Raw genomic sequence first — 288,358 nt, 5'->3', positions numbered from 1 at the left:
AAAATCTTCACCTCTTTTGCACTCAAGGAATCTGCTGAGTCTGTCTGCCTCCCACCCTCCTTGACCTTTTGGATAGACTTCTCTACAGTCATCAAAAGGCTTGCTCAGTGAACCTCAACATGCATTCAAAAGATGAGCTTCATCTGAAAAGTCAGCAAGAAATAGGAAAATTCAACATCAACAGCATCATTGATAAATGAATCAGGACAAATGCAATGAGAAGCATAATAGGATTTAAAGGGTAGACTTTTTTTTAAAATAAAATCTAAATGAACAGAAAAATCATTTAGGTAAGGCAGGCTTATGAATAAAACTACACAAATAACCACTCTTTATATGGCTAAGCTGTTAAAGTGGTTTTTAACATGTCTACAGAAGTGTCTTTAAGAAGACTTAAAAAGCGATGTGAAGTATTTTGCCGTTTATTGAGCAAGTTTATGCCACAAGTGACAGATCTGGAAGTATTTTTCTCAAAAAAAATGTTTTTCCCACAAATACTAATCTTGAATACCTTGTTCCCTCTTGAAGCATCTGGTTCAAATAATGTTCTGCTGTGTAAATTGAGGAATAATTCTCTCATGATTACAGCTTGATTATCATTGAGACATGCTACTTACATGTTTCTCAAAAACTAATTGTAGCCTCATCAGCGTGTGCTCTAACTGGCAATGACATCAGTTCAAGGAGGTGCTGTGATTGTTTTTTAAAGAGGGGCTTGACTGTCTACAACATGTTTAGACAATGTTTTTTTTAGTTATGTTGCCTGTCAGTATAGGCCTCATTATCATTCTGCTGGAGGAGAAAATGCACTCAGGCTCATTTGTATATCTTGAAGCCAATCAGCATCATCATGGGCAGTGTGAAGCCCAGGATGCAGCAATGGTGTCTCTGTAAAATAGTGATGAGGGAAGTTGTTTTGGTAGAACATTTGCATGCAGTGAGGGGAGCACTGCATTAAAAGAGCATGCATTCAAAGAAAAATAAACATGCAGGGCTGCCTTTTTTGGCAAAAAAAATTGAGAATGTAGTTATTGTTTCCCACAGCGAATGGGATTTTGAAAATGGTTACATGCAGATAGTGGAAGGCAGGAGAAAGCTGCATGAATTGTGGGGAGGAGACATCAGGTTAATACTAAGAGACTAAGGGAGAAGTATTAGAATTTTCTCATAGACTTCTATATAGATTTCTGCAGAAAGAATGCATGTTTAAAGCACTTCCACACAGACCCAAAGTCTGCGTACATCTTTTATATTCTGTCTATGATGTGCTCACATTTTGTCCCACCCAGGAGTAGCACATCTCAGTGCTCAGTCAGTACTGCTCAGACTCTGGTTGTAAATCACTTCACAAGTGCAGTGACCATTTTCACGATATTTTCAGAAGGAGGAAGTAGTGACGAGTCAATCCATCCATCCATCATCTACACACCACTTAATCCTCATTAGAGTCATGGGGGGCTGGAGTCTAACCTAGCTGACTTAGGGTGAAGACAGGGTTCACCCTGGACAGATCACCAGTCTATCACAGGGTATAGTGACGAGTCATCTATCTGTATATGCTGTATATAGGTTAGATTTATCATCTGTATTTCATACTACCCTTTGTTTATATCTCAGTGTGTTGTGACTCAGTCCACCTGCTAAAGGCCAGTGATGATGAGGCAGCTTTGTCAAATATATAGTCAAAAATCAATTTTGGATCAAAAGTTGGCTTCTTCAAAAAGTTTTCAGGAAAGAATCTTCAAGCAGTCTTCAGAGTCTGATGCGAATAATGATTATTCAATACCGAGGCTGTAAGAACAAAAATGAGCAAAGTCTCGAGATTTTAGCTAACTACACAAAGTGTTACATCGTCTTTTATACCTATGCAAATTCCTTCTAAACACTCCTCTTCCATTCTGGAAAGCCACAACCCATCGTCTTAAGACCCAATCAGGATGTATATGATGTAATCGTATTAAAAGTTAGACCACCTCCTCTTTATTTTAATTTCTGCTAGGTTGGCATTATTTCTGCTTGGCTCAGCATGCCCTAGGTTTCAGCTCACGAGAGCAGATGAAGAGAGGGCATGAACTTCCAGCCTTATGCCTCATATGGGCTCCATAGGCTTCAGTTGGGTTGTTGCTTTCCACAGGATTATTCAGTTGCTCACAACTTCAATTGACATGTTCGGTCTTCCAATTTATATTTGTTAGGTCTTAAATTTTATTCACACATCCTATTTGTCTAATTTTATCATCTGTTCAATCTTAAAATGCCCCAACAAGTGCAAATGATTATCTATTGGCTTGCTATTGTTAGCGTTGTCACTAAGTCAACTTTATAGGGCATTAATGTCTTTATAGGATGGATGATTGGAATGTTGGGAATTTGTTTATGTCTTGAGCAACCCATGGTGGTCATGTAATATTAAAGTTACTTGTGTGAGGATTAAACATGATATGCATCAATGATACTACACTATGTTCATGATTTACTCTGCTGAAGCTAAGAGATCTATTTTTTGTTTTCTCTGTCATGTTGCAGCAGCTGCTGTGATTGAGGAAAAACACAAAACCTCCTCAGTCCAACTTGGAATTGCTCACACATTGTTATCCCACTGGTAGTGACATATTTCAAGTGGCCTGAAGGAGCTGCTTTGCAGAGTTTTCAATTTGGGAAATATTAAATCAGATACCACCAACTGTGTATAGCTCATTTTGTAAATGAGCTGAATCAGCTGGATCACTGTTATCACTGAATTTTATTTCAATCTAACAGCTAGCAGTGGAGGCTTTGCAGACATTTTGGTTTGCAAATTGGTTGTTGACTTTTCTGTAGTTCTTAAAATCAACCAGGACATCTCATGGATGTAAAAAAAAGATCTGAATATCCCTGATTTGATATTTTAACTTGGAAGCTGACCTGATTTTTTTTTTTTTTTTGCTGACTCAGTTTATCATATGTACAATTAGATTAAAAAACTGCAACTTGATATTGACCTGAACTGTCTGTAACATTGATATGATATGACACGACACGACACGACACGACACGACACGACACGACACGACACGACACGACACGACACGACACGACACGACACGATATGATATATGATATGACTGCTGCAGTACCTTACAACCTTCCCTAACATAAGCCAGAACTTGGCTGGTGCAAACTATTTTAATTTTATGATGCATACATTTGTAAGATTAAATTTACAAAGAGCTAATGCAGAACGCCTTCTGGCTTTATTCCTCTACAGCAGCCTGTTGGACATTTCATGCAGTTCTAACTCATATTCACCCACTTTGCTATGCGGCCAGTATTGTCGGACATTGACCAGCTTGAACGGCTCCCAGATCAGTTGGAGGTGAGATGAACTCACTCCCTCATTCATTAATTCACTTTATTAGTCACACTCCTACATATACTGCCTTGCTCTTCTCTCCCTGCTGCTGCTGCTGCACTTGGAGGGACCTCTACTTCCCCTTTCCATCACCTTCTGATACCCTCAGAAAAAGCAGGCCAACATCCATGTTTCATCACCTTTATCCTGTGTGAGGGTACAGGCCTGTGGCAGGGAGACTCTATGAGGATATATAGCCCTTAGAAGCACCAGCTCCCCAGCTGCCCCTCCCCTTCCAGGCCTGGTGTCCTTGCCAGGAGGAAAAGTGGTGCACTGTTGCAGACTGATAGCATCTGATAGTTGGCCACTGTTACCTCTCGGATGAGCATGCAGTCAGATTTCAGGCTCCCCTCTCCGCCACTCTGCATGGGATGGACTAAGGTTGGCTACAATCTGACCAAACGCACAACAAGCCATCATTATCCGTCAGCCGGTGACCCAGGAATATCTGTGTCTCCTGCCTCCCTGCAAACTGAATTTCTGGAACAAAAACGGCAGCGTAAATCTTTGTCCGTCTCTTTCTTCCTTGCTCTGACTACTCTCCCTCTCTCTTTACTCATCTGTTAAATGGAGTCTTGTTGGGAAACGAGCCAAATCTGTTCATTCAGCCACGAGGACTCCAGGAAAAAGTGGCAACTATATTTATAGCTGCTGCCTGCTTGTGCCAAATTATGTGGAACAGTCAGCAAATTAATATTCAGTTTAAAGTGGGATTATACACTTAAATGCCTGATGGTGGCCTGTATCTGGCGTCTAGTTTACAGAGTGTCACTTTCCAGGAAGAAAATGAGTTGTTTACTGTGCTAATTGTTTGCCGTGTGTGTTCAAAGATGCTCCCAACACCAGGAGTCTGAAAGCGTGGAGTGAATTCATGCAGGGCTGCAGATCAGATGACCTCTTAGAGCTCTAGATTAAACATGGATTAGGATGGCTTTGACATAGTAACCAGTAATCTTCAGAGAGAGAACAGGAGAACAGATGGTGCATGATACATGAGGTTTAACAATGGTGTTTGCATAATACTGCTGGATATGATGAGGACATTAACTGACAACATACAGTACAGATTACTGCCTGCATGTGTATGATCTTCAATTGTGCAGATGATCTGGAATCACTCTCATGCTATATGTCTACTTTATTTGCTCTAGAATGCAATATAACCTAAGAGAGTATTTATGGGGACTTGGCTGTTTAATAGTGAACTGATATTGCTTTACTGTGCATTATGATTATTTATCTCTAATGGCATGAATTCCAGCTGTCTGTGGTATTCAGTATTGACTTTATAGCAGCATCAAGACTCTTTATAGCACCTGAGCCTCTTATATTCTTATATATAGATGTTGCTACAGTTCAAAAGTTTGGGGTCACCCAGGCGATTTCACGTTTTCAGTGAAAACTCACACTTTTATTCATGTGCTAACATAATTGCACTAGGGTTTTCTAATCATCAATTAGCCTTTCAACACCATTAGCTAACACAATGTAGCATTAGAACACAGGAGTGATGGTTGCTGGAAATGTTCCTTTGAATCCCAATGTAGATAGTCCATTAAAAATCAGACGTTTCCAGCTAGAATAGTCATTTACCACATTAACAATGACTAGACTGTCTTTTAAAAGATATTTTTGGCCTCTTGTTGGCTTTATTTTTCAGATTAGCGTAGAAAGGCAGACAGGAAGGTAGGGAGAAGAATGTGGGGAAGACCTGCAGCAACGGTCCATGAGCTGGAATCGAACCCAGGCCCATAACCCCTGTTAGACTGGATTTCTGGTTTATTTAATGTTATCTTTATTGAAAAAGCTGATTTTCTTTCAAAAATAAAGACATTTAGTAACCCCAAACTTTTGAAGTGGTAATGTATGTTTTGTAGTGTATGTCTTCATTTCTTAATGGTGTTTTACCTCTTGTATGGCCCACTAACCTGGTCTATAGCTTCCACTGAAGCTTTATGGGTCTTAACTGACATTTCAGTGGCATCGGATTGTGCTCAAGTGCTTCCTGCAGGAGTGGCATTGACAGTAAATATATATATGTATATATATATATATATATATATATATATATATATATATATATATGTGTGTGTGTGTGTGTGTGTGTGTGTGTGTGTGTGTGTGTGTGTGTGTGTGTGTGTGTGTGTGTGTGTGTGTGTGTGTGTGTGTGTGTGTGTGTGTGTATAAGGTTCCCCGCAGCCCTTCAAAGCCCCCATCCCGTCTGTGTTGACTGACTTCGCAGTGATCTCAGTGCTCCCAGATAGCGGCACTCCTTTCAGCGCCACGGCAGCCTCTGAGGCTGTGTGTGGGAGGGACTAAAGGAGAGCTCCCCTCAGCGCAGAGCCGCCACAGCACCGAGCACAGACTGAATCCATCCACAGCATATATCACCGATATGGATTTTTGTCTGTCCCCGCTGTGTGGTCTGAGCAGCCGGAAGAAGACAAGTCGGAAGGGATGCTGAAGTAGCGCGGTGAGTTGATTTCTGTTTATTTGAGGAGTCTAAGGAGGGTTTCTCCTTTTTTTTTCTTCTTTTTTTTGGTTGGGGATTAGGAAAAATCAAACCGGATTGTGCTTGGCTGGTCCACCCTTATGCAGAGGAGCGTCTCACATCTTCTGCTGAATTCAGATAAAGTGTGCAGGACTACACATATTAAGGCAGTATTTCTTATATTTAAGGCAGAAGATCCTTTTCTCCGGATAGGACCTACTATGGCTACCTCTATTTATAAATATATTTGCTATGTGAGAATTAGTTTTAGCCCAGTTTTACAAATAGATCGATTTATAACGCACTGTTCAGTTTTAGAATAGGGCAACGCTTAATCTCGGTTTCTACGTGAATTGTGTTCTTAATTGGATACAAAGCATTTGGCTAATCACAGATCTATATAAGCGCCTTTCAAGACGGCCCCTCGGATTTATTTAAATACATCTAATCAACTTTAAAGTGGTTCTCATTTCAGTATTGCTGTCTATGTGTCCTCCTGTATGTGCATTTTGCGCACTGTGCAAATTTACACACAAGTTTTTTTTGTTTTTGTTTTTTTTACGGATTTGCATAAAAGGTGGGTTTCACGCTTTGCAACGGGGGTCATATAATTAAGATGCACCATTTAATTTGGAGCTGGTGTCTGTCTTCTTATTAGGGATGCTGTGGAGTGAAAACATCGTGGGAGGACGGCTTAGTGTGAACCAGCAGGGGGTGAGACACAAATGGCTTCTCCAGAGTTGCATCCCGCAGATGACGGAGGCAAAGAGCCCGATATTCCCGACGTCCTTGACCGGGTTTCCACCGCGCTGCATGCCCGCAAATCGGGTGGAGCAACAGGAGGGGCGCTCCAGGGAGAGGGCGGCTGTAATCCGGTCCGCAGCTGCCATGGCCGGTGTCTTTCAGCACCAAGGACAGCGCCGCGCAAGGCGGGCGCGGAGGTTAAACTCGGCCACCTCACTGAGGAGAAAGTCAGAGTTTGTTGTGACGAGGAATTAGAGACATCTTTCACCTACATTGATGAAAATGTTAACCTGCGACTGGCCAGCCCAGAGACCAGTTGCAAAAGTACTCACAGACCCGTGCGTAACGGCGAGGCTTGCTCCGAGACATTACCGGAGTTTTCCTTCATGTCCGAGGATGACCTCTCCTTCGGGGACGGCTCTGGGAATTCTATAGACTACGGGTTTATCAGTGCAGTCACGTTCCTGGTGACCGGGATCTCCTTGGTGATCATCTCCTACGCCGTGCCTCGGGATGTGGTGGTGGATCGTGACAGCGTGTCTGCGAGGGAGATGGAAAGGCTGGAGATGGAGAGCGCCCGGATAGGAGCCCACCTGGACCGGTGCGTCATAGCGGGACTCTGCCTGCTCACGCTGGGCGGCGTGGTGCTCTCCACGTTGCTGATGATCTCCATGTGGAAGGGAGAGATGTACAGGAGAAAAGTCATCGCATATTCCAAGCGCTCAGCCAAACTGTACGGCTCGATCAGCCTGAAAACCAGATCCAGTCCCAGCCATTCCTTGGCGCACTTGTCCATAGACGAACAAATGGAGGAAACTTTAACTTAAGCTGCTGCTCTGCATATGAAAAATATGTTTAACTGAGGATTAATGCCACACACGCACCATCTCTAATATATTGTAGCATGAAACTGTATTCATAGGCTACATTCAACATGTAAGTCTGCAACATTTGTTTGTTATACTGTAGAAATAGATAAAATCTTGTATTATATTTCCACAAGGCAAACAGAAAGGACAAGAAAAGCAGTCAAAGCAAAGTGAGCAATCACCAGAAAAAAAAGCATTATGTGGTATTAAGTTGCTCAAAATGATTGAAAATCGCCAAACCACATGAACAGAGAGAATGTTGAAAGCTTTGTGTCTAAACAGTGGATCACATTTTTTGTACCCAGGATGCAATCTCTGAGAGCTTCCATTTATTATTAAGGTTATTCATATTTAATGCGAATATTTCCAACATCAGAACTGCAAACACACACACACACACGCGCATTTCAGGTTCAGGAAGTATGGGAACATGTGTGTCCCCAGGGCAGCAGAGTGGGAGTAAGTAGGGCTGTAAAGCTGTTGCTGTCCTCTGTGATGTGGAGAATCAGTTCAGTGGTCCACATGGTAATATCCAGTGACAGTCTCTCTCTGGTGCAGTGCTGAGGTAAGCCAGTAAGCGCAGCTTCGTGCATCTGAGCCAAAGCTACACATCGGTCTGATTGTTGTGAGCAGTTTGACTGCATCTGACAGCGCTGACATCCGGTATACATTTTCCTCTGCTTTCTCTGTTCTTCTTTCCCTCCTGCTTGCCTTCAGTCCCAGTTGTCTCTGCCTCTGAGACTTCCCATCCTCCAGCAGAACTTCAGTATTCTCAATCTATGAACACTTTGTAACTTATTTTGACTCAGAAGCGTGTGGGAAGGGTCCTGGACAACCACAGCCCAAGTGCCTGTGATATTTCAAGCTTGATCATTTTTTCCTAACCAGTCTACTTTTCTCTTTTCCGTTTTCCACTACGTGAGGAGGGACTAAAGAATATCTAATCGCACATGAAAGAGCTGCCCTACTTCCCAAACCTTAAGCCGTCAATACTTCAAAGAGCTAATTACCTCTACAAAGTGAGCTATCATTCTTTTAAAAGGTTATGTTTGATGTTATCACAGTGATTTGCAGAGCCAAAGAAAAATGTAGGGGAACACAAAGAGGTTATCATGTGCAAACTTGCTAAAAATGTTAGTGCCCTAGTGACCAGACAAATTGAAGACCAGCTTCTGTTTCTTGGTTGAAGAAGATTTGAGTTTCTGTCTAAGCTAAGTCCCTGTGAAAGCAACCCACCCCCCTCCCCTTTTTCCCTGATGGTTAATGCAGGCTTAGGAGGCCTGCACCTGCAGAAGAAAAATAAAGAATACCATGCAATTCTCTGAAGAAACAAAGTCTTTTTTGTCTGTAGGCTATCCCGTAAGTCTCATAAATCATGCATGGACTGCTGAAATTCAATCACATTTGCATATATTTATATACACAGCCAAATGTTGCATTTTGGAAGACAAGCGTTGATGATTCTCATGCCGTGTCACTGTTACCTTGGTTTCTTCTCTTTTCATTTCCCGGGCTGTGTGACCCTATTTCAAGGCTTACATTCAAGATGACATGAGTCAGCCTCTGTTAATGAGATGCGTAAGCTGATTACAGGGTAAACAGCTCGAGGTCACATCTTTGCTCTGCTTTCATTCACTTACATTTCTTCTAAGTATAATAATAGAGCATATACGTTTATTCTGAGTGCCAGTCGGTGCACAGACAGATGAAGGAAAATGTTATGTGATGAAAACATCATTCAAGCAATCAACTAATTTGGGTAGAAGCCTGGATTTTGCAGCAGTGACCTCATGCAAGTTCGTGTTACTACTGCTTTTCATTTTCTCTTTTGTGTGACCAAGGGCTGACAAGTGTATGTGCATCTCTGGAAAACAACCATTACATTTGAGAATGGTAGTAAAATGCCAAATGAAGAGATTTCCAGGAAAGGTAATAAAAACTAATGACCCAAATGAGGCAATGTTGTCCTGTTCTCTTCACAGAAGCTGTAAATCCACATCCGCTATTACAGATGTTGAAGCGATGTTTCATTTAGTGAGCTTTCCTGGTGTTGTTGGTTGTGGAAACAAGGTGCGACGCCCAAGCTGGATAGCTGGACACTCATTTCTTCCCACTTCCTCACCAGTACTTTTATGTAAAATGAAGCCTGTTCAACACCTAAAGGGCAGCCAGCAGCAACAGTGTCACTGCCAAATATTCTGAAGGATAATCCTGAGCAATTAGACTCTACAAATATAATGACAGCATTAAACATTAAGTATGTCAGTGTCAGATTCACTTTGAGTGATGGCATCATCTGTGGTAATGTCACTCTTGTAACATACAGAAGATCATAAATGCCAGAGGGAAGCCATTAACAAACATGAAACAAGCTCATCTGCAGCATGTTGGTTTTCAGACATATACTATTCCTCCCCCTCTCTTTCTTTCTTTCTTTCTTTCTTCCTTTCTTTACCTTCCCCCTCTTCTTCTTTCTGTCCTCCTACATACTTGGCACTGTGCCTTACAGCCAACACCAGGCTTCCCCTCATACAGCCAACTAAATGTGTTTGGGGGATTTAATCAGGGATTTGCTTGAAGCGACAGCATTTTACATGCCAACCTCAAGTGTATTTCCAGAGGTTTCATGCATAAGCTCTTTATCCTTGAGCAGTGCACAGCTAAATCACCCTTATTGATATTTGGGTGACTCCTCTGTAAGTTGATCCCTTCAGGTAAGGCTGAAGAGCAGCTGAACTGCTGTCATCAGCTAATTTCCCAAAGGTGTAATTACATTCCTCCATCCTGCCATTGCTAAGACCACGTGTATGTGTGTATTTATGAGTTTGCATGGGTGCTGTGTGTGTCACCCTTATAGATTAAAGAGCTGCTGACCTGAAATTTTCATTTCAAACTGTTTCTGTGGACAGATTTAGAGGCCAAATATGGTCTAAATAGGCTCTTCCATCCAGGCATGAATAAAGGTCACTGGAATCCAGGCAGTGCCAGAAAAAGCTGCGTAACATTTAGATCCTACATAGAGTGGTAATTAAAGGAATAGTGACATTTTGGAAAATGCTGTGCTTGTTGTTCAGTTACAACATCGCTGACAAACCAACCACACAGACACAGGATGATGCATATGGGAGAATTTCACCTTTCCTCGATGTTCTCTCTGCACCAGTATCCAAAATTCAGCGAGTGGCATTTTAACAAACCTCTGCATTAGACCCAGATCAGCTGCAGCATCACTGAGTGGCTCCTCCAGTTCAACTGACATTCCTGTCGACTTTGTCACTGCAAAGTTTCTATTCCACTGTTCTGCTGCAGACATTGCGAAACATTCATGAAACTGCAAATGCATTGGACAGAAATAAGTCCTGGCAACATCCCAGAGTCTGACTTTCAACACATTGTTAAACAAAAATCATTCAATAATGGGAAAATATCGAAGTTATTATCCTGATGATTGAGCTACAATGCAGGTTTCTGATCAATACCTCAGTTTTGTCAGAGGTGCAGAATGCATTTTTATCCTGAACTTCTGCAGTCAGGTCATTAAATCAGAGGAGAATGTCAGCTAGGTGGGCCAGACAAGGAAGCCGGTTTTTTGTCAGACAAAAAAAAAAAAAAAAAAAAAAGAATCAGCCAGTGGGAAGTTTTTTTTTCTCTAAAAGGAAGCTGGTGGTCGGAGATTCTCACCATCCAAGAGCCATTTTCATCATATTTCCTGCTTTTGGTACTTTCAAAATTCATTAGTTCTCTGTCCACTGTTTCTTAGTGCCAGCATCTACAGATTTCATGCTCTCTCAAATAAAAGCTGCCTGTCTCTGCAGTCCAAGTACACGAGTGAAGTAACTTGTCCAATCAGGAGTTAGTCTCCACAGTCAATGTGTTTTTGTCAAATTTCCTATAGGTGGTGACATTATGCAAGTATTTCCATGAATGTAACTTGTTAGCATCCTTCCCAAACCACACTGCAGCCCTCCTCATGACCCTGACTGGAAAGCAGGCTGTTTTTATTCATTTATTTGTCCCATATTCACAGCCTTTATTCTAAACTAAGTAAACCCACACCAGGCTACAGGTCTCTTCATACAATAAAAGCATGGACATGGTATTGATTTTCTTTAGAGAAGGGAGCAAATAAGTGTGTTTCTTAAAATGTTGAACTATCCCTGTAACAGTTTGCAGTGTACATCAATATGATGGGTGCACTCAGGTTTAAGCTAAAAGCAGAAACTGCTGCCTCTTTTCTTTGTCATACATATTAGATATTTCCCTGCCTGTGGCAAGCTTGCCCTCCATCTATCAGTGGATAGTGAGGCCAAAAAAAGAGTTTCCATTCCAACTGATTGCTTTGGAGGGGAATGCTAAAGCCAAAACTCCTCAGGGATATGACTTCATTCTTGGTCGCTCCCTCCACCGCTTTACTCAGACGAGATATTTTTAGTCAATATGCATATTGGATTTTTGGAAAGCTCATTGTCCACAAAGCTCATTGCTCAGGGTGCACTTAGTCGGGCTGTTTTACATTTAGACTCCAAGAATGTCCTTTTTCAACCTCGTCCAGCTAAGTTAGTATTGTATGTCCCTTCCTTCTCAGCTCTGTCTTGTCCTGTCCTTTCCCTTGTACCACACTTTTTGAAAGCCTCAACAGTTCAGCAATTTCCGCTTTGTAAGATTGAACAAAACCCTATTCTTACAGAAAAGTACCACAACTACTGCTCTGTGTCAAATCGATTTACGTCTCTGGTCAGCTGTGCTCTGCATGGATGACACTGAAACAGTCCTCAGCAGCGCTCCGTCACTCCCTCACTGGTCAACCTCACTGATGCCTCATCCCACAGCCGGCAATCAGGCCCGCCATAACCAGATACAAGAACGTCTGCAGAGCCATTTCCTGTGTTGTACTTGGCACCTTAAAATCACTTTCTCAGACGGATAAACTATCCGGGCTTTGGCTGCTATGGTAGATGGGAGAGGAAATGAGGTGATTGGTTGGATCAGTCTTACAGTAAAACCACTCAGCTGCTGCAGGGAGGTGATGTAGGTTACATCTCTCTCCATGTCTCTCTCAGCCTCTCTGATCATCCACTAGAGTGAATTTTTAATGGCCTGTTTGCAATGGCAGAGGCCATGGCCCTGCCGGGGATGTGGTTGTACAGTGACTGCTTTAACAATAACATTACCGAGATATTTTCAATGAGCTGAATGCCTCCTCATCTTCGCAGATGCGGGTAATGTAGACGTATTGCACAGCAAATCATAGGCTCTGTTCACCTCTTGATCACCTCGCTGTTTAGCCCCTTCTGTTGTAAATCACACGGTCTTACTGGGCTCCATTGATTTAATTTGCATCAAATTGCTAATGTGGTTATTTGTCATGCATGGCCTCCCGTGTATGCTTGTTTCCCCCCATTATGCCTATGCATTTACCTCTAATTACAGTAAATAATGATTGCTTGCTAGTTTGCTGCAGCAAATGCTTTAGATGGGCTAGAATGTGTCCTCTAGAAAGAAACTGTAGAGCCAAGAAAGTTGCTTGTTTTGCTCCTACAACATCAAAGCAAAAAAAGCACAATAAAACTATGAAAATGACACATATTTACAGATAAAATACAGTGACTTTGCAATTTTACAGCTATTATCATCTCTAAGGCTATGCTGATGCTTGCATAGCAAATTGCTCAATTACACATCATGCTAATGTTTAACTGGAACGTTTACCATATTCAGCATTTTAATTTAGTGTATTTTTATGCAGAGCTGAAGTTGATGAGAATGGCATTGGTTATGCAGAAAATCAAAGTATTTGAAGTTGACATTCTGACCTAATAAACCCAGGAAACAGTGTTCCCTCTAAGCTGCGTGCGTGCGCAATTGCACACTGCTGACACGGTCTCCGCGCACAGAAAATCTGTGCTGCACAAAAAAAAAAAATCCAACCTAAATTGTAAATAAAATAAACACGTAACACTTCATTCTGTGCTATTTTTCAGTGTGAGTCAGTGAGTGACCGGTGACTGGCTGCTGCAGCCAATGATGCGATTCACATACGTATTTACCATAGACTGTATATAATGGTATTTACGCAGCTAATCAACGTCAGGGGTCCTTATGTGCAGCCATCTGTTCTCATAGATATGAATGAGTAGATAGGACACGCCCCTTTGAGCTGCGTGCTACAGCGAGGCTAAGCTAGTGGGGGAAAAGTTTCAGTGCATTCTGTTGATGTAGACTGCGTGAAAACGGAAACAAGTATGCTGTTTGCCTGTGGAGTTGCAGGTCGCTGGTTCAAGACCAGACCCTTCTCAAGTTTTTTTTATCAAAATCCTGACAAAAACAAAAAGAAAAAGGCCAGTGGTGGTCTTGACCCTGCAACATTCCAGTCAATAGTCTCTCTTCTTATCCCCTGAGCTACTCACTCAGATACCAAATCTTCTTTTTTTTGTACATTTATCATCTATTTTTTGTTGTTTTCGAGGTTTTTTTTTTAACTTGAGTCTCGACTCGACCGTTTTTCTCAGGAGGTTGGACTTCAGCCTTTGTGCTGGAGGGTTGAACCCTCAGTTCCAAGACTTTCCAAAGCCTCCACACATCCCGAGTCCTCAGGACCTGAGCTTTCACACAGTCTGAGGGCTGAAATTTTTTAAGTCCCACAGTAGTTCTCTGTTAGTTTGAACCTTCAGACAGTCTGAGGACTGAAGTTTTAAAAGTTTCTCAGTACTTCTCTGTTAGTTTGAACTTTCTGGTTAACAGAAGCCTTAAAACTTGTGACCATGAGTCTTGATTTCACATTTAGACCATCCATCTGAGTTCTTCTCAGACCTTCACCTGTGGGTTTTTTAGAAATCCTTAACAAACTTTGATTCTCTTCACTGAACAGTAAAGTTTATGGAGATCAGAAGGTAACAGTAGTTTGATCAATGCCTTCAACTACTAGTAGACTTTATCTGGAAAGCAGTTTTCTGAAATGAGTTCTTAGTAAATCTGTCCACAATCAAACCAAGAACATAGAATTAGGAAATGTTTGAAGAAACAACTTGATGTTTGCATTTCAGACTAGAAAACACTTAAGACCTTTATCTGTTTTTGCTCTTTTTGATCGTTTTATTGTTTCTTCTGTTTAATTTGATCTTCTAAAGTCTAACTGGTGTCTTTTCAAATGTTTTGTCTTTAGTTTGATTCTTCTTAAATGTTTAGTTTTGCTCTTTTCTCACCTTTTATTCTTTTCTAATGTCTGATTTGATTTCGAAATGTTTTGTCTTTTTAATGTTTAATTGTTTTTTCAAATGTTTTATCGGCTTGTTTGAAATTTTTTTTTCTTTCCCAATATTTAATTTTTCCATTAAATCTTTAAGGTTTTTCTTTTTAAATGTTTTACCACCTTTTAATGTTTAATTTTCTTTTTAAGTGCTTCATTGCATTTTCTGTTTAATTCCTATTTGAAGTTTTATTGTCTTTAAGATGTAATTTTCTAATTAAACATTTAATTTTTTAATTAAATGTTTTGTCTTTTTTAAAGTTATTTTTTTTTGGCTTTATTTTCATAGGCACTGCGAGAGAGAGACAGGGGAGAAGAGTCGAGGGAAGACATGCAGCAAAGGGCCGGTAGCGGGAATCGAACCCGGGACGCTGCGTCAGGGACCAGCAGCTGTACATGAGTCACCCACTTAACCCGTTGAGCTATACGGGCACCCATGTTTTATCTTTTTAAATGTCTAATGATCTAATTAAATGTTTTGCAGTTTTTAAAATGTTTAATAGTGTTCTTGTTTAATTGTATTTTTTTTAAATGTTTAATGATGGAAAGTATTTCATCTGTAATTTGTAATATTTGTATTTGAAAAATTTTGTTTAATTTCATACTGACATGTATTGTATCGTGTCGAATGATCTCATTCCATATTTTGTCTGTTTAATATAATTTAATGTAATTTAATGTTTAACTCTATTAAACAGACAAAAATATGGAATGAGATCATTCGACACGATACAATACATGTCAGTATGAAATTAAACAAAATTTTTCAAATACAAATATTACAAATTACAGATGAAATACTTTCCATCATTAAACATTTAAAAAAAATACAATTAAACAAGAACACTATTAAACATTTTAAAAACTGCAAAACATTTAATTAGATCATTAGACCTTTAAAAAGACAAAACATTTAATTACAAAATTAAATGTTTAATTAGAAAATTACATCTTAAATTTCTTAATTAGATTATTAAACCTTTAAGAAGACAAAACATTTAATTAAAAAATTTAATGTTTTAATAGAAAATTACATCTTAAAGACAATAAAACTTCAAATAGGAATTAAACAGAAGATACAATGAAGCATTTAAAAAGAAAACTAAACATTAAAAGGTGGTATATGTATATATAATTTAATTGTAATTAAGGTTTAACTCTATTAAACGGACAAAAATATTGAATTAGATAATTCAACAAGACACAATACATGTCATTATGAAATTAAACAAAATTTTTAAAATACAAATATTAAAAATTACAGATGAAATACTTTCCATCATTAAACATTTAAAAAAAATACAATTAAACAAGAACACTATTAAACATTTTAAAAACTGCAAAACATTTAATTAGATCATTAGACCTTTAAAAAGACAAAACATTTAATTACAAAATTAAATGTTTAATTAGAAAATTACATCTTAAATTTCTTAATTAGATTATTAAACCTTTAAGAAGACAAAACATTTAATTAAAAAATTTAATGTTTTAATAGAAAATTACATCTTAAAGACAATAAAACTTCAAATAGGAATTAAACAGAAGATACAATGAAGCATTTAAAAAGAAAACTAAACATTAAAAGGTGGTATATGTATATATAATTTAATTGTAATTAAGGTTTAACTCTATTAAACGGACAAAAATATTGAATTAGATAATTCAACAAGACACAATACATGTCATTATGAAATTAAACAAAATTTTTAAAATACAAATATTAAAAATTACAGATGAAATACTTTCCATCATTAAACATTTAAAAAAAATACAATTAAACAAGAACACTATTAAACATTTTAAAAACTGCAAAACATTTAATTAGATCATTAGACCTTTAAAAAGACAAAACATTTAATTACAAAATTAAATGTTTAATTAGAAAATTACATCTTAAATTTCTTAATTAGATTATTAAACCTTTAAGAAGACAAAACATTTAATTAAAAAATTTAATGTTTTAATAGAAAATTACATCTTAAAGACAATAAAACTTCAAATAGGAATTAAACAGAAGATACAATGAAGCATTTAAAAAGAAAACTAAACATTAAAAGGTGGTATATGTATATATAATTTAATTGTAATTAAGGTTTAACTCTATTAAACGGACAAAAATATTGAATTAGATAATTCAACAAGACACAATACATGTCATTATGAAATTAAACAAAATTTTTAAAATACAAATATTAAAAATTACAGATAAAATATTTTCCATCATTAAACATTTAAAAAATACAATTAAACAAGAACATTTTTAAACAAGAACATTTTTTAAAAATGCAAAACATTTAATTAGATTATTAAACCTTTAAAAAGACAAAACATTTAATTAAAAAATTAAATGTTTAATTAGAAAATTACATCTTAAATTTCTTAAATCTTTTTAATAATAAAACTTTGTAAAAGTTTTATTGTATTAATTTTTTTCCTTTGATTTTAATTGCTTTTTGTGATGTAGTTTATTTCTTTAATCTTCTTTTTCTGTCAAGATTTTAACCCCAACCTTAAAAATGAAACAAACCCTTAAATCACAATGAAAATCCTTCTGTTGTCACAATCATGAGTTAGTCAATTATTCAATTTATCAATTCAACTTTATTTGTTTAGCACCTTTTACACAGATGACAAAACTAAACAAGCAAAGAGAAAAAAACTATGCTAAAACTGTGATTAAAACTCAAAAACAAAAAAAAAAAATTTAACATGGTAATAAAATGTGTTGTGTTCAGGGGATGGAGGGAGTTTATTGAAGTCTTCTTGGGCTCACATGGGAAATCATTGAAAATATAAACTTGATATTCAGTCTAAGGAAACTGCAGAGCGACAGAAGAACCAACAATATCTCCTGTTTTCTCCTTTAATGGGTCGACTCTTCTTGTGCTTTCAGACCAAAGAACTACAGACTCTTCACAACCTGCTCAAACTCTTGGTACAGGACCTCACCACACGGGTCAAGAAGGTTTCCTTCTCATTTCTACTCTGAAGCTCACCTTCTCCTGCTCAAACTGCTGACAAATGTTTCTGCTGCTCTAAAGTCTGGTCTCCAGAACTTCCTAAAAACTCTCAAAGTCTCTTCTGCTGCTGGTTGCTTTGTAGAACTGTTCCAGAAAACCTCACTAAACCACATGGAGGGGCCTCAAGATAGTCATCCAAATGAAACCATACAAAAACCAAACTAGCACAACCCAAACACTAAAGTCTCCTGCAGCCTACCAGAGAACCTCTGAGAACAGAGAATCAGGACAGGAACTCTTACCTTCTGGACAACCAATGCTGGTTCACAAACAAGAATACAGAATGTGTCTGACCAAAAACCTCTAAAGACTCACTACAGCCAAGATAAAGACACAACTCAGCTGCACCAAATCCACTAATCACTGCACACATTAACACCATGTGCTAACTGTGGCTAAAGAACCACATTTACCAAGACAACTATCCAGTACAAAGCCCTAAAACACACCAAGAAACACATTAAAGACGATTTTACTGCTGGAAGCTGCAAGCCAACACCTAAACAACAAACTAAAGCAATGGAGCCAAACCCAGTTCAGTGGTGAAGAGAAGCAGAGGAAATGTTTGTCTGCAGCTAAATAAAGCAGGAAGACACTGAGCTGCTCAGGTGTTCCTGATAACACCAAGCAGCTGCTCAGGTGTTCCTGATAACACCAAGCAGCCACCTGGACAGCCAATAGGAACACAGCCACCTGGACAGCCAATAGGAACACAGCTTCCTGGAAGTCCAGAGGGCTGGGTTAGTGAAGGAAATTTAGTTTAAAGTTGAAGCAGAAAGTTAACAAAGAAAGTTGAAAACCACCTTCTGATCCCTGAAATCTCTGAGTTTTCACACAAAGAACACCTGAACATGTCAAACTGGTTCCATAGTAGAACCATCATTGTAAAAACGTCATAGTATGGTGTGTTGCTCAAAAACATTAGGACCTGGCTGTCAGGGACAAACATGTAAGAAACATGAGAACAGAGAGAACCCAACCAGTAGGTCACAGTTTATCATCCCCCAGTCATCTCCTGAAGTCCATATGGTGAGAGACATCAGTATCTGGTTGTTAATTTACCAGAGGATGCTTATAATCATGCTGATGTGGTCTGTACTCTACAGTATTTTAGTGACTCAATAAATGCCTAAGTTGTTTTTTTAAAAATGCGTTTTAGTTTTAAATAAACATTTAACAGCCTATATGTAATCAATAAATGGCCTTTGCCTATCTCAAGAAAAACTCACTCAGAACTCTGATATGTTAACAGTACTAAATAAATCAATAAATACATGCATACACACAAAAATAAGTTAATACATTAACTGTGTTAAGATAAGATTTAGATTTTAAAGAAAGTTGTTTATGTTTTTCCAGAATCCAGTATTACTCACTGGTTGGTCATTACATTTTATTAGTTTGATTTCACTGTTTAAAATGATGCCACCTCTTTTCAGACAGAACCTGTGATAATAAAACAATACAAAATTTTTAGTTCCGTGTTAATAAAGCACTTAAAGCTTTAAGTATGGCTAAATGCTTTTTTCAGAATTAAATATATCACTCCTTAGGTGGTAGTGGCCCCAAGTTCAGTAAAGTTGGAAAGATATTCACAGATTCAGACTTCCAGCATCAATAACTCATTAGATATAGGTTGTCAAAACATAAACGGTGCCTCATTCCCATTGTTGCAAGGCAGACAATGTGCTACAAGCCCAGTTTTATCAAAAGTAGCTGTCTTTCAAGCTACAGGAATAACATTGGTGTCTATGGAGTGAACAGGGTCCATCTGCAATTTGCAAAACCACTGCAACAGTAAAGAGAGACAAATATTCAATAACTTCACTCTTATACATTGTAGTGTCACTAAAATCACTGCAGCCTTCAACTGGCTCCTGTTGACAAAGTGTTTTAACAGAAATGTAAATGCTGTAATTTGATTCTTTTAATGAACCATGTAACTTGAATGGATGTGATGCTGGTGTGACCACAGTGCACACGTCTGATGTTGCTCACAGTGGTCCAAGGGACGCTCAGGGAGTTTGTGTGTTTGCTCACACTCAGGAAAAATTACAGGGAACATTGCCAGGAAACCACAAATTTCTGTCAAAAATGTTGAGTCAGTCTCTCAAGTAGATGTTGAGATGTTTCAAAGGACAAGTGAAGACCCACTCCAGTGAGAATCCAGTTTTTAACCTTGCTAATATGTCCCTGTGGTGTTTGTAACCTGCTTCAAGATACACTACCAGTCAAAAGTTTGAACACATCTTCTCCTTTAATATTTATTCTTTATTTTCATGACTATTTACATTGTAGATTTTCACTGAAGGCATCAAAACTATGAATGAACACATATGGAATTATGTAGTAAACAAAAAAGTGTGAAATAAGTCAAAACATGTTTTATATTTATATTCTTCAAAATAGCCACCGTTTCCTTTTATTACTGCTTTGCACACTCTTGGCATTCTCTGGATCAGCTTCATGAATTAGTCACCTGAAATGGTTTCCACTTCACAGATGTGCCTTGTCAAGGTTAATTTGTGGAATTTCTTGTCTTCTTAATAGGGTTGGGACCATCAGTTGTGTTGTGCAGAAGTCAGGTTGGTCCACAGTTGACAGTCCTATTTGACAACTGTTAGAATCCATATTATGGTAAGAACCAATCAGCTAAATAAAGAGAAATGACAGTCCATCATTACTTTAAGAACTCAAGGTCAGTCAGTCCATGTATCCCCAAGTGCAATCACAAAAACCATCAAGCGCTACAATGAAACTGGCTCACATGAGGACCACCCCAGGAAAGGAAGACCAAAAGTCACCAAAATATAAAAGATGCTTTGATTTATTTCATCCGATTTTGTTTAGTATATAATTCCATATGTGTTAATTCATAGTTTTGATGCCTTCAGTTAGAAAATAGTCATGAAATAAAAAAAAAAAAAAACATAAAATGAGAAGGTGTGTCCAAACTTTTGACTGGTAGTGTACACCATGAACAAAATAAGCAGCTAATGTCATGGATGAGTATTTCCAACTTGAAAGTGCAGCAAACCGATGACAGTCTGAAAACACTATTCTGACTTCCAGAGTTTAATATGTAACAAACCGAAGGAACTAATTCTGTCAACCTGCAAAGCGGGACTTTCTGTATCATCATTTTTTCTCAGAATCGGTTTCAGGTTCAAACATTTATGGCTGAACTACTCCAATATTATAACAAGCCCTCTTGCTGAGTAGCTCTACAGCATTTGGTTGGAGTTGGTGTGCTCGGGCTGCAGCTAACAGGGAGGGCTGGGTGGAGAAGAATAGAGCTGCATATTCCAAAAAAAAAAAAAAAAGCAATGGTGTACTGTTACATCCAAACCCATTTTTAGGCAGGAAAAGATTCTTTTCATGGAGAAAAACATCTAGATATGTAGCTTTGATACTTAGAGATGAGATTTAATCAATGACCCGAGAAAGGCTTTAAAATGTCAACCTGTCGGCTAAAAAAATCAGAGTCACCAAAGTTATTAGGATTTGGCTCCTGGTTACCATGAATGCCAGCACAAAATGCAAGTTCAATCCATCCAGTTGCAGAGCGTGGAAAGGCTGAACAACATTTCCATCCCTGGAGCCACGCTGCTAGCACGGCTAAAAACAGTAAGAGGGTGACCTTCCAAATTCAAATTAGCCTGCTAGTTAGCTTAGCTGGTACTGACCTTTACAACATCATGAATGCCAATGTCATAAAAAGGATGGATGCCTGTATAATTTAATTTAAGTGTTCAGACAAATAATGTGGTTTGTTGGGTTGACTCATTCAAACAATAAGATTATTTCTGTCTCTAGAATTAGTGTCTCCTTGTGTTTATTCATTTGTGTGCCTATGTTTAAAGTTCTCCTTCTTGTGTGAAGAAGACAAACCACCTCTGCTTAGTAGAAGAACCTGACAGTGTGTACAGGACAGACTCGGGAGTCAGCAGCAGTGTTAGGGCTGAGGCCTACAACAAAAGCAGGCGCTGCAGATCTGATGGCCAGCGCTGCATTTCATTTTCATTTCTCCAGTGTTGTGTTACCGACGAGCATCAGTCTACTGAGAGATGATACCGGCTGGTGGAGAGAGCCAGCAGGATGCGGAGAGGGAGGACGCTGACACACACACATGGGAATGCACACTTGCACCACACATGCGCACAGTCAGACGCATGCAGATATCGTCGCATGCATATGCACTTTGACACATTTCAGCAGCAAATGTACTGGATCCAGAAAAAGAAATAAGACAGAAATAAATGAATAAACTAGAACATATTTGGCAAAGGAGGTTTTCAGATCTTTTACGTAAGTACAGCTGCAATACTAGAATGTAAAACTACTTATATGACTTAAATGACTGCTTTTAAAAGCCAAAAGGCATATATAAAATCAAATAAATAAAATAGATTGAATGTATTACGCATATATCTAATACCTCTCTGAGCACTTTATCCAGTTTTATTGCTCGAGTGGTAATACAGATGCTCAAATAATTAAGCAAAGTAACAGTATTTATTAATATTAAATAAAGTCAATGATATTAACAAACACTAATGGCAAGTTACTGAAATAATAAATACTGATGAAATTAAATTGAAAAGAGGAGACAAGTAAAATGAAAAGCAGCTAACAAATGAAAGGAACATTAGGAATAGAATTAAAACAATGAAAACTATTAGAATAATAGAACCAAAAGAACAGAAATTGTTATTTACAGTTTAAAAAACATAGCTTTAGATAGTTGCTTAAAAGCCTCAATTGGTGTCAGATTGATACTGTAAGAGACATGTTTTGTTAGATGCAAGTCATAGAAGATAACAATTATGGGCAGGATCTTAAGAATTTCTACTAAAACTAAGTAAGAGGAAGCTGATGGAGAGACTTGAGTGACTGCTTCGATGTAAGCTCTTGTGTGTGTTTGTACCTGCTAAAACTCAGTGGAGCAGTAAAAACCTTTACCTAACCAAAAAGGACCAGATGATGTTGAGCTGATGGAGCCAAACAACAAAATGAATTTACTAAATGCTCCTTGTACATTATACTGGGGGCAAGCAGGAGCCAACAGCAGCAGAAAGAACATTCATCTCCATGAACAATCACTTGTACTCATTTCATTCATTTGTACCAGCAGTAGCAGGCCTCAGAGTCCTTGGAGCAATATCAGTTACATACACAGCGAGAATGATCACTGGACTTGGATTACAATCACCCATATACAGTAATTTTGCTGTTACTTAAACTGTGCTGTTTGATCTTTCTGCCTGAAGATGGCAGCATTAGACCTCTGAATGAAGCCCAGAGCTCAGTTCAGTTATTGCCCTGTCAGCATCCACAGTCTGATAGTATGTGTGAAATCCCTGGATTACAGCCCTGACCTCCACAAATCATTGCGGTTCTGTTAAAAAAAAAAAAAAAAAGTGTACATGTTTCAAATAAATGAATAAATAAAAACGGCATGAAAGTTTCACACAAGCCACTCTACACACTCGCTCCGTCTCACCAGCGCATTCACAATCTACTGGCATGCATGCCCATGAGTACATTTATAAATGCAGGCACACAACTTCCTCTGGAGGTTTCCTCTTAGAAACCCTTCCATCCCCAGCGTGGTATTGTGCAACATCTGGCTCCGGCTGCGTATTGATCTTGGCTGAGGTCAAGATGAGGGGGCGAGTGCAGGGGGCGATGGGGGGGATGCAGTGTGAGTTAAGTGCACAGGTCTTTTTTAAGGACCTCTTGCTCGTCCCAGCGAGCATTTACCGTCAAGTGGTGCTCTAACGTCAGAGGAGAGCGAACGTCGGTCCCAGAGGAGACCCACCAGCCAGGAGCTGAATAATTCATCCAGGCCCGTGGCTCCTCAGAGCACCAGCAGTCTGCTGTGTTGAGAGGTTATAAAGCACTCCTCTACCTCCAAAGATCTTCCACTTTCTCTTTGACTTTATCTCTTCTCCCCCCTTGTCTCCTTCCAGTTACTTTGCAATCATTCTGACCCCCTCTTCCCCCGCTGGACGCCCTCGGCTTTAATCCATCTTTTCTCTTTCTCTATGATCCTCGTCTCTCATTTTTCAATTTCACTGTTTTTCTCTACCTTTTCTGCCTTGGCATCGAAAGTGTTATGCAACTGATACACAGATGATGATGCCCAGGATCTGATGTCTTAACGCAATAATACCCCCCCCCGATGCTCTCTGCTGTGAAGGGGGCTCTTTGCGGGAAACTCTAGCATCCAATCGTATCTGCTCACATCTCAAGTTTCCCAGTGGCACAGCGCACCGATGTGAGGCGGTGCATTCTCATCATCCTAACCTTCAAATTTGCTTTTCTCCTCCACCACCACCATCACCATCACCACCAACTCGTCCTCCGCCACCTCATCCTTCTTCCCTTCCTCTTTCTGGAACTCTTCCCCCTCTCTCTTCCCTCTCATGTTTCCCTTCCTTATAGTCGCTCACCTCGTGCTCCACCTGGCCATGATGCAGAGGAAAATCAGGTGGGAAAAGTGACAGGAAGAAATTGAAGTCACTCATGTGCAGGTAATTACTGACACTGAGAGATATGGAGCCAAACAAATCTGTCAAACGTGGATGCAGTGGGAGCGTTGTGTCTCAGTGCTGCTGAGGACTTTGGAATTTTCCTTTGATAAAGCCTTCATCCTATGCTAATTAATGCTGCATCCTCTCTTTCCTCTTGACAATGCAAAACATGTGGGTTTGGTCAGGAGCAGATGTCTGCTTTTAGAGAGGAGAAAAGGTCTCGCTGGCAAAGTTTCATATTGAATGACTCAAGTTAATGTAAAAATCCATTTTTGATACAAGTAAAGGCTGCAGTAATGAGCAGCAATTCAATTCTGATGTAGATTAGTAACAGTGTAGTAACAACGCCAAAATGTGATTCTGATGATTAGCATGATGACCAATCAGAACAGCTACGAACAGTTACATAGTCAAGACTTACAAACTTTTAAATCAAATTTGCATCATAAAAATATTGTGAATTTGGAGTTACCGTAAATCATATTGTCCTTTTCTGACAGTGGCTAACTGCCATCTAATGGTTCCAGCACCAAGTCTGCTGTTGGCTTGTCATGGTAGAGAGGGCTTGTGTGTCTCAAAAAAAGCCCAAAGGAAAGATATGTCATTGGGTTTAACCGAGCCAGATGAGTTACTAGTGAGGTACAGGGCCGAACAAAAGACTGCACACCGGCTCATCGGGCTGGGATTTGGTCATGGCCCTAACAATAAGAAGAGGAGTGACACGTGATGAGTCCATGAATAAACACATAAGTATTCAGGAAGGACACTCTGATTGCCCTTCACACAAACTGGTCAATCGCCGCATGTGGAAGGAATGCTGTTCGATTGAGTGGTTTTGGAAAATTACTGGAATTAGTTGGCAGGAATTGCAGGAAGAAGCCCATCTGATCTGAATTTTGGAAAGGTTTGAGGATACTTGGTTGCAGACACTGCTTGATGATCACTAAATGGTAAATCTGAAACACACTGAGGCCTCAAAAGGTCATAAGTGCATCCTTTTACTGAGCATGCAGAAACTGATATTGACTCTACCACTGAACTCCCGGTAAGACAGCAGATCGTCTCTGAAAAACGCAAAGAAAACATTGGATGCTGCCCTTCTACTCCTGTCAGCTGGCAGGTGTGGAGAGAGGGGGGTTTATTATACTGATTTCATCAACTTTATGGAGTCTGAACCCCAAATTCTGCACAGTCTGCTGTGACACCTTCACTGAGTGAAAAAAAGGTTTTCTTTTATCATTGTTCTGCTGAGGACAGACTGTGGATGATGTAATGAAGGTTTTGGAGTCAACAATGCACTGCGGCCAATATGGATTAAAAGAATAAATTCAGTGGCTCAACATAGTGCCGACGCATTACGTCATCCCTTGTGTGCTGTTATTCATTTCTTACAGCGTAATTGAAGCAGCCACAGATGATGTCATCTAAACACAGGACTTCCATTCAGAAGTTGTTTTGCTGCTCCCGTACATGACCGGCAGACCAGCCCCATCACCATAACTCTAATAAATGGACTGGATATGGCGAGCTGAGAGCGTACTTGGCCTCGCTGAAGAGATTGGCACGTGCTTGATATTCACTGAAGGCTACCCCCTCCTCGCATCTTTGTCACCCAACCCCCTAGGACCCCCAACAAAAAGGCACATCTGAGTCTAAATTATAGACTACGAGACTTGGAACACATTACAAACAACGGATGAGTCATCTTGGACTGACAGTGACGGAGGTGACTACCTCTAGCCCATGCACTTGAGATTAATGACCTATCAGCCTGTTTATTGACACAAACAAAATGACTCCTCCTCACTTATGCCAAGGGTCTCTCTCATTTTCTCTTTCCATGCCTGTCTAATGTCTCTCGCTCTGTCCCCCCGTCCCCCCTACCTCTCTCTTTCTTTCTGTTGTGGTGTCCAAGGTTAGAGAGGCGCAGTGAGAAAGGGTGGGGGAATCGGAAAAGAGAGGGGTCTAAACAAAGCTCTGTCCTGCCAGGACGTCCTACTGCCAAGGTTTGTCTAGGGCTGGAAGGGATGAAGGAGGGCGGGGCCGCTGGGCGGGGAGGGCGGCGTGGAGGCGGAGGTGGTGGGGGGGTGATGGGGAATGACGTGATCCCCTTTATCCCGGCCAATAAAACAGAGTGGCCGGTGAGATCCAGATCCGTACGTGCCGTCAAATTCAATAAGGTAGTGCTTTAATGTTTTCTTTTAATCAACCAAATTGCATTACACACTGCCTCCTCCGCGAGGCTCCATGGTGCAGAGGAAGGGGGGACAGGAGAGTCGGAGCTACAGGGATGCTGCTGGGGGAAGCTGGAAGCACAAAGGGGGGCATTCCCAATATCTAGAGGAATTATCGGAGAGAATCTTATGTTGCATGTATGCTGAAGAATTTCTACTGTACAGGCCCAGTCAGCATCGCTCCTCCTCTGGTTCCCCTTCAGTTGGGGGAAGCAGAGGCCTGAGTTAATTCAGGGTCAGACTGGGGACAGACAAGGTGTACAGACAGACTACGTCATTCTGGTAATGAATGCCAGCTCAACTTTGAGCGCATCGGCTGCTTTAAAGGCAGAGCACTCTCCCTCCTGGATGATGTTGTCTCTTATCATGAGCAATGCCCTCGGCAGTGCCTTCCTCTCCTCCTCCTCCTCCTCCTCCTCCTTTCCCACTCAAGCAACTTCCTCCTCATCATTCCCTCCTCCTCACCCTCACTGACCTCATTCCTTCTCCCTCTTCTCCCCCTTACCCGATAGACTCAACCTTTCATGATGGTACATCAGGAATGTTCCTCTAAACACTTCATCATCAAACCCCTCTTTTTCTTCTCCATTGCTGGAGGGAAGAGCACATCGCCCAGCTGGAGGAGAGGGATTGTATATCTGCGTCATGTACCGTGGTAATCACCAGCCGCCGGATCAGCTTGCTGCCCCAGTCCACTAGAGTTACCGGGGTTTTAATTCTGATTGGGGTTTTACAGTTGGATGTTTCATTCCACCTTGGATCAGGCATTGCTGTTGTGGCCCGAAGGATTACAGCCTGCTGCCGCTGTCGGCCGTTCATCCATGGACAGATGAAACTTCACAGAGAGCAGTAATCCACCAAAGAAGGGTGGCTTTGCTGCTCAGCTGCTTCAGCCACAACTTTAAAGCCAGCTGACATTTAACATAATGATCAGTCAGAGTGGCCGAGCGTTTACACACGGGAAAGGTTTCCCGGACACAATTAGACCACAGTCCTAGCATGGGCTAAAAATGAATCACAATACACAATAGCATAGTGTAGTCTCTCTAGCCATCTAATGGTAAACTGTGAGTGGAGTGACTGGAAGAAAAGCCTCAGTCTCAGCTGTGATATTACAGTGGTTTATCCACAACACTTGAAAAGATGACCACATTTACAATGTACTGTACAGTGTATAGTCTAGGATACAGGCTGCATTTTGGTTTCAGCAATCCATCCCGGTGTGAGTCATTTACGGTATGCTATTAGACAGAGGGGTTACCCAAGTTTTCCAAATGCTAAAATGGCACAGTGATTACAAGAATATACTTCTTCACTGCATCTTTTCAGCATTGAAGAAACGGCTCTGAATTTATTTTATACCCAAGTTCTTAAATCCATATCCCCAGTATTCCCCAAGCATTTGCAATGTGATAAAATATTGGTGAATAAAATGCCTTCTCACAATTGTGTCATGCTTGGTACCAGGTCATTTAGTGCCCAGAATGTGTTTAGTGTGAGCGCAGCCAATAAGTGAGCTTTGACGAACCAGGACTCCTGGCCAATAAACAGGAAGGAGAGGAATTTGTCTACCTGGAGTAGTTGACTGATGTATGAGCAATAAATTTCATGTCACATGGGATAGATTGTAAACTATGGAAAAACTCCTCTAAACATTCAAGTTCAATGGCAACTCTGGATTCTTGTATGATTGCAATTGATTGTTAAAAATACTGCATACTGGTCGCCCAGATAGCTCAACTGGTTGAGCGGGCGACCCAACGCAACAGCCTGGGTTTGATTCCAGCTCATTCTCCCTACTTTCCTGTCTGCTGTTCTACTAACCTGACTAATAAAGCCAACAAAAGGCCAAAAAAAAACTTTTAGAAAAATACTGCATACTGACAATAAAGCTCCTTTAAATTTGTGTTTTTATGGAACAGAATGACAAGCGTTGGCTGATGCAAAGCATCCACATCTCTTTGGTTTTCAAGCACTTCTGGATTATTACTGAATTATTAGGTCATACACATTGGGGCTTTCAGAAGAATGATGTGGTAACAAATTGCATCCTTGTTCTATTTATGGGTAAACACTGGGGTGGCAGCCACGTCTCAGCTGGTAAAGCAGGTTGTCCACTAATTGCAAGGTTTGTATTTTGGTTCGTCAGCACTCCATGTGCTAAGTGTCCTTGGGCAAGACGCTGAAACCCCAAGTTGATTTAAAAGGGAGGCTAGTGCCTTGCTTGGCTGTTGTGTCACCATTCGTGTGTGAGTGTGTTTGTGAATGGGTAAACAAAAAACTTATTGGAAAGCACTTTGGAACATCAGGTTATAAAAGCACTATATTGGTGTGGATCGTTTTATCAAGAATTTCCTTATGGATGAATAATGTTTTATCTTATGCTATCCTGTATATCTGAAACTGCTCATAGCTGGTCAAAAATGAAGGTCACGGGACAACTCAGCAGCCATGTGGTTAGTGCACAAATGTTACTCTAACCAATCACCAGATGCTGTCAGCAGTGGGTCCCTGATTCACTTTCTGCTCAGTGGAACCCTTACATTCCTTTCCCCCTATGTTAGTTATATCTGTACTGATTATATTAAAATAATTGTGGTCACATTAAAATTACATGGATGCAGCATGTGTGAGAATGTGCATGCGTCTGTCAGTGCATGCGTGTGTGCAAATCTACAGTAAGCCCCGACAACCAATAAATGAAACAACAACTTTCCACATGTCTGCATGTGATCAATGCACCGTGCAGATCTGCAGGTTCAGATGCTGCTCTACAAAGAGCAGAAGAATGCAAAGTGAAACAACAACAACAACATGCTGCATGGTTCATGTTGAACTCGCCCCCGAGGTCCCTGATGGGTGGATGACTTCAGCTGCAAAGTCACTTTGACTCAGTGAATCAGGAATCAGGTAACGGGCTCAGGCTTCATTAGGTGACTTCAGCCGAGCTGGCAGACGGCCAGGTGAGCTGGACGCACAAATGGACATTGATTTTTCAATAAGGGCCCTGAAGCTGTCAGCCAACCAGGCTATAGTGATATCTTCCCTCGTGGGGATGGACTTCTCTCGATGATGGTCTGACTGGCACCGGACCACAGGCCACCACACCAGCTCCTCACATCCCCCTGGCCTTGCCCCATGCCCCCACATGGGTGTTAGTGGGTATTACCCTGAACTGAAGCTAAAGCTGTAAAACTAAACATGGACATCAGTGTAAGCATTCAATGTATAGTCAATGAAACATTATCATGTTTATCTAGAAAAGTTGACAGGTAAGTATGTGTTCTGTTATTTATGTTTGCTTATGCAGTTGTCCATTTATTTAGTCTCAGTTTATAAAATGCTCCAGGGTGTTGGGGGGTGAAAGAGGTTACAATCGTGTTTTCCTGTCCGGTCATCCGTATTTATCTTGTCTGCTTTTCAGTTAGTCTCCTGTGACCCAGGCCTGAAGGCGCCCTTCACTTATAATGGTTTCCATCCATCAGGCCTCCCTCTGGCCTGCCCTCGGCCTCAGTACCCCTCAGAGTGCAGCCTCCAGTACGTTACCCTCATCCTGAACCCAACACTCAGCAGGGCATCCTTTAGTGAGGAGGAGCAGCAGGGATAGCCAGAACTCAGCCGACTGTATGATAATCTAAAATGAAAATGGTAGTTAAAAGACAGCATTGATGCAAGGAGGACAGAAGGAATGAAAGGGGGAAGAAGGAGAAAATGAGACAATCTCAGTCGGCAATAAAGATAAAGAGAAGAACTCTGCTGGAGATTATACACGGTGACATGAGATGTTTTTTTTGTCCATAAAGGTCAAAGTCATCAAACTATCTAAATATAAAAACTGAGTCAGAAAACAGAGTCCCTGTTTGGTCCGACTGGTTGATAGCGCCAGCGCCACGTTCGAATGTTACATTCATCCAGTGAAGAATCTTTGAGCTTTACCTTAAAGCCAAAAAGAAAGGAACTGTGTGAACTATGCAAAGAAGAATTTGAAAATATTTGCATTTAACCACTTTGGGTGCGTGAATCAATGGTAAGGAGTTTTTTTTTTATTTACCTCAGAAGCACATGTTAGTACTCTGTATGTATGATTGACTCTATCTCAAGTAAAAATCTTGTCCATTTTAATTGCATTACCATATGCAGCCAAAAAGGTGCTCTGAAAGCAATCCTCAGTGCAGCTTGCTGAGCTCATTTTACTCAAATTATGAGTTTTAAACAAATAATAAGGAGTTCTAATTAAATGTCCAGCAGTTTATACAATGAAATGTTCAACCGGGAGATTATAAATCTTTCTCTTTCAGGTGAGCAGCACTTCATTTAGGAAATGAGCGTCTCTATATCAACAACTGGCCGCTAATAAAACCCCAAAGTTTGAATTGGACATCTGGGCTGTAAAAGAATCACCTGCAGATTTTTGGAACTACTTTTACCCTCACACATCAATCAAGTCACAGTTTAGTGCTTGCACTGGCCAGATATTAATTTTTCTTTGAGCTTTATTGGAATTTGATTTGCCAAGATAAAGTTAGAGCCATTAATCTTGTTCTCCCCACATGTCCCCTCCAATAAACTCACTAAAAATGGGCCTAAATCCGCCTTTGCTCCAAACCTCTCCAAAGTGAATGAGTGTGTAGGTGTTAGATGACACAATTTTGTGCTGTATTCAAATATTTTCTGTCAGGATTGAATACAGAATTAAACTGTCATAGACGTTAGAAATGCAGACAAAAACCGCAGCGGTAATCACTTTCACAGTTCCAGGCGAAAGCCCAAAGCAATGAGCCTGAAGCAGCTTTCTGAACGTATTCATAGGAACTACTAATAGCTACTAGCTACTGTATGAACAGTTCATCCAGGATCAACAATATCTAAATATCTGAGTGATCTCAAATGGTTTAAAGTTACATCAAGTCCTTGAGAAGTTACAGCTCAGTAATTTGCATATATAAAAGAAAAATTAAATCACGTTTCTGAGTGTTATCAGCAGGCTTCAGTGTGCTGACTTCTTGTCTAGGGGAACTGGGTTAAGCTCAGTCATCTCTCCTCAATTGTTTCCTTTTGCATCTTGGACATGCGGCCCCCCCTCCACATCTGTCAACATCAATTACCCACAGCTTTCCCCTGCATCAACGGAACTGCCACCACCCCCGCCGCTGCAACAAACACACGCATCCACTTTTAAAAAATTGCTCTTGATTCTCCGCCGTTGTCCCAGCGTGGCCTCGGCCCAACCCAGAGCGTCTGCCACACAAGTGGAAGTGCAGCAAATTCGAGTCCGCTGGATCACACTGCCACTTTTCTCCTCGCCTCTGTCTTATTACCCACACATTTCTCAAACAAATCTTTCCAAACTGTCTAGATTCTTGCAGCAATTAAAGCATTTCTCTCATTCCCGCTTTCTTTCTTCTCTGTCCTTTTGGCAAGAGGCTCAACCATGTTGGTCAAGTCATCTCAATGTTCCTGGGCCAAAGCTGACACAACCAATTGGAGGAGAAAGTCATGATCTGACAAATAAAAGGAACCGAGGATTACAGTGAGGAGGATGTCTGAGGTTCGAGGAGCAGTGAGAATCGCACAGGGCATGCCATTGTTTCTCAACCACCGATCGTTTTTGGCAGCTGTCGGGCCTTTTCTTTCTTAAACCCAAAGAGCCGTCCTGCTCTGGCAGAAGTCTCATAAAAGAGACATAGAGAGATTGCAGTGAAAATAAGAAGCATTTGTGTGGTATGAGGGCTGTTGGCGTATTGCACTGAACAGGAATATAAACCCTGTTCTGGGGTGAAAGGGTGAGGGTGAGGGGAGGAGATTGTGACGTGTGCTGAGGATGCTCTCTGTGAAAACGATGATTCATTCATGCTAACTGCAGATCCATGTGATGAAGAGAATGTGTAACATCATGTGAAAATGACAAAGTAGCTGGTTGCAGTTTTAGCCTGTTTTATGTTAAAAAGAACAGAAATGTTGGGATCTCTGAGTGTCCAGAGTAGCACTTGTTTCCATTGGCCTTGTATCCATTAAACTGGCCAGACAGGAATCAGAAAATGATACCAAATGACAGCATCCACAGTGCTTTTACTTTGATTTTTTGAGTCTCCATGTGTTGTCTTTAAGTCGTCCGTGGAATTGTGTTAATTTATTTCACTTTTTCTCTTATTATTTTCTCAATTTTGTGCTAATCAGTCAGTGGCTCCATTCAGACGTGCTACTGGATAGACAAAAATGTCAGCAATTTAATATGTTGGTCTCATTCCTGAGCCCACCTGAATATGGAGCTCCACTTTATGAACCAATAAGACAAGCTTCAGCACATTGTTTAGCTGCCCAGTACATTAATTACTCCGCCAAGGAACACGGCAAAGTTATACTTAGACTGGTGTTGGTTTGTCCGTCTGTCTGTTAGCAACATTACTCTAAAACAGACTAACGGATTCAAATGAAATTTTCAGGGAAGATCAGAAATGACACAAGGACCAACTGGTTAGTTTTTGGTGGCTTATAGTCTGGATCCACAGATTTGTTAAGACTTTATGTATCATGGCTTGATAGCAGCATGGCGTCACTGTAACTATGGCTACAAGTGAACGCTATGTCAGCTGCCTGCTGACGATCACAATTACAAATTGACCACTGCGAACCACAATTTTTAAAAAAGATTTCATCCATTTGAAATGATACAATGACTGAACAGCCTTGGTAGAGTACTGCGCTCTCGGAGTGCTTTTCTTGTTTGCTGTTTTGATTCACTCTCTCCTCTCTCTCATGGCATCATTTTCAGCTATAGCAGGCACCTATTTCCAGTGAAAAAGTTCTAAAACGGCACACAGGAACAATTTTCAACTAACTCGTCATCATAGAACTTTAGTATTTAGCAGCTTATGGAACAAGTATTTTCCTCGGGAGATGGTAGAGACCAATGATGGAGCAAAATGAGTGAAACTTCTGTTTGTTAGTGGCCATAAATATGACTCCAAATAAATGATCATTTCAGATCCCAATTCTTAGATTGGTAAATAAGAAACACCCAGTTAACGTAAAACAGGACGATGTTAATACTGTTTCCACCTCAAGCAGTCTATTTATTGATGATTGTCGTTAAGTTAGCTTCTCTTGTCTAGAGTTAGCTCAGAAGTTAAATTCCAATCTTACATACACTACCAGTCAAAAATTTGGACACACCTTCTCATTCAATAGTTTTTATTTCATTATTTTAGACATTGTAGATTAATACTGAAGGCATCAAAAGTACAAAAGAACACATATGGAATTATGCTGTAAATAAAAAAGTGTTAATCTTCAGTATGAATCTACAATGTAGGAAATAATGCAAACAAATACAAAGCATTGAATGAGAAGGTGTGTCCAGACTTTTGACTGCTAGTGTATGTACAGTGAATATGAATCTCTAGCTATCAGCCATTTGATTTAGCTTAGCAGAAGCAGTGGAAACTCAGGGAGGCTTGTTGTCCAGAAATAATAAATCCTGCTTGCCAGTTCAGCTAAGGTTACTAATTACCACAGTATATCTTGTTTGTTTAATTTGTACGGCAACCAACATGTAAAAATGACGTATTTTTATGACAGGTCATCATAGAGTATATATACTGTATGTGTCGGACTGTTTCTTGTCAGGTATTAGAGTCCTATTCACTTTTTTGTACACCTTAAACAGGATATAATTCATTGGGGAATTTTCTTCCCTTTGGACAGAACCAGATGAGCTGTTAGGTTTTGTGCTAAGCTAATGGACTGCTGGCATTACAATCAGGCATATAACCCAAAATTATTCCTTTGACAACCCACAAAACATTATTTTAAAAGCATTTTAAAATGCCACACACAACCAGAAAAGTGCATAAATGCATCAATTCCTGTGCAGCAGATGGGATGTCCTGAACTGCTGAATCACTCTTTTGTTACAGTAGCAAAAACAGCCATTATTTAAACCAAAGTGTTGCAATATTATACGACACTGATGGAGATAAATGAAGGAGGATGGATGAAAGTGTTCCCTAACCACTCTGCAGTGAAAGCAATGGTGTAATTGGAAAACAAGCTACTTTATCACCGATACCAATGGAGAGGACGGAGGGAGACATAGGTACAGGGTGATGGGGACAGCCAATGTTGAACTCCTTTTAATATCGTTAACTGCATGTCCATTTTCATTTGTTCCCAGGACAGGACGGCACGATGTGTATGTGTGTGTGTGCATGTACTGTGTGTAAGAGAAAACAGGTGGGGTAAGGAGACAGAGGACGAACGCAAATTTATCTGACAGCATTGGACAATATCATGAGATCCATCCACATGAGAGTGTGCATACTTTGGATGAGATCTGTTCATTATTTATTACTTTACCATTGCTTTCATGACCGTAACGCACTTCCAAACATCATTAACAATCCCAGCGCAAATCCTGTCTTATTTATACAGCCAGGTGCACCCAGGGCACAGCAGGACAAATACAAAAAATCCTGGCTAGCTACGGCTGCGAGGTTTTGATGATGTTAAATATTCCCAACTCCACTTCAGGTTAATAAAGTTAATCATAAAAGCTATTTATTTTATGTTTTCAATGTTTGGGTTCCATTCCTATTTCTCGTGGGAAAAGTTTATGCTCAAAAAATGGAGCACACGCTGCTTTTGCTTGATCCTCAAATGTAAATTGTCTAAATGATGTTGTCGAAGGGCCTTTTTAATGGTCCTTCAGCGGATACTGAAAGACACTAATATTACCTCTGAACAGGGGACAGGGTGGTTGATGATTCTTATGGCGCTGTGGGTCCTGAGTGGGATTCGTGTAAATCGAGGCTGAGCGAGCGAGAGCTTATTGTGAGTAATTAGGGAGAGATGAAATTGAATGCGATTCCTACAGCAGCGATTCCTACAGCATGCTGCGTTAATGTAACAGAGCACTCATCAACTCCACGCCACAAAGCCAATATGAAAAACATCTGTTTCAACATCTCCCACTTCCCAAAGCAATGTGCTTGAGTGGATTGTGGCACTGTGACCTTGACGGTGTTCAGTTTTTATTCAGCTTCAGTGGCTGTGTTCGTGCCAGTGCCTCTGTTGCCTCCGAGGCAGAATTATGACTGTGGAGGTTTGCTCTTGTTCTGTTATGACTGCTAACCATGACTGTTTTTACAGTCAGATGGTCAGAAATGTGGTGATTCCCATTATACTATTACTGGATGGGGGTGAGGTCTATCTACTCTATTGTGGTGGTTTGTCAAATGAGTGATTTCTTCTTTTTGTTTGTTTTTTTGGCAATGGCCTAATTAGACTGCGTTAACAGAAAACTGACAGGAAGTTTGTCAGATTATTCATGGTGAGCTTGTTGTTGTCACCATGAATGCTCTCAGGGAACTGGAGTCATGTGTTCTATAGTATTCAAAATAGAAGTTATTGTAAGCGTAAGCATTTTGCTGCCAGTTTTAGACTTGCTAACTGAAATTTCTGTTAAAAGCTCCACCTGTAACTAAAGAGAAGAGGCTCTGACATCTGAAATGATTCACTTTGATAAGCTTGTTGACAGTTTACCTGCAGGGATGCACAGAAGCACAGAAATTAGGGCACCGAATATGTATAGTCTTTTGGGCCCTCTTTCACTTTCAGTATGCTTTGTCACAACTGTGCAAATGTATAACAAGAATAAACCCACATATCTGTAATATGATGTTAACACCTTTAAGAGAGGATTCATTATGAAATCTCAGCATATTTCTGTTTAGCACACGGAGTAGTTATTGTTTGAAATTCCACTACTGTAATTCCACATCAGTCTCAGCTCTTTCTTAAACTCAGCATAAAACAAAGATGGAAAATCTTCCTCATCCCTACATTCTCAGAGAGCGCAGTACACCGCCAAGGCTGCTCAGTCTTTGTATCATGTCCGACGGATGAAATCTTTAATAAAGTGACCCTATGTAGCGGCCGGCGGGAATTGATGGGACTCAGAAACACCCCCACAATTCCTTGTATCATTTCTGACGGATATGTCCCGGTGGATTTGTAGTAGGATCACAATCATGTGATCGTCAGCAGGCAGCTGATGTAGTGTTCACTTGTTGTCATAGTTACAGTGACGCCGTGCCGCTATCTGGCAATGATACAGAAATCTTTAACAAATCCGTGGATCCAGACTATAAGCCGCATCACTGCCAAAATCGAATCACTTGGTCCTTGTGTCATTTCTGACCTTCCCTGGAAATTTCATCCAAATCCGTTCTTCTGTTTTTGAGTAATGTTGGGAACAGTAAGATAGATTCACACACAGAAGGACAAACGTATGCCCATTGTCACAAAACTCCTCCACATTCCTTGGCAGAGTAATAAGATAAGATAAACCTTTATTCAAAACCGGGGGGTAAATTCACATGGCACAATAGCTACATTTGAGAAGAAAAAATATAAAAATAAAAATAAGGAGCAAATATACACAATATATACAGTGTACAGATTACAAAGGGATGAGAAGATGATGATGGCCTTCAGCTTTCCCCTCATCCTCTTCTCCATAGTAACAAACAACTAAATAACAGCTCACTCAAATCATGTATTTACAGAATTAAGATAAATTAGTACCCAAAAAGTCCTACTTTAGCCCAGTCTATTCCAACACAGAAGCTGCATAAGAAAAAGTTTAGTAACCTAAAGGGGAAATTCATGAATGTCAAACTACTATTGGGCTGACTGGCTGCTCTTAATACAAGCCATGTTAAATTCTAAGTAACTAATTAAATTCTAATAACTAATTAAATTAGTTATTTTTACTTTTCTGATTTTGCTATGAGTTTATTTCCAACATCAGTGAACTGATCATGTTTCAAAAGTTTAAACTTGTTGTTTATAACAGGCACCTGAAAGTTGTAATAATTACAGTGATATTTTATAAATTTTATAATGTAGAATAAAGCAAACAGCTTGATGTTACTGTAGGAAAATATTTAGTGTAAACTGCTGAAAACAGTAGTAACATCAGTCATGTTTTATGGCTTTTCATTTTTCTAGTATTTGAACTTTAGTAGTTTATCTACAATACCAAGAATGTAAAATTTTGAAGTTAAAGATCATCTTTATTAATTTGTGATGGCCCTTTCCAACTCCAAACCTTTTGGATTATACGCTGAGGAAGCAGTTTTCATTCACATTACTGGGCATCATCTCTGAATCTGGTATTCAAATCCTGTAATACTTCCATGGCCAACAACACCAGGACGAAGAAATTAAACAAAATTCAGTAATCATCGGTTTTAACATTCACACCTGTGATACTCCTGTTGTGAAAGTTTAAAATGATGTATCTATGTGTGTTAAAAATACAATGCATGTGTTATAATTAGCAAGAAGTCACATTTTAATCTCTTTCTCTCTCTCGGCCAAAGTCATTTTAAAGCTCCATCTGTCTTTCTTGGTGCAAAGCCATTTTTCACCCGTCCAACATCTGAAGTTGTAAAAGTGCTGATCAAGCTAGCAGTAATATCAACGTTCTGGGTTGTCGTGGCACCTGTTTTTATGAACCTTATAAAAATGTGTTCAGACATAAACATAGTCAGGTAGACTGTGTTTATTTGCCCCAAACAGCCAATACAGTGACTGTGCAGTAGCTGTAAGTTAGTGAGGATCATGCTTTGAATACATTACAGTATGAGTGTGTGTTTTGTGGCATCCAGATGTCTCCAGAAGTTGTCTGTTGCATCCAGTTGTGCCCTTTTACACGTCTCTGTTGACGTTATGTGTAATAAGCCACATCCAAAATCTGTCTTGTTTTTCATCTGAAACTACCTCTAAAAGAAAATGTAACCTGTCAATTTTTATGTCTCTCACAGCTGTATGAAAAAGGCAGTGTCAGTTGATAAGATTTCCGCATGGGAAATGACAAATTATCATAGTTTTTGTTGCACTCCTGATATTTCCCCCAGTTGATGTGATTCAAATTGACTGATATGTTACCATGAGATGTAGTTGTAGAGCAGGGGTGTCAAACATAAGGCCTGCGGGCCATAACTGGCCCGCCAGAGGGTCCAAGCAGTCCCACGGGATGACTTTGCAAAGTGTAGAAATTACAGAGGTTAAAATGAATACTTTCTGTGAAAATATTTAAAGACATTGACCATTGTGCAATACAATGTGAGTCAGCAGCTTCAGTACGAAAGAGTTTGGTTTGGTTGAACCCTATTGTTGATGTACTGCCACAACTTTTATGCATTTTTTTTTGTATACATTTTCTACATTTACGAGGCAGGGGGACAACTGAACCTTCTCCTGTGTGGTGTCAGGATTAGTACACAGATGTGGAAATGAGTGGGAATTTTAAATAATTTCGAGATCTTGACAAGTTGTAAAATACTATATTGTTGAATTCCAGATACCTGCGACTAAATGATTTGTGCCTTTGTAGACACTGTGATCTGTAGGTTGTGATACACAAATGATAAACTGAGGCTTAATATTGTTAAAAATTCACTTAATTTGCTTAAGAAATTTCAGGTTGTTCAGAATGTTTTGCAAAAAGATCATTCATAAAATGTGAACATTGTCAGAATGTAAATTTTTGCACCAAAATCAAAGGGAAAAATTTGGAGTTGTCATTAATTATCGGTTAATATGATGAGATTTTACTGGTCCGGCCCACTTAAGATCAAATTGGGGTGCATGTGGCCCCTGAACTGAGACGAGTTTGACACCACTGTTGTAGAGAGTTGTAAAGGCAAAAGGGACACTTATTTCACACACCAAGTCCATCACCCTTCCATTATCCAACAAATGTTAAGAAGCTGGAAGACAAGATGTGTCTTCCACATCTTGTCTGTTGCCTGTTCACATCTGTAAGAGACCTGCAGCACAGCACCTCTATGTCTCCTCATAGATCACCTTTAGTGCCTTACTTACACTTTATCCACCTCATAAACAATCCTTAAAGGTAGAAGACAGCCTTGCAGAAGTTTGCCCAGTGCTAGTAGCCCTGCAGTCAGACATATATTATAGTCAAGTAATGTCTTATGAAAGTCATTTATAATTTTCACATCATCCTGACATGGTTTATTTCACTTAGAAAACACAATAAATTCTTGTCCGACTGACATTTCAGAATAAATCACAGATAAATCAAACTCTGTCTGGCTGCAGGAGGAAAGCGACGGATAAAATGGAAGGAAACGCAAGTTTGGCCTCTGGGTATTGTTACACATTCTCGTTGGTTTTGAGGCGCTATCTTTGATATTTTCACATGCTTCTCCTGGGTTTTGAGGCCAAGCGAACAGTCTGGACTAAATGCGGAGCAGGAGGAGTAACCAGGAACCTAAATATTGTTTCACAGAAATCTAATATGTGGGTACAAGTATGACAGCTAATAAGTTGGCCCCTGTCCTGGCTGCACACCACCCACGGAGCGACCAGCCGCGAGCATATAAAATCCCACCCTCTGTGTGGATGACCTCACGGCTCGGACCTCTGCTCAGGCCAGGGTCTCCAACCAGGGTCCAATAAGCCACCCCATAACTCGCTAACACTCTTTTCATTTGTCCTCCTTGCTCTTTTAGGATACGAGCACCGCATAGTTGCAGTAATACAGAGTGGGGTGCTGAGTGTCAGTTGAACACTGCACTAGGTGTGTCCAGATTAGCGTGGGTTGTGGCCTGGCGCCTCCATTGTTCTGCGTTGTTATTTCAGAATCTAAAAAAAAAGAAAAAGAAAGAACCATGCGGGACGGTTTCCACAGGCCGAGCCATCAGTGAGGGTCGTGTGAGCTGCAGTGCGGAGGTCTTTTATGCAGTCATGTGGCCCCAGATTTCCAGGAGAAGTTTTTACACAGGATGCACGAAGATAGCCGCACCGTTTTCTTTGCTGCGTCACAGCCAGCCATAATTACAACATCAGCCTGTTTAAAAAGCAGCCTTATGGGAATATGAGGGCCCCATTACTGAATCAAGACCATGCGCTCGGGGCCGGGGGAGCCATAAAACACTCATCTACATCCAACAGTAAAAGAAGCAGCAGAGCAAAGAAAAAATGCCACTCTGACAACATCACATTTAGTCTAATAATAATCACACCCCCTTTTTGCTTTTATTGCATGTAAGCTTGATTGATTCATTGCCTTGAGGAGAGGACACATGGAAATATACCTGTCACAGTGTTTGTGACCATGGCAGCAAAGTTTCCACACTCATACAGGACCAGATGTGTGTCTTGGTTGGGAAACAGGAGATGTGAGAGGTGCTGTGTGGTATCAAGGGCACAAGTCGTATACACTGACTTGCATATTACTCTTTATGTTGTGACTTTTCAGTTTGCGTTCCACTTAAAGTCCTCTCTAGTCATTGATTATTCCCCTAAAACCTCATCTCCATGTATCAGAATTACAAATTTAGACGTTTTTTTTTTTTTTGCCTTGAAATTGCTTAAATGTAAGGGTTAAGGTTAGGGTTAAATCTGTTACCTTCTGTAGAATAATCCATAAAGTTCTCGCCTCTATCTCAACCGATCCCTCAACTATTTGCTGCAGCTGGAGCACCTCAGTTCACCTACTCTGCACAACACAGTGGCAAATTGTAATATTGGAATTCACTTGTGCATGTTAGAAACTTCTGAAGAAGTATTATGTTAGGGAAAGCACCACCCCACAAGTTGACAGCATTGGTTCCTTTGGTTTGTAACATATGAAACCCCAGAAATGTGAATCCATGTTTTTGACACTGTCATCGCTACACTGCAGCTTTAAGGTTGAAATGCCACACTGGTGACAGTTTATTTAACTATTTTGTTCCAGCATACAAAAAAAACAAAAAAAAAAAACACGTATGGATATGTTAACAAGGTAAAAAACTTGAAAATTTTAATTAAATGTAATTTATTTCAAACAGGGAATCCTCATGCTTGTTCGGCAGTTTATAGTCACATATGAACACCTATGTTGTAGCATTCCAGTTATACAGTCAGGTAGCTACTTCACAGACCGGTTCTGGAGACTTTGACAATCAGAGGAAAGTTGATTTGGTTAACTGACAGCACATTATATTGCCATTAACTGTGTAGGAAGGGTTTATTTATCCTATCTAGTGGTCTAATCAGAATCAGATAACACGGAAATTGTGGAATAAGAGCATCAGTTAAATGTATAAACAACGAAGAAGGGCTTGAAGCTGCTCCTCATCCATTCTCATCAGAAAGAAGCCACATGAGAGTCTCCATGGAGGAAGGCTAAGACTTGTTTTACAATAGGTGGTTTTAACACTGACTCAAATGAACCCTGCTACAGCGCCATCATGCCATACCAAAAACCTCTTGCCATTGCTGAACCTGTATTTATTGATTGTGTTTGGCCACATTGGGGCAGCATAACTAGCTGTAAACGCAGCATAAGCATAGTATAAACTAAGTGAACTAAGTAAATTAAGTGGATTTGGCTTACTGGTTAGCACACAGTGGCTTGTATACATATTGAGCTCAGATATATTTGATCACATTTGTGTCCATCTGACGAATGTAGCCCCAGTGTTGTTCACTTTCATTTTCGCTCAGTTTTGGTCTCCGCCAACTCCGGACTACAAAAGCTTTCTTTTCTTTATTCGCTAAATGCTCCACTCTATTCACATCCTACCTGCTGTTTGTTGCTCAGCAGGTGGTGCAAAGTGGGTTCAACAGAGTTTAGATTGCTGATAAAAGCTATTTAAGAGTGATGAATCTGAACTGAAGCAATAAAGCTGCTCTAAAATTGAAACAAGGTGGAACAAATAAAGCTCTATGGAGCACAGGGAAACCACAAAATCATGTGATAACCTAATTATTTGCAGGAGACTAAACTCACATTATATTTCAGTCATTTGCTGCATTAATATGAAATATTGATCACTACAGATGTAGGCTACATTAAGGATAGACATTAATTGATTTTTGTGAGAATTAAGCAGCTGAAATATGTTAGAATAGTGTTTTCACATAAGAAAAAAAATGTTTTTGTATTGTTAAAAAAAAAAAGTGGAAAATTACAATCAAAACCACTCATGGTAGAAGCCCATTTATTATATTGTGAATTTAAGCTGGGTCGATGCAGTTAAAGGCGAAAGTACATAGCCCTCCACTGGCCCAACCACAGCAGCCTTACTGTGCTGTTTCTATGTCAAACCACTGCCTGTTTCTAGTCATGTCTCCTTCATGTAATCCTTTTGTGGTGGGAAAATGTATTTCTCCCTTGTACAGTTAAAGCTGTGCTCTTTCCACCAAATTTTAGCACTCAGAGAACTGTCACTGGATTTATTGCTCATTGGAAATGATAACAAATATATAATGGATAAGTGCGCTTGATGCTCTTGATGGCATCTGGAATGGCCGAAAATAGACTTTGAGATTTTCCCAAGACAAAACAACAGTGAGGCTGAATACATTATGTAACATTTATTCACTCTGAGGTAGATGCTGTATTGCAGATGTTTACTTGTCAGTCATCTGAAGGAGAAGAATGCGAGGTTTGTCTTTGTCAATAACTACAATGAATTGAATGTAAATACATTCTCCTCCATGTAATTTGAAATGACGTGAATGGAGACACAGTTCTAGTTTGTCTCCATTCATGTCATATTCAATCAAAAGGAAGAGTCAGAACTATGCAAAGATACTATGCTGTGTGGTTTCAGTGTAAGCATCATTATCTGTAGAAGGAAGGCAGTAATTCTGGACAAAAGCTATAAAACTCACACAGGACTTCTGACAAGTTAAATGTATCATTTTGATTGTCCGATCTGATAGAACATTGCATTTAAATGAAATAATAATGGGCAATACAGAAGTTATTACTTATTGAAATATTATATTCTGAGAACTTTATAGAGTTCAATCTTCTGTTCAATGTTAAAATCATAAAACTCCGTGGGTTCGCCAAAATGACTGTCGATATCCACATTCACCTCAGTCAGAATAAACATGCCTTCAGCACAAGCGTATCGAACAAAGATTTGATCACAGACAAACACAAATTGCAAACACCACACGGAATGCACTGAAATATCTGACCTCATGTGATCCTCAGTTTGGTGCTGTGATCAAGGCGAGAGCCCAGAGGGCCTGAACCAATAACAGGCCGTGGAAGGCTTCCAAATTTTCTGGACTGTTGTAGAATAAGAAGCGCTTGGCTCAGTTTGCTCTCTCCATCTGAGCAAAGGTTTGGGCTGGAGGCCTGTCTTCAGAGTCTTGACTGGATGCCATGGGAGCAGGCCGCAGCAGAAAAACAGGTCAATACTGACTGTTAATGCCACGATTGGATGGTTTGTGGTCTGACCATTTAGGAGACAGAACAAAATAACATTTTACTGGGGTTCATAAACCTCTTGTGGATGTTTGAATGGCTCCTCCATAAATCCTAAAGTGTTGAAGGCAGACAATAAAGTTGAAGCTACAAGAATGACAAAATGTATAGAACTGCAGTTTCACAGGAGTGTCCTGCACATGCTGGAAAATTAAACTATAGTACCTCTGGTGTTATACAGGCAGTATAAAAAGCCAGTAAAGATCAATGAGTGGTGAATGATAATCACTTTGAGAGAATACAGACTCCTGGATAGAAGTAAGAATCTGTTTTAGACTAAATCCTTGCCTGGAATTCCCTTTAACCGCTTCAGTTAAACACACTGATCTCAAATATCTACTTATTTGTAGCTAAACAAATCAAACTAAATAAAAATGCTTTATTGCCATAGGGAATTAGTACAAAATCTGTGCATGCTTTTACTTTTTATCCAGTAAAAAGTGTATCTTCCATAAAAAGAATGTTTTTTGAATGTCAGTTACTCTCGGGCTATAGTATTACATCAGTTTTAACCATGGATGGTTCCAGTTGCCACAACCGGTAAACACCTGCCATTGTTGTTAGCCACTGGTCATAATTTGAATCACATAATTTGTTGAACTGTGGTTATTAATGAGTAGGGTCAATGACACCTTGTGAAGGCGTAAACAAAATGATTTTATATAACTGATGTAGCTAATGGATTACTTATCATTCATTTTTCATAGAGAGGAAATATAGTGGAATATTTTCTCTTCTGCAAAAAGTGCTTGGAAGAACAGCTTGTGAGGAACTACTCATGACAGAAGCTGAGCAAGAGAAAACATCTGCAGTTACTGCAAAAATAAAGGCCATCAAGATGAATGTTATGGCACAGGACTGTGTACTCCATGGTTGAGCACATCTATCCAAAGCTCTGGAAGCAGGGCTTCACTCTATTTTGAAAACAGTAACTTCAAAATGCTATTTGATAGGTGATATAACCAGTAAGCTGCGCTGCTTAGCTTAATTCAATACTGTTAAAGCCATAAATTACCACCACACAGTGAATTTGAGTTTGATGTGCATTTATTATCAACATTATTAGTTTTGTAAAGATAAAATTAAATTTTGTTTCATTTTCTTTCAGGGGATGCAGCAACCTGAAACTCAGTGGTTCCACTTCAACTGGCCAACTAATGAGCTGCTGAGTGGAGTGAGTCAGGACACGGAAGTAATGGTGGGTGTGGACGAGGGAGACTGCATCAGGAATGTACAATCACATAAGATGAAAAAACAAACCCCATAGAGAGCACTAATTTGCACATTGCCAGAAATTAAACAAATACACTTTTTTAAAATGAAAGCCTACCAAATACAAAGTGAAACTGAACAATTGTTATTTTCCAATTTTTAATCTGTTCATATATAGCGTGTTTAAAGGTGCAACATGTGGAATTCTGAACTTAAATACAAACAACTAGCAAGAAACAACTGATCAAGGTATAATACAATCAGGTATGAAAAGACATAGTGGGGTAATATCAAAATCTTAGTTTCTCTGTTTAGTGTTTTGGCAGGGGGTACACTTACACTACCATCCAAAAGTTTGGGGTCACTTAGAAATGTCCTTATTTTTGTTAATGAAGATAACATTAAATGAATCAGAAATACAGTCTAGACATTGTTAATGTGGTAAATGACTATTCTAGCTGGAAACAGCTGATTTTTAATGGAATATCTCCATAGAGGTACAGAGGAACATTTCCAGCAACCATCACTCCTGTGTTCTAATGCTACATTGTGTTAGCTAATGGTGTTGAAAGGCTAACTGATGATTAGAAAATCCTTGTGCAGTTATGTCAGCACATGGATACAAGTGTGAGTTTTCATAGAAAACATGAAATTGTCTGGGTGACCTCAACTTTTGAATGAACATATGTATACATGCATGTTAGTGCATGTGAATCCTTCCCTTTGAAACCATTGGCCCTGCATTTGTTTCATTTCTTCTCATTGTGAGAGTCTACAAGCAAAGTAGGTTTATATTTCCAGGCAGAAGCGAATTAGCCAAGCTGGATACCTTGCAAGTTAGGGACGGACATCTTAAATGCTAACCATTGGCCCTGCATAAATGCCAACAGTACATAGAAAGTGCTATATTTATGTGATAAAAGAGGAAAATGGGCCCTGTAATAATGTTCATGAGGTACATTTCTGAAAGGCTATAAATGCATAGAGGATACTGTGTCCACAAATATGTCCACAAATAGTTTATTCCTCTTTTTCAGAACTTTTCAAAACAGCTGCAGTATTACCACAGTTTATAATTCCTCACGCAAAAACTGAGAAAATCTAAATTGTACTTAATTTTTGACTTTGAGCAAGGTCAGTGTGTCTATGATGTTTACTGTTATTTCAGTGTGCTGAGTGGACGTCCTTGGTGCTGCAGTCATAGTATGTTGTGTAACATCCAGGACAACAAATACATTTTATATTTTCCATGGAGGGAGTAAATTACAGCTGATGCCAGTATGAAAATGAAGATTTCATTGATTATATCGAAGGGTGACTCATCTGATCAACTGCACTCTTATCTGACAGTGAAGCCAGCAAACCAAAACAACTTTGTGTATTACATTCGTAAGTGGTGCATCATCTGATTTAATGTGATTTAAACAAGTGCTTCCCCTTGAGAGGACATAAATTATACTAATGTCTTTTATACTACCAATGATCCAATGGCAGTTTGAAGCTGATCAAAAGCCAGCTTAAAGTCGATGTTCTGACGTCAGGTTGAAAGTATACCCTCGAGGATGTTCTTCGCTTATGGTTATAATTATGTGAACGGGGAGGATTTGGCTTGATATGGAAGTACCAGAGTAAACAGAATAACTGCAAAAAACATCCTTGGGGTTATATTAAAGTTCACAGTGGAGCGTGCATCTGTATGAAATCATCTTCTCCACCTCTACATATGTACCAACTCAGACATGTTTGTTTTCCAACTTATGTCCTGGTAAATCCTGACTTTTTGCCCGAAACCATTCATCTGCCTCATGTTGTGAGGGAAACAGATAACACCTGCTGGTTCATCTTCACTTTACCCGCTGCTTTAGGTAAAAGTAACAGAAGTCAACACACACATATGAAATTTAGCCCTATGGTGGTCAGAAAGATGATCCTCTGAGAAGTGTGGTGAACTCCAGAACGGAAGCCCTGCTGTGACCAATATATAACCCAACATGAGTCATCCTGCCAAGACCCCACAGATATGATGACCCTCTCCACTGTGCTGTAGCTGCATTGCTTGGGCCCCTGCAAGACAGGTTATGAATATGCCCTCTCTGACCATCTTCAGATGTCCCTCCTCTTTCGGCAGAGCAAAGGAGGAGGGAAAAAGGAATCTAGGAACATCAGTCATCTCCCGAAGGCCCTGGGTGTTTCATTTTATTCACTGCTTCCTGAATTAATGCCACTGATTTGATTTGTCTGAGGCAGAGACACACTTCTGCACTGTCTTATTCATTCAGCAAGTTTTGAATTATCGTAAAAGGGTGTCTGTGTGTGTCAAGAGTATGACTGAGACAGTTGAGATAACAATAGGCAATCAGGAATCAGGAAGACTGATGTAATGAGAAAATCAATCAGGATTTGATACATGGCACCATCTCACTGCTCACCACAGCCATTTTTCCAAAGATATCACTGTTTCAGTGCAACGGGAATTAGACATAACCACAATGTGAGTTCTCTTTTCCCCTTGTTCAGTCCAATGTAATGAAATGAGGACAGCCTGGCTCACCCTTACCTCAAAGAAAACCCCCCCAGCAGGTGCCAGAAGCTCCCCAAACAGAGATCAGATGAGAGGCAGTGTAGCTGTTGAAAATAAACAAGTTAACAGTTGACATTTTATGTTGCCCTAAGGTTTGTGGGGTTTCATTAGAGTTGGAAGTACGTGCAACCACTGGTAAAAACCCTCCTGAATGCGGAAAAATGTGGTATGTATTTGAAATGATAACTGCCAAGCAGCTCCAAAATAAGTACGGATTCTGTCCTGACTGACAGCTCAAACATATATGAGGGGAAGGGCTGCTCATAAAAACAGAGACCACACGGTGATAATGCAACTCTCTCAGTATAGACTATATAGGGCCTTGTGTTCTTGGGAGTGAAAATATGCCAAGCTACAGTTAGGTGTCCAAATTCCTGAGAATGCATGTTTTCTACACAGTTTTGTACACTTAATTTGCAACTGGAACAAAAGCATTTCTGCTCATCTGAATGCCATGCTGTTGGTTGCTTCTGTTGCTGTTTGTTTAGTGTTTCATAAGATCCAACCCAGCAATGACCCGTAGGCTAACTTGTCCTAGCGGGACACGAAATTTTAGGATTAGACTGTTCATAGGTTTGTGGTTTGTCTTGCCTTGCTGACATCTTGGAAAAGTGGAAGTAAATCTTTCAAGTAAGTATTATCTTGATGAATGGACCACATATTTAAAATTGAAATTGTTAGCTGTCTATATTAAGGTGAAAACTGTGAAAATTTAGAGCTGAGATATTAAACTGCCACAAAAATACAACTTTCATTGGATTTTATTACATATTATTCAATAAGTGTCACAAATAATATTTATATAACCAATTATCAACTGTTTAATTCCCAATTGACCTTCAATTCCCACGGCAGTGTGATAATAACAACTGGAAGTGGCTTGGATCTGACACTGAAAAATATAATGCATCCAAAAATGATTTTGCCTCCTTTTCCCCAATGTTCTGCCAAAGTCAATGGCCATAAATCTGAGAATGGAAACAATGATGAAATACCTTTTTCTACTGACATTCAAAAATGGCCAAACCACGTCCAAGGGAGGCTATAATGTGCTTGAACTTCCAAATCAGCAGGAAATGAAAGTGGCCTGACCTGCTCCATTCTGTGCCAAGACTGTACGTGGGTCAAATTTTTTATGAATCGACTCAATGAGTGACATGCTAACACTCACATGACCGGCTGGATTATATACAGTACACACAGCGCGCCTTCAGTATAAATCTACTATTTCCATTTCTGTCCTCCATGGAAAACAATCAGAAGTAAAAATTAAAGAGTTAAATAACATTTACATACTTTACAAAAGCAGTTCACCGGTAAAGCTTGTCAGGAGACCATTGGAGGAAGATAGATAGTGTGATTCAGTGTCCTCTGTGGTCTTCAAATGTGATGAATCCAAAATATCCACATATTTTCCCAGACACCCTATCTCTTTCGTAATCCGGTCCAACCAGCAGGCCGTGTGTATTGGACTTCACGCTTCCCAAGCCCCTTGTCTGCATTGTACAGACCACGACTTCCTACCACAGGACCCCCGCCGCTCAGCGAGGCCGCCAGACCGCTAGTCTACCCAACACTAATGGCTCTATTTAGTAACTCAGAGCCAAGCACTCTTCAGGAGTTAAATTTGACATGGAGGCCCAGACCATATTCTCACAGATTCCACAACTCGAGCAGGTCAAATCTCACCAGCATCTCTCTCCAACACAGGCAATTTATTGACCAGCTACCTAATTGTTACGTAAGATTTTCAGGTTACATTGTGTCTTCGAGAAGACTGTATAGGAGATTCTTAGCTCTGGGCGATGATCAATGGACCATTGTTAGACAGCTAAGAGCAAGTTGTCCCTCAGTTGTTCCTCATCAGACCATGTCTCTAAATTACATTGCTATGCAACTGCATTCTAATTTTTTCACTTCAAAACAACTGTATTTTCTCAACTGTGCAAAGTCTTCCAGCTTGAAAGAGCCAAAAAGTCCAAATGAGAAGGCCAGAGAAGAGAATGGAGGTGACTCAGGAGACTAGTTTGCATTCTGTGCAGGACCATTACTCATAGATGTAAGTTCATTGGCTCTTTGTATAGGTTTATTCACCAAAATATGTGGTTAGGTTACTTAAACATCATGATTTGGTTGACACTTTCACAACGATAAGTACATGTTTGAAGCTTGGGTAGGTTTATGCACCAAAATTACTTGATTATATTTCAGAAAATATCATAGTTTGGGTCAAAATATGAAAATTTTACATGTTTATAACTTCGGTTTCATTTGTTGGGTTACCAGGGTGATGAGTCCCTCCCTCTCCAATATAACCTTGGTTGGTTTAAGAGGAGAAACATTTACACAATGACAAAGATATGTTGAATTTAAATGGATTTGTACCTCACAAACCAATTTAATATGGCAGAAAATACATTTTCTTTACAATATAACTGAGAACACCTTGCAGTTGAATAGGAATGTAATGTTGTAGCGACACGGTTGTCCTATCATCTCTTAGCAAGAAATAAAACCTGAAAGTAGTGGATTCTGCAAAAACATAAAACAGTATTTATTTTTAGCCATACTGGCATGGTTTGAAGAATGGCGGTGTTGGCCGGCCAGTTGGTCATCAGTTCGTTGCTTTAGTCCAGATTGAACCTGCTCCTCAACTATTGACTAGATTGCCATGAAATGTGTACAGTCGTGGTCCCCCAAAAAAGTGTGCCACCTGGTTTTGGGGACAGTTAGATTTGCCTTCTTTTGCCACCAGCAGGCCAAAGTATTGGCTTAGTCACTGACATATTCTAATGCCTGATGGTAAATTGGACATACAGACATTCATGGTTCCCATATGATACATCCCAGTGGCCACTGCCTTTTGTCTTTAGCATGCACCAACAATTTGACATATGATAATTTCTCAAGAAGCATAGCATTAAATGTAAGAATTGTGGTGATACATTAACTTCGTTAACATCTAGGGCCACCAACATCTCAGACTTTTAATTTGGTCAGTTCTTCATCAAATACACGTAAAAGCTTTCAGTCTACTTTAAATGAAGATAGTGACTATAGCAGATGGATAATCTATGCCCTAAATTTCATTAGGTGGCATTACTCTTAAAAACTGTGCTCATCATCACAACACAACTGTGACATCACTCTTCATCCAGTTCAGATATTCAAGTGAAAGTACAGCTTTGTTCAAAGGAACATCATGGTCATGTTTGGTTCAGTAAATGGGTGACTGCCAAGACTCAGTAAAGATGGCGTGATGGGAGTGGATGGATGCGAGGGTGTATGAGATTAATAATAATAATAATAATAATAAATTTTATTTATAAAGCGCTTTTCCAAAAGCTCAAAGACGCTGTACATAAAATACAATAAGATAGAACAAAACAGATAATTAAAATCAGTAGATAGTAAACAAGTTCAAGATAAAATACAGAATCACTTAAGGAAAGCAGATCTAAAAAGGTGAGTCTTTAAAAGGGATTTAAATGTGGTGAGGTTGGTGCAGTCACGGAGGGCATGGGGGAGTGAGTTCCAGAGTGTGGGGGCGGCAATGGCGAAGGCTCTGTCCCCCCAATGTCGCCGGCTGGTCCTGTGCGGGATGGAAAGGAGGTTTGTGTGGGAGGAGCGGAGATTCCTGGGGGGGGTGTAGGGGAGGAGCAAATCGGTAAGGTAAGAGGGGGCAAGATTATGGATGGACTTGAAGGTGAGGAGAAGCAGTTTGTACTGGATGCGGTGTGAAATGGGGAGCCAATGGAGGTTCTGCAGGACGGGGGTGATATGGTCGTGAGAACAGGTTCGGGTGAGGAGTCGGGCAGCAGAGTTTTGAATGAGTTGAAGTTTATTGAGAACTTTGGAGGTGGAGCCGAAGAGAACGCTATTGCAGTAGTCAAGGCGGGAAGTGACGAAGGCATGAATGAGGGTTTCAGCGGCTGAGAAGGAGAGGAAGGGGCGGAGACGGGCGACGTTGCGGAGATGGAAATAGGCAGTTTTGGTGATCTGATTAATGTGGGGTTCAAAAGTGAGGTTGCTGTCAAATATCACACCGAGGTTGCGGATGTGAGCAGAAGGAGATAGGGTGGTGTTATCAATGGTAATGGGGGGGTGGGGAAATGGTGTGAGTGATTTAGGTCCGATAAGGATGAGATCAGTCTTGTCACAGTTTAGCAGGAGAAAATTTTTCCTCATCCAGGATTTAATGTCGGCCAGGCAGCTGGAGAGAGAGGGGAGGGTGGTGGTGGCGGTGGTGTTGGTGGAGATGTAGAGTTGGATATCGTCGGCGTAGCAATGGAAGTGTAGGTTGTGGCGGCGGATGATGTTGCCGAGGGGGAGGAGGTACAGGATAAAGAGGAGGGGGCCAAGTACTGATCCTTGAGGGACACCATGGGACAGGGGGGCGGTGGGTGATGTGCAGTTGTTGACCTTGATGAATTGTTGTCGATTAGTGAGATATGATGTGAACCAGGTGAGGGCGGTGCCGGTGATGTTAATGGAGGATTGAAGGCGGGACAGGAGGATGGAGTGATTGATTGTGTCAAATGCTGCAGAGAGGTCGAGAAGAATGAGGATGGTGACTTGTCCAGAGTCTGAGGAGAGGAGGAGATCATTGGTGACCTTGAGGAGAGCAGTTTCAGTGCTGTGATGAGAGCGGAATCCGGATTGAAAGGTTTCATACAGGTTGTTGGAGGTGAGGTGAGTTTTCAACTGGGCAGCGACGACACGTTCTAATGTTTTGGATATGAAGGGGAGATTGGAGATGGGCCGGAAGTTGTGAGGGGAGGTTGGATCCAAACCAGGTTTTTTGAGGATGGGGGAGACAGAGGCGAGCTTGAGGGGTGAGGGGACACAGCCAGTACTGAGGGAAGTGTTGATGATGTTAGAGATGAGGGGGGCGATAACAGGGAGGCAGTTTTTGAGGAGGGCAGTGGGGATGGGGTCCAGGCAGGATGTGGAGTTTTTAGTTCCAGTGATGAATTTGGGCAGGTCCAGGGGGGAAACGGGCGAGAAGTGGGCCAGGGGGGGAAAGTTCAGAGGGTTTGGTGGAGGAGAGGGGGGATCAAGTGAAGTGGGAGAGGTGACAAGGCTGCTGTGGATGGAGATGATTTTGTTATGAAAAAAAGAGAGGAATAGGTTGCATTTGTCAGTGGTGAACGAGTTTGAGACTGTGTCCGGGGGGGCAAGGAGTTTATTGACAGTTGAGAAGAGGGATTTGGGGTTGTTGGAGCTGGTATTGATCAGGTCAGAGTAGAAAGTGGACCGTGCAGATTTCAGGGCGTCTTTGTATTGTTGGAGGAAGTCGGAGTAGGCTTGGCGGTGAACTGTCAGGTTTGTTTTCTTGACAAGACGTTCTAGCTGTCGTTTATGGGCTTTCATGAGGTGGAGTTCAGGGGTGTACCATGGAGCAGAGTGGGAGAAAGTAACTAATTTGGATTTGAGGGGAGCAAGCTGATCAAGACAGGAAGAGAGAGTATGATTGTAGTGGTTGATGAGGTCAGTGGGGTTATTGATTGACGGGGGAGGGGAGACGGACAATGCAGTGGTCAGTGAGGCGGAGAATACAGAGGGGGAGAGTGATCTGGTGTTTCTAAAAAAGATTGTCCGTTTTTCCTTGGGCAGGGGGGTGGGGAGGCTGATGTCCATAGTTATTGCTAGGTGGTCAGAGATGGAGAGATGACAGCTGGAGATATTTAGGACTGTAAGACCAGAGGAGCAAACCAGATCGAGGATGTGTCCATGGTTGTGGGTGGGGAAATTGACATGCTGGGTGAGGTTGAGTGATTGTAGGAGATCTAGGAAGTCAGAGGCAGATTTACTGTGAAGGTTGTCCATGTGAAAGTTGAAGTCACCAAGGATGAGGACTGACGGAGATGTAGCTAATAGCTGGGTGGCAAAGTGGGAAAAGTCAGGGAGAAATGAGGGGTTTGGTTTAGGTGGGCGGTAAATGATAGCAGTGACCATTGGGGTGGGACCGGGTGATTTAAAAACAAGGTGTTCAAAGGAGGGGGAGGCAGGGATGGAAAGTGGGATGGTTGTGAAGACCTGTTTGTGGATGACTGCGATGCCGCCTCCTCGACCTTCTGGGCGGGGTGAGTTGAGGTACGTGTATCCGGAGGGGGTGGCTTGGTTGAGTGGGTAGAAGTCCAGTGGTTTGTGCCATGTTTCGGTTAGACAGAGGAAGTCCAGTTTATTGTCCAGGATGAATAATTGTAGAATGGGGCCTTTGCTGGTGACGGAGCGGGTGTTGAAGAGGGCAAAGTTCAGGTGAAGTGTGGATGTGTGATTAGGGGAGGGCTTCTGGGGACAAGGCTGTGAGGTCCGTGGAAGTGGGCGAAGGTTAGCAAAATGGCAGTTTCTGAGGGAGGGCTGCCGAGGTTGTCTGAAGCTGATGATGGTGGGGATTTGGCAGCTTGTTGAATTCTGGTACTGCGGGGGTGACGGGCAAGGGGAGCCAGAGGGGGGAGGCAGTGGGTGTGCTGGAGGGGAAAATGGGGGGAGTTCCAGGTGGGGACAGAGGGGGGCGCTGTAGCTGGGAGGCGGTTCAGTGGAGCGTGAAGAAGAGATGGATGTAAACACTGGCACTAGTCAGTCTGAAGTGTGGACGGTGTATTGGATATTTGAGATTAAAAGTGATCTGCCGGACCTGTTTGGATGGATGCCATCACTGTTAAAATATTCTGGCCTGTTCCAGAAACAGTTAAAATTGTCAATAAAGTTAATTCTGCTGGCACGGCAGAACGAGCTAATCCAGGTGTTCAGGCTGAGCAGTCTGCTGAAGCGCTCAGAGTTGTTGTTTACCGTTGGTAGGGGCCCGCTAATAAAAATAGACTTTCCGCAGTCTTTCAGTAAGTCCGTCAGATTTAGAAAATCACGTTTTGTCTGCTCAGACTGGGGGCGCGCTGTGTCGTTGCAGCCGACGTGAAGGATAATGCGGTGTACAGAGGAGGGGAGTGAGCGGAGAACGGAAGGAATTTTAACAGCGATGTCTGCAGCTGTAGCACCGGGGAATGACAGTGTGATAGCGTTAAAGAACCTGATGCCTCTCATGATACTGTCGCCAATGATGAGCGTAGAGGGGGCGAAGAGTGGGGCAAGTGGTGGACGGGAGGTTGTGAACTTACGGGAGAGGTGGCGTGGAGGGCTTCCGGCTGAGGTTGCGTCGGGGCTGGTGTGCAGAGGAGCCGCCGCGGGTGCTAGCTGTCCCTGTGGCTCGGTGTCGGTAAGGGTGGAGGTGATGGTGGAGCGATGGAAACGCGGCGATGAGGAGTCTACAAACTCGGGTTGTAGACAGCTGCCATGATGGTCCAAGTCTTTGCCGACGGACCCGGCGGAGTGGCGGCGAACCGCGTCCCGCAGCAGACGTCGTCGGGAGGTTGCGGAGGATATCCGGGTTTGGGACCGCTGGATTTGTTGCTCTCCGGAGGAGGACCGAGTGCTGCCGGTCGCCCGCGGAGGGGAGACCCTGCCGGTGGAGCCAGGCTGAGCCCGGGGGCCACCGCACGTTTGCGCGGAGGTGGTCTTTGCGCCGGCGTCCAGCGGCGACCGGGAAGTAGCCGCCCCCGATGAGGAGGCCGGCCGATCCGCAGCGTTGGACGTCGGGGGGTCCAGAGCCTTTGGCGGTCCGTCGTCTGTTCGGATGGGAGCCGCAGAGGCTCCGGCAGCTGGCAGGTTGGAGGAAGAGGAGGCGTCGCCGCCGATCAGCGTCGCCGCCGGGTTGGCGGGCCGGGGCTTGGCCGGTAGGGACAGAGCCGCAAAGCTGATGAGATTTGGTCGGGCCGGGGAGACGGTGTGGTCGTTGCGGCTGCTTTTGCCACGAATGACGACCTCGGACCAGGATGGATGTCGGTTCGGGGTTGAACAGGACGAGGGCCGGGGGCTGACGGGGACCCACGGGAGGGTGTCATGGAGGGAGGACTGGACTGAAGCGAGGTAGCGGGATTGCTTGCAGGCGACGTTCATGTAAGAGGTGAGTATATCTGATTTGATTTTTAGCTCCTCAGTTAGACGACGGATGTCAGCCTTCAGGCGGATGATGGTTGTGTTGGCTGCATCTAGTTCAGAGGTGTGGGGGGGGGCAGACAAGGAAGTGGTGTCCGGTGAAGAGTCCCTGGCTGTGTCCGCCATGTCCCTGGCTTCCGAAAACTAAACAGTGAACTAGGATTGTTACTGTGGTGCTATAAAGCCCTTATCTGCTGCTGTTTGCATCCAAACACTGTAACACTGTAACACACCGACGTGTTGAGCCACCGCAGCTAGTTAGCCGCTGCTGATAGCACTGTCCGTTAGCAGTTAGCTGCGGTTAGCCTCTGACCGGCGAAGTCTGAAAGTTCTTTACAAGGTGGTTTACGCTCAAAGTCTTTTCATCAGAAGGTGTAGCTTTGTATAAAAATAAAAATCTGTCAAAAGTCTGTCACGGCAGGACAAGGAGTTTGTCTCGCTGCGACTAATAATAATGTGGGAGCGGGAGCCCGACAAAACACGTCCTTCAGTCAGCCGTCATCACGTGAAATAATGACAGACTATGGTTTTGTCAAGTGATCAATGTTTGGTAATGCATTCTAGGAAAAAGGAGAAACAAACACTGTGCCCATGTGGTCAAAAATTCCACATGTTGATTCTCCAAAATATCAAATCCTTTTCTGAGAATGTGAGAGTACAGTATCCTCAGTATGGAGTGGTGCTGACTGAAACTGTAGGCAGAGACTGTACAAAACAGTAGGAAAATCAGACAGTACTTCAGCACTTCCTGCACCGAGCCATCAGATTTATAAACAAACCTTGACAGCCTTTGAACTGATTTTTCTTTGTGGTCAGGAAACTATCCAGTTTTGTCTCAGACCTGCTCACGATGACCAAACATACCTATTCTGCCACGTGTTAGCTTCAACATATACAGTTCCACTTATGTGATAGTAGTTTACTGGTTCAAATGCAATGCAGGACAAGTATAAAATGTACAACTACTGTCAAATCAAGAAACCTTATCTGTAGTTCTGAAGAAAACAGTTCACAACTACACTGATGTTTGAAGGCTCCAGAAAAACAGCAGAAGATGCCACAAGTTAAACTCTCCTAAGCGTAGGTATGCTGTAACATATTAAACGTCACTTTGTTTCATCTGTCAGAGAAAGCATCCTCTCTCTGAAAGCCCAGAAGAGGGAACTAAATATTAGTCACTTACTATTACCACAACCTATGAATATGTAACATGCATATAAGAAGCAATATAAGAATACAAAAGAAAAGTTGATCAGTTAATTTAAATATCAATTGAGTATCTATCAAGACAGTTTTCTCATAAACAATATTAGCTTTAATAAATGTGCACAATAATCAATTAACTACCTAAATTTGACCAATGATCAACATGTTATGTCAACGTGCAAATTAAGTGAATTAGAAATTCTTCTTTCATACACCTTTATTGTACTGCAGTGCATTAGTACAGTATTTAATGTGATAATGTCATGTTTGTCTTTCTGCTGAATTTGACTTAATATTTTTGTTGCTGTTCATTTATCCCCTATAGTTTTATTTAGATAATAAAGACACTTTAAATAATTTTCTACTCCCTGTTTCTTTCTTAAGCAGTGGAATATCTTCCAAAAGTATCGGTTCAATGGAGTTTTACAGGCTTTTGTGGAATCTTGCTGTTTCTTTGAATGAGTTGCTGCTGGGATTATGTTTGATTGCAGTGTATGAAAATACAAATCTGGTTTGAAATCTGTCACCTCCAGCATTGTGACTCTGTAATGGACAGACTTCATTTACATTGTGAAGCAAAATATCATTATTGCCCAGTCTTTAGAGCCAAAATATAGATTGTGCAACCATTGTCAGTACTACTAGTCTGATACTTGACTATTAAGAAAAATACTGTTTTACAGATTAATGCAGTTGTAACTCATTTTATGACTAACTACAAGAAATATAATAACAATTTAGTCATAACTAATACATTTTTATTAGAAGTAGCACTATTAGTCAGAAAATGCTGGCACATCTACTACTACTACAGTGCAACTTCTAAAAATAACACTAAAAGCAGCTGGGGATTCATAGCCGCTGGCTGGTTGTCATCCCAACCCGCTGCACTTCGGCATCCATATAAAGCTCTGGCTTCCTACTTGACTGGCTGATGATGAGTGACAGCGTCCCTGATTCCCAGACACCAGAGCTGGCCAGTGAGAATAGAGGAGGGTGCAAGGCTGAGATGCCAGCTAGCAGGATCAGAGCATCTGTTCTGGATGATTTGAGCAGGGCCGGACTGGGCAGCCATGAACAAATCACTGCTTCTTGATGATGGACGAGCTGCTTTCCTTGTTTTACTGTTAACAGACAAGAACTGTTCGATCCAGCCCTAAAAAGGTAATATTTAACCCCTGTAGCTCTTACTGGGGTTGCAGAAGTTAGTGTGCTGGTGGCAATGACGTCAGTGTTAGCAGTGAGGATGGGTAAAGAGATGGAATGCATCACCACGGGGAGTTATTTATTCTAATAAAATGTGCCAACCCTTGATCTGTCAGTTTGATTGATGGTGGTGTCCGTGGTTTAGTGTCTGTAGTACTGAGCCAGGCTCATTAATCTCCAGGGAGTAGCCTGAGCCCTGAGGGACCATCATGGATCCATTCACTCTTTATATGAATTCAGCTCATCTGTGGGAGAAAGACACCAACCGTGCTCTTATTCATTCCCCTCTTGCACCAGTAAAGTTCAACCTATTTCTACTTTTCTTACCAATGAGTCAGACTCAGCGTTTCTAATGACCATGCACCACAATCCAAGTTGTGCTGGTCTAATTGTAATTGAGGACAGGAAAAGGCCTTTTTTGTTTCCTGATTCAAGTATACCCTCAGTGTACTCAGGTACACTTCCAGACTCTGCTCCTTTAAGGATTTGATAACACTCCAACAATGTATCAAAAGAAAATAAGAACCATAAGAGTGTTAACGCATGAGGGCAAAACAGTAATGCTCTCAGTCAAGAAACTTAATAGTTTTGGTTTTTTAATCCCACTAGCAGAGACCTCTCAGAGGAAAAATAGCCCAATTTGTGCTGTGAGGAAACCGGACCGGTCTCGATCTTGGACTGAATCATAGCCTCCACAACAAAACAAATTTGCATCAATGATTATTTTCCAAAGGGGGAGAAAATTCTTGCAGAAACTTTCCAGAGGTATAAACAGTGCAATTATTGACAAACAGTCACCACAAAGGTAACCTTACCCCTGCGATGAGTATGCATCGTTCAGCATGTGATATGTATTACTTATCCAGATCTTTTCAAATGTTGCATTGCTGCATGATACAGTGGTTTTAATGTGAGCAGGCATCGGCAATTGAGATTATTGAACTGGACTAAAGTGTCTCTGTCGCCCAAGAGAAGGTAAACTTTATTGGATCTTGCAGAATTTGATAGCTTAAAGAAGAACTTGATCTCCTCTTTCTCTCTGCTGTGGTGTTGTTGATGTTCCTCTGGATGTGCTGATACACAGCTACAATTTCCAGAATGGTGTCATTTAAGTAATTCTACCTAAAGCCTGTGTGATAATATTATTTGAAAAGACGGCTTTGACTCTTTATGCTGTGGTATTCAGTGCTGGAATAACACAGCGTTGACAGAATATCCATTGCTCAAATAAAAGTACCTTTCCAATGATATAATAATACTCATTTCAGAATAAAAGTCCTGTATGCAAAATCCTAGTTAAAAATAAAAAGTATGATCAGCAAAATGTACTAAAAGTAAAAGCGCTCATTCTGCAATAAATAGCTACCCTACTGTATTACAGTTCACGTTTCTGGATTACTAATACAAAGACATTAGTGGTTTGGCCCCATATTGGCCAATATCTGGCAGGACAGAAGCAGTAGCTAAGCCAGAATCTGGCATGAATGATGCCCCAGAAGTACACTAGCCAGAGTTCTGGGTGCTGAAACTGAACCAGATCTGAATTTTGCTAAAATTGAGGCCATCACACATCGCCATAGTTGGTCTGAATGCAGATATCTGTGCCGATTCTCAGCCCAAACTGCCTCAAATCCACACACCCAAAACCTCGCCAAATCTGGCAGCCATTACTGGGCCGGAACTGGCTTACTTTTGGTGACCTGCTGCCAGAAGCTTTGCCAATACATGCTGGCTACCTGAGCAATAAAAAACTGGAGAATGTCAAGATTATTAAAGGGGTGTGAAAAAGACTAAACAAAGGACTTATTTTGGACTTTTCTGCTAATTCTTGCTTTTTTTGTAATCATTGGACAAATTTACCTCTGCAGGGCCACAGACAGTTACTTAAATGAAACCATCTGATAGGTTTACAGGGAAATTCAACCAACAATCTAACATTCATGCTTACCTCACACAACAATTGGTCAGCTGTGTGGGTGTGAGAAAGGGGACTGGATTTGAACAGTTGGTATTGTCAGACTTTTCTCACGTCAACGTGCTATCTCAATAAGAGCCATAAAGGGACATAGTCATCGTCAGACAGTACGAACAACTTCTCTTGTGGCAATACCTGACCTACAGAGCTGCAATGTGAAAGGAGCTTTTACACAATGTAAAAGTTCAGTTTAATGGGAAATTATTGATAATGTCAACGTAATCCCAATATGACGTTGTCAAAAACTGCTGTTCTGTCAAGACCATTGGTATCGCAAGGATATGGACATATAAGTTGTGCTTTGATGTCAGTCTCCCCTGTCATTATTCCATGCCGACAGATACAAAAGACCCTCACAAGAATGTTGTACTGTTGGATGTTGTATAAGTCAATGGACTTTCACAAAGGAAACTAACCTTGTGTCCTGTGTCAAACCCTTATTTTTTCACCTTGTTTTATTTTTCATTGTGACTTTGGTTTCATTTTACTCACTGCTTGGGTTAGCACCAAGACTACTTGACTGAACTGAGGCACCAAAGCAGAAGCAGATGTTAAAAGGCAAAGCAACAGTGACGACACCAGCAGAAAACACTTGATTGTGATGGAATGGCGTCTATTTGTGACATTTGTGGAATTTTACTGCATAGTCAGACTACCCCTGCATGTTGAGAAATGCCGTGAAAAGGTACCCAGTGCATTCAAATGTGACGCCAAGGGGCCCTGACCAAGCGTCCGTATGTGATGAGCTGGAAGCGAGACCAGATTTAAAAAGTTATGTAAATCACATATGGCTTGGATTGGTATGTAATTATTTAATCATCGGTCTAAGCGTTTTTGAAATCACTACAGTTCTGCTTTGCATCTACGACTGCATTTTCTCTGCATTTCTCCACAGCAAGAAGCTCATGGGTAGTGCAGCATTTCAACTGTCCATCCTGCCAAAATGAACAAAATGTGATTTCTCAGGCGGTGAAATAATTAAAACAAAGGACCACAACTGAAATGTCACATATTCACCTTATTTAAGAGAGTTCCACATATCTGTGTTCAGTAACAATTATTGTTATTTATTTATTATTAATCATCAATGAACCTTTCAACATCATTAGCTAACACAATGTAGCATTAGAACACAGGAGTGATGGTTGCTGGAAATGTTCCTCTGTACCCCTATGGAGATATTCCATTAAAAATCAGCTGTTTCCAGCTACAATAGTCATTTATCAAATTAACAGTGTCTAGACTGTATTCCTGATTCATTTAATGTTATCTTCATTGAAGAAAGCTGCTGTTCTTTCAAAAATAAGGACATTTCTAAGTGACCCCAAACTTCTGAACGGTAATGTAACTAGTAGATAAATGTGTAGTACAGTGACATGTACAATAATTTCCATTAAAATGGAATGGAGTATGGATTTAAAGGAGCATAAAATGGGAATGTTCAAACAAAGAATACATTGCAAAAGCATTTGGTGGAACATACAGTACTTAAAACCATCATCATCATATGACACATTGATTGTGGAAACATTTCCAATCACAAACATCTCTGAAGTATGTTTGTTTGTTACTCCTATGCATATTTATTGAATTATTCCTTCTCACTGTTGCTGCTTTTGATGTATAACTGATGAATCATTAAAAATGGATAAAGTGGATCACTGCCAATATTGATTGTAATGCATTATGTTTTTTTGCACAGAGCAATACAATCTGCAATGTCAAGCATGTTACAATTAACTCCAACAAGAAAGGCAGTGGAAATCCTCCATGCAGGCACCTACATAATGTGTTTTTATGTGAAAGATCCCACTTTGACCTAAGGAGAATATGTGGTGAAATTAGACTCTATGGTTTGGCTCTGTCGAAAACCAGAGAAAAACCTGCAAACACCAGCCAACATTAATACTAAGGGAAGGTCATGGGGGCAGCCGCAATTTAGCCGATCAACTGTGTCATTTAATATAGGAAATGTAATGATTTATATATGAGAATTTATACCTACTGTATATTAGACTGAAGAAACATGAGGTTGGATGGACTCCTATAACTTTAATGTGATCACTGAAAACCAGCTTTAACAAGTCTCATTAGTGGCTCTCTGAATATCTGGATGCTTTAGTGTTCCTGAAAAATAGAGAAATGCATAATTAAAAGTTTTTGCTGTCCACAGTCCAGATGAACAAAGTGTCCATTAAAATGCTGCCATAGGTAATGGATTTGTAGGCTAAGCTTTTTTATACTCTGGCAGAGATTCTAACTATTCATTTGGTTGAGGACCCAACTCATAAACTGAGTTTTTTATTTTGTTTTTCTGTTTTTCTATTGGTCTGCTGGCTATACCTCACAGTTTCAAGCTTTCTCGCCATGTTTCTGTTCCTTACTTTACCTCCGAGAGCAAAGAATCCTCCACATGCAGAACCCACCCCCCACCCAATTAACATTTATTAAAAAATCCTTACCTGGAAGCACTGGCAGACTCTGGCTCCAAGACTTACATGGGAAAGCAATGCATGAATAAGAGATTCTGTCAGGTTTACACAAAGCTACGTAAATGTCTGAGAAATGTTGCAGTAGCTGCCAGCGAACTGGAGAAGCACTTTGTCATTGTGCCGTGGCCCATGTTGTGCAAAGTCCAAACACTGTGGAATGAGGAGTCTAGTGGTGTCTGGGAGATAGAGACTGAGTGGAACCCATCACTATTACCTTGGCTGTTTGTGGTCGTCCCCTTGCCATATCCCTCTCCCCACATGCAGATGGTAGCTTTGCTAGTCTGCCAAGTTTACACTGACGAGAATCTGTGTGTGTGTGTGTGTGTGTGACACAAGTATCCATTGGTGTATACGTGTACGTGACTGCACATAAAATTGTACGTGGCAGCAGCACAGTAGAGTTCATTCCCATCCATTGGGAAAAAAAAAAACTGCTCAAAAATTCACCTATCATCCACAACAGAGAGTGTACTACATGTTATTGTGTGTATCACTGAGCATGTCAGAGGAAAAGAGAGCGATGGGTCTTGACTGGATATATGTAACTTTTCTGTGCTGCCAAATGAGACAGCAGGCGAACGGTGGGAAGTGAATAATGCAGTCAAGGCGAGTCAGCAGACCACATTGCATGTCAGTGTGTGCTGCAGATGGAAGCTTGAATCTCTCACTGATGCCATCAGTTACCCAAACCGAACAACAGCAGGCTGAGTCGGGCCCTTTTCCTTTTTTTCTACTGGGAATTCTTGTGTTTCTTAAACCCCTTCACGTTTGCCAGTTATCATACTTGAGGAAATTAACAGTGACCAGCTACTGCGGAGTCAGATGGTTACTATGAGGATAAAACAACCAGACAGCTGAAAAATTAAACCATGCATAGGCTCCGCTCTTATGAGGATATGCATGTAACTAATATTCTTGGCGAATGCTAAAAATAAGCTGTTGAAGTTAGAACAGAATGTATTGGAATTAAGCTGAGAGCTAAAGGAATGCTGAGTTAACAGCATGAATAGTACAGCAGTTGCAGTATTTACATCATTTACCAAAAGGAATAGTCTGATACTTTGGGAAATACACTTATTTTCTTTGGGGTGGAGCATTAATTAAAATTTGTACTGGACTAATACTACCTTGCGGCCTTGTGATTAAAAAAATTGCCCCCATCCAACCATCCACTCACGTCTGTGTTTAGTGTGGATAATCAAAGTCAGAGCTTTACTTGAAATTACTGATTTTATCCACAGATATGATATTAATAGGCTACGCTATATAATAGCTGTTGAAAGACAGCAAACTGCTCCTTAATGCAGGCTGCCATGCATGTCATCCATCTAATCATCCTTCAAGACTTTGCACATCTGATGGATTTGCTCCTTCTGTGAATGGGTCTGCATTCTGTGTAGCTACATGAGCCTGATGAATTTACATGTAATATGCTGTCCAAATGTTCACTTTGCCAAACAGTCACAAGGGAGAAGAAAAGTGCTGAGAAAACAGAAATCCTTGAAAAAATTTTTCAAAAATGACTCCATCACAGAGATGCCGATTCACAAATGATGACTGTTATGACAGGACCTCTTTGTTTGGCAAAATATGGCAGATGGATTTTTAACTTTACATATTATAGACTTGGCAAATTTGTAGAGGATTAAAATCAAAAGACCTCAGTAATTATTACAAGCTTCTAGGGGCTCCTAGATAATCCTGTGCCAGTGGGACTTTAGATGAGAACACAGATTCACTCTCACAACTGTGGTACCTATATGGTTATAGCATGATTCCCGTTAGTGTTACACAATTGTTGGTCATATTATATAATAAAGGCAAGCAAAGGTCAGCACTCTTAAGGACCCACCATTGCCTGTCTTACAGCCAACCCCTATGCTGCTCCGTGCAGGTTATGGGCTCACTAAGCGATGACTCCATGTCACTTCTTGGGTTTGTGTCAGCCCAAACCCAATGGATAAAGGATCGGCACTCACCGAAAGCTCTCCTCCTAGGCCTGGCTCCAGAGGTGGGCCCTGGTCTCCCTATTCCAAATGAGACAGAGAAGCTCCTTCTTTCTTCTTTGTGTGGAACCTTACCAAGGACTAATTTACCTCTGGCAACACTACCAAGGGTTACAGTCCCTCACAATATAGCTCCTAGGATCAAAGGGACTCATAAAGTCATCCATTATGAAAAGATGGCAACTCTTTAGGGGGATAAAATGATGATTCTTCAGGTAGAGTTTAGAATAGAGGTGCTGCTCCTTTGCATTTGAAAGGAGCCCTGTGAGGTGGTTCGGTCATCTGACTGTGGTGCCTCCTGGGTGCCTTCCTTTGCAGATTTTCATGCACCTCCAGCTGGAAGGAGACCTCGGGGTAGATCCTGAACTTGACAGAGGGATTAAATTTGTCATCTGACCTGGGAACGCCTCAGAATCCCCCCGGAGAAACTGGAAAATTTTCCTGGAAGGAGCAATGCTGGAAATGTAGCCTGCTGCCACCGCGACCTGACTCTGGGCAAACGAACAAAATTAGATGGGTGGATGGTTTAGCATTTTTAATTAGAAGGAATCATTTGACTTTCTGATAAATTCAACTTTTTTCTTTCTTGTTTAACCATGATAGACTCATATCTGTTCAGCCGTTTAGCTTAGCCTAGCATAAAACCTGGAAACTGGAGGAAACAGCTAGCTTGGCTGGTTCAAAACAGGAGGAATAAAATCAACATGGCCTGGTTTTAGAGCCAGAGTAGCTGATTTCATGTTTCCATTCTTTACGCTAAGCTAAGCGTAAAAGGAAAGCCACAAATAGGCCAACTGTAGCTGTCACATACACGTGTTGCTAAAAATACTGCAATATTTTGCATCAAATGTTGTGAAGTAGAAGCAAATACTCAAGTAAAATACAACCCCGAGGCTGTACTCAAATACAGTACTTGAGTGAATGTACATTCCACAGCTGACACCATGATATGTGAGTAATCAAACTCAAGAGAAGGAAGTGCTCAGATACCATCAAAGCTGCGATGTGGAGGAATATGTGTCCCATTGTTCCCAGTTGGAATGAGGTTTGGCACAATGCCTTGGAACTCCTCTGACCCCGACACCGTCGTAAAATAGTGTTTACCATTCCTCGATGGTATTATCTCAGTGCAGACACAGATGAGATGTCTCACAAGGCCTATGGAATAAAACTACATGTTATAGCTTGTTTGTATTCATAAACCCATGTAAAGCTGTCTGAACAACCCCAAGCCTCCCAGTCTTCCACATACTCCCAGTCTCTGCTGCATCCCACTCAGGATATAAAATATCCCTTTGTGGTTGCCATTAACATTCACCCAGGAAGCTCAATCAGTAGCCAATTCTGGTTTTCCCTCCTTTTTGTAATTAGGCCCCAGGCCTTGTGTGGGGTAAGCCTGTGCATTCTGGCTGAGAAGACATTCTGAGAGGGGATTTGCGGTTTGGGAAGCCTGGGCTGGAAAGAACAACTGTCTGCTGGAGCCAGCAACTTGCCCCTCTCTGATCTGACACATGCCCTACACTGTGACAGAGTTTGCAGACAGGATGCAGCCTCAACATGTGCACGGTCGAGGCCTCTGCCAGAGAGCCTGGAGCTGAGAAGCCAAAGCAACGAGCAGAAAGGCCTGTAGAGGCCACAGAATATCCTCTGGAAGAAGATTGCAGCAGTCTGGAGCCTCCTGGTCAAGAGGCTTAGGAGAACAAGCACCGCCTGAAGCCAATAGTTTTAATTCCACGGGCAAAAGCTCTTCATATTGTTAAAATTACCACATAGGCTTACTCACATGTGCTCACAAACTCAAGCTGACACAAAGGCATGCCTGCACATTGTCTGCACATTCATAATCACACTTTTATAACCACACATTCTCTCCCTCTTTCCCTCTCTCTCACACTCACATGCTTTTCTCAGGGATGTTCTCTTGCCTTGAGAGGAAATTATTTCCCAGCATCGATGCCCTTGGAGAAAAAATTAAGTTTGTATTCATGCTGGTGCAATTGTGTAGAGGAAAAAATAAGACAGAATCAACAAAGAGACATTGTGCAATAAGCAGAAAAAAATATCCCTTTGCCAGATGACCTGGCTACATGTGTAATTCTTGCATTTTACTATTTTATCCCCCCCCCCTTTTTCTTATCCGTCCTACCTCTTTATCATTTTGTATCTAAGTGGTTTAGATGCATTGACTGTGCTGTCGAACAAATGAATGAGATACAATCAGCTCTCTGCACGGCGTCCAAGGCAAAAGAAAGTCTACTTTGATGAATGCATGCTTGTCAAACATTATTTTCCACAAAGTAAATTTCTTCAGGAAAACGGCGCTGATTTCACACGACAAGCCAAGCAAATCTATGCAAATATTGCAGAATTAATGAAGGCGCATAATTGCAGCGCACACATGTTAATATTCAAAGCTAATTGAAACTGATAAAACGCCTGGAAGTGAATCATTGCAAATTTGTTAAGTGAGTTCCGGGTGGCCAGGTGCATGGCGAATGTAACAGTTACTCTCCTCTACATGTCAGATGTTAAATGACTGATCCATCGTCACCGAGCCAACTCTCTGCTTCTCCTGCATCTCCATTCCCATAAAAAAAGGGGAGTGGGTCAGGCTGTCCCTGCTCATAGCCAAAACACTATCTCATCACCAGGCCTGGTTGTGTGACTGGACAGGGCAGGATTTAGCACTGCATGCCTCATCCATCTTTAGCACTCCCAGCCTCTCCTCCTAAAACAGACAGAGATGGATGAGTTTGTTGGAGTCCCGCTCCCTCTTTCCATTCACTCCCTCACCTTGGGAAACAGCCTGAGCGTCACGGAGCACTTTGGTCCACCCTCTGTCTCACATCCCTCCACTTTCTTGTTCTTTCAGTGACCCTCACCTCACTGAAATCTCATCTCCACTTCTCCTCCACTTTGATCTCACACGCAAACCCTATTCCTCCCATCTCTTCTGCCAGTTCCAGTCATTTCCACACACCAGCCCTCACCCATGCTCTGCAAAGCTGATGCTTGGAACAGTATTGCTTTTTGCTGTATAGCTGATGTGTGATGTCAGCATGCCAAGACAATTGGAGTGCTGATATTCAGACATTCAACAGGTGTTCAATATCTTGACCATGATAATTTAATGTATTAGTATTTGTCATGTAGCACTGAACACAAAGTACAGTTGAGTCATTAGTTTTGCAGGTATTTGGTCAAAGATCAAACTGTGGGACAACTTCAGACCAACATTTTAAACAAATTTTATGGCAATCAAAAGTAAAATACTATCTGTGACAACCAATCCTATACATGAGTAAATGTTCATTACAATGATTTTTTAAAAAATCACCCCCTAGTGAACACCCAAACCAAACTGAGGGGCAATCCATTCCAAAGTTGATGAGGTGTGCTGACTATGTGACTGACATTGCCAGCCTTGCAGGTACACTACCGGTCAAAAGTTTGGGGTCACCTAGTCAATTTCATGTTTTCCATGAAAACTCACAAGGGTTTTCTAGTCATCAAATAGCCTTTCAGCACCATTAGCTAACACAATGTAGCATTAGAACACAGGAGTGATGGTTGCTGGAAATGTTCCTCTGTACCTCTATGGAGATATTCCATTAAAAATCAGCTGTTTCCAGCTAGAATAGTCATTTACCACATTAACAATGTCTAGACTGGATTTATCATTCATTTAATGTTATTTTCATTGAAAAAATGCTTTTTTTTTTCAAAAAATAAGGACATTTTTAAGTGACCCCAAACTTTTGAACAGTAGTGTATTCTGAATAAAAGCGGTTTTATATTCTAATCTTTCAGGATCATCTATTTTACATTTTCTGCAGAAATCAAATCACAAACTGGCTGTAGCATTTGCTGAACATATGGACAATCGGTAACACAGAGGTGAACACGTCTTTATTGTCATGTTAGAATAAAAAGATAAATTGCATTACGGATGATTTGTCAAATCTTGGATGATTGTAAATCACTATCATCACTGCTGCTTCTCATGAATGGGCTGATCAGGAACAGCTCTATCATGGTGTAAGCTCATCATCCTGGGGCTCATCCTGTTCAGCTAACCTGACCACTGTAGAGCAGCCAAGGACAAGCAAACCCTCTCCAGGGGCTAATCTCCCAGGGAATCCAGGATTATGGGTAGCACTAATAGTGAATCCCCTTTACACACTAAGCTGAGCTAGCAGCTTAGTGGGGGTCACCTTCCTCAGTGTGTTGGTCTGGCACTGCTGTCTAGGTATGGACGAAGAATACGTCCCTGGGCTCTGGACTATTGGGACAAAGTTTGAAAAAGGCTGTCAGGAGCAGGAGGTGTTTTAAACAGTGAGGTGAGAAGTGACGCTATAAGGTTTAGTCTGACTCTACAAGACATACACGGGCCAAGATGATATTTTTCTTGACTCTACAAGGATATGTTTGGATAGCATAGCTGAACGCAAGGAAAAGATTTAGCAGATTCATGAGTGATAAATGGTGCGTAACCTACTTTTTTTCTTTCTCAGCAAATCAGAGTTGCAGACAGGCAAGGAATAACATTACATACAGGTTAAGTTTAGTGCATGACAGCTGTAGCTGACTCCCAGGTGCAGACTGTCACTCACTGCTACAAATGTTTTACCCAAATTCAGAAGAGTTCTTCATCCAGACTACAGATGGCACTATTGCCTCAGTTTGGCTGGCACTAGTACCAATATCTCATCATGATAATGGCTCCCTTCAAACTGATTGACAACCTATATTCCTCTCTTATGACTTTACAAATGACCTTTGGAAGTACTGCTGTATTTACTTGGGAGCTTTCAACAAAACAGAACCACTCTGCTTTGAATCAACAACTCACTCTGTAACTCTTCAGAAAGAGCTGCATTTAGCCTCAGCGCTTTTCCTGTAAAAATAACTCAAATCAGTTTATGCTCAAACGTCCCCTGGCTTTCATTGGTTCCACCAGATTGGAGAAGCAAATCAAATACAGACACATTCATCCACTGACCAAGGCCAGAGAGTATTAAAAACCTGACAAAACGGCTTTCCACACTCCCAACTCTGGGCTAGTGACCTCTCTCAATTTAAAAGCTGTCCAAAAAAGACCATAAACTCAACACTCAAGTTTTCCGTCAGCCGAAGAGTGAAATTATGAGACAATTGCCATGACTTAATAAACAAAAGGAATGGAAGTAACAGCTGACCCTGCACGGGTGAGCGACAACTTAAGATGATCATTTGGATCAATTCAGACTCAACAATTACAGAACCAAGTGAACTGAATGTACTGTTCGAACAGCGAAGGAAACCAGGCTTGCCTCTCACAACACTGGGATGTCTTTCTTTCCCATCTGTCATGAATCCTCACAGATTCATGAATAGATTCTTTTTTTCCTTCCAACTTGTGGCGCGTTAATCACTCGTGGCGTTCTCAGAGGCTCCCTAAACTGAAATGACATAGGTGTGCTGTAGTTGATTCAGCTGCTGTCCAGGGGGTAATTGAAATGCTGGATTCCCCATCTGGAATCACTGGGAAAGAAGAGGTCCTTTTTTATGTCCCTTTTGTTGTTGTTGTTGTTGCAGCCATCATTATGACAAATGTCTGTCTTCCTTCTCCAGGAGAGTTACTGCACGTTCAAATTTGTGAGAAAGTGGAAATCCAAAAACAACTTACAAACTCTGCTCTCATGAAGATACAAACACCCAAGAAAAGCGTCTAAATTCAACTTGGCTTCAACATTTAGAAAGACATCGTGACAGATTTGACAAAAGAAAAAAGTTAGTTTATTAGTTTCATTTACAGTTAGCACAGAAACAGACAGTAGAAGAAGTCAGTGCAAACAGGTGGGCTCTCCACAATGTCTTTATAAATAGCATTTACTGTACAGCTTGTTAGCTTTCCTGGTCACACTGGTCACAGCGTTGATGTGGTAGTGATATCAGCTCAAACTACACTTAAAAGAACCTGGGATGGGGAGAGATAGTACAGTCCAGTCTGAGGGGTAGTACAGCTGGGTTAACACTACGTAGAACTTGTTCTAAATAACATGACGTATGTGGATTTTGCTGTTAGAGGGTCCGGGTGGGTGGAAGATCTTTGCATTTAAGGGTAACAAACGGATTCCATTATCCATGTGAAATTAAATCAATTACAGAAGAAAACTTTTTTTAAAAAAAGAATCACTTAAAGACCCAGCTCTGGTCACAATGCAAGGCTAATTGAGCTGCCATGTTGCTCCAAGTGAACGTTGGGGAGAAGAAAGGTGTGGACAAGAGCATCTAGGACATAGTAATCTGCATGGACTCCAGCATCTCTTCCACTGCCTTTATGGAACATTTGTTCTCCTTGGTTCCACGACCGGCCAGCTGCAGGTCAGAGAGGATGGTAAGAGGAAGGCAGGAAGAGGGAGAGAGGAGAAAAGGGGAAAAAGAGAACATCAGCTCATTAGATCTCTCTGCCAACTCAAGTAACGCCGAGCCAAACGCACTTAAACACTGCCTCAGAGAAGCAGTGATAACCTCATCCACCCTATGGCATGCTGCACAGACTGAGTGAAAACACCCTTGTCCTTCTTTGGAATCTGGAAGGCTAGAAGCAGAAACAATCAGACACAACAGTGGTCATTAGATAAAATTAGTAAATAGGTCATGCAAAGTAAAATAATACCTCTAATCAGGATTTTTCCTCAACTGTTGCATAAGTGCCATTTTCTCTTTGAGTGTGCTCAGAGACAGGATGTCAACATTAGTTCACTTCCATGGCCTCTGGTACAGGAGTATATAACACCCCATTCTAATTTCTGCACTGTGTCCACAGGGTTCCACAGGAAGTGCTGCAAATTATAATCCACAAACACATTCAAGATTACTCATGCACACACATACGGGCATACACTTTTTCTAACCAATTTAACTTTGCAACAGACAAGGCACCCCCTCAAAAATACAAGAAAAAATGAGGGAAAGATGACTTCCTTAACCTTGGGCATGTAACCAGGAATAAAACAAAGGGTCTGTCCAATTAACCTTGTGTGACCCACATTTATGGACAGAAATAAATCATTATGAAACAATTCCAAAACAATCTAGAAGTATACTTTACAGTAAGTAATATCAAACTATTGTAAGTTACAAGGTGAGACAAAATAGCCTGCATTTCAATTACATGCTCATTTTCAATTGTAATTAGTTCATGACACTTCCTGCAAGTGAAATATAAAATAAAACTACAGGTGCTGTGTGAGGCTATTCTCAGGTACAGCACTGCTATGAACTAAACATTAGCAGCATGGTCACATGCTCTTGAGAATGCTGATGTTTAGCAGCTATACGTCTGCCGTTGCTACTATTTAAGTTTAGCGCCTTAGCATGCTAACATTTGCTCATTAACACCACACACAAATGTGAAATCATCAAGAGGACTAATAGTGGTGTTGTCAGGTGACAAATAAAAGCCACTCACTATTGATTTTAACAATTTTATGACTTTGGTGACAACTAGTGGAGGTATTACAGAAGACACAGTGGCACACAGCAGCACGAGTGCCGTCTGCCAGTCAGCACACAGAACGTAGAAAAGTCCATGTAGAATGACTGTAGATGTGTCATTAATATGTACAACACAGCCAAATACAATAAAACCCCCATTACAAACACAGACAGGGGATACCATTTCATCCTCATGACAACCCCACCTCTGGACAACAGAGCCAATTCTGAGGTGAGAGATGAGCCCTTTGAGTTTGTACACTTGACTAGACAGAAACAAGGGCACACATACACACACACTGAAATAACTTCAATATTTCAAAATACACTAATGGCTACCAAAGATGGCACCTTGTTCGTCTTCAGAAACTATAGACAGTCCATGTACATGTTATTTGTGGAGTAAGACCGCACAACAGACAGTGGTCAACCCTGTATTCAACATGAAGGACCGCTTTTATTGCTGTGACACATTCATCCATTCAACCTTTGGTCGTGCCCAGGCCACTACAAACAGGAACTAACTGTGGCCTTAACCTAGCCTATACTGTATTTCCATGGCAAAAGTTTTTTCCTTCCTCTTTCGCCAAACTCCAACTTAGAGAGGGCAGTTGGCTAAGGTGTACAATTGGCTATGTAATTTCCAAGGGTGACTCATTCTTCTAGACTTAGTGTGTGTATGTGTGTGTGGCGGTGTAGCTATAATGATCAGTGCATTTCATTGCTTTGCTGCCTAATGCGCCATTACCCCAGGCCCGGTAGTCAATTATCTCCTCAGCCTGAGGTGAGACCACCACATTAACTCCTGCCCTGCTCTACAACAGTAGGAGCAGACCAGACAGCTCCACATCTATTTAGAGCATCTGATAATAGAGTCGTGACGCAGTGGGAGGCTGTGGTCCGTGACAGAGGAGCTAATCAGAGAATTTGTTTAGAGAGTTAGGGCAGGAGGGCAAACTATGTAGCACTGCATTAAAGCCCCCTGCACCTACAACTCACACATCTCCAGGTCTTTCACATGTCAGCCGACCCCACCAAGGTAATTACTTCTTTTTTTGTGTGTGTGTTTTCTTTAAAAAGGGGCCCAGTCAGTCGTGACCTCTTGCCGACGTCTGCTCCCACTTGCGCTCACCTGCCCACCCTTTTCTTACACTGAGGTATGACAATCACCAGGTACCGCAGCCTAATAAAAGTGGACGACTGACACGAGCAACGCTTTAAAGGGACCATCAATCAGCCAGCACAAGCCCACGGCAGCCTGCAGCTGTCTGACAGAGGCCCACACCACTGTACCCTTTCAAAGATCTCAGAAGTTATTTAACTGGAGGTGGGAGCAAGGAAATAAAGGAGGCACACCTTGTCATTTAACTTGTCTCACTCAGCAACTACAACAAAACAAACATCAAAAACCGCAGATACGCTTGATACATACGTACACACTCACAGCCCAGGTGAAATCCCAGTACAATCTCTTTATTATGAGTCACTTCAACAAGCAGGTTGTAGACCAGGGCAGCAGCAGGAAGGTAGGATGAAGGTCACATCATGTAACCCAGAGAACAAAGGACTCACTGAGGGAGGTGTAATTAATGCTAACACGAGGTCAAAAGCACATATAGTGAAGTTTTTAAAGGCACGTCCAGTGGCTTTAAAGAGTAGCTAGCATTTTAAATATTGGACTTTTACATATAAATAAATGTCCATTACATTCAAACCCCTTCCAAAGAAGTTCACACAATACTGATTAAGCCCGTTAGCCTCAAATAAATCTCTGAATTCGCACTACACTGGAGTTTTAAATGTGGATGTGGTTTCTGTGGGGACATTTCCAGACTGGCTCAATGGTAGTAACGCATGTTACATTAAACAGCAATGATTGCTTTGTCAGAACTAAAGAGGAGACAGCAACACAGAACCTAACAGACACCTAAGAAAAGATTCGGATGCTCCAGATTAAAGAAATTCAGCATTCAGATATACCGTCTAAAAAAAAAAAGAGAAAACAATCCCATGATTCGTAGGCCATAACATGGGTAAGCGTTGCTTTTTCCACTCTGCTACTGAATCTTAAGCTATTTAAAGCTGTACAAAAAGTACAAATTTGAATATAGAAAGTATTATTTAGAATTAACTGGTACATAATGAGTATCATCAGAATTGTTTTTGTCAGTCTTTGTCTATAAAACTAATAAGTGAAAATGGTGGCCATTTAATTGATGAAGAACATATTAAACTGTTTAAGGCATACGTAGGACAGTGTATAGTACCCAGTAACTTTCTGCTCCATACATGACATCCAGCATCACTTATCACAGATGTGTTCCCTGTCTATGAGTAAATCCTCTTCCACACCAAATGTGCAATAAATGAAATAGTTGAGTAAGGAAAACATGTGCTATACTAGTGGTTATGCTACTGTCTAACTCCTGTAAGAACTTTCAGATGAAATCCATTAGTAATGTTTTCATTCAATAATTTTGGACGTGAAAAGATTTTCTGCAATGATTTTCTCTTTTTAACATAAGGTCTCTCTCCCTTTTTTGGGCCTCTGATTTATGATTAAAAAGGTAGCAGTTTGGGATATTCATCTTAGCTGGGATCAAAGCATTACTAAGACAGAAATGTAATTTCAGCGAGCATCGTGATCAAAGTAATGAGGAGTGTGAACTTGACAACAGTGAAGACGTTTGACTAATTATGTTGACCACACCACCTCACATTTTTCTATTTATCAGGAAGATCAGTATCTCCAAAAGTTCTGAACTAAGCCAAACGTGCTGCAACCTTTTAGTCATGACAGTTGACTTCATTTTAGCTGAAATCTAAAGAAACACGTAAAAGCTCAGAAAGCTTCAATGAATATTCTGAAAAAGCCCCAGGCGTTGACTGTGATGCTACTTACATGCACAGTTTTTCCAAGTGAGCCATCAGACTTGTGTGAAATGTGTCTATAAGGAAAGGAGAGTGGAGTGTGGTGAGACGAGGTCTTTAGAGGCTCAGCGGGGAGCCTCTGTCTCAACAGGAGCCACACATGCTGAGCAGGGAACCACTTATTGCATGTTTAATTGTTGATGGCCAAATAAGCAACACATATGGTCTGTCTGGTAAAAAAAAAAAAAGATTTCTTTTAAATATGCTTTAACAGCATAAACCATCTGATACCAGATGATACCATCTGACTTGCTTCTCAGTTTTTCCCCTTCTTGCTTTATGTGCATATGTGTGGAAACTAATAAGGGAACACACATGCGTACATGTACACATCCATGTGTTATTTCCCTTGTTTGCTCACTTTCTCTCTCCCTCTGACCTATTACTCTCCATGTTAATAGCTTGGAGTCCAAATATACAGTTCAAGGGTTTCTCTTCTAATGGACACAAACTGTTTCATTGGCCTACAGTAAACACATTATTTCCTGGGAATCCTCTCTGGGAGGATCGCAATTGTTAATTTAATATGAAAAGAGTAGCTACTTAAGAAACACTACAACTAAAGAACTAAAACTAAAATGTATAATCAAGCTCATAAATTTGTTGGGAACCTCCAACACTCTTCTCAAATTCACCTAGGGGTCCCTACAACCCAATTTGAGAAAGTCTGAAGCAGACAACTTTCTCTTCAAGTGTAGCGTGATTGTTGTCCTCTGAGAATCAGCTTGTGGCTCTGCAACAAGCTCATCTGTGAAGCCAGTTTGTGGGATAAAGTCTTAGCAGACGTTGTGGCCTTAAGTCAACACATTAACAGTAAACGTACCCAGATACACTGAAAGACACTAAGGTTGGTATTACAACACCGCAAGTCAAAGGCATCCTTCAGGACTGCTGTGGATTCAGGGGTCACTTGGTGGTGAATACTTTTCACATTCTAAACAAATGAGGGGGATTTCGGGACGTCTGGATATTGTGTGCAAATATCCCATGGAAGTTAAACACAGCAGAAGAGTCTGATTGGTGGTTTTCTGTGTCTAGTGGAATGAAGAGTGATGTGGGAAAAAAGTTAAAAGAGCTTTTTCAGTGGAAGACAGACACCAAAAGGGAGGAAAATGTAGTAAAACTAGGTGTTCTTACATCAAATCTAATTAAAATCTCTTTGTGACTCACCTTATAGGCTCTATTTATTTGAGTGGCAGCCCAAGCAGCATACTTCATATTGTCCTTCTTCACCTTGGCACTAACTTTAGGACTGGCAGCGATGTGACTTGCAGACTAAAGGAAAAATAGAAAACAGGAGGAAGAAGGAAAGGAGAGAACAGGGGAAGGGGTGTTCTTATATCAAAACTTGGTGAAACAGCAATAAAAGCGTAATTGAGATGAATGTGCAACCACTCTTACCATCTACCACTCCACTAGTCATTGTGGCAGAATGAAGAGAAAAAACAGACCTTGGCCTGATGACACAGGGGAAATCATTTATGGGGAGGAAAAAGTGAGTGTTTTAATGCTTCATACGTAAATTGTCACTTAACGGGGCCTAATTTCTCCAACACCATCGATTCCCGGCGATGAAAGGACCTCGTGTGTTTCTAAAAAAGCCGGTCGAGCAGTGAGAGGAGCGCCGTGTGAATCACGGTTTCTGCCTGCCCCGACAGCTCCCCCTCCGAACCACAAATCCCATGTCTTTCCCATGTTCCTGCCATCATCTCCACATAGCAAACCCCAGAGGGCTTACCCTGCCTGCACTTCAAAGTCCTGCCGACCAGTGTGCTGAAACTTTAACTACACACCAATCAACCTGTCCCTGTTTTTCTATGAGATGGTTTGGCTTCTGTATTTTTTTAGTAAGCATTTTCTTTATTTCTATTTTTTCAACTCAAGAGAAACCTCAGTTTAGATGATGTCAACCCAGACAGGCTATCCCCGAATAACAGTGTGCACCATTATGGAGGGGAATCCCCACGCAAGTGTTGTCAGTAACTAACCCACAACCCAACTGTGGTCACTGCTACATGGTCTTCAGTCACACTGACTCAGACGGTGTGAGATGGTGAAAGTTTTCTGCCCTTTCGCTGAACTTTTTGCACCTGTCAAGGTTTAGACCACCGAGACCAGCTTGACAATCTGCAAAGCACACTGTTAAGACGGATCTCTGACTGATAAAGAATAAACTCCCACCTGAAGTATCCATTAAAGACCCAAGTGCAAGTGGAGGACTTGTCAAAATCCGGCCTGCTCTGTCTCCAGACCAACTTGAGAGTTAACAGAAGCAAAGTCTTGGGTTTGACCCTGCCCTGCTCCTTGTTTACTTGCTGCAGTATTCAGAGGGTATGGGCTGCTATGAGGTGTTTGGACTACCTAAAGAATCCCAGTGCGGAATACAGGAAAACACTGGGGCTCTCTGTGGAAGACCTGCTTCCCCTCTCCACCTTTAATTCCCTGTGCTGCTTCGTTTGTGTTTTCATGTCAGGTCTCCTTTACATATGAGGTACTGGCACCAGCGGACAACATCCTGTTTAAACAAATATGTAGATGAAAGCTACAATCAAACCAGCACCTGGTTGAATAATTTGCGCGAGACAAAGTACTTGTGGAAGTTGCACTGCTCTCTGTCTTCTACTTTTCTCTTTTTTAATCTATGACAGTATGCTTTATTTACTTAAGTCATAAACATAAAAAGTCTCACCAAAGGGGTATTATTTACTAAAATAAAGAGCTCCAGAGGGGCAGACTTTTCTGATGCTGGAGTTCACCGTCTGAGTCAGCAGTGAGCTGACCTGTCTGAGAGCCCCTTCTTCGCTCCCCCAAAAACACACTTCCACACACAGTACAGTCTGACTTGACATACTCTGTGGCAAGCCTCAACCTTGACAAACCACAGGGTTACAAAAAAGGTTATGCTGTTTTTGTTTTCTTCTTTCTCCTTCGCTTTCTTTCCCACTTTCTCTTCATGCAAAGCAGTACTCACCATGTACAGACCAAACAACGCCCTCATGTTTCTGTTGTTCAGCCTCAGCGCCTGGGCAAAATATTTTCTGGACAGCTCCAGGTTTTCCAGCCCCCCCTGAGTGTACTTCACCTGTGTGAGAGGCATTAAACATGGCCAATAAGCTCTGGTAAAGGGCAGCTCAAGCAATGACAGCATGACATCTGAAAAAGCAACACATGACCACCCTGTGAAAACACATCTTCTTTCATGAGCCTATATTCCCAATGACATTAAGTGCATGTCGGTGTCTCTCAGTTGTAGAAAGAGGCATCATCCACAGAGAGCTAACATGTATTCTACAGGTTACCCTCATGCTTGATGACGGACATCCAGGCCGGTACCTACCTCAGCGTACTGCTCACAGTACAAGTGATTGTGAGGATTGGTCATCATCAGCTCCTCCAGACAAAACGCAGCTTTTCCATAGCTGTGGAAATGACAAGGAAAACAGTAAGACCATTGATACAGCTGCGGATGTGTCATCCTTTAGCCTGCTCAACTGTGAAGCACAACATCCATGCCCAATAAATCTACAGGTATAAATCTGAATTACACTACATGGGGTGCACGTCAGTTTACAAATGACAGACTTATTCCAGAGATGTGTAAAGATCTATTGGATGACATAAAGTTTATTTACAGGCTTACAGTAAAGGGTACTCAGACCAGACAGTTGGCAAAGGTAAAAGCCTATCTAGTGTGGTGATTCTCCCTCCTTTGGGGACACTGAGGATCAATCTTGTCAGTCTGTGTGTTTTTTCTGCCTTTAATGTGTAGTTAACTACCTTCCTGAGGTCAGCACTACAGTAAAAGCTGGCACACTGTGCCTATACTCAGATGAGATCACTTCTCAGCAGCAGACTGCTGAGCTGTTGACCTCACACTAATCTGCTGCCACTCCACTTCTAATACACAGTTTTCCTTCACAAGACTAGGCCAAGACGGGCGCAGATACAGTATATCATTGAGCACAAAGCCATAAAACGTCAGTACACCTAACAAAATACAAGCAAGCGCACACAGACCAAGGCAGAAGCAGACCCACCACCAGAAAATGGGCCACACTGGCCATCTGTGCATGCATTCAACAAACTGAAAGTTACGTGGCTCTCTGTAGCCAGCCTTGATTTTTTTCTTCCTACAATTGCTATTAAAAAAAAATACTTTGCAAGATTTGACGTGTTTCTGAACACCATCAGTCAAATGAAATACCAAAAAGCCCCTGATTGCGAATACACTACAGACTTTTTAACTGCTTGTGAGAAATGATGGAAATGCGAACATGCTGAGTTTTTGCAGGAAATAAAATGCTGCCTGCAACAACATAAAGAACTCATCAGTCTACTTGAAGTCTGCCATTGTAACTAGCTGAAAGATTAATAGCAAAGGAGGGAAAGGAAGGTGGGGACACAGAAAGAAAGAAATAAACAGTGGGAAGGGGTTGAGTAGAGAGGGAGATCAGAGGGCTTGGAAGGTTGGGGGCTGCATACAATTACCACTTCCTCTCCATAAAGACTTTCAGATGTGCTCGTGCAGCGGTCGTGGCCTGCAACAGAGCCTGCTCCATCAGGCATCAACCAGAATCTTGTACCAGAGCCAGAACCTTACCTCTTCTACTTCTCCTCTAAGCCTACCATCACCAAGCTGCTCTCTATAGCAGCTCCTAAGCTCACTCTTTACCACAGCGCTTGAGCAGGGTTGTAGTCACCATCATGTGCGAGACTGTAAGAATCATATTTGTTTCTTTTGGAGGTTAGTAAAACCATCAGCAGTTGCTTTCCCCCATTTCAATACCACATTCTGACTATGTATAAAGACAAAAATGGATTCAGACTGTGCAAAGTATGTTTGAAAAAATTATTACTATTTATCCTGCAATTTTGGATGACCAGTCCAATTTTGTTGAACACTTTCATAATTTGGGTCAGACTGAGAGCCAACAAGAGATTCCAACAGTGGCTCCATGCAATTCTTGCTAACAGACAAAACAATCTTCTGTCTAAACATCACTGGCAGAGCAGTGTCAACTCAGAGGCAATTAATTATGCTCTTAATGCATTAATGCTGATGCCTGCTACAACCCTAACGACGGCAGGGCAGAGACACAATGCTTTGTTTATTTTTTAGCTTACAGGGTGTTGCGCAGTGAAGGGAGGAGAGTTTATTTCTCTTGCTCACTTCTCCATCAACCTCTGTTTTCTCTGGCTTGGGGGGGAAGAAAAGTGCCACCACCTTCTCCTGGGAATTTCACAGCAAGTGTTCTCTGTCTCTGCCTACTGCTCTGTCCCTCTGGAAAAGAGTGGTGATAATGCTTGGCTATCCGGAAGAGGAGGAGGGGAAACAGGAGTTTGTAACCAAAGAAAAAAAGAGAAAACAAAGAAAAGAAATTGACACGCCTGTAGATAAGGGGCTGTGGGAGTGAATGGTGTGATATTAGAAGTGTTGGGATAAGCTGGGAGATAATCCGCTCACCCTTGGATTTCCTCTGGCTACTACAGCAATAAAGCCTCCCAGACAAAAGCGTGAAATATCCAATAAGTAGCCTTCTCACCGTGTTACGCATTCCTGCTGCCGCTGCCTTCCTACCAGAGCAACCACGCAACCACAGAGCCAAGCATACCCACACACACATACAACAACCAGGGCTCGACTGCAGACGCTGCTTCACTAACTTCTGAGCCGCTGACAATTAAGGACGGATAAAAGGTGACACAAACAAAATTATTTTTTTCTTACGATGCTCTTGTCTGTCTGGCAATTCTCCTTGGCAACTGAGATATCAGTGGGAGGCCAGGGAGTCTTTCTGCTCTCATATGTAGGAGAGGGGGCTTAAGACTGAAATCCTATTAAACTACTCTTATGTGACAAACATGGACAGGCCTCCATTCAGACCCCTGGCTGAGTTTGGCATCTCAACGCCTTCCATTGTGGCCATCCAACGGCCCTCTAGAGATCAAGCCATCAGCCAGTCTGTTGTGAAGCTCTGATAAACGGACAGATACAACATTTTACATGACAAATATTTGCCACTAAAGGAACAGTTTACACTCAAAACAACTAACATACCCAGCATATACTCATGTGAAACTATCCTCAGAATGTCTGAACACCACATCTAAGACCTAGTCCCTGTTCACTTGTTATTATAACCATGGTAACGCAATGCCTTGTTTTGGTTGTTCTCAGTTGCCGTTTTGAATTCAATACTGCCAAAAACTTTTTAGTTTAGCCCCTGTAATGAGAGACAGAGCTTCTTTTATGCTGTAATTATGTAAAATGAGGTTTCATTTTACCCATCACAGCTAGCGAAAATGTCTTGCTTGAACTGTGTGTTGGTGTAAATTGGTTCTGATTGTAAAAGGTGGGTCACGGTATAACCGCGGAGAATGTAAGCTATTCAAAGCTGTATATTGAGTAGGCAGACAGGAAAGTACATAATGGAGGAAATTTGGCCCTACTTTCACATGTACCAGAAATCCTCAATGGAGTCATGGATTCAATAAAGTGATGACCTCTTTTCAAAATGTACATTTTAAAAGCTTGATGAACAGCATTTGAATACAACTTAAAACGCTTGCTTTTGTTTGTTATATTGAATGATTTTTCTGGCCACATTCATAATTATTGTGTTCTATATCATCAGGAAATGAAAAGTAAACCACAATGATTTTAGAAGATGCTCAGGTACCTGAAGAAATTAGGTACTAAAATCATATCGTTGCTTAAAATACAAAATGTATTTACTCATGTTCGTTGATGTACAGCTCTGATAATTCGTGCCACGCTTCCTGATCTCCAACAAATCTGTAAAAACAAAATGACATTAAATTATCTTCCACAAAACACAGTAAACCTGGTAATGCATTTGTAGCAAAGTAAAAAATGTAAGCATGCCATTGCCTGTTGCAATAACAATAATGACAGTCTTGTAACTATCAAGATAGTGGAAAGAGTTTGTTGGCATTTAATGCTCAAGTCGTGCCAGCTCCATTGAAAGCAGACTCATTTTTAATTAAAATAAAAGCCAGGGGAGATGAAGAGGAGGGGGGTGCCTGACCCTCTCTCCTCTTGTAGAAACACTCACTGCTCCAGATACTCATTGAGCTCCCGGATGGCTTCAGTGCTCTTCCCCTGGGCCTTCAGTATGGAGATCTTGCGCTTTCTTGCTGCCTGTCGTGCACAGAGTAAACAGGATTAAGAACTCAGCTCCTCAAGTGTTTGTCTGAGGGGGTAACGAGAATGAGTGAGTGTAACAGTTGTGAGCTTAAGTGTCTTTTCAGTGCACCACAATCCTTTTTAAACTTCCGCTACAACACAGAATAATTTCCTATAAGAGGAATCTTTGGTGAACTACAAAAGCCATGGAGAAAAAATGACAAGCTACACTTTAAACAATGAAGTTAACTTTGCCAGGTTTGTTTATATTCTTACTGTGAGACTTAAACTAATATAAGGCTATAAAGATATAACTGAAGATAGTCAGCGCCCATGTCCAACAGGAGATGGACACACATTATGAGTTAATGCTTGGAGTTGGAATGAGCTCAGAGGCTGAGATAAAGTGGTGAGTCATCGGCTAACCAAGTGGGGAAAATGGCACACTTCCCCAAACCCCAACGACTGTCTTCCTGCCGACACGGCACGCATCTACCGTTGCACCAGCCTGACTTACATCAGCTGAAAATTGCTTTCCGCTTCGTTTTGATGTTGAACTGACCTTAAGGTGGATTAGATTCTCATCAATCTGAATTAGAAAGTATTACTCCTGCTGCTCTGACTTTTCCAAATGTTCGACTCCCACCAGCCCACCTCCTTCTTTTGATAGTAAGTGAAAACCTTAACGTGAGGCTGCTGCTCCATTAGGAGTGCACAGCCCTGCCACAGCCTATTTTATTTATGGACTGGCACTTGATTGAGTGGGGCTTCCTCTCTTATATTCATAACCAAAGCCATTGAGGGTTGTGTATGAGTCATGTCTCGGGGGCTGTAAATTTGGGCCTCCTCTGACATTGCCGTCAGAAGAAATCCACTTATCCATCAAGCTGTGACAGAGACCTGCTGGGACGCTGCAACCTAAACTGACAACATTTTAGCCTCTCAGAGAAGCAAGAATACAGGCAACAGGACAACATCTACATTTTAAGAGCACAAGTAAGGGTTTCTACCTACACTACAATGTATCTTATTTCCAAACACACGATACACATCTCTAAGTATAGATTTTGAGTGTGGTTTAAAGGCAACTTGAGACAAAATTATGAAAATATGAGGTTATCAAGCAACAACAACCAGTGAAAGGTCAATCAGCTTTTTCACCTTTAATGTCTCCTCATTCTAAAACAAAGATCACACCATTTCACTTCCAGTACCTTTCATCAGAACTTGATGCTATGTGATATTCAGGAATTTATACTCACTTCAGACTAAAGTATAAGCATGTGGAATCTTTCCTCATTCAATACCAATAAGAGAAATAGAAACAAAAAAAAAAACCACAAACACTACAGGGATGTTGAATGTGGATTTTTGCACTTCTGTCCTCATGCCTTCACCACACCCACTTCTCTTCTCATTCAGCGTTTTTTTTTTTATCTTTCCCAGATAAAGAACCACTTGGGGCTCAAAGGAACATATGGAAGTTGGTAGCCCAGAAGAGTCACACAACACTTTATTAAATGAGAAGCAATTCCAAACCACTCCTCTCTCTCCTCCTTTCTCTGACTAATGATCCAGAAAAAACTGGCAGAGGGTCTGATCCCTCTGTTGTCGTGATTCTTTTTTAATTAGCGCTCTGAGGAGACTCTAGGAGTGAGGACTGGGTTATTTACATCACTCCTGGCTTTATGTTATGACCTACCGCAACCTTCCTCTATAGTAAGAACCATCAGAACAAGGGTGGTAAACCCTGTACACTGCACACACTTGAAATTGGGCTCTGGAAAAGAGGTACGGGCAAGAAAAAGTGAAAAAAATCTCAAGACAGACATCATTTTTGGATGCTACTGAAGATTTGTTCATGCCTGTACACAGAAGCATGGGTTTTTATTCATTTTTTTTTAAACTGTAAGTCAAACTTCCATTATTTTCCAGAATTTACTTGACATTTATGTGGTCAACAAATTCTGAATTGAGGTTTTTACATTTCAGATTACTTGTCCCACCCAAACATACACTTGTCCTACAATGACTTTGTAATTGCCTATGATTGTGGGTCAACCTCAGGAGTCCCCCGTGACCTCAATGACTTATTAATGAAATACTTCTCTTTTATATTGTAGTATTTGGGGGAAATGAGAGCATTGGAATGTAATATTAACAGAATAATTGAGTCCACTTAATGTTAAACAAACACTAAACTAATACATCCTTGTATGCAAATGTGGTGTGCACCACAAAATCTATAATAGTAAATAGAAGAAATAAAAAAGGTGGAAAAATTGCATTTATGCACGCAGACAAGAATTTTGCCAGCTCATTGCTGTAGGTATTGGAACATAGCAAGCAATGGAAGGGCTAAGAGTTTGAAACATTTTTTGGACAGCAGCATGGCAAAAAAAAAAAAAAAAAAAAAACCTTGAGCATTTTTTGTTGATTCAACAATTTTGGTTAATGGGTACCACATCTATTCCACAGCCTGTAATTACAACAGCTCAGTTTCCAATCTCTGCTTCGCATGCTGGGATGCCTCGCAAGTCTTCCTTGTGGTCGCCAATTTTCCGCCATTTCTCAAGCCCATCCCTTGCCCAATTTTTAAAAGCATGTTGGAGAACATGTAGGGAGGAGACCGTCTTCAGCCCAAGACAGGTGACCTAGGTGATGTCATATCTTTGCTCCACTCTCCATTGCTACACCCACAACGATTGTGGGAAAAAGGTTTAAGGTTAAGATCCTAGAGACACGTTTGTCTGTTTTGCTCCATTCCCAGTCCTAAGTCTGACTGACAGCCCATGCTCGCAAGGGTGGCAATATCCAGCGTGCAGAGACCAGGAAACAGACCATTCCCTTTCCGAGGGTGTCCCTGCAATCTTCATCAAATCTGTGCCATGTTGGGGAGGTGCCATGGGATTCAGTGAAATTACAACTCCCATTGTCAGAGCAGTAGATGAATGCAAAGCAATTTGCTGCAGATTATGCCAATTCTAAAATATACATTTGCCGCAGTGGTATGCATTTGGTATATGAAAATAACTGTTACAAGAAAATAACATGATTTGTGGCTTTAAGTTAAATCTTGTTTTGGACAGAATAAGTGGGATAAAATCTTCACTGCGACTATCCAAATGTTATTTTCTTGCTAGACATGGCATGTAACAAGCTTGCAGAGCAATTTCAAAAAGCAGACTGTGAGAAAAATGTTCTTGATTGCTGCCTTTGTATGCCACGAGATTGTGAAATTAAAATGATAGATTGCTGTTGTATGGCATTTTTGTGTCATGGTTCCAATGGCTGGGTCCACAGTAGACCTAGTTCCAGGTTTATAAAACACCTGCATTTTTTTAAGCTAAGATAATGCATATTTTTTTTAATTTTTCCTCATTATCCTTATTGATATCATTATATTAATATTAGTGCTTTGGCAAAGACTAATGTTAAACACATAGGTGACATTATCAGCTTCTCATATCACAGAAACATCACAGCTGAGTTTTGTATAATCAAACTTTCTGTACAATATCAAATAAATATTCTGAATTCATCAGCATCTTAATTAGACCTCCATTATTTGGACTATTTGGTTTGTTAAATGCACACGTCAGTATGTTCCAACTGTTATTTCAGTGCATCATAAGAATTGACATTTTACATCCTCCATCTGCTACTCATCTCATTTTAGGCTAAAACTACACGCTGTGGAAATTTGTTTATTAGCTACAAAAGACAAAAACTCTAGCATTTCTGGCTTCTCACCAACATACAGATGCAAACTAAATATTTTGAGTCATTGCTACTTGTGGTTTCAGTTAGTGGTCTTGCAAATAATGAGAGCTTAACATATTGAGGTTCAATAAAAAATTCTAAATCTAATTTGGACTTGGATTCCTTGAAATGCTATTAAGTAAAAACAAAGGACATCTTATTTAAGCAGCATCAGCATCAGTGAATATGTATACATTTACTGTCAAGAATAATTAAAAAAATAAATCTGATTTAATCTTCATCCCTCTTAGATCCATCACTATTCAATGTGAGTTTATCTATTCTCTTGCATTACAAGACAGCATATACTGTGACCCAAACACCCTTTTTAACTGAAATATAGCTACATGGACCTGCCTATGAAAACAGTCTTATACCTTGTTTTATATGCTGACTTGCCAACCCGACTTTACAAACTTCCAACAGTAACAAAAGTGTAAAATAAACAAAGATGGTCTTGACAAAGTGAAGGTGGGAGTGAGACAGAGCATGGTGTTAGGCAGCAGCTGTGGCTATCCACAGCACAAGATGGAGATGAGGAGGTTATTTCTCCATACCACAGCAAGAGCAAGCGGGGTGGGGTGCAATAGAGCAAAGTAAAGATTATTAGTTTTTTCAGTAAGGCCTCTATTTGTTTAAAGCACATAGTTGACGATGTGAAGACTCTTCGCATGGCATCCAAAGTACAAATGTCTATGATGTGTCTCTCGCACACTCCCAGCTGAGAGAAAATGTTTAATACATGTAAAGCAATCCATATGTCAGCATGGCACAGGAAACTTGTTGAACATCTTTGGTTGGAAAGGGGGAGGGGTACAGCCAAAATAAATAGGGTCACGGTTTCTTTTGAAAAACCTTTAAAAGATTTATTTTCTTGCATGGCCACATGTCCTTATGGAAACAATTAACAGCAGGTACATTATGTTAGGGGACAGTGATGTGGGCTTGGCAGAACACTGGTTAGACATGCTTCTGCAAGTCATTTCGCAGTGATGAATAGCAAATTGCGACGAGAAGATAGCAAGCAGAAGTAAAGATTATTACGAACTTGTCTGTGTTAAAAGCTGAGCACACAGCAGACTTTGCACCTGAAGCCAGTAGATGACAAAGGAGTAGTTGGGACAGGAGCTTAGCCCTGTTCGGTCAGAGTGGGGGTCTAAAACGTCCAGTAAATCAGCATCTTCAAAGACCAGAGCCTTATTTACGCTTTACTTCCACCAAACATGTCTGCCACTGACTAAGACCATGAATCACCCCCCAAGCACCCAGCCCCCTCCCTGAAACACTTTTCAGTTGTGTGGGTGATAGGCTGATCAGCACTGTGGTTGAGGCCAGAGAGGCCAAGGGGAGTTTAACTTAGCTAACTCCCACCGCTAACACCAAAGTGCCTCGACAGATTTAAAGCCCTCCAAAAAGCTGAGACCACAAAGTGAAGCAAAGTAGAACGCTAAGCAGAGGGACTTTTCCCTTTCTTTCCTTGCTTTCCAGTCTTACCGTATTGGTGGGGTCATCTTGGAGAATGGCATCATAGTGCTTGTTGGCCTCGTCGTACCTTCAGAGAGAGGAAGAGAAAAGATTTGTTTTGTTTAACCAATCCCAGTCCCCAGTTGGGCAAAATTAGGTGGTGGGGAACTCAAACAGAGTTCAAGGTAATCAAGTTTCTGTACACCGCATGGCAGGTTTCTATGATTACAGTGAGACTGTGCAGAAATCAGTGGCGATCTAAAGAAAGGAATAAGCATTTGTTTAAGTTTAGTTTCCTGGTCACACAGTCGACATTGTTAGAGGCTTATATCACATCACAATGACTCATGAAATCAATACAGACAAAACACGCTGTTTTGAAAATTGTGTTTTCAATTGATTGTATCCAGCTTGACTCACCTTTAAACAAAGTTAAATTGCTTCTTTTACACATAAGAGCCTGACAAGCAACAATATCCAAGACAGTATACCTCAAATTGTTGGAGAGTGCCCACACGTTTCTGTTTAAGGTAGAAATTTATGAACTGTAAATATGAAATCATACAGTTCAGAAATCTTGCACTAAGAGGCTGTGCACTCCACTTGTCATGTCAGATCAGGTGCTTAAAGATGATTATTAAACTTCTTTCTATTATGGGCAATCTGCAACGCTAACATTTTAGCAGCCAAAGGCATGGTTCTGTGATCAGGAACTGTCCCGCCCACAGCCTGCAACAGACAGAAGCAACTCTGGTTCCCATTAGCAATGAGCAGCCCCACTTCTAGCGCTGATGCTTCCCTCACATTCACTTTATTACTCAGCCACACTTTGGGAGATTTCAGATGGCACCAGGCAACCACTCACGAGCCACTTTGATTTGCTTTATTTATTTAGGAATCGTGCGTGTGTGTGTGTGAAGGGGAAAGGCCTTACTGTTTGAAGCTGTGTCATTCAAGTGTAGCTCTGTCTGCTGCCAATTAGATCCCAGTGTGCCGTTTATTTAATCTGACAGTGCCGAAGCAATCACTCTCAATTATCACATAAACTCTGACATAACCGATGAACCAGCAGTGGTGATCTGGGTGGGGAATGAGGTAGTAAACAGATTGAATTACCCTTATTTCAGCTCAGTACAAACTAAAATACCCCCTGTTTATCTTTCTTCCTCAAGCTCGCCATTCTGACTGTGGTGACATGACAATATTTACAGCGCCAAGACATACTTGCAGTATAGAGACCAAAACAGGACAATAAAGTATGAAAATAGAGACAAAAACAGAGAGAGCTGAGGAATAACAAAATAAGGAAACAACATTGGAATAGAAACCAGACACGATTGAGGGACCCCCAGAATAACACTGGGATCCAACCACTTCCTTCCCGGGAATCCCTGACTCAAGCTGAAGGGCCACAGGACAACCCAGGACTGAACCTTCCCTCTCTCCATTCCCTTATTCTCTAAAATGAATGCTGTGTGATCCAACACAAACACACCATACCTCACATACATGCTGTACTTACACACGCCCAGACCAGTGGACCACTTACGATCTGCTAACTTTCTTGCCCCCAGGCCTCCCAAAGTAACACACATAACAGTAAGGCTGAGTGTTTTTTGCCTCCTCTCTCTCTGGAGCTTTTGATGCTTACCTTTCCAAAGCTTCCAACCTCATGCCCGTTAATCGCTTCACTCTGTGGCTATCTGGAAACTGCTTCCTCAGTTCCTGTAGACAGATCTGCAAGGATGTGGGCAGAGGAGAGAGACCAATTATAGATGGCTGTATTTAAACTTTATGTTACACTCTTGCTCTCACACAAATAGCCCTGGTTTAGTGATACCTTTCTTGAAAATGTCACACGATCAATGTTTTAGTTAAACGTAGAATTCCCTGATATAACAACAAACTATCCAAGATTCACGGTCCTGCTGTTACTCATTTGGGCAACCAAGTTTATTACTATTAAAAGGAGAGTTAAGAGTTATTCTTCGTTCTTTACACAGAGCTTTGAATCTGTTTGATCACATAAAAGTGAAAGAAGTGAGGAATAGCTACAATCACATTCAGCATTATCCAGAATGAGATGGAAAAGTCTGCAGTGTGACCTGAATCATTTGCGTTATGCATCAGCTCAAGTCTGGTCCTCTTGCTGTTTTTAAAAGTCTGGCAGCAGAGCTGGAAGGATAGCCAACAGACAACTAATTCTAATGACTGAGTTCTGTCTTCTCTTTACTCAATGACTCATTCATTTTGCCAAGGGAGTCATCACATCCATACTGATTGTAGAACCATTTCAATTACCGTGATCTTTTGTCTTTTTGTCTTTTGCCTTGTTTTCACAGCTATATATATTCTAAACATGAACTCAGAAATATCACGTGAAGCTTTACGACTTCAAACAAATTCTTAGGGGGAAAAAAAGCTTAACTTCATACGTGATGGCCAAGTTCAGCTAACACTTGAAACATGCTTCTCCGTTCATTTGCTACACCCTTTAATTCCAACTCTCAGTAAATTGTTTTTCCAAAGTACAGACAGAGTAATACCACTTGGCCAAATAAAAATCAGATTTTCACATTTGGCAGTGCGGGTGCCGCAAACTAGGAATGGCTGCGAGAAAGTGAACGATTGCTTTTGAAGCTCTTGGGTGTGTGAGGAAGCGCGGTAAAAACTTACCAGAGCCAAGTCATCCCGACTGCAGTCCAGCGCTGCGATCATCACCTGCTCATAAATAATCCATACTGGGAAGAAGACACAGACAAAGAAGACAGTGTTAACGCCCTTTCCGTTCCACTGTGTGGTGTAACATGAAAAAATGATATACTGAACTGTACACTTGATGTACAAACTTAAGAGTCTGTCCCCAACAGTTGCATATGGTGTTTTTAACTCACATGAACAAGCTTCCATGATGTGAATCAACAGCTTAAGAGTTCTTTCAAAAGACTGTTCCATTCCATTTAGCACATAACGCTACATTTACTATTTTCTGTGCAGCATACATTGAAGTTGTTGCTTGTTAAAAACCAGGCATTCATTTGAAACTTGGACAGCCTTGCGCCATTCATAATAATCCTAAATGCAAAAACACTGTGGAACTTGCAACACCCTTGTATAATGTTTGGCAGTCATGGTATTGATTTGCCAGTAGTGAGCTTGTAATAAAACTAATTCAATTTCAGTAATCAGGTTACACTTCGGGAACATAAATGTGCCATTATTAACAAAAAAAAAAGTTCCAATCCCTTCCAATTTCTGACCAAAGCTAGACTATCAGAAAATTGCCCTCAACCTCTGCCCACAATTTGTTTTCCTCATTATTAGACACACACAGGGCTAGCATGAATGAAATGTGGAAAAGATTATTTTTAAGGTACCAGAGGAAAGGAAGAGAATTGTCACAATGTGGGTGTTTTAATGTGAGAGGAACTATTTTTTCAGTAAAACACACTGCTGACATTGTTAAAAACACTGCTGATGCTCTGGGAAACAAAGTAACTGAACTAAATTTTCTCTATATGCCATGCTTAGATGTTTGTCATCTTTTGCTCAGGGTAGTGTGACTGTGCTGTTACTGTAGTAACTGTAAGCAAGTTTGACAGCTAAATGCAGTTGTGTGACCAGCATAATGTGTCTGTTTTAACTAAAATTAAAAATGATGTATATCAAAACCAGCAGAAACATAATATTACATTAATTTGATTAGTGTGTGAAATGAAAGCAGGAGCAATATACTGACAAACATTCTAAATATCCTGACACTTTTTACCACTATTAAAATTATTCTGTTTGTTTACATTACAGAGTCATTTGTTAAAGGTCTAAAGCTAAGTATTTGACATCTCTTTCCACTTTCTAGTCCAAGATGCTTCTTGAGATTCCATTTATTTGAAGACCTTGGAATACATTAATATTGCCAAATGTGTCTATTTAGACAAATAAAATCAATCTCAAACAAGTCAGTCAGGAAGGAAATGTCAACACTAATATTTATATCCTTGCAGAGCAAAGCATGTTGCACATAACAAGCACAGCCATTCCTTTCTGTGGTTAGCAATAAAATGATGAAATGTTTATTAAAATATTTCTTCTTTCAGTGGACTGTAACATTATAACAAACTGACTAATAGTCTGGATACAGCAGCCAATTAATGGAATCAATACAACATGTTAGACAGAGAGCTTTGACAAGCAAACTGGGCATATTTAGCCAAATGAACACCCTTCTTAATTGAAAAGCATAATAAATAGAGCTACACCCAAAAACTGGCAGGTTATGCCAAAACAAAGTTTTTCTTGACTTTAATGATTCCAACTCTTGTTTTGATAACTGCCATCTCATTTCACAGCCAATTTAAGAGCTGGTTTCAATAAAAGCACGGCATGTTAAGTGTTTACCCGCCTCCTTTAAGGACTGTATGAATCATAATGACTTGGGGAAAAGAGAGAGTTTTACAGGGTAATGCAACAGGACAGTTAAGTTACGAAGGAAAACGTGTTCATAGTAGGTAAAATTCACTTTTGCTTCAAACAATCTGAAGAAATCAACAGTATACTGTACACTGAACTAGGCAACAGAATAAACATACTATTTCACCTATAAAATTATTATCTAGCGTTGTGTTTCTACTTATTGCATGTGTGCAATTTACCAGTTTTCTGCTTTTACTCATCATCTACTTGTACATTTGTTGCAAAATTATTTACTTAACAAACCAAAACCAGTTTCAATTCATTCTTGCCCTAATTAAACAAATGGCTGTATGTCCATCTAGTACCTCTTTAATATAAGTTTTCCATCATTATGGATGTGTCTGTTCAGCAGTGTCTGTCTGACTTTTCCCACACCAGAGGGAACCCCAGATCCTGTTCAGTAATCTATCCAAAAGAAAAATATATGCCACAGAAGACAGGAGGGGAAACAAATAGCTAACAGAAAATCACCAACTTAGATCAATCAAATTCCACACAGATATATACATTATCCCAAAGTCAATAACTTTAGCCAGACTGTCTTTACCAAGGAATATCCAGTGCTTTCTTGTCCTAAAGCAGAAAAAAAAATTTTTTTGAGAATGCTATAAAATTATAAACCTAAGTGGAAGCAACACTTATGTCTGACTTTGATAATGTAATGTGAACTGTGAGAGATTGAAAGGTGACAAGCTGTTCATTGTGTTATTACCAAAACAATGGGGTTTCTCTACTAAATTGAGATAATCATTAGGACCACAATTTCCTCTACTTTTACATCTACAGTCATTTGTTTACATTTTGCACAACAAACTGAAGACGGCAGTAAAAAGTGTTTTTCTCACCTCTGGTCTCATTTCTGAAAATATAAATGTACCTGTTAGTCTAGTGACAACTCCTCGGTGTATGTTGCTTGTGAAAAAAAAATATATTCTCTGGAGTGATGTAAAATGACACACTGGTTTATTTAGTCTTGTCACACTTACTGTCATCCCCCAGTTTTGATGCATGCTCACTGATGAGCTCTTCACCAACATCCACTATTTGTTCACTATTTCTGCAGGTATCCTCTCTCCATTTGCGTAGCTTGTCTCTCATCTCTGTGGACAAAGGCGTTAAACCCATAAGAACAATTAAAAGCTGAGATAATTAACAACACCACCACATTTAGCAACACAATTCACACTGTCAAAACTTTTACTGTTGTCACTGAGTGCGTGTGGGGCATACAGTGGGTACGGAAAGTATTCAGACCCCTTTAAATTTTTCACTCTTTGTTTCATTGCAGCCCTTTGCTAAAATCAAAAAAGTTCATTTTATTTCTCATTAATGTACACTCAGCACCCTATCTTGACAGAAAGAAACAGAAACGTAGAAATTTTTGCAAATTTATTAAAAAAGAAAAACTGAAATATCACACGGTCATAAGTATTCAGACCCTTTGCTCAGTATTGAGTAGAAGCACCCTTTTGAGCTAGTACAGCCATGAGTCTTCTTGGGAATGATGCAACAAGTTTTTCACACCTGGATTTGGGGATCCTCTGCCATTCTTCCTTGCAGATCCTCTCCAGTTCTGTCAGGTTGGATGGTGAACGTTGGTGGACAGCCATTTTCAGATCTCTCCAGAGATGCTCATTTGGGTTTAGGTCAGGGCTCTGGCTGGGCCAGTCAAGAATGGTCACAGAGTTGTGCCGAAGCCACTCCTTTGTTATTTTAGCTGTGTGCTTAGGGTCATTGTCTTGTTGGAAGGTGAACCTTCGGCCCAGTCTGAGGTCCAGAGCACTCTGGAAGAGGTTTTCTTCCAGGATATCTCTGTACTTGACCGCATTCATCTTTCCTTCAATTGCAACCAGTCGTCCTGTCCCTGCAGCTGAAAAACACTCCCATAGCATGATGCTGCCACCACGTTTCACTGTTGGGATGGTATTGGGCAGGTGATGAGCAGTGCCTGGTTTTCTCCACACATACCGCTTAGAATTAACGCCAAAAAGTTCAATCTTGGTCTCATCAGACCAGAGAATCTTATTTCTCATAGTCTGGGAGTCCTTCATGTGTTTTTTGGCAAACTCTATGCGGGCTTTCATATGTCTTGCACTGAGAAGAGGCTTCCGTCGGGCCACTCTGCCATAAAGGCCCGACTGGTGGAGGGCTGCAGTGATAGTTGACTTTGTGGAACTTTCTCCCATCTCCCTGCTGCATCTCTGGAGCTCAGCCACGGTGATCTTTGGGTTCTTCTTTACCTCTCTCACCAAGGCTCTTCTCCCACGATTGCTCAGTTTGGCTGGACAGCCAGGTCTAGGAAGAGTTCTGGTCGTCCCAAACTTCTTCCATTTAAGGATTATGGAGGCCACTGTGCTCTTGAGTGCTGCAGAAATTCTTTTGTAACCTTGGCCAGATCTGTGCCTTGCCACAATGCTGTCTCTGAGCTCCTTGGGCAGTTCCTTCGACCTCATGATTCTCATTTGCTCTGACATGCACTGTGAGCTGTAAGGTCTTACATAGACAGGTGTGTGCCTTTCCTAATCAAGTCCAATCAGTTTAATTAAACACAGCTGGACTCCAATGAAGAAGTAGAACCATCTCAAGGAGGATCAGAAGAAATGGACCGCAGGTGAGTTAAATATGAGTGTCACAGTAAAGGGTCTGAATACTTATGACTGTGTGATATTTCAGTTTTTCTTTTTTAATAAATTTGCAAAAATTTCTACATTTCTGTTTTTTTCTGTCAAGATAGGGTGCTGAGTGTACATTAATGAGAAATAAAATGAACTTTTTTGATTTTAGCAAATGGCTGCAATGAAACAAAGAGTGAAAAATTTAAAGGGGTCTGAATACTTTCCGTACCCACTGTATACAGGTACACTGCAATGCAACATTATTTTAATTTTTTCCAACATTTGAGGTAATACTGATGAAGGGAGTTAAGCCAATGAGGTTATTCAGACACATCTAACGTAAAATAATATGAACGCATTTAGCTTCATCAGATTTTACAGCTGAGATATGAATATGTATGTAACCACTAAGTAACAGATACGTTACAAGTAAACTCAAGCGGAGAGAAACAAAACACATCACTAACAATGCATTTCATTAGGTATAGCTGTATTATTGCAGCGGTAGAGGTCTTTTACAGGACCACACACATACGTTAGGTCAGCAATAGCATCTGTCGTTAGCCGCACCTATTCGTTAGTAACGCTACATGAACAGGGTAACACGCTAACAGACTTCGGGTGTCGTGTTTAAACACACATCGCTTTCTATTGTACTTCCTCTGCTGCTTTTATATCTTTAACAGTTGAAGAGAAATCAAGCTAGTATTAGCAATTGTATACAAAACACCGATATGTTAGCACGTCGTGCTAACTAGTATGAGCTAACTCCACACGCTGACTTGTTAGTTTGTATTTTTAGTCTGAGACAACGACGGCTCTACGACATGATTTTGCACAAGAAAACGACGAAAGCCCTCAACACATGCCTCGGTGACACTTGAGGAGAATCTATTTTATCTATCGTCTTACCTTCCCATCCCACATCGTACATTTCTGATACCGACGCCATCTTTTCCCTTATGACAAGATACGTCGTGCAAACGTCATGGGCTGGCCAGCTGAGGGCGTGCCTGACGTAAATTATTATTATTATTATTATTATTATTATTATTATTATTATTATTATTATTGTGTTGCATTGTCTATGTCAATATGTAAACAACAACAACAATAACAATGTCTTTAAAGAGAAGTGACAGGTAAAATCTTACAAATTAACATCCACATCCTGTTTTTTTGTTGTTTATTTATTTGTTTGGTATGCTTTGTTTTGCTTTGTTTTCTTCAGTTAATGATAAATATAATATAAGCCCAAATTGGACATGTTGTGGCTGAAATGTAGATTCAGCATTGCAGTAAACCTACACTTACATACATATTGCATTGTTCAGCTTTGTCTCCAACTTAGAGCATGATGACAAGTAGGCTAAAGCAGACATTCACAACCCCAGATGTTGTTGTTCTCATGCCCCAGTTCCATTTTTATATAATTCCCCTTCTAAGTATTGGGTTGGATGGTCAGCTAGACTCTAGCTCTGAAAATATGAAATGTGCTTTCTAAGCACATCTACCATTTTATACTGATTTCCCCCAGGAGCCTCTGTGAATCTCATCCCCTTGCTGCATATGCTTGCTAACACACTTCTCTCTTACCACATTACACACTTGTTGATGTGGACTCAGCACAAACTTGCTTACAGAGACATTTCTGATGTCATATCCAGTGGTGTTCAGTACACATAGCATACTGCATACTTTGCCAATGTTCTATTGCGAAAGGACAACAAGGAGATTTTTTTTTCTTTCTGAAAGACAGTGATATGATTAAACGACTTAGCATCATCAGTAATAGGCAAGTGCAAGCACACAAGGGAATGCTGAAATGTCATCATCCCTGTCAGTGATGCAAATAATAACACTGTGTACAGTATAAGTTACGCTCAGCTTTGGCGATCTGTGCATTTGTAATTTTCAAGTCTGCACATGGCAGTCCGTTGATATGTGGTTGGGTTTTTGCTGGAACACAAAATACGAAAGCAACCACATTAAAACAATCACACTCTGTCCTCCGGGATAAAGGGCTTCCCCTGTCTGCCAAGGTGCCACTGAGGGCCAGGGCCCTAATAGTGACCTGCAATAAACACCATGCAGTGAGTGTGACTCTTGGGATTTTTGAACATGATGGTAAAATCACTCTGTGAACGAACTGTCTATTACTTTGAGACGCAGCTGGATGTGGTGGTGGTGGAGAAAAAAAATCTTCTTGACATAAGGCGCCTGTTTAACTTGGAGCAGTTCTCTTGTACAGAAATGTCACAATATGAGAGATCAATTGCAGCCATCTGAAAACCCAAATTGTACTACTCGACTGGTGCTTACGTAGGTTTCCATGCTCTAGAAGCCCCCACATATGGCACACGGGACAAGCATATATATATTTTCCTTTTCAGTCTCCATGTATGAAGAAAAAAAAAGAAATATTCCAGTAGAAACACTTTACAAGCATTATATTTTGATTTCTGACAGAAGCAATCAGAGTTGGCAATCTCTAAAATGAACAGTTATGGACTAAAAATTGAGGTAACGTTGAGGTGCTCTCTGTGGTTTTGAAATAGTTCCTGTTCCATCTAGATTTCTTTTTCGTTGGTGTTGTACAGTGAGTTGCGGAAAATGAAGACAGATGCAATTAGCAACAATGTTTGGACTCAGCCTTCTGGAGCCGGCGGCACTGTGTTGACTTTGAAATCTGATTAGGTCTCCTGTCTGACCAAGTTGCTTTCACCTCACCACGAATAACTCCGTACAGATGACTTCAGCACGCTTTGCCTCTGATGGACTCTCTCTATTGCACCTTTGACCTCGCCCATATCCTGACTGAGAGGCCCTGAGCGGGAAATTATGGTACATCACAATTAGGCTTCCTCACTCTCTTGCTCTTCTCCCTCTTAGCTTCAGTGCCAAGAACAATATTCAAGCCCATGTCAGAGCGGTACCATACTCGTAATTGACGGTCCATGCACAGCACGAAGCTTAGGATGTATTGCTCCCCTGACACCTCGCCTAGTAGCCTGATTGCTTATTGTGGATTGGAGTATTACCACATGTAGTATATTATGTGTTGCTGGATTGGGTTTAATAGCTAATCGTCCTTTCTCATTAAATTTGAACAAGGATTTAACATTGCAATGCACAAGATTACCTCCAAGGTGTTCAGTGCAAATTGCAGGTGATCTGCCACATTCATCATGAGAAGGGATCTCTAAAAGCTCTTGACACTTCCATAAATTGATTTCCAAATGAACAAATTGCTCCGCTTCTCCTGGAGTGAATAATAATAATAAAGAAAGTCATATTGGAAGACTTTATATTTGAACCTAAGCTTGCATAAGCCTCATGCAGTCTTATTAAAGATGACGTTTGATCTCTAAGAGAGGATTTGGCAGTGACTTGACAATTTTGACACCTCAGAGCCAAATACTGAACATTTTTTCTCAGTCGTATCCAAGAATCACATCATCTTCATCGTAAGTTGTCGCAGCTGGTGGAGTTCATTCATTCCAGCAGCATTTTTTTTATAGGTCCAACTTGAAATATAAAGTACTTCTACAACCTCTCAGAGGGTATGAGTTGAGGTTTGACATTCATAGAAGGCCCAACAATCATTCACTGGTCTTACTTTCTTTCCATTATTTCAAGAGAGGTTTTATTCAGAGACCTCCACTTAGCTACACAAATACACACAATAGCAGTTATTACAGAAATGTAAAATCCACAAGAAGAAGAGTATTCAGATCTCATCCCCAGTGCAATGGAAGCCTGTAACTTCACAGTATAATCTGGAGTTATCAGATTTCACTTTTCTTTTCTGGTAAGAACACTCATGGCCGCAAATTTGGAGATAGCGCCATGTGTTCTCTAATGTCATGTTTTTAAAGAAAATTACAGAGGAAAAGTGAATTTGTGCATAACGAGAGGAGCAAACATGGAAGCAGAGCTTGTTGAGGAGGGATTAGAGAGGTCAAATATTGATCGACTCCCCTGTGCACCTCTCCTGTGATACCGCTGATGTGTGTGAGTACAAGTCCCTCCTTGTTTGTGCGGTGGACATGTGCTGCACAGATGTTCCATCATGCCGTGTGCAACTGGGTGCTCACTGGGAGTTTGTATTGTTTTCTGGCCTGTGGGTCTGGTCGATAACCTTCATCCCGTTGCCATCGAGTGTGACAGTGCTGAAGTCAGCACTGGGCTAGGAATCAGGAGTGTGGGCCGCTGATTTATAACCTGACATGCAGTCGGAGCGAGGTGATGCATATCTAAAAAGTTTACAGAGGAATCATTGAAATTCATATGAGATGCTGGAATTCAGATTCAGAGCAGGGATGCTTGGCTTCGCAACATCCAGCGCCGGGCCATTTGTCTTCAGATCTTATTGATTTATATTTTGACAGATATTAGAATGAGGCCAGTAGTGGGTGTCTTTGGCAGTGTCATCTCCTCTCCCTGTCTTGGATTCATTTGTTGACCAAGAAAGCTTTCAGGAAACCGGAGAGTTGAGGTTTTTCATGGAATATTTGGCCCATCACTCCAGCGCCCTTTAAGTATATCCCATTAAGGCCGAGGAGTATTTTCTTCAAGACAAACACGTAGAATGATGGATAACTGTTGTGCATGCTGAAATGTGTTGGTGTTCCTGACAGCATCCCAGTATTGAACCTAGATGTCATGTGTGGCCAAAGCCATCACTGTCTGCAACTGCTTTATCCTACAAAAACATGCACATGCTTTGATTTTCAGTCAGAAATGGTAGATGACTGTATATATTTGCTCCACTTTAATGGCCTTTGTTTAAAGTTTCAATAAGCCTTAAGCCCAAACCTCTTCATTCACTAGCCTGGCTGGGAACTATGGGACTTGCTGGGAGAAAATCATCAGTTACTCTTTAGATTAGGTTGACCATGAAGCGCCTTGGCAGGAGGAGATTACAAATTTGCAGAAACATTCCCAAGACATAGTTAAGTTAGAGTGCAGACCACCATGAACTGTATCCACACAGAGGTCGAGTCTGACAAACAATAAAGTTAAGTAGGATTAGGTTCATGTTTGCAAAACCTGTGCACAACTAAACAGCTTCAACCTTAATGGAAAGCTTGACATTTTGAGAAATACACTTGTTCAGTTTTTAGCAAAGCATGCAGAGAAGATTAATATCACTTTCAAGTATGGAAAGACAGATTTTACCTTGTAAACTTATGCATGTGGTGTTTTTTATATGTTGGAAGACACACAATGAGTAAAATAAGCAGTCAAAGCCACACTTGAGCATCTCTGGCTACTGCAAAAGCATGGATTTCTGGGATTTCATACATAACAAACCAAAGAAACTATCCTGTCGTCTTGTGGAACAGACCTATCTGTATCCTTTTTCTTCTGCAGGCTAAATTACTCCAACATTACAATGTATCATTGTGTACAGTGGAGTAGTTTTGCAGTGTTTGAGAAGTGTCGTAAATGAGCGTACCTGCTCATTTATGACACTGAAGCAAGTGATGGAAGGGGGTCGTGCACAGAGGCGATGACTTAATAGATCCACTCATTGGCCGCGTTTACATGAAGTTTTTAAATTCGGAATTATTCATTCGGAATTAGAGTTTTGTGCTTCGCGTTTACATGGAAATATTAATTCCGAATTAAGGTTTACATGGACTGCACGTTTATCCCCTTCCTTAATTCTGCTTTAATGCTTGGGCGTTGGAAAGGACTCTAATTGGACAGGGAGTGGATGTGACGTATCCCTGTTTACCGGAAGAAAACAAACTCCATTTGCCACGGCATTTCTTTTCCCCAACAACATGGAGGAACAACTAATAAGCACGCTTTTCGCTTTGCTTTTTATTGTCGTTTTGAAACAGCAACTCGACAATGGCGTACTACTTCTGTTGCGTCACTTGAGAAGGAGAAGAGAGATAGGATACTGGAGAAGTGAGGCAGACGACCAAGCTGTGTACGCTGCTACGTCATCGCTACGTGAGGAGCCAAGCATGCGCAGAATGACCGGAATTAACTAAAGCGGAATTAACTCTATAGATGAATAGAACGTACACAGTAATTAGTTTATTCGGAATTAACCTCGGAATAAACCAGGTAGTTTATTCGGAATTAAGTTTATTCGGAATTAAGTTTTTAATTCGGAATTAAGTGTTTACAAGGAGATTTTAAAGCGGAATTAACTTTAATTCCGAATTAAAGAGGAATTAAAGGTCTCATGTAAACATGGCCATTGTAAAGGCAGCAGTAGTGTAGAATTACAACTTAGTCACAACTAAAAATTCCAACTTGTAATTTTGACACATTGAGTGAGTTTTGGGGGGTTTATTAATTGCCACCAAAGCGCTTTATATATGAAACTATAGCCAGCAGATGATTAGCTTAGCTTAGCATAAATATTTGAAACATGGGGATCTAGGCAGGCAAAATAATGTCATTATTTCTTTGCAGGGAATTTTTTTAGTTGTCTGTGTTTCTATTTAAATATAAAAACAAGGACAGCTGTTTTCCCCTATTTCCAGTCTTTACATTAAAGGTCCCCACAGGATACCTTTCCAGTTTTTCAGCTCAAAATAATGCGAAGATAATTCATTTCACCATTAATTTTTAACCCCTGGTTACTCCACCAAGGAACGCGGTGCGTACGTTTGTCTCTTTGTCTGTCTGTCTGTTAGCAACATTACTCAAAAACGGACCAACGGATTTGGATAAAATTTTCAGGGGAGGTCAGAAATGACACAAGAACCAACTGATTATATTTTGGCAGTGATCCAACTTACAGTTTGGATCCACAGATTTGTTAAAGATTTCTTTATTACTGTGAGATAGTGGCATGGTGTCACTGTAACTTTGACAACAAGTGAACGCTACGTCAGCTGCCTGTTGATGATCACATGATTGTGATCCTACTACAAATTGACCACTGCGGACTTATCGGGACTTTCGGAAATCATGCAACGACTGAGCAGCTTTGGCAGAGTATTGCTGTTCCCGCCCCCTTCAGGAAGGACAAGCTATCTGTGATTGACAGCTGGATCTGTCAATCACTGACACAGACAAAAAAAGTTCATAACCACAAAACTAAAAATGAAAATACATTTTCACCATATGAGACCTTCAACCTATGTAGAGCTAGGTGTCCCCTGCCAGCAGCTGACTGCTTAGTATAAAGATTACAAACAGGCCTGTCTGACGGTTAGAAAATCCCCCTAAAAGTTAGCTCGTGTTGTATCTCGTTCGTTCAATTTGTGCAGACGGGTGAAAAACTATCAAACAAAAGGTTTACAAGAAGCTATCTAACAGACTATTTCTTTGCCTGAAGTGATGACCTCCTGCAAATTCATGTTGTTAATCTTCTGTGTTTGTACAAAAGTGTGAAAAACAAGGATAGTTGTTTTTCCCGGTCTCCATTCTTTATGCTAAGATAAACTGAGCTAACCATCTCCTCGTCCCAGCTCCAATCTCAGTGGACAGACATTATTTATCTTCCCATGCCGTTCTTGGCAAGAAAGAAAATAATTATTTCTTTTGACACTTGCAAGAGTTTGGTTTTCTATGACCTGTTCTCTATAGAGTTTGTCTCTCCAGTTTCAAGACGTTCTTATCCATGATCCTTGGGCGTCTCTCCTGCCGTTTGTTTATCCTAAAACTAATGAAGCTCATACTTGGGGATATTGTTATTGCTATTCTATTGTTTGTCTCAATTGCATTGTGCCCATTTTTGCAACTGCCTGCAAATCTTGGGTTTGGCTTCACTTTCCTCTTAGGGGATGGATGAGCAAGCTGGCACTGAACCTTATAAAAACATGGCATTGTGCATAGTTGAGGCTCTATTGGTGTTTAGTGGCTTATTGTTTGGTTAGGATTGTTTGATTTGCACAATATGTACTTTATTTGAGTCTTCTGCAAGCAAATGTAAAAGCTTGTAGAGATTCAGTGTTCAACAGAAAGGTGATCCCAATTAATTAAGCACTATAATGAAGAACGTTTCTTATTCTTACATGTCCGGCCATAAAAGACTCTAAAGTCTGGATAGAATGAAGTAGTTCAACATATTTTGGTGAGATTAATGTTATCAGCAAAATAACATTATTGTGGCTTTGGGAAAGAAAACTGAAACAGAATCACAAAAAGGGAAAGAGAATTCCCCTGCACGTTTTTCCAAAATACTACCTCCCAAGCACCTTTTTTTGGGGGTGCTGGTTGAAACAAGAGAAACCAGCGCAATTTGGCTTTCAAATCAATGTTAAAATACATAATTTCTTGTCATTTTGGATTTAGTTTGTGGTATATAACCTATCTGAGAATGCTTACTGGCTTTGCCTGCACCATTGAGGATCTTTCCCGCTGCTTCCTAATTTAATATTGTGTAATAACAAGTATTGTTGCCTGCACATAAAACACAAGTACACAATTCACATTGCACTGCAAATGAACAATATAGTGCACATGTTTATGTTTCATGGGGGAACAATTACTGGGTTTTGATAATATGGGAGTAAATTAAGGCTGGAAGGACAAATAGAGGTTTTTGTGCTTGGTAAGAGACTGTATGGAACTTAGGAGGTTTGTGAGAAGGGCTGAACAATGTGCTTCAATTGATAAAAAAAGAGAGAGAGAGAGAAAAGAAAAGGAAGGCCATTTTTAGGGCTAGTAATGTTTTCTTTAAACTGCCCAGTGGACTACAAAACCCTTCCCAAAGCATGTCAGAATGATAATTGTATATAAATCTATTGCATAGTTCATTAACAGTATTCATTTGGTACAACTTCTTTAATTGTGTATCTGAATTTGAACTAATTGCAATTATAAATTGCGAAGGAAGGCTGAAATGCAAATCTTAATTCATGACCCTAACTCCTCCATTACGAAAGTCTGACAATCTTACTTTCAGGCAGAAGGAAAATTATACTCACTTTCTCTTTTGTGACCCAATCCTAATAGTTTTGTAGAGTCCCTAAGTTTAACATTTTGTCCAGGAAAGTAAGATACTGCATTAACTGATCAGTCACAACATTAAAACTACTGACAGGTAAAGGAAATAACACTGATTGTCTTGTTATGACAATGTTCTGATAGGAAACCTTGGGTCCTGGCATTCATGGAGATGTAACTTTGACATGTTCCACTCAGCTAAACATAGTTACAGACCAAGCACCCCTCCTGAAAGCAATGGCCTTTCCCAACGCCCATTGTTTCTTTCAACAGAACGACTTAAAGAACACGACCAAGAGCTCAAGGCATGAGGGGGACCTACACAATAGGCATGTGGCTTAATGTTGTGGCTGATTGGTGTACACTGAGAGTCCTAGCAGAAATAATAGGTTTAAATATAAGTATTCTAATTATTCTCAAAAGCATAACAGCAACAAGGTTTCCACCTATTAAATAAAATACATTTAACAATTCAACTGCAGAAATGCACAGGTGAAAGTATAAGAAATATACAAATGAAAAGAAAAAAAAGCACTGCTGGCTGCTCACACTGGTTAAAACCAGTGAAGAAAACCAGTATACAGAAAGTATTTTTTGCCATCTCATGAGGCCAACTTAGTGGCAGCCAAAGTTGCTTTATATTAAATCTACGAATGATCCGCTGGTAATTGAAACAAATTCCCAAGTGATACTTGCCAAACAGACCGAATCATTGCGTAGAGGCCTCTGTTTTTACTGCACAATCTGTCTTGAAACAAAGCAGATGGCACAAAAGAGGTTTCAGCAGAGGAAAAGCTGCCACTGAGTGAGAGGAGACTGTGTCAGAAGCACCCAGTAAAACAGCAACTGGCCACGGTGAGTGGTGTCTGTTTATGACTCATTTCTACCTGCCGTCAGGCGGGAAGGATTAGAGAGAGTGGAAGAGAGAGAGTCCAGTGCTAACAAGGGACGAATTGTGTGAGAATACAAGACAGCGCCATGTGGTTGTCAAGAAAACAAGGTAGTAGGGAAACATATTAGAGATGGGCCATTTAGTCGCTGATATTGGCTGTTGTCGGCTGGGCATGGTTGACACGAGGCAGCTCCTGAAATGAAAGACGACAAAGAGGGATGGTCCAGATGCACAGTGAAGACATTCTAACCTTTTGGAAAAGTCTAATGATCGGAAATAATCCGGATGTTTTCATTCAAATTAGGCAGGCTCGTGACTGGTGGTTCATCATGACTATATTTGCCCTCAAAGGATTTTAGTCTCATAAAGAAGTCATACACAGGCTTTTAAGAGAAATATTGGTGGAGTCTGGGGAAAAGGCTATGTTTTCACTTTCAACAAAATGTTCACTTGGACCCCTCTTTATAAATGAAATGTTTTACTGTATCAACACCACAAGGTAATTATGGGAATTCCGAAAGTTTACAGTTTACAGCCATACATCCTTCTGAGAAACCAATGAAGCATGGAAAAATAACACACATTTTTATGCATGAGCAACAACATTGTAAGTAAAAGGGTAAAAATGTTTGTGAAACTCAAGTTTCTTACTCCACACCAGGGAGCTATATATTAACTGACATGCTATGAAAGGAAATATACCACATAATGTATAATAAATATTAGGGACTGACCTATTTTTGACGCAGCTGATTATTGGATCTGATGTTCAGTGTTTTCCTGGGATTGTTTGGGATTATTATTTTTGATCTGTTGATCTATACTGTGTATCCATCACAAAACAATGTTAAACTAATTTTACATTCCAAAAATGAAAACCACATATGAATATTCAATTTCACTAGTCACTGGGGAAAGAAAAAAAAAAAACACCAGGTCATAATCTTGCACACTGCAAAAGCATGACTGGAACTGAAAGTGTGTGAAACTATGTTTGGCATTCTGGAAAACTGAGAAAACCATTGCAAAACTGAACAACGTAAGAATATAACTGAAAAGAAAATAAATTGGATCACTTGTGTAGGCTCATGCAACAGGTCAGAAAGAAAAAAAACAAAAAAATGTTTACTATCTATCTATCTATCTATCTATCTATCTATCTATCTATCTATCTATCTATCTATCTATCTATCTATCTATCTATAATAACTGCCAAGACATTTGGCACTATATTTTGCATGAATAATTCTATTCATAATAATCATAATTATTATAATTTAGTAGTATAACATCAGCATAACAATTCTTTTTGTTGTAGTTCATTCTTATTGGCAACACAGACAACATCGCTGATTGGTCGGTTCCTCTCCACACAGCTGCATCACGCATCCACTTCCTTTCTCCCGGAGCAAAGATGGCGGAGTACGATCTCACCACCAAAATTGCCCACTTTTTAGACCGTCATCTCGTTTTTCCTCTGCTGGAGTTCCTGTCTGTCAAAGAGGTATGAAATATATTAACACATGAATGCTTCGTTACAATTTTCGTTATTTTTAACAAACTATTTACTGGTTTCTATCAGTTTTTAAAGCCATGCACGCCGAGGAGTTGGCCACATTTTTTGCCGCTATGTAAAGGTAGCGTCACTTACCCGGAAATGTATCCAATTGCACTCAAAATAAAAGCGCGTCAACTTTTGATAAATAGAAGAAAATAATAGAGTTCAGAACTAAAAACTGCTGACCAACGAGTACATCAATGTATGCAGTAAAATCTACACTAAGCTTTAATAATACTTTGGGACCGGACATTTAGGGCACCATATTAGTTAAATTTAAGAGTTAAGTTGAATTTACAGTTTAAGAGGCAGTACCGGAAGCTGTACCCTTGTTTGTGTTCAACTTTACACTGGTTACGCCATGCTCGCGCCCTAACCTGTACGGATGAGTTTAGGAGCGCGCGTTTTGTAAACCGGGAACAGCAGTTTGTACGTAGTTGTTGGGTGGTGCTTCCAGACAGACTACTATTCGGCATGTCAGCAGTGTTGCCGCCCGGTGGGGATGTACGAGGCAACGAAACACACAACTGGGCGCTCTCACACAATGCTAACTACAACGAGCTAAAAAAATGCTTAAATTGAAGTTAAAGCGCCTAATGTTGGAACAGCTATTTAGGCTAGAGTATAGAAGTTGTTTTTAATAGCTTGAAAATACTTATTAACAGTATTCAAACGCTTAACACGAAAGCTGGGGCCAGCAAAGTCTTGCCAGGAGTGTTAGCAATACCGCTAGTGCCGGGTAACCTCGAGGTTAATTTAGAAAGCTAACATCGGAGTAAGGTACTTTCTCAGTTGTCTGAAACCTTTAATCTACGTATAGTAGCTGGAAGTAACAGCCATTAGGTTTACATAAGTTAAATTCAACGTTGTGATAAGTATAAGAACAGTAGGCACTGTACTGTACTTATGTCGTTACGTGTACAAAATAATTATTGGCTTTTGGAGGCCGTGGCATTTCACGTAACCTTTAGTAGTTAGGGAGTTGGGTATTAAGTCATTGTCAAGTTATAGAAAACATTAACTAAATTCGTTATCCAGTAACACGTTGTGCCTTGTAACAATTATTACATTACAAACAAAATCTATCGGCCTTTGCAACTTAGTCAGAACTTCCAGATTAGGTAACAGTGAACATAAACATTACCTCTGCTCTGGTTACTATTTTTTGCTTTGTTTTTAGATCTACAATGAGCAGGAGTTGCTTCATGGAAAACTGGACCTCCTCAGTGACACAAACATGGTGGACTTCGCCATGGATGTGTACAGAAGCCTCTACTCTGAGAAGGAGATTCCCCATAGTAAGTGAATACACAAGGCTCATCCTTATTTCTCCAGAGCTAACACACACAAAACCATTCATATATTAATATTTCTTGATAGACATCATAAAGAGCTTCTGCGCTACACCACACTCGGTCCATTGAGAATTGATTTTGCAGTAAACTTTGTTTTACAGCGTTTTCACTACTGGGATACAGACCATGTACATGCAGGTTTATGGTGTTGCTGTAGGTAATGGCTGCCTTTATCCTCCCTGTGTCAGCTCTGAGGGAGAAGAGGACAGAGGTCGTGGCCCAGCTGAAGCAGCTCCAGTCTGAGACCGAACCCATTGTGAAAATGTTTGAGGACCCAGAGACAACAAGGCAGATGCAGTCCACCAGGTAAAGCCTGTCATTTTCTAATCACAATTAGTATCTTTCCTCTTTATTTAATCATTATCCTAAAATTGATTTAATGCAAGACATGATGTGCCTTTAGTGAGGTTGTGAAATTTATAGCTGGTCTTACTGCCATGATTTTAGTGTTAGTAAAACCTGTTACTTGAAACAGTAGACGGCACAGCAACATTACATAGGATTTTGTAGAATCCATGGAGCTGCACTTTCAATAAAAATGTATTAAGCTTTTTCAGAGCTTTTTGCTGAGTGAAGTCAGCAAACACAAAGGTTATAAAAAGACAGCCGCTTGATGTTGTGGTTAACTTTATTAAGGCTCTTTTGTCGTCTACAGTGATTAAAATTGTTTGGTCATATTCAGTATTTATCCTTTCCTTTGACTCTTGGCGAGGGAGGGCACATTTAATCAAAACCATTTTCCATTTTTATCTCCTTTCAGCTTGTGCATGGCTTGCAGACATTTGTTTATTTAAGCCAGAGATTAGTATGAACGGTTAGGTGAGATATGAAGCCTGATTAAAGAGCTTCTCTACATAATTGGCAGTTTGCTGTCAGCATGGAAATCCTCATTTTAGACAAGACTTGTGTCTGTCTTAAGTTATGCATATTTTTTTCTTCATACCACTAGATTTGTAAAACAATAGAAAATAAACTGGGGTCACTGAAGTATTGTCTCTCAAGCCAAAGGACATGGAACAGTTTTACTACCATTATAGTCTAAATCATGCTTTTTACTGCTGCTCGTTTTTAACATAATGTCTGGATTAGTGGATCATGCAGTGCTAGAAAATAGCATCTCATCTATTGGGGGTTAAGAGATCCACACTGTATCCACACCACACTGATTCATAAACCATTTTAAATAATAACACATTTCTAATCTTCAATTTTTTTTTTAATTGACCCTTAGCCAATAGGTCTCTATTCCTTTTCTTCCAGACTTTATTTGAGCAACTACTGCAGCCAGAAACCAAGCTCAGATTCATAGTCAATCATGTTTTTACCGTATCTGTAAATAATCTTGTCACTTTCAGCCACACTCTGTGGATTGTGATCACTGTTTCCTGTGATTTATGTTTTCATTTGTGTGGACTTGTTAAAGAAATAAAGCCTCCTTTTGAGATTTTTTCAGTCGGCATGCTGCTGATGACTTCATGACTTGTTCAGCGTGGACTCTCATCTAAACCTGAGAAGAAGTGAAAAGCAAAATATTAGATATTTTGTATTCCTTCAAGACATTGCTCAAATAATTATCCTGTGAGAGAATGTACATGTGCAGTGGCTTGTGGCTGTGATAAATTTTCAGGATCAATGTTCTTGCAATGCACAGCAGGCTGACATTCCACGCTACAGGGAAGTCACCTAGGAGCTTATAGAAACCATCCATCTTTAACCTCCAAGCAGAGACAACCTGTCTTGAAGCAGTGAAGAATCCTGTCTCAGCCTAAATTAAATTCATTTAGCACACATTACATATGTGCCAGCAAATGCACACTCACTCATTCCCATTGTAAAAGTGAACTTACACTAGGAACACACATAGTTTCAGTGTGGTGTCCACATAAATAGATTTTGTGTCACAGGCAAGTTGTAAAAGGCATTCAAGATACAACCATGTAGAAGAGCCAGTGCATTCCTTTATTTTGATAAACCCATAGAGACAGAGAGGCTGTGCTGAGAAATCAGTATTCACTGTATTCACCAAACATCATTTGTTAGACATGGCTAGCTTTGATTTATAGTGGCCAAACCAAATGTAATAAACAGCACATCACACTGTTTGAAAAGTGAAATGGTCTTCATTTATGTATGACTCTTGATTTAGACCAGAAGTGGAAAAATATACCTGAATTGGCTATAAACGGCAGCATGTCAGCCAAATGGCAGCTCAAGTTAAATGGCCTCTAACTACAGGAACTTTCTTGCTTTTTTTTTTCAGAGATGGACGAATGCTCTTCGACTATTTGGCAGAAAAACATAACGTAAGTTGGCCTGATTTGCTGACATCTCACTTCTTCACTGCATTTCCCATGGCTCTTGTGTGAACCCATGGTTGTTTCAGGGGCAAAGTGGGAGGGACCGGCCGAGCAGGGAAATACAGAATTACTTCCCAAAACCCTTAACTCATTTTCAGGGTTTGTATGGCTTGCACAAATTCTGTGGACATTTACATTCTGTGGTGAATTGTTAAGAATAAACGGAGTAGCTCGGGACTCGTGGATTGAGCCGCAAGAATGCCGGAGGTTCTATATTTACCGTGATGTTTGGCTTCTTACCCTCCCCTCCATCGGTCTCCTCCCACTCCGGTATCCTGCTGACCTGCATGCTGTCCTCAGTGTACCTCCACACAGTCCAAGCTCAGGGCCCCTCAGCATGGTGTGGGAAAGGCTTAGGCGGCCCAACGTGCCCACTGGCTGTCACGGTTTTACTGAATCTGCGTCAATAGCTCGACATCAGTGCACACTGCTCTGAGATAATGGATGTCAGGAAGGACAGTTAAATATAGGAGGACAAGTAGGCTTGAAATGATAGCCCTATATATACATTATGCATATATGCATTTCTAAATCAGATCAGATGACCACATCTGGGCAGATTTGTTACAAAAGTTAAATATTCCCTTTCCATTCGTAGCAAAATAACACCGATATGATATAGCAGTGTTTATTCTACATTCATTTAGCAGTGATGAGCCACCACAGCAGCAAAATTATGTTACTGCTACGAATAAATATTAAATTAAAAATAGACTTGCGATGTAGTTAAGACTATCTCAAATATATTTGGTGAAGCAAAGAGGTTGTTTCTTCCTGATGATTTAAAGTAAAACTCTGAAACACCAATTGATAGGACACAAAACTGGAATTTCCGTAAGGACCACAGCTGCATAAAATTACTGCACAAGCACAATGTTTGAACTGAAAATATGCTCAAGTATTGTTTGACTTGGTCTGACAATGATTCCCATTTTCTTTGTTTGTGATATTGATACTCTCGTACTGTATTCTCTTGAAGTTTCGTCAGGAGTACTTAGACACGCTGTACAGATATGCCAAGTTCCAGTACGAGTGTGGAAACTACTCCGGGGCTGCAGAATACCTCTACTTCTTCCGTGTCTTGGTAAGCTTTCAACGTTTGTTTTACACATTTAATGCAGTCTCAATCCAGTTAATACCAACACATATACTTTGTGATAACGGTACCCCTCACCTCCCTTAACAGTGTGTAAGTAGTATTTTACTATCCTCATTTATATACTAGCTTAAGGCATTTCTCAGACATATTAAAACTGAACATTACATTATGTTTGCCAGATTGCTGTAATTCCTCAAAAGGCCAGTGCTTGCAGAGAGGAAAAGTACACTTAGAAGTAATTGAATGTGAAAAGCTTACGTCATTGCCTATTCAATTCCTTGCACGTCTTCTGTATTAGGAGGAGACTGCTGCTCTCGGACTTGAATAGGATCTTTTACTGGGCCAAGTGATCAGTAGCGGACTGCATAATCTGTCTGTAGTCTTCTCACGGGGCGGGCCTCAGTAGACAGTTTATTGATTTGAGTGCTGTGGCCAGAGACTCCCTAGTCACGACTTCTGAGCTTATGTTTTTAGTTATGCAAGGCGTCTCTTAGTTAGCATCAAGAGGGTTACTTTTTTAACCATGTGGTCAAGATGTTTCTGAAAGAGTGTATGTTGTAGATGAGGGGGTTCCAAATGAACTGTACATTATTAGTAGCTGTCTTCTTCAGACTCTTTCTGTCTTTAACTTGAAAAGATGAACTGAAGGACAAATTTATACAATACAAAGAGTTTGATAAAGTAAGTTTTATGTAAATGTTTTAAAATCAGGTAATACCGCAGTCTGTCTGGCAGAGGAAGAAAATTGAAGTTCACAGAGAGCGCTGGCAGTCTTTAGTACACATGTATACTCCATATTTCCTCTATAAACAAAAAGGCTTGTGTGCCTGGTTTTTTGCATTTGCAGCTTCTCTCTCTTTGCCCTCAGAAATGAGTGAAAGATGAGTGAGTTAGAGAATGGCCTAGGTGCAAGTCACCTACAACAACTGCTGTCTCTCAGGAGACCTAAACCTTCCAACAGCATGTCAAACACTAAGTTTGAATTAAAGTACAGTTGTTTTGTCACATAATGTGATGGGGATACTGTTAGGAGAGGTGAGTCAGTGACTGCGGATCTCAATGAGAGTGAATTAAAGGAAACAAAAAGGAGAAACAACACCAGTGCGGCACCTATTAATTTTATAATCTTTAGTAACTACTAGTATATTCAGAAAATGGTGGCAGAACTGAGTATCTTGGATCGTGGGTGGTCCAAATTTGCCATATGATCTGCCTTTCAGACTTATACAGATGACGCCATAAAGAGTGCTATTTAAGTATTTTATTTTGAAAGTCTCATTTTGTCTCATGTTTCATTACCTCCTCATTGAGCTGCCTCTGCATTGTGATTCTTGTCCCATGGATGGACTCCAAATTCATCTCCCTGGACTGCAGCCGGCGAGATTTGCTACAAGTTATTCTGACTCACCGAACGTAGGATACGGGTTTAAGCCACCATTCATTGAAATCTGCTTTATCCTTCTTCTGATGTCTGTGTATTACCATTTTACTTATGATGGTAAACAACAACAACTTACAGTAACCCACCACACTAAAAATGTAAAGTTTTGCCAAGGATTTGGATTGTGCAGTAAGGCAGCCTCCTATTTTTAGTGGATTATCTATTTTTTTTGACAGTGCTTATCGCCCTGTATGGAAATGATCCACTATAAATATTCCACCCTCACTATTTTAGGGGAACATCGAAGCCGCATCCTTTGCTTAGCCTACAACCACTGTGATTGGTTTAAAAAAATACAAACAAGAGCCCCTCAAGCCAGAATGTTTTTTCCCTTTTAGCAGAATTCTAGTGTGATGCAACCAGATCATTATTTTCTACAGACTGGGCTAGCAAAATGTGACTAGCTATGAGTTAGAAGGTCACTTTAACCAGACCTTGCAGCAGGTGAAGAACTTGTTGATGTTCTGACTGTAGCTGCAGAGAGCAGAAGAAGCATGCCTTAAAGTCACAGAGTGTACATAGAGATGGACTAACCCTTTGTGATGTCAGTCATAGGTTTCCTAAAGAGCAGTGTGTTGAAGCTCTGTATTGTAGCACCGCCCCTCGCCATCTTGGCAGTGCACTATTCATCCTATATCCTGACTATTCCAAAAAATTACAGAGGTGGAGCTGAGGCTGGATACAGAAACGTCTCTGGGCTTTTGACTGTCCTATGATGGCACCAACTGGTTCTCAAAGTGGCCACATCCTTAGTTATGCAATGCTTTAAACTATAATGCATTTTGGAAGGTGAAATATATAAACATTGACCCCCCCATATAATTGTCATGAATGGGAAAATGAGCTAAGTTTGTACTGTAACATTGGGCATTTTGACATAGGGATTGACTCACTTTTGGCTTAATTTTTCAGGTTTGGAGGTTTCTTTTTAGACAATTAATGTCCTTCATGGATTTGTCTTGCTGGATCATATGACATTTTTTTGGTAGTATAGTTTCCCTAGTCATCAGTTCAAGCAAAGATATCTCTGCTCTTAGCCTGTACTGTTGCTGTTCTTTCTCCACAGTATTTAGGAGAATTTTTTGGCACTTTGCGTTGACTTAATTTCAAAAATCACATGAAAGGCATTTTCAAGCTTGTAGCAAATCCCCTGTTGACTTGGATAACTGCTGCATTTGGAATAAGTCCAAATTTCCACCAGAAATTGAGCTCTATTGTGACTTCTTTATTGTTATCTTACATCAAGTGTTAGTAAGTTCAACTCAGCTGAATAGCCTGTAATGACCAGTGGAACCAGCCTGCATAGTCGGTGGTTTCCAAGTGTCACTCACTTGTCCTCCAGCTTTTGTTTGTCTTTGGTTCAGCATTTAACTTTGTGGTAAAGCTAGGGCCCATGCCAAAGCCAGCCCTGGAAGAATGGGCAAGAATAAGATCAACATTTTGTCTATTCATTAGAGTGAAAAACATTAAGACCATCTTTTGTTCCTATTCTAATTGGCATTTGATACTGCACTGCCTTTGCCGCTTGTCTTTCGGATGTCACTGACTCTGGGTAGTCATACACGTTCATCATGCTGGAGTGTCCCCTCTTGAAAAACTTGGCAGCGACTCTGAGCAATGATGAACCCTTTTCCCCACAAACAACCCTCTTAACGCAAAGCAGTTGGGTACTTCATTTGATGGGTATTTTAGTGATCTGCTCAAATCAAGACAAGGAAGAGACACATCCGAGACAAGATGACAAGTAATTCGTCCAAGTTTCCTGCATCCACTCCTTCTGAAAAAAAAAAAAGTATTAAAGAAAAGTCTTCAAAAGCTCGCAAAGGATATGTCCCAGTGTTCCAACAACTGTTGTTTACGGCTTTGCAACTCAGTCTAAATAAACCAAAATTGCTCTAATTGAGGTATGTTGTTCGAAGTCCAGCAGTTTTTTTTCTTTTTACCCCTCAAATTGTTAGAGCCCTCATTTTAAGTTCCAGCCAGATCAGCCTCTGTAACTAGATATCTGTTGCTTACTCTTGACAATGCAAGAGGCTTTTTAGAAGAGGGAAAGGTAGAAATGGATTTCATTAGTGGGAGTCTGTATACTGCTTTCCCCCTCCTCCCTTTTCAGTGTTTTTGTGGACCTCCCATCCTCACAGGCCCCTTGTCTGTTTCTCCCTCCCCCGTATGGGAGAGGTGAGGCTCCATAAAGTCATTTAACGTGGGAAACCCAGTCAATTAAATGAAGGAAACCAGCCTTGCAAAATCCATGCCTCAGGTCTTGTTACAGTGTGGCCTAGCCCGAAAAGAGCAACTTATTCATATCATCACTTAATGCAGGGATTGAATGTTAAGAATAAAGATTGAGTATCCCGACGGATCCCCAGCACAGTAAATTTATTGTTGCTGGTCAGTCAGCGAAAATGTGCCCATTTCACAAACCAATGGAAACTTAAGGTAACTGCTGGAAAAACCCAGGTATTGAAACTTTTCTAGCGTGGCCACTAGTGAAAGCCAGACTGTGTGTGTGTGTAGAAAGCTGCCATAATGACCTGGAGGTCAGCCAAACGTAGCAGGCTGGGACTTCCAAGAGAGAAAAAAATAGCAAACAAAACAAAACACTTCAACAGATGAAACACTGACCTTTATACCGGCAGTGTAGCCAGTTTCTTCTCTCAGAGTTACAATACTGATCTTTCTTAGGACTTCTGTGCTTAAAAAATCATTCATTATAGACGTCAGTCTTGCTATGTGATCAAAGATTTTGCTGCTGTGACTGGATGGATGGACACACCGTCTTACTGTTTGCTCTTTTGGGGGAATACCACAAGAGATTTTCCCAATATTTTGCCATTACCTGCCATTGTCTCATATTATAGCAGTTTGTTAAAATGTCAGCATACTATAGCAGGTCTTTACTAAGCAAAAAAACTGTTTATATTGGAAAAATCTTACCAATTTGTGGGGTTCCAGCGGAAACCTGTTCTTTATTTAGTGTTTCCTCTACTTGTACATCTGTCATGTCTCAGTCGCCTTTAGCAGCTGTCCAATGTTGTATGGGGGTGTGCGGTTAGCATCTAGGTTTCTCTGGATGCTCAGCAGACACCCACCCTGACTTCCTGCTTGACTCATGTCACTGCGTCTGGTGTTGGGTGTTATCAAGAACTACTGTGGCGCAGAGTTTCCCATGAGCCCTAGGGTGTTGTCCAATGTCCACTACAGAGTGATTGCATTGCTGAAGTTCAGAGGCATTCTCAACCTGTGTTTCATTACCTGGTTCTTCTGTTTGTTTTAGCCTGTTCTGGAAATCAGAAACAGTAGCCTGCAACATATTTGAGAGTAATTATCCTCACAAAGATGTGACTTGTTAGCATCAGGTCATATTTCAGACTAATTACCTTGTGATAACGACAGACTTGTGCTGAGCTACAGAAGGCTGTGGATATAGAGGATTACAATTATCAGTCTCTTGTCTGATGTGAGTTATACTTTGCAAAAAAATGTTAACCATGCAAATTTCACTTGGGCACTCAATTTTATTGTATATATTGGGCACAGCCATTTGGGAGCATAGTTCATGTCATGTTTTAGGTGCTTGAAAACTAGCTTAGGGCATTTAGTCTTATCCCTAGGACTGAAGCTTCAGTCATCAGTAAATGTATTGAGTATGTGAAATCATTCAGCTGATTCCAATCTGTTTACAATTATATGAACTGAAGAAAAGCAATTCAAATCTGATGGCTTTGAGAAGCTGTGAGTCGTGCCTGTGTTTTGTATGTGTGTGTTTTATATTATTGACAACTATGTGCTTTTTACTACATTTCACTTAGAATTTCTAAAGAACTGTTTTATACTCAGTAACAAGTAGACCCCGAGTAATCTGTTGTAGGTCAAGGTAGTGTCTCCGACATGACTTTATGAGATGCAAGGTGTTTCTGCCCCATCCTCGGCTATGGCTACTTTGTCCCTATAATTGTAGTTCATGGTGCATTTTTTGCTTGTCTATGTGTGAAATGTAAGTGGGAACCTAATAATTTCTGTAGATGTTTTTGGTGATGAAACACAATCTTTTTAATGCTAATGAATATGTCTCTGCAACATCTCAACTGTACATGAATTAGACATTATGAATTAGATTTTATGGGCCTCTGCTTCATCATTTTTGACCATTGTTTTGTCTTTTGTGTAACTTTGTGGACCCGTGTTACTAAGTATCAGGTTTCTCTTATTGATCTACAATGCAGATATTGAATATTAGTTTATCCTTGCTGGAATGTCTTTAGATTTGAGGCCTTTTCCAGTCAAGTAAACTCCACTGGCACCAGAATGTTTTGGTTCAAGTAAATTGCCCAGAAAACAAAAGTGACAGATGCTCAACACATGTCCTTGCTTACTGTGATAATTTATCTAAAAGTGCAGCAAATTTGGCTTTCTAAAAATCTAAGCAGTCTTTCATAATTCATTTCTCTCGTCTGTCAAGCTCCGTTCCCTTAGCATGACACGATTTAATCTATTTATCCGTTAGAAATGAGAGAAGTCACTGCACCATGCAGCAGTGCCACTGAAGCCAAGCAAATAGTGACAAGCCCTGGCACACTGTGTATGAATGCACATGTTAAACAGCCTGCCAACCAATATAACAACACTTTTATTATTTAGTCTGTCAAATAATGTGGAAAAATGCTTGTTTTTTGTGTGAGAGTGATTCAGTGGATTTTAACAAGTGTACCATGTCGTCTTTTCCCAAGGTCCCGTCTACAGACAGGAATGCCCTGAACTCACTGTGGGGGAAGCTGGCCTCTGAGATCCTGATGCAGAACTGGGAGGCAGCCATGGAGGACCTCACCCGCCTGAGAGAGACTATCGATAACAACGTAAATGCCCCACTTCTCAAAATTTGATACCGCATTTAGATTCTCTTACATAGACTCCCATATTGACATTTCACTTGCAGTACAGCTCTGCTGTGGCATTTTATTTCTTACCACACACACTCATCTTACTACTTAAGAACTCAGACTTGAGTATGAAGTCGTTTTTGCTATTTGATTGATTGCAAGTCAAAAGGAAAGCACACATGATTTATTTTTTCTTGTGCCTTGCTGAAGAATTACACATATAATTAAATGTATGTTTTCTCTGTCTTTTTTGGCCTCTTTTTTTTTTTTTTTTTTTTTTTTAAACACCTTTTTTCCTCCTGTTCAACTGGATATCTCGCTTGGTCCTGTGCAGTCTGTCAGCTCTCCTCTCCAGTCGCTCCAGCAAAGGACATGGCTCATTCACTGGTCTCTTTTTGTGTTCTTCAACCACCCGAAGGGCAGAGACAATATCATTGAGCTCTTTCTGTATCAGCCACAGTAAGTTACAATATATGTTTTTTTCAATTTCTTAATTTCATTCATTCTTTTACACTCAAAAAACTGTTGAGTGAACAGCAGGAAGTTGTTGTATATATAGTAAGTGATGGGGCCAGGAGATCATATAACGATCTTTTTGGGTAAAATCACAGGCTAAAATCTAAATCTCTCAATTCTCCCTGTAGCCTAGAACTTGTGATCAACTAATCTCTGCATCTTGTTATGGCAAGTTATATCTTGCGACTTGACACTTCTTTTTGGATGCTGGTCTGGTCAACAGTATTTTTCATCTGGTATTTTTAGTTTCTGTTAACCAAATACTGTTAAGTTTCACCTCCAAGTTACATAGGACATGAAGTGAGTGTCGTCCTAATTGTGTCACAACTAATTATGCTTTTGAGTTCATGTGGAGAAGGAAAGTTTGTATAGCATTTTTATTTTTAATGACATAGTAAACGAATGTCAGATCACCCACCTCGAGGTGTAAAGATAAGATACATTTCCACTAAACAATAGCAATAGGAAAGGCACAGTTTTATAGCTTGGTTGAACCTTGGTCCTGTCGACTGTCTAAGGTAAACAGAAAGTGGCTTGTAGTGGTTTAGCATTACTCTAGAAATCCCACCAAAATCAGTCATGTTTCACTTCTAATGTACTATATAGCAAAATTGAATTGTCTATTATGAGAATGTCTGTTCCTGATGATTTTTTTGGTCAAGTCACCTTTGTTTATTATTGCACATTTAAAACAACAGATATCTGTTGTGGTAGTTCTGTGATGTTGTATTTTGTTCCTGTGTTTCTGATATGTTGTCTGATATGCATATATGAGTGTGGTTTGGATTTATAAAACAGCTGTTTTAAAATAATGTTTGAGTCATTTTATGGCATAAACTTGACTTACAGCAAACATTTAGCTTTATTACAGATTATTGGGTGGTGGGCTTCTCCACGAACCCCTCTGGTATTTGCAAAGTGGTTTCAGAAGTGTGTGTTTTTGTGTGGTCTGTTTACTCTCCAAGTCGAGAATCAGGCCACGTGTATTGCAGATCGGAAACTTTATACACTGTGTTAAAATTTGCACACCACCTATTTTGATGTCTTAGCTCCCTCCCCCTGGTCTGATTGCAGGCTTGTATAATTCTACAGATGATTGGGCTCCACAGACAGTATGACAGGCAACCACAACACAGCACACTCAAATGTCGGGTTCCCTAAATTTTACTCAGTTTTTAATTTTATTGTGGATGATTAAGGAGGCCTGCCCAATAATTACTCATGAAAAGCTCACCCAACCATCTGTTTGGACAAACTGAGGTAGTTTTGTGTGCTTTGCAGTTTCACAGTGTAGAAACCTCATGTTTTCCCCACTGAGGCTTGGTTTGGCTCTTGTTTCCCATTTCTTGACCAGTACTTCCTTTGGCTGAAGTCGATGACCAGTGGCTGGCCTTCAGCTCCACATTTGACCTTCTTTACCCCTGCAGTCAGCAGATGTTGGTCCAAAGCCCTGTTTATGGACTATTGACACACTGCGCAGACTTAAGGAGATATAATAGTCCCTAATGAAGTATGGCAGGTGCAAAACCAACTGCAGTAGTACATGCCAAGCAAATTAATTATCAAATTCTGTCATTCAGTTGTTCGACATGATTTTCTGCTCCCGACAAGTTATGAAATGGAACCTTGTTTCCTTGTCTCTCCTATGTGTTCTCCCACAGCCCCTTTGAAAAGAGGAAATGTGAACTCATACTTAATTTCTTGGCTGCATGCCTCAGTAGCATCTTCAGCAAACCAGTACAGTGGTGTTTGTTGACTCAAAACTCCAAAAAAAAGAAAAGTTGAAGTCCCTTAAGTGGGATAGGGTGAATGCCCCAAGAAAGATATGGTACAGTGACTCATGCAAGATTGCTTGTTATTGGAGCCCCCAGGAGAGTGAGTAGGTGTAAGTTAATCAGGAACACAGCATGGAGCCCTGCGGTCTTCCACGGGAGTCAAGCAACTACAAAGAGAGGGAGGGAGCTTTCCTAAAACCAGGCCGACGATGGCTTTGCCAAGTAGCCCACTGCCGTTTTTAGACTCAACATCACAACTGCCACAGGTCTCCTGCCCCTTTAATCGATTCAGCTAATTAAACTGTTGTCAGCACTGTTCCTCTGAACACCATGTGTTCCTCTGGCCATAGCTGTAAGAGACCTGAAGGGGCCTACTCCACTTCCTCTTTTCACATTTAATTTGGTCAGTGAGGCACTGAGTGGACGGGGAAGTTCAAAGATAGACATTTAGAAACCAGCAAGGGATTTTGGGCATACAGGTTATGCCAATTAATTACCATCTTGACAAACAAAGTGGTGTTTATGTGCTGACCTTATGTTACACATTTTTTACAGAAGACCGTCTCTGGAGTTGGTGTGGGATAAGAATCAGCCTGTAACCACATTGTGTCTCTCGTGTTCAGTCCTTAGCAAGTTGACCTGTGGTTGAAGCATCAGTCTCTCATGGATTGAGTTTCAGCTACTGGGCAGGTCCCTGCTCACTGATCTATATCTTCTTGCCAGGGTTTCCTTTTCCTCCCCCCTCTCATAGGACACTAATGAAAGAGACGGCTTAAAGCTCATGTGCAGCAAAGAAGGTCCTGTTAGGACATTTATCTGTTTAGCTGCAAAGGTTTTTTCTCTGTTCAAAATGCCAGGAGCCTGATAAGCAGCCAAAATGTTATATTATGTGTCCGTGTAAAGATCATGTCTTTGCTTGCATTGGTCTGATAAGTGATTGCTTTCATCCTCCCTCATTCCAGATACCTCAATGCTATCCAGACTATTTGCCCCCACATCTTGCGTTACCTAACCACAGCGGTCATTACAAACAAGGATGTCCGTAAGCGTCGGCAGGTTCTGAAGGATTTGGTAAAGGTCATACAGCAGGTAAGACTTTTCTTTTTCAACCAGTGGTGTTTACAAAGTGCACACACTTATTGGGTCATTGCTTATTGGCCATGCAGGCTATAAAGGATGAGTAACTGACCATGTAACCCAATAGCATTGGTAATACATTCTTTTAAGGACAGGAGATGTATATTAAAGCTTTAGTACCGCTGGAGAAGCCTTGAACCCATAACTTCAGATGGATGTCAGTGAAGTGACTGACTGTAGTGTACCTATGCCCTCTCCGCCAGTGACAATAGCTACTTTAGAGATCTAAGCACCGTTTTCTTGTGTTGGTAATCGCTAAAAGATGTGCTCAGTACTCTCTGCTCTGTGGCCTCAGGTCAGGTTAGGAGTCACTCTCCTAGCACGATTTAGAACTGTTCCAATTTCAAAACATCATTGTTTATATAGCTATTGTGCCCAGCAGGTGGTCATTTTGACTACATTGTCATTATTGTCAACAAAAAACATGGATTTATTTTGTTTTTATGTATGAAAATTTGCATGCAGATGTTCCCGATGGATTTGAAAAAGCACTATTTGATTATTATAGCTATCGTGTTAAATCATGAATCACATTTAATTTTCCTTTATATCTACATATATGTCAACCTTATTAGCATGTTAATGCAAGCCTTGACTTATTTAAAGAAATAAGAACAAATAGCTGAGCTACATAAACATATGGATGTTATTGGTATGAATGGGTCATTTTATTTCTTCAGGAATCCTACACCTACAAGGATCCAATCACAGAGTTTGTAGAGTGCCTCTACGTGAACTTTGATTTTGACAGTGCTCAGAAGAAACTCAGGGAGTGTGAGTCGGTGAGTAATTACTTCAGTAATCTCATTAACATTCATTTAATCCTTTTTTCTCCTGACACAAGCGGTTGGTGTTAGTTTAAATGCATCTCTGTGACACTACTGAGGTCTTCAAAGGACCTCTGATTTGTATGTCAGACTGCTGAACTTTCACACAGAGCATTATAGTAAACATGGTTGGTAATCATGTGATCTCTGTCTGACCTTCTGTCTGTTCACACAGCGGTTCTATTCGCTCAAGTTCTGCGTGGGTCTAGTGCAGACAGAGCAGTGATAGTCTGTGCCTTGTATCCCTCTGTCAGATATAGAGGTCTCCTAGGACACCATATGACTCAAGCTTCAGTCAGATTTTACTATGGTCTGTAATTGACCCATCAGGCTAGTAGTTAACAGTAAAAGCTTTATAAGCAAAAGTCGCCGCAGAGGCGTGCAGACACTTGTTTAAAACAGGAGATCTGTCATAGCACCTCTATTTAGAGCATTTATTTCAATTTTGGTGTATAAGCTTAAATTTAACTGTAGTTCTTAATGTGAAAATAGAATGAAAAGTGTGCTGTAAAAGTCCTCTTTGTATATTGACTACAAAGCTCAACACACTGTAAATAGTGTGTTATGATTTGATCGGTTAAACTGACCTCAAATGAACTGTCCAATGGAATTAGCATTGTAAACATTTTGCAATATTTTTCATCATTTTGTTTATTTCTGTGTAAAGAATCCTGTGAATTTGTCAGAATTTGATCTTGTGTAAAAGTCTTTAAAACAAGGCCAATATACCTCATGTTCACCAAAAACTTCACTCAGCGAGCATACACTGGTTGTTTTGCAAAAATTTCTGCTTGAAACAGAAGGCACTTAGTCAAGAATGAAAACTGACCATAATTGCAGAGATGTGACACTGTTTGCTGCGGCTGAATTTGTGTTATTGTTTTGCTTTCGTAGGCCATGCCATGTCTAAACCTCTGTGTAAATAATATTTTATTCGCCAAGTTTATCTGATTTTAGGCTAAATATTTATAACACCTCTCACTATAAACATGTCTCAATATCTTTGTCAAATTAAATTACAGTAAACTTTTGTGATGCCACAAAAAAAGGAAAAAGCAAATTCTGATTGTTTCCATTCACTGCTTTAAAGTGATTAGAGTAGGTTGCATAGTGTTGTCAGAAAGTGGTGGTATAAGCTATGATAGACATGATTGTACCGGAAACAAAACTAGTCATTTGCCAACCACTAAAATACAAAACAAGAATTTGACCATCTAAGAGACAACAATGGATACAAGTCATTAGGAATTTTTTTCAATCTACAACATGTAGGTAGCAAAAGGAGAGAAGTCAGCCACCTGAAAAGCATGGCCAGTGGCAGGATACATTCCTTGAGTCAGACTGGCCTAATCAGACCTAAATCAGTTGTGGAACCCCTAAAACCTTGTCTAGTTTGTGCTTTAGTCTGGATGGGCAGTGTTGGAAACACACATTGGCTTTCTGATTCGTGCTGTCAGTAACTAACATAGACCAGTGTTTCCTCTAGGATTTTTTTCAGCAGCGACGGCAAGCTCTCTGGGGAGCCGTGGCGAGTAAACAAATGACACTTGACTGCAGATTTTACTTTTATAACTTATTTATTGAATGGCCAGTTGAAAATAGCTTCATAACGGCTGAATGTAAAAATTAAAAATAAAATAAGTGAACAAGCTCATCTGAAAATGCAGTCAGCAGTTACATCATGGAGTGTAGATATTAGCTTAATGCTATCAAGTAGTTTACTCACGTTAACGACACTGAGTTGGCACCGGGTCCAATTAACTGAAGCTACCGATATGTTATGTAACGTTAGCTGGACATCAATATTTTGCGAATGTCTTTTTAACTTGTAAAATCTATTATGAGTTATCTTGAGCTAATTACTTTTCTCCGGTAAGTCGCTGTCCTATTTTCCAAGACGACACTCCTCTGCCTATCTGACCTGCTGTCTGGGTGCTTGACGTGACGTCACTTTCAAGGCCGCGCGAGTAATTAACGTCGTATTAACCCGACATATCAAAGAGTAGATACTGAGCAGGATAGTTATCTGTAGTTTACCTTAGTACTCATGAGTATCTGACACAGTGCAGAACTCTGCTGTGAAGGTGGAGACATGCAGCGGTGGTGTATTTGCGACAATTTTTTAAAAAAAAGGAATTTGAAGGAGCGGCGGCTACGATTTAGGAATGGCGGCCCGCCGCTCCTGAATGAATGTAGAGGAAACACTGTAGACTGTTTCTAAAGATGGATAAACCCTCTGTCAGAAATGGTTAAATTAGCTATAGAGACCAAAACCATTATTTGCGAGCCTGTAAGCATGTTTATATCCACTGTAAAGTTAGGCTTTTTAACATGGGCCTCACTCAGCTTTGTAGGCAGCCTCAAGTAGCCATTCAAAGGTCTGCAGTGGCTTAATTTTTCAGACACAGAGGTTGGTGCTTGGTCAGTTTGTGACTTCTGATTTGTCATGCCCATATCACATGACCCTTTTCCAGAAGAAAACAAAGGCATTTTAGTTTTGGTTGTCGTTTTTTTCCTCCATAGTATTCTCTACAATTGAGCAGCCTACCAGCCCTCTGCTTCTTGTTTACATCGGCACATGCATGCTCAGTCTATGTAGATGGTCATGTGATATTTTTGAAGCTCTGCCAAAACACTCATCTGAATGGAGTTGTTTTCATATTCATTTTCTTCTTTAAAATGACAACGTATTAGTGTACATGTAGCATTCTCTTTTGCTGCCGTTAATGTTTTTGTTTCTTTGCTCTTTTCCACCACCTGCAGATCGGTGGAATTATCTGACACTATTGGCAGGGCTGTGTCTGCATATGAGACAAACAGAATAAACGAAACAAACTACCAGAGCTCCAAACTGTACAGGTTATGCTTAGACCTATTATAGGAATATGCCAAACAATAAAATTTGGCTCTTCTGAAACCCTCTGACAGTATGAAAATCAATCTCCTCACTGAATGGCCTTTTTGACTTTCAGGCTACATTCATTCAATTTTGTGCCCCATGCTACGTAATAGTTAATTTGTTGAAATCATCTCCTGATCTTAAATGTTGCTGCTACTGCTTACTCTTCCCAGGAGATACTTAGATACTCTAACTCAACTCTGGACATGTTCATCAGACATAAAGCAAATATAGAGATACAGCAGGTGTCCTAGCAGAGTGTTAGGCTTTATGTGTAATTTGTGTAACTTGATCTCCTAGTTTATTCCCTGCACACACACTGTAATTTAAGTTTTCCCAAATGACTTGATAATTTGGAGCTGCCAAGGAATAAAAAAGCGAAACTTTGGGTTATTTGGCCCCTTTTTCATCTCTTGCCTTTTTACGATAAACCTTCAAAATGAAAAACATGTGGCCTGATCAAATGGCTCTTTCCCTAAAGTAAGTGTTTATAACTCCTGTCAGCGGTTTACTGAAGGTTCCATTTAATTTTAACTTATTCTTTTTAAGCTAATACAAAGAGTCATCAGCATCCCAAGTCAATATTTAACAAATGAGCAGTTCTAACTAAACTCATTGATTAGATTTGTTTTGACTTGGTTATAGCCTCAAAAAATCTGTACATGGTCTGAGAAAATTCCAAGCACGTTCCAAAAGAAAATTAGATTTTTCCTGTGCAAAGGCCTCCAGAGGCCATCTCCAAATGATGGCATGTACTATCAACAATATTAGAGCTGTATCCTATTTCAGCTGAGACATGACACACGCCCTCAATCACCGACCTTGTTAAACACTTGTATGCACTTTCTGGGTCGGTCTCGACCTCACCTCATGGGGGTCTATTTACTGAAACTACACTGTGGTTGAAACAGATGCTCAGTCCCAACTACTTCTCGGGTCAGAGCCCAAGTTATTCCAGGTGCTTTTAGCACTAACCTACCTGTCAGTCTTATCAGAGCATGTCCAGTATGCTCAAAAGCCCTTTATTGACCTTGTCCAGTTCACAAGCAGGTCTACTCAGGTGGGTGGTTCCAAAAATGTTTAACAGCACCTTTAATGCATTACCTGTGATGGTCTGCAAACATTTTCCCAAAATGGGCTTGTTTGAAGTCAGTAGTGCATTTTTTCCCTCACAGAAATTCACACGCAGGCCTTTAAAAAGCAGATTTTTTCAGAGGTAAAGGGATGTTTCACAGACCGTGTAGTGATTGAGGTAAACGGATACCCCATTGGGATGGGCTCTCCTCTTGATGAGCATTTGCAATGCATCAATTTTGAGCCACTGAGAAGAGTGGCACCCATCTATTTACTGATTGCTGTAATAGCAAGATATGGGTATTGTTTTCAGGTCTCCTCTCTTCAGTTCGCTGTACCCAGTACAATAGTTTGAGCCAAGTACTTTCAAATGGGGAGCTTAGTTTGGTTCAAATTGTTCTGCTCAGGCGGTACAAGTTCTTTTTTGTTTCTTTCCCACTCCACCCGAATCTGGAATCACTGTCAGATGTTAGATGCTTGCATGTCAAAGAATGAAAAGTATAGGCCTACCTATAGTCAGGCCCTCAGATTGTGCATAAAAGGGCTCTTCAAGCCCCTTTCAGATTTTGTTTAAGCTTTGTGGTTTGAATCCCAGATGACAATAATTAGGGCACTTTTCAACATTTATCAACCTTAGATAAGCATTGTCATAGCTGAAATGTGTGTTGCCTGATAGTGCCATGTAGTTGGGATTTATTCAACCAGAACTAGGAGCAGATAGCAGCTTTCTAAGCTTAAGCAAAGAAAGAGCTGGTGATTCTTAAAGAACTTTTGAAGATAGAGGTCTGTGATGTGAAATAGCTCTCACTGGAGAGATGAAATGCAGCAAGCACTAACAAATGTGAGCATTTAACACAGTGGTGCCTCGGGCGCCATAGCAGGGTCATGAACATTTACAGTAGATGAATTAGCCACATGCAGCAGTGTCAGAGAGTCTAAGCAAAGCTGTAGACTAGACACAGGTGATACTGTACATGGACGACTGGAAAGACTGAGTTTATTTGGAGTAGTTTGTTGCAGTTGTCAGATAATGGTAGCTGTGACATTCAGTGATACTGCAATGGGGAGTAGACACTGAACAACCAGACCTGATTCCGATGATAAGTTGCTGACAGTCATCTCTGTAGTTGGCTCGGTTCGGACTGTATTGTCCCATATAGTGGTTATCGAATTTGAAGGTTTGCGGTTGATTTGAAGTGCTTCACAAAACCTGGGATTGCTGACTTACAGAGGAAGCTTTTGTATTTATGACTATTGCCAAAATAAATCCCTTGGTAACAGAAATGCAGCTAGTTGATCTTTCCTACTGCATTTACTCTCAATATAACAAAAATGGATTGGATTTTAGTTTCAGAGAATAGATATTTCCTAATTGAAATGAGCCATGAATTTCTAGAGGCAGACAGATTGAAGTTTCTAATGTTGCACTTATGTCTGTTGCTCTTCAGTCTGGTCCAAGCTATGACTTCACTTTACTTCAAACCTTACACTGTTGTAGTAGAACCTTATGGATAGGCACATACTCTTCCAGAAATAGGTGTTTGCATATTATCTGCTCTACAGTGCTCTCACATAACATGCTTTCTGTCTCGTAGGTTCTCGTGAATGACTTCTTCCTGGTTGCTTGCCTAGAGGACTTTATTGAGAACGCCCGGCTCTTCATCTTTGAGACCTTCTGCAGAATCCACCAGTGCATTAGCATCAGGTTTGACATTCTATACGTTACCAACAGAATGAAACTGTTTGCAAATTGTGAGCTTTTTATTTGTACTGCTGTATGGGGGACACACATATTTGAAGAGAATTCAAACATCGCTGAAGACTACCGAGAAGTACTGTTTGCTATCACTAGACTTTGTAAGCACTAAGCAGTCAGCAAGCAGGAAGTAAGAAAATCAGCTTTGTGATTAGTGGAATTTCCCTCATAGATAAGTGTTTATTGGCCCATCCACACACAGCCATGCTGACCCCACACATCTTGGGGATTAAGTATTATGCGGTTTAACTGCTTCCAGGTCTCCACAGGTTTCTGTGCTTGCTAGGCTTATAAGACCACCTGTTTGAGGCCAATTCACAGACAGTTTTCTTCCAGGAAGAGGTCAGGGTTTAGGCGGCTTTTGGCATTCCCTACTGCTCCAGTGCACAGAAACATTTCAGCTCTTATTCACTGGGTAAATGGAGGTCAGGGGTTCTGTACATTTCAATTGACTGCAAGTTTTAAATTCAGTTTAGTTACATTAAAATAAAATTGACCTTGGACGCGTACCCAAAACCAAGAAATTTAGTAAATGCTAATTATAGTGAGCATTAGAAGAGAGAAAAAAAGATGAAAGTCATTGTCTGCAATTAAGAGAGATTATAGGATTTGGCTGCCTGTTTACATCAATTTTAGAGAGTGACCAAGATAAAGACAGAGCATTTCACTCTTCTTAGCCAGTAATCCTCATCTTTGTAAGGATATCTAAGCTCTGGTGGTGAGCTGTGCATACGTTATTTTATTGTTTGTCCTGTTTCTGACTAATTAACAGTACAGATTTCATACTGCTTTCACAAGGCAGTAATACTGGCTACCAGACATATTGAGAATGCTAAAGATTTGAGGAAGGTGCATGAACACATCATGCTCAGTGAAAGAGGGAATGAATTACTTCTGTTGACACGAAAATGATTGCATTGACTGTTATACAGAGCCGTGGAGGTCTGTAGTCAAGGTTGAATCATGGAACATGATCAGGCCCTGTCGAAATCTCCAATTGCAGATTGTCTGGAATTGATTAGGAGTCCTGGTTCTTTTTGGCAGACTTACTGCAATTGGATCCATTTACTTGTTAAGGACCACAAAGGTTAGTGGTAACACTGAAAGAGGAAGTCGAATGGTGATTTTCCTACTTTTCACCTTTTTTCAGTGTCCTAAGCTTGCTGTTTGTTGAGGTCCCTGAAGCAGGAATACAAATCAGAGGCAGTTTTAGGGATTTCCGTGTTTATTTTTGGTGATGTTATGACGATGGACAGATCATGTTTATTTCTGACAGACACCCAAATTCCAAGTCATTAGTCCTCTACCCAGAAGCCCTCTGCACCCAAGCGTGTGTTCAAATGAATTTGATGGCTGTTTTTAATGAGGACATTTTTACAGCTGTTGGCCATGATGGTTTCACAGATATTTAGCTCGAATTCTGCCCACAGCTTAGGACACTAAAGTAGACCAGAAGTTGGCGTAGTTCAGTTATTTTATGCAATAAAGGCTTATGTAAAACCTACTGTAGGCAGTGAAAATGTGATTCAGCCAGCACTCGTAATTGCCTACACACACATCCTTTTGTCTAGACTTTTCAGTGTCCTGAGTGTGTGTTTCCAATTTAGGTTTGTTTTTTTTTATTTGATTTACGGGCTTTATTTCCTTAGTCCTTCCTTGAATGTTTCAGTGGCAAGGCCCTGCTTTGACCTCAAATGCACACTTGTCCTTTGACATTGTGAGTAAATGAGACGTGATCATTTGGGCACTCTTTACCCCCTCATCACAAGATTATATTTGTACACAACAGCTCACTGGTAGTTGGAAGGAGTGTCTTATGTATTTGGATGTAACACTGAAGATCTTTCCACCTCACAATTGAGTCATTAAAAAGACCACACAATCATTTCGGTTTCCCCGAAGAATCTATTTTACCCCAAACCGAAAGCAAGGTTGCTCCAAATGGCTCGGAGTCTCCCAAATGCTATCATATGTTAGTGTTTAACAATGCATTCATTTTAGGCCAGCCATGTTAAGAATGGGGTTACTTTGGAGGAGAATAACCCATCCTCCTCTCTCCCCTAACCGAGTTAGACCCCAGTGCCTGACCTCTCTCTTCAAGTGTGAGGTTGGTATTGAGACTCACAGGAGTCCCTTAGCCTGAAGTCGAAAGCTCAGGAGCCAGAGTGAGTACGGGGTCGAAATGAAAGTGATCCCTCTCCCCCAAGGAACAGGATCACGGTTGTGTAAAACAAAACCAGTCATGGAGGCTGTCTGCTTGGCTTAAGGGCCAAAGGATGTCAATAGTGTAGGTTTTTTAAGTCTGACCCATTCCTGCTTCCTCTCACATCTCCCTCCTTTTCTCTCTTTTTTTTCTTCATTTACTTCTCTCTGAGGTCTAAGTAGAGCTAGCTGTTGAAGAACTCTCTCAGAGACAATAAGATAAAGTAACCCTCCTCTGATATACAAATGTGCTTCCTGGGAGGAAAACATTGCCAGACTTTATTTTATAAATTAGATTAGAGGACTTCGACTGGTACAGGCCAAGGCCCTGGGCCTTTTTGGGGCACTCTGTGTTCTTGTGTAATGCTGCACAGAGCACGCTGTTAGGGGTTAGGGGTTAGCTCAAGTCCCCGGCGCGGAAACCAGATCATGTTTGTTTTGATCACCATATCTGACCTGGACTTGACTGACATGTGCCCCCACTTTACTGAATTGTCAAACAAAACACCCACAGTACCCCTGTGCAGCAATCATTTAATCGCTGGGTAAAATTGGAACCAATAACAAATTTTGTTCAAATTTGCCTGAGATTACTGGATTGCTAGGTAGATAAGAGAAGGGCATTTCCCAATGTCCGTAAATATGATGGAGTGCAGTACGTAGTTAACTGTTGAATTTTAGGCACTTCAGATGTTTAGATTTTTATCCCTTGTGTAGCTAGATCAGCCATTCAGACACGAGATTAGTCTCACACTTAGTCTGTAGCTTGAAAATAGCCCAAAACGTGAGTTTTCTTTTTCTATCTTCAGCTACAAGCAGAACAAGGAATACACTGAGCCCTGATCTCAGCATGATGAATGCAGTCACTTTTTAATTGAAATAAAGTCATACTAATCCTTTTTATTAATTATGCTATCAGTATGAGCTACAACGACTTATCAATGCATCATTTCTCTTTACATTAGCAACATTTTGGCTTGCAGACTAAACTCCTTGATGTTAATAGTGTCACTCTGCCATAACCGACATGTGTTATCCATCACAACCTGAACTTGCGTCATTACACAGCCAACACTTTTCCAAACTTGTTAGGTTCCCAATAATGATCCATAGGAGCAATTTTGTTGTCAGGCATCATTTTCCACAGGTTTTGATGAGCTTAAGTGTAATCAGCTGTCCAGCAGAGCTAATGTTACTAGGTTTGTTGGTGTGAATGACAGGTTCATCAGTCTCACTGTATCCTTTTCACTCCTATGAGCTGCTGGGATACTCATTAATCTACTCAACAGATTTTTCTGTCATTTTATCCACCTTCTTTATCACTTCACTGTGGTCAAAGTGTTGAAAGATGCGCACTGTCACTTGGAGACCAAACCCTATTTACTTCATTATGCTGACGTAATGGTTTTTATTTGTTGTTTATGCCCTTAATGCCCCATCCAGACACTGACATCATTTCATTCCCCTTCTTTATGTGGTTTTGCCAACATTTTACCAACATTCATGGGTTAGAAAGTGGTAGTCTTTTTTTTTTTCTTTTTTGTTGTTTGTGAGACAGACATATCACAAATCCCAAATAAGATTACTTCTCACTCAAAGAATGTCTTAAATAAGCCTCTGAGGGCAACTTTTGAAATTGGTAATGGTGGTGGGATCTATTTGCAGAGCCATGGTGTGAGAAGCGGTGTGGTCTGGGCAGATCCTAACTTACTCACCGAAGGAGTCTCACAAAACGTGATTAATGGATCAGGAAGTGATAATTAGGGAAGTAAATTGTTTTTATATAGGCCATATAACCTCATTTTGTGCAAACACGGAGACTAAACACAATGACAAATTTGTCTTTCTACAGTATTTTGGTGCTGCTGAAGTTTTTCAGTGGTCTTGCTTTGGACAGGGGAGGTGGGTTGCTGGAGTAATTGTGAGCAGTGCACAAACTAGTTGAGGATATTTATTGGGGCCCTGATATGAAATGTGGTAGGCGTGGAGGGTGGTGTGGGTCAGACAAGAGGAAGGGGGCAGGAAATGTCGGGGGAAGGGGGTCTGGATGGGGGTATCGAGGGGGTCTAGTTATTTTGAAAGCCACAAGGGAAGCCAGCTGCTGTGGGGGAAAGCTGTGGATCAAAGAATGCCAGCCACCCTCATACCTCCCCTCCCTCTGCTGTGACACATCCATGTCTAGCTGTTTCAAAGAACAGCCAAGCCTCCAACCTGGCTTTTATTTTGGGGGACAGTCACTTGTTGGAACAGTGTGTCATGAGAAGCTGTAGCAGCCAGGTGGAGAGAGTGTGTGTCCTAGAAACAGAGGTACAAAAAAATGAAAGGATAAGAAACCACAAAAGCTCACAACATGGGGTAGTGCCCACACTTCTAATTGAGTTATTCATACAAGTCTGTAAATCACGCTCCCATTAGTAGAGTACCAATAGAAGTGTTTTTCTGGTGTGCTTTGTGTTATACACTTTATGCCTGAAGCACAGTATGTTGGCCATTTATTAACGTTGTCAAATGGGAATAGAAGCTAGTCATTTGGCACCTAATGTGCCATAGTGTAGTATTAACTAATAGTTATTTGCTGCTGTTACATATTTCATGCATGAATCAGTACAGCACTGACAGCAGCTCAGTTTAATTGATACCACTGTTTGCAAAGGCTTATCTTACCTAGGGATTTGTAACAACTGCAGAGAATGTATATGATTTTAAAAGTCCTGTGCAGATTACACACTCGCACATTGTGGTAAAGAAAGAGGTGCTCTGATAAAACTAATGATGTTAATGTCAGGTGTAGTCAGTTAAATAGGGATCCAGCTACCAATAGTTCTTACTGTCTATTAATCTGTTGATTATTTTCTCGATTAATCAACAAGTTGTTCAGTCTGTAAAATGTAAGAAAATGGTGAAACGTGTTTTCTAAAGCCCAAGAAGACGTTGTCAAATGTATCGTTTTGGCCACAGAGATATTCAATTTCCTGTCATGGAACGAAAAGAAACCAAATAATCCTCAAATTTAAGAAGCTCGAATCAAAAAATTGTGACTTTTATCTTTATCAAGTTACTTAAACCAATAGATCACTTTTTTAAAATACTTGATTATTTTAATAGTTGACAGTTAATCAGTGCAATTTTCATGTGTTTGTCTAGACCACCCTAGTTTCTCTGAGGCTCTACTAGGTCAGAGCAGTGCTCCAAGTTAATGTCAGCATGCTAAACTGCTTCTAGTGACAGTTGTAACATGTTGTTGTTTAGCAGGTATAAGGTTTACCATGTTTGCCATCTTAGTTTAATATACTCATTTAAAATGTTGCTAATTAGTACACATGCACTACAGTTGAACAACAGCTGAGGCTGATGGGATTTTCCTTCATTTTGCAGGTGTGATCATAAACCAAAATGTTGGTCAAATTAAGATTCTAACCTGATGACTCACCAAAGACACATCCTCTGGCAACTATGAATGTCTGTGCTACATTTAAAACCAAACCATATCTACCTGTTTCTCTGTTTCCTCTACAGCATGCTGGCAGACAAGCTGAACATGACGCCTGAGGAAGCTGAGAGATGGATCGTCAACCTTATCCGCAACGCCAGGCTGGATGCCAAGATAGACTCCAAACTGGTGAGACCTCATGTCTTCCTCCTCAGCCAGTCACCTCAGTCCTTCACTAATGAATCAGATCCTTTCACACAGATTTTCGTAAATTGACGCCTGTTTTCATCCTCCTGTTGTTTGACCTCAGGAGCTGTTTTAATCCAAAGGGGCACTATAATGACATTGTAACGGCAATATTTGAGCTTTGTAACATTCCCTTTGTGAAGCTCCATGTTAAACCTGCTTGTTCTGGCATACACATCAGTGTACAGTTCTCTGTAATCAGCAAATCATAGCCCAGTCCCCCACAATGACATAGAATTATCTAGATGTTCCTACAGTAGAAATGAATAGGACCTGTGCGACTTCTGGTTGGTGTTTGTAGAGTGCTGTGTCTGCATGGCCAAATGTGATTGGCTTGCGATGAATATTGTGAATTTGTTATCCATTTCTGTCCACATTTCTAGGGCCACGTGGTCATGGGAAACAATGCCATATCACCTTACCAGCAGGTGATTGAGAAGACCAAGAGCCTCTCGTTCCGCAGCCAAATGCTGGCCATGAACATTGAGAAAAAGCAGGCCCACAGCACCAGAAATGAGGTGAATAATGCACATACTGTACATTGAAAATGCACACAAACCTCCACTCCCTGCTACTCCTTGCCGTAGGACAAGCATAACTCCCACAGCCGATCAGATTGAAGGTCAGCGTGAACTCGGGGCAGTTCAAAGCGCTTCAAATGATCAGCTCAGAAGAACAAGGCTAAAGAATGTTGATGAACAACCATCAACAAAAGCTCTCTTTACACGAAATAAGCCAGTAAGAGCAAGTTTAACAGAGCTAATGCTTTCATCCCTCCATTGCTCTTCAAAGGCCTAATGACAAGGTAGATTCCAAACAACCATAAAACGAGGCCTGAGCTCAGTGACTCAGCTCAGCAACGTAAATAAGGTGGACCCTCACACTGGCTTTTGGTGAACATTACTCAAAGCCTGGAGTTCCCTGCACTTAGAACCTGCTGCAGATGTCTGGCTCAGGGTCCAGTCATCCCATTTAAGTCTGTTTTTGATGTTGACCCTGTGCATTGTCGTGGTATGTAGGCTGTTCAAATACTACAGCTACACAGAATGTTACAGTAATGCACGCACTCAGAACTGGAGCTGTTGATTCATACAGCTCTTCACTCCTTCGAGACTTGATGTCTGTCAAAGTTGACTGATGGGTTGGATTTCTTGACAATTCCAAGGCCACTGAGTTACTACTTGTTAAATGTTCACTTTTGAACTGTGCAGCTCTTGAGTATCTTTTGATGCGCTCAATTACCCTCCTCCCTATTGTTTGAATATCTGCAGCAGGAGTGCTGCCATAACCTTGTCCTGTAAAAAAACAAAAACAGAAAAGCAAAGGCCCTCCTCATTAAGGAATTTTTGTAATTAGACAAAAGAGGCTGCAAACAACTCACAGAGCACCATTACATCCTGCTGTCCTCAAGGCTACAAATCACTTACATATAGAGAACATTTACTGCCTACCATCTGGGCAGGCTGCTTAGGGTCCCTGTCAGCTCCCACAGCCACCCAGCGCTCACCAGCAGAACACACACATTACACTCCCGACAAGGAAAACGTCAGCATTTAACTGCTTGCACATGCAGGCTACTTTTTCACATTTCCCACAATCAACAAGAAAATTTTGTTTTGGTCACTCCCAGTGATCTACCAACGGTCTGATCTGATGTTTTCTTGATGCTTTTCTTGCAGACTCCAAACTGGGCAGGTCAGGAAGGTGGATTTTAGCGACACCATGAAGACGGATCCATCTTTCTCAGTGTGTTGCTTTTTTTTTTTCCCACACTTGTCTCTCAAGGAGCAAAGTGCTGCTTTGCACTTGGTTCAAGTCATCACCAATTCAATAAAAGTGACCAACAAAGCCATTTTCACCCATGATTGCCTTATTTCTGGACATTACAAACGGCGGTTGAGGTTTGAGTGGTCAGACTTTTTTGTATCGGTAATAGTTGATGAAGTTTTAATGTGCGCATTGAGTCACTGAGTGGGACGGTTAAGACTGCTGCGTGTGATGCGGCTCATGTGTGTGCAGTAATGATGAATGGCTGTTTAGTCTGTTGGTTTTATGGCGTTTTAGTGGTTCGCTTCACCGTGGCAGGCAGTCTTGGTGAGTGGGACGTCAGCTGAAGGGGGCAAACAGAGGTGATGTACAGTTACCAGTGGTCACACTCTCTGCCAGTCATCCTGCCCATCTGAGGACACGAGGGAGCCATAAAGAACCATTAGCCAGACGGACACAATCTTTTTAATGTCCCACCCCACCCCCGCTTTTCTCTGCTTTCGACCTTCTCATAACTCAGTCCTTTGACGCTCCCTCCCTCCTCCTTTATTGCAGTTGCTCACAAACAGGCTTTCATTCCTTCATATGCCTCTACTTTTCTCCTTACATGCGATGTAGCTGCTTAAACAAGGATTTTATGTAAAATACACCTGCTTTATTTGGTTTAATCAAAGGACTGGAAAGTGCAAAGAGTGTTGCATCACGCGTACGTGTGCTTCACCCACGAGGTGTTTTCCTTCTCTTTATTTTTTCCATAATGCGTCACAGACCAGCTCGGTTGATAAACATAAGTGCACTGTGTACAATAGAGGTGAAATATGAAAACCTGCTTTTCCAGTGGGTTTTCAGTAAGTATACAGTATATCCCAATTTATTTATTCAATATACTTTTTAAATAGACCAAGCAACTAGAAGGTATTGTGGCATAGTGACCAGAGAAAATGTACAAAACTGTAGCTTTAAATGTGTAAAGGAGGACTGCTACTCCTCTGCACTGCTCCCTGTCTGTCAGTCCTGATTTACATGCAGGTAATTTGATTTATTTGGTTATTAAGTATGTCATTTAACATCATTTTTTCCCCATTTATTTAGTTTTTAATTTTAAATCATCATTTCTGGCTGTAAACTGTAGGTTGTAACAATACGTTTGAATGGCAGTAAGTTTGTCTGCTTTGGATATTCAGGAATAAAGCAATCCTTAGATTTATTAAAACTTTAATGTTAAGATTAAAAACAGCAATCAACAGTTTCTGGATTGATAAGCACTCTTGCAAATTTCCGTTCAAACACCTAAATTCTGATTGGTGCACCAAAATACATGACATCACACTCTGTCCAGCACAGGTGAAAACAAATAAATCTCAAGTGAAACACCCCAAACAGTTCAACCTCAGGCAGAACGTTGAGTCTTCATGAAGGACCTGTGGTTTATATCAGCAGCTGGCGGTGGAAATGGGTTCTGAGAGACTTTAAAGATGCATGTACCTTTTCTGTATTTCACATCTTCTGCTGATCTTGAGCCCCGACAGGCTGCTTCGTTTTTATGGATGTTTTGACACCTTTTTAGGCTTCGGCGTCTGTTCTCTGTAAAGAAGCGGAAAACGATCGTGCTCCATATTCAAAAGCCAGATTTGGGATATGTTTTGATGAGTAGATTTATCGGTGAGGTTCAGAGTTCAATCTTGATCTTGGATTCAGCAGTGAAAGAAAACAGTCTCACCTAAAGGTCCATTTTAATAGCTCTCCTGGAGCGTTTGATCATAAGGGATCTTCGTCAGCGGATGAATTGTAGATGTTCAAATTCACATTGTTTCATTTTTTAATTAAAGCTGGAGACCAGTTTTTAAATGGACCCCGAGGGAAGATAAGTTTGTCAGCTATATTTATGGTGCCTATAAAACGGTGTTTGTACACGTGTGGACTGTAATGTTTCAGCTTTGTTTGTGAATGTCATGTTGGATTATTTCTGGATATTGAAGTCTCCCTCTTTCCATTTCGAGCCACAAGCACGGAAAGTTGCTAAATGAGACTTGAACTTTCTCAGCTTGCCTCATTCTCAGCGTTGACATTTCAGAGATTCTGACTTTTTCAGATGACCACTGTGGAGTGGCTTTTTTTGTGTGTAGTTTTGTTTTTTCCTTTTCTAACCAAGTAAACTGTGACAAAAGCCACGATGAAGACCATGCAGCCCGGATCTCTGATGAGCAGGGTGTTCAGCAGCTCCCCTCATTGCTGTTATGGCACTGAGGGCTCTGAGCCAGACCATCCAAATGCTGACGTCACCTCCACTTTTGTGCACTGCAACGAGCGGGAGGGAGGGATGGAGAGAATAAAGTGATTGGTTTACCGGCCCCCTTCTCCATGACACATCATGAAAATAAAAGTGCCTGAGGCCAAAATTATCACATTCACCTTAACCGTGCACTTTCAGATGTTGTTTTAGAGAGGAATCCAAACCAGCAGCACTGCCTGTGGCTAACAACCCTCCTGACCACAATGTCTCTCACTGCTCGCTGGATAAATAAATAAACAAAGTCAGGACAAAGGTCACTTTATAGTTTTTTTTTTTTAAACACAGGTTTTCCCCTCATATTTTTTCAGTTCCGGTGACGAAATGGAATCTTGTACTTTAGTGTGTTTGAGTGTGTGTATTTTACTGCCTGACACTTTGTCACAAGGTTTTTGTGAAAAGCAGCATGTAAATCAAATATTGTAATGCTGAGATTGGAGGTATTTGTGGTCTCAGTGAGGGCAAATACAGTTAAAGGATTAAAAAAACAACACACTTTTACTCAGAAAAGTCCATTTAACTATCTATCTACGCCACCAGTCAAAAGTTTGGACACATCTTTTCATTCAATGGTTTTTAATTAATTTTTACATTGTAAATTAATACTGAAGACATCAAAACTATAAAAGAATACACATGGAATTATGTTGTAAACAAAAAAGTGTTTATCTTCAGTATTAATCTACAACGTACAAAATAATAAAATAAAAACATCTATCTATCTATCTATCTTCACCTCACACTTAAAATCACTGACGTGGACAACTCTCACATGAAAATCATTTCCTGAAATAAATAAAAGATTAAGTGCCACACCTAGTGGCTAAAGGGGGTAGAGCATTTACAACTCACTCCATGAGAAGGTGATAAAATATTACCAGAAAACGCCCCTAAACAGACGTCCGCCACTTTTACGCACATTTACGCACCGCTTCTCTCCGACTCCTTCCTCCTCTCGTCACCAACTTTCAAACCTCTGCCGTCACGTTTCATCCCTGATTCGTAATCATCTGCAGAGTTGACGAGCAGCCAGAGTTTGAATGTCACAGAGGAGTGGAGCAGTGCCAGCTCTCCGTGTCTCTCCTCGCAAGGTAAGATGGTTGTGACTGAAGGAGACGCTGACCAGCTCGGATGTCTCCCTGGATGAGGTCACATAGGTCACAGCGAGTGGAAAAGCCCAGAAATTATCGAATGATTTATTCATGTTCCACAATTACAGCCTCTCCAGCGATTATCATTAATTTCGGAGAGGGGGAGGGAGTTTGGAGGGGGCAATAAAAGAGGCGTGACAAGATGGTTGACTTACGAACCCCATGCCATTACGCACATTAACAGATAATTGCTTTTTTTGGAGGAGGGAGGAACCTCTAATTATTCAGTAGGGTTATAGTTAGTGGAAGAAACCGCTAGGTTGTAGCAATTTGCAATTCATTAAAAAAAATCCCTGGTTAAGAGAGGTCGCTTAACTTTCAGTTGAAACTAACTTTTTGACATGCATAAGGGAAGAAATGGTGCCACTACGCTAAGAATTTCCAAAGATTTTGGATTCCAACTCGCGAATTTAAAGAAAACTCACAGTTCCCCACATGACAAGCTGCACATTCCGTATGTCTTCAATAAAAGAGATACATTACATAAACTTTCTGAATAATGTTCCACCTTTTTATGCTCACTAGGACCCAGAGGCGATCTCGTACCGGCCAGTGTGGGTGAGTGCGCGCCGGGGTGGAGGGATGGTGGTGGTGGGACTACGCGAAATGTCATCTTAAATACGAAGAAGCGCAAAACTAGAAACGTCCACACGTGACAGTGACACGGCGCTATATGAGCAAAACGGCAGCAAGCATCAGGACCAGTTGGGAGTCAGTCGCAGCTCAACCTCAGCAGCGCGCAAAACGCAGACTCACTCACTCACTCACCGGCTCTCATTTTCCGCTTCATAGCGAGCAACACATGTGAGTTTGTTTCTGCTGCCTTACAGGACAGGACAAGCTTGAGTGAGGAAACGCAGGTAAACGGAATCCAAGCTTCTCTCCTTTTTTTTTTTAACTGAGAGGAGGAAAGGAAATCCCCCCTCCCCTTCACCGCTGCCACCTTTTTTCCTCCTCCTCGGACCTCTGTTCTCTTCTGGAGACACAAGTTTCTCACACAGAGAGGGATGCTGCATGTTGCCGCGCCGCGCTTGCACACAGAGGGAACCTAAAAAAAGTGGACCGGAGCGGAATTACACTTAATTTTATGAAAGGTATAGTTACAACATCACGTAACCTCACGGAGCGTACTGGCGACTATTACGCACGGTTGCGCTCAATTTTAGTTTTTTTATTTTTGGAAAAGGGGGGCGTTTGAGCAGTAGCCTTTGTATCTGCGATTGTTCCAACACTAACACATAGAAGAGCTATTAAATTTTTTTTTCTTTCAATCCTCTTCTATCAACCCCACGCCATCATTTGTATAGGAAGGTGTTGATTTCGTTACTCTTATCACAGTAACCTCCTTTGTCATTCTCCCCGCAGCGCACCAAAACGGACACTTTTAGTGACTGGAGGATCAGCGCGCTCCATAAAATGATCCCAGTCGGCGACGTGATACCATGTCGCATCTCGTCTGATGTTTGACACATTTGAGGATCGACTAAAGAAACTGGAGGAGGACATTACAAAGTCAGAGAATTCATCCCAAGCCCAACTGGCACCGTTTTTACTGGACTCCGAACAACAGACCGCCGTCCAGATGCAGTTTCGACTCTTCTCCTTTGCCCTGATCGTATTGAACTGTATGGAGTACAGCAACTGTCAGGCGCCGTCGCACCGCTGGAGGAGAAACAAAAGAGGTAACGCGGGGTTATATATCCCACAGGTCTTAGAGCAGCATTCAGGCAGTGACTTTAACAGATTGTTAAAGAGTTTGCGCGTGTGTCAATCTTAAACAAGGTGGCTCACACATTCTGTCAAACTCCCTCCTTCTTGTATATGTACATTATCTGTAAGTGAGAGCACAGTGCGCACAATGCTGGCACAATGTGGATCTTATTTGAACCTCGCAGGTGAGAACTCTCGATTCCACACAGAGACCAAGAACATTGCAGAAAGAAAAAAATGTTATCTAATCTACAAATCAGTCTCTCAGCATCCGATATATCTTATTAACCTCTTGAAAGAAGATTTTCCACATTATATAACGATTTCCGAGCCGGTATGCAGTGCGTAAAATGTGCGCAAAAATTGGCCGAGCGTGTCCATCCAAAATTAGTATTGAAAGATGTTGCGTCAGGTAATTGGCTAATCGCATTTAAAGCACGCTGTCAGACGGGCTATTAACGCCACTTCCCGGTGTTATGGCCCCAACAATAGACACCCTATATTATTTAGATGTGAAACTGAAAAAAAAAAAAAACTGCTGGTGCGAGTAGGTCTATAGAGAACGGTTTCTTATAGGAGGCAAGGGGGAGTTATTTAATGAATAGATACGGAATTCCCATCCCTAGACTTATGAATTGCACATCTCCACTCCAGCCCCCTAAGCTGGTTTTAATTGATCTCATAACCACTTTGAACAGTTGGTAGGAAACCCGCATAACAATCGCTCAGCGGAGGCGCAGGGGTTGAGGAGGGGATCATCCCCCTTTGTAAATACTACTCTATTCTCTGAATGAATGAGGAGACAGTCGGATTAGGAAAGTGGCCCCCGCGGAGCCCTCCTCAGACCTGTGACATAACACATCGCCAAGATCCTCACTGGTGACCATGAGAAGAGATTTGGTCAGATTTGCGCACATGGATCGTGCCGCGCTAACGTACCGCACCGAGAAGTAGTACAGTAGAAAACACTGATTTCAAGTCAAGAGAGAGAGGGGGTCTTGTAAATTGTAAGGCAATCACAGATTTAATCATATGCACTGCGTGCCAGGGGGAACCTCCACACTCTGCAAGCCCTCCACTGCCCATCTGCAAATAATCAGGCAATCACTGCGGGGTACTGGCACACACACGTTTTTCAGCTCCCTCTGTGTGTTTCTTTCTCTGTGCACTGTGTGATCTTAGATAGCAAGCAGGGGATAGAATGATGCCATTTTATTAATGGGATCAATGTTTTATTATTAGAGAACTGTTCAAAGCCGCAGGGTTATATTGGATGGTCAAGCAGCAAATCCGGTCTGCACATTTGTCTTTTTTGTCTCTTAATCTGTGTGTCTGTTTGTGTTTGAGCCAGAGAGAAGGAAGAGGCGGGTGGGGGTGGTGGTGGTTTAACCAGTAGGGGTGAGATCAAGGGGTTAACTTACACATTTGACCTCAAGAACTGCTTTAGGCTGAGCATTATAAAGCTACACATTGTTACCATCAGCTCTCAGAGCGGATGTTACACTTGTCAAACTAATCCCATGCAAATATGTACTGCTTTTTTTTTTTTTCTTTACAGTAATGGTGAAAGTGTATGCGCGTGTGTGTTTGGGCATTTGAAGGTGGAGGTGGAGGTGGTGGTGGGGGGGAACAGCACTTTGGGCCAAGAGTGCCATTCTAGCAAGCAAATGGCAGCCATCCAAGTTTTCGGTATTTGCTTCCTTCCTTTATTTATCACGGTTATATTGAAAGAAGCATGTGTAAGAGATCATTGTCCAATAGACCCAGAAATGCTTGAATATTTTTCTAGCCCTCAAGGTTCCTGTGACAGCTTTATATACAGCCTGTCTGGCATGCACGGGGAGCTATCCAAACCGTTCAGGAGTGTTGAGACCCAGACACGATTGAAACTCAATTTGGCCACACGCCGCTCCCCAGGCGTGACTGCTTTTATGCGTAACGAAACACATCCTGCATAATTTAACGAAATGTCTTTTTCATTTTATCACGTGTGAAAAGTCAAGTTTCGTCAGTGATGCAGTGTGGCCGAACGACTGCGTGAGGTGTAAAGGATGGAGATGCCATCATAATTAGGAGATGGCGAGGCGTAAAACAACCATCCAACCGTGCAGACTCCAGCACAGTGGAGATTGGGGTCTGTGTGTGGTTTCTGGGCTGATCTTGTCTTGCTCACACACTGCATGGCACAACCCAGCTTTGCATTTGGCTGTGGCAATCGTACGTATACACTTTTTTAAAATGTAAAACAGATGACAAAACATATTAAATTTACACCTCCTTACCCCCTATCCTGCCCACTAGAAACAGGAAAACGATGCCAATGAGCCCTGCTATGATATCATAGCTAGACACATGGGTATTACTTTTCATTTTTATTCTCTGGCTAATGATGCCACCTGCTGACTACATAAAATCAGGCTGGAGTGAGAGTGCTGCCTGAAGGAACCGAGATGCACAGTGGGGCCCTAAGCCGTTTAAATAGGTAATGAATAGGTAATAGCAGTCGAAAGTGGTGAAAACTTGACATGTGATACTGTTAACCCTTCCACATCTCCCCTGAAATCCCAAATTTGAATTCCCAGCAGGCCGCAGCATGTTTCAGATCATATTTAGCTGTGTAATCTGTTACTCAACTGCATTCCCACGTTTTTGAAGGACAAAAGTGATTAGATGAAACCAGTGCACGATGGCAGGGCGGGTGGAGTGAAGTCAGAGATGCATGACATTTTATAGTAATGGTGACAGTCAGCAACAAGGGTGTGTGTGGTTGTGATTTTGAAGCCAAAACTCCACAGAAAATAGTATTTATGGCTACATATGCTCTTCTTTTAACAAAGAATTATGTAAAGAGCATGCAAAAACTTGATACCCACAGGTATTTGACTTTTCTAAACTGACTCTATGGTTTTAATTTGACAAGAAATTCTTTTAAAATCTAATATTTTTTGCTGTGTAGATTTAAAAAGTATATCATGTTTGGATGCAGTCAAGATACTGATAGTGCTCTCTTTTTCTAAACCCTGAAAGTCAGGCCTCTGTGTGCTGAAAGCTCGCACAGAGTCCCAGGTTTGTGGGTGTAAGTGTTAATGTTGGAACGCTGTACTTCAGGGCAATATAATACGTTGATTAAGTGCCTAAGGGGGATGAGAGAGAACGCTCCAAGAAGCTGCTTTTAAACCAGTCTTGCCACTCTTGCCTTTGGAAAAAGTGGAAAAAAGCCCTGTGGATGGTACGTCTGTGAACAAGACCTTCTCACATGATGCCACTCTGATCCAGGTGATGCTAAACCTGCGTCCCGACTCTTTCTTCTCATTCCATGCTGCTCACAAAAAGTGTGTTTATTGTGTTGCAATGAGCACCAGATTGTCCCCTTACGGAAATGCTGAAAGGCCATCTGATCTGATCTTGACTGGAACTGCAGCCGCCCTCCCTCCCTCCCTCCCTCCCTCCCTCCCTCCCTCCCTCTCACTGTCCTCGGAGGTTGTGCTGCTTGAGGAGAGGAGGGGGCTTTTTAGGGGGATGAGGAAGGCATATTTAAGCAGATCAGCTGGAAACGGCTGAATGTGAACAGCATCACCTGAGAGGGATTACAGCGAGCTGAGTCTTGACCTGAGCCCGAGCTCCGGCGTCAAGGAACAAGAGCTCTGTCTTTTCTCTCCCAGGCCCCATCAGCCAAGCTTCGATAAGTGTAAATCTGAATGTGTGCACTCGAGTGTGTGTGTGAGAGAGAAACTGAGTACAGGGAGATACGTGGACACCCTGCAGGTGCATGTCCCCGATGGTCAGGACATCACAACAACGCACACACTCCCTTCACCTTCACCCCTCCGAACTTCTCAACCAATCGTGGTCTGTCTCGGGGATTATCGTGGCCATTAAGGACAATGATTCGCTTATGCGCAGTATTGATAAATCACATTAGCCTGACCCAGCCTCCGAACTCTGTGGAAAGACTAGCTCCTTGTTTGACCTGCATGTCGATCCTGGCCTGTAGTGCAGCTCCTGCTCCGAGTCACAGCGGTATCAGGTGAAGCCGGTGAAAGGCTCCTCAGTGCGTCGCGCCATGCTACACTGACGAAAAAACCCCAGCAAGAGGAAAAAACATGCAGTGGCATGAACTTTTCTTCTGGAAAGAAAGACACAGAGGGAGATTCTTTCGGGGCACCATGTGACAAAGTGGGACAATCTGTTTCACTTTTTCATTGTTTTCCTTCAGACAAAACTGAAAAATTCAATTAATCCTAATGAATGCAACAGCTGGGCAGTTTTTTTTTTTTAACCCCACTTTCTATGTAGGAGGAGACAGATGTGGGAGAGATATTCTATCAACTTCTTGAGCGTTGCAAGATAACCGTTTCGCTCACGAAACAGTTTTTGTAATACTTCCGCACATCTATCATTGTGGAGGGAGAAAACACTCATTGTGCGCAGATTTGGTCTTTGATCTTCTCCCTCTTTCACTGAGTGGGGTAATAAACGAGGGGATCTTCTCTTCCACCCTCAGTCATTGTCATCAGCAGATCCCATGTGCTGGCCAAGCTAAATGCCAAACAGATGTTTTTATTTTAGGCTACACTTTACCACACTGTAAAAGTTCATTTTTTCGGAAATGTGAAATAAAATGAACTTATTATAAAATCTTATTATACGCTCCATATTTCCTCCTGCTGATTGGAAACTCCTGAGCGGCACACAAAAACGTCAGTGTCCCTCCAGAGTGTGAGGGCGATTTTGCAACCCTCACCTATGCCCATTCCCTCCGTTCTGCACTCCCCCGCAGCAATTACACCTTAATACGTTTCCTTATAAAGCTACTAAATATGACCAGCCAATTTGGTCCGATTCTCTCAAGTTTATTGGGCCATAAAGATTCTAATGTTGGGAATCATTTCTAAGTGCCACACATAAAACAACAACACAAAAGGAGCATTTTTTGAAAAAATGACTCATTCAAGGGCTTCACAGGTAGGAGAGCTGCCCAGAGCCGGAGATGTAGCCCCTCAGGCTTACACCGAAATGCACTTCCAGACTGCTTACCTCTTACATTACTAATACACACCTCTAAAAGTATTCAATGAAGAGCTGTTTAGAGGTAATGACGTGAACACAATATACCCCGCGCACAATTAATAGGCAAATGGTTTTCTTAAGGATTTATTTTATTGTAAAACAAACACAATGCTCTCAGTCCATCCAAAATGTTATTGAATCTCAAACCTGAATATTTAACAAAGGAAACAGGAGTTTTGTCTCTCTCAGGGGTGTAATAGTGCAGAATTATTAGGCAGTCAGTCTGACTCACCGGATGTAGACTGTGGGGATAATTCTGCCATTTCCACCACATTTCATGCTACTGTTTTCAAAATCCCATTTTCTACAGGAACCAACAACAACAACCTCCTAATTAGCACTCTACACATTGAACACGGCAAGTTTTGCAAAAAATCTGGCTCGTGCAATAAGGCAGGCCTGCTCAGTTAATTTGACGAATTAGTCATTTTAATGAGCCTTCCTGTGTGGAAATCTTCAACCAAAAAAGTTTCCCCAACACTGTTTTGTAGAAGCACCATCACCGCATCATGTGCCTACTGCTGCCGAAGACAACTGCAATTGGTCCAAAGTAATGGAAATGAGCCAAAGAGTTCTTTCTTTTCCCTGTAGCAGAATGACAATGAGAGTAGTCAGACTGTTCTCTAGCATTAACATAGCACTGTGGAGATAGATCTGGCTATGTGAGTTTATTCATTTTCCCACACTGTAAATATCATGTTTGAGAAGGGCCCACAAGTTCTCAATAGGATTTAAGCCAAGGAAGGGAGTCATATTATTTAGTCATTTCTGAGGCCTTTGTTGGTTAGTCTTTAGTGGAGCATTGCCCTGCATGAAACTCACACATTAGCACATTACATGTCAAATGTTTCAACAAGCAAAGGACTCAGAGAGCGCAGTACTCTGCCAAAGCTGCTCAGTCTTTGCATCATTTCTGACGGATGAAATCTTTAATAAAAAATGGCGTCGCGCTGAGTACAGGCGTGTGTTATGCATGTGTGCATAATGTGCAGATACCGAATGGCGGAAATCAATGGGACTCAGAAACACCCCCACAATTTAATCAATTGTTCCTTGTATCATTTCCGATGGATAAGTCCCGATAAGTTTCCAGCAGCCGATTTGTAGTAGGATCACAATCATGTGATCATCAGCAGGCAGCTGACGTAGTGTTCACTTGTTGTCATAGTTACAATGATGCTGTGCTGCTATCTGGCAATGATACAGAAATGTTCAACAAATCCATGGATCCAGACTATAAGCCGCATCACTGCCAAAATCTAATCAGTTGGTCCTTGTGTCATTTCTGACCTTCGATGAAAATTTCATCGAAATCCGTTTGTCCATTTTTGAGTAATGTTGTTAACAGCAAACAAACAGACGGACAAACATATGCCGATCGTCACATACCTCCACTGTTCCTTAGCAGAGTAGCAATAATTCAAAATAGCAATGACTTTTTTAGGATGCAGCATGGTAGGTGATCCATTTGACAGGCTGACAATTTGATTTCCCACCTCCCCTGGATGTGTAGAGGAGCTGTATGGATCTAGCGACCCATGAACCCCTGGACGGATGCTCAATTTCTAGCGTTTCTAGAAATGGCCACACTCTGTATCTGCTCTTGTTTGCCATGTCAGTGTGTTCCTGTGTGTGCGTGTTGACTAGTACCTACTTTGCATCGATCTGCGAAGCCTGGAAACCTGAAACTCAAGGAGGCCCCCTTGAGAAAATACACCAACGTGTGCAGAAACAAACGCACACACACTGACTCTGGTTTGGCGCTAAGGGCTGTTTGCATCCGAGCCTGTTCGAATGGCTCTAACAAGAGGGAGGCATGGGGCTGTGATCGCTACCCCCGTGCCCACCCCTTAACGCTCGACAGATGGACAAGACTGTTTTTTTCCCCCTCTCCATGCTTTTATGGGACCTCTAATTATGCTTACACGCCACATCAAAATACAGCTCAGCATGCAATGCCTTTGGTATGGAGAGGAAGTGAGCTGGTCAGATGCAATAATGCGTCTCTCTGTGGAGCTCGCCTGTAATTTGGTGGCCCGAGCATGGACATGGAGAGGTGAAGGTAAAGGTGCTGCAGCCCCCACTGTCGCCTGCTCACTGTGGGATGGCCTGTGCTCATCTGTGGAATTTGCTTAAGCACAGTTAATAACATTTTAAGACCTTAAGTAAACCTCAGTACAATTTCTCTGCACTTACTAAAGTTCCCTTGATTCATGGCACATCTAGAAATACTTTATAAAATAATGTTTCTCTCACTATGTTGCTGTAAGCCGTTTGTCAGTATGATCATAATGTATGAAAGATAAACATAACTCATTTTGAATTTCTCCAGTGAAATTCAACTCTTTTTTTTTTACCTTGTTAACATGACCATATAGTGTTGAGTCAAAAAGCATTCAACTGCAGTGTATCAATGACAGTCTTAAATAAATCCGACCTTCAGGGTTTCATATGTATCAAACTTAAGGAACCAATTCTTTTTTCATGTGGGGCACAACCTCCCACATCATTGTTCTTCAGAATCGAGTTCCAGCTCTGACTTGTAGGGCTGAATTACTCTAGTACTTGCTATTTTGTAGCATAGAGTACTTCTACAGTGTCTGAGCGCAGTCGTGAATGAGCTGGTGTGCTTGATTGGAGAAGTCTAGATAGGGGGAGAAACAGGGACTGTGTACATCCCTGCATTCTAGAGGCCATTTTAAGGTAGGAAGGGATTAATTTAATGGAAAAAAGCATCTCCATGTTTGACTTTGATGCATTTTTCAGGAGTTAAATCAACAACCAGAGAGGGACTTTAAAATACATGCAAACATGTGACAGTATAGTTTAGCTTCACCCTTGATGAATCTTTGCCAAGGACTGTAGGCAGCTTCTGTCATGACTTTGTTATGGTTTTGGCTTTGGTTGGGGTTAATGTTGGTAATTGGGCACCCTTAGTCTAAATGAAGACTTGCCTGTGGAATTAGCCCTGGACTAGTTGGAACAAGAGCTTTGGATGCCACATGTAAGCCTTACACTGGGGTTGTTTTTGGTCTTGTTCTCTTGGCCGTGGAGCTGTGTTGACACTGGCCTGTGCTTCTATCTCCTAAAGCTCTCAGGCCTTGTGGTGTGAGGAGGGAAAGGCCTCATGGCTGCCTGCGGAGTGCAGAAGCACCCGGTGTGTTTTTAATCAGGAACAAGGCTGGGAGTCATTACTGGGCCTTGATGCTTAGCTCATTGTCTCTCTGACTCCCTCTGTGGAGGGAGGGGAAGCCAGAGAGCGAAGGGGGGGAAATACAGTGAGGGCAACATAGCGTGCATGTCAGATTTAAAGAGGTCTTAGAGGGTCATCCCCTGTAGATTTATGTGGTCAGAATAGAAGGAGCAAAGAGGAGGAAAGTGCTGGGAAGGGAGGATGCACTGAGCGATTGAATGAGACATGAATCTGTCTATTATCAGAGCAAAGCAATAAGATTGTAGATTGATTTTGCAATGGAAGCTACAGTACAGAACATTTTGCCTTGAGGCAGCATAGTGTATGTTTTTGTCTTATCAGAGTTATTCGGTCTCACACCCCAATACCCATTATTCATTTTGTTCAGTTGTATGATTACCTCTGAGATAACAGAGCACTTCTGTGTGTCTTTAAGCAACTCCTTTCTAACTGGCTAGCATCCTAGTTTTTAAATTGTAAGGATTTTAGCTCTGTCCTTGGGCTTTTAAAAAGAAGGCAGATGTTGACTGTTTTATGAACTTGTACTGTGGCGCATAGTAGGATGTTTAGTACTTCTGCTCTTTCTCTTTTCTTTTCTGTTAAGTTGCTGATGTGACTCCCTAATAGCTTTACCTTACTAACCACAGTTAGCTGGCTGCCGGTCAGAAAAAGCCTGAAACTCTCCCCGAACCTCCCAGGTAGCAAGGCTTTATGTTAACCATGTTTATTTTATCAAAATGGATTTTTGTTTTGCCACTTGGGGGCAGCACAACGAGCTGTAATAACAACATGCTATCAGCTATGAAAGCTGGTATGAGGAACTTGCTACCAAATATTTGCTAATTTAAACAAGCACTCGATGCAAAGTAGCATTAGCAATCATTTGGGGCTGTTTCTGGCCACGTGGCAAATGTAAGACTAATTTTTAATCTCCTTTTGGCTGTGGTTTTTGGAGTCCAACCACTGCAGGAGGTAAATATGTGGTACTTTAGCTGCTAATGCTAACGCTCCACTATGCTCATCTGATAATTGTGAAGACTGAACCATCAAAGTGAAGCTGCAGGCCGTAAATACAAAACAATGAGCCCAAGAGATGCTAAAAAAAAGCCCAATAAAGCTGAGAAGAACTGCAAATTCAAGTGATTCTCAATGAATACGACAATAAAAGCAGCACCTTTTCACATTATGCATCATTAAATGATCCGTTGATGATCTAAAAATATTGTTTAGAGCAGCTGTAATATTATGAGGGTCTTCAAATCCATCCAAAGAGACTTGGATATTATACAGTCTGAGTACACCCAAACTGAATGACATCCTTGCAGATGCTTCACACAATCCACTCTTTTTTTCTCCTTTGGGTGGATCCAACTTCTTGTCAAATGCAGTTTACAGTTTGTTTGCATGGTTGTTACAGTTTGGTTGCAGAGGTGAAATACATTTACAAATGGAAGGAAAGGCCTGAAAAAAGTAACATATGCAGATGCTTCCACAAGAAGTATTGCATTCACTGAATGAACTGCTAAATCTGCAAACTATGCAGTTAAGGGCTTTCAGTCACCAGAACCCAACCGAACAACATAGTATGTAACATTTTGGAGCATTGTGTTTTTGACTACGACCAAGCTAACATTATATGATCAAAGTCAGATGTGATTGGTTGGAGTGAGATGTAATTTATTCTGTAAAACCAAGAAAATCTTCCACCAGAACAGGCCCTGTCCTGCTGACTGTAATTCTGTGTACTGTATTGTGGCTGTGGCCTTTTTATTTGTTGTCTTGTTGTCTGCACTGAGCAACTCCCATGTATGTTGTTTGCTTGAATGCAATGCAGGATGGGGATAGAAACACACACACCACACACATGCTGCTAAAAGACAGAGCGAAAGCCTAATTGTGGGAGAAATTTGTAAGAAGTGTTATGATTTGAACGCAGCACATTTTTATGTTGCGTTTCGTCAAAGAACTCATCAATTGTGGTGGTGTTTCCTTCTCCATCACAATTTCTCACTGATCTTGTTTTAGGATCCAGACAGTGAAAGAAGACTGCGGTAGAGACAAATACTAGACAGAAAAATATAAAGCTTTAAAACAAAAAGAAGTCCATTAACATTTTTCAGATTCCTTCACTCTTTTTTCTCCTCTAGTTATGCACTTGTGTTACATCTTGGCTGACTTCTCCTTAACTGGATATTATTTTATTTGGACTAGGGCCAGGTCTCAGGAGCAGCGGCCTTAGCTGTGTAAACAGCTGTCACCAGCAGGAGTCATAACTAATAGGTATCTGTAGACAGGGGTCACATGTAGTTTATATGTTTACTAGCTAATGGCTTTAGAGATGGTACTGCCTTGGTGCGGTAATGAACACCACTGAAGTGTAATGGACAGTATGGGGCTGGTTAGCATCAGTACCACATGCATATGCATATGAGCAAACGGAGCAGTGTATTCCTAAAAAGAGCTCTTTTTACCTCAAAGGTTGGAGTTAATTTTGGAGAATTTTGGAATGTTTAGACAAGAGGAGACAACTCCTGCTGTTGAGTTATTGGCACATCCAGCACCTTGGAACATTCATACATGACACCCCGATTTGCTGCTTGTTTGTAGCAGTAAACACTGTGGCGTGTAGGTACAGCTCCTTGCATCTGACTCTGATGCCTACATGTAATAACATGCGTGACAACTTGCATGCCACCCAGGGATTTTGGATGTAAGTCCCTTCTTCCTTTAATTGCAACATCGAACACCTTTGTTTGAGTTTTCTTGGGGGCTACAGATTATATTTCCATGCCGAGGTGCACATGCAGTACTTCTGCTGAGAGGAAATTAACCTTGCACTACAGTCATTGTTCATTTTGCTTTATGTATGTGCCTCATTTTAGCCTGCGGAATACACTCATCCTTCATACTTTATGAAAGCATTTATTCCAAGTTTCTCTCCAAGGGCACTGTAGAGAAGAAATGTATTCTCCTCAGGGCTGAGTGTGGCCTTTTAGAGCCAACACAAGCCGGTTCCTGTTAGGAATGGCGGGCACTGCCAGTTGTTCAGGTGCAGTTTTGTGGTGGTGTGAGAACACCAGGCCAGATGTGACCCAGGCACCTGCTACAGTAGGAGGCCTGTGGATATGTCTAAACAAACTGTATATCACAGGCCCACAAAATACCTCAGATGAACTTTTCTTTCTAGCCTTTTTGTCTGCGACTGTGCTTATGGTCACATTTAAAGACAACACAGCAGCATTTTGGCTTTTGGCACTCTCAGTAAAAAAAAAATACCAGTACTGTTGCAAGTTTCAACCCTTTAACTGCCAAAATGATCAAATAATAATGTGGCCATTTTTCCAGTAGGAAGCAGACTTCAGTTAAGTGAGACAACATGCACAGTTGTGGTATTTTCCTGTGAAAGACTGAATGTCGATATTGGATCCAGCCCAGTGTTTTGGGTGAAAAATAACGCTTTGATGTTGTGGACTGTTTTTTTTTCTTGCGTCAGGCACCACGAATGAAAGTGAGACCAGGTCTTTGCCATCTGTCCCCTGTGGAGTGCTCCACTTTTGACCCTAGCGATCACCTCAGATCTCCTTGTTGGCCTCAGCAGGTGAGGAGGGGGTCTGAGGTTGTATCTTGTTAAAGGGTTAATGAGGTAGAACTTCACAGCAGACGTTCACGTCGAGATGAGTTTGAGTCAGAGAATTGACTTCTTGTAAAAAAAACGGTATCAAGTTCTTGTTTTTCTTTTCCTTTTTTATTGTTTTGTCTCCATTTTAAGTGCAAAATACTTCTAGTCGTACCTGTTCTGTAAAATTAAAGTTTGCTTAAAGGTAGCACTCCAAGCAAACGAGCACCTCCTGTGTGTCGGAGAATTTTTGGTCCCTTAAGAAATCAGGAAACGCTGCATACTGCAAATGTCAATGACATTCACTTAACAGTTCTTACAGTTTAACTTAATGTACAGAATAATTCAATAATTTATTTAACATGATGCCTAACAATACATTAAACCAACATTAGTGTAGAAAATAATGACCAGCTAACAGATTAAAATGCAGCTCACATTATTATTTTAAATGCTTTTATTGTACGTACTTTTACTTTTGATCCTTAAAATTATTTTTGTACGTATGAATTTAGCACTTTGCGTTGGTAACGTCTCATATCCAAACCCTTTGCTTGTATTCTGGAGGCTTTTTCCACTGTTGTCACCAGTACTGGGTTAGTAATTAAGGCATTCAGGTATTTAAATACTCATACATTTTACATATTAAAGACAGAAAAAATAAAGTAATATTTATTGTCACAGGTCAGCTTACTCAGCTAAAAAACTCTATCAGTGGACGTAGTTGCTAGTTGTTAGCGGATGGAGTTTACTTGTTCCAAAAAAGTTAAAATTTTTCGTCAAAGGAAAAGTTTGAGCTTTGATACTTGAGTACATTTTATTTTAAATGTTTCGCTTTTTCCAATTCAGTGATCCATTCAGCTTTTTCTTCTTTAACTCAAAGGTAAAGTCAGATGGTCTAATGCGGATCGCTGTTTTTCATAATATTACAACTTCTACAATTCTACGATTTTGTTTGGCAGACGCTTTTATCCAAAGCGACGTAGCGATTTAATGTCTCCTCACAGTCCATTTGCCATCAGTTTTGTTGTGAATAAATCTGCTGTTCGCCCTCAGTAAATGGAAAACAAAGAAAGTTGCTTGGACTGATCCACCCAACACTATTCCAGCATGTCGTGGACATTCAAGCTTTTGCAAACTAGCTAAATAACAACAATCTCTCTTCAAGATCAAGAAGTGAAAGATTTACTTTCTTTCCCCACCGTTGCCAATCAGTAAGAAAAAGTTACAAAACACTGTTTCTTCTTTCTTTTTTTTTCTTTTTTGCTGAAGTTTACAACCTGTGTTTGTGTGACACCTCGGCTAAAGATGCGTATCTCCCATCTGGACCTCCAGATATGTTGCGCTTTCTGGAAAATATGAAAAATCCACATCCAGCTCTTTTGTTTTTCACATGTGTGAGCTGGACGTGGAGATGAGTTTAGTCAAGGTGATGACAAATGGGGAGGGGAGAGTGAACACTGGTGAGGGTGGGAGACGGAGCACAGCTACATGGGGTGCAAATATGCCAAGCATGCCCGCCGCCTCCACTGATCCTCGCCTGTGATGTCCTCGGTTCCCTCCCCGACCAAAAACCCACGGCCAAGTCGCACTCAGCAGCATGTCTGTGTGTGTGTGTGTGTGTGTGTGTGTGTGAGAGTGAATTACTAGACTCCCCGCTCGTTGAGCTACAGGTGTGAAAATTAGGTGTGAGGTTTATGTGTGATAAATTACCAACATGTGGGCTAATCGGAGCCACTCCACCTTTTTCCTCCACCCACCTTTTTCCTCTTAGCCTTTATTCCTTCTATTCTGAGGGGAAAACACATTTCTCTCACAGCTTGAGTGAATTTCAGCGAGTGTAAATATTGAAATATTAAAATTCCAAATGGTTCCCCTTCATTTGGAGCTCACTTCTTACTTTGCACTGCACACTTCATCTGTAGTTGTTTTTGGTTACTGTCGAAATCTTTTCCTAATTTCCTGACTTTCCTGTTTTAATGTTCCCCTTGTAGTGTTTACATTTTGATGTTTTGTCGGCACTTCGTCTCTCTTGGTTTCCAGAGAAGTTCAACCTGCATGTCATCATGTTCTTTTCTATGTTTTTGAGCACAAGCTACACTACCAATCCTAAGTTTGGACACTTCTCATTCAATGGTTTTTATTTAATTATATTATACATTGTAGATTAATACTGAAGATATCAAAACTATGAAAGAATACTAATGGATTTATGTTGTAAACAAAAAAATGTTAATCTTCAGTGTTAATCTACTATGTAGAAAATAATAGAAATAAATAAAAACCATTGAATGAGAAGGTGTGTCCAAACTTTTGACAGTTAGTGTACATCACTTGCATGTTTTGTTCATTTTAGCCGCACTGGAATCCTGGATTTATCCAATGATTTCAATTTATTCTAAAACAGACTGTATTTTGCAGACACCTCCTGGACAGCCGAACTAATTCTTTTCAAATATGCCGTGCATCACCTCTGGACTCTCACGAATAAAAGCTATAAAATGATTTATTATACTCCATATATTTTTACGGCTAAAGGCCAGCGTATTTTTGGCTGAATTTTACAAAGACAGCAATATTTCACTGAGTCCAATCTTTAGAAATCCTACAAATGTCCACATTCCATCATCTCACATCTTTAGACATTTATGTTTTTTTTCATGCAGACAAAATCTGCAAAGTCCAAGGGATTGTTAGCCATAGTTCTATTGGATGCAGATATTAGATCATGCCATTGTGACATGCACTGACGGAGTGTCGTGAGCTGCTGTGAAACGGTCGAAATTACCAGAGCGTTGCACAATAACATGAACCTTTTCTCCTAAAAGAGTGAATAAAGATGGACAAGAAGATGAAGAAGAGCTGGCAAGAAACACAAACCACATGCTCGTTTCCTAGTGTTTGTCCAGAGAGCGATAAAGTCCATCCTGTTGAGTCATCGATACACTGCCATTCTGCTTCCACGCTTGAGTGTCATAAAGTCCTTTTGCACCTGTGCAGACCGACTGTGGTATACACCATCATCAAGAGAATGAAAGGCAGATGCTGAGTGATGACCTTTGCCACTCAGCAGGAACTGCCACTTTGATTTTTCCTTTAAACAATGAGGAATAAGAACATATTTTGGTTCTAGTCATGTCGTAGGTGCAGAGACAGACTTGTGTTGTCTCACACAGAAGAAAATCCCATTCTCTTTGGGATGTTTCATGCATTATTTTTGTGACAAAGTGTCGCAATTAGTGCTACTTTTTGTGGAAGCTACTTTAAAGCTGTGCTGTAAATATATAAAATACGCCACTAAAAATAAAACAGACTCATAAATGCAGCATCCCTGACAGCTATTTTTAGTGTCGACAGTCTTTTTTTCCTCACTGGAGCAAAAATTGAACCTGATTTGCATTGTTTCACTGCATTGTTGAAATAATGGTGACACTGACTGCGGACAGATATTCTGTTGTTTTCAAAGTCTGGCTGAACTGTAAAAAGATTTTATGAGACCGCAACCCACAATGAAGAGGCAACGATGTTACTTGACCACCACATCAAGGTCATTCTCCTTTTTTTTCCTTCTTATATGACCATGGAGCTTTCCATGGCAGTCACATGGCTGTTCTGGATCAAAGGTTTAGGTGTCCATCAGTGTGGCAGAAAGTGTTAAAAACGCCGTGGCACACACTGTGAGCTAAGGTTAGCCAGGTCGCCTTTTATTTTGAATTTCCAAATGGGAATTACGAGGTCTTTTTCGCATCAGGGAATCCAGATGTGAGGTTTGACCCGGGACACGGGACTTCAAGCATAATCCATCATAAAGATATTAATAAGGAAGTGAATGAACTTGGGATCTTTATATAGACCTGGAAGGAGTGCAGGGGTGAGAGGCCTGCCGAGTTCAGCCGGACAGATGGGTGAAAGGTGCTGAGAGTGTTTCCAGATTTTCTCTTTAACAGTGTCGATGTCTCTATCTGACCAGCTGCAGTGGCACAGACAAGACTATCAACCCAAGGGACAGGTTACATTTTCTGTCTAGCTCATATTCTCTAGTTAAGCTGCTAGAATGGATTTTTTAAGTTTTTAATAAAATGGCAGACATCAGAGTCAGAGGCAACTTTAGCCATCAAAATTGTGTATTGAAAGTGAGATTTGGGGAGTAGAAGTTATACTTCTTACATATGAAAAGTTAAACTCATAGGCAATGAAATGCACATTTGCTGCTACAGCCTGACTTGGTCAGCTAGTTCCATGATTCTATGTTAACTAATATTAGCAAACTTGGGTTAAAATTGTTTCCTAACAAACATAATTAGATCAGACTTTATGTCTTCAATCCAGCTGTACCGCTAGAGTAGCGTAGCACTTTACCTGAACAGTAGTTTTACAGGTAGAATTATTTCATAAGAGACTTTAAAGGAACTGTTTGATGTTTTTAGACATACTTTTATTCTGTCAAAAGATTATTTTGTTCTTATGTCTGTATGGCAAATATGTGCCAGCAACCAGTTAGCTGGAAACACTGAGCCTAACTGTAAAGCACCAATAAAGCGCCCTATTTAACACGTTACACCTCATTTAACCTTATTTAATCTGTTCAAAAATTTACAAATGGCTAGTTTTCCTTTTTATAGCAGGTTAGAAGCTTATGTCTTGCCTGGAAGCAGTTGCCAGGCAACCAGTGGAGACCCATGATGTTAGTGCACCTGTACATATTAACCTACAGATGTGAGAGTGATCTCAACCTTCTCATTCGGCTCTCAATAAAAAGCAAACGAGTGTATGTCCTAAAATGTCAAACTATTCCTTTAATGACATTTGCTTTGTATGAGGCTTCTGTGGTCATTCAGTGAGTCAAGTCGAGTTTTCTCACCTGCACGGCGACTGTGGCTCAACCTGTTGAGTCACACCAAATTAAATCAGCTCGACTTTGTGTTTTTATTGTGCACTAAAAAGCGCTGCATTTTCCAGTTGCCTGTTTGAACCATAGCTGCCTGTTTTACCCATTCACCACTGCAGTAACCACCGCCCTTTCAAGTGAGGGTTCAAATCCCTGCACTGCCCGCCTCGCCCGGTGGATCTGTGTCACCGGAACACTTTGACTGAGCTAATATGGCTGACAGCAAATGTGTTTGCTCAGTCTCATGCTGCAAAATCATTATAAGCAGCAGGACTGTCCTAAATTATAAACATGTGCTTACAGTATGATCTGTTAAAGTAAACTGGGGGGGAAAAAAAACTAGATCCTTAAATTGACTATTTCCATCTGGAAAGGAGTCGGAGGCAAGTCTAATATATTTTCTGCTAAATTGGAACAGAAATGTGCCTTCAGCGCACAGGCCTGATGTACCCCTGCTTCTCTTTGACCTTCTGTTTTTTCTCCACGATCTTTGAGCTAAGTGCGACTTCCAGATCCATGACAAGTAAAGTCACGGGCCTGGAAAGCAGGCGGTTTGATGTCATTTTCCATGTAGCAGCTTTTAACGAACTTGAACAATGTTGAGACGTTACAATGGCTGGTGAACTCTGGGTGTGAGGACTGACGGTGCTACAGCGACGGAGCGAAAGCCTGGATAGTTGGGTGGTTTGAAGAGATCCAGAAAGTGGCTGTTTTTTCAGTCCACCTGGTAGTTGCAGCGCTGCTCTGTCCCGTATCTGCCCTTTCTCTCTTTTCCCTCTTGAGTGGAAGAGCGGTAAGCTTACACCATCATTTAAGGGGAACAAGTGAGGTGGACAATAAACAATAATTGTCTCAGTGCCACGAGGAAAAGTGTATAATTCCGTTGGTGAATGCGATGCTTTCCACATGAGAGCACAAATCTTCCTGACCAACTGCTGCTCCATATTCTGAGGTTTTCCATCGCTGTCTCTTCACCATATTTATGGATGATATAGAACGTGAATGATTTTATCTGTCTCCATGATACCAAACTTTCTCATATACTGTACTATAAGTGCCTTTTTTCCAAACAATGGACAGTGTGCCTGCTGGATAGCTGCGTTTGCAGTCTGTATTATTAGATTTACATAGCAGGGGCCCTTGGAGAAATGGAGGAGAACTGTGAGAATAGAAACAGTTGTATTTTAATAAAAGCTCCTGTCTTCAGTTTACTGCATTTGGAATTCACTGCTGCGTTATGATATTGACACAAGTCTGCAGTGTTTCCAGATCGCCTCAGCAGTTAATCAGGACACACAACTTTAGCCATCCCATGCTATCATTGTCTACTCAGTGTTGGGTTAAAATCACACTTGACAGGCTAAGCTATGCTCTAATGTCAAAACAACCAGCCAATGAGTTCCTGCTGTATACCTCCGTGCCTAATATCACCAAATATTAAAGTGAATAATTTGCTTTTTATGCCTGAAATTTAACCCAAATTGACAGACTGCACACACTTTGGTTATTCTTTGTACAGTAGTATAACTGAGAAAAACTGAAGATTTCTTGGTTTTAGAGAAAATAAATCTGTGTTCGCTGAAGCTGCTCGGCATTAAACTCTATGATTGAAGCAAGCAGCTGAGAGGTGAGAAAGAAGCATGTAACCACTCTGTTGAAAACCTTTGTTCACACATGGCAGACCACAAAAACTCCTACATGAGATAATGACATGTACATACAACCTGAAAAATAAGGGGTCGCAACTGAAACTGTAAGGATTTCTTGCAAAAAATCAAAACTGTTCAGTTTGTATTGTTAGTCTGTGTTTTTTGTCTTTTTTTTTTTTTTTTTTTACCTTTGCAACATGTCAGCTATAAAAGGCCTGAATGTGGTTACAAAGAATCATTTTTCAGCAGCTACGGTTCCAAACTGCTTTTATCGAGCTCAGCCTCCAAATAAGCCACATCAGTGAAACCCTACGTAAGAATGTCTTCTTGTTCTAAATGTTAAGTTCAGGGCTCTCAAAGAAACACAAAAATTATGTGCAATTTGCCTTGTTAGGGTTTCAGGTTGCAGACAGTTGGAATGGGTCAATGTGAATGATTTCATGGGTAACAGTAGGTGAGTGGAAGGCAGGAAGTTGGTCGGCCGTGGGTGGAACCCCTTGTATATACCGAGGGTTTTGGCAGCCCTGGGCGCAGTCTGTCACGCTTGCTTTAGACTCATAAAAACGTACCTGAGATGGAGTTTGGGTTTCTGCTTGATCTCACTGCAGCCCTAATTGCTCTTGAACTGCATTCAGAGTAAACTCCCAGCAAGCCTACGGCTGCAGAATGAAAGCTGCTGCGATCCAAACATGCCGTCATTCCTCCTGTTGTGAGACTGACTGCTGCGCATGATTGAAAGAAGATAACTTCACCTGACCAGCACAGATGCTTATCAGTGAATATCTGGCAAGGGTCCTTTCACTGTGTAATGTTGATTTCATGGTCTAATTTCTGATTTTTGAATTTGTCAGGTGCACTGGAGTTTCAAAGACAATGATTGACAAAAAAAGTGATCGGTCTTGGGTTATGTTTTAAAGAAACTGTTATGGACACTATACATATTCTCTGTCTTGTAATACGTTACGTGAAAAGATTAATGCCAGTCTTTCACCTGTGTTGTAAAAACTACAACAACAGCAGCTAGAGTGGCTCTGTCCGAAGGTAACAAAATATGCCTGCTACAACCTCTGAAACTTGCTAACATATTCTATATTTTATTAAGATGTTTTTCAGTTTTATGTGCTGTGGCACGCTAGCCGTTTGGCCCTGTTCATAAGCTAAGCTAAATGGCTGCTGCAGCATATTTATACACAGACAAAACATCCTTTCCAGAATTCCAAACTAGTCTTTATAATATATGCATTATGTAAATATGCCTTTGTAAATGCAAATGAACAAAATGCATTTTAGTCCATTTTGACTGAGTTTAGCTTTCACAACACATTGTAGATGGCTGAAGAAGAGGATATGTGAAGGGGCCTTCATGTGGTTCCTGTACAAGAGCAGCAGCTTTGTACCAGGCCTTTAACATGACACACTGAGGCACTTACTAAGGCTTTGTGTCAAAAAGTCCTTGTGGAGGCTTCTTCAGTCATGTTCCTATGGACTCTGGCTTTTGTAAATACAATACTTAAGGCTCAGAGGGATCTTCACTTAGCTGTCAGAAGTGGGAACTGCGGATTTGTTTTGTTTCACGTAATACAGACTCTGTGGTTGAAACTATAAACTACATCAGTTTATTGTGTGCAAGGAGTGGCACTTCTAATGGCGAGCATTCCTTTTTCCAGTCTTAAATTACACATATGTTAAAGCCAGGATCCGTCATTTCACAATGACCACTTTCTGTGCGGCTTTTCTATACGTCTGGGTCACTTTGGTTTCAGTGTGACAGAAGAAGCACCAGTAGAATCAAGGCATGACGTGATTTGTTAGGGGAAAATAAGTCATAGAGGGCCGCTGAACATGTGTCAAAACACACGGTCAGAATTTTGATAGACTGGAAATTGAGTGGACCTGCTGTTTAAGAATGGGAAGAAGACACAATATGCAAAACAAAGACCACATCCCCAACTCAGAACATACAGCGTTATTTTCCTGCCAAATTAGCTTAATCTTTATTCATGAATGTAGACACGTCTACTCATTTTCCTTTGATTTTCTCGCCCTCTAGTCTAAAATATCGAATTCACAAAAGTGACTATTTTCTTTAAGAATGGCTTAAACCTGCTGGCAGTCGACAGAATGATGTAAAGTGCGCTCGACATAATGCCAGTAGTGTGGGACGTGAGTTGGATAGCACTGCTCCAGACACTGTGAATTGTGGCCTCTTTCCTGACATACCTGTGGCCTGAACCTCCAAACCTTTCCACAGACACACACAAGCTAATCTCCCAAGATCAGCACCAAAAGAGTAACATGTACAGCTTCTCTTTCTCCTCTTTTTCCCCACCAGGATGTGGGATATACTGCCTTCAGAATGCATGCGGTTGTGTTATCTTCAATCAACATGCATTGCGAAATTAGCAACCGGCAAAACAAATGTTCGACAACAAAGACTGGTCAGGATCTTCGAGCCAGGCTCATGAAGGGCCTTTTCAGTGGCTGTAATTTCCCCGCTGATTGACTAGCTAGTGATCCAAGATGACCACAGGCCCAGATAGTATTTTTCTTTCTTTCTTGTCAGGATGACATTGTTAGCACACTGTTAATAGTTACAGAGTTGAGTCCGCTCAAAATGGGCTGGAGAAATAAGCTTTCCAGCCTCACAGGTCTATGCTTTTGCCAAGTTGGCTTTCCCCTTCTGTCAGTGTTGCGTTCAAGTTTGGCGAGGACGGCGGGAGTAAATGTGACCAAGTTAATGTGAATGTCAGTTTGCTGTAAACACATCCAGACTGTGTATTCTACAGAAATATATGGTTGAAGTATTGAGGTTTGGTCGTATGTTGCAGTTTTGTTTTACAGAATAGGAGGATTGACAGAATGAAATATGAGATATATGTGAGAAATTGTGGTTGTGGTGTTACCTGATGGGAAAAAGGAACAGTTTTAATACAGCTGCAACAACTCTGTTTTAAAATGAATGTGACATATAGTATGTTTCAGTCTGCTTTAATGTAAGTTTTAAAAATTTGTACTATTTTGTCACCTAGTCATGCCTGCACATCATTTTATCAATTTCTGAAGGGAAAAGATTTAAAAACTATATCAGAAAGTCAGAAACAAATCATTGTACTGGATGCCAGTTAAGCCGCACCTGTGTCCACCAAGTAGAACCAAATGACTCTGAGGAAGCTGGACTGAAATGAGAGAAAACATGCACTGGCACAAATGAAATAAGAAATAATATCTTAGACACTGGATTGACAGTTGAACATAAGACACAATTTTCCATCTGAGGATTGGAGAAGCCAAGAACAAGTTATAGTTTGGGGTTTTCATTTCTCCTTCATGTCGTACCGAGCGAGTGCCGACTGGACATGAACCATCACCAGTCTGCGTGATGAATAGACTTGGAGCGCACATCCTTGCGTTGCTGTGATCGATGGGGTGTCGCTCTAAACCTCATCCCTAAAGACCAGCACAGACACATTCTGATTAGCACTTAATCTTACTTCCATCCACCCCGGCTTCGGGAGAATGAGTGCAGTTTGGCAAAGCTAGCATACCTCTTAGAAAACTGTCTCCCAGCTCTCCAACAAAAGAAATGAAAAAAGATGAGTCCAAGGCAGCCACCGACATGCGCTGACTGATTTTCACATGATTACAAACTGATGCTTGCACTGGGCCCGCTTAGCGCTCACTTTCATCTGGGTGAATCTGTTCAGAGAAATCTAATATGCGGATCTATGGCCAGTAACGCAGGCCTGCTCTGCTCTGTCTCTCAGGCTTTGTCCAGCTTGCTGTACAGTGTTTATTAAGCGTTGTGGTAGGTCGCTCAGTACGAGCGGCACTGTTACCCGGTCCCTGCTTGTGATATTTAAGACTTGGCTAAGATCAACTGAAGTGTCTCTCGTTTGGATTTGCCCAAGGACATTTTCCTGTAAACGGGATGCTAAGGAGTTTACATTGAAAGTCACTTATTGTGGAATGGACTGTCTTTTTACTGGCTCCTTTGTCTTCTGCAGGCAACTCGAGCCGAGACCAGAGCCACAGCGGTTTTAGGGGCTTTCATCGACTGTCTCAACACAATCGTTTAGGAGGCCAGCTTTGACCAGAATTAATGCAATATTCACATTCATATCCAATCAGCATTTGAACGTTGAGAGGGAAACCATAGCTTGCATGAATGACAAATTGTTGAATTGGACACATTTACTCCGAATTAAAGAATATCCTGCTGATATACCTATTATGGTTGTTTTGGTTTTATTCTTGTACTTGGGTTGTATTCTGTCGGTCAGCCCTCCCACAGTCGAGTCGGTTTCCTGACGTTCACCTGGTCCTTGTCATCAGGTAAATCCAGGGTCATTAGCTGATGAGTAATGATACGAGGATCTAAAGGATCTCGGTTCTCTTTTGCTAGTACAGAACAAATAGCTGTCTGAACCACCACGGTCGATGCGTGTTCCAATGTGGCTGTAGCAAAAACTTACAGCAGCGCAAACCTCACATTAAAAAAATTCTACACTCGCTGTGTGTTCCCTTCAGAAGGAAGGCACTGACAATAATTATCCACTCCAATGATTAATAAGGTGCATTGAAACTCCCGTCCTTTTTAACGATTATTCATTGCTTCCATGAACATCTCAGACAGTGGTCATGTCATGGCTTGCACAGGGACAGAAACTGATGGAAGACTGAGAAGATTCAAACTCTGGCTGCCTTCTCGCATAGATAATTCCAGAAAGTTGTTGCAAAATGTGCATGTGGGGCACAGATTTTACATTCTGCTCGACCAGTGAACATGCTTTTTGACTGACGTTTTCATGCATTGTCTATCGAATTCCATCTTCTGATTTTTTCCTCTGTGTTTGTCCTGCAGCTAGCTATGGAGCGTACCCCATCTGTAAAGGCTGCTCGGTGTGCTCCAGGGATAACGGCTGTGTAAACTGCCAGCCCAAACTCTTCCTGTTTCTGCGGAGGGAGAGGATGAGGCAGTACGGCGAGTGTCTTCACGACTGTCCAGCCGGATACTACGGCATGCGCAGCCCCGAACTCAACATGTGCTCCAGTAAGATCCTCTTTACCCAGCCTTCCTCACACTGCACCTTTACCCTCAAGCTCCCCCACCACCCCGTTTTCACCAGCCATGCATTCACAACCCCCTCCGCTTCCCATTTTCCCACAGCACATGATTTATTGTCAGTTATTCAGAGGAGACACACATGCCTTGCTATTTGAACGGCTCATCTGTTCACACAGGTGGATGTAAGTAGTGAAGCCTCGTCTTAGCGGTGTCTCCCTCGAGATTTAACAGTGAACTCCGACGAGGATGAGTGCCGTTTCTGATTTGTCAAAAAAACTCCCTTTTCACCTGCATTACCAAACATCCTGTAGCTATGAGGATGTCTGAAGGCATGAAATTCAGGTGCAAATAGAACCAAGATGCAGTGACAATTCAGCCAAACCTACTCTAGCATCACTTGGAAAAAAAACTCCCCTCTTGAGATGCCATTAAAGATCTCCTACAAAGTTGATTATATGTATTAGAATTGGGGAACGAAACTGACTTGCTTTGTCAAATGTGTGCAGTGGCTTGTGGATTGAGACTTTCACTAGACAGTGTAGGTTCCAGGCTGTCAAAGTATTTTTTTAAATGTCCGCAACCTCCATCAACACCTGCATTTAGATTACCATCATTTTTATTTATTATAACTGAGGCAGACCACACCTTTGTACGCACACACTGAATTATGTTTTGCCGTTGAAAAAAACCACGATAACAGTGATTAATTGAAATGTTCTCACGATTCTCGATAAAGAATAACACTAAAATCCAATTAAAGAAATGTACCCCTCTATTCTTCATGGAGCACTCTGATCTCACGGCCTTGTTTTAACATGGAATATGCTCAGAGAGAGAGAAAAAAAGACAGAGAGTGAGCCTTTATAGGTTTACATGGAGCCCGAGGTGTTGGCTGAGTGTTTCATATGAAAACAGAGAGGAACTTGAACCCATTTGGTTCCCTGAGCCAAACTCCTGACAGACGCACTAAAATGAAGCCCCAGAGGAGGGTGTCCGGACCTTTAGGCCCTATAATATGAGCATGTAGCAACTGCAGGAAGAGAACATTCCTACATTCTGCTTGCCCAATCGCTGCCGACGTACATGCAAATACATCTGCTGACTCCATTTGATTATGAGAATGAAAAGCATGTTAAAGCTGTACCATGTTGATAGGCTCAATGGCCTATGCAGAAAAATGGACCTCCAATACCAGTGACATCACATCTTCATAGACTGAACAAAAACATAAATGCAACATGTAATATTCTATCAAATTTCATGCTTGCTGTTGCAACACATGCCATCTCTCTAACAGAATGGATGTCAGGAAAAAAACAAGTACACACTACAATGAAAGTGTTAATTGACAGATCCAGAGTGGATCTCATCGATGCTGGCTTGTGAAATGCTTTCCCACTCTTTCCAAAGGACTCGGTGAAGACATTTTGATGGACAAGATCACATTGTCAGACATTTTCATCTAGACCTATGTCAAATCCTTCTTAGACCACAAATGGTGGAGTTGTGGACATTGAAGAGCCCTAACTGACATGCCAGAATCCAGCCTGCCACCACCCATTTCTCTTGTCATATGTGGCATCATGTCATTTGAATAAAGCTGCATTTTAAGGAGGCTTTATATAGTCACTGTTCAAAGGAGAGTCTGTGTAGTGGTCACGCTATCTGATTATTGTCCTTTAAAGCCACAACTGGCAAGAGTGTGGATTAACTTAATGCTTGACAATTTGTCAGTGGCTGAACAGCTCAAAGACTTTACATGCACAATTTCCTAAATTTTCTAACCATAATAGTATAAATGATCTTGTTTTCTACTTTTTCCTTATGCCAAAAAGAAGCCAGTTTCATGCCACATTTATATTTTTGTTCAGCACTTGGTCAAGTTGTGGTCTTGATCAGTTTCAGTTTCGGACAGAGTTCATTAGCATCACATTATGTTCACATCATTACTTTTTTCAGCAATGAGTAGCGTAAGAGGTTACAGATCTGAACTCACTCATTAAATTACAATCACTAATCACAAAAAGGCTCCTTCCTTTTAATATTTTGGATGCTAGGTGTTCAGTCAGTATGACTTTCCTCTTTCAGTGCTCACTGCCTAATGTTAGCTTAGCATAGGAGCTGGAGGTATGAGTTAACCTCTTCCACCTCCCAACTCCCAAAGCTACTTCATTTACATCAAGTGTGTTATCAGCCGACTCACTTGCCACGAGTAAGCCAAGGTTCCTAAACACCAGGTTTTAGTAGTGACTAATGGGTAATTAACTTTCACAAGTAAGTTGCTCACCAATTTTAATAAGAAAGAGGCAAAAAAATGACACATTAAGACACAATCTGAATCTTTTTTACATTTAGAAGATTTCCCAACAGCAGTCAATCCCAAAATGTCAATTTAAAATATTTCCCCTGAACATCTCTGTGGCATTCTAATGAAATCACAGAAGTTTGTGTAAAATGTATTTCTATCACAGTTTTAAACATTTAAAGTATCTTTAGGCCCACTGCTGCTATCAATTGGATGCTTCCAAACAAAACACTCGCTCTCTACTTGCTCACATTCACCCACACATGCAAGTTCATCAAATCTCTCCACAACAGAGGCAAAATCCTAAAGGCCCCACAGTCATTTCATCCTATTTTCATAACTTTGAGAGAATTGGAAAAGAAAGACATCTTGTTCTTTGGTAAGAAAAAAAGAGACTTTTTCTTTTTAGTTTTTTCTTTAATCCTGCTGTCCTAACCACTGTATCCCCACGCTGGGTGAATTTTGACATTAACTGATCCTGATGTGTGGCAAGTTAATCTGAATCCCTCTCCACACAAACTGTTCATAGAGCAACATCTTGTATTGTCACGTAGCATCAGATCTCAGAGCAAGACCTACTTTGATGTGATCCCTGCTTCAGTCATGGCTCTCTAATCCAGTTTCCTATTTGACCCTCATTCTCAACTGTGCTCTGCGTGTCATTTTCACTAAACAGTTCATGTCCAACCTCCGTAAATGGACATTTTATTGCTTTGGAAGTTAATATTTGTGAGTCGATATAGGCAACTGGTACACAATGGCTCAAAGACATAGTGGACAAATGATGGTGAGGGGTTCTGCACTGCTGTGGTCAGAGTTGCCATGTGCTCTTGGTTTCCAAAGGGGCCTGGAACGTGGCATTACATCTCTGTTATCATGAGCTTTTCAAACACAGCCTCTGAAATCACTTAGGGAGCAGCTGCTTATTATTACACCAGAGTTTGTCTCTGTGATCTTATCTCATTCAAAGATTTTTTTTGTGGACTGCCTGGGTAAAGGAAAACAAGAGTTAGACAAGCAAAAGGCTTAAGCACTCAGCCACTCGCTGGCTGAAACCTCACTTTGACTTTTTTGTGAAGCAGCTCTAGAGGATCCACAGGCATGTGACACAGAGAACTATGGGTGGAGAGCAGGAATGAATACACTTTTTACACTGTGAGCTGACAATGTGATGCAACGTGAGGCAAGGAAAGCCACACAGATGACTGTAATTAGACTGATAAGGAATCTAAGGCCAGTACAATAATGTTAAATGTGCCTGTATATGTGGTTTTTAATGGAGGGAAAATTCTTAGCTCAGACCGTAAATTTGGGTATTAGGTACACTTTCTCTACCATTATGGGTCAAGCTGCTAGTTGCGTTGAGGATTTTTCAAATGAATCATTTATTTTAGTCTTTGTGAGGGTAGACTGTCTCCTTATTGAGCTATTGCCCACATTTATTGACCTCATTCCTCTGTAGGATCTAACCATTGAACTGGGACATAGATATAGTTACACATGCTCTACTAGCAGCATGTATTAAATACGGTATACTTTCTAGTTCACCTTACCCATTTGTCTTTTCATTGTGGTTGCAAATACTTAAAATCATGCTCATATTCAGTGGCACTCAGTGTTGCCACCGGTTGTGATCAAATCCAAGGTAAGAATAGCATCCCAGAATGTAATTTTATTCATTACTTACTGCTTTTAGAGACAATTTCCAAACATTAGTTTCCATGTAACACAGAAAAGATTTAACTGTGCCCAAATTCAAACATCTTCATTCATCGGCTTCACTATACCTACCCAACAACTTCTCTATGTGACTTGAGAAACTGCGCCTCACATGATGCATTTTAAATTTAAGACTCAATGTTCTGGGGGTTTCCCTTTCACTGCCGAGAAAATAACACCATAATTAGAGCCAGAAACAATGGGAACTATACTCCCCACAAAATAACATAACTGGAAACCCATTTGCAGCTACAGTTCAGCTGAATTCCAAAGAGGCTCGAGACACAGGGGCCACAGTGTTAACTACCATTACAAAGATGTAGCTGGTTCGTTAGCAATGTCTTTTTGTTGCATAATATCTCTCTGCATGACTATATATTATGCTCCTGGGCCTCTGCTTTGCTGGAACTCTTTTCAGCAGGTAATGGACGGGTTGATACAAGCCATAAACCATATGCAGTAACCCCAGTGTTATCCACAGGGGTTCTTATCAGCATCCCAGAGGAGGCCCCACACCAGTGTCTGTGGGTGTCAACCCAAAGCTACACAGGGAAGATTTGTAGCAACGGTCACACACTGTGCTGCTTATACAGACAGCCAAATTTGCATGAATGCTGTGCAGTCATGCTCTCCCCTCAATCCCATCAGTCACATTTCATAATATTTCGGTTTTAACATACAATCCTCAGTCAGAGCTCATTCTGTCGTTTTGTATCACCAGCTGAAAAAGAAATGATGAGCTGAAAGGCGACTATCAGAGCTGTCTTCTATAAGAGACGAAGTGTTGAGAGGGTCAAACTGAGAGCAAGGCTGCATTCAAGACTTGCTCCCTCAGGGTGCATTGTGGACCCCCCACTGCTACACATCCATACACTACCAACCCTACCACCAGCCCAGTTCTTACCCCACTGCAGCAGATTTAAAACCCCAGCTGTGTGCGCTGCCAACCAACAACTAGTCTACTCAAGGCTTGAGATTGCCAATATCCTGGAAGTGTGTTTCAAATATCGCAGCTCATTCAGTGCCAGCCTAATGTGCCACTAGAGACTCTTATGTCGGAGGTCATTTTTTGAAACTGGAATTGTAATTGTGATCACTTTATTTCTTGGACTGGCAAAACTTGTTACCAGATCCCACTGTTGTGTCTTTGTCTCATCAAATTAGGGCTCGAAGTTGAAGCGGATTGGATATATCTTTTCCAAGCTCGTTTTAGTTTTAAAGTGGAACTTGGGAATTTGTTTGGTCGGATAAGAGCCATGCATCATGGGCCTCAACCAAATGGGTACCAAGGGTGTGTAAAAAAACTAACATGGGTTTTGCAACTTTTAGCTGGCAGTCCCGGCTGCTCTCTCTTTAGCTCTCTCTCATTCAAGCTCCCTGTTCCTCGCACTATATCTGAGCTTGTGGGTATTTCCATTGCACAGTCTAACCAACAAAAAGACCAGTTGCTTTTGGCCTTTGAGCCTTACCGAGGGACATTTAATCATCACAGCTTTACTAACCGCACTTTCAGGTTTGCCAGACAATACAATGAACCCACCAAACGGAGCGCTGCTCCCAGGACGTTACAGCCAGACACAGAGTTGAACTGGGTCTTTTCTCAAAACAGTGTGTAATTGTGCATACAATAGTGTGAGTGGAAGGGCTGTCTGTGCTTGACCACTGTCTGAAGCCTGAGCTGTCTGTGTGTGCATGCTGGAGCTGCCTGAGCAGATACACAAGCAGAACCTGGTATATCACACACTGTGTTTCCTGGAGTGAAGAAGCTCGGAGGATCGCTGACACATCTGCCATCCTTCATCCCTCTCTGGGAGATGCTGATTGACAGGAACACCACCTCTGCTTCACCTAGCTCGACGCCAGCATGCGGAGGAGCACCCATGTGGAAAAAACAGCACGGAGAAAGTGGGGAAGAACATGGCAGCTCTGGCCTCTGCAGCCCCGCATGACATGGCTGGGTGGCAGCGAGCAAGCCAAAGCCTCCATGTCAGCCAAACCTGGGGCCTAGAGAGTAGGTCAGAGCTGTTCAACTTAGCTTGGAGGCGAAGGATGGAAAAAGAGGGCTTGTTTTCCCCCTCACTTTGCCAGGCCTTTTTACAACATGGACACTCCTGCTGTGCAGCATTGCGTCTGGTTAGCTTTGTGGAGGAGGCTGAGGCTCTCTTGGTAGACTGATGAGTGGTCTGACAAACCACCTCCAGTTCCACTAACGTAAAAAATACCCATGCGGAATATAAGAGATTCCTCAGTTTTCACAAAATGATTTAGCGCCCTTTCTTTACGCAGTGAATATTCATGTCAGTTAATGGAGTGATTACACATGGTACTGTCTGCCTGTGGAGCAACACAAGTTGACTGAAGCTGACATGACGCTTTGAGTGTCCGTGATAAAATCAGCGGGTTCCTCGTCCAGACCACAGCAGAAGGACTGTCTTCTGCCAAGCATGCGCTATTAGATCACACATGACACTTGGCCACTCATCTCTCAACTTCAAATGCACTTTGCATGCAAAACCACACAAAATTCAAGTGCAAAATCAGACAAAAAATGTGTAACAGTGATATGGGTAAGCGTGGAACTAGTGCAGCACTCATGATATCCCTTTAAATTGAGTGCCCTCTGCCACTTTACTGACAACATTTGCAGTTGCTCTCAGAGCTGAAGTATGAGGCTATCCCCCCTGTGTTCATAATATTACTCAGGCTGGGAGATAATGATGATAATACGTTTAAGTCCCTGGAACACCGGACCTTCAATGGGATCTGATGACCTCGTTATTTCTCATTAGTCTCCCTGAGGCACCTAGATGAAGACTTTAAAGGTGGTCCAGAGGTTAATCCCGCAGGGAGAATGAACCCGCTCCCCTGTATCTGTTTCTGGAGCTGCTGGACAAGCTGCCTAACTGCTGACTTGGCCAGTGGTTAGTGTAGGAGCTCCTCCAGCGTCCCAGATAGCCCACGCTGTCCCAGATAGCCTTTTGGCTGATAGCTGGACTGGGGGATGAATGTCTGTCATAATGATCCCTTCCTACCCACCTCGCTCCCTGATGACCTCTGACCCTCCAGCTTTGCCTTGCTGCATTCTAACTCCCATGGAGCCAGATCGATGTGTCATCCACCTCATCCATCTCCCCAAGTGACATCATTACTTATCTTCTATTTAGAAAATCATGATTTCCTGGCATGTAAGCCATTGTCTGACTACATCTGAAACTGAAACCAAGAGTGATGTTTTAATCAAAAGCCTTGTCAAGTGCTACTGCTGCTGCAAGGATACAATATTCCACACATCTGTGTTGCTCATATTTACTGTCAATAACCGAGGATTGCACAACATGCCCAGTGCTTGAGAGTACTGCCAGATGTTCTTGTTCCCCCACTTACTCTTCTATTTTTTGTTTGGGAGCTAAAAGTCTCTCAGGTGATGACAGGCCTGGGAAGTGTGAAGAGTAAAAGACAGCTTTGTGCTTTCCAATTAGCTTTGTGATTTATTAGCTTGTTCCCTCTATTGGGCTTGTTTTGTATCAAACCCAAACATTACTCGATTCAGTCTCAGACAGAAATAAATGAGAGGCAGATAGCTTTAAAAGGGGGCTGAAAAAGTGCATTGATACACTCAGGCATTCCACATCAAAATCTCTACAGAACTGGGTAACTTTAGAAATAGAAAAATGCAGCAATGGAGCGAGAAAATAAGCAGATTACATCGTGATATCAGATGATTGAACACTGATGTGAGAACACAGGAAATTGCTAAAGAGATTGATTTATGGTTGCTGTACCTACGTTTTTCAGAATGTGGCGTGCAGCTTTATCGTGGAGTTGGTCTATCTCTAGACATATCTTATTGGTATGTGTGTGTTTGTACATATGTGTGTGTGTGTGTGTCCATGGTTTGTTTAGACTGGTCGGGAAAGCGTGAGACCAGAGTGAGTGGGCAGAGGCCATACTTTAGGGTTCAAAGTAAAGCGGGGAGGGACCCCCTCGTTTTGGAGGAATGTCGAGGAGGAGGCCTGATGGTTAGCTGGAGATGGTGGTAATTAAGGGGTGTGATTGTGAGAACCTTCCCTTCCCTGGGCCCTGCAAGGGTCACAGATAAAAGAGCCTCTGTCGCTCTTGCATGTGGAAAATCACAGTTAACGCACCAAGAACAGCGCACGAGCTAATGCACGGTTGCGTCGCCCAACAAGCTACAATCCGAGGAGCAGATGACTCCCTACCTGGAAAGCCCCCTGCAAGTGGAAGGAGACAGTGGCTGCAGGTTATAGATTGTGGTTCCCTGACACTTGGGGCTTATTGGGCAACAGGGCCACATTGAGTTTGAGAGGAGTGACATAAATTAGACAGCTCTGGGAGGCTCCTTCTAATCATGTGGGCCTGTGTGTCGCCCTGTTGGTGTGGTTGTTGTAATTTGGCCTTGCTTGACGTGCTATTTGCAGAGAGCTTGATGACACATTGCTGTGCCTTTCTTTGCAAGTGCGGCGCTGTGTGTCATGCGCAGCAGCAGGGCGTGGCGTGGGAGGATAAGTGCGCTGTTGTGTTTGCTGACTAAATGCATCAGCATTTATTTGAAAAAGCGGAGCAAAATATGATCGTCTCCCTCCTGTCTTTCCCCTCACAAACCCACCTTCCCTCTTTATATCGTAGCCAAAACCTAAAGGATCCACACAGCTGGCCAGCTCAGTGATCATAAGCCATCATTCACACTTTAATGAAAACCTGACTTCCCAATAATCTTCAGTCATGGAAACAGACACAGATTGGAGCAGTGCCGAGTGATAAGATAGCATATTAAGTGTGCTATTCAGAGATATAATGGGATGTGTTCTTCCTGCTGCAGCAAACCATTAGTTGAAAACATGTGAGCTTGTGTTTGTATCCAGATTGTTGGATGTTGGTTGAATCTGTTGAAAGAGTTGAGCGTGACATAAATCCTCACCATCTCCGCTGTTGGGGTTTCACTGTGTTAATGTGCCAGACAGGAACAGAAGAATGGACAAAAAATTGATGTCAGACAAAACAACTTTTCTGAAATGCACTTGAGTCCAGGACAGAAAAGATTCACAGGGCATTGTCAGCTTTTTTTGCGGGAGAAACAGTATAATCCCTTCAAGAACCATCTTCCCCAAGCTCCTTTAGCTCTCGATCAACTCCAGATGAGAGGGTTGTTCAGACCCTAATGACTCTCTTCTTTCTCTGATACTTCCTCTAGGGTGCAGGATAGAGAACTGTGAGTCCTGCTTCAGTAAAGACTTCTGCACCAAATGCAAGTCGGGTTTTTACCTACACAAAGGGCGCTGCTTTGATAAGTGCCCCGAGGGCTTCGCTCCATTGGAAGACACCATGGAGTGTGGAGGTATGTGAAACAAAACAAATATGTAAAAAAATATGAACCTATCTTGTATTTTTTTACACCTTTCTCTACCTGTAAACAGCATTCTATAGCCTCTTGTTGCTTATTTTGGACCCAAATACAAGCATTTTGACTGGGACCACACACAAAGAAGTTATAGCATCCCAGTAAAGCTCCTTCAACCTGCATTAAAGCTTGACCTGGGGTCTCTGAGTTGCCTCTAAATGGCACTCCTCTGTGGTTTCACTGCACATCACTGTTTCTGTCTCTGCAGAGGGCTGTGAGGTGGGTCAGTGGAGCGAATGGGGAGCCTGCACCAGAAGAAACAAAACCTGTGGCTATAAGTGGGGTCTGGAGACCCGGACGCGGCACATTGTAAAGAAACCACCCAAGGACACAATACCCTGTCCAACCATCGCCGAGTCCAGGATGTGCAAAATGGCCATGAGGCACTGCAGGAGAGGTAAGGATGTTATTCAGTCATATGTCGAGGTGTGTGAGATAGACCTTCTGTCAGTCAGTCCCAACTCCATCCACCATCACTTTAAAGTATACACTACTCGGGTGAATATTAAAGAAAACAGCCCACTTATCCCAAAGGAGAACTCCTTCCCCTCTCTCAGAGTTCCACCTGTCTCATGTAACCCTCGCACTCAGCCTTGTTTTTTCACCGTCTGTGTTTTTGAGGTGCACAGTGGCGTTTCCTTGCATGAAATATCAGTATTTTTCCATGGCAGTCTTGTTCTAGCCAGCTCTTTTTCTGAGGTCTACTTCCCTACCCTCTCTCCCATCTCCTTTCGTCTCCTCAGTGGAATTCTTCAAAGTACAAACTGCAGGTTTCCTCAATGGCCGTCTCTGTTTCCTCCCGTCAACTTGAGAGATATTTGCGGTGCACACAGCGTGTATGTCAGGCCATTAAATGAGAAGTCAAATCTGGAATTTCTCTGTGTGCAAATACAGCTAAAGGAAATATTTTTTTTTAAAAACTAAACCATTTCTCTCAGACGGTCCAAACACACCATTTGGGGTGATGGCCTCAGTTAGCAGTCCTTTTAAAATAAATGTCTTTTCCCTTAATGTACTTTTACGTCTCTCATAAACTTTGGATTAGGATAGGGCAAGTGTAAATATTTAATTCACCAAATAAGGAAGCAATTACAGTGGCAGCTATCATTCAGTCTGTCAAAAAAAGAAAAACATTGTTGAACAGAAAAAGGAAAATATTGTAACTCCGAGGATTTTTCTCCATTTTTGGCCTGGAGTGATGACTGGGAGGGTCATTTAGTGAAGTGGTGAAAGAGTAAATAAACTTGAAATAAACCCTGATAGTGTCTCATATTTCAGCACTAGCAAGGCAGTGGCTGCTGTCTGGGTTGGAAACTGTGATTCCATGGCACATTTAGTTCCTAAAGCCCTCTCCTGTTTGTCGGGGAAATTCTCCCCTACCCCCGTGCACCTCTTCATGACTTTGCAGTGCCTGTTTGACCTTTTCCAAGAAACTTTATGACCTTCTTTAATTAAAATTTGGCATTGTTCCGCCGGGTTACTGTTGTCAATTATCTCACGCATGAAGTCACAGATGGTAAGTTGTTAAGTATAAACTGAGTGCATAGCAGAAGCATTTTTCTTCAGTCCTTTAGAAACCGACAGGCTCCCTGTGTCCGTCTTACTTAAAGCTACTGTTCCCTGGTGATGTGGTCATTGTAAACCTCTCAGTACAGTTCCTTATCCAGCGACTGAGTTACATCTCTGGTGGTTGCAAATTGTGTGTGAAAATGTCACTGTGTGTGCATCTTAGGACTCTCTGGGCTCGTGAAGTGCTGTGGTGGCCAGTTTAATAAAGGCAAATATCAGACTTAGGCATGTGTTATTAATTCCCCACTGCTAGTGAAAAATTCCCACTTGGCAAAAGCCAGTGAAATGCAACACTCCACAGTTCAAATAAATACAATGTAAAAATGTAAGCCGCTGAAGTCGAACAGGAGGAGAAACACTCCACAGATCCAGCGCTGTCGCATGGGAGCTCGACCGACTGACATTGTAAAATAATCACTTCCCATGAGTGATAATAAAGAGTTATCCAAAGGGAGGAGAGGCCACCCTCTGAAATGCAGGTGATCAGGAAGCGGTAAAAGCCTGTGGAAGAAGATCAAGAAAGACTGCAGTATAGTTCATTATGTAGTACCTCACTTGATGACTGTTTAAATTTATACAAATTTCAAGAACTTTGCGAGCTTTAGGCCCAGAGTAGTCCTTAAAAATAACAGGTGTTGCAATGCACTATAACCAATTTTCTTTATTCACAAGAAAATCTAAATGTACAAACTCTTTGTAACAATCACTTGGAACTGAAGACAGTCTAAAAATGAACATTTTTATCAGCTCCTCTCACTGGACACCAGACACCAATGTTTAGGATAAGCACAGGATTATATAACCGCAGACTGTAAAGATGCTGTGGATTAAATGGAGACAGGAAATAAGAGGAAGCAGCATGTATCTATACACTATTTATGGCGATGCTTATCTGATCACCCTGGCTTGCATTTCTACATATCTGCGTATTTAAATTACACTGGACGTCATTGACAGATCCCTGTCTCCCAGCTTAGCCCAAGTGCACAAGGACAACGCGAATGATCTTCTTCTTTTTCCTTCTGTGTCTGCAAAGATTTAATCCCTCTGTAAAACATACACAGGCGGAGAAAGTAAAGCCCAGATAATGTCAAGAGGCGAGGCGTTTTCACAGCAAACATGACGAGTCGTGTAAACCGTGTCTGATGTGTTCCGTGCAAGTTGCCGATCAGTGTAAACACCGTATATCATTCGCCCTGCTGGGATTCATTTGCTGTTCTTCGCCAGTGTTTGCCAGAACAGCAGTGTCCTGATCACAAACTCTGTCCCAAAAAAACGGCAGAGAAAGATTCTGTGGACCGCACCGAAAGATAAAATGTGCGTCGTTGCACTGTCAAAGCTCTATTTCCATTCAACTGCAAGTCTAATTTTAAGCCAACTTTTGAAGCTTGGCACATATAAATTGAAGATTTGGTTTGTTTTCAGTAACTGGATTGCAATGAATGGTGAGGAAGTATTCTCTAGAGAAGACTGCAGCCCTCAACTAAACTGCATGTGAGACAATTTAGAGTATATAGAGAAGACAGATGTTTAAAAATATATATAAGCATCAGAAGTCACATTGGATTGCCAAATCTGTATTTTTATTTAAAAAAAAAAAAAAAAATTGCTATTGCTATTGCTAATAATCACAACCAAAGACTGGAAAACCATCTTTGTTAATCATGTCTAAAGACCTTTTCAAATCCAACACAGAATTTTTCATACAATATGGACACAGTACTTAATGATCTCTAGAGGAATAAGAAAGTCTGCTCTTGTAGCTGCTTGACTAGCACTAGACATTTGCATTGTACCCTTGAGACAGTAAAATGCTCTTCTATCATCTAGATCCCTGGAGTGTTACTCTGAACAGACTAGAAACAATAAAGAGACTTTATTAATAGCTGCTCCGGTGCTATCAGCATTGATAGACTGGGTTCCTCCCTCTCACTGTCTTGTGAGCTGATGGGAGGAGAGAGGAGGAAAGGTGAGGAGAGTGATAACTCTGCAGCACCTGGCTGCTCAGTATTGATGCCTTTAAGGAATTCCCAAGAGAGATTTCCCAGCAACCCCTGTCATCAGATTCACTGGTTTACAAACAGATGTGTGTGACAAGTTTGATTCCTTGTTTTACTTCTTTTTTTCTTCTGCTTATCTGTCCTAGCAATTCTGTGCATTTTCCTACTTGTTCTCCTGCCCACCCACCATGCTTCTGCCATGTCAGTGACATTAGATGTTGTGTAAACAACTTAAATAGTTAAAACCTTCAAAACTCCCACTCTTAATGTAATCCCTCATTTGGGATTTAAGAGGGAGTAAAGTCCAACACAAACACACAATTGCAACTCAAGCTAATTTCCAACAGTTTCTACAAATCGGCTTTCAGATTCTCAGATGGCACAAAAGTATTAATGGCAGCAGACAGGAGTGACATTTGTTTAGCTGTGCTTGTTAGATTTGTAGGTAAAAGTAGACGTTTTAGGAGTGTTCATACTGCAGGAGGCAGCCAAGCTCAAAGTTAACCCAAACAAGAACAGAAGTTTTACAATATGAAGTTATGGAACAGTAAAAAGTTACAGCTTAGCAAATTTTGGAACTGATAACTGAAACACATTTAAGACCTGGCTTCTCCAGAACAATGCAGTTCAATTTACACTCAAAATGCTTCCACGACTGCTTCTCTGAGCCAGTGAAGACTCACAGACACCCTGCTGACCTCATGGAAAGAAAAAGAGGCAAAGAGAGGAGGCATAAGAGAGAAGGAGCTTGTAATGATTATCTTTGGCCATTGGATTATGTACCTGTACTTAGGAGAGCTGCAGGGCTTTGTGGGAGTATTGATCTCCTGTGTGTGTAACTAGAGAAACCCTTTCTGCTGTAGGGCTCAGCCGAGGCCAAGCCCTCCATCCCATCAGTCATCTGAGTGCTTGGATCCAGCCACCACTAATACTGTCTGTCATAACTGCTCTGTGCAGTTTGTGTTTGTACTGTAACTGTGATAACTACTTCTTGTACTCATGCTGTTCGACCGCATTCTGTGGCAAGGGTGTAGAAGAGAATAAACCCACCTAGACTCACTGTATCACCTCATCAATCCTTCACAGTGTGACATCTAAACTTCTACAAGGGTTTTGTCTGTATTTAAGGCGGTTGTTTAAACTGCCACACAAACACCTCCAGTCTGGTGCAGGGGACCAAAATGAGGCCAGATCCGCACCAAATCAACCAGACTCCAGGAAGATTTGGTCGACTGGTGGGTTTGATGCCAGGTTCTGTCTGAAGCCAGTCTGGTTCTGCGGTGAATCTACAGTACTGTGGACCTCCTAGTCCGCTCCGTCTGCGAACCATCTGCTCTGAAGTCTCTGCTCCTGTAAAGTGATGCACGGCGCAACGGTGATTGCCACAAATCTGCTCTGGAGGAAGCTCAACTGGTTTGTCTGTGGTGTACGCTGCTTGCAACACCAAACAATTCCTGTTTCTGGCATCCTTGCATATTAGCGAGAGCATTTAACGCGCAAGCATGCGTATGACCGTGTTACACACAATTTTGGTGTTTATACTTATTGAGCCAAGGGGTTTAGGCCCTGGTGAAAGATGCCACTCACTTCTGAGCATTTTAGTTACGCACTCAGCATGATCCCATCTGAGTCTGGCCTCTGTTTGGCTGGGAAACCCAGCATCTAAACACATTTCTGGATGTGTTTTTGTCATATGTAGCCGTCCTCCTGCTTTTTTCTGTAACAGATGCACACTTTCAACTTGAGCCTGACTGATGGAACGTGTTCTTGTTGTCCCAGCAGAATAGAACACAGGGTAGTTTGTCCAACAACTGAGCTCCACTCAAGCCACCACTGAACTCTAACAAAAGCACTTGGGCACTTCTGTCCCTTCATCTACTTATCTCATTATTCCAATTAATGTTCACCGGGTGTGCTCTACAGGAAGTCGGGACTTTCGGACGGGAGAGCTGGTGCACAGATAACAAATCCTGCTCTGATTTCTGCTGCAGAGGAATGGCAGGTGGTGATTAACAGTGATCTCTGGCCTGGGTAATATCACGGACAATCCGGATCAGGTCTTCCCGCCAGCGGGAGTGGAGTGAGGAGCGTTTTCCCAGGACAGAAGGAGAACACTAATTGGCAGCCACCCTGTCATAGTGATTATTTGTGCCTCTTGCTGCAGTCTGTTGTGACTGGTGGAGCCACGGCTTAATCTTCATTTAATAAGGCCGCTCCATAGGGGCTGACACAGTAGCTGGTGAGAAGGCCTCAGAAGCACTCTGTCTCCTTTGGACAGCATTGATGTCTTGGCTCCGGACACAGGGCCTGGGTTGGTGTCTGACTGGGAAGACGCCCACCTGCCACCACCACCCACCGCACAAGCTTGCATCAGTCATTAATTTAATTAAATTCAGCCCAAACATGGTTGTGAAGATGAAAAAAGGAAGTTCAGCAGCAGACAAACAGAATGACGATTTCCTTAAACTATTCACATGACTGTGAAGCTGAGAGGACTGAGAGTATTTTGGAAGCTTTGCACTGTGCTGTAGTGAATAAGAGTGTGGGTGAAGAGGATAGACACATCAACCTGTCACTGACTTGGCCAGGTCTGCTGCCTCCCAGTGCCAATGGCAGTTATGGTCAGCGCTGCGGTTGCAGTCACAAATTAACACGAGTTCTGCTTTAGCTATTCCATATTTGCAAAATCTCTGCGATACATTATTCTTTCCCCCACATTCATCTCTGAGCTCATGTTTCATATCTCATCAAAATTGATTATCTAGGCTCTTGTCTGGACAGCCAATCAACACTTGCTTTATGCCGATGGTCTCAGACCCAAACTTTTGGGTTTATTTTTCTGCCTCTTGTGCAGCTTGGTGGTGTTAAATCTTACATTGCTGAAGAAAGTCATTACCAGTAGTCTCAGAGACTTTTGTGCGCTGGGTGCATTCCTTGTTTGAGGGGGTTGGAAGGTGGAAGTGGAGGAGGGGGGTCTCTGATTAACTTCCCACTAAGTGCCCCTGCTCTCCGACCAAAATAAATATGGCTGCTGTCATTTTGTCAGCAACTGTCTTCAGAGAGCAATATTTGAAACACCCCATGATCCTGCTGGCTTTTATATGGAGAATCCATCGTCATACCACAGGCATGAGCCATAAACATGTGGAGGCCTTTCAAAGACCAGGGGGTGGAGGGATAGAAATGGAAGAGGAGGGGTCAGCGGCCCTCACTGGGGCTCCATACTCCACATTATTGTCATCTGGTCTTTTCCAAGCAGGAAGAAAGAGGAGGGGTGCGAGCAAAGTTTTTTTTTTTCACACTCTTTGGCCCAGTTGAGTTGTGGTTTAGCTGAACTGCCTTTGGTAGACTGTATGCACATTACATACAGCCTCTTATTTGTTAGGCTTGTCTTATTGTGAGGCGTGCATTGGTATTATTTCTGTTCCAGTCAGAGCTAGCTGATGCAGAAATCCCCCTAAAAAGTATTTTGATGCTGAATGGATGTCCATCTGTCAGCCAAAAGTGAATGTTGACACTCATCTGTGGCTGCAATCTGCATTTGATTGAGATCATAAACCTAAATCAATCATCTGTTTAAAGTTTAAAGACCTGCATGGGCTAGCACACAGTGATCACAGTGTCAAAGACGAGGGGCACAGCATCGGTTGCGAGGCTTCTGTTGTCGTCTTCTGGCAGAGGAAATGAGGCATATGGGCCGACATCAACAGCCCCATCAAAAACAGACGTACACAAACAAACAAAGTGGCAGCAGGAGGGAGGGGGAAGACGAAGGCAGCAGGGGAGGAAGAGGAGGAGGGGGAGATACTGTACAAAAGTGGAATGTTTTCATGTTCTCATGCCCCACAAACGGGAGCTATTTCCCCCCACTGTGCAGTACATGAGATGATATTGCCCATGACACGGTTGGGGCCATAAAGCGGACCTTCGGTGAATGTTCCCTTGATGGGCAGCCGATGGCGTTACACCCTGTGATTTTTTACAGCAGTTGAGACACAGTCTGGGTCTTTACAAGGATGGATGGCAACAGCTTGTGATGAGATCTTTGAAGTAAGGTTCCACTCATATATGGGACTCTTATAAAATATGTGACGACTACAAGCCAGAGATCCACAGACCACTTTTGATAGTGACGGAGGTGATCATTTCCTTTTTATATCTGATGGCTGACCAGAGAAAACGATACAGTGAGGTACTAAAGCTTTTTACAGACCAGCTTCAAGGGTGGTAATCTGTAAAACTGCTAATGAAACCTGCTTACAGTGCTTGAAGTATTATGGATTTGAAGTGAGCCGTGTAGAGTGAAGTTTCAGAGTAAAATCGCAGGAAAACTTCAGACTGTCATCTGTTTTCTTCTTCAGTCTACTCTGAAAACATCAAGTACCCATATCAGGCTGACCCTAGTTTGAACGCAGGGGTGTTAGGGGTTTCTCACCTCATATTTAGATAACCCGAGCTGGTCAGAGTGGGATCTGTGTGATCGTGCTGCATCCCTGCAGCTCCTCTCTCTGTCTGCCAGACCTCCAGTCCGCTGCGGCTGCCAACTCTCCTGTGGGCCGCAAACGCTTTCATCTCCACATCTACAACACGCCAGACAGATGAGGATGCATATGCACACACGCACACAGACATTCGCACAGCCAGAGTGTGAGAAACATGTAATAGACACCGACAAACAGTAAAACAGACCTCACAGGCAGAACAAGTCACCACATTATCTACTCTTTTCCTCGTCCCTGTTTCCATTCTCCTTTCCTGTCTCGCACTCGAATGACACGCTCTCGCTGGCGTATCATGTATCAGTGCGTGGCTGCAGGAACAATGTGCATGCCACAGAGGAGGATGTGTTCGCGTGGCGCACATTGTTCGAAGCAATGCTGCGTGCACTGCAGGCCTCCCTCTCCAGTGGTCTGGCTTGGAGGAGAAAAGATGGAAGGCGAGGAGCCGAATGAGGGAGCCTGAAAACATCTGGTGCACAGTCGCACTGGCTCAGCCACCAGGAGCCCCTCTCCTCTCCTCTCCTCTCCTCTCCTCTCCTCTCCTCTCCTCTCCTCTCCTCTCCTCTCCTCTCCTCTCCTCTCCTCACCTCCATCTCTAGTGTGTGTCTTCATAGAGACATCACAGCTTTTAATTACAGCTGGTGATTCAGAGAGAGGCTGACCCACTCATGCCCATGAGCGTGGACCCAGTGCACAGACATGCAGACACAACAAAGCAGCAAGTATAGACCTGCTGGCCAATGGCTGTGTGTATGTCTGGGTGTTTTTCTATGTGTGTGTGAACAAACAGTGACAAATACAGGTGGGTTTGCAAACTAAAAGCACAGCCATTACAGCGGTAAGTAGAGGCCAGGGCCAACTTAGTGAGGTTGTAGAGCGCTGCACTCTCATCAACGCAAAAAGGCAAAACACCACGGTGATGTCACAGGTTAGAAATGTCAGCTTTAGGAGCAAATACATTAACACATGTTGGTGACCCTATCATGTTCTCACAGCATAAAACACAAGCACCAGCTAGCTTCCACAAGCTCGCCTGAAGTCATAAACTGCTTATCTTTGAGCTGGAAGAAAAAACTGTGGTCTGGATCAAGTGACAGGCTGCCCATTTATAAATTCTGAAACACTTTACATGGATTAATTGATTTTTGGGTCCCCTGGGGACAACAAACCTTGCTGTAAGCGCAACACTGACCTATTATTACCTCGTTAAAGTTGAATTGGCCACTGTGTTAGCAAAGAATTACCTATTCACACATTATGATGCATTTAGAGTCGGGTTTTTGGTCCAGTATTGACCAACAACTTATGAAAAGTCTGTGTCTGAAGCTCCTAAATAATACACTCTCAGGTCAAAATCACATATTTCTCCTGGAGTAGAAAATATGAAATCATGTTTAAAATTATAAAAACGTGATGTTTTCATAATTTTAGACAGTTGTATGGGCAGCATCCGCTCCCTGTAGCCACATGTGCTGACCATATAAAATAACAACTACAGTGCAGCTAAATCTTAGCATTTTCTCAGGTGGACGACACCTTTGGGATGCTCACATTTGGCTTGTGCCTCTACCTAAAATACATCATGTTCAATATGAATTTTAAGATTGTGGATGTTCCGTCAGGCAATAAATCCCCCTCATGTGGCCTGTTCAGAGCACAGAACATGATGACTCTCCAAGGAAAATCTCAAGACATGATTGAGTGGTTGGTGTCATGAAACTCAATCCTTTCCAGGTACCATATCAAATCCCTTCAAACATAAACGCTCCTTCCCGCTGGGTGGCAAGGTTCAGGACCGTGATCCTGACAGACCTTGAGACAGTTCTTTCAGATTAGTAGGAGCTTAAATCTCCCTTTGATTTGATTCCTTTCTCCTTCCCCTGCTGCATCTCTGGCAGATGCTGCTGCCGTCGGGAGTACACAAACCTCTCCTCAGCAAGGTGAGACCCTGAAATGACCGTTGAAATTGCACTGTAATCATACACAGTTAAAAACAACAAGAAAATGTCTGCCATATGCCTCAAAGCCCTCTGTTTGTGTTCTCATGAGTTGCAGGGGGATTATTGACAAGAGTATGAGTGGTGCCTGGATAGAGACGCTGAGCGGGCGCTGACTCTTATTGCCCATGTCTGCGATCAGATCTGTCAGAGCCACTCAGCTGTCTGTCTGCCTGGTGTTTGACAAGTGTTTGATGCAGCACAGGCCTTAGAGAGGATCAAGTCCTTCCTGAATTGGCTTTACCTCTCCCAGTGCAACAGGAGTTCTGTGAACACATCAAACACATCTCCCCCCTTTCTTCCGCTGTGAACTAATGAACTATTTTTATCAAAAAACATGCGCAGTCCGTTGGGTGATCAGAAGAGACTGAACAACAGCACCCTCAGAGAGTTAGCAGAACAATCAAAGAAAACAAAAAGCGCTGGCCGGGCTTGATTCCCTCATCACTGGCCATTGCACGGGGATTGCGGCATGATCCTGATGGCCCCTGTCTCTGTTTTAGTGTCTAAGCCCATCTGACTTAGCTTGGCTCCCTGCTCGTTAGGTCTGGTCCTGTTTTGGGACAGTTGTTCTCCATGTCCAAACATGTGAGGGATTTCCTCTTGGAGTTTCCCAGTAGAGAGGAGGGTGGATGAAAGGACTTGTGCAGAAATGAGATATAAAGAGGGAATCATGCTGGACAATTTCCTCCTATATCCTTCCCCATTCCCTTACAGACCCACAGAGACCAGGAGGGTGCAGACCAGGTGGAATTAGAAAACCAAGATTGTGCACACGAACGTGCATACTCAAAAAACCCTCATGTACAAACATGGTTGTTTGCGTGCGTAGCGGAGATACCAACTGTGTGGATCACCTTGCTCTGTCTTTATAAGGCTATAACAGCGTAGTTACTGTTGCTCCGCCTGCCAAGCTTTCTGTTCTTGCACAGTGTGTATACAGTTGACAATGATAATAGTGGCAGCTGTAGCTACCTCACTAATTGAGCTAGTGGTGACTTTACTGTAGATGATGCGTGCATGTGTCGAGGAAACACTAACAAAGAAAGGGCATTGCACTTTCATTGCCATGTAGAGTTGGTTAGTACACCTTCAGAAAGAAACAAACTTAGATCACACAATTGTGAAGTGTTCTTCATTTTTATTTGTGATCATTCCCACATCTGATGCTCTCTTTGATAATGAGTAACAAATGAAGTGATGTTGTGGAGAGTAAGTTAGTTAGCTGGCCATGCAATTGGCTGCAGATTATATCTGAGCCCAGCAATACTTGACAGAAACTGCTGTGCTCATAGTTTATGCTGCACACCAAGACCTTGAAGAACACTGCTTGACTTAAAAACGCTCACCCAATCTCCATTGTTCCACCTTAGAGGCCCACAGGGGTGCAGAAAGCCCCCAACTCTTAGTACACCTTATTGTATGCCCCCTCACGGTTGTGTTAACAACCATTTTATTCCTCTCCATAAAATTGGCTGCAGTGCTGTTATGCAGAGGGATTCTTGGTCAAGGCTTAGAGGCTCATGGAGGGTGGCTGAGCCAGGTAAATCCCCAATCCAGGGCCCTCCATTGAGGGTTGACCCCCTGTTACTGGAGGCCCAGACTTACATTATAATTAACAGACCCAGAGAGGCAGATTCCACTCCTTAGACAAATAATAAATGTTGGAAATATTTGTTTCATAGCGACGGGAAGAATTCATCTTCATAGCAGGATGTTGTCCTGCCTTGATCCATTGTCAGTATGAGGGTGCTTTTAAAAGTGTACAGTTAATCCTGATGGGGCGCTGCTTTATGCAGAGAGAGGAAGATTGGTGAGGTTCGGCAGAAAGATTGTGTATCATTCTATTAGTCATAGGATGCCAGGCCTGATTTGCTGTAAAAAGGAAGAAGGTACAGTGTGTAAAACTACACTAAACTGAACTGCCAAGTCCAACTTTTATTGGCTTTTACTCTTTAATGGCACAACGAAGATAATGAACTATACTGAGCTGCTGTGGCAAGTGGTGATGAGTCAGTGTAAAGACATGTGAATGTAAATGACAGTTATATCACACAAGCTTAAGAGAAGCTTGTCATTAAAGGTTAAATAGAACAAATAAATCCACGCTGGATCTGGTGTCTGTTGAAAAAGATTAATTTCATCAGCTCAATGCAATACACTTATCGGAAACTAAGATGGATGACTATCATAACTCTGCAAGACATTTCCTGCTTTATATCACAGCATATGGGAATTATAAGATGGATCAAAGGCTTTATGGCGATCTCATCTTGATATTAAATTTAAGTGGAGTGCTATGGCTCTTTCTATGTTTGACTTAAAACAAACAGACATCTGCAGTAACTTACTAGCTGCGATGATGAATTTGCTACTGAATATCCCCACAGATTCCCCGATCTTTGGATCTGTGGTCGCATGTCACACCACTCCCTCATGCGCTGCAGCTATCTTCAGCTCGCTCTGCCTTCCCCTTGTGCACACAACAAATGCAAAAACAAACAGACCCACGCTAGCGGCAATCCTTCAGGAACAGCGGTGCGGGGCCTCCCTTTGATAACTGCTGAGGTTTATATTTTTCTCATCAGAAATGAAACACAACATTAAGCCATTCATTAAAGTCAACTAAAGCTAATTATCCCTCATTTACCCAAGTGGCCGTGGGGCAGGAGAGCCCCATATACTTAGGCCCAGATGTGTCGATGAGTCAGTTGGGAGATAGCAGACCGCAGAGGGGGCTGCTGACTTCTCTCTGAGTCCTGCGGTTTCGAGGCGCATCAGACTCAACGGGCCGTCGCGATGCCTGTTCACTGCCTGGCTGCTGACGTTTCCACTCATGACACCATGAGCCGATTACAGCCACTGCAATACAGCAAGGCTCCATTTACAGTGGGAAAAAATTGATAATCATCAGCTTTACGCCTTAATTCTTTGCTGAAAAATGAATAGTGAGTATCGTACCCCACTAGCTGGCATATTTTCCAAGTTTTGCAGAGGTTGAGTCATAAAAACAGCAGGCCTCCATTCACATGACCTCTCATGGCTGCAGGGGGCGACAGTGTGCACACAGATTTCTGCTTTAAACTATAAATCTTTACATTTTGGCAGCTCCAAGTGGAAGTGGGAAAACAGTAACAGTTGGCAGTATGCCATAGACCAGAAACCATATGACGTCATGCGATTTAACTCCTCAGACCAACTTTCTTCTGTTCTGTGTCTGGTACCCCCACCAAACGATTAGAAATAATGACTGAACCACTTTACCGCTAGGGATGGTGAAATCTAGGCCCAGTTCGCTGTGTCCAGTTGTTTTCTGATGAGTTATCTACTTATGACAGTTTAGAAGACACATTTATGTTTTAGTATGGAGAAAAAGAAGCCATTGCGAGTGTAAAAATTCGTTTGCACAATAAAAATACTATTCTTTGTTGAATCCACACTTTACTATTTAGGCTTAGAAGCCAGGTGTATTTTTCCATATAAATGTTGCCAAGTGCAGCTTTAAACTAATAAATGTTACATGGATTGGCAAGAAACCATCTGGTCCCTTGTGTGGTCTTTTTTAATCATCTTTCAGTCAAGAGAGTTTGCGCTGCAGTTGTCATGTGGTGCAGTAGGGAGACGGGTGAAAGTGCAAGAAGGGTGCACGACAACTCACTGCATTTCTCTTATTTCATTTTAAGCTGTTTTGAATTGAAATTCTGATCATATCAGTCAGCCATCCCTATGTCTGTTGTTGATAAGGCCAATAGCCAGATCAGAAAATAACATTCTCTTCAAGGTTGGAGGCTGTAAATTTGTTCCACAGAGGTTAGATTTCAGTCATGCAGCACGGGAAAACCTTTGAAGACCCGTGGATGCATATGAGACTGGTACTGTTGTGATATTTGGTATCTGTAGCTGGCCAGGCAGCATAGCAAAGTAGCAACTGCAACCTAAAATGAACACTTTGAATGGATTATTCTAGCAATTTTAGGATCTATTAATAGCCCATTATGATAAAAGATTTTTCTATTTTGGGGTAACAGCAAGATAGCTAGCTAAAATCATTTATTATTTGAGGTAAGTAGAGGACGTCATTCATTTAATTCTCAAGTCTTTGTAAAAAAAAATTAAAGAAAATGTCTCTTAATATTAACCTCCTCTTATATTGGACTTATTTAGTGCTGTACTGTTATATTTTTTCATTAAAGCTATAATGTAGCTTATGACAACAACTGATGCTAAAGCTAATTGCAACTGGATTTACTACTGATGCTTAAATAGCTTAAAAACAAGATTTTTGAGGCTCTTTAAAATAATTAATATTCAGTGTTTTCATGGTATAACCTGAGATCTAGATTAAACACAGACTTAAATATGAGTTAAGACATAGCAAAAACTTCTTTGGTTTATATATTGTGTTATTAATTAATACACACACCGTAAAAACAATTTCCACAATCATCGAAATCTGTAAAACTGTAGAGTGCATGTGCTCCCTCAAGTTGAATGGACATGAAGTCTCTGAGCAGCTGTTGTTTGTCAGTAAACGCCTCAAAACCATAAGCAAGCAACTTCATAAACCATGATGTCCTGTTTGCTGTTTCTACTGTTAAGTAAAGATGTGCAGCTTTTAAGGCTCTGGAGTTGGTTAAAGTCACATTTGACAGAGCCTGGCTGAGAAACCAGCCGAAGCAGAACAAATGTAACACATCAGGTTACTGTTTATGAATTAGTAAACAAATGTAATGACATTTCAATCGTCAATTTGTCATTTTTAAATTTACTCACAAAACACTTTGAGATTTTATATATACCCAAAGTGCAGTGCTGAACCTTGGGATTACAATGCCATGTTGACATACCAGTATAACAGTAAATCTCAACAACCTGAGACCCCAAGTCCATAACTAGGAATCTCACCTACGTATTTGTTCCATTGAGTTTTTCCAAGTACAGTAGGAAGAAGTCTTTCCTAACTTTCCAACATTCTTTAAAAAGAGTGTTTAAGTGAAGGCGTAGTAGAGGAAATATCTTTGGAAAAGCAGGAACTTGCTTAAGTTTTTTGGACGCTGGCCTAATTTAACATTTGTCATGAAACGGTTCGACTTGATAGCCTACCTCTGAGTGCTCGAGCCAGCGGTGGTAAGCCCAGCAGCACAAGGCAACAGTTACCATATTGCGCAGAGCAGTAGAGCATGACTTTGAACTCTGAGAAGAGTGATCGAGAAGAACTTTAATGCTCAGGATCATCATCTGCTCTGTAGCCTTCCCGGGCAGGTTGTGGCTGCTTCTCGCTGGTGCGATCAACCATCTCCAGAGGGGGAAAAAAAACAGGCTGTCTGTACTGACCATCGGGCATATTAATCACTGCGTCAGTCATGCATGTTTTACCGGGACTTCTCCGCTTAGAGACGTTAATCTCCGAGTTGGGTTTTCACTTTAACTTACTGTCAGTTGAAACGAGGCATCAAAGAGCTGAGCGGTGAGCTAACCTGCTTTTCTTAAAGTCTCCACACAGATCCTCCACCGGGTCATAGATGAGAAAATAATGAGCGACCTAATCCCAACATTAGCTTTTTAAATCGGAATGCGTATGTTTTAAATCATTCTCGCCCAGCAGCGCGGTGATAATAAGCAGAGCACGGGGGGAAAGGGAAGGACAGAATGAAAGAGTGAATGAAAGAGTGTGATCCAGAGTAACCTTGTTAGGGCTAAGTGATGCTGTGCAGAGAGCCGCTTGTCAGTTGGTTGGCAAGATGAGCTTCTTGTAAATGATTGTCCTCTCTGTCAAAAGGCTGATTTCTTTTTTCCTACATCTGACGTCCGTCTCTGTCACAGGAGTTTCCTCGCAAGCACTGTAGCTTTTCCAACCATCCAGGTTTGTAATAACTACAACTTTCTGCCTTTTTACACTTGTATTACGCTTTTCTCTGCCCTTAATGCCAAATCATTGTCCTACAGTGTTTCCATGATGGCAAACAAGAGCACAAAGTGCCGTTAAAAGTTTTGGCTTACCTCTGGCCCACGTCTTAATGAACCATGGGTCACTTGAGGTCATACCGCTGCGTCCCACCTATAAATCAACTGCAAACTAAGTTCAGCAGCAATATAGGGCAGTGTCAGCGTTGGTAACCTTTTCCCAGACAGAGGAGTTGTCGGTGTGTGAGTAAAGAGAGCAATGGCTGGCTACAGATCCTTTCCCCTTCACAGCATTATAAATGTATGTGTGAGGAGGCCCTTAATGGCTGCTAATCCAATTTCTGCCACTGAAATCAAATCTCACTGGCGCCAGTACTTCTCTCCTTCCCTCACAAATAATGGCCTCCGCTTTGGCCTGCTTATGAAAAAGACGAGCCGCCAAAAATTCCAGCTTTACCTTCCTTAAGTCCACTCGAATCTTCTTCAAAATTGTCTGGATTTTTTTTTCTTTCTTTTTTTTTTTTGTTCTACCCCCCTACCTCCTCCGCGTCCCACGAAAGTTATTAATTGATCGTCTGCGTCGAGAGGAGGGATGGGGTAACAGGAGAGCAGAGTCAAGTTTTCAGCAGCATAGGATCCCATTTACCGTATGTCTTAATGCCTTCTCGAGGTCAGCCATCGATTTTTCTCAAACCGCAAAGCAATGGAGATAAGATTAGGCCTTCGATTCCTGCGCTGCCGCCGGAGCCGTTAGTGGATGAAATCACTTGGCCTGCGCCGACGGTCGCTGCATTGCTCTTTTCTAGCGGGTCATGGCCTCTGTGATTATAGGTTAACACACAGATACCCCTGCAGTAGCCTGAGGCCCAGCAGAGAAAAACTATGGTTTCTTCTCTTGAGTGGAGTAATCTCAGAAGGTCTATATGGTGACAAAAAGTAAATAAAAGCCCAATTCCTCTCATGTAAACTCATACATATTCTTGAATTTGGTCCCCCTTTCCAAAACAAAGATATTAGCTTTGACACAGACGAAGGGAGCTTTGGCTTTGGCCTTTTTCCCCGCTGGATATGGATTTGACTGATTATCTTTCAGTGCATCAGTTGGGCAAGTAGTCATATTGCCATTCCGCAAGGAGATATTATTCTGGAGTGCAAGCCTAATAATATGATACGTCTAATAGCGCTTAACTCTTAGCTGGATCTTTACCATACAGTCGTCTCGATTATTGCTGAGAGCCTCAAATAGCAGCGCAGGGACACAGGGAGGGGAAAGGGGGTAGATGGGGCAGAAAACGAAAAAGCGGTGGATCCTGACTGGCTTTGAGAGGTTATTGAGAAACGTCCACCACAGAGCGTGCAGAGGAGTTTAATATCTCTTTGCTCACTGTTTTGGCAGCTGAAAAGATTGGAAATGACACTAAGTACTTCTCAAGCTCGTATAGGTGGTATTGAAGCTCACAATCAGTTTACGCAGAAGCAGAAAGTGCAGCGTTCACACAGGCGCGTGCACACACATACACAGATACATGAAGGAATTCAGCAAAGGTCATTTCTGACAGCGGTAAACAACCATCCCACCACAGGCTCTGCTTCTGATTCACATAAACAAAACATTTTGATTTGCTCTTGAGATTTTTGTTTGTTTGTTTGATTAACTTTTCATTTCAAAACGCAAACACAAAATGTCAAGCTGGCAGAGAAAAATTGTTTCTAGGAAGGGAAACCAAACATTGGTGAAATTGTGGTTTGCTATAGTGATAATAAATGCAGCCAGAACGGAAAGAAAAACTATAAAGAGGGATTATAATTTTCTGATAAAAGCCGTACTTCTCCATTCGATCCTCACTGTGCCAGCTGCAAAACAAAGACAGAAAATGATTTGAAACCCGCTGTGCTTTCCAAGACAAAATTATTTTTACATGCTCTAAGATTTATGAATTTGTTCTTGGTTTTGAAAGCAATTGAGGCAAATTAAACTGTTTCCTCTGTGAACCCTGGTAATCAGCTTAAGTGATTACATCGGTCATAAATATGAGATGATGAAAGCTCACTATTCAGATGCATAGTGCCCTGAGCAAAGGCTAAATGGGAGTTCATAGGGTAGATATGTGAGACCATCTCACTGGGACTGTATCAGATGCGGGGGGGAAGGGGCTTATGTGGGGATTGGTTGCCCTCTAGCTGTCAGCATGGAGATTGGGTTATGAAATATGGTCCTAATTTCTGTTGAGGTGAGTTTATGAAGTGTAATCAGTTAGTTCAGAGGCTGAAAACATACTGACAGTGCTGAGATGGAAAGGATAGGAAGAAACCCCTTCTGCAGGGAAGCTCATAAGAGTCCGAACTTGTGGACATCTGCTAAATACAGAGCAGAAATATTCCAGAATCAGAAAAAAGTCTAATGGGTAAGGTTTTCTGGATAGCACAGCTAGAGTAAATATATCACTTCGGTACAGAATGTATTGATTTATGTGGCTACAGTTTAAAAGTGAAGGTTGGAAAGCAAGCATCAGCTTTTGGAGTGTATTTGGTTTCTGCTGTAAAGAACCACATAAGTTTTTCTTTCTGTGTGTGTATCCCATGTGTCAGATGATGATTTTACTTGTACTCTGTCTTGACAGCTGTCATCAACTTGCTGCAGCCAAAGGCAAAACAAGGAGCAGCAAAAAGCTATTGAAATAAAGCTGCCCTGCACAGTAAGAGGGCAGTAGCAATAGAGGCACTGAACAAAAGAGGGTTGTAGTTTTTAGGCTGACTGGAAAACTGATTATTTAATCCAAAAGAAAATACTTTTGTTATATTACCCAAAATACAGAAAATGCACTCTGCCTTTAAAATCCTAAAAATATGTTTTCTGTTCATTGTAACTGGCTTGTTTAAGGAAATAAACTTTAAGTTCATGTACAGTTCATAGTAGGGGTTGACTGATTTTTTTCAGTGCAGATACAGATATTCATTATTCATAATCAAGGAGACCAATGACCGATATTTGCAACTGATGCACATTTACACTTAAAATATTGGCGTTCGAATTTAGAACAACCTAGTTGGAATGCCTTTATTTATGTGTTCCATATGTTTTAAGAAAGAGACATTTTTAACTGTCCGTTACTGTTATCTCATTGCTTGTATGAATTAATCTCTGGAGAGACATCACTCTCTTACATCCGCTTTCTGCACTGACCAAACCAGTAAAAGCAGGTTTATCCTGTCCAAAAACACCACAATTATATCGCTGCATACTGACATTTTCAAAGACTTGTCTGTCTTTGCCTTGCTGAACAAAGGCAGCCCAGGAACAATCATTTACGGTCTGCTGTATTTCTATCCAAGCTGACTGCTTTGTCTTGTTTGTTATCAAGTTGTAATGCTTGGCAGTCGTCGTGTTCTTGTGGTGACTGTGCAGCTCTAATTTTCCTATTTCAATGTCAGTGAAATTACCTTTCTTTTTCGTTGATTGGTCATTGTTGCCGCAAATCAGATCTGTCAAATTAGTAAGACAGTGAGAGATTTTTTGCAGTATGTCATAATAACGCACGCCAGGCATGCTAGGCAACAGCCATAGTTACGTGGGCGTAGTTATGACTAGGCTTAAGCTTGGTCAGTGGAACTGGCGTTGAATTTTTGTTTGTAGCTCAGTCTTGTTATTGCAAATTTAAAATTTTATTTTCAGTAAAACCACACATACACTACTCACATACAAAACTCCCACTTTTATCCATGTGGTAACATAACTGCACAAGGGTTTTCTAATCATCAATGAGCCTTTCAACACCATTAGCTAACACAATGTAGCATTAGAACACAGGAGTGATGGTTGCTGGAAATGTTCCTCTGTACCCCTATGGAGATATTCCATTAAAAATCAGCTGTTTCCAGCTAGAATAGTCATTTGCCACATTAACAATGTCTACACTGGATTTATGATTCATTTAATGTTATCTTCATTGAAAAACTGCTTTTCTTTCAAAAATAAGGACATTTCTAAGTGACCCCAAACTTTTGAATGGTAGTGTATAATTGAAATAATATATCATCAAAAAGTTAGCTTCATTCAGTTCTAATGAATGTCGTAGTTATTGCAGTCTGTCTTTGTAGAGTGGACAGGTAGGGCCTTTTCTTGATGCATTTTCTCCTTATGTTATAGGAAAAAGAAGGCAGGAAGAGAAGCATGAAAAGAGGGGAAATGTAGGAATGTATCGCACGAAAAGTTGAAGTTATATGATCGACCCCACTTTAATCACTAAGTTGTATCGCTGTAAAATGACTAATCACTGTACCAGTGAAATATGTGTGTTTGTTATACCTCAGTAACTCGGTCTGCATGTGCAGCTGCAGAATTTGTTTCTGCACGTGTGTATGTGTGCGTGTGTTATGAGCGTAAAACTCTTTGGATTACAGATCTCCTGCCCAGTCCTGAACTAGCCAGTAAAACTACTTTTTAACCTAACTCTCACATATTTATTTGTGTTTCAAGCAATTGCTGTAAATACAGGCTTTTTCAGTTTAAATGCAGCCTTGCATCCAAGGAATGGCCCACGAGGGCTTTGCCCGTTACAGAGGGAGTTTAATGCTGCACCATGTACTTTATTGCCGTCAAATGTAATTCATCTTGAGTTGATTGCACTGAAAGCCGTGTTTATCAGGCACCTAGCAACACTGTTTTGAATGTAAATTACCTCTTTAAAGCGCAATTAGGAAAACGAACCTATAGGCCAAATGCCTTTGAGCTCCAGCTTTACTTTAACAAACATTATTGTACTTAAGTCATGCAAAAAATCTAAAATGGCATCAGCTAAGCAAGTGTACAAAGTCCAATATTTTTCACTTGAAGGCAACAAGAGCTTCATGGAAGAGATGTGAAAGTTGTTTTCAAAGGGTGATTTTAACTGGGAGCTGTGTGCAAGAAACTTTATTGCCATGGCTCAGATTGGCAAGGTGACTCAAAATAACAGGATTAGATTAATTGCAGGAAATAGCTCTGAGATGGTTTGATGTTTGCCTGCATCTGTATTATTCATTGGGATACCCTATTAGTGGAGCAATATCTTGCTTTCTTATGCATGTCAGCTTAAACGAGTGAATATTTTCAAATCTACCTCACAGTGCAGCCCTGAGAATGGGAAATAGGTCTTTTGTAGGGGTGGTTAAAGGGCCACCGCAATTCCAGCACATATGAGAAGGCAATTAGAGATAATGCCACATTTTACACACCGTTACCTATTTCTTGTGAGAGAAAAAGCTTGAACAAGTGCAGTAATAAGACCCAAAATGGGGGAGCGAAAGCCTGTGTTGGAGACTTGTTTTTCTGTAGCGCTTTCCTGTACTTCCCCCCTCAGCGAACCATAGCGTGGCTTGTTTCTTTGTGTTCTAGATCAGGATCCAGATAGCGTCTCATCATCCAAGCCTTACTCCACTTTTCCCCCCATTAGATTTTCTTTTCCCTTAAATTCCCTCACACTCACTCCCCCCTCACACAAATACATCTCGCACACACACCTCGTTATCTTATTTGTGGCCTTGGCAGCCAGATTGTTGCCTTGTGGTTCGGTAGCCAGAGTTTTCTCTGTCACAGAGAGCCGTGGGTGCAGAACCTCCACCGCACAAGCTTCCATGAGAGCAGGAAGTCAGTTCCCAGCATGCTTTGCCCATCCCAGTGAAACCTGGGATGGATTAACCTTGGGCTGGGGGACCTTTCCAACTTGGAAAGAGAGTTATGCAACTTCCTATACTTATCTCCCCTCTGTATTGCAGTGACAGTGAAAAGTGTTGGGCTGAACAGACATTTGTTTAAAACTGAGGCTCAGTCCTGAGGGCTGGAGCAATCCCAAACCTGGTATGTGATGTTCCCTCTTGTAAGACTCACTTTTTATGTAATGGTCTTTTTCATCAGCAAAGTTGCATAACTTGTCAGACATCAGTAACTTTCTGGAATCCCTATGAGCCGTCAATAGCCAAAGCACCCTTTGATTCTTTCAAGAAGCTTCTAGTTCAGTTCAAATTTGGACAGTGTAATGAAATACAAACTTGAGTCTTACATCCTGACTTCTCCAGCACAAAATAAGTGGCTGAGTTCACGCTGTGCCTGTACTTCTATGCCAGTCCAAGAGAAGCAGAGCTGACAAGTCATTATTCTGTTAGCTGAAAGCAGTCTTTTGCACCCATCAGTATGCTGCATCATCAGCTGACACATTCTGACCAGATGATGAGGTACAAGCGTGAATACAGTCTGTCACAGCATCATGGTATACTTCTAGTCATAGTGCACTAAAAGCAAATATGCCGCCAACAGCACCACGCAGCTGCCAACAATCTCTTCATAGTGAACCAGGTCAAAGTGGATATTAGATGCAACTGTCTCTGTGTGGAACTGCAAGGATTTTTTCCCCCTGCAAAACCAAACAAAATGCCTAAATAAATGCTCACATTCTGATTTCTTTTTCGTCATTGTGACCTCACAGCTTCTAGTCAGACTCCCCGTGAGGCGTTGGCAAACACAGCGGTGCACTTGTTTGTCAAAAAAGCGGAGAATTTATTGCTTAATCACAAGCAGAGCTTCAGTCACCCTGGAGCTGTGGGCACATATTGAGCCCCTGAACACATACTTTTCCTCAAGCCTAGGAGGTTTGGGCAACAGAGCTCCAGAAACTAGAATTATGTGGAGAGAAAAAGAAATAAAAAACACATTTTGACAGTTAGTGCTTCAAAATGAGGTAAAAATGCAAGAACTACGTGTCAGTGCATTTGCCATACAATCCAACATACAATCGGTAAAGTTGCCCTTTTTAGCCCCTTGAGGGTTTGGGTGTCTAGGACAAATGGTCACTTTACTGGGAATCCAGCTTTGATCTTCATGTGGAACAGGAGTTTGACACAAGGCTGTCTGACACACAGAACTGTTGTTACTCTGAGACTCTGTAGGAGGTAATGATCAAAAGGGATAACCATTTCTCTCTTTCTTATTCTCAGGTGGTTCAGGGAAGCAACGAACCAAAGAGCCAAAGAAGAAGAACAAGCAGAGGCTGCGGTTTCGGGCCCAGAACCAGCACAGCGACCACTTGGCCTCTGCGCGCTCCAGCCAGTGAGGACTGAAAACTACCCATCAAACAAAGAACCAACGCAAAGCTGCTAGCCGCTGCTGCACCCATATTCTGACTGACGACGATCACGAACCCCGCCGCCTCCCCACCTGCCTCCCAGGCCTCCCCACACCTCCACCCTGCCCGCCGGGACACAGCCACGACTCACAAATCCGTCACTCCAAAAATATACGCCGCAGAACGTGCGATTTCATGAGCAACACAGTGAACACATGCTTCATGCCTCTGCCTCCCGCTGCTTCTCCCCCTGCTGCAGTGACCAACCAGGTGACTCTGTTCCCCCCAACCCTTGCCTTTGCCTTGTGGACCTTTACAGTTGACATTACTGAACTCACTTAACGTCATTAACAATGTCATTAACCGTCCAGGGTGATGGAAACCGGAGGGGCAACCAGAAGTACTGTGGAGGCGGGAGAGCCGGAAAGAGGGTGGTGGATAGGTGAGGTAGTGAGGGAGTTGGCAAGCAAAACTGCTCGGGGAAGGATGAAATTATGCTGGAGGGTGAAGATGAAAAAGAGGTTCGGCTGAAGCAAATGATGCTGATGGACAAGAAAATGGCATCTTGAACTGAGAGAGACTGTTTTTTGTTCCTATATTTATGTCAAAGCTACGTTCACCTTCCCTCTAAACAGAGACGAAGTGTTCCCATGTGTGGCCTTTATGTTATGTACATTTTTGAGAGTAATATTAAAGAAATTACCATGCATAGTTGCAAAGTATTTTATTCTCAGCACAAACTGTTTACGTTCAGACCGCTTTATGCTCTAACTGTATAGTGTGGATTTAAAAAATAAAAAATTTAGTTGTTCGACTAGCATGGCAACAGACTCGTGTACATAGTTGATTTAATTATGAAAGCTTATTACTGTATTTTCAGTATTGACTCGTTCACCATTCTAAATGTTTTAGAGATTAAAAAAAAGGTTGTAATACAAGCTACAGATTGAAATAATTAAAAACAAATAATAAACATAGCCACCACATAGCTATTTCATTTATATGGTATATATTTGATTTATTTATTAATTCTTTTTTGTACTTTTTTGGTTCAGTGAGAATTTTTTGCCTCATACTGTTACTCTTATATGCTGAAATATTCTTTGAGTTCCTTATAACAGTGCATATCTTTAACACGTGGAGAAGGTTTTTGTCTGTCACGCAAGTGTTGTATTACATTCATTTGACCTCATCTACTGATTTTGATGTTTTAAAGAGGAAGAAAAACAAGACTAATGAAACTATGCTTTGACATATTCTAGGTTTATTATTTAGGATCCAGCAAATGTATGGTCATAGGACTGCATATGTGTACATTGTGTTTTATTAAAATACATTTCATGTGACTGTATGATGAAGCCTTTCATTATTGTCTGTGGCTATAATATATGTGGCTAAACTCTGAAACTGTCGTTTCCTTGTCTCACTTCTCAGTTCAGTTGTGCGATTTCAAAAACATTTGTGAAATCCATTATGTCACGCTGCATGACACAAGCGCTACGTCCAGCCAAAGGATTGGATACGGTCGATTGGGCATTAACAGCATGACGGCAACGTTAAGGGTTTGTAATTCACTATGACGTATCCTCATGAATGCTACAAAACCAGCACAATTTGTCGGTGGCTCATCCGTCCCGAAAAAACTTGTATCTGGCGCTGGCACTTGTCTTTCATCACGTAACACATAATCAATCACCTCCTGATGTAGTGCACATCGCACTTAATCGCTTTTATGATCTTCAAAGCGTCAAACAAGCACATATAAAAGTCCTCTCTATGCTAAACTTATCTGGTATACGGTCAAGAATTAAATGTTTTAATTTAAGTCATGGCTAATTTAGCCCCAACATCCACACTGTATAATCACTGTCCCAAAAGAGGAAAAAAAAAAACCAAATCTGCCAGACAGCTTATGGATGCACAGTAGCAGATGAGTCACACTGTGTCACATATATATCATCTTGGGAGAACCAGACCACACTTTTTCCTGCTCTGGTTAACACCCCCTCTCTGAAATCACACATAATATTTCCATTGGGAGGCTGTCAGTGTTGAAATATCTGACTCTTCATGTGCTCCATGTCCATCTCCGGGCTGAATATGCAGTTTTAAAAGCCTGAACATCTTTCACAGGTGTTCAAAGTGGCACGGCAGATTTTATTCCTTTTCACAGCTTAACACTTCCACCGAGTGACGTTTGTGCTACACAGCCACAAACTGACAAAATGTAGCAAAAGTAAAGTCAGGAAAAAATATAATGGAATGCAGCATAATGAACACACATCACATATCTAAAGCTTACTTTTCTCAGAAAGCTGCATCAGCCATTACACGTAACATTACATTTTAAAACACTGTACCGCATTTGAGTCAAGTGGCAACAACCAAAGCTTAAAACTGAAGCAAATACCAAAGATCCTTAATATGCAATACCACCGAGAGAAGGTGGTGGCGCCAAATATCTGTCTCTTAACAGACTCACATTAATAAACCAACAACTTCTTTCCTGAATTATTAAGCCAGTATTTTTAATTCACAAGTCACTGTGATGTTATTAGCTAAATTCACTTATTCTGATCAGTATGCTGGTGGTCCTTTTGAAGATAATTGTATAATTAAATAGATATTAGGCCTTGAAGAGAGCTAGTATGATGTGCTTGGGGTACGATGTGCTAAAAGCAAAAGATGAAAAGATGAAATAATTATGTGTCTTTGGAGGACACACACACACAGCAGGGAAATCACAAAGTACAACCTGTAACTTTGATGTGAAGATGCATGCTTTTTAGAAAATTATATATGGAGTACTCAAAACATAATGGTGTAAACTTAAGGTATTCTAACTTTTAAAATGTTACAAACATAACAATACGTAATGGTGTAGTATGCATGAAATCTATCACAAAACAATAAGGGTAAGATGTGGAGCAAAAAGTTTGAACATGTCTGGGCATGTTCTCTGTAAAACAAGACCTAATGATAACTTATTGCGTATGTCTTCTGTAAAATGAGACCTAGGGGTAAAATATGATAACCTGATGCCATGATTGAGAAAAGTATAATGGTGTCAAAACTGCCACTCCCACCATACGCCCTATAGCAGTGAAAATATAACCAACGCTCACAGCATGAATGACGGTGCACAGCTCAGTATCTTCAGGTTTTCTTGGGGTGTCATCACTGCTAAGAACTATTTCCTGGATTTTTTGTCAACAAATAAATCCTGCTGCTCTTGAATGCTGACTTCTCTTGGTGAATTTTTGAAGATCTTTAAAGAAGCTTTTGAGACATTTGAACACGGTCAAGTCATAGACTCTGGCCTTGATTTGTGACTTAGTTTACACTTCATCATCATTCACAGGGGAATTCAATCTGCATTCACATTGCTTTGACGTCATTTGTCAGTGGAGAAAACATGATATTAGCTAATATTTATCAGTTTGTATTACTCAGTTTTCAGCATGACAGAGGAGCCATTTAATAAAACACATGCAAAAAAATGCCAGTGATGAACCAATCAAGCCTTGTTAAGAGAATGAAGAAAGAATAATTATGTAAATGGAATTATATATACAGTATGATATACCTACCGTTCAAAAGTTTGGGGTCACTTAGAAATGTCCTTATATTTGAAAGAAAAGCAGTTTTTTCAGTGAAGGTTACATTAAATTAATCATAAAATCCAGTCTTGACATTTGTTGAAGCCAAAATATGATTTCTTTGTTTTGATTGTTGTTAGTGTCGGTATGACTGTGTGGGTGTGGCTTTAGGAACCACGGGGTTGCCCACCGTAGGGAGTGGACTGCATATATAATGGCTAATGAATGAATGAAGGCAGGTGTGCAGTTTGGAGAATGAAGCCAAACAGTTTTCGACCGTACTCAAACGCCGTGTCAAGCAGGTGAATGTTGTCAAGCTGTATAATATTGATTTGTTGCAGACTTAATGTTGACTGAATGATAACTTACCTGCAATGCCGTCAATAAATGAAACATCAGTACAAACGAGCAGAGACATTGTTTTAATTTGAAGCCGCACGCGTCAGACTAAAGGACATTAACTGCCACCTCAGTGACTACAGGTAAAGTCATTACAAAAGTCGAAAACTGGCTTATTGTTGAGAACATGAGAACTATTAAGTTGAAAGCCAGGAAGAGGATCAACGCTGGACGTTTCAGGCTCCAGAAACTGCTGATCGCTGAGGACATCGCTGGATTTATTGTCCTATTGAACAACTGCTGATCGCTGAGGACAGCGTTGGATCGGAGCAATCCGGAGCCGCGTTGTGTAGCGGGATGTGAGGACGACGCTGCTCGGCCTGCTGTTTACTTCAGATAAGCGCCCGCACGCATCGTTTGGACGACGGTAAGCGCTGGTTTGGACACGGACAGGTATGTTGCGCTATCAACACAATACACGGGCATAATTAACTATAAACAACTGTGTACACACACAGGGCTGTTTTCCTGAAATAAAATGAAAGAGACAAATCCAATGCATTGGTAACGAACTGAACTCGAACTGAAATAATTGTGACGTGTTCTATTTGTGAACTGAGGGGTGTGTTATATTGGTGAAGGTGTTTGTGATTCAAACTTGAAACAAACAAAAACAGGCTGGTGTAACTGATCCAATGAAAGGTGTTGTTTATTATATTTAAGTTGAGGGTATTGTGTGACTATGGAGTCTGAAAACGTACAAGGTGAAACAAAAGATCAAGCATTGTTGGTTGAAGACACGGCTGAAACGCAGTCCACGCAAACGACAAATAACGGTGAAAAGGAAACACAAGTCATTAAAAAACGCATAATCAAACTAACCCCAAAGGCCTTAATGGAAAAGCTGATCACACTACAAAAGGTTCGAGCCTCCAAACTAAATAAGGCCAAGGATTACCAGCCATCCCTATCACAACCACCTGAATGACAACAACCATTTTTGCATCAGCAATCGTCACCATGGCAACCACCCATTCAACAACCACCCATTCAACAACCATCTTGGCAAGAACAACAATACCAACAGCATGTATATTGAGATACAGAACAGGACAATAAATTGAAACTACAATACAGAAAACCCTTGAGCAAACTTCCTGTGGACCCTCCTGAGCAGTCAGGGAGTGGACTGCATATATAATGGCTAATGAATGAATAAAGGCAGGTGTGCAGTTTGGAGATTGAAGCCGAACAGTTTTCGACCGTGCTCAAAGGCCGTGTCAAGCGGGTGAATATTGTCAGGTTGTATAATATTGGTTTATTGGAGACTTAATGTTGACTGAATGATAACTTACCTACAATGCCGTCAATAAATGAAACATCAGTAAAAACGAGCAGAGACACTGTTTTAGTTTGAAGCTGCATGCATCAGACCAAAGGACACCAACTGCCACCTCAGTGACTACAGGTAAAGTCATTACCACATTGTTAATGTGTTAAATGACTATTCTAGCTGGAAACGGCTGATTTTTAATGGAATATCTCCATAGGGGTACAGAGGAACATTTCCAGCAACCATCACTCCTGTGTTCTAATGCTACATTGTGTTAGTTAATGGTGTTGAAAGGCTCATTGATGATTAGAAAACCCTTGTGCAGTTATGTTAGCACATGGATAAAAGTGGGAGTTTTCATGGAAAACATGAAATTGCCTGGGTGACCCCAAACTTTTGAACAATAGTGTATAAATACATACAATTACGCAAACTATTTTGCATTAGCTTGATGTTTAAAATTGTGTTTGCTTGTTGGCTGTAATGGTTCAAAGTTTACACAGTACTACCACAGCATTGCCTGTGTGATAAAATCTAAATCTGAGGGGTTTTTTGGCCACTCGGCTACAGGGAAAACAAGTTGTGCACACAGTATGGACAAGCCATCACCTTTAAAGTTTAAATGTTAGGTGGGAAAAATAGGTCAATGATTTTATTATTGACCTATTTTTATTCAGAGGAAAAACAATAAAATGAGATTTTAAAAAATGCATGGAAAAGTAATACAAGCAGGTGAAACACCTCAAAAGGTTTCTTTAATAGACAACTACGTGTTAAAGAAAAATTAAAACACTTCTGGGCCTTCTTTTTAAGCTACATTATTGCCATAAAATTGCACATTCTCTGCAAATAGTCTTTAATGTAGCATGAGCAAGGTCAATAAACGGCCAGTTGGTTCCACCAGCAATTGAAGCAAAGCAAAAATGACTGTTGCAGGGAATGAAATAAGGCGTAGATGTAGCAAGTTGTTTTTAAAGACATCTGCTGCTGGTTACAAGTTAATGAACGATTCACAGATGTCATCCCCTGGGCCAGACTATCACTGCTCCAGACTGGGGGATTAAACCTAAAGGCTTACGGAGAGGAACTGCATTGAAGTGGATTCATTAAGCACAAGACCACCAGTAAACCACACGTTTGCAGCATCTACAATGGAAAAAGAAAAGAGTACAAAGAATTGCATCGCATATTTGGATGAATGGCTGTCTTTATTTCCCTTCACCTTTCCCCTTTTGACATCAGTCCACTTGTTTTTCCCTCTGCAACTGTGAGAAACAGGACACTGATGGTATTCTCAGTGTTGTTAAGAGGGTTAACAGTCATCCACACATCAGAAGGAATGGTCCTCCCTGTATAAACCACTTCTGTAAACTGTGTGTATGCCTGCCTCTGTGTGTGTGTGTGTGTGTGTATGTGTGTTTTAATGTTTGTGCTGAATGTGGTTAGGTGGCTGAGACTGAAGCTCCCTTTTAATCTGACAGAGAGCATTTTCATTAGTTCTGTTGGGTCCTATTATTAAAGCCTGCTTCAAAGGCACAACAAGTGAAACCACTAACAGGAAATGACCCAGTAGGCTTGAAACTATAGATCAGTGATAGCAATCTGTGCTTTTAAAGCAGGTTAGTGTGGCACGTGAGTGCATCTATTGTGCATCCTGTATGTGCCTCACAAGACAGTAAGAGGATAAGAAGAGAGGGACCTCTGCTCTACATTCACATGCTGTAGCCTACTGTGAGTGTGCAGTTGTGGCACATGTGACACATTCGTTCCAATGCAGAAGGCAGAAGTGGAAGTTATGACATTGGTGGGGCAAATAACATTGCCCGGGATAATAAAAGTTGTAATAATTTGCTGTTTTTAATAACTGTATAATGAGCCTTTGCTTGCCCTTCGAGTTGAGGGAAATCTGGAATCATTAATCTTCATATGGGTTAGCCCTGGTGTTTGGCACGGGCCGAAACAGCAACGACTAGGAACATACTGGTGTCAAAGGACAAGCAGATCTTAATATTTTGAACAAGTTTGCCATATGTTAGACATCATGGTGTGTACAAGCCCGCTAAATGGTGGCATTAATGGGTAACTTTTATTACTAAACTCGCTCCTAATTGCAACAATGCAATCCAAAGTCAACTCTAAATGCCGGATTTGGCTTCACTTGGAGTTGCTAGGTAACAAGTTAATCCCTAAAATAAATATATGCTTCAATAAAAGCTAATTGTCTGTGACAGTCATTTGCTTTTTTGCAGAAACATTTGAAATAGGAAATTGTAAAAAGATTGAGAGCTGGACTCGCAGCACACTGGTAAAGCTGCACCGGCGATGATCTCAGTGGTGTAGTCACCTTACAGCCGCCTCACCTGCAGGACAGGAGTTAGACCGTGTTCGTGGTCCTAATGGTCACCTTGCAGTAATATCACCATGCTGGATTTGACACGTATGTTCATATACTGTATGTTTTACTTTAGATTCCTGGATGACAAATGTGGGATATTTATGAGTCACTGGCTCTGGTAGTGTTTCAGTCTGGCCTCATGGCAGCAGGTGCAGTGGGGGACATGGGATTTTTTTTATCGCCATCCATTACATGGAACAGACAGGCATTTCTATACTGAACCAGTGTAGTGTTTCCTTAGGGTGCTGTAAGATTTTTTTTCTTTTTACTTATTTAACCCCATGTTCATCTGGAATACCTGCCCTTTTCTTTTACATTGGGATTCAAACCAACACAAAGCCATTGTCCCTGTTCACCAGAGGGAAATATAGGCAGAGCAGCTCTGTCCTTCCACTCAGGATGTGACTCGCAAGGGCTTTATGACCTGAACTGAATCACACTGCGCACCTTAAACACATTACAGACTGGGCAAACATTTCCTCTTACGGGAGCTCTGAGAGCCATAGGCACAACCATTATATTGGGCTCAAGAGCCAGCTGGTGAGGACAAATCCACAAGGATTCCTATTTTCCCCCTCCTGACTCTCTGGCAGCTCTGCTCCATTCATTCAATTTTTATATGTGCCCACTGCTTAGTAGCTGCATTACTACCGGTTTCAAGGGAGAATTAATCGAAAACAGGTCTTATTAAAGTATATTAAGACCAGTTGAATTGGATATAATGTGCTCAGTAAGGGCCCAGAAGGGTTGTATTTGAGCCATAGCTGACACTTGTGGCTTCTATGAGTGGGAATATGTTATTCTGTAGTGGCCCTGTGCTGGTTCCAGGGGGGCTATTCACTTGAGCCAAGTGTTGCATTGTGGGTAAGCAGATTTTAAGTGGGTATGAATACAGCAGGGGGTAAAGGAGGGTTTCATTGTCCAGGAATGTTTATCCCCCACCCCGCCTTCATTCAGCACCGGATTATGCAGCAGCATGCTTCAGAAGCAACCTTTGCCTCCACTTGGAGGGTCTGTGGAAGAAATATTCATTCATACATGTGCACATGTACAAACAGTCGTTATCCTCCTAATAAGGACCCAGGTTGACTGCTCCCTCCAGGCACGGCGAGTAGGTGGAAGTGGAGCCGCTGCAGCAGGGCGTTGTGCCGAAATGTCGCTCGCTGGGCCGGGCACTGGGAGGACTGGAGCCAGTGATGCTCCCAGCGAGCGCAACACAGTCATCATCCTCAGCACAGCAGATTTTATTGGGCAGTGTGTGGGTTGTAGAAACGTGTTTAATCAACTCAGCTATAGGGGAGGTCTTGACCTCATGGCAGTGGTTCCCAGCCTTGATTGTGTGTGTGTCTGTGTGTGCGCGCATGTGTGTTTGTGTGTGAATGGCTCACAGCCTTTGCCGTGGAGTGTGACCTGCGGTGGAGCCTCTGGTTCACACTCTGCTATCGGCTGTTGCTGGTTTAAGTGATTAACTGTAGAAAGTGATGACTAATCTGTCGGTTAAGAGTCTGAAACAATTGCAGTCAAAAGAGATATCACTGAAATTATTGTATGTAATGTCGCCCTCTGGATCCAATCAAGGAAAACATATCAGAAAGCTCTATTACGGCGTGCTAGATATCGATTTAGAAAAGTATTACTCACAATTCTTAATTCACTATAGAGAAATGAATCAGTATAACGCTGTGTATTTTGCCAACCAAAGGGTTAAGTGGACTATTAGGCTTCTATGGCATGATTTTAAGCATTTAATCTTCAATTTTTATATTCATATTAAAAGTAAAGGTCAAATTGGTTTATTTATAACTCATGCTAACATTGTAGGTCCAGCAATATCATTTGTCAGTCTGTTGATCAGCCAAAGCTGTAGGCCAAATTAAAAAAATCTCAACCGCTAACGTTGAATTGTTGCATTATTTAGCTCAGATATTTATGGTTCTACAGAGCATGAAGTCAGCAGAGTTTATGCTTTGACTTTGACTGGAGCACAACTAGCAGGCTAAAAACATCACTAACCAATAACTATAAGCTTGTAGTTGACAACTGTGGTTTTGAGTTAAATGAATCAAGAATTATTGGATGTATTAGGAAGAAGTGCAACGACTTCTCCTAACTTTGTGGAATCATCAGATCCAATAGTCCATTAAACCATCCTCTCATTTCATACCTGAATACCTGCTAAATTCATACGGTCTCATTAGCTGCACTTAGTTTTCTTCCAATTTGCTATACTTACATGGTGTACATTGTTATCTCTATACCTGCTAATCATCAGCCTGGTAGCATTACCATTGTGAGCATGTTAACATCTTAACTTCAGCACTGAGCTCAAAGCAAAGCTGTATCTACAGTGCGTACAAAGTTCCAGTTGTCTCAGTAAAGACCTGAAGCTATTTCTTTTATTGTTTCGGCTGAATGCAATCCTCTCAAGAGTGCTTACTGATCAAAATGACCAACAACGGCAACATCCTGTGAATTCCTTAGTTTACCACTGGGGAACTTTAGTTAGTTCCTAAAATACACTAGCTTGAAGATTTATAGAGCTAGTTTACTGCAGTTCACCGATGAACAGGCCCCTAATTGCTGCCTGCCAGCCTGCATTGTGTTTCGTTTATGTGTATGTGGGCACGACTCAGATAAAATAAACCACATGGTGTGTGTGTGTGTGTGTGTGTGTGTGTGTGTGTGTGTGTGTGTGTGTGTGTGTGTGTGTGTGTGTGTGTGTGTGTGTGTGTGTGTGTGTGTGTGTGTGTGTGTGTGTGTGTGTGTGTGTGTGTGTGTGAGTGTGAGGAAGCTGAACAGAACCCTCTGCACTCATTTACTATCTCCTTGTGTGGTTTGGCAGCAGCTCTGTTGGTACGGGGGCGTTCAACGGGCATCCGTCTGGACGTGAGGCAGGCCTGGCACGCTGCTCCGCTCAGCCCCCTGCAAGGCTGCATGAGGGTGGGATCAGAGCAGGAGTCCACCAGGCTCCAGACTGCTAGTCTGTGTGAGTGCAAGCAAACGTGTGTGGTTCTGTGTGTATATGCACTTCTGGTGTGCATGGGGATAATTAAATCGTAATCACACTGGCTTAAACAGCAACCACAGGTTCACCATTGTTCTGCCTGTCACTTGCAATATGTTGACCTCTCTGTATATTGTTTCACCATTCATAACTCTGTCCCATAGTTTGTGTGAGTCTCTGTGTTCCCCTAATCATTTCTGCACCGATTTAACACCAGACCATTTATTTGACCTTTGTGGTCATTATAATTGTGAGGTGCGATCCAGCCATGCTGAAAGTAACACAATAGCATGCACACCACCATGGCCACACGCCATACCTCCCTGTACTGTACTGGATAACAAGTGAACCACTGCAGAGCTGAGCCTGGTTTGCACTTGGACAACAGACCACCTTTGGAAAATAAAGATGCCTTTTGAAATGCTGTTAGTTGGAGGATATTACTCTCTAAACACACCAGTATGTGAGCCTGCATAGTGACAGATAATGTCAGAGTGCTGTTAAGTTATGAGGCCTTTGCACTCTCTCTTTCTAAAATTACAATAGTTGTATGCAAGTAAAACTCAGACAGCATTTGATATCAAAACTAATCAAAACTGATAGCACTTTTTCAAAGTACGATCATTTCTTGACCAAAAGATTAATATATTAACATATCTAGGTATCGTCAAGCATGTAATTGGTGTTGATGCTGCAGTGACATCGCTGAGGAATTACAGCACGACCACATCTAGTGACATCAGAGTTTTAATTTACAACATTAAAACAAAGTAAATTTCAGTGCTAGCTGCTCAAATCCAGGCACGCCGATCCTCACTTGCAGCACATCCCACAGACGCCGATGGCACAGCAACCACAGCAATAACGGCATCTAATGGGACCAGTATAACGGTTCTGCCTGATGTTAAATGGCATCTGTGTGAAAGACGAGAGACATGACTTTCTGTTCTGTTCCTGTCTCATCTGCAAAGCCTCGTGGAAATTGAATGGAAAAACTCATCCAGTAACATTTGGATTAACTCATGTTAAATGACTCAGTTATTTGATGAAGTGAACGTACTATCCACATTTCCACTGATGTCTCTTCTTGTGATGCAGCTGGACTGTCGTTGCTCATCGCCTCCTCCGACTCTTGAACCTGTTGATGAGTTATGCATGTTTGAGAACAACGTCCTCGCAACCTAAACAAGCACATATAGCTCAAAAGAAATAATCAGTCTTACTGTAGTGAATGGGAAGGCAGAGTTCCCCTGTATGTAAATAAAGGTAAACACAACAGCCACAGACACTACAACACAGAATGTCTTCATTTTCACTCTTTCAGTTTTTCCTTTCTGCTTTTTTGAGTGTGATAGCTGAGTGTGTATTTATACTCACTTAGGCCAGTGTTGTCTCATCATTGGCAGGATTTGCCTCTAGGGATGGTGTTGCATCACTTCATGGGTGATGCTGGGAATGTTTATGGGAATTTCCCAAGGAATGGGATGTTTGTCTTTTATTTGCTGGGCACAGTGTTTGTTAGAGATAGGAAACTTTTTGTTATTTCCTAAATTTTACAGTACACTATTTGACAGCATTATGCATTGTGTATTGATGTGCAATGAATTATCTTCTCAATATTTTAAGTTTATTCTAGAAGATGCATCCAGTATATTTTTTTCGTGGTATAGACATAAATGAACCTTGTCATAGCAAATTATTAGAGTCTATGGGTCCACTTACATCTTGCTCAGTTGATTAAAATGCAAATTTTAAACCTAGAAACTCATTGACCAGCTTCTCTGGAATCACTTGCACCATAAAATATAAACATCTGACCAGTGTAACTTTATCTCATCACTAAGAATGTTTTACTCTACAAAAACTGATTTAATTTCATGTTAAAATCCTTGAAATTTATTTTAGCTTTACAAATGGTAGAAATACAGTTTTATCATACAGTGGATATTATAAACACCTAAACTGCACTTCAATTCACCTTTTGAGTGGATTAAATGTTAAAAAAAAATGAAGCATATGCACTACTGTTCAAAAGTTTGGGGTCAGCCAGGCAATTTCATGTTTTCAATGAAAACTCTCACTTTGATTCATGTGCTAACATAACTGCACAAGGGTTTTCTAATCATCAATGAGCCTTTCAACACCATTAGCTAACACAATGTAGCATTAGAACACAGGAGTGATGGTTGCTGGAAATGTTCCTCTGTACCTCTATGGAGATATTCCATTAAAAATCAGCTGTTTCCAGCTAGAATAGTCATTTACCACATTAACAATGTCTAGACTGAATTTCTGATGAATTTAATGTTATCTACATTGAAAAAAAAACTGCTTTTCATTCAAAAATAAGGATATTTCTAAGTGACCCCAAACTTTGAACAGTAGTGTATAATGAAGGAAACATAGAAAATACAATATTGTAATAGCATTCACGATGCCTTGGAATATGATACCATGGGAACAGATCATTATAATATGCCATAAAACTCAACACAAACATAGAACCAACAACAAACACACTGTCTTAATATTTTCACTTTTTATCACTTAAATTTCTTAAGATGGTGCGTGAGTGTAAAAAGAATCAGGCTGAGGAAGTCATTTAATACACTGTATGGAGTTAACCCTGAAAAAGTCAGGCAGGGGCTATTAGAATTTTCAGTCTTTCCAAATATATTGTGCAATAGCCAAAATCCCTCATGCCACTCTGTCAACTCTGACCTGGATCAACAAATTGTACTATAAATAGCTCCACATGTGTTGGGATATAGACTGCCCTTTTAAATACCATTTCTTACATAAATATAAAGATTAGGCCTCACCTCCAGCACCTTCTTTACAATTTGAACTACTTCATGATATCCAGTTATGGTGAACACTTGCAATATCTTAATGCCTACTTTTCCTCTTCCTGTGTAGAACTGAAAGGGAAACATTATCTTTGGCATAACTACAGTGGCAAAACTTCAGCTTTATAGTGTAATGTCACCCTCAGATTAGAATTAAACATCAATCAATCAATCAATCAATCAATCAAATTTTATTTGTATAGCACTTTTCATACAATAAAATTGCACAACAAAGTGCTTTACAACATTTAAAAACATTGAATTGAAACAAGAAAACCTGTCCCTCCCACCCTGGGTGTGTACATATATACATGCAACTGCACATACACATGCATACACACACACGCGCACAAACACACACACTCTCACCACGGATTGTAGGGAGACATGGAATGGCACTGAGGATCATGGAAAACGCCGCCATTGGGGCCGTCCACACAGGGAGGAGCTGCAGGCCATGACTGCCAGGGGTGCCGGCAGCCGGACCCACCGACCCCGACAGACAGGGGGACCCCTACACCGAGGACCAAGGTGGGGATCCCCCCATCCAGCCAGGCTGAAGGGACCCGCGGACAGCACCCCCAGCAGCAGACTGGATACAGCCCACAGTGTGGAGGACCCCCCTGAGAAAACACTGAAGTTAAAAAAAAAAAAAAAAAAAATTTAAAGTATAAGACAAAAGGACTTTACGATGACATAAATAAAATGAACAGTTAAAAGAATAATAATACGTAAGATAATAAATAAGTAATGATAAGAACATAAGAAGGAATTAAAAGGTTAATTGAAAGCCTGATTAAAAAGGTGAGTCTTTAACTTTCTTTTAAAAATAGACGGTCTCTGCAGTCCTGAGGTTCTCTGGCAGGTTGTTCCACTGGCGGGAGCCATAGTGGCTAAATGCCGCCTCGCTGTGGGTTTTGGTTCTGGCTTGTGGTATGGATAAAAGACCGCAGCCAGAGGACCTCATGATCCGCGAAAGTCGATATGTTAAAAGAAGATCAGACAAATAAAAAGGCACAAGGCCGTTAAGACATTTAAAAACTAATAAAAGAACCTTAAAATCGATCCTGAAGCGGACGGGGAGCAAATGCAGCGACTTTAAAACTGGTGTAATGTGTTCCCGCCCTCTGGTCCTCGTCAGCACGCGTGCGGCTGAGTTTTGTAGTAGTTGTAGATTTAAAATACTCTTTTTCGGAAGACCAGAGAGCAGGCATTACAATAGTCTAAACGAGAAGAGATAAAAGCATGCATTAGCACCTCCGTGCTGGCCTGAGAGAGAAACAGGCAGACTCTGGCTATGTTCTTCAGATGATAAAAACCTATCTGTTTAATATGTGGCATAAAATTCAGCTCAGAGTTAAAAATCATGCCCAGGTTTTTTATGGATTGTGCCAGTTTAAAATCTTGTAATTTTGATTAAAGTTTCTCTCTCTGGCCTTCAGGACCTAAAACTAAAACCTCAGTTTTGTCCTGGTTGAGCTGTAGGAAGTTCACTGCCATCCATGACTTGATGTCTAAAATACAGTTTAAAAGGGAATCTATTGGCCCTGTGTCATCAGGAGACACGGCAATGTACTGCTGTGTGTCATCAGCGTAGCTATGGAAACTGATGGCATGTCTCCTGTTGACATCCCCAAGAGGAAGCATGTAAAGATTAAAAAGAATGAGACCTAAAATTGAACCTTGGGGAACCCCACACCTAATTTCATGGGTTCTTGAGGAACACGTATCCATACTTACATAAAAACATCGGTCTGTGAGGTAAGAGTTGAACCAGTTAAAAACAGTACCAGAGAGGCCGACCAGGTGTTTGAGTCTGTTTAATAAAATGTGATGGTCTACTGTATCAAAAGCGGCGCTTAGATCCAGTAGAACCAACACTGTGAGTTTTTTGTTGTCCAAATTCCACCTGATGTCATTTAAAATCTTTAAAAGTGCTGTCTCTGTACTGTGGTTCATCCTAAAACCAGACTGATGTTTTTCTAAAATGTTAACTCCAAGTCATTGACTTGGTTAAAAGCCAGTTTTTCTAAAGTTTTACTTAAAAACGGTCAGCACTTGATAGTTTTGAGAAATGCAAAAATTAAGCAAGATGGGAGGACCATGGTGGGCCTGAGCTGCATCCATTTGAAGAGTTAATTTTCCCAAGCCAAAGTCCTCAGAGCCAAGTCAATGCATGTGCAAGAGTGGATTCCACGGTTATGTGTCGGCAGTACACAAGAATGCAGTTACAGAACCACAGTTGTATGGCCATAGCTAGAGCTCTTTTTTTCCTTCACAAAAAAATCCCTATTGAATTGGATGATAGCTAAAGTAAATTCAGATTTCACCCAAATAGTACTTTCTGCCCAAGTACTCATTGTTTTAAAGTGTTTGTTCCCACCCAAATAATGCTTTCTGCATTGCAATTCAAGTTGATTGCTAAAAGCTGCGTGTCGAGCAAATTGTGTAATTAGAATAATTAGGTAATTATCAGGAAAAATAATGATGCAATCACATGCTGTGACCTCTGTAGTCATGAGATCTCAAACAGATATTTGAAAGCTTGGAGAGAGGCAAGGCGTGACAGCACTTTGGCAAGTCATAGGTAACTTTGCTGTCCAACTGTAGACATTAGAAGAGTTTTTAATGTTAAGCAAATAAATCTTGTTTCACATGAAATATTTGTGCAATAATTTTCATCCATCTTGGCCAGAAATGCAGTCTTTGCGTCAATAGACTGCTTGTTGTTCTCTTAGTTTTAGTAGACAAGGGTCCTAGAAATGTTTTATGAGTATTGAGGAAACAGAATAATGGAGACATGTTGTGTTCACCCATGTGTTGAATTTTACGTTGTTGATATTGGGAAGCAGTAAAATGGCTGCTTGGTGTCCTCTAAAGCTGAACAAATCAGTGTTTGTCCTATGACAGTGAAACCAGTCAGCGCTGAGACCTGCATAGCAGTTTCAGGGATGCTCAGAAGTCCCAAATCATATTTGTTGTTTTTTTTTCTCCCCTGAATAATTCCTGTAACAGATTCTACAGGGGAGCTTCTCCAACTAGCAGCACACATTAAGCTCCAGGCCTAGCAATGCATTTCCAATGAAGAGGATGATTTAGAACAGTTGATGGTTTGTTGAGCCATTTCTATGCATATTTTCAAAAAAGATATGGTAAGAGATGTAAACATTAACACCAGCTTTTGTGTTTCAGCACATACAGTCATAGCATTAAGGGTAAAGCCCATTTAAGTTTACAGTAACTCGTAAACATTAGCTTGACTGCAGGAATAACTGTAAAAATATACTAGAAGCTGCTTTATACTGTGAACAACAGATTATGGACTGGGATTTCTACCTTTCAGTTCAATTATCTACCAAGTTAATATTTCTCGGACATTGTTTGTGGCTCTTGAACTCTTCATTAGATGCTATTCTGACCCAGAGGAAGGTTGCGCTCATTCACCTGCATTAGTACTGCTGCCTCAACACACTTTAAAATATGTAGTTATTAGATTTTATGCTGCTTGTGTGTGGCGTGATTTAATTTCTCCCCAGATATCCCTCTAAAACCCTAAAAAGACAGCCTGCGGTTTTAAATACTTGCGACTGGATTCTGGGTGCATGCACACACATAAATGCACAGTAAATCTTGCTTCCTCATCTCCTCTTAATCGCTGGGAAAGTGATGGAATGATAAATATGGCTGTTGCTTTTTTAGAGTTGCAACTAAAAGACACGCTACATGCCAGAATGCTTCCAGACAGGGCCAAGCTCACACTGGGACAGTTTTCCCGTGTCCGGCTGATTTCCTGGAGCCTGTCTATGAAGAGGCTCTGTGGAGTTATCATGTATGTTCATGTACCTGCACACATGATTTAGTATTTTGAACTGACATGCTAATGAATATGAATGTCTGTTGTCTTTATTTCCTATCATAAAACTGAGAACGTCACCTGTGGCCCTGTGAGCACAAAAATATCCTACATTTGACATTATTGTTGTCTGCAATTGTTTCACTTGTATGGTTTTGAGTGCACAGGAATGTAAGAAATGTAGAGAATGTTTTGAGAGTTGGAATAAGACAAAAATCCTAAATCTGAATAAAAACAACATCTTAACACCCTTTAGAATTAAGATTCATGAATGATATTTTTTTAGTGAAAGTAGGTCTTTGGCGCAGTGTATTCGTGATACGATCACATCACAGAAACTACATCATGGAGTAAATCCAGTAACATCCACAAAATTTTAAATCTCATGAATATATTTCAATCTAGCCAATTCGCCCGATGTCAAAAGGTCGAAAAAGTAAATATTTTGTGGTTGTTGGAGCAGAAATCCTCAGAATCTGCAGCAAAATTTGCACAAGCAGGGGGTGCAGCAGCAGCAGCAGCAAAAGCGACAGTAGATGCCTCGCTTGTTTCTGCTGTTATACAGCATCTAAATCATGAACACAGTGTTAATCCCTGTTTATTTTTCAGCTCATGTCCAGGCAGCATCAGGGCATTAAGTGGAGAAAACACATCCATTTACATTTGAGTTAGGAGAAGATCTTCATTCAGTTGATGTCACCTACCTTCCAAGAATCCACGATTCTTTCTTCATGTGCTGCAGCTGGATGTTCAGGCCTCAGTGGCTCCTCCAACGCTTGCTCCTGTGAATGAATTGTTCACAGTAAGAGTGGCATTTTAGCATTTCAGCAAAACATCTGGAACTGATAAACAAATTCACAGAGTTTAAGTCAAGTTCTTACTTCACTGACTGGGACAGCAGAGTTCTCCTAGATGTAGATAAATGTGAGCATGACAGCTAATGCAGCCGTAACACTGAATGTCTTCATCTTCGGAATGTTTTCAATTCAACGAAGTTTCTCCTGATCTGCTGCTTTGAGGAGATGCTGGTATTTCTGTTCACTTTGGACCACTGTTGCGTGATGGGTCACGTCATTTTTACTGTACTGCTTTCAGAAATGAACTTACAACACTCCTTATTCCCATCATTACTGCAGTGACTCTGGGGAGGGAAAATCCAGAGAAATGGGAAATGCTTTGATTGGTGGCAATAGTTTGTGTCCTTAAACATAAGATCAATATGAACTTTTTGTTATCTTGTTTTTCCCAGAAGCACAGTTCTATCATGCAACAAGCTCATAGCGAATCTATACTTTCATTTGTGCTGAATTTCCAAAATATATTCCCTACTTATGCACACAGGTTCATTTTACACAATGTAACATGAATGTAGTTAGAGGTACTATAATAGAACATCAAAAAATACATGTCCCACAGGCACCTCCTTTGATTTTTACAAAATTGTCTCTCTCTTTTATAATTTCTCTTCCTTGTTTGAAAAATTAAAGCCAAGTTTCAGTTACATCCATCAAAGCAACAGAATCACAAAAAAAATAAACCTACCTTCACTAGAAATTTGATCTAAATCATGAGTTACATGGTAATATAGACATGCAGTCATTTATTCATAATATTATCAGTTAAGTTGTATTCACTTCAATTCTGTATTTCAGTCTTTTGAAAAATCTATATTACAGAACCCTATAGAATCAAATGCAAACCTACTATAACTACATTGTAAAGCCTTGCAAACAAAATTCATGTCACTAGTGTTTAACTTCTCACAAAAGGTTATTGTTCTTGTTAAAAGCCTAACTGTTTCTAAACTGTCGTGTTAAAGGTATTAAATGTCACATTAATGTCTAAAAATAACTAATGTTATATACTTTGGAGAAAGCAGAAGAAGAGGAAGAGGAAGAAGAAGAAGAGGAAGAAAAAAGAGGCTATAATGTTTTTAGTGTTTGTATTGCTCGCTCGTGATGGATCACATTTATTTTCTGTATGATTGTTTTCACCACTGACAGTAGAGCTGGTTTACCCCATGACTGAATTTCTTTCATAACATCAACTACACCACCTGTACAGGTAGTTGACTCATCTCATTGTACGGCAGCATTTAGCATTATTTTACTAACTGTTATATTTCATGCCATTTCATTAGAATCATTAGAATAAAATTACATAACATGCATATATGTGACTTAGCGTACCATGAAACAAACTTGAATGTAGTTCTTTGCCTGTGAACCACATTTCTCCCTGAATAGCATCAGATGCATTTTTGCTGGCATTAGCAGTTAAAACAACAATTCCCATGATCCTACATGACTTCAAATCATCAAACCCTGTTTGTTAGTGTTTTAACTGAGAGATTCCTGGCAGCAGAAATGACATAATGTGTATTTACCAGAATTCTTTTCATTTTATGTCACTTCACACGTTCACTGCAGCTCAACCTGAAACTAGCAGCTAAATGGAACTCAGCTGTCATTAATAGTACCATCTACCTCTTTGCTTTTTGTATTGTAACATTATTTATATTTAGAATTAAAACACTCTTTCATATTGGAATATACTGACACTGATGTTTATTGTGGCAAACACTATTATTATCTGAATGATACAGTCTAATCACTGATCACACAGTAACCACAGAATGACTCAATCAAGAATCAATGTTCAAATTTGTACGCAGGTGTATACAGTTCTAAGTGATAGAATTGTTTCAAGGTGACAAGGATAACTAGATAATATGAAATCTTTTTATTTTTTCACTTTTCCTACTGTTTTGTGTAAAACTATCTTCTACGAAAAGGCTTATTTATGTTTTAAAAAACACTTTTACACACTGGAATATAGTTGGATTGAAATTTATTGTGACACACATCATCTCCGAGCACACTGGAACTACAGAATCATCTACTCAAGTAACACTGTGGTCATTTTTACAGATGTGAATACAGTTTGAAATGACGAGTTTGTACTAGGATGACAGTTAGAGCAAACTAATGTTCAGTGGTTGATGTTGGGACTCTCAGGCAGGAATCCTCAGAATTTCTTTTTGCAGCACAATCCACAGACCCCACGTTTGCAGCAGTTGCAGCAAAGTTTACACTTGAAGCCACGTTTTTGTCTGTTATGTGGCATCTGTGGAAAAGGACAGAAGACATCAGAAAAGTGTTTATCTTCAGCAATGTGGCTCACTCTCTTTGTACTTCATTGTCTTGATTCATTACCGTCCATGAGTCCACCAACGTCTCCTGATGCTCAGCAGCTGGATTGTGGTTGCTCGTTGCCTCCTCCACCTCTTCTACCTGTTAATGAAGAAAGCAGCTCTCATAGCAGCACATTTAGAGCAAATGAGCACATAAACTGTGTCTGAGTTGAGCTGTTACCTCTGCTGAAGTGGCAGAGCTCTGCTGAATGCAGATAAAGGTCAACACCACGGCCACTGCAACCACAACGCTGAATGTCTTCATCTTCACAAAGCTCCAGTGGTTTAAGTTTGGTGAATCTTTGACTCTTGGTGACTCTAGTCAGCTGCTTTGCTGTGGTTGAGTGTGAAGAATGTGCTGATATTTATACTCATTTGACCCACTGTTGCTCCATCACTCACATCACTTACAGTACAGACGTTGCTTTCAGGAACAGGTTTGCATCATGGGGGGAATTTCTCCACTGGAAGCTGGAAATTCTCTGTTTCTGTTAGTTCTAGGACATCAAGTCTCTACGTCCAGACATCTTCCTGTCACATACAGTAAAATGAAATGAACGATACAATGGAACAGATTCTGAATATACTGAGCCAAAATCCCTGCTTGGTTCATTTATTGATAAACTTGGTGACATGCAGTCTTCAGTCACCCTATCCATTCACATTGATTACATTCCATGTTTGTTGCTAAATTGTGGCGGTGACAGAAATAATAATTTGTATTTTTAAATGATGTTACATTTAACCTGATCCTAGAAACACATTTGAAACCAAATGACTGCAGATTGTTGTCCCTGGGGAATAAATAAACCACTTAAAAAATTATTTAAAAATTAATCATTTTGAGAAATGTTTACTTATTCCTGGTGAAAAGTTGTTTCCATCTCCTTTAAAGCTCATTAATTCTCTCTCAAAAAGACCTAAAAACTTTTTTTTTGCTTTTCAAAATAAAGGACCTTTATTCAGATTTTGTCACTTCCATTAATCTTTACTGATGCAATATTTCAAAAAACAAATTAAAAATGCTGTGGAATCACAGCTATAGACAACACTGACATTCTCATTTAAGGTTTTTAGGACAGACTTAGATCTGCGACATTCATCACTTTTGAGATCACCTTAAAATGAGATTTGTAGAAATCAGATTTCATGTATTTTCATTTTGCTGTCTCGACTTTTAAAATCAGTGTGGATTTTCTACTTTTACATCTAGGTTTCCATTGCAGGAATTCGGGGCTTGAACATTTACAGAAGAAAAAAAAACATTAATCTGCTCTTTAAAACGTCCTACTTCTATTGCAGTTTATGATCCAACAGCTTTGACAGTTATGGTGATGTTTGAGAAGACTGACACATTGAATATATATACATATATGCACTTTAGATTTACTATTTACAAACATGATAAAACAACACTAAAACGACCTAAGCTGTGCTGTATATATAGTAGTGGTGGGAGGCGATTAAAACAATGTATCTAATTAATTAGAGGCTTTGTAATTAATAATCATGATTAATTGTGTTTTTTGTCAAATAGCAATAGCTGATGCAACAAGTAAAGTTTTTCAATTCAAATAAATTTTGGTTGACAGATGAATCAATGAATAGACATATACATGTTTATAATTTAAAATTATAAAATTTTAAAATGGGACATGTACAAAAAAGTGATTTAGATGATTTAAAGCCTGGATTTAGTTTGGTTTTCCCACTATATGGCATATAACATAAGCATAAGTAGTTGAAGGAGCTTCAGAAAGTTGAAAATTCATAGATTTGTTATGTTTTCTTTCTGGGTCTGATGAATGCTGCAATTTTTGGATGTTTTTTTTTGTTGAATAATAAATTTTATTTATTTATTTATTATAAAGATTTAATTTATTAAAATACAAACATTTTGTTTAAGTTATTACTCTGTTTTTATGTTTCATTTATATATATATATATATATATATATATATATATATATATATGTGTGTGTGTTTTTCATCTGTCACAGATTACTGCAAACTCAAAGTGTAATTACAGCGATTATATTCAACATTTTAAGACTTTTTGTAAACTCAAGCACTTTCAGTGTCTCCTAAAGTGGTCTATTATGGGATGGCTGTACCATTTTCCGGTACCAAGACTGTCATAGCTAACATTAGCTCTGCTCCTAACAGCAACATGTTTTGCATTAAGGTGATACCGTCAGCTTTAAGTGCTGCAGTGATCAGAAAACTCCACAATTTGCATACAACCAGGCTTTTATCCAAGCTGCCATGGGGAATGTTTTAAAAGAAAACTTTCTGCCCAACAAGCTCAATGCATCTCGACTTCCTTCATTGTTCACTAAAACTTTCTTGTGGACTGAGGACCTGACGTCACTCCTGTGCATTTTTCTCGGCTGGCAAACATTCTTTAGGTTCATTACAGCCACCTGCCAGGCTGGAGTGTTCATCAGCGTTACCGGTGTGCCAGAAATTAGGGAACTGAGAAAGCTGCAATTAAATGTGTTTTGTTTTTTAACATGTTATTTTTTTTTGTAATTAATTAATCGAAATTAACGCTTTAAAGTCCCAGCCCTAGTATATGTATATAAGTCAAAATGAGGCAAACATCGTGTTTCAGTCAGATTACTTTATTTTTAACAAATATTCAGGGTGACACAGCAGAATTTCAAAATGAAATATTTCTAACCCAAATTTGACAATTCTTAATAAATGTTAATAAAAACGCAGGTACTGCTGACAAGGTACTGAGTGTATTTTTTATCAGGACACTTAGTATATATCAGCAGGGATTTATTAGTGGGTAGACACAACATTGACTGAACAAATACATATCTATACCTGTGTGTAACCTACACCACATTACTGATGACTAACTGTACATACATAAACAGCATGACCAAATCATTAGCATCCTCAAAATTCCACATGCCATTAAATACAAATGAAAGTGGTCAACTATGTAAAGGCAAAAAAATATTTGTCAAGGTCAGATTTAATGGTTGAAAATTCTAATCTGCAGGTTACTCTGCAAAAAACTCCATCTCTTGTGGGATAGCAGTAAGGTTTATACTTGAGATCTCACTTCTGTCTGCTGTTAAACAGCATCTGTGTGAAAGAGGAGTGTCGTGAGCACAGTGTTCATCTCCAACATTATCGCTCACTTTGTTCATTCTCTCTACTTATGTACAGTGCATCAGGGCACTTTGGAGAAGAAAACAGATGTGAATGAGTCCAGTCTGGGTCGTGGAGGGGGTGGAGTCTGTCCCAGGTGACTTAGGGTGAAGGCAGGGAACACCTTGGACAGATCATCAGCCTATCACAAGGCTACATATTGAGACAAAACATATATACAGACAGACAAACAATAACATTCACACCTACAGACAATTTAGAATCACCAATTAACCTGAACATGTTTTTGGACTGTGGGAGGAAACCGGAGAACCTGGAGAAAACCCACACATGCACAGGGAAAACATGCAAACTCCATGCAGAAAGATCCTAGGAAGGCCAGGATGCGAACTGATAATCTTTTAACTGCAAGGTGAAAGTGCTAACCACTGCGCCACTGTGCAGCCCCTCATATATAACTTCATATACCTTCCCTGATTCCGCGAATTTCACTTTATGTGCTGCAGATGGATTGCCAAAGCTCACTGACTCCTCCAACTCTTGCTCCTGTCAATGAATAGGTCCGTTTTACATTAAGAACCATATTTAGGCATTTTGACCGAGCTCATGACAGTTTAGGTCAATACTTACCTTCATGACTGGGACTGCAGAGCTCTCCTGGATAAAAATAAATGAGAGTACAACAGCCACTGCAACACTGAATGTCTTCAACATCACTGGGTTTAAGTTTTCAATCACTGGAGTTTCTCTGTTGTTTTGGTGTCTCTTGTCAGCTCTTTCAGGTTCTTGTTGTCTTATGGCTGAATGTGCAAAATGTGCTGCTATTTATGTTTACCTGGGCTGCTGTTGCCTCATCAACAACATGGACTTCCAGGAATAGATCTAGCATCACACTGAGTGATGTTGGGAAAGGAGGTGTGAAATAACCAAAGGGTGGTAAATTTGGAATTTTCAAAATTACAGTCCAATGTCTGTTCAATCATTATTTTTTACCTTTTTCCTGGTCTAGAAGAAAGCACATATCATTTTGTTATAGATAATCTGTATTTGTTATCTATCTTATCTGTACATGATATTTTTGTAATATATAAAAAAGAACATGTTTAACATAAAATGAAAATCACAGTTTTTGCAAAACTTTGCAGTTGGAAAGTAACAATGTGATAAAGAAATCATATTTAACTGAGTTGACAGCACATGAAAACATTAAAATACATTTATTTACTCACAAAGTGAAAACATGTCAGCAAGCAGTAATATCAATTAAATAAAAATATAAAACAAACTGCAAAAGTTTTTACCACTTCAAGTCAATATTTAGTAGATGCACCTTTGGCTGTACACATCTAGACACATTTATAGTTTTACTCCATTCTTCTTCTTTGAGATCATGAATGAAATTCCCTGTTCAAGTTCAGCCACCAATTCTCAATTGGACTGAAGTCTAAGTTCTGATTGTGTTACTCTAAAACATTCACCTTGTTGTCTTTGAACCCTTCCTGTGTAGCTGTGGCTGTATGCTTCACGCCATTGTCTTGCTGGAGAAAATAAATCTTCCCCAAAGTTGCATTTCTTGTAGACTGCATGAGTTTGTCCTCCAGGTTTCCCAAAAATTTGCTGTTTTATTTTACCCTCTACCCTTTCAAACCTTCCAGAGCCTGCTGCTGAGAAGCCTCCCCGAATCATGATGTTGCCACCACCATGCTTCAAGGTGACAATGGCACATTTGTGATGGTGTGCAGTATTTGGTGTCTGCCAAACAGTGTTTAGTCTGACAACCAAAAAGCTCAAAAAGAAGCGATGAACACAAAATATATTCAAGATGAGGCCAACATAGTGTTTCAATCAGAGATTGGTTTATTTTCAACACACTCTGAATGGCACAGCTGATTTTCAGAATGAAATATTTTAAAACAGAATTTGACAAATCTTAATTGGTGATCAGCACGTGATCAAATCCAACATCCACAAAACTTGACATACAATGAAAATTATTCAAAGTCGTCAATTTTAAGACAAAACAACATGTGACATGGTTTAGTGGCAGCTGAAATCTTCAGAATCTGCAGGTTACTCCACAAAAAACTCCATCTCTTGTGGGATAGCAGTAAGGTGTACACTTGAGATCTCGCTTCTGTCTGCTGTTCAACAGCATCTGTGTGAAAGAGGAGTGTCATGAGCACAGTGTTCATCTCCAACATTATTTATAATTCATTCTCCCTCCATATGTACAGGGCATCAGGGCACTTTGGGGTAAAGAAAACAGATTTGAATGAGCTCAGTCACTGATTCAGTTAACTTCATATACCTTCAATGATTCAGCTAATTCCACTTCATGTGCTGCAGGTGGATTGTCAAAGCTCACTGGATCCTCCAACTCTTGCTCCTGTCAATGAATTAAACATTCTGCAGTAAGAACCACATTTTAGCATTTTGACAAATCTAATAAGAGTTTAAGTCAGTACTTACCTCCATGACTGGGACTGCAGAGTTCTCCTGGATAAAAATCAATGCAAGCATGACAGCCACTGCAACCACAACACTGAATGTCTTCATCTTCACTGGGTGTTTCAGTCGATGAATTTCTTCTGATGCTGTGGTGTCTCTTGTCAGCTCTTTCAGGTTCTTGCTGTCTGATGGTTGAATGTGCAAAACATGCTGCTATTTATATTAACTTGTGTTGATGTTGCCTCATCACTGACAGTGTGTACTTTCAGGAATGGGTTGTCCATCTCAGTGAGATGCTGGGAAAGTAGAGATGACCCAAGAATGGTAAATACAGGATTTCTGAAAGTGTCTGTTCAATCATTCAGTTTTACTTTCTTCTTGGTTTGAAACAAAACATCATCTAGTCCATTTTTAGAGTATAAACTCAAAATGGGGTGTTGAAATCAACATTTTTGTGTGGAAAAACAGCCTCGCTATAATCCAATGTTATGGATTGACATGAAAAGTTTTTTTTTCCTTGAACAAAAAACAGGTCTCAGCTCACCCTGATCATCAGGTAGATCAGCTACACCTGTGAAGTGGAGCTCAGGTGTGGGCTGTTGGTGATCAGCCTGGCTGGGAGACTATATAAAGAGGGTTTTTGATGCTGCTTTCAGATGGGGAGGGTGGTTCAGAAGGTTCAGCATCATCAGCTGGCTTTCTTTGGGAACAATGACTTTGTGTGTCTGAATGAGAGAATCAAGGTATTCTATACTAGTGGCTCCCATTTTTATTTTTGTTCTCATTTTGAGTGTACATTTTTTGTTAGTTTCCCTGTTTTTGACCTTGAATATCTTGTTTTCTGATAAGAGGAAATGTAGCACTAGTGATGAGTAGGATGGTTTTACAGGCTAAAGTTCTGTGTTCCAGCTGGGAATATCTGGCCAACAGAGGACATTCACTTCTCAACAATTAAAAGCTTCAACAATGGCTCTGAGGTGCTTCTGAGCAAGATACTTAACCATCCTATTATCCTTTAGGTCAGTTTGACCCCATTCAATGTTTACCATTCAAAAAATAATTGAGGACCCTGATTCTGAGTCATTCTCATCTGATGAGTGTTTACCCTCCTGTTGTCTCTCAAGCACCAGCAGACATGATCCCTTCCAAAAATGGAAAGATAATATGGTCCCTTTCCCCACTTCAACAGCAGGATAGACTTAGCACTACTAATATTATCAAAATGGTTCTAGGCCCCACCAGATATGCAGCCAGCCATGTTGAAGACATCAAGTCATTTGAGCTCTTCTTTACACCATCGATTGGAAAACATTGTATTTGGGATGACGGACTTAGAGGGGAAGTGCATGTATGGGGACAGTTTCAAAAGACTTGGATGCAGTTAGCTTGGAAGCCTACATCAGCTTGCTCATTTTGGTAGAATTTAAAAATCAAAAGGTGAAGCAACAGCAAGCCTTTGGAACGCTGAGACTGGAAGGCAATATTTCCAGCCACCATGTGTCTGAAGACATTCCAAGTTTTGTCTGTATCATACAAGGTACACTAACTCTAAAACTGAAAGTTTGACCTGATGGTGGCACTACAGGAAAGATCATCACTTTAGGCTCTCTATATTGTGTCACTGTGACTGCAGTCTGAACAAATCCTATATCTTTTGCAATCATTGAAACCCCCCGATTTACACTTGTTTACCGAAAGCCTTGGCTCTCAGTGTAACTGTCAAAGAAGTGGAAAATCTTCGGGCAGACCAAATGGATATTCACTTCATTTGGATTTTAAAAAAAAAAAAAAAAAAAAAAAAAAAAGCCTAAATCAATACACACAAACAGAAATAATTTTTTAAAAAAAATAAAATTTAGGAAGAAACAGTCACAATATCAAGAGTGCTTGTCAACTTAACTTTCAACTTAAAACCTAACATTCTGTTTCACCAAAATGCAAGAGATGAGACAAACAAGTGAAGGCCGACATGAGAGTGCATATTTGGAGAGTCAGCAAACGATGGGTCACTGTAGAGCAAAAGTTCACCTCAGTCTGCAAAAATCCCTAAAATGCATACAGAACTATTGGCATACAATACATTAAGGGTGATGCAGAAATGCTAGTTTTTTTTTTGTTGTTTTTTTGCACTCAGACTTTGATTAAGATATAAAGTACACACTGCAAATTATGCTGCAATAACCAAAATCCCCCAATGATAACCCTGCTGACCCATATGACTGCAGCATCAGTGTCAACAACCACAAATGGATCCAAATCTGTTGAAATCGGCACATGCTCTGAAACACCTTATCTTTCGGCCGCCATTTGATTTAACAAATTATGTAAAGCCAAAATGAATACATGGCATTTGCTTATCCTATTTTGAATTTTATTCAAAAACTACAAATTGTGACATGTAGTAATTTCTTGAGACTTGAATAATGTGTATGTTGTAGTGAATCTCTTCTGTTCTACCCTTCCACAATACTCCAACTGACAGAAGCACAAATGCTTGCTAAGCACAAGATGGAGGGGGAAAATAGGCATATACACTACCACTGATGTTTGAACATACCTTCTTATTTAATGTTTTTTTTTTAAATTTCATGACTATGTACATTGTAGGTTCCCACTGAAGGCATCAAAGCTATGAATGAACACATGTGGAATTATGTGGTAAACAAAAAGTGTGAAATAAGTCAAAACATGTTTTAGATTCTTCAAAAAAGCCACCCTTTGCTTTGCTGCTTTACACACTCTTGGCATGTTCTCGATGAGCTTCATGAGGTAGTTGCCTGAAATGGTTTTCACTTCACAGGTGTGCCTTGCTAAGGTTAGTTTGTGGAATTTCTTGTCTTCTTAATGGAACCATCAGTTGTATTGGACAGAAGTCAGGTTGGTCCACAGTTGACAGCCCTATTTGACAACTGTCAGCTGATAGGTTCTTGCCATAATATGGATTCTAAGTAAAGAGAAACAGTCCATTACTTTAAAGAACTGAGTCTGGGGGAAATTGCACAAACTTTGTATCCCCAAGTGCAGTCGCAAAAACCATCCAGCGCTACGCCGAAATGGACGCATGAAGACCAAGAGTTACCTGTGCTGCTGCCTTTTGTTTACCACATAATTCCATATGTGTTTATTCCTAGTTTTCATGCCTTCAGGGAGAATCTACAACTTAAATAGTCATGAAAATGAAGAAAAACTGTTAAATGAGAAGGTGGGTCCAAAGTTTTGACTGGTAGTGTACATCGTCTAAATTACCGAATAATAAAAGGTACTCAATATTTCATGTCAACATTGGTCAGAAGCATCTTTTGTAGCATTTACAGCCTTAGGCCCAATAAGCTTTGCATATCTGGCTGCTGCAGTTTTCCCCTCTTCATTTGCAAAACTGCTGAATCTGTGGTGATTTCACACTGAGCAAAAGTTCTACCACACATTTTAGACTGAGGTCTAAAGTTCTACATGGCTCCTGAAGGACAGTCACATTTTGATGTCAAAGCTATCCCTGCATTGATATTTGGAAGTATCTGAAAGTGTGGGGTACAAGTTGCAAGTTTGTTCAAGATGATCCTTCCAACATACATCTGTAGACAACTATTCTGCTGATGTGTGGTGGAACCCAGTGTTCAGTTTGATGGTCAGAACTCTCAATTTTGGTCTTATTTCTTGTCCTACATATGCTTCATGGAATACACTACACTTATGACAGTAAAAGGCATAAACATTGAAGTTCACCATATAATGGTGGACTCTGTCCAGACAAACCACATCATTTAGATCAACTTGTAGAGATTTGTTTCACATTTTCATATGAAGGTATTTCTGTTGAACACTGTTTAAAAAAAAAAAAAAAAAAAAAAAAAAAACATCCCATAAACTACAGTTAAACTCTAAAGCCCTGATTCCATCGGTCTTGGAGTCACCATGCCTAAGTTCCTTTCTCTAATCATATCTCACCTATTCACCCATTATTCTTAATCCACTCTGTTCCTATCAGCTTTTATTCATCAAAAAACATCACAACACCTTCACTGCTACCAAATCTAACACACAAAACATCCTCCTGTCATTGCATTTCTTACATCACAAACTCAGCTGATTCTCCCTCAAAATCAAGCCAACAGTGTCAATATTTGGTTCTCTGTGTAAATACACACAAGAACTGATTATGCCCTCCGACCACGAACTGTACTTGACAGACTTTGTTTTCAGCTTTGAATGGCAATAGATTTCAGGTTAAGAGGTCGCTGCTCGATGAACATTTTAAATTTTGTTGCAGTATTCCCCAGAGGCAGTTTACGAGTCTCAAAACATCAGGTGTCTATCAAACAGTGTTTAGTCCGATGATCAAAAGCTCAGTTTTGATCTCATCAGACCAAAGAAGGTATGAACACAAGATATATTCAAGATGAGACCAACATACTATTTCAGTCAGATTGGTTTATTTTCAACACACATTCTGAATAGCACAGCTGATTATCAGAATGAAATATTTTAAAACTGAATTTGGCAAATCTTAGTGTTCAGCATATGAACGACACAATCAAATCCAACATCCACAAAACTTGACACAATGAAAATTATTCAAAGTCGTCAATTTTAAGACAAAACAACATGTGACATTGTTTAGTGGCAGCTGAAATCTTTAGAATCTGCAGGTTACTCCGCAAAAAACTCCATCTCTTGTGGGATAGCAGTAAGGTGTACACTTGAGATCTCGCTTCTGTCTGCTGTTCAACAGCATCTGTGTGAAAGAGGAGTGTCATGAGCACAGTGTTCATCTCCAACATTATTTATAATTCATTCTCCCTCCATATGTACAGGGCATCAGGGCACTTTGGGGTAAAGAAAACAGATTTGAATGAGCTCAGTCACTGATTCAGTTAACTTCATATACCTTCAATGATTCAGCTAATTCCACTTCATGTGCTGCAGGTGGATTGTCAAAGCTCACTGGATCCTCCAACTCTTGCTCCTGTCAATGAATTAAACATTCTGCAGTAAGAACCACATTTTAGCATTTTGACAAATCTAATAAGAGTTTAGGTCAATACTTACCTCCATGACTGGGACTGCAGAGTTCTCCTGGATAAAAATCAATGCAAGCATGACAGCCACTGCAACCACAACACTGAATGTCTTCATCTTCACTGGGTGTTTCAGTCGATGAATTTCTTCTGATGCTGTGGTGTCTCTTGTCAGCTCTTTCAGGTTCTTGCTGTCTGATGGTTGAATGTGCAAAACATGCTGCTATTTATATTAACTTGTGTTGATGTTGCCTCATCACTGACAGTGTGTACTTTCAGGAATGGGTTGTCCATCTCAGTGAGATGCTGGGAAAGTAGAGATGACCCAAGAATGGTAAATACAGGATTTCTGAAAGTGTCTGTTCAATCATTCAGTTTTACTTTCTTCCTGGCTTACGAGAGAAAACATCAAGTCCATTTTTTTTTTTTTTTTTTAGAGTTTCTGTACATGCTGTCACTCTTATCTGTAAGTGATTGTTTTTAATATGAAATGAGGAACATCTTTTACCCAACGAAAATTGGCTGCTGGTTTTGAAAAAGCCGCAAAGTCTAAAAGTGCAAAAACATCATGTATTTTAAAAGATGAGTCACTGTAGAGTAAAAGATCACCTTAGTCTGCAAAAATCCCTAAAACATGTACAGAACTACTTCCATATAATGCATTTTTAATTGTGATGCAGAAATACAAAATCCCCCATCGATAACCCCGGTGAGTCAGTGTCAACAACCACAAATGGATCCAAATCTGTTGAAATCTCAGCACATATTCTGAAACGCCTTATCTTTCAGCTACCATTTGATTCAACAAATTATGATAGGAATTGATTATGCTCTCCGACCACAAACTGTACTCAACAGACTTTGTTTTCAGCTATGAATGGCAATAGACTTCAGTTTAAAAGGTTGCTGCTCTATGAACATTTTACATTTTGTTGCAGCATTCCCCAGAGACAATTTACAAGTCTCAGAAAACATCATCAGATGAGATATTTTGGATATTTGCAACAGAGCAGACATTTAATCCCCTTTTCCTGGTTTTCCCCCACAGTGCTTTTCCCTCGTTCCTCTTCTCTCCATGCCTGGCAGGTAGCACCACAGTCATGAGCGGTGAGACGTTCTGATACAATACTGGGAACTTTGCCAAAGCATGTGTAACACAGGAAGAAAATCCAATGCGAGACCATTGTAATTAGTCCAATAAATGTTTTCCCTTGGATGTATGAGAAACAAAGCGGGGCTTATTACGACGTGCATGGGTTTTATAGTGAGAGCTTGTAAGCGGATGATGTCTTCTGCAAGCAGTCTGCAAGCAGTCAAAGGGCAATGCTTTTCTGTGGCAATGAAACAGTTTAACAGGAGCCCTTGCACCAACAAAATCCATGTTCTGCTACTGTAGGCGAAAAAAAAAAAGTTAAACTGCCTCTCTGTTTTCTAATATGAGGATGTAATAAACTCATCTATGGATTTTGCCAGAGTTCTTTTCATCCCTTTCCACTAACGCTTATAAAAGATATAAATAACATATACCACTGCAGTGACATGCTCATTTAATTTGTTTTAATTATCTGCAAAGTAACTTCCATTAAATCTGCAACATAGCACTGATGCCTGCTAGAAACTTCCATAAAAATTGCTCCGTGTGGCTGATTAAATAGAATTACAGAGCTTCTGAAACTGTTTTAAGTGTTTAGTCAGGGCCCTGAGAGCTCCATCGACAGATGTGGCTTCCCAGTGGGTGCTGAGGGGAGGCTGGAGGGGGCAGAAAGAGGGTCAGGCACATTCGCTACTGGGTGTCGACCGACTCAAATTGTTGCCACATGAATGACTTGGGCACTTGTGATTAACAAAATAGAAGGATGGAGATTGAGGAGACAGTTTCTAAGCAGTCTGGATAGGTAGGAGTACTGAGTAAACACAGAATAAACATGTGAAGCAAGGTACCTGGGTGTCCAATATGGCATCGATGACTGATATGAGAGGCTATTTGCATTGCGCTTCCAGTGTGGTAATGGCTACAAAGCTTCCATCCAAAGGGCTTCCACTGGTCTGTAATTTGCTTCGGCTGTGTCCTGTGTTTGTTAATTAAGCCACAAGATAGCCGGTCAGACTTAACAGTTCCTTTGGTGCTTCCTGGGAGGTGATATATTTAGCCATCTCGTGTGGCCCTGCGTGGTGGTTGTTTTGAGGTGACAGAGCTGTCTGTTGCGGCCTGATCGGTCGCAGCCTGTCACGCCTGTAAAAATGTTTGTCAAGTGAAAAACCCAGCAAACTGTGGTCTTGTGCCAAAAAAGGGTCTTCGTTCGCTCCGAGTGCGTAATGACAGAGCAACACGTCGGTCCCGTGGATGTCGGTCTGCTGCCTCTGAGTAGTAAACAAACTTCTTTTAATTCTTCATCAAGCCTCACAGCAAAGACTAAACATCAGCAGGGAGAAGGAACTTATTTGTGAACTATCCATCTTCTGTGCAGATCTCATTAAAATTACCTAGACCACAATTAGCATGGCATCTTAATTTGCCTGGAAAGTTAATTAATCCATATAACTTTCAAGGAAGCCTCGTAAAGACCTACGCTCATATGGCTGGAAGACGGTACTGGAGACGTTTGCAATGGAAATGCTTAGTCTTCCAGCCACCCAGGAGTATTTAGTAAGCAAAATGGCCTTTTCAACACCGCATCTTGTCCCCTTTTCAAATTCTTAACGCCCACCACTTATTCCAAGCAGTCGGTCGAAATGAGGCACACTGGAAATTGCTCCTGTTTTATCCATGTCGCTTTACACCCAGCTTTTATAACGTAACGTGGCAAGCATTACACGATGAGGGACTAATGATATATTTTCTCAGCTGGAACGTGGGAATTGCACCGCGGACCCAAAACAGTGTCGAGTCTCAGTAAATTAGTGTGCGCCACTAAGTGAAAAGGGAACAGCTTGCCAGAGCTGTGCTGGCTTGGGATCCGTAGGGAACCCGCTATACGGCAGAGTGGGAGGGAGAGCCACAGGAGATGCTGAACGTATGGAGAGAGGAAGCCCACTGTCAGCGAGAAGTCAGCGTGAGTCTCTGCAAACCCAGACTTCACCCTCTGACAGCTCGGAAATATCAATTTTAATAAGGGGGAAAAGTGGATTTGGCCAGACATCTTCATTCCTCCCATGGAAACTCATCAGTCCTGGTGTGAGGCGACACCCTCAGTGACTTTTAACTGAAGGGTTGAGCATAGAGCAGACTTCTGCAGACCAGCAGGCCCCACAGAATGCAGCTGCAACTTGGTCCTCTGGTTTCTTTGAAAAGGATTCGTTTCAAATCCACTTTGAGTGATCTCTGCTGACTACTATGGACTGTCTAAATACAAAGACTGTTTTCAGTGTATTTTATATTTTTGTGGTCTTATCTTAATTTTTGATTTTTTTTTTCTTCAAACCACTCTCCCAGAAAGTTCTAAATACTGACAGTCACTGCTTCAATGCACACCTCAATGCGTGATGAATGAGCCACCTGCAATGTCCATAGAAGGAAGTAATCAGAACCTTTACTTAAGTGACAGTACAATTACCACAATATAAAGACACTCTAGACATTTGGACTTTACTTTCATTTGTAATAATCAAGCACTTGCTATGATGTACTTTTATGGATCCTTCTGACATTTTGGGTTTAAAGCAGAAAGTGTCAGAAGAGTTACCACAGGGATAACTGGCTTGTGGCAGCCAAGCGTTCATAGCGATGTCGCTTTTTGATCCTTCCATGTCGGCTCTTCCTATCGTTGTGAAGTAGAATTCACCAAGCGTTGGATTGTTCACCTACTAATGGGGAACATGAGTTGGATTTAGACCATTGTGAGACAGGTTCATTTTACCCTACTGATGATGTGTTGTTGCGATAGTAACATTGTTAATGATGATGTAAATCTAGGTGGTGAAGGTGCAGCTGCATTCAGCTGTTTTATGTACAGTTAGTTCTGTGGTTCTTTCTGAGCTCACCATTGGAAAACTACAGGATTGAATGATTATGATCTAAGCAGGGAGAATGAACAAATACCTGATACTATTCTGCTGACCTTTTATTTTGCTAAAAATGTCACTTGTTTATTTGTAACTTCCTCTATTCTTGTGAATGATTAATAAAAATTGAAGGTGAGAATGTGTGACTTTTCTTTTTTTTAGAGGAGTCAAGTCAGAAAAAGTTGTGGAACAACTGAGTTAGTGAATATAATCTAGGGAAAATAACAAGATAAGACTGGAGAGTCAGGAAATAATTATAATGCAAATCAGATTATATCTATTGGTTATTAGCTATACAAATTGTGATAATCTCCTTCAATTGCTTGTTTCTGTAAGAGGCCACAAGCCAAAGAGGTACGAATCCTGACCAATGTACTTTATGAGCTTATGTGTTGCTGTGCAAAACCTTAACTGAAAAAGTGTCCTGTAACAATATATATATATAGAATGAATAGAATTATACAAGCATGAGGTAGTAAAAAAGAAATACTCAAAGACAACACAAGTACTGTACCTGAGTAATCTTACTTTTCACCTCTACCAATGTCAAACATTTCTTAATAGGTTGTGCAAGTTAACAGGACATTTGGGAAAAATGAGTTTTGCAGTGACGCCCAGGAATCAGCTGCAACATATGTGGCCACTAGAACACCATGTTGGTTCAAGTTGGCTGAAAAACACAAATCTACAATCCCTCGCACACAGCTGATTGTATCTGGCAGTATGCTTTCTGGAAGTCTGCATAACAGAAGCATTTCCCTGAATGTATCATCTGTTCAAAAGGGCAGAGAAACAATATTGTTTAGAGAAATCCAACTTGCCATCTATTACTTGTACTACTTCTTTAAATACTTTCCATAACAACATATTTGTTGTGTCTTTGATGGCTGCTTAATCTGTTTCTTCTAAATATTCATTCAATTGGGAACGACAAAAATGCTCACAAATGCTTCAACTCTACACTGGTTAACTTAGATTTAAATGTTTAGGAGAGCCACATTACCTTTTTTATGATTTTGATTATAATGGGGTCTTATTTAAAACACATGGATGTAGTAATATTCAGCAGCTGCACGGCTCTGCCTCTGGGGCATTCTTTGTTCAGCTAGGAGGAAAGGGAAAAAAGGGAAAAGGAAAAGAAAAATGTCCACATGCTAACATTTACACAGTGATTTCTTTTAATTGCACTCTACTTTTTAATTTGCCCTGGACTAATGCTTTTAAAAGTGGGACTGGAGGTATTTTATTGAAGTCATGCCTTGTGCCGGACCAAGTTTTCCTGATTGCTGTGGCCTTGTAGCCTGGCTCTTTCCTACCTGACAACCTGCGTTATTCCTTTCATTCGCTATGTCAAACATGCCACGCAGCATTTGGACTTGGAACGCTCGAAGGGAACACACTGGCTGGATGAGCTTCCTCCAGGTCCCCTCTTCAAAGGATTACATTAAATGAAGGTTCCTTGCACCGGGCGAGAGGGGCAAAGTCGAAAAGAATCATGTCTAAAAGTGGGCTTGAACTGGAAATGCAGATGGCTTAATTAATCTATGTTGCTTTTTAAAGGGAAAGAGAAGAATGTTAAACTGATCCTAATCTAAGCAGCCAGAGGGCAGGCGTAATATTTAGTTAAACACTTCCAGTCATAATAAAACATCTGTCAAAGCAGTGAAAATACACCCAGAGTTGATGAGCTCCTTATATACTTTGGGTTTTGTGACATCTGGGTTGCTCTGATACTGCAAAGCGGGGACATGTCTCATTAAAACGCGTATCAAACACAACCACCTGACACTTGATCCAAACATGTCCGAGTTTAATGTTCCCATACAGCACCCGCCGACTTTTTCTCCACTGATGAAAAACACAATTGCCCTGATGAGAAAGGCAACATTGAATTTTCCCTCCTGAAATTTACAGTTATGAGCTGTCAGTTGCTTTGGCTTTATATCTCTACTGTCGGCCTCCCAGCGCTACAGCAGCCTCCACCACGGTGGGCGGAGAGTCTGGCAGAGCCCAGATCAGCAGTAAAACAAGCCTGTGTCTGGACTGCATGACAGCTCTGTCCTCCAGTGTTATGTGCTTTCATAAAGACGCAACTAAGGGAGACCAAACACGGTCAAATTTGCAAGGTTAATTGCAGTAAAATGCATGAAAAATGACTGTTTAGCTAAGAATTACACCTGATCCTTTTATGACCCCTGAAGCTTCAGTGTTGCTTTCACCTATCATAGCCACGGAAAATAACTCAGTTTTATGATGGCAATCGCTGAAGACTGAAGAAATCTTCTTGTGGTGATATAAGTGTGTTTCTTATGTGTATCTGTGAAGCTAAAGCCAAAATATCAATTTGCAGAAACCGTTTTAGGCCAACAAATAAATTAGACCTGCAAGCAGGTATGCCAGGCTCTGAGCAACTGACAAAATTCCACCAGAGTGCAATCCAGGGTGACTGGGAAATCAAAAAAACTGACTCAAAAGGGCTTCAAGTCCCTCACTGGTTATTGATTTTACCCCCGAAAACTCTTCTTCATGTATTAAAATGTTAGTTTTTTAATTAATCCCATCCTGAATTTAAACAGCTATGATGTAACGCTACACTGTTAATACTTTTAGAATGTGGAGATCTATGAAAGTTATTTCCTGTCTCCACCTTTCTTTTTGCTAAAGCTCAAGCACACCAGCTCACCCAGGACTCTTCTCAAAAACTGTAAAATTACTCTACACTTTGCCAGGAAGCAATTTCTAAGAAATTCAACCATTCACATTTGAAACGCAAGTTACACTGATCAGACAAAACATCACGATCACCTGCCTCATACTGTTGGTCTCCTTAATGCTGCTAAAGCTCCTCTGCTACCATCCCAGAGACACAGAACATCCCCAGAGGTCCTGTGTCCATGCCCCACTGGGTCAGTGAATTCTGTGGGTTGCAGGGTAGGACCTACCTAGATCAGGCTTATCCTGGTGCATATCACAGATACTCAATAAGGATCTGGATCTAGGGAGTGTGGAACCTTGGTGAACAGCTTAGCTCTATCGTGTTCCCCGGGCCACTCCTGAACTGTTTTTGCGGTGTGTCGGGGTGCATTGTCCTGCTGAGGGTGGAAACTGGTGTCAAGTATTGCTGTTGTAATGGGGGGTGGGAGTTTGCTTGACCTGCAATGATTAGGTGAGTGGTGCATGTCAAACATCCACATGAATGTCAGTGGTCATAATGTTGAGGCCTATCAGTGGATGTGTGAAGTCTGAATCTGATCAGATTATCAGAAATGGCTCAGCCATAGTGTTGACTACTTACTTTTAAGAAGGTGAGACTTTTATTTGTCACAAATATGGTGCAGTGAAACCATTTTTTCTTTTCTTTTGATATCCCTCCATGTTAGGTTAAGGGCTTCGCTCAAGGTCTCAGCAGCTGCAGCTTGGTGGAACTGGGGCTCAAACACCCAAACCTCTGAGTAGTAATCTAAAGTTCTAACTAATGAGAAACCATTACTCTTTTTTGCTCTTGATATGTCTTCTAGCCTTTACGGCCCCAGAACCTTTGTCTTCTCTCTGTTGTTGTCATAAAACTTGCTTATTAAAAGCAACATGTGGACGTGTTGCCAAGATACAAAAACTTGAACAGGTGGTCGGGTATCATCAGGCAGTTTGATCCTCCTTCATGTAGTACATGATATCTCAATCTGTTCTAGCCTTGATCCACATGAGCCACAAATTCCGTAACGTTTATCACAAAATCATATTTTTCTTATCTGATCTTAGGTTTGTAATACACCTGTAGTGAAAAATACTACAACAAAGCAAAAGATTGTGGTCCACAGCTGAAAAATTTTATCAATGCATGCAAAATTCAGTGACAAACAAGTTCAAAAACTTATAGCATGAAACCTCCAATCCACTGAGGGAGGAAAATTGCAGCAGGTGAAAAATTCCACTCATAATTAAATTTCCACAATAAAATACATCAAGCGAACATAAATACAATGTTTCAGTGATGTTTTTCCACACATGCATTTGTGGTTTTACTAATTACACCTCGTTCTTCTGCAGTGGTTTAAGGGCACCTGAATGGAGAGAGAGAGCGCCACCATCTGTTTATTTAGTGTAGGATTAAAATAAGCTTTAATATGTATTTTTCTATTGCGGATTTTCTGGAAATTTAATTAAAACTTGCACAATATTTGAATAAAAACTTGGTTTACATTGCTGTTTTAAATATTCTTTTATTTTTCTATTCTAAAACATTGAAGCCTAAGATCAACCAGTGGCCTAAACACAGTAATATTGCTAAAGTATCAACCCTCAAAAACACTCCATGCATGTTTGTGCTGCACACTCGTACTGTATTTGCTGACATCCTTCACCGTGCCACCCAGATAATATCAGTATCTCTGAAGGGAGCTAAAAAGTCAGGATGGCTGCGGAGAGGATGCAGTTTTTCTGATGAATCGGTTGCTCAGAATAAACAGGAGCGCTTCATTAGAGGGGTAAATGGAAAAGTGAGTGTTTATGATCCCAATTACCACCTTTGCTTTAGTGCCTACTTTAATCATAGCCATAGCCTTCTTCCTCAGTCAACACTACAAAGCCTCCCACTACAACACCACACGCACACACAAATAAAACTAAACTCCACTTCGGCAGTTCATTTGCTTCCGACTGCTATGCGACGTGGAAAAAACCCAACTTTGATAGACTTTTATAGGCCTTGCATCTGACTTATTACCATCATATGCAGCTGACAATAAATATAATACAAATTTATTTGCTGTTAGTAAATAATCTGTTTTGTTTTATCAAAGAGAACGTGACTCCTTCATATGCAATATTCCTCACAAACGGTAATAGTTTTGGAAGCCGTTCCTTCATAGGCCTGCTCTGCATAGGCTGGCTCACATAGCCAAATAACCTGTGGCACAAAACCTTTCACCATGATGATCATCATTATAGTTAATCACCATTCATTTCCAGTTTCACAAGAGCCCACAAGATCAAACATGGAGTATTTTGAGCATTTTCCTATGGCATGGTCTGGAACAACAGTTTGGAGTAATTGAAACAATATGCAACATATCAACACTCACAGTTACTGAACCATCACCACAGTTTGCAGTTATCGTGAAAATGACGTGAGCTTGTTTTCTCTTTGTTGCTGCCACAAGAACTGGCGCTGCAGCTCGGCCGGTTTATACGACACACCAGCAACACCATCTTGTGGATGTGGCAGGTAAACTCACTCACCGCCAACTGTAAATCAAGCAGGGTCAGTCGGTGCACCAGAAGATGTGGTAAACAATAGTGTTTCATTAAAACCTGCAGGAATAAATCAAAAAAAGCGGCTGCAGCCTTCATTAAAACGTTGGCTATGATTTCAGTCTGTGGCTGCATCAAATCTGACGTGAAGACATTTGCGACAGGGAACAAAAAACACTTGCCTGGGCACAACAAGAACAAGGCTGCCTCAGTCCCCCTACCATACTTAACCCAAAGACGTTCCCTTCTGTTATGGCCAACATTTGATTTGTGGTCTTTGTCTCAGAGGCGGCATTTCCTGAATTTGATACGTCTTCAGTTATTTTTTTTATACCATGTTTCTTATTTCGCTGCGTCCTCTTTTTCACATTGTGCATGCCAGTGTCGAGGGCTGGACTGCTCATATGGTGAGATGCGACAGTTCAAACACACTGTGGTTCATTAAAGACATCCTGTTGGCTTCAAGAGGGAAGAAGATCCCGAACCAGCCTACTGTTGCTCCAGTCTGCCCTCTAAACCCGCAATGGCCAGACCACATCAGCTCTGAATCTGGAAATCACAGGACGAACGTGGTCAACCCTACACACAATACCATTTCCATTTGTCTTTTTTTCCCCCTGTACAGTGTTCAGTAGCTAGCACAGTGCTGAGTGTTGCTCCGAGGACGCCGGTAAGCTGAGCAGATGGCCTTCTGTGATGTTTAATGTCACGTTTGTAGTGGCACTACTGTCGCAGCAGCCTCAAATACTGATGAATTAAGCCCTCGCTTTACTGTACTTCACACAATGTTATATTTTTATTTAATGAGACAGATTATGTTCAAAGTCAGTGTAATAAGAGGGAAGAACCGCTGGCTGTAACTAATGGCATTCAGACAGAGGAGACATGCATCTCAGGCAGCAGAAGGAGACTTTTGGTTTGGGTAAGTCATGTTGTAATGAGCTGAAGGAGTCACCACCTCAACTGACTCATAGGAAGAAAGTTGATAGCTGAGGTTAGATCAGAAATTGCTGGGTTCGTGGAGGAAACACAAAGAAGGAAAGACAGAAATGGAGAATTGTGAATGATCAACAGTGTCTGCTGGCCTCATTGTGGACAGTCAGTTTGACATCTATTTAGGGAAAAGTGACCGCAGTTGCTGAGAAAACAAACTTGTAAAGATAAATTCATTTCATATCCTCATATACACTTTTTTTTGGTGCCATTGCCTCCGTCCAGCAGTGCATTACACTTAAAATGAAAAATAGGGCTTCTTAAAATGAGGTTTTTGAGTTCAATAAATTTTAGTGGACCATCAGTAATTCAGATAATCAACATAAACAAACCAAGTCATCGTAAATAAAGCAGATTTTTTTTAAATTATTTTTTTTGCCAACATTCACATTCATTTGGATGTGTGCTTCTGTCCACCTTATGTACATCTAATTTTTAACTTTCAGCTCATAATGCTGCACTAATTATTCATTCTATTATTGCCTAGATACCCCTGGTTGTTACTCTGTTCCAAATGAGGCTGTTTCAGTAGCTATAAATCCAACTGTGCAGCTCCTGCTCAAACCAGAAACCAAATCTGGAGAATGACACAGAAACCCCCATCCTGTAAGCCGACAGGAGCAATTCTTTTGTTGGTTACATAAAAGAAACCCTGAAAGTCAGAATCTATATGCTAAGGTGAAGTTTTAAGGTAAAGATGCTCAGCCATGGTGTTGACTGCTTATTTTATTCAAGATATGTCTTTCAGCATATACACAAACATCACACAGATATGCTATGCTAACAAGTTAAAAAAACTTCACCAAAAGAGACCTTTAATAAAAGAAATATTGATTGCTGCAGCTTTATTATGCGGTTGCAAAACTGTATTTAAGTGCCTGAAGTCTATGGTTACTTGTTTGTTTTGGGGCATTTTTGCCGTCAATTCCTTCTACAATACGTGAAACACATGTTCAGTGGAATTACTGCTTTGGCTAGTCAAGTGCATTCTACGTCTTAACCTAAGAACCACTTGTATAATTCCTGCACTGTTTAATATGGACCTGAACACACTCAGTCAGCACTTTGACCTCATAGTTATTCCTTCATTTCATTTCATGTGCTGGTCTTATAAAAGTCAGATCAGTGAAAACTGTCAAAACTACCTTGAAACCTGTTGGTTTTTCTGCCTTGTTTTTGATCGATAATATCTTAAACTTTTTGGATTGTATTGTTATTTTTACGGGCTGCACAGTGGCTCGGTGGTTAGCGCTGTTGCCTTGCAGCGAGAAGATCCAAGCTTCACGTCCTGGTCTGGGATCTTCCTGCATGGAGTCTTTTTTCTTTATGAAGATATCCTGAATTAGAGGATGGATGGATGGATGTTATTTCTGCTCATTTTCTATAGTCTCTGGCTTCCATCTTGCGTTTACCTCCTTACAATCTCTTAAATTGCGTAAAACAATATCAAACTCTATTCTACCTAAACGTTCTGTGTAGCATTTTAACATCAGTAAATAGGTAGTAATTTGAAACATCAGCATAATTACCATAAACACGCTGCATTGCGTTTAACAGAAGAAAACTTCCTGATGGTAAAGCAGGAAGCGGCTGTGTTTCCAGTGCAGATGGACTGAAAGTTTTTGAATTGCTTACCAGAGCACTAACCATACATTACTTGTTCACACTGTGTGAGTAAATAGTAGAAACACTATAGGCAGGGCTGCAGTTAAATAACGTGAATCAGTTCAAGTGCTCATGCATGTGTGTGTGTGTGTGTGTGTGTGTGTGTGTGTGTGTGTGTGTGTGTGTGGTGCAATACAGTAGCTGTGTACCCGAGGCTCTCATCCAAACAGCTGGTGCCCATCTGTTTCTTCTTGTGCTCCTGCGGCCTGTGGCTCAGGGAGCGAGGTGCACTGGCATGCGGTGTCTGGGTCTGGACCAGCAGTGGGGAGGTATGCGCTGCAGGAGTGTGCGTGTGTGTGTGGATGTGGTTTATGGCGAGCGAGCGCTCCTGTGTGTATATGTGGTTTCGCACTCAGCTCTTGTGTGTGTGTGCGCATGGACTGGTGGGTGTACACAGCCATGCGTGTGGGTTTCGCATGTTTGTGTGCTGCCTCTGGCTCGACCCTGCATGCCTGTGTGGTGTGACTGTGTGTGCGCGAGTGTGTTTGGTGGTTAGTAATAATCACATTATATATCCACGTTAATGTTGTTGATAGGCAGTCATACCTTACAGCAAGCATCTCTCAAAGCCCTCTGCTGCCCTCTTATTGCCTGCTCAAATTCTCCCATGATGCAGTCTGCTCCAAAAGTGAGTCATTGCGGAGAAGCCTTCAGTCTTTCCATTTGTTGTTTATGTAAATCATATAGACTGAACATAACTTTTGCCTTGGCGTTCCAGATTTCCGTCATTACTTTATGGCTTCATTGGCATGATCGCTCCCTGAAAATATGCACTTTCCATCACACAAACACATAAAAAATACGAATCTTATGATGCTTTAAACAGAAAAAGGTTCACGGTGGCTAAGGTGGTATTTCCGTTGGGTAAGGAAGTAGATGCCTGGAGAATGTTGAGTGCTTGAGGAATAAGATGATCTTTATTGATGTGGCAAATGTTATGTCTGAGGCTTTGTGGATAAGACAAAATTTCTTCCAATTGGTTTAATAAGACTGTTCTCACGAGGAATTGGTCAAATAATCCATGACCTGCCTTGAACTCGATCCCAATTTAAATAGCTTGTAAGGAAATATGTTTTATTTTAAGTTCCACTGGAGGGCAGTGTTGGACTGCTGCTGGTTAATTCCTGACTGCTGCAGGTGAAAGTGTTTGATTGTGTTTATATTGTTTGTGATGTGGGAGGATTTCTGAAGAGGCACAGGCCACAGAACCTTTGGGGTCATGGTGTCACTGGGCCTAAAGTGACTGACAGTTCTTTTTCAAGAATCAATAAAGCAACAAACACTGCAATACAGATACAAAGAGACACACAAAACCAATGCAAGTTGCAAACTGACCCCAAAACAATGCAAGAAAAGCCAATGAATGGCCAGAAAGAGAGACAAAAAAACTGTAAAACGACATAATAAAATCTCCTTATACATCCAAAATAGATGACAAACTGATGGACTCGAGCAAAGAAAAGTGCAGCATGAAATATAAATATGTGAAAAATGGCTGCAATGAGGCACAAAAGGACCACAAAAAGGTGCAGAACAAGTGCCAGGAGATGTCTCCCAGTCTGGATGTCTTGCTCTTATGTGGTGGGAGGATGAAGGCCTGCTGTCTCTTAATCCGTCTGCAGGCCCTGACATTCAGTGAAAGGTAAACAGGCTGTGTGAATGGCTCTGTGGGGATCAGCTCAGCTTGTTCTGTGGAGACTCAGACCCTTTTGTGTGACTTGAAGTGGCATCTGTTCCAGCATTCCCTGTTCAGCACTAAACTCTACGACGATTCGGCTCTAAATGCTGCTGCTGAGCAACACCTGACCACTGAGCTATTTTCAGCTTTGTCATTTGGACAGAGTAACCAACTGTCAGACTGTAAGCACTTCAAAAGAAAAAAATATCAACCAGTGTAGTTACGTTACAAGTTGTGCACATAAAGATTCATTCAATAGTAAATCCTGCACAAAATGCATTTATCTATAATTCCAATCGGGGAATGAGCATTTTGGCCTTGAAATCTTTTGAATTCTGTGTACAGAAGAGGATACAGCAGTGATCAATGCACAGACACACACAACAAGCTGGTATAAGGACAAAGCAGATAGTCATTTAGTTCTGTTGTTGTCTCTGCAGGACCTGAGATTTAGAGGCCAAGTAAAGAGATATAAAGAATAACCAGGATACCCCAAACAGGGCAGTGAGTGATCTTACTGGATAACAGAGAGACTTCTGATTCCTCCACTCTTTATTTCATTTTTGTATGTAAAAACAAAATTATAATATTTGCAAAATTAACAATTTAACAATATCATTTTTATTTAAAATACATTCAGTTATTTTTTGTGATTCCAGTAAACACTCAGTAATTGAAGTAGTAACTCTTCGCTTTGCTATAAACTTAGTTTGCACATTTGATGAAGGTAACAAAATCCAGAACTGGCAAAAAAGTTCTGTTATTAAAGCAAATAAGCTTTCATAAATGGGCTTGTTTATGAACAAATGTCCTATATAAACCTTAATAGTGATGTTGCTTACGAGTGGGGTCAATTAGTGACGTTCTGGCTCTTAATAAACTTAATTAACACAAACTAAAAAAGACTTATTTGGGATTTTAGAGGTGTAGTAAAGCTAGTCATCAGTTGCATTGTTGTGGGAAATCTTCAAAATTAAGAAAAAGTACCAAGGTGATCTTGACTTGTTCAACAGAACAGGTCTTGAGAAACCAAAAAAGAACACCAGATTTAATATTCATGATGAAAACTTTTATAAATGAGGCAATAATAAGAGCTTGATGGTTCAGTTTGCTGCTAAATCATACAATTCAACAGAAGGTGGATTTCTGCAGAGATGTTGCCTCCATTCAACCTCAGAATGGACTGCAATAAAATGGTAAAGTTTTATTTTCATGAGAAATGTTTTAATTAGCTGTAATGATAAAAATATTTGAAACTAGTTACATTTCTGTATATTCATATATAAGTGATTAAAAAAACAGTCACAGGTCAGACCCTGAAAACAGAATAACTTTAATACATTTAGTAAATTTCTAATAGCTTTATAATGTTACTATTCAAAATGACTTTAGCATTAGTGCTTAACCGTTAAATGCACGAGTGATTGGACCACACACTCTTCCATAAGTGGGTCAAAAATGACCCGTATAAGAATCAATGTGGTTTTATGCCTTTTTATGTCATTTTGGTTAAGAATAATAATTTGTATTATTGGTTATATTATATTTTTGTCCACATAAGAATGATTTCATGTTGAAAATCTGTTATACAGTGAAAAATAAACATATTTCAAACATTTTGATGATTGAAAAAAGAAGAATATTACACAGAACAGCAACAGAAGAATGTCAACATCCATTTTGTTGACATTTTTCCACTCTTTTCCTCCAGCTGTTGCTGCTCTCTGTCCCTCCAAGTCTGTGCATCACCTCTTGTATGATATCATCAGTGATAAAGAGCTTGGGGCAGTAATACAAATATTGCAATTTCTTAAAAATATGAAAAGTAACAACAGTAAAAATTTAAATGGAATGATATCAGAAACATGTTTTTTGAAGAATAGCTGGAAAATTAAATGATAACTTTTCTTTACAAAGATATTGCAAGAAAACGACCTCACAGGGTCGTTTTTGACCCACTTAGGCACCTAAAAGGGTTAACCCAAAAGTACAATAATTAACGTGGTCACTTGTCTTTTTATTATTTTTATTTTGCTGTTTTCAGGTTAAACTGTTATTTCTGTCTAAAACATTAACACAGCAGCAGTGAAACAAAATCTACAAAACTGTGAACTTTGCTTACTAACCTTAAATACTGTTTTGGATAGCTAGTCCCCAGAGGAGAACCCTTCACATTAAGATTTTCATGTTCAACGTTGCTATTAAATGCAACAGTAAATCGTAAATAATTTGTGTTAATAGGATATGCAGAATCTTTTAAGCTTTATCTGTCACATAAAGATCCATAATAGATTCTTTCAAAGTCTAAGAACAAATAAGTTTGACTGTTTTTTGGTTCTAAGTCAACTGTACGATGAATTGAAACTTATCCGGACAATGCTTTGGGACTGCAAAATTGTAACCATAATTTAGCTGATGCTTTTATTGCTATTATTATTATTTTCTTTTTAAAATGCAGTTGGCTGTAAAAAGTCCTAAGCTGTTTAGCTTAAACCTGGTTCATGATTTTGCTGCCGTAACTCATCACCATGTGTCCCCCCATATTTATACTAATACAAGCAGGCAGCAGACAGCGGTAAGTGCAGGTAGTGCATTGGAGTATTTCATTCATAACTCACAGTAACATAAGTGTTACTCTGGCACCGCACCAATTTCAGCTTGTCAAACAAGGTTAGCCTCTTTGTGTAACTATTGAAAAGGCCTTGTAGTCTGTAGTCTGAGATGAGCAGAGGGTTTTTAGTGAGCAAGCCAAGGTTATCTTTTGACAAAGAGTAGAAACCTCATCTTTTCATGTCTCAAGTGCACTTGTTATGTAGCTGTATTTAATATTACTATCCATTTTCTTTCTATAATTATAACCTCTACTTCATGCTCATAACATATCATGCTGGTTCTGTGCATGTCCTCAAAGATAATGTACTTTATGGTCACATATGAGTCAAATAAAAGAACACAATGTGGAAATATTCCCTTAACTCATGCAGTTAACAAACATCTACAGATTTTCTTACAGTTGATCCCTTTTCTGGAGCTACAGCAGCACTTCCCAGCTCACTGAATGTCTGGTCCATGGACTGCAGTAAGCTGTGCACATCTGGCTGTGAGGGAAGAGTGAAACATTTGTCATGGAGGAGATAACTGAGTTGTCGCTGAAAGGCAGAGGTAAGCAGCACAGTGACGATGCATCTTTAATTGGAGCAGGGATCCTTGAACACAGCAGGCTTTAGGAAGGGCATTGACCAGTAGCTTGCTTAAAAGGCAGCATTAACAGAAAACACAGACAGATAAATGATTATTCTGCTTTGTTTATCCCTTATTTTCTTTGTACTCCATGAGTCGGGGATGGTCAGTAGATAAAATCTTATTTATTGTACCGATTTTTTTGTCCATATCTTTCCTATTGCCACTTCAGAAATCTTATATATTATTAGCGAGTGTGGCTTGACAAATTATTAGTGCTTTATATTATTTATGATAAGGTTTTAACTTTTAAGGGAACAGTGTTTGCCTGGTGATTTGCAAAGATCTAACAATTTATCACAGTACTTTTGGGCCAGACATATTTTATTGCAGCAGTTAAATCTTTAGGATTGCATGAAAATATCAGAACGCTGATGTGCAGGCCGTGCTTTGAGGTTTGACTGTGTCTAGACTTTCAATGCTTTTTCCATTAGGCTGCACTAATGGACCCTGCACTGCACTGTGGTGTTATAATATATGTGCCAAAAGTGTCCGGAGTTTACGGTGTTATGATAACTGAACTGATTCACAGTTTGATTCCACTATGTAGAAATCAATAACCCTGCATATGTAGTAAAGCTCAGTATTAATACACAGAATATTTTCCTGGTAAGTGTAATTCCACCCAACTGCTTTTATGCACAGTGCCAATTTGTGCATCATGAAAAAAACCCTCAGTGGACGCATAGGAATTTCATAAGATGGCATAATACTCAAATATGCTTGAACTCTTGGCTGAGATGAAAGCGTGCTTTGATAAAAAACTAATTGTGATGCAGTGGAAACACACCTTTAGGAGCTGAAACGTCACATATTTCCACCATAGGAAAACGGATATTTTTCACATAGCTAACTTCGAATATCATGTAAGTATTCAACAGCAATTGATCAAGCCTTAAACCAAAGGCTAACATTTTTGAAGGATAATCAGGAGCTTCAGTAGAAAGCAACTGGACGTCTCTTTTCCAGTTAAGCTCCTATGATCACCAAGACCTGGATGACTGAGAATCGACACAGACATTCAAGAAGGATGTTTGAAAGCCTGAAGGTGATCAGATGATCACATGAATAGCCTAATTTATCTTGGGAACCACTAATACAGGTGACCATAATTTTACACTCCATCGCACTTTTATACCTCACTGAAACTTTTAAAAACTGGTGGTTTCTAATAAACTGATATTATTTTGTTTACTTAAGATATTTAACCATGAATCTGATAGATAAGCACCTAATTTTGCTCCCACAACATGTCATAGAAGAAATACAGATAGAGATGCTGGCCTTGTGGTGAGGCCAGAGAGATAATTATAATTTTAAAAATTAACATTTTCCTATTAGTATTTTGCTAAACTGATTTACATGTTGGGTTGACTTGGGTTGACTTGGGTTGAGAAAAAGTTATCGGCCTTACTCGGTAACAAGGATCCCAACTCCCATTTGGAGCACTATAGAGGCTTATATCAGTGTCTACAAAAACACAAATGTTTGTTGTCCTTTCTTTGCTAGGAGAGGAAGGCTGTGAGCTGATGTGCTGTTGCTTCAGGACAATGAACGAGTCAGGTGAGTAAAGGTTCACGGGACAACAATTCAAAGCCAAGTTTGGCTGCTTCTTCGACTGCCGTCTGTGTTGTGTGGACGGAGACATTCAATCTGGCCTAGGGGATGACTTTGTAAAGTGTAAAAAAAAAAAAAAAAAAGACATTAACTGCAATTTGTAAAATTATAAATTCAAAATAATTTCTAGACCTTGACAATTTGTTTTGATCACAAAGTAAAATACCAGATTGTTCATCGTTCTCTTGTCATTTTGTGTCTCATTTTTGTAACATTTTGTCTTGTTTTTGTTGTTTTTTTGTCTGACTTTTGCCATTTTGTGCTTTGCTTTATTCATTGTTTTGTGTCATTTTTGTCTTATTTGTGTCATTTGTCCATTTTTTGGTTGCTTCGTAACTTTTTCGTTAAATTTTTGGCTCTTTTTTGTTTTGTTTCATGTCATTTGTCTCATATTTTGTCATCTTGTTTCTCATTTTTTTGTCATTTTGTTTCTCATTTTTTGTCACTGTTTCTCATTTTTGTAATATTTTGTCTTGTTTTTGATGTTTTTTGTCTTTTTTAAAGTAAAATACTATATTTTTCAGTTCCAGATACCTGTGACTGAATGCTTTATGCCTTTGTGGATAAACTGTGATCTGTAAGTTGTGATGTGTAAATGATAACCTGAGGCAGAATGTTGTTGAAATTTAAATCATTTTTCTTAAGAAATTTCAGGTCGTTCTTAGTGTTTTGTAAAAAGACAATTCCTTAAATGTGAACATTTTCAGAATGTACTTTTTTTTGTTAACTAAAACAAAGGGAAAAAAATTGGAATTGTGGTGATTAATAGGTTTTTCTACTCTGGTTTTACTGGTCCAGAACACCTTGAGATTTAATTGGGCTGAATGTGGCCCCTAAACTAAGATGAGTTTGATGCCCCTGGTATACAGTTATACCCTAAAATGTGAGCTACACCTCTTGTTTCCAGGAGATGCCAAGAACTTTTTGAAATACCTATTACATATTAGTTTCCTGAGGTCACCCTGTGTTTGTGTGGTCTAAAACACAATCTAATAGATTATTGCACCATAGAGACTCAAGGCCCTTTTGGAAGAGGAGTAACTGCAGCCTCTTTATGCCATGTGATATCTGGTTACACTCTCCAAATACTGAGTGTAATTAAACAACTTGCTCTCTTCCCATTCATTTAGCTCATTACAGCCTTCCAGCTTCTCCAAATCTGCCCTCTGCATTATCCTGCAGACACAACAACGCTCAGGCCGGGACAGGCAGGCAGGCAAACTAATCGAACTGTGAGTCATGCAGCTTTTCCACCGCAGCACCAGACTGTGCTGCTGGAGACGCACCGGCAATTTACTGTGGATCGAAGCAGGTTCGCGGCGCGGACTGAGCGCCCGGGAGAAGACGCACGCAGTCCTCCATTTCCTGGATTAATCAAGATATAAAACCTGCTTTCTTTGAGAGAGGGGGGCGTCAGGTTTAACACTGATTGGACGACCCTTTGTATTGAGACGTGTCGCCATGCGGGGAGGGATGCCGGACGAGGAAGGGCGAGCAGAGGTGGAGGAGCACCACAGATGACTGCGGATTCTCGTCTCTCCGGCAGCCCTGCCTCCTGTCATAGGAGTGGCTGTTTCAACTGCTGCACACGCACACGCACACACATGCAATGCGCCGTCACACACGCGGCCTCCCGGCGGCTCTATTTGTTTTGGTTGGCGATTTCCTGCAGGACGCACAGTGAAGCGCCGGCGTTCATGGCTGCTTGACAGGCTTTTGCGCACAGATCCAGCTCAGCATTAAAGGTAAGGCAGCGAAGAATCTCGCAGTTGTAGAACATCTGGTGGGTTACAGTGACAGTAGAGTTGTCCAATTTTACACTAGCTTCTTTGGAGTGTGCGTTTTTGTTGCATAGGCAAGCAGATCCAGGATTTTAAGGTCCCAGGAGTCCCTAAGGTGCAAATTAATGCATCGTTTAGGTGCAGTGTGGCTCCTGAATATATTGTCTCAATTAGAGAATAAGCTGTTCTAATTATCTAAACACACAGACATTTTCACAGTTCAATTGGAAACAACAGCATTAATAATTTAAGACTGACTTTTATCACTTGGAGGATGAAGTGAGGGCCTATAACTAATGATCACTGATATTTGACAGAATTTATGGGCACAATGAGCTACTTATACTGTAATCCATCTGCACTGAAAATATATGTTGCTGTGTGCTCTGTCAGGCAATATAACCATATGGAAAGCTAGTGTGTAAACATATTCTTTCCAAAAAGGATACATATATGACAGGTAAACATTGAATTGTAAATGTACTGCTATTTACCACTGACACAAGCTGCATCTCTCCAGGATTATTGTGGAACATTTTCAGGACTGAGCATATTATCTGTTGCCTGACAATATTTGACAATCTGGAATGAATGTCAAAGAAAAAACACGCTCCAGAGACAATATTTGCTGTGTTGGCATGGAAACAAATTAATTAATTAAAGCCCATTTATGTGTGACAGCCTTTTTTGGCGATGACATAGTGATCCAAATGCCGGCTGCAAAGATTTGCATGTTCAGTGTGATAACTTCACAAAGGCACTGAACTCTGCTCTCAGATCAGCTGTGACAGCAGTAGGACGTGTCACAGTGTAGCTATCACCTGCTGTAACGTCACCGGGCTGCAGGTGGTTCAACACTTATCTCTCACTGTGGGTGTGTCGCTGCCATAACACACAAATATTTCCTTTCTCAAATAGTTCATTAACACGTACATATTCCAACTTGACGTTGTAGTTTAGTTAAAGTATCTCCAAGGATATAAAAGGTGACAGAAATACAAATGATGGGCATGATGTGAGGGAAAATGACAGAAGATGTCACTTCAAGGAAACGCCACTTCATTTTTATGAGGCACTTAGACAGACAGTGTTTGTGGGTGCTGATGACTCAGAGTGTTGACTGAGCTCAGGTTCATTAGTGTAGCTTGTACATTTGCCACCTCAGTAACCATTAGCACAATGCATATGTTATCCTGGGATATTTTAATCCTGGGTTCCACACGTATGTCCTCTTTGTTTTAACTCATGTAGTCAATTGAGCTATTAGCTATTTAGTGATACCCGTGTTAATACAAGCCGATTTAAGCGTTTTAGTCCTGAAATATATTACAAATATGATACTTTAATTGATTGTTTATTTGCCCTCAGCACGTTACACCATTTTAAAACTACCCAGGGAGAGTAGGGATGGATATTATGTCATTTTCAGTGACACAGATGATTTTTGTTCAGCTCAGTCGCTGCTTATAACCGATGCTGCACTTAGCTGGTAAAAATTTAACCCAAAAGGCAAAGGTCCAGCCTAAACACACACTCACAGTGAAGCCCATAGTGAATGATGGTCCACAACATAAAGCATGTTTTTCACTCCTTAACCTTCCTAGTGAAGGAGAGTCATGCATACTTTCCAAATGTGTCATCTTGCCCTTTGTTCATCATAATACAGAAAGCTGTTTGTCATATATAACAATACATTAATCTTGGGAAATGACTCTAAACTTTGGAGTCTGCTGCTGCAGAGCTGACATAACAGTTCAATAAATGCTTGTAGAAATGCTGCATTACCGTTCTTTTTTGCATGACCAGATGAAGATCCATACAGTGCAGTTATCGTGGTCATGTAGCCTCTCCCTGCAGCATCTCCACACACCACTGATAACATTTCACAGAGTACACTGTGTGTCCGGCCCTGCCTTTTGCATTTTATTGCTTTCTAACATTATGTATTTAATGTGTTATCTTGTCATATGTTTTCATGCCGGTTAAACATTAGAAGACTGAGGTCACTCATAGCACAGAAAGGAAAGTAGTTGGCTTACTATCATTTGGGTGTCTCTCAGATTAGTTTAATGATTACCCTGATACTTGGCTGGAGAAGTTAAATTTGCGGAGTGTTTATTTAGGTTTGGGAGAGCATGAGATCCATGAATATAAGCATGACAACTGCTGCTCCACTCCCTCCAGTTGTTCCACCTCTAGTGTGCTGCTTTAAAATGCTTGTTTTATCTTTAAATAATAGACTTTGTGTCATGAAGTCACTAATGTCATTAAGTCTCTTGTTCAGTTTTTGTTGACAGGCCTCTTGGTGATGTGGCCTCTCGTTGTTCGCAGGTTTTGTTCTGATTATGTGTACGTATGCATTCTCCATCATGTAATCAATATCAAACTCAATCCTTTAATCTCTCCGGGAAGCAGGCGATGGCGACCCGTAAAGACAGACGCAGAGATCGAACCCCGCTGGAGGAAACCTATGAAGAGAGGAGCAGCGTCCCAAGTCCTGGAGACACTCTGCCGTGGAACCTGTCCAAACACCAGAGGGTCAAACGCTCCAAGTCAGCCTCAGCGGAGGTCCTGGATCCAGCGGAGAGGGCTGTGATTCGCATTGCAGGTAGGATTCTCACACTTGTCTTTATCAAATTTAGCTCATTAGCGCAACTCAAAGTAAGATCATGTGATGCACCCAAACGTTTTTTTCCATTCACTCTTGCCCAGCTGTTAAACCTGATTAACTGTTATTCAAAATGTCTCTTTTGTACTACCTTTAGATAGTGTGACGCAGCTTATTAACGATACAACTCCTGAATTTCTGCCTGTCCATATTGTCAGATGTTGAGTTAGCTTTCTACTGTGAACAGGGCACAGTTGCATGTCAAAGTTTACTACAGTTAAACTGGATTTAAAAGATTGTGCAGATTCGCTTTGGTCCTACAATCACATCTACTGATATACAAACTTTGATTGTCTATTTTGTAGTGAGAATTCGGATGTGATGAAGCCCTTAGTGGTGGTTACCAGGTAAACACTCCTGCTGTGTGTGGTCACTGTGTTGCAGAGTGGTTTGAAGAAAAAAATAAAGCCAAGTGACTTTACGGGAATAAAGTGGAGTCTAATATTACACCTGTTTCACATGTGCACCAGTGAATGTTGTGTAGCTCATCTGCAGTAGAAACCAGACTGTCCATGTGTTTGAAATAATCCTCCAGAGCAGAGAAGAAAGAGCGTTAGTTATATTCTTGACTCTTATGAAAAGCAATTGAAAAACCATTTATTATGTCAAGACTATTGTCTCTGTGGGAATGTCCTTGTTTGCAGTCTGGGTAGAGCATGACAGAATAACAGCAGCGTAGAGTTTCATTTTGTGGCTTCAGATATTGACCACTGCCTTCCCAAATCACAAATTAATATTAATACCAGGACATGTAGCTGTGAGAAACAGCTCTGTTTAAGTGTCAGCACTGTGATCATATAAAACCCACATTTCTACTCTCTTTAGTCATGACCTTGTTTTCTGTGGTAGTTCAGGTGGAGAAGAGCTCCAGTCATTGTTCTTGTACAATAGGATGTGATGCTCAGTTCTACCAAATTTCCAATCTACCTCAAGCAGCTTTAAATGTCAGGTCACTCAGAAACAATTAACCTTGAAAGCGATACTGTAAGTGAAAACGAAACAAAGTAATACCATTTTGTACATATAGTACATATGAAATGTTTTTCTTCCAGACTAAAAATATTTTTCTCAGCTTAACAGGATATAAATGTTATACATGAAGGCAAGGAAAATGGCAAAAGACAGTAGTTTTCCGAGTGTGAGGTGTGGTTGTTTTTGCTCAGACAATAGGCTGGGATCATGTCCAAATCTTCTGTAGGGATGCTGGAAACACATTATTTATTTACACCACGGGTTAGCAGTAGCATCACTGGGATGTGTTGATTGCCTGAGGTGAAGTGTTAGATCCATTCATACAGCCGATGGTCGGAGAAGGCCTCAAATAAAGCTGACTGCAACAATAAATCGAAGAAAAAAGCCAAGCCGTAATCATTCCTCATTATATGCAATTACCAGAAGTACCTCTATAGAAATGGTATAACTTGTATCAATAATTTTCTTGTCATCTGATGTCTGAATGCACTCTTGAGTGATATAAATCTTGTTATAGTGCCATTGCTATTAACAAGTGAAGTCTAACTTAGCACTTAGGTACACTACCATTCAAAAGTTTGGGGTCACCCAGACAATTTCATGCTTTTCAGGAAAAGTCACACTTTTATTCATGTGCTAACATAATTGCACAAGGGTTTTCTAATCATCAATTAGCCTTTCAACACCATTAGCTAACACAATGTAGTATTAGAACACAGGAGTGATGGTTGCTGGAAATGTTCCTCTGTACCTCTATGGAGATATTCCATTAAAAATCAGCTGTTTCCAGCTACAATACTCATTTAACACATTAACAATGTCTCCACTGGATTTCTGATTAATTTAATGTTATCTTCATTAAAAAATGCTTTTCTTTCAAAAATAAGAACACTTCTAAGTGACCCCAAACTTTTGAACGATGTCAGCGTTGCAGATATGCAAAAAAAAAGAAGAATGTATCAGACTTTATTTTTAATTACTGCCATGATTACTGCCCCAACACTCAGTGTAGAAAAGCAAGACGACCCCACATGTACTCTGAAATGATGAAGAGATGACTGGACAATGATGATGGACATAAAATACATCAATAGTCAGTGAAACAGACAGCAAAACATACCTCATATGTAAACTGTAGCAAAGAAATGTGATGTCCTCCTCTTTCATGAGGGTAATTTACTAGTTTTCAGTGTGCCAGTTTTAAAACAATGTGTCTTTGATGGAGTTTGTTTTGGAATGCTGGGCTCCTGGCGAGGAGGAAGTTTTGATAACTTTAGCACCTACAATAGGCCGGCCTCCACATCCTGTACTTCTCTTCCTCTATCCATCAGAAGGCCAGGTCAGGCTGTGTCAGCACCCACGGGTGAGGCTGGGCTTTTGTTGTGGGCTCTGCTGACTGACTAACTGGCTGTTACTGAATCCCTGACTGTATTCAGATGAGCTCGTGCTGGAGGGATATCAGAAGTGGACTATGGACAGTCCTTGTTAGTGATAACCTGCTGAGTGGCTCAAGGAGATCTGCACTGTTCTCTGGTTGGGTCCAGTAGCAGTACCAAACTAGAAGGCTGCTGTCTTTGTACACCTGAATATAGCAACCTGAAACACAGATTTCTTATTTGTTCCATACATTAAGGAGTTTGAAACAACTAATTACATAAGATGTCCAGTTTTTGAAACAGGGTAACAAAAGACTAGTCTCACTAGTCACCATTCATGTATGCTATCTGTGTCTATCTGTGTTCTAGTGTTTTCAAAATCTCCTTTATTTTTGGGAAACATCAATGTCCAAGCAGCAACCTGCACTCTGAAAGTTGTTAGTTTTCACAGTGCACTAAGTGAGGTTCCCTTATGGCATGTGGTAGAGATCTACAAAGATTATGATAACAGCATTTGCCATCTAACAGCTATTTAGATATTTCCTTGCATGTTTGCCACTTCGTGACAGTTGTAGCCATGTTTTCAGTGCCTCCATCTGACAGTCTGTCCATCTGTCTGTCCCATTCATGTAAACATAATATCTCTGTAACACCGAGGAGGATGTTCACTTTGACTTCAGGATGAATTGAAGTTTTGGTGTTCCAAGATCAAGGCCACTGTAATCTCACAAAGCGTTTTTAGGTAGTAACTTAAGAAATCATTGCTAATATGACAATACATTTTTCATGAAATGCTATATCCAAAAGGTAGTATCTGGACAGATATGAATGCAAGCCATAACTTGACTGATTGGTAGTCAGAAGTTTAATTTGCCCAGTACCTTCAAGTTGGCAAATGTCAGCATGATGTCAACTTTATATCTGCTAATCTGTGTGATAAAAGTGACTTTAGTAATATATTTGCATCCTACTGTTAGATGAAGACTCTTAGTTGTCCTAGCTTTATGTGGCTGTAAAAACAATCTAACTACAGCAGAGGTACAACTGTTTAATTTTCAGAGAAAGAACCTTTTTAGCATAGCATAGCATGCATACATGATAATAATCAATATTAAGAACCAAAGGTTTTTTGAGAACCAAGTGTTCTAATTATATTTATAACATTTTATTATATATTTGATATTGATAAACTTTTTTTTTAAACTCTTTCGTTGGTTGTGACTGTTTTCTTTCCAGGTAGCTAGCAGGCAGTCATCTTTGTTTTGGTTCAAAAAATGAGGTATAACTTTGGAAATAGGAAAAAATTCAGAGGACAAATCATGTTTTCGTCCATATAGGAGTGCTACAGCGATACCTCTGTGAACTGAATATATGCTAACAAATAAGGGACATGAACTGGAAATTAAACAGTTCCATTGTCCTTAAAGCTCCTCTGTGTTTAGTTTCACTGTTGACTCCTGACTCAGTAGGTAAGACGCTATTTTTATTAGTGATGTTAAAATGTGTTATAGGTGAGAATCTATGTATCACACAAACATTTCCCTGATTCACTGTGTAACTGCTGGCTGAGGTGTACGTCGTGGTTGTGGATGTACAGCTGAGAGAGCTCCGGCTATGTGGAACTGGCGTTCTATTTCATGTCCTGTCAGCTGTCTCTAAAGTATGCTCAGCTTTTCAGATCTCTAAATGAGCTTTTAAATTGCGTTATCTTTCTAATTACATATAAGACAAGCTTAGACACTTTTCTAATCACCTTTGGGAATAGACCCTGCAAAATGAGAGCTTGTTACAACCTGGTGTTAAGTCGGGGCTTCAATTGAATATCATTGGATCTTAATACCAAGTGGTGACTTTAGGATGTTGTGTGAAAGGGTGAGGAAACACCTTTGGGAATTACATATGCATTTATGCACTTAACTTAGCTCTCCTGTCTTAGGATTTTCCTGTCTAGAGACCATTAAAAATGTCTCTTTGAATTAATTATTATGGCACCATTGCAGAAATTAATGTTTGTCCTTCTCTTTCTATGCTGCAACTTTGGACACCCTGAATTCTGTATTGTTTTCTAATACTGTAGATTCAGTTTTTTCCTCTGTCATCTACTAGTATTACTTGCTGCTGAATCACTGAGTTGAAGGTTCTCCAGTACCTCAGCTGTCTGACTGGCTATAGAGAAGATTTACTGTCCACAGTATGTCTTTGGGGTCAGTACATGAGGACAGGAAAGGGTCAAATGTCAACTTTGATCCGAGGCAGAAGAATGTATAGAATCTTTTGTGCGTGCATGAAACTGAGACTCAAGGCCTGATTCATGCTCTGATTCATAACAGGTCAAACCTGCCACATTGTGGGTAACTGGCTACTTTATGTTCATTTAAGGCCAGAGTACAATGAATGTGACAAATCAGAATCACTTCACCCATTTCACAAAATCATATTTCCACAAACCTGTAGTGGTACAATCATAGCTGCTACTGTGAAGGATAAATTACTCTTGTCAACTGCAGTCACTTTAAATCATACTGTAGATCCTATGGGTCACTTCAAATTATCCTAAGGGTTATTATCTTTAAACCCTGTTCCTGTTTGCTTCTCTGCAAGCACATACAGGCCTTCTCTGCCTTTAATATGACCCTGAGAAAGGCAGATGCTGTCAAAGAGTGTCTCATGAGAAAGAGGCAACTGTTGTAGAAAACAGGTATTGTTTAGTCTGATGTCATTTAGTCTGACGTTACTGAGCAGAGAAGTTGTCTCCATTTTGGGCTATGATGGTATTCCTCCCAACTCGATGTATACCCAAGCCTGCAGAGAATCCTCAGACCTGATGCTGGCAATGCTCACATGAATGTGCTGCTTTGTTGTATCACTTCTCCTGATATCAGTAAACCTTCCTCTCATCCTGAGCCATCTGAGTCTCCAGAGTGTCTCCGTCTCTGCCTCCTCAATCCTCTCTTGACATCGCAGCATTTCCATAACAACTACATCCTGATGATTACAGTTGCATTTCACCACGTTTCGAGACTTTTGCCACCATCATGATACAGTTAAATAGAATCTAAATTCATGCCATTCGTGGCTTGACAGATGAAACAAGGAGGCAAAAAGGGGTGGAAACAGTTCCACCCTTTGCTTTCTGTAGGAAAAAAAAAATTATTTATTTTTTTGTAGTTGGAGTGAACTGACATTTGCTCAGTTAACAGTGTGTTTTAATTCAGGCATATGGGTTCTGTAAAGCGTCTTGAGACAATTTGACCTGTAATTGGCGGTATATAAATAAAAGTGAATTGAATTGAATTGATTGTAGTATTATTTGAATTAACATGAGCTCATTGACAGGAACAGTTGCAAAGACACATGTTGCATTCAGTGGACACTGTAAAACCAAAAAAAGACATTTATGTAGTAGTTTATAGTGGAATCTATTGTCCTCATACATTGCGAGGTAATACAAATACAAAACACTCCCATCAAATCAATGGTGTTGGCAATAAAATGTATTCAGATTATCAGCTGCCCTGATGTGCAGCCAGTTGCATTGCTGCTCTATTGCTTGATTTTAGATGTTAGCTTAGATTAAAGGAGAAATCCAAAAAAATGAGACGAGAAGAAAAATCATTCATGTGAAAAATGATTAATCCCACTGATGTTAAATTAGCAGATGTTGGTATGTTAATGTTAACCTAAAAAAGTGTGTGGTTGCTTCATCAGGCATAGTTTCATGTTTTTAAAATGATCCTGCATTAACTGAAGATGGTGCAAAAGCTGCATTAACCACGATATAGTGTATCACAGTCGGTTGTGAAAAGTCTAAAATCTTGAGCCTTTTGGGTTAATTGTGGTATTATCTTAAGGAGGTGTGTGTTGCCAGTAGCTGAAGTGTATTTGCTAAACGACTAGTATATAAAAGTGTTGGCTTTGAGAGCCTTAGCTTTACTTAAATGGCAAACATTCCTGCAGAGTACTGCTCAATTATTCATTGTGGAGAGGCTATGATCTGATACTGAGATGATGCTACTCAGACTCTCTCTCTCACACACACACACACACACACACACACACACACACACACACACACACACACACACTTTACGGTCTGAGATAGAGATTTACTGTGGAAGTGATCAGTGCTGGCTGAATATCTAACCCGTCCTATGTAGCTCCTACATAACAGGCAGTAAGGGAAATTATCTGAGTCATCCACTTTGTGCTCCTCATGTTATCCGTCCCCATCGTGACAGCGCCAGAGAATGGATGACCTTTTAAAAGTGTAAATCGCCATCCACACTAATGCAGCTACAGCACCACTGACAGTTGCTTAAGACTCCTGCCCTCCAGCCGCTTTAATAATAGTGCAATAAAACACATTTAATGGAAGCTTTAGAGCTGAATACATTGATATTTTATCATATTATGCTTTGCAGTTTTGTACTGTTGAGTTGATTAACTTATGAATACGTCTCTCATCATACTCTTAAGGTTTGAGAGATGGGATTGTGATGTGAGATTTCTTTTCAACTACAGGTCACAACCTATTCTTGGATATCAGCTGCACTTTGAGAAGCACTATAATAGCTTATTAAATACCATCTTATCATACATATAAATATATATATATATATATATATATATAGAGAGAGAGAGAGAGAGCTGCATGCTGGCCTTCTGTCATACGGCAATAACTAAGTCAACCAGCAGGTGGCGCTTTCTATTAAACAGGCTGGTTGTGTCCATCCTGGAAAGTCATCGCTGCTTCTGGAAAATGTGTCTCATTTCCCACACCCGTCTCAAATAGCATTGCCTACATAGAGCGTTGGTTGTGTCCCTGATGTTACAGAGCTCTGCCTTATTTCAGGAGACAATAAATTCTATGCCTTTCAAACAGAACAGCTTTATTTCTTCCATTTTCTTGCTTTCTTTCTTGTCTTCTTTACAGATTTGACCTTTGTAGCCTTCATTACACGCTGCGTCAGGGAAGGAATGCTGACCCTCACCATTATTTTCAAATTCTGTAAATGAGCCAGAACGAAATATGTCGAGGAACTGACCAGACCTGAACAGCAGAATAACTGGCCCCTGCTGTGCTGTACATTTGGTTCTGTTGTGGACATCCAGAAGAGGGAGCCAGGCCTGTTTCTGTGACTGTTTGTCTGCCATAGTTTTACTGTTATTACAGCAACATTGCAGCCTGATTGCACCATACTGGGAGAGCATTCAGTCATTCTTGGCTAACTGACAGAGATGTGTCGGGGCTCTGCACTGGTAATGAACAGATGATTATCATCAAACTGACAAACATAGTGTTAGTTAGAGAAAAAGGAAAGAGAGGTTATTGATTGAGTTTTTATGCAGAAGCACACAACAGTACATGTAGTAGTCAATAATAGAGGGCTGGCAGAGAAGACCAAATGCTTCTGACTTGTGTGATATGAAATGTCTTTGTGTACATGTTGCATTCTTTATCGTGTATTTAGCAGAAGATGATGGGAGGCATTTCTGGTCTTGCATAATCATACAAATATAAATCATCGCTAGACATCTGTCAAATTACACTACATACAAGGCAAAAAGCATGATGACATTTCTTTAGCTTTCAAACCACGTCTCTACTGACAAATCTGTCCAAATCTAGCAGGAGACAAGCTTTGTTTTACAGGATATAAATTCTCCGTTAACAGCAGCCGCCACAGTGTTTTTGAGACTTTTGTCATCTTCCACAGTCACACTATCAGTCAAGCTGTTGGCCAGTGTTAACTCCTGCTGGTGTGTGCGTGTGCATTCTAGTGTGTGTGCACACCGGGTTTAGTTTGTTTCCCCCATGGCTTTTTTTTCCATCAGCAGTGAGCTGCTCCTCAGTAATCCCCTGGATGCCTTGGTAAAAAATATGTGCTGTGATTTGTGAAGACTGGCGACTCATTTTCAGAACCAAGCAGTGTGAAAAATAGTAATATTGTTAACGATACAGGCTGTGTTTGTTAGTCGACCCCACTAGAATACCAAACAGAAGGAAACATACCTGGGAAAAGCACAAGGTGTTTACTGGACAGCTGTGAAGCTTCTTTAACCACAGCAGGATGCAATAAGTGGTCTCAGTGTTGCAAAATGGGCCTGTTTATATAATAAAAAAACGTATATTTATTCAGCCAAGGATCATGTTGGAGTTAGGCAACAATCAGCATATGTTTGTCCTTCTGTCTGTTTGTCTGTTAGCAACATTACTCAAAAACGGGCTAACGGATTTGGATGAAATTTTCAGAGAACATCAGAAATGACACAAGGACCAAGTGATTAGATTTTGGCAATGATGGCGATCCATGGATTTGTTAAAGATTTCTGTATCATGGTGAGATAGCGGCACGGCATTACTGTAACTATAACAACAAGTTAGCACTTCACATGATTGCAGTCCTATTTCAAATTGACCGCTGTGGACTTATTGGGACTTACCCTTCTGAAATGATACAAGGAAAACTAATTAAATTGTGGGGGTGTTTCCGAGTCCCATCCATTCCTGCTGCTCGGTACATATTTAGGTCACGCAATTCGGTATCCGTACATAATGTACACATGCATAACACATCCCTGTGCGCAGCCCAAGGTCATTTTGTTTGTGAGTACATCTATATTAAATGCCCACATTCTATGTTGCCGTGATTTCTGCCACGAAGTTTTTTTCAAGATTTCTGGCTTTGGAAATGATACGAATGAGCAGCCTTGATGGAGTACTTGTTGCCTTTTAATTTTAGAATTTTACCAGATGAGTACAGATTTGTATTTAACAACCTTGAAAAGAGTATGTAGTGTTCGTCTATGGTTTACACATTCTCAATTTTACATGTTATGGGGGATGCAGACGACCCTTAATAGGCAGATTATCAGATGAAGCTCACATACACACATATTCACAGAGGTATACATGACACCAATTTGCACATCTCAGGTGATTCACACATTGCAACATGCAACCCCACTTTTAGATCCTCTAATGCGGAAAGCTTGGGTGTGGAAGCTAAGAAACACATGCAACGAATCCCCTGCGTGCACCTGTCGAGTGTTGTTGAATGAGATCTGGGAAACAAACTCTCAGTTCCTCGCACACCCACAGGAACACACACACACACACACACACACATGTTCAGATACTTTTTTTTTCATCCTTCGTCAGCTTTTATCTGACTCATCCCGGTCACGCGCTGTTTAAAGTTGCCGCCTAACTAAACAAACAGATGTCATGAAGCCAGATATGGTTGTCCAGCTGTTTAGGAGTGGACGGAAAGCTCGAATGATCTAGCAAGTACCCCGTGAGACATTCAAGTACGTTCTAAGTGTCACCACGTCCGTACGTGTGTGTGGAAATGAGGTTACGTGAGCCAGTGTCAGTGACTGTTAATAGTTTGTGATGTGCTAAAGGTTTAGTTTTAGTTGTTGTCACTTACCTCCCACTTCCCAGCAGTTAAATACTGATGTCACAGTAATGTTTGCTAAGTGTGAGTCTGACTTCTAATTTGTCCTGTGACTAAAAACATCTCATTAGTGACATTATACTGTCATGGTTTTATGTACAGCTAGACTTAACCAGATTGGCATTTGAAGCATGGCCAATGTCCTTTGTTACAATTTTGATCATTATGAAGACAGTGATTCAGATTCCTCACATAAATTAAAGGGTTTTTGTTCTAACTTGAAATTTGGTGTTTTTTTATGTAATCTTCCTGAGACAAAAACTGCAAGAAAGCAGGAAGAAAAATTCTACTCTGTGATCTGAATATGCACGAGAATTTTATGGGATTTTCCTTTACCTCTGCCTCCTTTCTCCAGGAATTCAGTCTGGTAGTTTTTGCATCATCTTGCTAACAGACTGACAGACTGACAAACAAACCACTGCCTGATGGTGTAACTCACGTTAGTCCTTCTGCACACAGTAGTTCATTCTTTCTGTCTAATATTGATTTTCTTTCCTTTTGTTTGTAATCTTTAAATGTAATTTATCATTTGGAAAGCACTTTGGGCCTGTTGTTTTATATGTGTTGTATAAGTAACAGCGACTTCACTAGACTTGAGTTGCAGCTCTGTGCATCTTTATCTGTCAGAATCCAGAGTCAACAGACTGATGTCATCCTTGTGTTGTGTCTTTCCCTATTTCTTGAGATACGTAACCATTTAGTCATTTACTTCTGTCTTTGGAGGAGGTTAGGTTGACTACATACTAGTCCATGTGGCCACTTTGGGCTTTTAAAGCGTGCCTGTGCTCGCAGTCTCCCACACTTTATTTGTTTGGCCTTTTTGGAAAGGATCTTGGACATGTTCTGATGGTGATGCAAGGTTGCACTTAAGCTTAATAAATTCTGTTACACACTCCTGTGAAATTGTATGGGTCACCCAGACATTTTTGTTTTCCATTAGAACTCCCACTTTTATCCATGTGCTAACATAACTGCACAAGGGTTTTCTAATCATCAATGAGCCTTTCAACACCATTAGCTAACACAATGTAGCATTAGAACACAGGAGTGATGGTTGCTGGAAATGTTCCTCTGTACCTCTATGGAGATATTCCATTAAAAATCAGCCGTTTCCAGCCAGAATAGTCATTTACCACATTAACAATGTCTAGACTGGATTTATCATTCATTTAATGTTATCTTCATTGAAAAAAAATGCTTTTCTTTCAAAAATAAGGACATTTCTAAGTGACCCCATACTTTTGAACAGTAGTGTGTAATATTTGCCTGAAAGAGCTTCTGTTTCACAATTCATATTTTAATAGACAAAAATAGTAAAATGAATAAAAAAATAAATGAATATTGCCTAGGTAACTATCTCAACAAGGCCTATATTATTGTAATGTGATTGAGATGGTGAGATCTGAAAACATGTGAAATGTGTCTTAAGGAAACATAACAGTATCATTCAGTACATTCAGTATCTGAGAAACTGTTTGTCCTGCTAGTAAAATTTCCAGTCAGAGTGAGCATAAAGGTATAGACACACAGTTCTGCTGCCACCGCAGCAGCTACAACAGGGAGTTTGGATTGGACTTATCGTGTTTCCTCTCAGGAAAGTGTCCTGGCTGATGTCAGTTCAGCCTTGGCCAAAAAATGTCTGATAGTCAGGCTGAGCTGCAGCGGTTTTCCTTTTCCTACATCAGATCTCTACTATTTTTCTACAACAGACTCCTACACAAGCGAGCTTGGAACTCGGGCAGGGATGATATAGTCTTCACTTCCCTCATCCTTTTTATGAGCTGTACCATCATAAAACTGCTCAACAAGACATTATTCTTCGACTTCTTCAGCTTAATCCATTATCTTTGCACAATATATCTCTGTTAGTGGACATTATCTTATTGGTGTTTGCCAACGTCTCTCTTATTAATCATCTTTAAGGCCTCAGACTGCAATGATATTAATCAATGCACCTAGTGATGCTGTTATTTATTGACACAACAATCAAGCAGTGTGATTTAATTAGAGTGAGCAGTGAAGTGGAGGTGTGTGTAGCAGACTGTCATCGGCTTGGCTGGTCACGGAATTTGTTGAATATTCAGTGGTTGCCCCAACGGTGGATGTCAAGGGCATATCTGCACTGCAACTCCCTTTGAATGTATTCATCGCACTGCAGGCATCAACTTTCTCAGACACTGGCCAAAACACAACAGCTACCAGCTGGAGTGTGTTACTGAGGCACAAACAGAGTGGACGTCTTCTTTGTTAAGAGATTGTGTCCTGTAGCAGTTGGCTGCTTCCTTTTCAAATGTGATTGAACTAAGGCATCTTAGAACATTAAGATATATCCCCTCAGGATCTGTTGATTAATAAGGAGTGATGGAGAATTCCCCCTTGTTTCATTTGAAGAAATTTGCAAAGGTTGTGCAGCATTTATTGCATTTATTGATATCTGCCCCTGGTGGATTTTATCCAAAAGGGAAATGGTATTACGAATACAAGGTCAGCCACCAAGGGAGATTGTGAAGTCAAATTTAGGAAGTCCTCCTTTGCACAGAATGTCTTATCTATTAAAAGTTGAACAAACTGGAATACTGTGGCTGTCAGAAAAAGCTCCACCTTTGTCAATTTTCAGAGACAGTATAAGGCATGGCTGATTAACAATTAAACGTGAACACTGAGAAAATCAGACACTTTAAAAACAGGCACTTTAACTATGAGCACTTTATGACAAGCTCTACCTAGTAAGCACTTTACTAAAATAATAGCACTTCTGGGTAGGTTTACCCTAGCCAGAATGAATTCATCATTGTCTTTGTTTTACTACATTGTTCTTTTTTTAAAAATATACATCTGTAACCCTGTATGTTTTTCTTTTATATTTGGGACAACGGATGGAAATTAGCACTTGTACTAAATCTGGCGTATTTACTGCAACCTTGAGTAAACCTATGAGATTGTATGTTCATTAATATGCACTATCCCACCCAAATACATAAAGAAATGAAATGAAAGTATATTGTTTTGAAAGAGACCCAATGCGGTGCTTAATGTTGATTCATTAATAGACAGGATTCTATTTACAATCAGCTGAGGATGCTTGTGGAGCAGGAACTCGTTGCCACATTGCTGTGAAGGCTTATGTCAACAGTATGGATATTTTTATGGAAGCAAAGCAACTGGAGACCCGTGAAATTACTGCTTGGAGGTAAATATCTGCGTTGAATTTACACAAATTGGTTTGAGCACAGATCACATTTTGATCGGTATGAAAAGTGTTCATGTGTTAATTTTCAAGAAACTGCACAAACTGATGTGCACTTAAAGACTGCTAAAACAATACACACAGATTGGTTTGATCAGAATATGTGCCACAGAGCTATTCTTGAATTATTTAATGATTATTTAATATTTATTTGAGCTACTTACATTGCAGATGTTACAGATGAAGGCTTTCACCTGCTTGTAGGTCACATCTTGTACTACAGAGTTTTGCACATGAAGTTCACCTGGCATTGTTTTCCCATGATGCCTTCAGGGCTCTACATAGACATCTGTTGGCAAATAGCAACCAGCAGCAGTGATAATACTAATCCCCACTGTGTAAAGTTAAGCTATATAAGTAGTGAGAAATGAACTGTTTGACCCTCTTGCTCAAGTCCTGGTAACATGCATAAAAACAGAGTAATGTTAGCACCAAATTTCTGCCTGCACCTGACATTTATTCTGGATATTTTTAGCATGTCTGAAAACGTTATCGCAATTTATTGTTGCTGTTTGTTCATGTTTTATCTGTAAAATCTTCCAAGCCTAACTGTGCATGGAATTTTGCCCCACATTTGCACATACCATAATATAATGAATATGCAAATACTCAATAATGTTCAGTATTGTGGTGACTTGTGTGTCAGCTCTTTATTAGGCAGACTGCTGACACATACCCTTCAAATTGAATATCCTATGCACATTTAATAAATAAATGAAATAAAACATTTTAAAGAGGCATTAATTGAACATATTGCACATTAATACCCGTGAGTCCATTTTTGAGTAATGTTGCACACAGAAAGACAGACAGACAAACAGAAGGACAAACGTATGGCGATCATCACATAACTCCACCGCGTTCCTTGGTGGAGTAAGAAGTAGTGACACAAGGCAACTTACATTCATTTGTGGACATGTTTTACCAGTAATGGCACTAGATGTCTATACGATGGGAGGATGGAGGCTGAGAAAGGAGTCTGTTTTGCCCAATTCACCAGTAGCAGCAAATGATCTGTTTCAGCTTCAGATGAAAGTTTGTAAGACTACCTGCTGTAAAATGGTCACTGCAGAGGTGTTGGTGGTGATCCTCAACTCTCCATCAGTGTGGCTCTTTACAAAGTCCCCTTCTTGTGCTCATTATTATTCAGAAAATAGGAAAACCAAGCTGTTCTGCAAATTCCAGCATGGAGGAAAGATGGTTTTGCTCGACAAAGGCAAAGTTAGCCGGACTGCAGACTGTAGTAGGTGTTGTAACTTGGGATTGAGTTGGAGAACCACTAATCCTAATGTGCTCTAGTTTTCATAATGTTACACTCTTTGGGGGATGTGTCATTCTCCAATGAAGCCATGATTTCTGATCCATCCAAAGGATAAAAATGATGAAAACTCTACAATTCAGCACCACATAGTGCACAGTCTTTTCACATGTATCCAGCTGGTCTTTTCAGACGTGTTTAATGTGTTTTGAATCCCTGGATTTCCATTAAACAGACTTTAACAGTATTTGTAGAAAACGTGTCACCACTAGATGCTGACATCTAATTATATACTGTGAGCTGACAGAGCAGTTTTGCTTTGAGTTTCGATTTGTGTAGCTGAACTTTTACTTTCATGTTGGTCTCTCTACAGGCTGTCATTCTAGTTTGATTTTCTACCCTTGTACATAAAGAAATAGATAGAAACCTGTTTGTTACCTACTAATGTTGTTGATCTTGTCCAGCTGTCGTCAACACTTCCATGATGATAACTTATTTTTTAAACTGTAGATTTATGATGAGTAATGATATTAGTGCTGACTATTTCATGGGGTTACTCATAAGAGGCCTGAATTTGTAGGATGGTTTTGGCAGTAACATCCTGTATCTGTGCTCATACAATCTGCTTGCCATCCTTTACAGTGTGGTTGAGTTGAAGCGTTACCAGAGAGCCTCATATGCTGCTGCTCTGCTTTAGCTGCTGCTGTGCTTGTGTTTGCCAAGCAGGACGCTGGGAGTGTGTGTCTGCTGCTCCAGTCTGTGTGTCTTTAAGAGGAGGGGCCTGACATTTATATTAGTATTTCTGAGCCAGGCTATGGGAGGGTATGGAAGAGAAGAGGGGTGGGAGTGTTGGGGGGTGAGGAGGAGGTGTGGCGCTGGGCTGTGGAATGAAGTTGAGAGCTGTGGAGGGTTTCACACACAGCTGAGAGAGCAGACAGAGGACAGCACAGGCTGCCTCACACACATCCAGACACACAGAGGAACAAAAGCTGACCTGAAAGGAAGAAGAAGAAGAAGAAGAAGAAGAGGAGGGCGAGAGCGCCGGCATGGCAATGTACGAACCTGCCTACCTGCCTCCCAACGCTGAGGAGCAGGACTTCATCCAGGCTTATGAAAACGTCAGAGAGAAGTATAAAGGTGGGAGACGGCGCTGACATTAGAGTGATGACAGCTGAGCACACGACTACATGAGATGATGGAAGAGATGTGTTTGCATGCGTGGGGTGGGACGGTGCAAGTCGTTTGTCTATTTTTGGTAGTATGGACTCTGCACAGGTGCAAACACGTGACTGTTTGCATGTGCACCTTGCTTTGCTTTTGACCGCCCGGCTCCTGTGTGTGCGTTTGTCGAACAGAGCAGCAGTCATGTTTGCTGCATCACTTGACTGCTGAGTGTTTTATTGATTGGCGCACATGTTGGCTGTCAGTCTTCCGGCTGTGTGTTGCAAGAGTCCGGTGGATTTACAGGACCGCTTCACTTTGATATGTGACCGTAACAGCCAGCCTGCTCTGCTGACCTCTGACCTTGATTAGACTGAGGGCTTTAGTTTAAGTCTGACCGCTCTGCTGATTGTTATCCCGTATCCAGCCACAACAGAGGACATTAACAGGTGCTGCTGAGACAACGGTGAAATTCATTAATACCCCACAGGGAGCTCCTACTTTTCCCCTCAAATTTTTCATCCTGTTTTATCCTTTTACCTCCTCAAGTGTGCAGCACGGCATGCCTTCCCAGGATTATCTTACATAGTTTCCTTTTTTTGGAAATCTTCTTGTAGCACAGAAGTGAGATGGAGATGTGAAGGATGGAGAGTTAGTTCTAGTAGGTGAAAAGAAAACACACATAGAGGAGTCATGTCTCACAGCAACACATCTCTGCGCTCACTTTCACATTTCATTTCCTTAATGTCAGCAGCATACCCCCCGGTACTTTCATTTAGGTCTCATTCCTGTCACTGCTTCATCTGTTTGTGTTTGCTTCCACTGGATGTTTTTCCCCGCTACATGTTTCATCTGTCCCGTTCCACCAGATCATCAGGAAGAGGGAAGAGCTTCTCTATAAATATTGCCCCAGTTTTCTGTTTTTTTCTTTCTCCCTCTGTCTTGTTGTGAGAATCTGGCAGCTGGGCTTGTGCTGAATCACCAATGCTTATTTTCTGTGCATCAGCATATTTGCATGTTTTTTTTTCCGTCAGTAGGTCTTTTTGTGTAGACGTTCCATACCTTTTTTTAAAAAAATAATGCTTTGTCTGGCATTTTTAATATCTATAAAATCCCCATTTTGTTAGACATAACCAAATACTTAGCATTGGCTCCTTTTTCTGGCATTTTCATTGGATATCTCTGGGTTTTATTTAGCAGGAAGTTCACAGGACATGGGGAGATTGCTTTGTGAGAGAAAACTGGTGTTGCATACTGTTATCAAGTCCAGTGGCGGTGGGGTTTTTAGGGGCTTTGGCAGCAGTATTGTTGAAGGAGTGAAAGCCTGATAATAACGTGTATTTAAATTACAGTGTACATGCCACAGAATGGGAAAAGGGTAACAGCTGGTCTTATCTACAATTAAATTTGATAACGGCAACATCAGAATGCATGCATGAGAGGAACACATGGTGTTTGTGTGTGTGTCATCTCTGTGTTTGTAGTGTTGTGTCTGCTCTCGGGGGTAAAGAGTTGCAGGAACCAGCTCTGTGGCAGGTGTTTATGTTCCAGACGTTCCTCTGTGTTCCTTCCTCGACAACGTCTGAGCTCCACTGAGGTCCTGCTCTCCTTATTAAGGCACACTGATGACAGCCAATGAGAGAGCAGCCTGGCTTTGTCTGATTCCGCCTCTCATTTTTTTTTCAGAATATGTTTGATGTGCCTAATTTTGCTAACTTAGATAACATTAGTTGCCTCTGTGTAGAATATGGAAAGCTTTAGGAGGCTTGGTAACGCATTAACCTTGTATGTGCCAGTATGGTCTGTGTGAAGTGTTACTGCATTGGTTCTGTGTGAGAGTACACCTACTGAAACTTGATAATGGAAATTATTTGGTTTGTAAACATTCTCAAGATACGCAGCAGTATGAGCGTCTCTGTGTTGCTCTGATACTCATCTTTATCCTCGTGGAATACAACCACAAATGCCTCTTCTTATCCGTATTCTCCACATACTGACCCAGTTTCATCTTGTAACTCAAACTGAGGCCGTCCAAGCACCAATGGAAAGTTCAAAATCCAACAGATCTCTCTGTTTCTACATGTTCTGGCTGTGATAAATGATGCCATTTTGGTGACTTTTTAAAGACAACAAGCCTTTCAATTCACTAGTGGGTTTTGGGTTCAGACGGCTGGTAGAATAATGTCTGGCGAGACCAACATAATGCATCAAAAAGACATCTTAGGTGGATATTTCTTACACTGTGAGAGCTTGAGTCATCTGTTTCAAAATGAGCTCTCTAATAGGTGGAGCCAAAACTTTCAGATGGTCACACACTTGCCAGGTTACAACTATAAGTTGATATTATGTAAAAACTTTGTTAGAAAGCTGCCTCATGTATCGTCTACATGTCGCCATGCAAAGAAATGATTTGCCTGTGTAATCGCTGATGCCTTGTAGATATAACACACAGCTTCCAGGTGGAGATGTGTGCATACCCGGGTGCTGTCAGATGGCTCTTTGTTGTAGGTACAAAGACACTTTCCCCCATTGACTTAATTGGTTATAGTTCCTTTAAATGTCATTTTCGTTCAGCCTCACTTTCCATGGTCTCACTGTTCATGTAGTTATCTCCTTTATATAGTGAAATGATGGATGTTATTTCTGTAATTGGGTCCTTGGCTTAGAGAGTGAGCAGGGTGTACATTATATCTGTTAAAAATCATTATGTTAGCTGTGTCACTGAGCATGTTAGCATCTTATGTTAGTGTTTAGTGCTACTTGGCCACAGTGTTCACAGTAAGCTGCTACATCACTCTCTGGCTCAGCTACCAGAGACGATCAGCTGCCTTCTAACCGGTGCATGTGGCCCACTGGATCCAGAGGTCGTGTGTTTCTGCTGTCTTTACACACGAGTCTGTTTTCGCTGGATTGGGTTGCGTCTTTAAAAAAATTTTTTTTTGCAGATTCTTTGCCAGTTTTTAAGTAGTAGCATACAAAAGCAGCGTAAAGGCCAGAAGTTACCCATCTGCTCTAATTTGATGCTCATACTATACTAATAAATGTTTCCATAATAAAGCGGTGCTAATTTCCTAATGGTAGTCAGAAAACTAGAACATAACTATCATGCTGGTTTTGATATTAGGAATACTTTCCAGATGGGTTAAAATACGATTATAGTCAATCAGTCAGTCTGCTCTTTCTAATGTTACTCACTGCTGTCTCATTGCCTGCTCTAAATTGTAGCCGGCTGGACGGTAAAGGCTTGGCCGTCTTCCCGCTGTCCTCTAATGCAATTTGTGCTAGCAGCTGATGCCGATGTTACTGGGCCGCCTGAGCGGGGGATTGCCTTGCTCATGTTGGGCCGACTGCTGAGGGTGCGCAGCTACGACTGGCATCCATATTTTGCCCCAGTGTATGTCCTGCAAGGCCCTGTCCTGTGCCCCGCAGGGCTTAAAATAACCCCTAAATATAGCTGCGGCAATGTTCAGTCAGCCAATTAAATGGTTATTTTTGGCAGGCTTGATTGTCTGCTAAGAGTAATTTAAATTCCAGTTTCTTCTTGGGCTGGCTGAAAAAAAAATCAAACATTTGTGAATTATTAAGCAAAGGGTAGCTTTGATGTGCACTGAAGAAACTGCAGTGTCTGAAAAGAATAAAACCACCAAGATCAGTCTTTAGTTTTTCTATAAGAATCATACCAAATAAATAACTACTCAACAGCATAGCTTATAGACTACTACAGACACAGCTCTCTTTATGAATGACTGGAGTGGATTCTATTTCCAGTACGTGTTACTGTGTGAGGTGAGAAGTAGTGTGGGAAGTGGTTTGTCACATACGTTTGTGATGAATGAACTCTTTAAAAAGCCAAGTGCCACCTAAGTGTGTGTGAATGTGTGTTTGTGTATATGCATATATATATTAGGGTTCTAAATATGAGTACCTGGTGTGATTTAAAGCTGCTGGGTGTTTGTTTAAAATTTTTTCCCACGCTGACTTGTGAGTGGTCAGAGCTTGGTGACAGAGAGGGTTTTTTCATTCCTTGTGCTGCTGTTATAAAAAAAAAAATTATATAATTTAGAAAAGTGGCGACAGATATCTTCAGAATTTACATCATTCTTTCTGCGTGTTTCCTGTCTTGTGTTGACTGGCTGCTGCAAGTAGACAAATGTTAAGATGTCAGAGAGAACAATAGATGCTGGAGTGTCCTTAAGAAAAGTACCAAACGTGCAACAGCTCGATGTGGATGTACTCACTTTGTGTCAATGTTTGAGGCCAAAATCTTTACTTCATGTATTTTCTCTTCATCTTTCTGTTTCAGCACATTGTCAAACAGGACGGTGCTTGCCATGTGCTTTTTTAGTACACATAGGCTGGCTTTTACCACTCATTATATTTTGAAAAAAAAAAAGTACAAAAACTTTATCTCACCATCTGCCTTACCTGTGTTGTGGTTATTACATTTTTTTTGCTTTGTCTAATGAAATAGCAGTTCGGGCAGAAACTAGAAACTATTGTTTATTAATTTGGTAATTATTTTCTCCCTTAATCGATCAATGTTTTCCAAAACCCCAAATTACATCTTCAAATACCCTGTTTTGTCCACAATCCAAAGTATGTTAAAGAGGAAAGAGGAGGAAAAAACAACTATTTTAAGACTCTGGAATCAATGCTCAACCTGATGAAGTGATTGTCAGAATAGTTAATCAGCTAGTTTTTGTAGCTCTAACAGCAATAGGACATTACTAGAGAGTAAGGATGGGAGAAGGTGAGTCATCTCCTCCTCTTATCCAGCCAGTCTTGTGGCTGTACAACATTTGGTTCGGTGCTCTCCGCCTCAAGAGTGGAGAGTTTATCTGTGCCTCTTGTGTGGTGGATTTGCATCTTCGCTAACTGTCAGGTTTTATCTCTAAAAGAGGCTGCAGCCACAGTAGCTTCTCTGTGAGGTTCTACTATTACTGTGATCATGTCAGGCTGGATGGATTTCAAAACATGGGAAGAATTTATGTATTTGTGACTTGCAAGCATTCATGTCATCAAGTTGTACAGCAGAACTGGTGGTGTTAGAAATAAAAATACTGTGCATGAATAATACAAGAAAATGCCTGCATCAAAATTGTTTTGCAAAAATAAATTTGGTTTGAGGCCTGTTTTGTAACATGTGCAAAGTCGGTCTTAATGCATAATGATGTCAACTCTAATATAAACTCTGTTTACAAACTTTGGAAACTGTCAGCATGCTAGCAGTCAGTTAGTCTGCATAATCAATAACCTTTTTTCTGCAAATGTGTCATCAATATGTCATGTTTTTTTATCTAAAATGTTCCAATTTTGGCTGCTTGGTGGGTAGCACTGTCGCCTTGCAGCTAGAGGATCCCCGGTTCACGACCTGGTTTGGGCCTGGGATCTTTCTGCATAGAGTTTACATGTTTTCTCTTTGCATGTGTGGGTTTTCTCCAGGTTCTCCAGCTTCCTCCCACAGTCCAAAAACATGCTGAGGTTAATTGGTGATTCTAAATTGTCCATAAGTGTGAATGTGAGTGTGATTGCTTGTCTCTATGTGTAGTCCTGTGATAGACTGTTACCTGTCCAGGTGTCCCCTGTCTTCACCTTAAGTCAGCTGGGATAGACTCCAGGCCCCAACGACCCTAATGAGGATTAAGCGGTGTTTCGATCATGGATGGATGGATGTTCTTACATATCAGTATGTAATTGTTCTGTCAGTACATTAGTTGTTTGTGGCTCTAGTCAATGGTCACCTGCAGTCAGTTGAACAGTTTCAGACATTAGCGACAGCATCGGAGTCCCACTTAATGTAAATATTTCTAAAAACCGTACTTTCAAAATACTTGGAGTAAAACAAAAAAGGGGTTTGTGCAAACTTTTGGTAGCTAACACAGCTGCACAACCACCTGAACTGAAAACACACAGGTGCCATACAGAACAGAAGCACTTTACATCTGTTTGCTACACTCTTACTCCCTGTGCTCACATGTGCTGGAGATTAATACAGCTGGAATTCTCAATAAAGCTGTTGTCTTTTGCACATTTACTGCTGCCAATCAATAGAACAAGTGTGAAATAGTGACTGTCATGCAGCTCATTACATATATGTTAACCAGCAGTCACTTCCAAGCTGCTGCGCTACATTGCTGAAATACTGATTTAACTCATGTTAAAGATGGCGTCTCTTCTGAGAAGTCAGCTGTAATTTTATTATAATTAGAAGATGCTAACAAAGAAATCAGATACAGTATGGAGAAAATAAGTTGCTTTAGCTACTCTGTGCTTGTGAGGTATCTACCAGGTCCATATTACACCTTGTTTAATACCAATATATAACCTTTTCACTTTAATCAGGATTTTGATAAACATTTGGATTACTTTTTATTATTACTTAATGCTATATTATATTTATAATTTTTTTTGTCACGTTGGAGTTACAGTTTAACCCTACAGCTTTGATGTGAATCCTTTGATATGTGAACAGTTTGTAAAATATAACATTAATTTAAATGAAATTACCTTTTTGCTTGTTGTTGTCAAATTAACCATTTACTTTATCTGACTAATCGGTAAAGTATTTAACAGAATAACTGATTGAAAAGTGGCCATTAGTGGCAGCCCTATTGTTGGCATGCTAATGTTTAGCAAGTGTAGTATTTAGCTTGACCACCACTTTAATAATAAAGTTGTAAAGCCACCCTGCTATGTCACGTGACTTAAAAATTATCTGATGCACATGACACAGTTTTAAGGAACTTAAATAGTGGTTATACATGGTCTTTATTACTGCCAATAACATTATTTCAATACGTGCGTTTTATATTCCACTGCAGTGACTGTCCTTTTGTTGGAAGCACTCTGGTCACTACTACTACAAACACAAAGTGGGGAATTCATATTGAGGTCAGCCATACACAGATGCCAGTGCCAGGTGAAACGCTCATGGAAAATAGGCCGTTGGTAGAAAGTCTGTGGATTTGGCACATGAGTGTGTGTGAGTGTGTCTATATACAGTTGCATGATATTTTAGGACTGTCCTCCTAATTGCATTGCAGCCAAATGGTGTCCTTTCAGAGCTTTCAAAGCTGCCAGTTACCCGCCATGCAAACCCAAAAGGAAAGTCTAGGTAATGGAACTTTTGTGTTACTGTATTTCCGTCAGATACTCTGAAATGAAGCGCCACATTCAGCCCATGCAGGGTGTGTCTCCGTGCAGCATGTGGGTGAATGTTCCTTTAGCCTGGCTGCTGCACTGTATGAGCTGCTAGATTTGTGTTGCCAAAACACAGTTCCTGTTCTTTTTTGGTTATTTTATTGTTTTCATGTGTGTCAGCATCCTGCTGCCTGGGATAGATCAGCAGTGACACACAGCTCAGGTCAGAGGTTACTCTGGGGCAGGGCTTGATAAGTAAAGACTCTGGGATTGGGATCCCTTCAGGGCCTTTTATGGGAGAGAAAGAAGCTCCAGAGGGATGTCCCTCCAATCTGTCGGCCTTCCTGACAAACACCCAACGACTCTGCAGAACAGAAGCTGCTGTTCTTTTATGCCTGAATCTCTGGTGTTTTATGACTGTTAGTGTGTGATTGGAGAAAAGTGAGGGAGAGAGAAAGGAGGAGAATAAAAGGAAAGAGTGTTTACAAGAGACAGGCAGTGAGAGTGGATGTTGAGGTGTGTACTGACATACATATTGAAACATAGAAAACACTGTATACACACATGGAATGTCACAAAACCTGATTTTAATTCAGTTTTAATTACCAAATCTAGTCATTAGAGAACTGGGATCTCTTGGTTTTTGATTACCAAAACAGGTATCAGTTTAAAACTTACAAACCACACTCATCAGTTTATTAATGAGATCTGGTAACACAAGTCAAATGAGGAATAAACTTGAGTATCATGCAGCATTTTTAAAACTGCCTTGTTTAGCCAAACTCAACAGGAACAGAGAAAGAAGAGTTATGTGAACATTATTACTTTAACTGTCTCGTGAAAACATCCCCTCTAGCTTACAGATTCGAGATAATGTTTGGCCCACTGTAGCTCATAAAGAACAGTTTCCTGTGCAATAAAGTTCCCTCACCAACATTGTGAGTTCTCTTTGGTTTAACCTACTGAAATGTTTTGAACAATCAGTCTAGTCTACACACCGTTTGATCACTTTTGTTTCTCAGAAAAGGTACAGAATAAAGGAGGCGTGGCGAAGCAGTGATGTGACCTTGTAGGTTGAGACATTGCATCAATAAAACATTTTGGGAGCTTGAAAATGTCAGCATTTCTGACAACCTGGTCCTTTTTTCCTTTGTGTGCAGTTTTTCGTTCTGCATCTGGGTCCAGCCCCAGTTGGATGTGCATACTATGCACCTTCATCACTTTTGTTTCCTCCTTTATAAAACTGAACTCTTGTGAAGTTTCTTCTGAGTCAGACAGATGTGTATCTGCTCCACGCTAATAGACGCTGATGTTTGCTTCTAACTGTAGAGATGATCCTACTTAATCTGTCGTCTTGTTTGCTTTTTAAACGGCAGGAGTTCTGCTTCACCAGCAGGTTGAGTGGCAGCTGTAGGCTCATTATACCTTCAGCCCACAGCTTGCTAGAGTTGGACAGCACAGCAGCCTCACTGCTGCTCTTTTTACACAAAAAGGGAGTCTTGTGGTATTTCAGCATTTATAGTTACTCCCTGAATTTTACAAGGGCTGAAACACATGGCTTTGTGGCTTGAGAGGGAAAAAGGAGAGTGGTAAACACATTTGTGTGGAAAATATTGAGGTTCCTACACCTGGGTTGTGTCCGACACAAAGACTCTGTGTTTCCACGGCTTTGTACTGTTGAGCTGGGCTGATGCTTTATTAAGTCCAGTATTAGTCTGGGATTGTAGCTTCAAGGCTTCAGTGAGCTGTGAAAAAGTTAACGGGGAAAAACAAAAGCATCCTGACATACAGTAAAAACAGCTGACACACATACACACCTTACTGCAACACACTCCTGTAGATGGAAAAGTCTTTCCTAAAGCACAGTCACCACCTCCAGAGCAGGGAGAACAATCCCTCCCCCACATTTCCCAGCCCTCCTCTCTGATGTGCACAGACACATCACTGATACTGTATGTATGAGTGACAGAGACTCATATTTATGCATTTCAAGGACTCTGTGCTCTTGGCACTTTATTTCTTCTGTGCTATATTTATACTAAAAATGAAACCAGTGCTAGCAAGTGATCCACATAATTGAGTGTAAAAATGAGAAGCAGGAGGAAACAACAAGCCTGGCTCTGTTAGTTAAAGAAAAACAAGTCCAGCCAACCCCTTTAAGCTCACTCATTAACATATGACCAGTGTCTCTCTGCTTGCATTGAGTTTAGAAAAGCCTTTTCCAGGTGTCTCTCTGAATTCAAGCATTGATTTGTTTGGCATTTCCCTGCCAGTGCTGAAGCATATTTGATCCTAAACCAAAGCTGTTTTGGCAACTTCTTTTCTTTCTTCAAGTATTCAGAATGACCTTGAACCTAAATCTATTGTGTGTCTTTATTTTGGAAATGGTGACACGGAGTGGAGCACGTCAGTCATATTTTTTTTTACATCTTGTCCCTGTAAACACTGACCAGTTTTCATAGACAGACTGAAATGAAGCAGACAAATAAGGACAAAATGATGAATGAAATACTTTTGTGGTAATTTAACTCCCATCTGTTTTGCTGTGTCTGGGATTAATAGAAATCTCTGTGTCCGCTGTGAAGGAGCGCTCTGTTGACGGAAGACAAGAACTTTTTGATAGCCCGAGTAATTTTATTCACATTGAACACTGTCCAGATTCTACTGGAAGCCCAAGTAAGTGGAAATATTCCACTTTATTGCCAAATAGTCTTCGAGGTCATTATGTTCAAAGGGAGTAATAATAGAAATACCTCTTCACACATGGCCTGACGTGTGGTAATGTGTATTAGCAGGTAATGATGTGTGTGAGCAAGCTTTCATGAGTGTGCCCATCTATTTCTCAGTCAACCCTGTCATTTCCTGACACTGAAAGGCAACGAGTTTATTGCTGGCCGGTGGTATTCAGAGCAACTGGAGCCGGCCGGCGTGACGGCCACCACACGGGCCAGGAATGTCGTAGCAGGTCACCCCACACAGCTGACAGTGGAGGGAATGCACCCCATGTGCACACACACTAACACTGCACATTAAGTTTCTCACTGCTCCTTCCACATGTACACACTCTCCCTCGAGGTCCACAAACATGCCACGAGGAATAACTTGTTACATTCTACTCTGTTAGCAGCGGATCACTTAATCTCTTTTGGTTTAAGATACCAAAGATGGTGGAATAAAGCTTGTTAGCGGCGCCCAATGCCTTCCGCAGTCGTGTTCTCTTCGGCTTGGACTGGAGATGCAGTTAAAAACTACCCTAAATGGCAAGCACTGTGCCGCCGTTTCATCCAGAGGGGTTAGACAAACCAGTGCTGCTTAAAAGGAATGATTTCATAGATAGTTTCATAGATAAAGATGCTTCTCAGATGACGTAAAACTAAACAAGGCCTCTGGTTTTGTGTTGACCACCGGGTCCCTGAGGGGTGTGCCCGCACCCTCTTGGACTTCAGTCAAACTGCAACCCTGGAAAAAACTGCCTGTTGTTTGTTTTCTTATCTCAGTTGAAATCCCTGGTAATTCTGGCCTTCCTGTGGTGCTGGAGCTGCACTTTGACACAGCTTAGCTCGGTTGTGTCGGACTCTAGTTGCTCTCAAACAACCGATAGTCTGGTCAAGGTTGCGTTTGAAATGTTTAAAAAGTGTAATTACCTGTGTGTGTAATATTTTACCTCCATCTCACGAACTTGTTACAGCTGTTATCATAGTTAAGGAAGGACTGTGGTTGATGTATAGCAGAGCTGTGGAAGTTTAAAGGGGGGTGGGAGGAGGGGGAATGCCATGACCTCCAGTTTACATTATTTCTCTTTTGCCTTTACGTTCATACCATGAATTCACAGCTGAAGGCCAGGAGAGATGTCACGGCAATGATGTGACAGTACGTTTACCTAACCAGATGACATGCATACGGTACTTAAAGTTGTGCTACAGCCAGCGTTGCTGCTCCTTCTAAACTGATTTGCAAGTGCACAGTGTTTTTGGCATTTGGGAGTTACTAATTACCTCAGATGGCTTTGAAGGCTGGAAGAAAGCAGCAGATAAACACAAGTATTCAGGGTATTTTCACCAGAGTTGCACTGATGTGGCCGATCCAAATGAGTCCACACATTACCAAATACCAGGGGCAAATACAAACTAGCATGATTTAGTCACATAATTAGAACCCAGCCTATGTTGTAGAATTACCTGCTGAGAACAGTAGCGTTTTACACTGTCAGCTAACAGCCTTTCCTTCATCTATTATTTTTTTTTTTTTAAATTTATGGTTTTGAATCCCATATTCTTTCTTTCTTATCATTTCTCAGATGGTCTGGGATCATGAATATCTGTAAGGCATGTGGATGGATCAGGATAACATGGTCAAAAATCACACCCCATTCATTCCTATGAAAGCTGCACTCTGGCTGCATGTGCTGGTAAAAGACTTGATAACAGCCTTACAGTAAGCATATCTGTGGAGCCTGAACACTTGAGTCTCTGCCAAGCTCTGTGAAGATGGCTAACGTGACTCTGACTGTACACACGAAAGGAAAAAATGCTTGGATCATAGGGCTTTTCTGGACTGTCCAAATATTATAGGACCAAGTGTATAACATTGTGATACTACAAAGAGGTATTCTAGGGGTGTTTTAAGGCTTGGGCATTTTTAATAACAGTTCTACAGCTTCTAGATTATTGTGTATGAGCCAGTGCGCATCAGGTGACACTGCAGGAATTTGCAGTGACGAGTGCAGCCACACCAAAATAGCTTCACAACGTAGCGCCTTACCTGGGGTCTTTGGTCAGTGTACTGAAGAACACACAAGCAGTTACACACAGAATATTTAATTAAAACATCTGAATTTAAATTTTTAATAATATCTGACTATTCTATGAGTCCAGGACAGTGGACAAGGGGAAATGCTAGGTTGTCATCTAGTCATGAGCCAGAATTCTATTATTTTATTCTCCTGGTTCTTTAAGACATCTTAAAGTTTGTTCCCAACCTACATGGATTCTCTGTGACTTTCAGCAAGAGGCTGTAGGTTGTTAGTGTCAGTAGCAGAATAGAGATAGACTCATTGGTGTCAATTTTTTTGGGAAGGCTGAAAGGTCTCTGGAAGAATCGATATAAATCTGTCAGACACGCAGGGCCAGTCCCACCACCCGGCCTGCATGGGAGCAGAGCATTTCACCCAGTAGCCACAGTGGCGCCTCAGGCTGAAACTCCCTGTCATGCACAGCGGAGACAGAAAAAGATGATGAGGCTCTCAGAGAGTGTGGGAGAGGAGGAAGCAGAAAGACAAAGCACTGAAATGAAAGAGAGGCAAATAGGAGATTGTAATGAGGAGGGAGAGGAGGGATGAAGTCTCATTTAGTGCTGATTAGAGCTGAGGAGGATTTCACGCTCAGCAGCAGCAGTTTGTTTCGATGGAGCGACGTGTAAGGTGAGACGGCAGCCTGTTGTCACGGTGAGCCTCACCACTCCTGTTGGAGAGGTTTTATGTTTGGCCTTCAAAGCTGCTTTTTCTGCCAATTCAGTGACATGATACTTACACACAATAGGAACCAATTTGTACTGAAACTGACCAGAGAAAAACATGCATGCAGCATGTATGTACTAGAGCTGATAAAAGTCTATTAGTAGTAGAAAGTCCTCAAAGGTAGTAGACTGAAGTAGGTAACTGTCTGAGAAGTATTACTATCTGCCAGGTGTTGTTGAAATTAGTCAATTATTTATTAGGTCAAAGTGGACAACAGTTCAAAACTGAAAGATATTTATTTTCCCATCACAATGTACACTGATCACCCACAACATTAAAACCACAGACAGGTGAAGTGAATAGTGTGGATCATATCATTACAATGTGGATGTTATGTTGGAACAATGTTTAGGTGGGTGGTACGGGTCAGATGCCCCAATGACAACGGCTGCTCAGGAATGGCTTGAGGATCATGACAAAATGCCCAAGACATTGACCAGACCCACAAAATCCCCATAACTCTTTAAAGGGATGCAGTGAAACAAGCCCCATCCACTTAGGCCCCAAACCCACAAACCACCTGACCCAAAGTAATCACTGCCAGTGTCCCCATGCCAGGTGACACCGTATGAGACCCCCAGAGGTGCCCTGACAAGAGGGACCAATACAATAATAGCCAGGTGGCTTTAATGTTATGGCTGTATATATGGACTGTATATATGACAAAGAAAAGCAGAACCTCTTCACATGTGACAAGCAAATATTTGGCATTTTTGAAAAAAAAAAAAATACATATTATCAACTATCAGTAGTAGTGGGAGTAGTTAACTGAATTAATTGTCTTCCATTCAACTAATAAATAGATTTTTACAGCTCAGTCAATTTGAAGCATTGGATAAACCAAATAATACATTTAAAGCTCTAAGTTGAAGGGCATTTTTTGCTATTTAGTAACATTTTATAGACCAAGAGAAATGACATTAAGATTTTTTTTTAACTGAATTTCCTGATTTTCTCTGCAAAGATTCAGCTTCATTTTAAACTGACATTTGTTTGCTTTTCTTTTTTTTTTTAATTTAACCATTATTTATACAGGTAATCTGAGACACTGGCTCTCTTTCTCAAGAGAGACCTGTCCTCAAATAACATAAAAAAAAACAGCAGTGACTCACTGACAAACAACACTAAGGAACCTGTACTAGACAATATAACAATAAAATATACACAGAGTTCCAGACAAGTTCATGACAAAACACAACATAGACATCAAAATGGATGTGCAAAAGCACCTAGCAATAAAGTTAAAATGTAAGAACACGAACAAGTCCAAAAGATGATATTTCCATAGTGTTTAAGAGACGTGTGAAGCATGGAGTTTGCATCTTCTCCCTGTGCATGTGTGGGTTTTCTCCAGGTTCTCCAGCTTCCTCCTACAGTCCAAAAACATGCTGAGGTTAACTGGTGATTCTAAATTGTCTGTAGGTGTGAATGTGAGTCTGATTGTTTGTCTCTATATGTAGTCCTGTGATAGACTGTTACCTGTCCAGGTGTCTCCTGTCTTCACCCTCAGTCAGCTGGGATAGACTCCAGCCTCCTGTGACCCTAATGAGGATTAAGCGGTGTATAGATAATGGATGGATGGGCACCATTGGTACAGCTATAAAATGTGAGCATCTAGCTTGTAGCTGTGTGAAGGTTTCTGGTTCTTCCTGCAGAAACAGCAGACTTAGTGAGTATCTAATGAAAGGAAGTGTATTCCTCTTATTAAATATGAATATACTATTTCTATCATACACAATTTATGAATCATTCTCTGTGTATTACCAACACATACCAGGACTCCAGAGAGTACAGCCTCTTCAATAATATTTAGTTTTCATAGACTGATCTTTTTCACTGTGTGTTCTAGTACCACAAGAATCATAATATTTTGTTTGCTCAACTGTTCTTACTTCTCCTTACGCTGGCTGACTTTATTTGGACTTCACAGGGTAAGCACAGCCCCTAGTGGATCATTGTCCTCATAACAACAGACCTGACGATCTTAAAAAAGCAGATGAATGGACTTTTAAGGAAATCCCAAAGGAATAAAAAGCTTTGAGTTGATTTCTAGGACATCGGGGAACAGTAGCTGAAACAGATGACGACTTTGTTCCATATTTGAGGTCAGTACGCGGATTCCAGGATGATCTTTAATCAAAGTGTGGATTAGCCTCCTCTCTCTTCAGTAGCTGATGATGGAGTCTAAATAAAGCTGAAATGACAGCATCTCTGTGGTGATGGTCTCGGTCCAGCTGCAGCAAACTGGGTCTGAGTTGAAGCCAGTGAGTCAGAGTGTGGGTGGGGGACCTCTGGGAAGCCCCACTCTGCTCCATGTCCACAGCTTGGAGTTTTTCATTGAAATCATGCCCTCTTTTCCTCCCTTCTACAAATAGGATGTGACTCAGAGCAGAAGCTTTGGGTGTTCGCCTCTCTGCTGTCATTTATCCAAATCGCAGAACTGGAGACACTTTATTAAGGAGTGAAATATCACCACTGGAAGGCCCACGTGAGACATGATCTCTTGTCTTTTTAGGGTGGAGCACAGGAGGAAACCTGCAGGGGTCATTTGTTCTGTGCCTTGTTTCCCGTCTGTCTCAATTCACAGAATTCCTCAGCAGTCTTGCGTGTAACAGTACGGTCGGAAAATCAGCCTCCCTGTAGAGATTATAACAGCTGCAGGTTGTTTGCCTGTCAACACGGCAAGCAAAAAAAAACAAACAAAAAACCTCTCCTCTACCTCTAGTGTTTTTCAGCTTTGTCTATATATACATACAACACATGGAACTATAAAATCCAACATAAAGATGACAATTCTGTAAGCTATAAGACAGTTTTACATAAATTCAGTGCAATCTGTCGTTGAGGTGAGTAAATTACACTGACGTAGTTTCTCTGCCTACAGATTTTTCTTTCCCTTCACAAAACACAACGTCCTGTAATGAAAGACTCTGATTTGCCATTTTCCCTCTGATGGCTTAACTATTTTATCACAGACTAACACACAGACTGTTTCTCTCCATGGGGAGGCTGGTCTCCTGCTGACTGCTGCCCGGGGCTCTAAGCCGCTACATTGGGCCGGAGATTTGAGTGGCTGGGTGACCTCAGACAGAAGGAATGTTTTGTCTGGATGTCCACAGCAGGGCTGCCAGTCTGATGTAGATGGAGCAGAGAGGCTGTGAGCTACCGAGCTGAGAGCCAGCAGGACTATGAAACACTCCGAGGTGAAGAGTATCAACAATTAGGTTCAGTACAGCAGTTTTGTACAGAACTGTGATACATCACAGAGACAGAAACTGGCACAATTATGCAATCTGAAATGTGGCATTGGTAGTTTGTTACCCTTCAACAAGTTGTCCATTTGCTGCTTTGAATCCACACAGTCACTCCTACTTTTGTTGCCAAGAAACACAAGCCGTGCAAGTGTTTGTTTATTCTGATCAGTGGAGGATGTCCAACCGCTTTGCTACAGGGCAGCTATAACGGCAGGTTATATTTGTGTGTCAATTTATAGTAGTTTATTCTTCAAGCTGTAGCTACTTTTTCCAGTGTCTGTTGCCATAGCACAGATAGATGCAAATCCAGGAAAAATCCTCTTTATGTCTCAGCCTTGGCATCACTATAGCAAGTGCTTTTCAGATCATTTAACAGTGTCTAAAACCACATTTCTGACAGCAGAACTGGAACATGACACCTTTTGGAATTTTGATTGGACAGGTGTCCAATGGTGAAAAGTGTGTATGCTGGATTTGAACTTTTACCCATTAGTTCTCTTTTTTTGCAGTCTTCCCACAGCTGTTTCCATCACTTATTTCTTTGCAGATCTGAGAGAAACATCATGAATATTTCAGAGGAAATATTCTGCAAAGTCTGCACCATATGCTGGAAAAATCAGGGTACACATTAAGATGGCAATTTAAAGCAGATATACACATTTTTGCTTTTACACCTGATGGGACCACTCATGGTATGTCTGTAAGAATATAATGCCAAATTTAAAGCCAGCAAAAATGATGTCACACAGAAAACAAGAAAAGCACTCAGAGAGCGCAGTACTTCACCATAACTGCTCAGTCGTATCATTTCCGACGACTGAAATCTTGAAAAAATTCGTGGCAGAAATCATGGCACCATAGAATGTGGTCATTTAATGTAGATGTACACACAAACAAAATGACCTTACACTGAGCACAGACATGTGTTATGCATGTGTACGTTATGTACGGATACCATGACCTAACTATATAGCGGGTGGCGGGAACTGATCAGACTCAGAAACACGCTCACATTTTTTGACTTTCCCTGAAAATTTCATCCAAATCAGTTTTTGAGTAATGTTGCTAACAGACAGACAGACAAACTAACGCCGATCGTCACATAATTCTGGTGAGGCTCCGCCTCTTTAGTGGAGTAATAAGTAAGCCTACAATGACCAGTATGTGTAATGAGGTTTGATTTGTTTTTTTAACCAGCACTATAGTTGTTTAATACATATATTTATGTTTTTCATTTACTGTGATTTCCTAAATATAGTTTTAATTTTTCCTGATAGAGAACATCATATCAGATAGCACGTATTTAGTTCTATTTCTCTGACTGCTGAAAAAGGCAACACAATGAAGGACAGGCATCTTTTGAGCAGGAGACGTAATCTAGTTGGCATGCCTTGCAACAATAAACTCATCATAGACTTTGACTGTTAGTGTGGGGATGAGAAAAGATTCCCTTAGCAGGCTTTAGCAAATAAACCCCAGCAATTTACAGGCTGCCTGTCGACTAATAAACCCTTGTGTAGATTGGCAGGATCCTGCTATAAGTCTGCGCTGGACTTACAAGCTGTTCAGAAGCAAATAACTCCAGCTCAGACAGAGCTAGCATGACAAAAGCCCTGCTCCTCATAACTCTCATTCCTCCCAAGACCCAGTTATGAAACAGTGTTCGTGGCTGAAAGATTCATCCCGGCGACCTTGGCCGGCTGAAGAGTTGGTGTTTGACATTGGAGGCTGTTTGTTGCAGCATGTAACTGTATGAGCAGCTGCAGGCCTACGCTTTGTTTTTACATCTCTGTAAAACATTTACAAAGAATACCAGAGAACCATGTCTGCATTATTGAAATGTCAGCCAAAAAGTAAAAGTCTTACAATGATTTTGGTAAAATCAACACTGAACAACATGCAGCCGTCTTAGACGTAGAAAAGACTTGTTTAGTTTAAACTAAAGCTGTTTTGCAATCCAAACTGTCCGTTGCTTTACATTAGAAGTCTGGCATTAAGCTTCCATTCTTCACTCCAGCTGCAGAATGTACTCTTGCAATTAGAATCATTATCTGTGATTGGCTTTCCAGCTGCAGACCATGTGTTATTGTGGGGCAAATCTGTCGCACCACAACAAAATCAGTTAATTGCTAAGCAAATAGATGTAAGTCATGCTGAGAACTCAAACACACAATCACATATTGCTCATTTCCTGATTTGATAAGAGTGTAGCTTCCCAGGTTCAGATGCTTACCAAGATTTATATTTAGACTAAACACTTGTGGTACTTAAGTGCACTAGCTGTAATTACAAATAGCACAACACATGTAGATGTCCCATGCACCTTAAAGAAGAGTCCTTATTTCCTTCTGTGTTGAGAGGGTAGAAGACTACTACTACGTTCTTCGCTTTGCAGGACAAAAACCCCATCCTTAGCATTTGCTTAACTTACACTAGCACAAAGAGCAAAAGTAGGAGAAACAGCTAGCCTGGCTGTGTCTGCTGGTAGCCTGCCAATGGGCACCTACATAGAACCGCAACATGTTATTTCTTTGCAAATGTGAAATAACATATGAATATTTGAGATATAAAAGGTATTCATGGGTAAATTTTAGTCCCTGTGGATAAATGGATATGAGAGTGGTATTTTGCTTTGTATCTAACTAAATAACAATGTTTGTTTGTCCATAACTTTTTGTCAGTCCATGTCAGATAGATTTTCATTGCCAACCATGTTGAACTCCTATGGCGACTTGCTATTTCATGACACATTTAAACTGCATCTTTTGTTAGTGTTTCGACTGATGGACCCTCTAGTGGTAGATATTATATCATGCGTGTTTAACTTTATTTATCTTTTGTCTTTTGATAAGAATCTTAATGGTATATTAGTTTTAGTTATGTGGCTATTATGCTTAGCTGTGGTTTGGATTTAATCAGCAGAAACTGAAGACATCTAGATTAGTTTTCAATGGACAGGCCTTGATAATGTTTGAGAACATTAGCTTACCTCTATAAATGTCATTTTGCTGTACTGCATGATTTCCTAATTTTTCTTTCCTGTTTTATAGCTGCTTTTTGTTTAATTTTGAATTGAAATGTAGATTCATTTGCTCCCTAGATAACTTAATTTTTTAATGAAGTGTTGCTTATGAGTGCAACATATAATAGTTTATCCAGTGCAGAACAGTCGATGCATGATTCCACAGATGCCTGCATTTCTTTGATAAACAACAGCTGTTGAATTTTTTCTTTTTCAAATCTAGGATTAGAAATACTTCATTTTTTGTTGTTTTTTGTTGAAATTGTGTCCACAAAATGCGTAATTTAGCAGTTTCTGCTTATCTGAGAGACAAAAGACGAAAAAGAAACCCAAGTAATTCACATTGATTGGTTTATGCACTGAATGAAGTACTTTTAGGGTCTGTAGTAAACTAATTCCCAGTGTACATCCTATTGTTGTGTTGTCTGGCTGTTGTTAATGGAACATGTCACAGTGACAAGAGTCGGGCATGGAAAGAGTTGGACGGGCACAGGTCCAGAGGGCTACTCATGTCAGCCAAAGCAAGCAGTCACAACACTTAACGCACAAAAACACACAGCTGGGTCCATCTGTGCATTCGTACACAGTGATTGTGTGTGTGTGTGTGTGTGTGTGTGTGTGTGTGTGTGTGTGTGTCTGTTGTATAAAAACAAATACTCAAGAGGTAATCAGACATGGCTGCCGCAACCACTTCCAAGAGCTTTACACTTCAAAACACACACACATTTATACACACACATGATTGAATTCTCCTTGACAGAGCAGAACAGCAAGACTTCCATTTTCCCTCACTGCCAAAAATGTGCCAGTCATTTCCTCCAGACGTCCCTTATTATGTACAAGAGGCCATACAAGAGCTGAATCAAATAATCAAATAATAGCTCTGCAACCAGGCAGCCTGCTGTCTGAGCTGAGACGGAGGCAAACCGATTATTAGTGGACAGATTGATTTGCCATCATTTATTGTGTTCCGTATTAATTTGGTACAGTTTAATCCATCTCCTGTGGCTTTTGCAGCCTGTGCTACTTGGTTGACCAGGCCTCTTTTGTTAGGTTGATATAAAAGCTAAAATGCAAGTAAGCCCAGATAGTGACAGCAAAGAATAGCAGTAGTTCAGAATTTATTCACATGAAGCACAGATTGTTTAAGGACAGAGCCAAGTTTGTCTATCATCAGTGTCATGCTGACATCAAAAGCTTTTCAGCAGACTTCAGGAAATAATTAATGTCTTGAGAACTGTACATTTGGCTCTAGTAACTGCAGTAGATCTGCAATTTGGAACCCAGATTTAAACAGTTTTTCTTCTATGGAGATTTTCTTCTGAGAATATCTCCTGTTGCTTCATGTAATTCTACATCTTTATCAGAGAGGACAAGATATTTGGCAGACTAGAAGCTATGAATGACGTCACTGTTAGCCTGAGATGTATCACATATTCCCTGTGAGCACAGAAGGAGGAACGCTGCTCACTTTATTGCATTTTTAGCATGCCTGCAGATATGAAATTGTACGAGCAGTTATAGTTCTGCTACCTTTGGTGTTTTGTGTCATGGTGGACAAACAACTTCAGTTTAGTATTTAATCCTGAAGTAATCAGGATTTACACTACTCTTCAAAACGTTGGAGTCACTCAGACAATTTCATGTTTTCCATGAAAACTCACACTTTTATTCATCTACTAACATAACTGCACAAGAGTTTTCTAGTCATCAATGAGCCTTTCAACACCATTAGCTAACACAATGTAGCATTAGAACACAGGAGTGATGGTTGCTGGAAATGTTCCTCTGTACCCCTATGGAGATATTCCATTAAAAATCAGCTGTTTCCAGCTAGAATAGTCATTTATCACATTAACAATGTCTACACTGGATTTATCATTCATTTAATGTTACCTTCATTGAAAAAAAAACAGCTTTTCTTTCAAAAATAAGAATGTTTCTAAGTGACCCAAACTTTTGAGCGGTAGTTTATATTTGCTCCTTATTGATCAAGCATGTCTGAAATATTTATGTTTACGTTGCTGGTCCTAGCTGAAAGATGTATTTGACAATTTTCTCATTTTTTACAGAGTTTCTTTTGTATTTTGTGTCCAGCTCTAACACTATATATTGCTGTAATATTAGTTTGTGTCACAGACAAACCCAGGTAGCTGTGTAAACAGAGTTGTTCACATGTTTGTGGTTGGTCTGTAAGCAGGAGGCTAATCCTGGGATTTACTGCATGGATGTGGGTGTGGTTCTGGGATTCTGTTTCTCTGCAGTGGCGCACACACACATATACATGCCAGTATAGGGACCTTTTGTGAGGACAGCTATCGACATAATGCTATCCGAAGCCTTAACCATCAAGTACAAACATGCTCAACATCATCCTTTTTTCCTTGAGCTTGCTTCCACCCTCAGCTCTCTGGATATCTGCATCCTCTACACACTCCTTCCTATACGTCAGCCTCTTAAAGTACGCTATTGATGGGTAATCTACTCTGCATCCTGATTGGCTGTTTTGTGTCAGTGATTGGCTCCGTTTATAGTGACTGAAAAGCCAGTTTTAGGTGAAACAGGAGGTGGAGGAAGAAGAGGCGGGTCCATGGGAGGAGCTTTGCACCGTGCGCACACATTACTGCACACACTGAGTGTTTGTCTGTGTGCGTGACTGTAAACGAGTGTGTGTGTGTGTGTGTGTGTGTCTGTGTGTGTGTGTGTGTGTGTGAGTGTGTGTGTGCACATGGTGTATCACAGGAACCAAAACAGAGGAGAGCCCCAGTCAGCAGACCTGCAGTGGCAGACAGAGCAGGAAAGTGGTCAAAGAGAGGCAAAAAGACTCAGCACTGCAAGAACTTCTGACACAGGAATCTGTTCAGACAAGGCATCAGTTCTGTCATCATCTGAGAAGAAGGAGGCCAAAACTTTTGAATCTTCATCAACATTTGCAGCTTTTATTGTCATCGGAAGCCAAAAAGTGCCAATGGACAGCCCCAGGTCTATCCAAAATGAGATTACTTCTCTGAAAGGTATTTTATATTCTGCTTTTTATTGAAATTAGCAAGCCAAACAGCAAAGAATGAGGCTGACATTTTATTGTGTTATTGTGTCTCTATAGGAAGGGAGGGGTGTCCGGCACAGGCATTGTTTGAAAAGCAGTGGAAGCTCAGAATATTCACCAGCTCAGACAGCTTTAACTCCGTGCTCACAATCATGTATTAAACTAAAATTTACTTGACTTAACTTACCCATGTTAAAGTGGCATTCTAGATTTCTGTCTACCACTGTTGGCACAGAGAAATGTGTCACTGTGTTCCAGCCGGAGTAAACGGACAAATAATGAAGGCGTAAAGCATGTTGGTACTTCAATTGAGGTACACCAAATCCTTGTATTTGCAATGCAAACCTGCCATGTAAAGTCGGACTATCACCTTTCCTTTTACCTTCTCCTAAATCGGTGGGGAAATTGTGCCTAATGAATGTGCAGCCTGTAATTTACCTTGAGAGATGCAGCACAAAGTCACTTCATTCTAAGTAACAACAATGATGTGTCAGTTTTCTTTAGCATATATTTTTGCATTCATTTTTCTTCAGTAATTTTTCCAGTAAATGTTCCTGCTCTCTTTTCAACCTGTGATCTGCCAAGTTTCACCTTTCAGAACCAGTTCTGCACACGTGCTGCTTGTAGTTTCTGTTGTCAGTAACTGGTGGGTGACATAGCTCTAACAGGAGAATGTTAGGAATGGGTTACTGTTGTAAACTATGAACGACTTGTTGCTCTCCTACCCAGATAATAACAACTGTGAGGAAGACCACGAAGTAAGAGATAATATAGATTTGCTAATAAGCACTGTTTTCGATGAATGTTGCAAGTGTAACCTAAAAATATAGACATATCTCTTATGTCTTTAAACAAGTATAAATGTCTAGAGTACAGAAGCAGGCAGACACCAGTCAAATAGGGAAAGCAAGTCACATCCTGTTTGTTTGTACTCTATAGTCTATAGATTTATAGGCATTACAGCAACAATTTACAGTGCAGCCTAAGGAATTATGAAAGTATTTCTCAGGAACCCTTCGGCTGTAAGGCAAAGAACACTAGAATGCAATTTTGTTAGAAGCAATGCAAACAATGAGGGCTGATGTGCAATAGGAGCTGGTGGTTTAAAATGTTGAAAATGCACAATAAAGTATTCAGATTAAATACAAAATGCAGCATTATAGCATTTGGACTGTTTCTGAAAATACCCCAGATTTTATT

At 40.8% G+C, this 288,358-nt stretch overlaps 9 protein-coding genes and 1 long non-coding RNA gene across 20 annotated transcripts in view; 5 read left to right on the top strand and 5 right to left on the bottom strand.

Annotated features, from left to right (window-relative positions):
* Nucleotides 1-5,658: 5,658 nt before the first annotated feature.
* Nucleotides 5,659-9,451, top strand: LOC111564903 (transmembrane protein 74). The gene is made up of 2 exons (XM_035945729.2): nt 5,659-5,864; nt 6,541-9,451. Exon 2 carries the CDS (start codon nt 6,608-6,610, stop codon nt 7,451-7,453), a length of 846 nt encoding a protein of 281 aa, XP_035801622.1. The 5' UTR covers nt 5,659-5,864; nt 6,541-6,607; the 3' UTR covers nt 7,454-9,451.
* A 7,924-nt stretch (nt 9,452-17,375) lies between these two features.
* Nucleotides 17,376-18,913, top strand: LOC129349635 (uncharacterized). Its single transcript, XR_008602706.1, has 2 exons — nt 17,376-18,372; nt 18,404-18,913. It is a non-coding gene; the product is annotated as an uncharacterized LOC129349635 (long non-coding RNA).
* Nucleotides 18,914-70,264: 51,351 nt separating this feature from the next.
* On the bottom strand, nt 70,265-95,354 carry emc2 (ER membrane protein complex subunit 2). The gene is made up of 11 exons (XM_023264552.3): nt 95,296-95,354; nt 92,755-92,868; nt 89,972-90,036; nt 88,947-89,032; nt 87,326-87,383; nt 81,999-82,084; nt 81,659-81,718; nt 78,260-78,341; nt 77,894-78,004; nt 76,093-76,197; nt 70,265-70,869 (listed from the first exon to the last, which is right to left on the bottom strand). Exons 1-11 carry the CDS (start codon nt 95,333-95,335, stop codon nt 70,783-70,785), a joined length of 894 nt encoding a protein of 297 aa, XP_023120320.1. The 5' UTR covers nt 95,336-95,354; the 3' UTR covers nt 70,265-70,782.
* A 10,189-nt stretch (nt 95,355-105,543) lies between these two features.
* On the top strand, nt 105,544-134,601 carry eif3ea (eukaryotic translation initiation factor 3, subunit E, a). The gene is made up of 13 exons (XM_023264539.3): nt 105,544-105,701; nt 106,936-107,053; nt 107,299-107,416; nt 109,371-109,413; nt 110,447-110,551; nt 116,738-116,863; nt 117,222-117,346; nt 120,141-120,267; nt 120,996-121,097; nt 126,711-126,820; nt 132,590-132,692; nt 133,133-133,267; nt 134,429-134,601. Exons 1-13 carry the CDS (start codon nt 105,612-105,614, stop codon nt 134,462-134,464), a joined length of 1,338 nt encoding a protein of 445 aa, XP_023120307.1. The 5' UTR covers nt 105,544-105,611; the 3' UTR covers nt 134,465-134,601.
* A 3,937-nt stretch (nt 134,602-138,538) lies between these two features.
* On the top strand, nt 138,539-197,008 carry rspo2 (R-spondin 2). Its single transcript, XM_023264700.3, has 6 exons — nt 138,539-139,051; nt 139,323-139,639; nt 162,945-163,133; nt 172,385-172,528; nt 172,800-172,988; nt 195,530-197,008. Exons 2-6 carry the CDS (start codon nt 139,417-139,419, stop codon nt 195,643-195,645), a joined length of 861 nt encoding a protein of 286 aa, XP_023120468.1. The 5' UTR covers nt 138,539-139,051; nt 139,323-139,416; the 3' UTR covers nt 195,646-197,008.
* A 10,050-nt stretch (nt 197,009-207,058) lies between these two features.
* Nucleotides 207,059-213,997, bottom strand: LOC118469890 (hepcidin-like). Its single transcript, XM_055013941.1, is given in 5 exon segments — nt 207,059-207,242; nt 207,388-207,465; nt 207,551-207,661; nt 213,734-213,811; nt 213,911-213,997. Coding segments are annotated over 5 exon segments (456 nt in total). The 3' UTR covers nt 207,059-207,140.
* Nucleotides 213,998-215,862: 1,865 nt separating this feature from the next.
* On the bottom strand, nt 215,863-216,552 carry LOC111564548 (hepcidin-like). The gene is made up of 3 exons (XM_023264197.3): nt 216,404-216,552; nt 216,245-216,322; nt 215,863-216,155 (listed from the first exon to the last, which is right to left on the bottom strand). Exons 1-3 carry the CDS (start codon nt 216,485-216,487, stop codon nt 216,057-216,059), a joined length of 261 nt encoding a protein of 86 aa, XP_023119965.1. The 5' UTR covers nt 216,488-216,552; the 3' UTR covers nt 215,863-216,056.
* A 4,632-nt stretch (nt 216,553-221,184) lies between these two features.
* Nucleotides 221,185-221,996, bottom strand: LOC111564556 (hepcidin-like). The gene is made up of 3 exons (XM_023264208.3): nt 221,820-221,996; nt 221,659-221,736; nt 221,185-221,505 (listed from the first exon to the last, which is right to left on the bottom strand). Exons 1-3 carry the CDS (start codon nt 221,904-221,906, stop codon nt 221,407-221,409), a joined length of 264 nt encoding a protein of 87 aa, XP_023119976.1. The 5' UTR covers nt 221,907-221,996; the 3' UTR covers nt 221,185-221,406.
* A 4,210-nt stretch (nt 221,997-226,206) lies between these two features.
* On the bottom strand, nt 226,207-227,022 carry LOC111564879 (hepcidin-like). Its single transcript, XM_055013865.1, has 3 exons — nt 226,845-227,022; nt 226,684-226,761; nt 226,207-226,530 (listed from the first exon to the last, which is right to left on the bottom strand). Exons 1-3 carry the CDS (start codon nt 226,929-226,931, stop codon nt 226,432-226,434), a joined length of 264 nt encoding a protein of 87 aa, XP_054869840.1. The 5' UTR covers nt 226,932-227,022; the 3' UTR covers nt 226,207-226,431.
* Nucleotides 227,023-246,788: 19,766 nt separating this feature from the next.
* Nucleotides 246,789-288,358, top strand: part of plecb (plectin b) — a 142,441-nt gene continuing 100,871 nt past the window's right edge. For 2 of the 11 annotated variants that reach the window (XM_055013440.1, XM_055013425.1), the window contains exons 1-2: nt 246,789-247,003; nt 249,452-249,647. In XM_055013440.1, coding sequence (XP_054869415.1) covers nt 249,458-249,647 — 190 coding nt within the window. In that variant the 5' untranslated portion in view covers nt 246,789-247,003; nt 249,452-249,457. Of the gene's footprint in view, nt 247,004-249,451; nt 249,648-264,975; nt 265,158-286,825; nt 287,127-288,358 lie in introns of those variants that run through there. The other 9 variants (XM_055013427.1, XM_055013426.1, XM_055013432.1 and 6 more) reach the window with 6 other exon arrangements.

Source organism: Amphiprion ocellaris, chromosome 9 (genome assembly GCF_022539595.1).
Source record: "Amphiprion ocellaris isolate individual 3 ecotype Okinawa chromosome 9, ASM2253959v1, whole genome shotgun sequence".
In the NCBI taxonomy this organism is placed as follows: domain Eukaryota; kingdom Metazoa; phylum Chordata; class Actinopteri; family Pomacentridae; genus Amphiprion; species Amphiprion ocellaris.
The sequence above is the reverse complement of the archived record's forward strand: the minus strand, read 5'-3'. Positions and strand labels throughout refer to the sequence as shown.

Excerpts from the sequence above, each read along its gene's own strand:
- emc2 (XM_023264552.3), bottom strand. The coding sequence starts at position 95,335 with ATGGCGTCGGTATCAGAAATGTACGATGTGGGATGGGAAG. Across the intron at positions 82,085-87,325 it reads AAGATGACCCCACCAATACG|GCAGCAAGAAAGCGCAAGAT; the intron begins GTAAGACTGGAA and ends TGTGCACGACAG. Across the intron at positions 78,005-78,259 it reads ACTGTGAGCAGTACGCTGAG|GTGAAGTACACTCAGGGGGG; the intron begins GTAGGTACCGGC and ends CCTCTCACACAG.
- LOC111564903 (XM_035945729.2), top strand. The coding sequence starts at position 6,608 with ATGGCTTCTCCAGAGTTGCATCCCGCAGATGACGGAGGCAAAGAGCCC.
- LOC111564879 (XM_055013865.1), bottom strand. The coding sequence starts at position 226,931 with ATGAAGACATTCAGTGTTGTGGTTGCAGTGGCTGTCATGCTTGCATTG. Across the intron at positions 226,762-226,844 it reads CTGCAGTCCCAGTCATGGAG|GAGCAAGAGTTGGAGGATCC; the intron begins GTAAGTATTGAC and ends ATTCATTGACAG. Across the intron at positions 226,531-226,683 it reads AATTAGCTGAATCATTGAAG|ATGCTGTTGAACAGCAGACA; the intron begins GTATATGAAGTT and ends TCTTTCACACAG.
- rspo2 (XM_023264700.3), top strand. The coding sequence starts at position 139,417 with ATGTTTGACACATTTGAGGATCGACTAAAGAAACTGGAGGAGGACATT. Across the intron at positions 139,640-162,944 it reads CTGGAGGAGAAACAAAAGAG|CTAGCTATGGAGCGTACCCC; the intron begins GTAACGCGGGGT and ends TTTGTCCTGCAG. Across the intron at positions 172,989-195,529 it reads CATGAGGCACTGCAGGAGAG|GTGGTTCAGGGAAGCAACGA; the intron begins GTAAGGATGTTA and ends TCTTATTCTCAG.
- LOC111564548 (XM_023264197.3), bottom strand. The coding sequence starts at position 216,487 with ATGAAGACATTCAGCGTTGTGGTTGCAGTGGCCGTGGTGTTGACCTTT. Across the intron at positions 216,323-216,403 it reads GCTCTGCCACTTCAGCAGAG|GTAGAAGAGGTGGAGGAGGC; the intron begins GTAACAGCTCAA and ends CTTCATTAACAG. Across the intron at positions 216,156-216,244 it reads CGTTGGTGGACTCATGGACG|ATGCCACATAACAGACAAAA; the intron begins GTAATGAATCAA and ends CCTTTTCCACAG.
- LOC111564556 (XM_023264208.3), bottom strand. The coding sequence starts at position 221,906 with ATGAAGACATTCAGTGTTGTGGTTGCAGTGGCTGTCATGCTTGCATTG. Across the intron at positions 221,737-221,819 it reads CTGCAGTCCCAGTCATGGAG|GAGCAAGAGTTGGAGGATCC; the intron begins GTAAGTACTGAC and ends ATTCATTGACAG. Across the intron at positions 221,506-221,658 it reads AATTAGCTGAATCATTGAAG|ATGCTGTTGAACAGCAGACA; the intron begins GTATATGAAGTT and ends TCTTTCACACAG.
- eif3ea (XM_023264539.3), top strand. The coding sequence starts at position 105,612 with ATGGCGGAGTACGATCTCACCACCAAAATTGCCCACTTTTTAGACCGT. Across the intron at positions 117,347-120,140 it reads CTCTTTCTGTATCAGCCACA|ATACCTCAATGCTATCCAGA; the intron begins GTAAGTTACAAT and ends CCCTCATTCCAG. Across the intron at positions 132,693-133,132 it reads CCAAGATAGACTCCAAACTG|GGCCACGTGGTCATGGGAAA; the intron begins GTGAGACCTCAT and ends CCACATTTCTAG.